A 280976-nucleotide genomic window follows, 5' to 3' on the forward strand; every position below is an offset into this window, starting at 1 on the left:
GCCTCATAGTGCAAAAGAACATTGCTTCTGTCATCTCTTACTCTCGGATAATTCTGTCATCATTCACTTGTATTCTAACATAAACGGCAAATACTACTCCGGACTCATACATAATATAAAAATTTCTGATTGCATAATTACAAAGTGTCACATACGAGTAAAAACTAAAAATAATGGTATTACATGTTTTACATTACATAAAATTTAAATCAATTACAGAAAGCTCAGCCGTGCACAGCCAATAAAAAAATTTCTATATTAGATATGCCAATAATGTATGGAAAAAGGGGGAAGACAGGCATGTCCTGTATTATGCTTTCTAGTGGTTGTGGAGGACTATAGGGCCACTGCTGTTACTGTTTTATATCATTGTTCATGGTTATTAGCCACTAACTGAGAACAGGAGTAACAGTATGCATATGAACAATCAAGTACTGCATAATTTAACAACGGCATTATATTAACAAAAGCAATACATTTAAAAAGCAAAATAATTTATTATGATAACAGTGAAAAGCAGCATCACTGTACACACATATCTGCAAAGTCTAGTCTCTAATTGCAAAATGAAAGTAATGAATTGAGTGATGAATTTTCATATTTCATGTCATGCAAATTTATTGAGCAATGAGACGTGTTATTTATCTGCAAAACTTTTATTAGAAACAAGGTTTGCTGAAAGGTCTTCAAAACAATGATAAAAACAACAGTCCACTAAGTTGTCAGTTCTCATTTCAGAGTAACAAGCTTGAGGATAATGCTTCACAGTGTAGCAAAGACAGTTTTAATGTTCAATTTCAATGTTTTGTTTATTCTGAGAAGAGCTATACAAAAATGAAAACTGTGTAGCTAGGTCTCTGAAAACAAGATTTCACCAATGTTTTTATAAGAATACCTTAATCTGACAGCGGAACAATAAAAGGCTGATTTCATACAATGGTGAAGGAATTTAGCACTGAAAGAGTGACTGTTTTGATAGCTGATGAAGATATTTCAAGAAAATAGTGACCCACCTGCCACTGTACTCTCTCCAGCAATGATAGTTTACAGTGGACCAAGTTTTTAACAATATCGAAGCTGGAAAAACACAATGTATTCTAGTCATTAGCAATTCAGTCTCAATGATATAAAATTATCTCCATGGAAGATTGGATTCCTGATTGTGGGATGTTTGTCCTTCTCGACAAGGAAAATCGACAAGCTCAACTACAGCACAAATCACTTTTCATGTTCATTGTTTGTTCGTGTTTTTTCAATGTAAGAGTATGAAAGATGACTGGCAAACTGCAATGAAATACTGAAATTTTACAACACAAGTATGGAATTCACAACGTAAGAGAAAAGATGCATATTCAACTGATAACAGCCAATGCCTGGTTTTACCATGGCATGCAGCTGAAAATAATTCCAGAATGATTTACAAAACAAAATGTAATCCACTTTAATGGAATGTAACTAACTGAACATAATATTGCAAAAATCCTTAACAAAAGATAAAGTTTTTATGATACAATTCACTATATAGAAGACATAGTTAGGAGACACAAAATAAGTACTGATTACTGTAGTTCAACTACTGAATTCTCAATTCTCCATCAGATCAGACATGTAAAAAGGCACAGATGCACAAGAGAGGGAATGTGCATATTACAGCAGGTAGAAATGGAGTAGGGGGGTCACATACATTTGTGTGTGTGTGTGTGTGTGTGTGTGTGTGTGTGCGCGTGTGCAGGTAGTCTGAAAAGAAAAGCACGACAAAACTGAGATGCAAAATGTCATGTATTTTTATACCTCCTTTCTTGTGAATCATATTGTCGTGAAGTATTATGCTATTTTACATTCATTAGACACGAAAATGAAGATAAGCTTGCCCACTAGAATTACTAGACAGGGAGCAGAGAGGAGAAACGGAATATTGATTCATAAATGACAAGAAACAAAATGCGAGTTGTAGAGAGGATGGGGGATCACAAACTAAGTCAATACATATGGCAACACTCCCAAAACAATTATTGAAATATCAATTAATATCTTCCTGCAACTTCTGTAATTTTCATGTAAATACATTAATAAATCACTCTATGGACAAGTCTTTTGTTTCAAACTTAACAGATGTTAAACACAGGGGTGGTCAAAGAGGTATCCCATTGTAGAGACTTTCATAATGTTTCAGTCATAATACACAACAAATGTGAATTATCTAACAAAAAGCAGCATATTATAGGCCTACTTCAAACAAATTATGGAAAGAAAGCATACACATTTTCAATTAAATGTAAAACATGTTTCGTGGAATTTAAAAAATAAAGAAAGGCATTTTTGAACAAAAGACTATCTATTGCCAATCAATTGTAATGGAAGTCTTCTGAATGATGCCTCTAAAGCATGTGGAAAAAATTTCATAAAAATTTATATACAGAAACCAAGTGTCAGTTCTTGCAGCTCATATAACAACAAAGCTTTCAAAATATGACTTACAGTCAAAAATTAAAACCATAAACTTTTTTTAATGATGAAAGTGTAGGCAAATATGATTTCCCTAAACAAGGGGTGGCAATCAGATATCAGTTGCAATAGGTTAAAACTTACGTGGTACATAAGATCCTCGTCGACCAGTAGCTCGTCCACCCATGAATCCACGCATCGGGCCTCTTGAAAATGGACGACCACGCATCATACCTCTGCCACGCATTGGCCCACCACGCATATTTGGCATTCCACGGCCACGATGTGGAGGACGCATCATTTCATCACGATTATCGTGCTATAATGTTCAATACAAAACATTTATCAATAATGCTTTACGACACACCCACTATTACCACTTTCTTAAATTAGTAAGAGTAATCGTAAATTAAAACAAATATTTGCAGACAATATTCAAATTGGAAGAGGAAATACTTACACACGTAGTAAACAGAAGTTATTTGGGAGGAAAGAAATATTATTACAAATTTTCAATGACAAAAAAATGGACAATAAAGGTATTAGCACATTTTTGATGCAAAATGGGAGGCACATCAAAAATTTAAGCTAATTCTGATTTACTTCTTGCATTTTGGATTTGTTCGTTTGCGCGTGCGTGTGTGTGTGTGTGTGTGTGTGTGTGTGTGTGTGTGTGTGTGTGAGAGAGAGAGAGAGAGAGAGAGAGAGAGAGAGAGACAGCTGGTTAATTATATACTCGCTTCCTGTTCCTGTCACTCAAAATTTGTTCATGCGACACAAAGCATGTTAATTGTTTCCTGAGGAAACACTGTGTCTTTCACACTGACATTTGGCTGCATTTTATTTCAACCTTGACACAGTGCAGTAACAAAACTGACTATTTTAAATAAGCTGAACACTACACATCACAGAATTACACAAAGTAAATAAAAATAGGTGTGACAGGGTTAAGGGTCGTGAAGCATACATAAAGATGACAGGGTAAAAGTGACAACAACTCATAAAATTAAAATCTCGCAACACAGTTCCTCGTCAGTAATATTAAATGGTTTTATATTTTGGGCAATTACTGGATGAATAATGCAATGTTCCTTATCTCCTACGTTATTTACAGACACTAAAAAAGAGATAAGAGGGGCTGGCCAGTACTTACCTCAGCTCAGTACAGCCGACAGATACACAAAAAACAGAACCGAAAATTTACGTTCCTAGCTTTCGGAACAAATGTTCCTTCATCAGGGAAGAGAGAGGGGAAAGAGAGGGAAGAAGGGAAAGTAGATTCAGTTACTCACAACCCAGGTTATGAAGCAACAGGGAAAGGAAAACAGGGAGGGAAGCTTCCCTCTGACAACCATGCCTCCATCCTTCCTACCCTCCCTGTTTTACTTTCCCTGTTGCTTCATAACCTGGGTTGTGGGTAACTGAATCTACTTTCCCTTCTTCCCTTTCTTTCCCCTCTCTCCTCCCTGATGAAGGAACATTTGCTCCGAAAGCTAAGGAACGTAAATTTTCGGTTCTGTTTTTTGTGTATCTATCGGCTGTACTGAGCTGAGGTAAGTACTGGCCAGCCCCTCTATCTCTTTGTTAGTATTTGTTTCACATCTTTATATGAGATTTTCCATTAATCATTTAGTTATTTACAGATAACTGAATAAAACCTTGTGAGGTCACAAGCAGTTAACAAGCAGTATACATGGACACACGTTTTATCCATAACTGCAGATATCTGTAACAGCTTTAGTTTCTCGTGGAAAACAATTACATGGTGTGCACGGAATTAATGTCACTGACCAATACATTCTCGTAAGATCATTTATAACACTAGTTCAAATTAAACAATGGGAAATCCAGGCTGGAATAATGACAATATTATGGATAGGAGAGACTGCTACTCACCAGATAAAGGAGATGCCGAGTAGCAGACAGGTACAACAAAAAGTCCTTTATACATCTGAGCTTTCGGCCACAAGACCTTCTTCTAAAGTAGAAAAGACACACACACACACACACACACACACACACACACACACACACACACACATACACAAAGCAGAATACATACACATGCACACAAATGACCACTGTGTCTGTCCACTAAGGCCAGAACCAGCAATTGACATCAGTGCCCTGAGATAGTGGTCACGGGTGTGTGTATACTGCTTGTGTGAATGTGTGTATTTTCTACTTTAGAAAAGGCCTTGAGACCAAAAACTCAAAACATTTACCAGTCCTTTTGTTGTGCCTGTTTTACAACTCAGTGTTTCCTCTTTATGGTGAGTAGCCATCTATTCTTTCTATAATCTTGTCACTAGTTCAAATTACATTCATAAAGAAAAATGAATGAACTCCATTCTGTCAATATTCTCAAGAACAGAAGTTACAGCATTCTGGAAAACCTAGTAAGAAATATAAAGTAATAGATGAGCTTCCAAGGGCATACAGGGAAAACAAAGAACTAAAATCACTACTAAAAAATTAGAAACTTCAAAACATATGAAACATGGAGTGATTCTAAGAGATAGCAAAAGTAACTTACTGCAAGCCTGGAATAGAAATGATGTTGATAAATAAATGGAAATTTAATTACTTATTTTGTTTTCCATACTTGCAAGAGTGAAATGTGTGTAAAACACTTTTACACTCCAAGCAAATGTTTCTATTACTGAACTGTGTGTGTCAGTTACAAAATAGTATCAATAGTGTCAAGTAAAATGGAAAAACCACAACAAAAACTAATGAGAACAAGATTCATATGCAGGTTTACTCATATGAAAACATTTTCAAAACACAGCAACTTCATTTTGCTTTGGAGTTCATATTAATGACACACACCATTACAATCACATAATTTTACATTTACCAATTTGGAAGCTCTTCAAGTAGCATGGTAATCAGTGAAACAATACCAGAAAATACTCACTTCAAAGTAAGAGCGACCTTTAGGAACATACTCTGGATCAATTTCCCATGGCTTCATAGGGTGAAAGCGTTCTGGTGGTGGGGGATGTTCAGCATGGAAACGCTCCGGTGGAGGTAAATGGTGCTCATGGCGACTTCCATGAGGTGGTGGAGGCAATGGACTGGGGCTTCGGCGCATCTCTCCACGTCTACCACGATCATAATCTTCAATCATTGTTCCTGCTCAAAGCAATCCACATTCATTACTTGGGCACAATAAACGGACAGCATAATAAGAAGTGGTAAGAGCAATAACATAAAAAGAGCAATTTTTTCTTGTCCGACGAAAAACTATAGCCTTTGTAAAGTAACACATACTGTCAACCTTGAAATTAAAGTTCCCTCACTATCTGCAACATCTTTTTCCAGAGCCTTTCAAATTTTCTATGTTCACAACGTTACTTCACCCCTGCTTTTGCTTTGCCATAATTATACGTTTGTGCCATTTATGCTTAAAGAAACAACATTCAAGGAGAAAAAGAAACAAAAAAAATGGTATATACCAAGGCTAGTGAAACTTTGCACTTGACATATGCGTTTCAGGTTGGCAGCACAACAGTTTGAAAAGTGAAGAATAAGAAGCGCGAGGCACCAGGCTTGCGACACAAACCAATCCCAGTGCAGTAATCACTTTCAGTCGTGATGTAAAAGCTCTCGCATTGCCGGCTTCGTTTTGTGTGTATGTAAACAACGCGCATTGTGGTTGGTTTCTACTGTGTGCTTGCATTGTTCTGTGCTTCAGAAAATTCTGATACATGAAAAATGTCATGGAAAACTGGTAACAATCCGTTGCAGCAAGGTGTGCCACTAAACAGCTAGACACTGGAGTTATTACGTAGAGCTCTTGAGTTTTGTGAGCTGGAGAAAGAATACATAAGTGTTCATGGAGAGCCCTCAGTTTCTGCTAATAAAGTAGTGGAACACGCATCAAAAATCCTCAGACTTACTGCAAGAACAGTAATAAGTAAGGGAGTGTTACTGCTAAAGTTGAGAGATGTAGACTTGAGCTATAATGATTCCGAGGCATCCGGATGAGATAATTTATTTTTAGCGAATCCTGGAAACAGCAGCCTCACCCCATCACCAACATTTTCTTTCCAGAGGAGGCATATTTAAGCTTACTACAGCAGGAAAGAGTTTCCTACGATGGCAAAGTTGCTAGTGTCTTTAAAAAAAGGTGAACTTTTCAGGGACAGGAAAATTTCACTGAAAATTGTGCCGAGAAGTATGGGTTTCCATTACAAAGCAGTAGATCGATGGAAATTTCTCTTAGAAATGGGGCATATTGTAATGGCCATCCATATTCTTGAACAAAATTGTGGACAAGGACATTCATTCCATAATATGGCTAGACGAAACGGTGGTTAATGCCAGGGAAGCTGTCAGTAAATGCTTGACGGATGACACTCCAAACAGTATCTGCCAATAGCCAACAGGAAGAGGAGCAAGATTAATTGTGGTCCACGGAGGTTCCTCCAGTGGTTTAGTTCCTGATGCACTTCTTGTTTTTCGGTCAAAAAAGACATATGATTACCATGAAAATATGGAACACACACGATTTCTTAAGCAGCTCAGAAACCTATTAAGATAGTTTTCTGCCCCTACAACAATTGCACTGGGCAATGCTCCATATCATTCAGTGATACTGAACAAAGCTCCGACAACAAACGACTGCAAAGAGGTTATGGTGCAATGGTTACAGGCACAAAATATTGCTGCAGATATGAGAATGACGAAGCTTTTGTTATATCATTTGTTAAAGAAAATAAGCCTATGACGCTTACTTATGTAGTAGGCAAAATTGCCAAGGAGAAGCATCATACTGTAATATGGCTGTCACCATACCACCACAATTTGAAACAAATGGAGTTAGTATGGAGTGATGTGGAGACATATATAAGGAACAATAATAGGCCCTTTACAATAACAGAGGTGGCTGTTGCGTGAAGCTCTTGTGACTGTGGATGCAGCCTCTTGGAGAAAAAAGGTTGAGCACATTGAAAAACTTACTCAAGCAACACAGACAATGGAAGGTATCATTAGTGATCACGTACAGCTAATGATCTGTCTTGATGATGACAATGATGAAGATGGTTTTGGTGTCAATTCCAACAACAGTGACGATTGGGGGAGCTGGATGGAATTGCGCCACTGTCACCGTAAATTGGTGAGTGAAAAGCTATGAATATTGGTTATTTATTGCATCACTGTCATAGTAAAATCTAGAGCGAGAAGTTACTACGTCTGTTACTCTTTATTTTGTAAACTATGTATCAAACTGTTTTCAAGATAATTGGTCATCAAATGCTTATTTCCTGTATTTCTTTGCTCCGTTATCAAAAGCGAGTACTTTGTTATACTTGTATCTACAGTATTACTTTGTTGTTTATTTGCTGTCACTGTGGTAGCAACTCAAAGAGGAATTGTTATTGCTCAGTAGCGGACGTTTATGGGGAGGAACAGAAATCTGTATCGTTTGTTGTGTGTATAGAGGCTGCTGTTGCAACATCACTATTGCAGTATAGTTCATCTAACTTGACATGATGCGAACTGTCAAGTGCAATGTTTTACCGGCAGAAGTATCATTAACATAAAATGACTGTAGCGAAGTTTTGGCTTTCAACCAGCGTTTACAAACATTACACGGTTAACGTTCTTGGGGTAGAAGTCGTTAAAAACACGAAGTATGCATGCTGCTAGGTCTTTGTTTCCTAACACTGTCAATAACACTATTTTTTATGTAGTATTGTTCTGGGTTGGGATGAAACTTCAGTGTTAGTCTAAATAACAAAGTTGGCACTGATAAACAGGAGGTACAGAATCCTTCTGCACTATACACGAACTAAATTTAAATTGTAACGAACGGAGCACCTTTTGTAAAAAATGTATGGACCACATGGAATTTCACTATGGAAAGTGCAATAAGCAATTTGCAGGCAGATGTTATCAAGCAGTGTACGTCGTACAGTTTTGAAAGAAATCGCTATGGGTCACATCCCAGCCACCACTTCAGAAATCGCTATAGACCCATAGCGATTTCTGAACTGGTTGATAATTCTTTCAGAATACATCTATCTTTTTGAAGCATTGGTTATACTGGGATCTGACAGCAAAGCTAAATTTTAACTTCATATCTGGCTCTATACTGTGTATACAGATTCATTATGCTGCAGCATATCTGCATACAGGTAATAAGGTAATATCATTAGAGCAACGATCTTATGTAATTAAACATCATCACCCATTGTGAACTGCTATCCCATACTTCACATATTTTTTCTTAGCAGATGATGTAGCAAATTTTATGATTTGAAGTTATACATACTTCTTGTGTACAGTTTGGTGTCATATACATGTATATGTGTGGATGGGTGTGTGTGTGTGTGTGTGTGTGTGTGTGTGTGTGTGTGTGTGTGTGTGCGCGCGAGTGAGTGTATACCCGTCCTTTTTTCCCCCTAAGGTAAGTCTTTCCGCTCCCGGGATTGCAATGACTCCTTACCCTCTCCCTTAAAACCCACATCCTTTCGTCTTTCCCTCTTTCCTGATGAGGCAACAGTTTGTTGCGAAAGCTTGAATTTTGTGTGTATGTTTGTGTGTCTTTCGACCTGCCAGCGCTTTCGTTTGGTAAGTCACATCATCTTTGTTTTTTGATAAATTTTTCCCACGTGGAATGTTTCCCTATATATATATATATATATATATATATATATATATATATATATATATATAAAGCCTACTTTTGGACTTCTAAATTTCTGATGCAGACATCAAAACTTTGGAATATATTTCAAACCTAGAAGAAAATTCACCTCAAGAAATTGGAACAAACTATAATTCTGGACTTTTTGGTGGATAAGAACTAGCAATGTGTTCATGAAACGTAAAACTTATGTAAGACAAAGTGTTTCAAATTAATGGTCCTTACGAATACAATTGCACTGATGTTTTATAATATACAGGCTTAGAAAACATTTCCTACCATCTACATTTTCCCAAAATTTACATTACTTTTTAAACTAAGCTGAAACACGTAAAAGACAGGTTCTACTGTATATATTTCCAATACATTTGTTTAAATATGACAACTCACCTCTTCGTCGCTCACTGCTACCAGGTGGAGAAGGCTGAGGCATCATCGGCCGACGTTCCATGCGTTCCATACGTTCCATACGATCTATACGTTCCATACGATCCATACGTTCATCACTACGATCTCTGCTTCCACGGCGATGGTGACGTGAGTGACTTAGCTCCCCACGGTCATGGTCCCTACTGTTATAGTAATTGTGTATTTACCAGCAGAATAATAATGACAACAACTAAGTAACATGACTTAAATACCTAGAAACATATAGTAAGTATCAAAGTGTCTTAAAGATCAACACAGTACTTCTATTTGCACAAAAGCTTACAAGGTAACAAATTATTCTTAACTCGCATTTTCTAAACGTTTCATATGATTAAGTATAAAAATGGTGTTAGATCATCTCCAAAAATTTAGTCAACCTGACATCTGTGACAGGAACTGGGCAGAGACTAACATCCCCTATTAGGCACAAAGCTCTTTTCCCCAATGACAATGTTAACAAAAGGACTAACAACCCACTAATTACAAATACAACAGAATTTGTGTTATTTTCACAAATTAAATACACTGGAAATTATGTAAAAAATATAGAAGTACCACATTCTATCGCAATACAAAAATGGCTCTGAGCACTATGGGACTTAACAGCTATGGTCATCAGTCTCCTATCGCAATACAGTGACATGGTTGTGTTCTGGAGGTAACAGCTAGCTAATATGAAAGCAATCCCCCCCAAAAAAGGGAATACAAATGCTGGCTACATCTGTCAGCTGTGCACACCATCATATCAATTGGTGAATCAAGTACTCTTATAGTGAGGGCAACAGGTGTGAACACACACACACACACACACACACACACACACACACACACACACACACACCTCCTTGTCAGTTACAGACGGACCATCAGTGGCAAGATTATTAAAGTAAGTTACTGTGTGTGATCAACAGATTTGGGTGGAAATAATATTAAAAAACAAACTACAGCTGAAGCAAAATTGAGTAAGGGAACATAATTTATGACAATCAAGAAAATAATAAATACATAACAGCTTGGACAGAATTGTCACCTTCTGCATAATGATGGCAGACTGTACATGGGAAATCAATTCTTGTACAGGTAATTATGTGATATACTGTAACAAAGTTCAAGCAAATCAGTTACAGCTAACAACATTTGAGATAAAAATATATTTTGTTGAACAAAAAAGGTTTGACAGAACAAGAAAGGTATGGAGACTTGAATCAAGCTGATGTGCGACACATTTCACGAACTGTTCATCGAGACTCTGAAGTGTTTGATAATGCTGAGAGGACAGAATGTAAATTAAATCTTAACAAAACCTGAAGAAACAGAACTTAAATTTATACTCTGCGATTTGTTGTGACTGTAGTTAAATTTGCAGTATTTGCAATATTATTCAGTATTTTTTTCTGTGCCTGATCTGGAAGGTTCTGCAAAGTTATGAAGAGCATTCTACAATGAACTATCAAGTGCATGAGTCAAATGAAGGTTCAGCACAAAAGAGCATTCTGTCTGAAACTGGGTATTTCTGTACGTAACATCTACGATAAATCACTTTTCTGGTGTTAGACCAACTCCAAAAATTTGGTCAATCTATCTGAAGGTGTTGGAGGAGGAGGGTGTGGTGGTTAAAGGGCTGAAGGACAGTAGCTGTCACAGAAAGTTGAAATTATTGAGGTAATGGCAAAAAAGGCTCTGTAGACAGAAGAGGTGGTGCCTGAGGAAAAAAACGGCTTCCGAAAGTGGGAGCTCAATTAACACTTGCTGAAATTGAGTGGAATTTGGAGACATTTCACAATGCATTTCAAATGGCAGCATCCGCATAGACTGTCAAAAAATGGAACAACATGGTTCTGGACGTTAGCATCGAGGTATCAGGAAGGAAGCTTGGCATTAATGTTGCTGGTGGGAGGGGAGGGTGGCGGGGGGTTGTCTTCAGCTAATATCGAAAATTAACACATTTTCGCCACGCTTACTCAGATTGCTGCAGTGCATTTTGTGCTGTTGCATTTTTTTAGTCTTTATTTTATTATTTTGCTATGTTTTCATGATGCATTGTGGATGTTCCACAACAACTTCGATGGTTTCAACAATGAGTGTTCTTTCATAAGTGGGGCAAGCTATCTGAAAGCGGAAAAGATTTATGTTTTAAAATACCTGGCAGAGAAAAGACCAACATTGTGCATAAACAGGAACATAGCAATCTTCATTAAGTAACATTTTTTAACACTGAATGAGTCAGTTCTACTGAAGGAAAAAACAGTTTTTCCATGTTTTTTGGTAAGAAAAAAAAACAATATGCACAATGGAATGCCTCTATCTATTGCTTTCTATTCTAAACTTAGATGTGTTTGTACACACACACACACACACACACACACACACACACACACACACACTGGGTGTTGGGTGCTGTCCTTAAGTTAGTTAGGTTTAAGTAGTTCTAAGTTCTAGGGGACTGATGACCATAGATGTTAAGTCCCATAGTGCTCAGAGACATTTGAACCATTTTGCACACACACACACACACACACACACACACACACACACACACACACACACACAAATAAATGCCGATGTTTTGAGAAGTTTGGACAAGGCTTTTCCTATTGTTTTACTTCTTGGAAGTGTACCATGTAAACTTTATCAACAGCATCCATTATGAAGTTTGCTTTGGCAATTAATAAATCTCAACACTACTAGTTCTGAAAATCTAATAGCACGTTCTGATTTTTGGGTCACAGATGTACTTCACAAGCTCACTTTCACAGTTTGGTAATGAGTTAAGTGACATTGTGTTGACATTCAGTCCACTATGAATACATCACCATCTACACAGGGTATATATGCGGACATGGGGAAAAAAACTCCTGGATTTCCCGGTTAAAACTACACTTTCTCCCGGGTGAAAACACAATTTTTCCGTCTTAAGTAAAAGTATATTTTTCCCTCGGAACTGCAAAACTTATCAAACCTTTGAATAGTAATGGCTTTATACATGGGCGTAGAATTTCCCCGCACTTTATAAAATGAAACTCAGAGGAAGAAAGACACGTTTAGGAAATATCTATGATGTGCAGCAACATGTACACTGCGTATTTTCGTATTATGAAAGTATACATTGGAATTCCACCAAACACCGCATGTTACTTTCCAAATCACTGAAATCGAGATTGCAATACGCTTCTGTAAGCCAGTCATAGCTAATGTCACAAGAACTCGTCAGCTGATGACAGCAGATATTCAGAGCATAGGACACATGATGTAGTCAGCCAACAGCAACAACACTGTTAAGTAGCACGAACACACAAGCAGGGAAAGTTAACAGTTTAAATTAATATACATAGTGTTGCTACAAGAAAAGCAAAGCCTTCACATATAATATTGGTCTCTAAGGTTAATAAGCTGCAAGAGAAGTGAAGCTTTCGCATCTAATGTTGATCTTTTTTGCGCGTGTTACACTTTAAGATATATCACACAAATGTGTCAGTAAAATTTTTAATAATTACATAAATATCTGATCTTCAGGGTTCGAAATTCTTCCAAACGGCTCGTCATCAAGGAGTTGATTTTAAATGAGAGTCAAACGCTCTGTGATTTAAGAAATTCATGGTACATCCTCACACATAGTTCAACTTATGTAAAAGGATATTTACTTTGAAAGTAACGCTTGTCAAACCACCAAACGCAATATTTTCCAGCGACCTGTTAGAAATAATTTGTTTCGGCAGTAGCCAGAGAGCGCAGATAACAAGCAACATCGCGCTGGCACAGCTACCACGACGTAGGAAACCCGTATGCTCGTACGTGTAAAATGTTGACAGATCATACATTATGTCATAAAAGAAACAAAGACATCAGAGGATACTCCAAGAGTATCGGAATTTCGTGAACCATATTAAAATGTGCACATTTAAACTGCAACTTAAAGTACACATTCGTATGTCCAGATTCCCAATGAAGTAGACCTTGACCTGATATTAAGCTTTTCAGTGTGGTTTTCGGGATGTAAATTTTCTTGAAGCACCAGTACTGTATTATATCATGTTTGTTTGTTTATTATGGTATAGTGCCATACGTGCTAGAAAATGAAAACGTGCACTTGAAATGCAGTGAACAGTTGAAATTAGCCAGTACTGTGGAATTAAACATGTCGTTACAAATACATCATTCACTGCCTCTGCGGATAAGGTTAATAAAATTCAAATTTCTTTAGCAAACAGACAAAACTAACTTCATTGTTCTGCAAGGCGATTAATGCTAGACTGTCAGAAAGGTGGAAATAAAATAAAATCTGAAACTAATAATATATTTTAGCCTTCTGTAATTATGTGAATGTATTTAAATTCACTCGATAGCTCCTGGCCACAGATATCCATTTTGTTTTCAGTTGACGTGAGAGTAAACAAAGGGGAAACAGCAACATCACTAAAAGTTCACACGGGTCACATGAAGAGTACCCACTGTAACTTAGACTGCTCTGCACATCAGCCCCGGGCCTACAATATTTGCAAACTGGGTCAACACTAAAAAACATCGAATTTTCAAAAACATGTTCATCTTGTAGAGTACACCTTTCTGAAAGGCTGAAACATAAAACGTGTGTTCAAGGAAATGTAAGACATATTTGGTCTTAAGTATGCCAAAGTGCAGTGCCACGCCTCTTCATAAAGCATTATTCTACCTCTTCATAAAGCATTATTCTACCACACATCACTGTATTTCGCTCTGTGGAATTGAAACGTGCATAATTTGTAATGGATGCCATCAAACTATATTCAGGAAAGTGGAAATTGAAACATTCTGTCGTGCCTCTCCTGCTTCCCTGTCAGCCGGTTTGACAGCATGACCAACTTAAAAAAAAATCTCACAATTAATTGTGGATCAGATTATTTGTAATTGGGATCACAAGAACACTTCAGAAAATTTGATCTCTTTACTGACTATTAGCTAATTACGTGCTGTTTTGTGTGACATAAAATTAAATATAGGATACATAAAACCAATAAAAACATGAGATAGGCAAGAAATTACATATTTCTTCTATCCTTAGTTCCTAGCATTTTTTTCTCTCTATCTTGCTACTGCTTTACATGGCGTGCTTTCCTTCTGTGAAAAAATCTATTACCTCATCAAAGTTAGTCAAACATTTTGCTACATGAAAAATTGAAGTGTCGTTATCAAGTACTGAAAAAGCTGTTAACACAAACAATACCCAAGACTGGTGTGGTCTCTCGATCTGATTATGTCTATTATGTCACTGTCTGCTAGATAAAACAAAACAGGCCTTTCTAATATGGCAGCAATTTTGTAACACACACCAAATGAACGAGACTGTTTTGGCACAAATGGTCATTTTTATGACACGACAGAATATAATTCACGTAGTACAAATATCAAATGCCTATTAGACCTACTACAAGCAAAAAGCTTAATGTTAGGAAATAGTTTCACATTTCATTCATAAGCACCAATTTATCAAGCATGAGATTGAAAAGTAGTATTATGAAATTTTTACGTAAATTTGGAATCGTCTTACTTTTCCATAATTTGTGTGATATCCCCGTTTGTTCTCCTTCCTTGTTCGAACAAACAATCTGGTCATTGCCAATTCTGTAGCTATTCCTGCCGATGTCAAAACTTGCTCGCCGATTAACTTCACTAACCCTGCCAGAATCACCGGTTTAGTTATCCTGCAATTATTTTCTGGTTAGGCGTTATTATGTATTCGTACAACACATTTTCCACGTTACTTCCAGACTAGAGCTTAAGCGGCCGCTAGCCGGAGACTGTACTACTGGTCCTTACTAGTGTAGTGATCTGGCCAAAAATTTTCTGTCAAAATTTCATTTTCTTGGATACACCGAGAAGATAATACGTAATCTTTCTCACCTGTTATTCCTGTTAGTCGTTTATTTCCATTCTGGTATTCTGAATCTATGGAATCCGCTAGTAATTACAACAATGCTGATCATTCGCAAACCAAGTCAACCACATAATCATACAGCAATTGGCATTCATTCGTTCGGCTGTACTCCATTCAGCTCGTTTAGCCCCATCCCCTTTATTTCTAGATGTGACGAGGATTCTCCTGACAGAGACATCACGTACACTATGCATGCATTCAAAAATCAACTTATGATTCATTCAGAAATCAATTTAAAATGTGTTCAAAAATGTTTAAAAACCAAGAGGGAAGTGTTTCAAAATCATACGAATAATCGATAGACAAACGTGGTCTGGATGCTATGCGCTTTGCGAAACAAGCTTTTTTCCTAAAGAATATGAATTTGGCGCCCCCTTTGCCCAGTACATCTAACTGCTTGCTACGACTGCTTGCACAGCCAGCAGCCATATTCCTGTAGCCAGAAGCGGGAGAACCTACTACTCAAACACGACTCAACTGCGAATGCGCAGCCTGCTCATAACTGCTGAAACGAATCTAATGTAAACAGTTGTGACTCCACACTCATCGGAGGCAATTTGTTGTTATGAAGCATTCCATAGTCTTCCTAAAGCCTTTGACACATTTTCCAGTTGGCAGACACTTGCTTGAGCACTGTGTTTCGTCGTCGTATATGGCACATTTCCTTTGCAATTTAAGTAATTTAAGTTTTTTTCGTTTTTTCTCTCGTTTACGTTTCATTGTTGAAGTATTATTCTGCGGTAGCAGGGTACAATAATATCCTTTGTTAGAGCATCGGTTCTTACCAGTGAAAATTACAAAAATTTAACTGAAAACTAAAACAATGAAAAATTCCCGGAATTCTAGAAAAATCCCGGGTTTTCCCGGTTTTCTCCCAGATGAAAAAAATTTCTGGGTTTTTCCCAGATCTCCCAGTTGTCCCAGGTCGTATACACCCTGAAGTAATAATTTGCATTGTCAAGTGTGCTTCACTTTATATAATATTTGACTACTTAAATCTCATGCTGGAGTCCAGCACCATTCAAGAAACTTCACTGTAATACAAACACACGGTTTGTGTACTACTATTATTTGGAATTTTACTTCACAGAAATATAAAACTACAGACTGGTATCTTAACAGATGTTAACGTTTCAGTGCACGGAATAATTTTGGTAATGTAAAGAACTCTACTTGCTTACATAATAAGTACACGGTCACACCTGGCCCTGACGAAAAGTTCACTGAGATTCAAATGTTTAAAGAAGCAGCCAGTAAAACTTAAATGGAAACTAGAAAAACTGAAAACGGAGGGACTAGAAAAGTGCTATGCTCATAAAAACAAGACAACCTAGCTAAGAATTTTCAACATGGTGGAGTAAATGAAGACTGGGATCAAATTAAATCTGGTATATACAAAGCTGCAGAAAAGATAGTTGGAAGAACTGAACCCAAAAACAAGAGGAAATGGATTACAGCAGGTATTGCTGAGCTAATAGGAAACTGGAGATTATACAAAAATGCAACTGTTGAACAAGGAAAGGCTGAATACAGATGACTAAGGAATTAGTTAATAGAAAAGTTAGGAAAGCAAAAGAAAATTTTCTTGAAGAAATGTACAGAGAAGTGGAAGAAAATATGCAAAACGGAAGAACTGATTTAGCCTACAGAACAGTAAATCAATTTTTTTAACAAACGTAAAAACAACACTCTCAGGCACAATAGAAAATAAAGAGGGGAAAATGCTATTTGGCGAAGACATGGTGAAGAGATGGAAAGGTTACATAGAGGAGTTGTATGCCGGAACACCTCTTTTGGATGAAGTAATAGGAAGAGAAGAACAAGTAGACGAAGATGACAAGGGAGATGACATTCTGCAAGAATAATTTGACACAGCTCTAAAAGAACTACGGGACAACAAAGCAACAGGTATTGATGACATCCCTGCAGAACTAATAAAGAATGCTTGTGGCAGCATGAAAATGATGCTACTTCAACTTATTAGGTCCATCTATAACACATGAGAGATACCGACAGACTTCCAGAAATGTATCATTGTTCCTATACCGAAGAAGGTAGCAGCTACAAAATGCTAACAGTACCGGACTCTAAGGCTAATGTCACATGCATCAAAAATTCTCACAAAAATACGTCTGAAGAGAAGGTGGAGGATATGCTGAGTGAAGATCAGTTTGATTTCAGAAGGGGATTGAGAAAAAGAGAGGCGATTCTGGCCCTGAGACTCGTTATCGAAAAGTAATTACAGAAAAATAAACCACGTTATCTGGCAAGAGACGTTCAGAGTGCTGAGGAAAAGTGGAATAAAGTACAAAGACATCCGTGTGATACTCAGTGCCACCGTGTGGCCCTTTGGAAAACCAAACTCAGGAGGAAAAACACACATTTTGGAAATACCTTTGATGTGCAGCAACATGTACACTGCCTATTTTTGTATTACGAAAGCATACATTGGAATTCCACCAAACACCGCGTGTTACTTTCCAAATAATTGAAATCGAGATTGCAATGTTTTTTTGTAAGCCAGTCATAGCTCATGTCACGTGATCTCACCAGCTGATGACAGCAGATATTCAGAGCACAGGACACATGATGTAGTCAGCCAATAGCAATATCACTCTTCAGTAGCGCGTATGCACAAATTGGAAAAGTTAATGGTTTAAATTAATATAAATAGTGTTGCTAAAAGAAAAGAAAAGCTTTCACATATAATACAGATCTTTTTTACGTGTGTTACGCTTTAAGCTACAACACACAAATGTGACAGTAAAATTTTTAATAATGACATAAATGTCTGACCTTGTGGGCTCGAAATTTTTCTAAATGGTCGTCCTCAAAGAATTGATTTTTAAATGAGAGGTAAACGCTCTGTGATCTAAGAAATTAACCAATAGAGACAAGTGACAAGCAAGACAGTATACATTTCTTCAATCCCTAAGTCCTAGCTTTCTTTTTCCCTAACCTTGCTACAGCTTTACACGGTGTCATTTCCTTCCTGCGAAAGGATCTATTAGTTCAAACTTCATCAAACATTTTGCCACATGAAAAAACGAAATGTCATTGTCTAATACTGAAAAAGCTGTTAATACAACAGTACCCAAGACTGGTGTGGTTTCTCAATCTGATTACGAATATTTTGTCACTGTCTGCTAGATAAAACAAAATAGGCCTGTCTAAATTGCAGCAATTGTAGCACACATCAAATAAACAGACTGTTTTATCACAAGCTGTCACTTTTTTTTAACACGACAGAATATAATTCACGAAGTATCAATATCAAATGCCTATTAGGCCTACTACAACCAAAAAGCTTTATGTTTGGAAATAGTTTCGAATTTCATTCATACACTCCAGCTTCTCAAGAATGAGATCGAAAAGTAGTATTATGAAATTTTTATATAAATTTGGAATCGTCATTCTTCCATAATTTGTGTGACGTCTCCATTTCTTCTCCTTTCTCGTTCTAACAAACAATCTTGTCATCACTAATTCTGTAGCTATTCCTGTCAGTGTCGAAACATATTCTCCGGTTAATTTCACAAACCCTGCCACAATCAACTGCTTACTTACCCCGCGTTTATTCTCTGCTTAGGCGTTATTACGTGTTCGTACAATGTGTTTTCCATGCTACTCCCAGAATAGAACTTAGGTGGTTGCTACCGGGGTCTGTACAACTGGCCGTTACTAGTGTAGTGGTCTGGCCAAAAATTTTCTATCGAAATTTCATTTTCTTGGATACACCGAGAAGATAACACGTAATCTTACTTACCTGTTATCCCTGTTAGTAGTTTATTTCCACTCCGGTAGTCTGAACCTATGGATTTCGCTGGCAATTATAACAATGCTGATCATTTGCAAGCCCAGTCAATCACATAAACAAACAGCAATTGGCATGCACCTGTTCCGCTTCATTCCGCTCAGCTCGTATAATCCCCTCGCCTTCCGTCTACAGGAAAGTAATTTCTAGATGCGATGCGGATTCCCCAGGCAGAGACATGACGTACACTATGCACGCATTCAAAAATCAACTTATGATCCATTCAGAAATAAACTTATAATATGTTAACAAATGTTCAAAAACCAACAGCGATGTGTCTCAAAATCATATGAATAATCGATAGACCAACATGCGCTGGATACTAGGCGCTCTGTGAAACAAGCTTTTTCCTCAAGAAAATGAATTCTTGCCGCCCGGGGCAGATATCCTGGTTTGCCCCCTTGCATCTGGCAGCTTGCACATGCCAGTAAAATTTTTCAGGATATCATCTGGCTGCTTCCTGCTACTGCTTATACAGCTAACAGCCACACTTCTGTAGCCAGAAAGGGGAGAAGGTACTACACATGCGTGACTCAACTGCACTTGTGCATGAGCCCGCTCGCAACTGCTCAAACGAATCTAATGTAAACAGTTGTGTTATGAAACAGTTGTGTTATGAAGCATTGCACAGTCTCCCTAAAGCCTTTGACACATTTTGCTGTTGGCAGCCGCTTGTATGAGTACTGTGTTTTATTGTTGTATAATGCGCATTTCCTTTGCAACCTAAGTTTTATTGTCTTTTTTCTCTCGTTCATGCTTTATTGCTGCAATATTATTCTGCAGTAATGGGATACAGTAATATCCTTTGTTAAGAGTATTGTTTCTTATCTGTCAAAATTACAAAAATTTAACTAAAAAAAAAAAAAAAAACAATAAATTCTCGGAATTCTAAAAAAATTCCCGTGTTTTTTCTGGTTTTCTCCCGGATGAAAAAATTCCCAGGTTTTTCAAGGATCTCTCGGTTGTCCCGGGTTGTATACACCCTGTATTTAGTAACTCAAAAACTTTAACAGATATTTGAATGAAACTTAAACGAAATAATTAGTACACTGTGACCTCCATGTGAAAAAAATTAAAAACTGAAGAATATATATGGAGTGAATATCATATGTCCTGAATTATGTGCAAGTCAATTTCTTCTCCTAATAATTTGAGAACATCTGAAACACTCCAGCTAAAAATATTTAATAATTGTTGAATAACCTGGTTCACTGTGCAAGCATGCACTATATTTTCAATCATATAAAATTTTATTTCTGTAACTTTGATGTTGGGCGAGATAATGATACCCAAGTATGCAAAAACATTGATTACGGGAAACCAACTGAAGACTGACATCTCATTTTCTTCTCAACAACATGTCAAAACATTCCAGCTCAATCTTGATGATTCTGTCGTTTTCAACTTCTTTAGTGTTCTTTCTTTTCTTTGTTATTCTGTCCTCCTTTGTCACGCTTTCAGCACCTGTTTCAGTGTCAGTAACATATTGCTTGTCCACTTATAGCAGCAGTGTTTCATTTTGTCCCCAGTTTTGATGCCTAGTCTGCTCATGGTTTTTAATCTGCTTGTTACTCCATCATTAAAACATGTTATAGCGTCCATTATATCAATCTGAAAAGCTGACAAGCCAGCAAAAACAGCTCTTGGCAAGCGTTCCCAAACACAACTACTGAAGCTTTCATTTGGATTCTGTGTTTTGCCACATAAATATTTTTCCAGGAGTTTGTAATCTGAAAGATCTTTCAAATTGGCATTCGTTCTCCCACAACAAGTTTCTGGTGTGGGATGTGCATGTGTGTATTTTTGTCCATTTGCTTCACACCTCTTATACTTGCACCATGAAGTGTTTCCTTTTGGGCAGAGGCCATGCAGAGGATGCTCATCAACGAATGTTCTGTGAAACGGAGTTGCACAAATTGTTTTTCTCATCTCACTGAGATTTTTGATGTTTTGGCAGAGAATGAATGTTGTGCACAAAGTTCCAAGCTTTTTAGCTCTAATGTTTTAGTTACATGTCCACGTGAAGATATGTGCCATTTACTGCCATGAAATAGTTAGTGATTAAAAATAAACAACTAAATACAATTTGAAGCAAAGGCATGAAATCGTTAGTGGTCTAAAAATAAAGAACTAAATACAGCTAAAGCAGTTTATTAATGCCCCAAGACAGAAATTTTAATTATTCGTAGCAATGGCTGTAATAATACAAGGTGGAAATGACCACAGACCATAAGAGAACCAGCTGCTCTGTCACTGTATATGTTCCAAGATGGACTAAAGCAGGCTGGTGATGGATTACCAATAACCATTAAATGGAGAGGAAAAAGCATGACAGTAGAGAGAGAGAGAGTGTGTGTGTGTGTGTGTGTGTGTGTGTGTGTGTAAATAAGGGAATGAAGTTATCTTTCAGTTTTGTTAAGCTGTCTATAAAATCATATTCTCACTTCAAAATTCCTACTGTTTTTTGTTTTATGCTAATCTACAATCTGTAGATCCTACAGCTTGTCTTCAATGTTTCCAAATTTTAAGAAGGTTCATTGGTTGGTTTGTTAGTTTTATGTTCCATAGGTCACTTGTACAATTAATCATAATAGTGAGGAATGAGCCATTTTACATTAATATTACACATTCATATGTAAATAAGGCTACATGCTGATCATTTACAAATTTACAAGGTTTTTTATTTAAAAAATACATATGTAAATTACAACATGGACTGCAGAGATAGCTGCTATTCACATGCATAGAGGTGGCACTGAGTTGCAGGCAGGCATTACAAAAAAGAATTCTGAAAACGAAGTCCTGCTTCAAAGCTAGAGACACACAATGAAACAACCACCTAACACAAATGTAGCCACTGTCCCAGGCCTCAGTGGTTACAGACAGTGGCCATCTGAGTGTGATTTGTTCTTGTGCATGTTTTCTACTCCTGAGAGAGGTCTTTGACTGAAAGCCGAATTATTTCTAGCTTTCTTTTTCATTGTGCCTGCCTGTGATTTAATGACTCCTCTACATGGTGAGTAGCACTCTATCCTTTCCATATTGTTGTTACTCCATCCTGAACATTCCAATGTTTGACAAGTGTGTTTTCATAATGTCTATCCACTATGTAAAGAGATATTCTTCTACAGAACAGGAGTTTTCAAGTAGAATTTTTTTCAGTTTGTTTTCAAATCTCACTTCGATGCCCATCACATCAGATAGCGGAGACGCTAAGTTGCAGATAGGCACCACAAAAAGATTGTCACAAAATAAGTGTTCGGCCAACAAGGCCTTTGTCAAAAATAGACCACACACACACACACACACACACACACACACACACACACTGGTGTTACGCTCTTGGAAGTAGGTCCTACTTATGTATTAGATATCTTATTACTAACTTACATTAAATGAAACTTTAAGATATTCAAATGTATTAACAGCCACCAATGTTTTTCTTAATCACACTTTAGCCACATAGTTTTTACTTCAAAATTCACGTACAGTCACAGTCTCTGCAGTGTTGTGTTCCGATTGTCGCACAGTTAATGGGCAGTATGAAATTGGCTGAGGCCGCTTTCTGTTTCGTAGTTAAAAACGTGCGTGGAACACAGTTAAAAAATGCCGAGCAACACGTTGTTCTTGATGTTTTTGATAAATTTACGGAGATATTCAGCTTTGAAGTTTTCCGAGTGTTGTATATAACGCAGTTCATAAACAAACTCACTTCGAACAAGTAGTGCAGACAGTAGCGCAATGGAATGTATAGCAAATGCAGTTATTAGTGCAGTGTTCCAATGTCCCCCCCCCCCCCCCTTCTTCTCGTTCAATTTGAAATACCTACATCTCATAAATATGAAACTCATCATCATTTTTTTATGAATAATGCACATCACCTTACTTCTAATTACATAGTGGGCACGAAATTCCTTTTTCCATTTCAAATACAAATTCTTAATTATCGATGTTTCATGAAAGACTGTTCATAAAAGTAGTTTAAATTAAGAAAACGTAACAATTTAATTTTTAAGACAAAACTGAAAAACCAAATCCTCTTCATTCGGACTATGTCCACCGTTTTATAAGACAGAGGTAGATAAGTATCGTAGAAACATGAGAAACAATCATTTTCACAATGTCGAGCTCATCGTACAAATGCTGCATTTTTACATTTGCTACTGTATCATTACAATATGAACCCAACAGAACTGATCTGGAGCCAAGGTGCAAGATTTGTCCCGAGAAGTAACAAGACTGTTAAGCTTCCAGACATACTGGAACTAACGCAGGCAACTTTTTCACAAGTCACTGCCGAATGCTGGCAGAATATAGAACGGCTCATCATAAAAGAAGTAGTGAAAATGTTGCACCTGGTTGGCTTCGTGGAGTCTGTTGTTGATAGGCTCGCTATCCACGAAGCAGGTGACACTACCACAATTGAAATGTATTTCTCGGATACGGATAAGGAAAGAGCTAAGAGATTACCAGACGACTTACTCTAAATAATAGCTTTAGTGGCTTCAATATTTAACTATACAGCAAAATCCTTTAATATTATCTTTCGTTACACACAGCTTATGCAGGAAAATTACCCTGTGGTTAAGTCAGGAATTTTCATCATTCTAATTTTTAGTTACAATAGTACATTAGCTAAAAACAATAACATGTTGCGGTTTTCGTCTAGTCGTCTAAGGAGCATATTGTGGGCGATTTGCAGTGTATTATTAAAAATTAAATGACATTCAAAGCTGTATTGGTCCTCTGCTCGTCTTGTTTTATGTGTGAACTGCAGCTGGGCACGTCACTGCAGGCTAGCTGCATCACCTGATTGGCCAGTGCTAAGTTAAACGTGCCGGTAAAGCTGTCGTCCCGTATTATCGCTAAGACGATGTGCGCGTAACGCACAGCTCAAAACGTACCCTTATTATCGTACTTGGCAGTACTCGCGACAGCTTGGCTGCAGTCCCACGTGAAACTGAAAACCAATGAGGTTCTAGCAAATGTGGAAGAATACATAGTGCAATGTTTACATCAGGTTTATTCTTATGATGAATGGATAATAGTGTCTGGCAACTGAAGATGGTCTGGAAAGTTGCATATTGTGTGTGTGTGTGTGTTTTTGACAAAGGTCTTGTTGGCCGAAAGCTTACTTTGTAACGGTAATTTGTTGTGGCCTATCTGCAACTCAGCACCTCCGCTATATGGTAAGTAGCGACTATCCTTTTCATAACATTCTTACACTCCATCCTGGAATTTCCATTGTTTGATGTCCGGCATACATTTAGTATCATAGGGTATGTGATCAACAATGTGACTTCATTATGCAGCCATTTTTGTGTTCAATGTAGTAATGAATGTCTTTTCACTTTCTGGTGATTCAACAGTACACACCATTGTCCCTTTGCAACTGTACTGAGTTATTTACAACAAATTTCATAAGGTATTGAATATACTGTGAAACAGTCATCAAAATGCTTAACACCTTAAACATATGTCTAAAACGTGATAATGGGTGAGCACCAAATAACATTCTTACAGCACATTTTCGGGCAATGGAAACTTTCTTCCTTAAAGATGAGTTCCCCTAAATATCATTCCATATGACACTTCTTAATGTAATAATTCCAGTCCAAAAAAGGCAGATACTGCCAGGTGTGAATACTACAGAATCAGTTTAATACATCATGAGTGAAAAATATGGACACAAATTATTTACAGAAAACTTGAAAAACTGGTAGAAGCCAACCTCAGGGAAGACCACTTAGGCGTCCAGAGAAATGCAGGAACAAGGGAGGCATATTCATCCTACGCCGTCCCCTAGAAGATATGTTGAAGGGAAGGCAAACCTATGTTTATAGCTATTTGTAGATTTCGAGAAAGCTATTGATACTGTTGACTGGGCTATTCCCTTTGAAACTCTGAAGGCAGCAGGGGTAAAACATAGGGAGTAGACAGTTATTTACAACTTTTAGGAACTGGACACCAATGAGAAGGCACATTTGGGAAGGGAATGGGACAGAGTTGTAGCCTACCCTTGTGCTAGTCTGTGACTTGAGCCTGGTGTGAAGGAAAACAAGGAGAAATTTGGAAAGATGTTTTTTTATTCTGTAAAAACTTAATTTCTTGGATGAGGCCAAAGTGTTGTTACAAGGGGAGATCCCCAAGTGTGGGACAGACTTTTTGAAATAGTTTATGTGGTATTTGATTTAATTTCTCCCCATTCTGCATTTTTGGCCATGTTATTGCATTCATTACACCTATTCCTCATTTAGCTTGAATGTCCCTCTATTTATCCCCTCTTTTGTTTACTCTTCATTTGCATCATTTTCTCCAGAGTGCAACAAGACTTTGTTTTAACTGTTTGTTTGACGATTACTATCCAAGAAAGTGCATTTTTTAATGAGAAATCCATTTTGACAACATTGCACAGTCAATATAAATATATTATTTAGTTATTTGGTTTTTAACAAATGGAGGGACATTTTCAAAAGCTAAAATATTACAATAGGTACATAACAACAATTAAATAAGGGATTTGTCACTTAATGTTGCAAATGTTAAATACGAGGACAAACAAATACAGAAGCGTTCTTTAAACAGGCAGTTCATAGCGAGCTGGCAGAGATGTGAGCTCTCTTCAGCCCTCGATCCTCTGTAGGATGCAAGCATCACAATAAGTAGCACTGCCTAGCAAGTCCACTGCATCAAGAAACGATGAGGAGGGGACTGTAAATCTTCAACCAGGTAAAAGTGCTCGTGAACAACATCAAAGTGACAGATGTTTAGTGAAGTTGTTAGTTCAGTTACAACCTGTAACTTGAGCTCCGCAACACTTCATGCTGTAAGCACAGCGTAAGTAGCATTAAGAGCTACTAAGATAAGGGTCAAAGATGAAATGAAAACTGGAATCAGAACGAGCAGCAGAAATCCAGCCCGAATTAACAGCAGCCCATGTACGAGAGATTTCACCCTTACATGTACGAGAGATTTCACCCTTAAAGAAAAATAGTGGGCAGTAAGCATAGTTAATGGAACATGTAGGACAGCTGAGTAAAAATAACGGAACCACAGAACACAAATATACCCTCACAGCTTAATACCACTAAATACAAAACACATATGGAATATAAATGAGTGGGTTAATGGGTGAGGGGCACTGTATTTGTAGCATGTGGACAAGTTAAGAAATTGGGTTTGACGGGAGGTATGCTAGGGCACTCTGTACAGTTCTGATGACCACTGTGTCAGGATGGATAAGTGGTCAGAACATCAGCCTTGCAAGCAGGAGACACGGGTTCTGTTGGTAGGTTGACTTGAGGGAGGGGACCAAACAGTGAGGTCTTCGGTCCTATCAGGTTAGGGAAGGAAATCAAAAGAACCATCCCAGCATTTGCCTGAAGCGATTTAGGGAAATCGCAGAAAATCTAAATTGGGATGGATGGAAGCTACAGTCACAAATCAAACACTAGCCCACCAATGTACGGTTAACGATCTCCTTTCTGGCAGCTTTTTACCTCCTTTAAATGCTTCACAATCTGGCATTTATTTTACTTTTGGGCCTATCTATGACTAGTTCTAGACTGTGCCATTGTTATTCATTGTGCTGTGTGGTTAGTGGTTTACTACTATATGCACAATTTTAATTAGGTGCATATTCCGTATGTATTTTGCACTGTGTGATTTTCATCATTAGTATTAACCTGTGAGGGTATTTGTGTTATGTGCTTCTATTATTTTTAGTCAGGTTTACTACACTGCCTATGGTCGCTGCCCACTATTTTTCTTTAATGGTGAACATCTCTTCTACATGTACCATTATTATTTTGAGCTGTTTTCCTACAGCCAATTCCGATTTCCAATTTTCATTGTATCTTTTACCCTTATCCTAGTTGCACTACAGCCCATGATGTGCACTACACTTCATATGCCTGTTTATGATGGTGCAGCATACAGCACCACCTGTCAGAACGCTGAATAACCCCCTTTCGCTGTGCATCGGATTCTGAAAGGTACTGGCAGGGATGTGGAGCCATGTAGACTGTATTGCCAAGGTCAGTTGCACTAGGTTTCACAGTTAAGAATCCATGGCATGAACAGCACCACCGAGGTGGGATCACGGATTATTGGTTGGGTTTACGATGGCTGCACCGTTTTCCTCATCCCTGACACTCTTTACATGCCCTCTACTGCTAGTGCTGCCACCCGCCTTCTGTGAGTGGTTATTGGATGTTGATGTCCAACATAAGCAGTGGTCACAGTAATGTAACTGGACAGTGTAGGTACATTCAATGGACTGGTAGTATGTGACTCCCATTATCTTTTCTCTCGAGTACTGTCAGCTTGTTCATAGTCTACCAGCTTAAGATAAATTGTTTTACTTTAACTTGCAGATACACCCGAAAATGGGGCCGAGTCCCTGACAACTGGTAGTGTAAAGACTTCAGTTAATGAAAAACAGTACAGCAGTAGCAGATGTTTTAGTCATAAACATTACTTGTAACAATTATTGATGTCCCACCGGCAAAAATTTATGCCATTACAGCTTGTCCACGGCAACATGATGGTTTAAATGGTGCTTCCGCCAGCGGTGAAAATTTGTACTAGCTGAATGAATGCGGGGCAAGGAACACCTCTTGCCATTTCCAACAGCCACCATGCAAATCGTCAACTTATTATAGACAAGCTGCACCTCAACAAGTCATGATAGTATTTCCACACCTAAGCTACATCGCCACTGTGGATAAAACTACTGTTTTTAAGGATCTAGTGCAGGACTGTCCACTGTGCAGCCTCCGGGTGCCATGCTGCCTGTTATATGATCTCTTGGCACCCTTCATAAGCCAATTTGTATTCCGACCACTTCTCCTATTAAATCATATTTTAGAACAAACCAGTTTCTTGTATACTCCCTGAACAAATATCAGACCTCAATTGTTGGGAACTGGAGACAGAGTCAATTTAATCCCAATACAGCTTTGCGCAGACAGTAAATTTGCTGTTTTTGAACATTGTTCTTCCTACAGACAGTTTCTTCCCCTTCAATATTTTTGGTGGTATCCAGTATAATTTGAGATCATGTGCATGTAGGTTCAGCTACGTATGTGCGTGTGCGTGTTCGATTATTCTTAATACAATATGGCTAGAAGAATTAAGAACTTAAAATTTTAACTATGACTGGGAAGAGCAGTACTATCTTGTCTAATTCAGAGAAAAATCCATGTGTTCATTGTCTAACAGTAATGCGCACTTTTCTATAAATTGCAAAAATTTTAATATTGACTTTTCAGTTAATTCTGAATTACGGAAATAAAAAATTACAGACTAGAAATGTAAATTAGTATTACAACAAAGTGTGTGTTCAAAGTTACTTCAGCAAAATAGTAAGCCGACAATGGCCTGCTAAAAAGTCTATCATATTTTAGGCAAAAGGGAAAAAGCTTTTAATTCCAGTAGTTACAGAAGCAATGATCTCTGTTCGATGGTCACAAATATAAATACGCACTGTGATGTCTTCTATAAAAGGACTTCAACTGTCTCAAGAAACTGTTGCTCAACATGTTGACCAGATTTATAAAAAAATTAAAATCTCAGTTACATCAGAACCTGCAATCATTGAATATTTTTTGCTTCAATTTGATCAAAGCAGTCACGTTTCCGATACTGGGGAGTTGTATTTTTTTACTGTCATTGTCTTTCACAATTTCATGGTTAAGGAGGAATTTGTAAACGTGCTGCCACTTCATGAATGTACAAGGGGAGAAACCTATTTGATGCATTCCTGAAATTTGCAAACACTAGAAACCTTCCATTCTCTAAGCTTGTTGGTACAACAAAAATAACTAGAAAGAATGTGTTTCTTGATCTTTGTGCTGAAGATAGTTCATTTTCAAAATATTTTTCTTATCACTGCAGTATCCACCCACAAGATTTACATGCAAAGACTTTAAAGTTTGACCATGTCATTTAAGTTTTAACTTGAGTGGCAAATTAAATCCAATGATCCTCTTTACGCCACCACAGATTATTCAGAAATTTCTTGATTATATCAGGTTCTGTGCATGGGGGAATAATTATTCATAGCGAGGCAAAGGGGTTTGATTTAGGTCCCTTTGTAGATATCATCTCAGAATTAAATGAGCTAAACCTCCAATTCAACGGAAAAGTACAGTAAATGCTTTTAGGAGGAAACTAAAATTATAGGTCGCTCATTTAAAAATAAGTTCCCTATCACACTTCCGAGTTTTTAATTCAATTACAAAAACCATAATGTCGGCAAACATGATAACCAACCTTTTGCTGAGCAACTTTAAACCATAGCTGCAGAAGTTAGTAACAGGTTTAGGCAGTTTTCAGCTTTTTAAAATCTTTATTAAGATATATATCTGAAATCATATTTTGCAACTTCAAGCAATTTCTAGACTCTGGTAGAGAGGAGTACGTATCACATTATCACTAGTGTTGCTTTAAAAATTTATGAAGTCATTGATCCCACAATCCAACTGGCAGAAACTAAAGGAGGAACAACACTAAAAGCACAGCCCAGTCAATGGGGAAGGAAAAATGGGCAAACAGACAGGCAGAAGGTACCTCAGGGCAGCAGGAAAAGTGAAGAACAGGATTCGAGGAGGGTGGCGTGGGGTGGGGTGAGGTGGGGTGGGGGGAGAGCAGGGAGCACACCAGAGATGCTATGCTTGGCACAAAAGACCAGACAAAACATAGCTGGGTGGGGGTGGGGTGGGGTGAGGGGGTAGCCAGCATGGAGGTAAGACCAAAGGCCTTGCAAACCAGTGTGATGCTAACAGACTAATTCTGGAAGGAAAGTGAAGTACTTAAATCTGGCAGGACAAACCATGTTTGCAAAGAAAACCAAGGATGGACATAACCACGTGGGGGCATCTACTAATGTCCATGACAAGTAAAGAGGAAGGGCGTATTTAGTGCGAAGAACCAAGAAGCGGGGGCAGTCCAACAAAAGAGGAGACTTGCAACTTCCAAGGGAGGGGACTTACTATGAGTAAAAAGCCATGGGTCAACCTGGCATGGCCAACAAGAAGATGGCAAAGGATGGAAGATTCACACTAGGAAAGGAGGAAGGAAAATGCCGCATTAGACTGGGGAAGGGGGGGTGGGGGAGTTGCTGAAGGATGGCAGTTACATCAGTGGGCGTTGGCGACCAATCAGGAGGAGCATAGGGATTACAAACCTAGAATGGAGACTGCAAGTCAAACCAGACTGCAACCGCTTCCAATACGTACGGAGAGGATCGACTTACTAACAACATCCATACATACCTATGTGCAAACACTATCAGAAGCCATCAAAGGGCAGAACCGATTCGAAAAAAGCACAGAACCCACATAAGGTCAATAAGGGAGTATCAGTAAAATGGGAGAACCCACATAAGGTCAATAAGGGAGTATCAGTAAAATGAGATTCCTTTAGTATGATAAGTTGCTGAGTGAAAGGAAATAAGGGACTGCAGCTCCATAAGGTGACAGTAATACCCATTACAATTCCATTGAATAAGCACAGGACGGGGATCCAAATGGAGGCAAACAGGCCAAAGCTAGTCACACTGCCAGTCACTAACCAACACCAACAAATAAGGGGCAACATGCATAAACAAGAGGTCAGACTCAGGTTGGGGAAGTCAGCATCTCTGGGGGCACTGGAAGGGCCTTGCCCCAGGACTATCGTACATTTCTTCTTCTTCTTCTTCTCTTTTGTACGTCGAGGCAGCCTGTAGAGAAAGCAGGCAGAGAAAGCAGGCTTCAGCGAGATCTGGAACTGAAAGAGGGGGGATGACTGCCTGAAACGCAAACACAGGTGGCAGGATGTACAGCTTCATGTCGTACCAATAAACCATAACCTTGATCATCTCTGGGATCAAAAGCTAGAATAAAGGCGCCAGTATCAGTGTCACTTTCCTTACGACCTTTCTGAACATGCCAAACAAAATCAAAGCCCTGCTGTTCCAGATTGGCCCGGAGTTCCTCATCACTTTGGAGGATGAGGTCCCTATGAAAAATGACAACCTGAACCATATTCAAAGACTGGTGAGAAGTAATGGAGACAGGCATGTCACCAAGATTGTTACAGGTACAAAGGGCTGAAGTTTTGATCAACAGTGAACCCAACTGCTTCAGACTCAGAGAGACCACTTCGTCAACTTATCTTCAATAATTTCTATGAAAAATAAGGACCTGGTGGCAATGAAAGTGTTCCCGCCAGTGCAGATCAGGTAGTGGGGAAATGAGTTCACTACAAGCCAGCAAGCCTGGCCTCCTACCAGGGGGTAGTAAGGGAACAGAAGGACAAATTAAAGGATCCATTCCCAACTAAAGAGAAGGCTGTAAAATAAAAAAGTTTTTTGGAGCTTAATACATTCACTTGCAAAGCTACCACCCTGTTATCGCCCACTCCAATTAGTGGCTCTCCCTGTGGGCACCACCCAGCCACAGCACGAGACATCTGGCACAATGGTCATTGCTGGAAGTTCTGATGCTCCATGACAACAAGCAACCATTTCTTGGCAGGCATGGGGAGGTAACAGCTCAGGTATCTGAAGCGTGTTCGTGTTGTCATCGGCTCAACCAAAAGGATACATAATGACCCCATCACTGTGGACTGACTACAGTGCTGACTGTGTAGTGTTAAAAAGACAATGGTACCAATTAAAAGATGGAAAAGCACGGCAACACACCACAGATGTTAAGTAAGGTGTTCTTCTCCAGCTCTCTCTCACCATGGAGACCAAATTTAGAAGAGCACGTCAAACTCCAAAGAGGGACCAAAAACATGGGGGGGTACCAAGAGGAACAAAACCATAAAGGATAACAGAAACCAGGAGGCTAGCCAGGCTGACATAAGCAAGGATAGAGAGGGGAAATGAGAACAGGAAGGTGGAGGCAAAAGAAGTGACTGCAGCCCTGGAGAGGAGAAAGGGCAGCAATAGCTCGGGGCTCCACGTTCACCATGCACAAACTCATGAAAGAGCCACGAGTCCCTGGGATGGGGGTGAGGACTAATCTTTGCAAGGTTACATTTTCGTCAATGAGCATCATCAAGAATAAATACTGATCCAGCCTGACAGACTCCCATCTAGATAACGCATTAACCAGCTTGTTCCAGCTAAGCACCAGATCTTTCTGATTGGTTGGATTTGAGAAAGGGACCAAACTACACAGTCATCAGTCTCTCTGTCCTTGGAATAACTAAAACCAATAAAACCCAACACTGTAAGAGGAAACTACCATGGCCATAAAATTATAAATTATTGACAGAGAAGGAAGGAAGAAGAGAGGAGGGAAAGAAAGTGACTAATGACAGGAGTATGAAGAAAGAAGCACAGGTAGACAAGATGGACACTCAAGATAAAACAGACCCCATAAAGAAAGGAGTGGGAAGGCAGAGGGTGGGGGTGAACCACCAAGCCCAGTCAAAGCCAGTCCAATCGGGGAGAAGGGAGGAGCAACACAGCCTGCCATCCCCTCCACCCACCGATAAGGTTGAAGGTCCCACCATTAAATAAAGCAATAAAAAACCCCATCACAAAAAAATCTTAAAACTAGATCAGCTGCTGAGGCATTGTCAGCTAATGCCAGGGGTAGTGAGTCAGGAAGTCCGTCACAGGGCAGCTAAGTCAGGACAGTCCACAGTAAACACTGACCCACAACGACAGGGAGGGGGGGGGTCCTCACGACGGAGGAGATAACCTTGAGTAAGCCAAGTATGGCCGATGCGGAGCCGGCAAAGGATAACAGAGGCTTTACGAGAGACCCATAAGGAGGACAGCCACCTTTATCGCCCTGAACTTGTTCGGCGAAGAAAGAGTGTGCCATTCTGCATTCCAAGGTCCCCAAAACCTGATGAAGTAATGCCAAGTGAAGATCTATTTCCAGAATGCCAATAGCAAAAGAAGGCTCGTTAGTATCCAATTTAGCCAGTCGATCGGCAAGTTCATTGCCAGGGATCCCAACATGGCCTGGGCTCCAAATAAAAACCACTGAACATCCAAGTTGATCAAGGAGAGAAAGGGAGTCCTGGATAGCTGTGACCAACAGGTGGTAAGGAAAACACTGGCCAATATCTTGCAAACTGTTCAAGGAGTCATTACAGATAGTGAAGGACAGTCCTGAGCAGAAGCGGACATGGTCCAGTGCGTGCAAGATGGCTACCAATTCTGCAGTAAAAACACTACAGCCATCTGCAACAAACGAAGTTCCGTGGGTGTCACATAGGTGTAAGCATAACCAGTGTGACCAGCAACCATGGAGCCATCAGTATAAATCACTTATGAACCCTGGAATGAACTGAGGAGACAGTAGAATTGGTGGCGAAGGGCCTCCGGAGGGACAGAATCCTTTGAATTGATGGAGAAATCAAGACAGAGCTGCAGCCGAGAGATGCACCACGGAGGGGTACGTGCGTGAGCAGAGAAAAGATGCGGTAAAGGGAGGTTGATCTTCGTGTCTGGATAAAGGAGACCATAATTAGGGTGCTTTGGCGTGCAGTGAATGCGGAGCGCATAAGATATCAGCTGTTATTGGTGCAAAACTCACAGCAGTGGAATCACAGCCTCTGCGAGAAGGCTAATCACAGGGCTAGTCTGGAAGGCACCAGTCGCAAGTCGTACCCCACAATGGTGGATGGGGTCTAGTATCTGCAATGTCGAAGGTGACACAGAACCATAGACAGGACTCCCGTAGTCTAAGCGAGACTGGACCAGCGCTTTGCACAATCGCAGGAGAATAGAGTAGTCTGCACCCCAGGTGGTATCGCTCACACATCTAAGAACATTGAGATGCGACCAGCACCTCCTCTTCAGCTGGCGAAGATGAGGGAGCCACGTCAACCGTGTATCAAAGACCAGAGCCAAGAAGTGATGGGTGTCCACCACCTCGAGGGATTGACCATTGAGGAACAGGTCCGGATGGGGATGGACTGTACAGCGACGGCAGAAATGCACGACACATGACTTGGACACCAAAAACTGAAAGCCATGGGAGAGAGCCCAAGATTGCGCCCGGTAAATTGCCCCCTGTAGACGGCGTTCTGCAGCACCCATAACGGAGGAAGCAATCTAGATACAAAAATCTTCAGCATACAAAGAGGGGGACACTGTCGGCCTAACAGCCGCCACCAATCCATTAATGGTGACAAGAAACAAAGGGACGCTCAGCAAGGAACCCTGTGGAACCTCATTTTCTTGCCGATGGGAAGTGCTGTAGGAGGAACCAACTTGGACCCGGAAAGAGCAACAAGAAAGGAAGTTACGGACAAAAACGGGAAGAGTGTCACGAAGGCCCCATTTGTGAGGGGTGGTGAGGATGTGGTGGAGCCAGCTGGTATCATAGGCTTTATGCAGGTCAAAGAAGACTGCAATGAGGTATTGCCGATGGGCAAAAGCCGATCGGATGGCAGACTCCAGGTGGACCAAGTTATCCACTGTAGAGCGGCCACAGCGAAAACCACCTTGAGTTGATGACAAAAGGTCGCGGGATTCAAGGATACAAAACAGCTGCCAACTCACCAGGCATTCAAAGAGCTTGCAGAGGGTGTTGGTAAGGCTAATTGGATGGCAGCTATCTAACTGAGGAGGTGGCTTCCTAGATTTCAACACCGGAATAACAATGCTTTGCTGCCACTTGGTAGGAAATACCCCCCACTCCACAGACAAAAAGTGTTGGAGCATTTGGTTATGTATCCGATCCAGTCCAGGAGCCATGTCGGGACAAAGGGTGAAGGCGCTGGCGAATTCCCACTCGCTAAATGGGGCATTATATGGCTCCAACCAGCAAGGAATGAAAGACAAAGGCAGTCACTCAGAGCACAATTTCCGGACGAGGAGCATGGGCGGATACTGAGTCGATGCAGAGGCTTGGGCAAAGAGTTGTGCGACATGCTATGTGACAAAGTCCGGATGGGTAAGGACAACACCGTGCACAGAAATCCCTGCAACGCCAGTGGGAGGACGACGGCCAAAAATTCGCCTGAGTTTCACCCAGACTTATGAAGAGGGGGTGTGCGGCCCTATGGCAGCCACATATCGTTCCCAGTAAATCCGTTTCTGAAATTTCATTAGTTAACAGGCCCGGGCACAGAATCATTTAAAGACCAGAAGGAGAGCAGTAGAAGGGTGCCGCTTGAAGCATTGCAAGAGCACAGTGGCGGTCTTTTATGGTCACAACAATTTCCAGAGTCCACCAAGGGACCATCTTCCAACAGGGAGAACCCAAGGAAGAAGATTGGCTGAAACAGCTGTGGAAAGAATGGCGGCAGTCAAAAGTCTGTGTAGACTCATCAATACTATTGTGTGGTAGTACAGGGGGGATGGTAGCAGAGGAGAAGGCACCCTAATCAGCTTTAGAAAAAAGGCCCACCTGGGAGGATGACGGAGCGAGATATACTGAAGGATGGTCAAACTATCGGGTAATGATTGCTGTCACATAAGTCATCGTGGACATCCCACTGAATGGAGGGAAGAAGGCCAGGACTGCAGACAGAGAGGTCAATGGCAGAGAAAGTGCCGTGTCCAACACTAAAGTGTGTGGGAGTGCTTGTGTTTAGGAGACAGAGGTCAAGCCCTGCCACAACAGCTTCAACTTGTCCCACCCAGGGCAGTAGCGTGTGACTACCCCAAAGAGCATTGTGGCCATTAAAGTCCCCTAGAAGCAGGAAGGGAGAAGGGAGTTGCTGAGGAAGGGTGGTTAGGGCAAGGGATGTGGTAAGCCTGTTAGATGGGAGATACAGATTACAGATTGTGATTGGAGTGGCAAGATGGACCCTGACAGCAATTGCTTTCAGATTGGTATGGAGGGGAACCCATTTACTAACAATTTCCTTGCGGACCAAGGTGCAAACACCACTAGAAGCCTGCAAGGGGCCAATTTGGTTTTGACAGAAAGCGTGGAACCACAAAGGGTGGGTGAGTAAGAATTGATAAAATGAGTCTCCTGGAGAGCAATGCAAGCAGCAGAGTAGGAGGAAAGAAGGGGTTGCAACTCCGGGAGGTGACGCAAATAGCCATTACAATTCCACTGGAGGATCCTCAAGCTGGAGTCCAAATGGGAAGCGAATGGACCAGAGCCGGTCCCGCCGCCGAGTCACCATCCATCACCAATAAGGATGGGGTAATGTCTGTATAGGTGTGGTCAGACACAGTTGGTTCATTGGCTGGAGGAGGGGAAGGTGGTACCTCAGGAGGTACTGAAGGGGCCTTGCCCCTGTTCTTGTGTTTCTGCTTCTCTTGTGAAGGAAGAGAAGGGCAGACTGCAGTAAGGTCGGGCATGAAATTACACCTGGCAATCTTGGCACCAACTGGCCGCGGATCACGCGGCCGATGTGGAGCTGCAGATCGCCTTTCAGGGGGGTGCCGGGAAGAGGAGTCGTGGGAGAGAGCTCCAGTAGCAGCAGCTGCCAAAAAAGGGGAACACTTCTCCAGCGGGGAAGGGGGAACAGCACCCGAAGGGGTGGGTATGGGTACTGATGAGGAGGGGGAGGGGGAGGGGAGGGGAGTGGGAGAGTGAGGGTGAGGTGGAAGGCGAATGGGGCGGGGCTGGGAAGAGGAGGGGGTAGGAGGGGGAATGGACGTAACTGAAACAAAAGTAGAAGTTTATAGGCACGGGATGGAGTCGGTCATACTTTCGACAAACCTCGGTGTAGCTAAGTCGACGAAGGTCTTGTACTGCTGAGTCCGTCATTCTTTCACATACACTGGGCATGCTGGCGAGCATGGAAGATGCTGCGCATTACAATTTACACACACTGGCAGGGGAGCACAGGCACTCCCCTCATGGAGGGGGCACACACAGTCACTGCAGAGGGATCATTGGTGCTGCGGAAGACATGTGTCCAAACCATAAGCATTTAAAGCAACTCGTCAGTGGTGGAATGTAAGGTTTTACGTCACACCGATACACAATCACCTTTACCTTCTCTGGGAGGGTATCCCCCCCCCCCCCCCCCTCGAAGGCCAGGATAAAGACGCCTGTATCAGTGTGATTCTTTGTAGGGCCTTGCTGTACACGGTGGATAAATCAGACTCACCACTCGAGGTTTGCACGGAGCTCCTCGTCAGTTTGTGGAGAAGAAGATTCCGGTGGAAAATGATGCCCTGTACCGATTTCAAAGATTGGTGGGGTACGACGGATACTAGGATGTCACCGAGATGGTCATAAGCACGCAGGGCTTCAGATTGGGCAGCAGAAGATGTCTTTACGGCTTCAGATTGGGCAGCAGAGGATGTCTTTATGAGCAAAGAACTGGACTGCATTTTACTCATGGATTCCGCTTCGCTATACTTATCTTCGATCATCTCCACGAAAAACAAAGGCTCGGTCGAGGCAAAACTTTCGCCTTCTGTCCTAGTACAAACCAGGTACTGAGGGAAAGGTTTCAACCCAAGCCAGCGAGCTTGTCCCTCTTCCCAGGGAGTGGCCAGGGTGGGGAAGTCCAAAGGATCAGAAGAAGGAGTGTCATGTCTTCTATCACTCTTAGAGACAGTCACAGAATGGGCAGGATGTTGAAGCTTTTGCCGCTTCAAGTGCAAGGCGTCCGCCTTAGTACCACCCATTCAAACCAGGGAGTTCTGATGCCTCAAAGTGATAAGCATCGACTCCTTGGCATACACGAGGCGTCAACAGATCAGATGCTAACAGTGTGATCCCTTGGCCAGGTTGGTACTTAACAGTCCCACCACACGGACTGCCTACCGTGCAGGTGACCTAGCAGGACGGGGGCCAGGGTGCAAGGGGAAAAGGGAGGAGAGGGGGAGAGGAGCCTGCACCCTGGGAACTAGGTTGGGAGTTCATCCCCAATGGCTCACACTGAACAGAAAACATTGGAAATGGAGGTCAAACCCCAAGGGGACCAAAAGCACCGAAAATGAGATGGAGACAGCAAACTAAACAATAGCACATATCAAAACATAGCCGGGAGGATAGCCAGGTCAATATAAAGAAGTCCACCAAGAGGGCAAAGAGGGGGCAGGGAGAAAGGAGTAAGGACATGGAAGGAGAGGAACAGGGCAGTAATGCAGTCTGGAAAAAGGAAGGAGACTGCAATAGCTCAGGGCCCCGTGTGCGCCCCACCCATATCCACAAGAGGAACTGTGGGTCCCCTTGGGGGGGCCGTTTTTTTTTTTTTTTTTTTTTTTTTTTTTTTTTTTTTTTTTTTTTCTGAACTTACAGCCAACATGTAAATTAATTACGTACATAATAAAATAAAACAATCTGAATTACGATCCTTTGAAATACTTCAACAGCATTACACATTTGTTGTAGTAGTAGTAATAGTAGTAGCAGTAGTAGTAAATAGTGATTGCAGTGGAGGCGGCACCTGTAGCAACTTACCATATTTACTCGAATCTAAGCCGCACTTTTTTTCCGGTTTTTGTAATCCAAAAAACCACCTGCGGCTTAGAATCGAGTGCAAAGTAAGCGGAAGTTCTGAAAAATGTTGGTAGGTGCCGCCACAACTAACTTCTGCTGTTGAATATATGTAGCGCTACGTAGACATGCTTTGCAGGCACAAAGATAAATACTGGCGCCAAAACCTCTGCGTCAGTAAATAAATAAAAAAAAAAAGTTGGAAGACGAGCTTTTTTTTCTCCGCCACGAGTTTCGACCACTGCATTTTCATACATTATCCAACGAAGTAAATACAAATTCCATTTTGTTCATCTTCGAATGCAGCAGCATTTCAATGTACTACGAAAATCTGACTGGCAAGACTGTTTGGGATGTTTGTCAATATGGCCAACTCTACATTCTGATTTCTGAATTTCTTTCCTACCTGTGAAAAGAGATGGTTGCTAATAGGAACTATTATGAATTGTGAATCACATGCAGTATTCTCTTTACCATAAGAATAATACAAATATAAACATTTTGCCATGTATTCTTTCATGTTTGCTGCTATCTCATTTAAATCCTGTCTGCCTAATAAACTACGAAACTAGAGTGAGACAACAGCAAAGGCGGAAGAATATAAATATCATGTCATGTTTATATTCGTATTATTCTTATGCCTAATAGTGATACAGTCAGAAATGAAGCACGGCAATTGACTAGATTTTTAAATCTAAGATGCTCTAAGTTCTGTGCAGAATTTAATGTACTAAAGAGGCGTCTGCAAAGATTTTCAAATGTAGAGAAATTTCCGCTAAACTCTCGTTCAGAACATCATCTTTCATATGCAGTCTATTATTTGGTTCTAGTTGATCATTATCAAAGAAAGCAGTATTGTAAGTAACAGCAAATAGCAGTCTCTTGCCATTGTTTCGCCAATAAGATGATTCCTTAAAAGAGAGAGAGAGAGAGAGAGAGAGAGAGAGAGAGAGAGAGAGAGAGAGAGAGAGAGAGAGCTGCGGTAGCGTGCACAAGAGCAAAGCAAGCCATGCCGCGAGCGGCGACAGGTCGTAAACACTCATTATCAGAATGCGACAAACAATGCATGATACAGCACAGTAATGCATTTTCAGCTTAGAGTGACGTAAACACCTATAACAAAGAGAACGGCACTTATCAGATCAGAGAAAAAGAAGCAATCAATTCAAACCAGACGAAGCACGCGAAAAAGGAAGGGTACCCGTATAAATACAGACGGAGAGCCTGACGCATAGCAATGGCTACCTGGTAAAGCTAACTGCTAAGCTTACGACTCGAACCAAACTACTGTAGCTGTATCGTCATTCATTTGACCTAAATTGTGTTTCATATTACAATGGACCAACTTTGTTTCGAGTTGGAGGTGTGGCCTAAAACGTTTCTCTCCCCTTGAATTTCGAGTCTCAAATTTCAGGTGCGGCTTAGATTCGGGAAAATTTTTTTCCTTGATTTCGAGTTTCATTTCTCAGGTGCGGCTTAGATTCGAGTGCGGCTTAGATTCAAGTAAATACGGTAAGACACGAGTTAAATACGTCCAAGCACATAAGAAAGTTGGACAGCAGTGATCTACAGTATACTGTAAAATTCTTTTTTGTTTATAACTTGTCAACAAAGACCCACTAAGGTTGGACGGCTGGAGGGTGTGATACTTGGGGCCATGATCACCCTCACCACACAGTTTCAGAAAGTCAATCCCACCCCTGCACCCACACCGCTCTCCCCTCTCCTTGTTAGCGTAATTTGAGGAACAGTATCTCTGTAAGTAAAAGTGTTGAGAGCATATCAATGGTAAAGAGACTGCATTGCCTTCGAGCCAAATAACTGATATCTGTAACTGCTCGTGAACTGTAGATGGTAACAATGTCACATAGGACATACACTGTATTTCAAATAAAAGAAGGCACACAACAATAAAGACTTCAACACTCCCAAACTTAATAGGAATTTTGCAGTTCATGACAATTACTTCAAGAAATTCTAATATCAAAGTGATGAATACTTAATCACCACCTACATAATAAAAGTGAAACTACTGTAACAAGCATGACAAATGCAGTCTCTACGACAAACCTGCTGGAATCTCCACGATAGTCTCGTCCACGTTCATATGTGCGCACTACCTCCCCATGACTGGGATAGCGGTCATCACGTCGGCGGAGATCTAACTCATGACGTAAGTCATCACCGCCGCGTCTGGGTAAAAACAAATTAATGTTAACAATAAGTTTCAAAAGCAGTAACATGAAAAATTATCAACTGGGACGGTGAATTTCAATGCAACTGTGCTCAAAATCTTACAACACACTGCAAATAATTTGCAAAAAATAGGTTTCTTTTTCACAATCTACAAAAATTTGTCAGCTCTCAGTAAATGGAGCCTTGCACAATTACCATTCCCTTCTCTCACAAGTTTCTGAGAAAGAAATAGCTATCCAAACTCAATATGAAGAAAGGACAACTTAACACGTAATTCAATCTTATGGGAACCTAATATCAAAAGCAAATCAGCTACTAAATTAATAAAACTGCCTCTGTTTGCCAAAAAGTTCATTTGCAACAACTTCGTTCGAAAGTTCTAAACCCTTTCACAATTATCTCCTGTTGCCAGGTGCAGCTGGGTAAGAGGAAAAAAATGTCTTCTCGTTTTAAACCCATCTTACCCTCTTGAAGCACAATATTCTAGTCCACATTCATTTAATTTCTTCACAGGCACATCCATCTTCAATTATCTGTAGCTCATTTTTCCTGCTGGAAGGATCCCCATCTCCTGTTCTTTCGTCATCAATTGAGTTTACAAGCTCAAACTGTTTGTACCTCCTTATCTCCTATCTTACAACCAGGGCACAGAACTGGTACACTATAGCTTTGTACATATCTCTCTCTCTCTCTCTCTCTCTCTCTCTCTCTCTCTCTCTCTCTCACACACACACACACACACACACACACACACACACACACTGATGAAAAATACAATTTCACAGGCTGAGCTACAATGTTGAAGTAGTTGTGTGCCTATCCGAAATTCAACACTTCCATTGAAGAGTATTAATTTTCTCTACCCATTTAACTGTACAACTTCATCAATTTATATCTTTACATTTCAATTTCTTATTTTGTGTTTCATCCTGTGTTCTGTACTTTACACAGATTTAACACGTTCGCTGCGGTATCAAATACGAGCCACTAACCTACAAGGCAGAAACTTTAAGGGAGCATTTACCGCGAGCCAAAATCTTACTGAAGCAAAATTTTGCAGTTTTTGTTCCATATCTGAAATATTGGCAGTTAACAGATACAAGCATCACTCACATTTGGATCCTGTGATAAGCTTGTGACTGTCATGACCATTATATAAAATAATCTCAATGGCTCCTCTGATTTATTCTCAATGAAAAGAAAATTCAAACAACAAGCAAATGCACACCTTTGTAAAAGCAGGAAAAAAAAACTGGCAATGAGAACACTGAAAAACTAATAAAATGAAATAACTAAAGATAATCTGACATTGTTTGTAGAAACAAAATAGCTCTCTTTGGGAATATTGACAACGTCCTTTGCTAAACAAAATGCTGTTATACAGCAGTTTAGGCAGTATCCAATATTGTTTGAATAGTCTGAACACTCATGTGGCATGTCACCACACTTGCCCTGTTTAACACACTTTCTACACCTCTTCTTCATGATTTGCTCTACCCCTTCAGTTGGTTTCTGCTTTTGCACATTGTGTGTTTTACTATGAGTTCTCTTTCTAACATATCTTCGAAATCACATTGGAGAAAGTACCTCTTTATTATTTTACTTTCCGAGTTTCGATGTACAAACTGAGAAGTAGGCTATTAATAAGAGGAAGTAAATAGACTGTCAATTAAGTGGAAGAATAGATGGTTTTTTTAAGGTAGCAGACAGTCTTCCATTCGCATAAATAATATGACAGCATCTGATCCTGCCTATCATTCCCAGAAATATTTGCATTGTATTGGCAGTGACTTCGAGATTGTTTGCTGGCGTTAATTCATAACTTTTACCACTGTGTTCTGTAATTCCATGAAAATGTAATCATCATCTGCTCTATCCTTCCATTTTCCAATCGTCACGCATTGCAAATAGTGAGCAATAGTGTTGCCTTGTTTTTCAGATAATACCACTTCAAGACTGTTCCTCCTATTTAACCTCAGTGTTCCAGTGCAACACATTTTCAGATAGAATAAGGTTTAAGCTAACCTGAAAATGTAGTAGTAACTGTCCAAGTAAATATGGTTTCTTCTCAAACTGACAAGCATCCCCACATACACAGCACTCTTATTTACAAAACCATCTGGATTGTTTAGCCTGTACATTCTGATGCTGTATTTATGCCTTTTTTATTTCATGTATATTGTCTGAAGGATGATCTCCTCTTCAAAGAATGATCGATTCATCTACAGATAGGTCTCTTTCTGGATTAAAAAACTCTACACATTCTATTGTTAAAATAATTTAGTATAGGTTGTATTTTACATAATCAATCATCTGGTTTTAGGTGTCCTGCTTGTGGATTTTTAGCAAAATGTAATGAGTGTAAGATGATCGCACATTTGTGTCTGCTCATGCTCATCACTGCTGTTCTATTTTGAAACAGAGGATCTTTCTACCAATTATCTTGGAATCTAGTGGTTTTCCATTATCCATACATAACGCAATACTTAAGACCACAAGTATTTCATCTATACTAAAAGGTTTCCAGCAACAAAGCCTAGATCTGTCCTCCATATCATCACTAGATTCTTCTTCCACGCTGTCATCACTAGGCACATTTTCTTGCTCCGTTCTGTTACCTTCGAACTCGAAATAACTGTCTTGTAATATGTTCAGTAAATTATTGGCACTGAGATTTTCGTTCTTCCTACAATTTTTAGCATTAGAAGGTCCTAGTGTCTGTTGATAAGCTAGCTGTCATTTCAAACAATCTAATTCTCAGACAACTAAGCACATGCAAGAGAGAGAGAGAGAGAGAGAGAGAGAGAGAGAGAAATGTAAAATCCACACTGGCTAGTTTGTCACGGAAATGCTTTTAAGGGTTAATAGCACTGAGTTAGTGACTCATGTTGATGCTTAAAAGTGTCAGCCGCAGCGAACGTATTAACCACCTTACCTCAATTTTTTCCACTGGTCATGTTCCCATAACATAAACTGTTACAATTCTGAAACATTTTTTACTTTATTTCTTTTGGTTCTACTGCAGATTCAGTTCTCATAATAAAACGTAAATTTTAGAATAAATCATTTACAGACTGCCATGTTTTTTCACCTATGACGAAGCCTCATTGTAAACACAATACACTGCTTAGGTACTTAATACTTTCTATCTATTGCATATAGCTTTAGGTTCCTCTCCTTTTCTTCTCATGCCAATTTCTTCCACACATTTAACTGTACATACTTCAATTCTTCTTATTTATCATACCACACTGGTTTTTCACTTCTTAAATATTCTTTAACAACATACAAATTTTACTTTGTTCTCATATCATGAATTTTCTTGTTACATAATGTACCTTATATTTGTACACAATAAGGGAGGGGCAGAGTATCTGCTCTTTACAATCTTAGGTAACCATGTTATACATTACAGCATTTTGTTGTAGCTGCAGAAATCACTACACACACTGCCTTATTCATTTACAGTGTTCCTTATTCAACTCGCCTGTGCGTCCTATCTGTTTGTACACCAAAAAATATATCTTCTTTGAGCCCAAAAGTATCCTCATGGTGATAATAGCATCCACTATCAAAACTTTTTCAAAATAAAAATTGAGCTCCTTACATTTTACATTCAATTTTTTCCTTAATACAATCCTGGTGATTTCATTAGAAATATGGGAGATCATTATCTCTTCATGCAATTTCCAACTTCTTTCTTGAATCCCGTTTTAATGATTTTTGGGCAAATTATTTGGACTCTCTTCATCTCCTTCTATGATTACCATCTCATCTGTTAATTTTCTGGTTCAGCTCCTTCCATTTCAGCCAATGAGTCACCTGTAGCTTGTTAAACGTCTGCTCCTTTTACCTGTCAACATCCATTGTTTTCTTAAAAAACAATTTCTCACTGCCCTTCCCTTCATTTCTTCTTGTTTTCTTAATTCTGAACATTATCCAAGCTTTTCTTATACACTGCTCAAAAGAATTAGGGAAAAATGGCTTCAGGATTCTCCCATACTCCACTGAGAAACAATTGAGGACTAGGTAAGTTACCAAATTTCCCAAATTAAGTACACAACAAAACAACATCACATCTCATTCACTTACATAACAAGAACTCAAATGTCTGACAAGTGTTGAGAAGGTGAAAACAATTATTCATCCTGTCATATTGGGAGCTTTTCATTGGAGTTTGTGTGACACCTTCAATAACTTCTATGCCCTCCATGAGTGTTTATCACCATCTGACACCTTCATGGCATATTCCGTTTAAGCCTATGGAGGTCACCCTGTGGTTCCATTCCCATTCTTCACTGCGAGTCCTTGAGGATTCTCCATAAGTCTACGGTGGATCAGGACAGCCACAAACACATCTGTCAAGTAGGTCCCACACATGCTTCATGGGGTTTAGGCCAGTAGTCACCGCTGGATCCTGCATTACTTCAATATCCAGGCTTTGCAAGACACTCCTGGTGATGCCTGCTAGGTGGGCCCTGATATTACTGTGCACGAGACGGAATTCAAGGCCACCACTGTGCGCAGCAGCCACCACATGGTCCAACAGGATCTGTTCAATGTACTGCCTCACTGTACAGAGATGAATGACGAGATCCCTACAGCTATGCCTCACCACACCATTACAGACCTTTGGCCAAATCTGTCAATTTCCTGGACAACATTTGGCAGGTACCTCTCACCAATGTGCCTCCATGCACTAACACAGCTGTCACCTTGTTTCAGAGGAAATCTGGACTCTTCTGTGAATAACACGTTTGGCCAGTAACAAAATTCGCTAGTTGATATGAGAATGGCAGGACTGAAGGCAAGATGCGAAATATTGTGTCAAGCAGATACTCAAACAGGAATGCTGGATCATAAGGTCCTTTCTTGTAACCTATTCCTTAGTCTGATCAGACACAGTGACACCAGTGGCCCTTCTGAGATTCTCTTGCAGACCTATGGCAGCAGCCGCACGATGACCCAGCACAGAGATGGCCAGGTATCTGTCTTCACAAAGGGTTATAATGCGTTGGTGACCTTGCCCAACTCGCCATGTATATTGACCTATCTGTGTGTACAGTGTCCACAAATTATGGATGACAGACAGTCATTGGAATCTGCAACAACACATTGGAAAGACCATCCTCCTCAGATCAAACAGACTGTCCTCTTTACTTGCACTGCTTTGCATTTAGACATCATGTTTCATGTGCCTGGTTCAATACAATGTCCACAAATTACAACTGTTGTCTGTGTACCTCACTAGAGGTACATACTTCCAGTACTCACTTTCTTCTGAGGGGTCACCTGATTCTATAATGCATTATACAACAGATGGCAAAAGACTTTAGTTGTCATACATACTGGAAGCAGTGACTCAGGCTATCCAATAAGGCCATAGGTATCAGCAGTATCAAAATAGACTTAACATACTGGACATTGATACATGTGTTCACCTAATTCTTTTGAGTCGTGTATTCGAGAATTCCATTAAAATTCTTTTTCATGGTGTGTATCACCTTGCACTATGAACAAATTCTCTCTATCTCTTAAATAGAATGATCTAGTTGCATCTTCTGCTTGTATATGCATCACATTACTTTTTCTTTTTTTAGTTGTGTTTATCTTTTTATTATGTACTTCAATCAGGATATGCTTTGTATATTTTCCCACACACACTTATCTAACATTCCCATTGCCTCTTTTGATCTCCTTTTAGTTCAGCCACTTCTCATCCACAATGTTAATTTTTGTTCTTGATGTTACAGATACGAGTTTTCCTTTTATCTTCTAATCTTCCCCACTTCTGTCTGTGCTACACGACTACTTCCTTCAGGCTAATGAAATTTGACACTGCTAGCTCTGTTGCTACTACATTACAACAAATTTCTTCCTCGGTGGTAACATCTCACGATTTCAAACTAAGCTTTCTGGACTATTATACAGTTGAATGCAGTCCTGCTCATTCCCTTGTCTTCTTATTCTACTGTTCTTCCAAAAGAATGTGTTTCATATTTCCATTTAGTTCACTGCAAAACAATCAATAAACATGTTATCTGCTGAATTTCTGTTTCTACACTTAAAAGTTACTTTTATATACCTGTTCCCCACTACCTCTCTATATTCCGTCTTTCCAAATACTTCAGAATTCCATGGTGTCTTCTCCCTTACTTAGAGTTGCAGAAGTCTTTTAACTCCTAGTTACCAGTGCTCATTTTAAAATATCAAACTTACAAAAAAGTTGCAGCACCTGCCTTTATGGGTCATATTTCTAAGACTGAAATGAAGAACAATATGTATCTATGTTCTATTCCAAATGATGACTGTTCTTTGACTGTCACATGTATCATTCATATGATATAAGAACCTTCCTTAATATTGTCAATAACTTCCATTCATCAATCTTGAAAATTTCTACAATTCAAAAGCATCCACTGTTCAATGAATTCTGTTATGTTCATCTACTTGATGATTTGACACTGACTGCCACTCCTAACTGAAAATTCCTAGAATAAAGTTCTCAATTAAAAAGCTTTGCTTTTACCTCTCATAGCGATCATCTCTCTGTCCCTTTCATACCCAGATGTAGAAGGACGATCATAGTCACGATGAGTACGACCATAATCACGATGTGATGTCAACGGTGTTGCAGACTCACGATGTTCTGGTACATAGTATGCATCACGTGATCGGCCTTCTGAGTAGCGTGGTGGTGGAGGTGGCGAAGGTGGCTCATAGCGAGAATGGGAACCTGTTAGTTATTTAAAGATCCAATAAAAGAATAGGTAACAATAAAAGATCAAAACTAAGATAGACGGAAAATACAGACTCAATACAACACTTACAAAAACTGAAAGTCATTAAACCTTAAAGGATTATCATGTAAAACAAAATATGCACTTATTACATTTATACAGAGGAAATAAAATTAGTTAGGTTCCGCCTCATATAATTTATTCATATGTGGACAGAGAACTACTTGTCGAAACATGTTCCACTGGAATTTATGGCTAGACTTCACTAGATATCATCTAGTGACACACAAATATATGAAGTGCCTTAAATGGCCTCCACTACTATCAGTATAATAACACATTCACAAAAGTTAGTATAAGCCGAACATGCTGTATAGTGTAAGGTAATTGTCTCTTCTCTTATTTGCCTGTTTCAACAAACTTTTGTGGATTGTTAGCTGTGATAGTAGTCTTTAGACAGCAAAACCAAATTTATAAGATTGAATCTCCTACAGCTTCCCCCCCCCCCCCCCCCCCCCCCCCCAAATTACATTCTCTCAGAATAAAGCAGCAATATTTATGCCAATCATAAACAAATAACACTTCAAAGCTCGAGTAGAAAACACACTTCAGAAATGTTTGCGAAATGCACCCACGAAGTAAGTTTTCCTATTTTTTTTTCTTTTTTAACAGAAAACAGTTACATGAAAAACTTTATTAGCAACATATACAGTAACGTTTCAGCTATTTTTTGACATGGTCACCAAAAGCACTGAGCCACCTGTCATATTGTGGGATCAGCTTTTGTATTCCTGAGTCACCGAAGTCTGCCTCCTGTGAATGGAACCAGCGCAACGACAGTCATCTTCAGCTCTTCGTCATCGTCCAAGTGCTGACGGAGGGCAGGAATTTCTTGAGTTGAAAGAAAAGATGGAAATCTCTAGGAGCACGATCAGGGCTGCATGCTGGATGATCAAAGAGCTCCCAGATGAACTTCTACAAAACAGCTGCTGTGCGATGAACCGTATGAAGACGAGCATTGTCATCAGTCAGCACAACACCCATTCCACACCTCTTTCTGGATGGCACGTCACAGTGTCCACATTGTTTCACCTGGGCACGAAGACAATGAACAAAATGCCCTTCCTGTCCCAGAACACAACGCACATCACCGCCTGCACCGACATAGTCTGTATTAATTTCATCTTCATCAGAGTTCCACTATGACACCAATGCATGGACTGCTACTTGGTTTTGGGGTCAAGTGAGAAATCCAAGCCTCATCGCCCGTATCGATACTGTCAAGATACTCGTCGCCATCATCATGATACTGCTGGATAATGTCAGTGCTGCTCCAAAGCATTTCGTTTTGTGCTCGAGTGTCAGGTTTTTCGGCACCCACCTAGCATACATTTTCTTGAACAACAGGTGCTTAGTGACAATTTCATGAAACAAGGATTGCAATATCTACAGAAAAATGGGCTGCTGGGCTCCATAATCGAGAAGCGAGAGTTCTCCAGGATCCGCTGCCATACCAGCTCAATCACATGATCACGATTAGTGATGGCCGTCCACTGCGCTCTCCATCATGGACACTTTGATGACCTTCAGGGAAAAAAGCCTACACTAGTAACACAACATTCGTTTACTCACGAAGTTCTGCCCACAGACCTATCGGAGCTGACAGTGAGTTTTGATGGGTGCTATTTTTTCATGCACTAAGGAATCTTATTACTGACCAAACCTCAGAGGCAGCAGGAGAACAAAGAAGAGCTGCCATTTCAGGGAACTGCTGCTGCGGTGCTGGCACCAGGCGGGACCTGTCCGGCTGGCATTTGATTGCCATGTCATAGATCTGCTGCACATGCAAAATTGTCCACCTAAATGTGTCTACTTTAAAGTAAACAACACCGGAAAACTTATTTTCCGGATGTGCTTTGTAGAATGTTTGTTCTTAACAAGAAAAAAAATATTTCTTATATAACACTTCTTACAAATCTTTCTTAGGAGATTTTTTGTAGGGAAGTCTTAAAACGTCTGTGGTATATCAGGAGTGTACGCTACCATTTGTGACAATTGTGGTACCATGAAGGAGGCATGTAAATACAAAAAATGTTCAAAATTGGGTATTTATGTAATGATCATACTTCACAACAGTATGGTGCATGCATTAAACGAAAAGTGCCAACTAGCTAGCCACGTAGATGAATTTAACATAGTGAATCATCATCCCTCAATAACTGTACTTGGCTGACAGCAAAGGGCTTTATGTGAGCAAATCACAGTGTTGCATGCTTTGACATCGTGTGAGGCTGCACTTTGTAGAAAATAATATTACTTCAATTTGCACAATAGTAGGGTACTATCAAGCATATGCGACATGACAAAGGTGAATGCCATGGGCTGCTCACAACTGCAAGTAATCTCCAGAGCAACCACTGAATCAGGAGGAATATCTAGGTTTTCAAGAGAACTTTCGGAGCTAAACTCAAAAAGATCAATCCTAGCATACAGGTTTCAAAGATTGTTCTGGATGTTTACTGGGTACCACTTCTTCATTGACTCAGCCATTCATCTGACTTATCTCCTAATACACATGCCAGATGTTCACCCAATTTCATTAGCAAATAAAAATTTACTTTCCATATGCCACATAAATAGAACAGCATCAATAAAACTACACTGTCCATAAACAACCATTCACGTAACTTATTTTTGATGAATGGATAATTTCTTTCTTTCTTTGATTGGATATTACACTGAATGATGCCTTATTTAAGTCACTGATGACATCTTCAGATCCCTAGAAAGAAATATATATAACATGGCTGTTTCTCAGCAACCGTATATAATTTTCAAACATAGGAATTATAAAGCCAACATCAGATGATGTTCCTAGCTAGGCAGTATGAAAGGCTGGAACTTGTTTCGTTTTATTTTATTTTTCACTAGAGCATAGCTGACCACTGCTCTCTCTCAATGTAATTTTACAGTTTATCAAAATTTCATTCTGATGAAGATGTCCTTAGTAGGTGTAGAGACCTAAATCAATGTACCAGTTATCGGCAACTTTTGGCTGTGTAATCCTATGTTGGGGGGAGGTGTGTGTGTGTGTGTGTGTGTGTGTGTGTGTGTGTGTGTGCGCACGCGTGTGCGCGCATTACTAAGCAGAGCAACCAATAATGTGTGATACTAACACCTGAAATAATTTTAGTGAACTGGATGAGCTGAATACTGAAAACACCTGAAAATTGTTAAATAAGAACACAAAACAAAAGATTTGATACATATACTCATATAGTCTAATGTAACACTACATTAAAAAATTCCATTCACATCTCCATGTCAATCAACAGTGGATGTCACTGAAGTACTGTGATGTGGTACAGGTTGGCTAGACATACCATGTTAGTGACTACCATAACAATATTATGCTAGTTTTTGAATGTAACAACGATCCACACATTTATACTTTGTGACCAGCAGTGCTACTATCTTCCTAATTTTTTTAAGGTATCAATTTACATGATAGGGCCATGCAGTAATGTGACCTAAACAAGGCCTTCATGTGTGATTGGGCAGTTGACATTACTGTATATAAACTCCTTCGCCAGTGTGTTACTTGACCCTGTCAGAAAGAATAAATTGTCTTTCTCGTGGCACTTCCATGATATAGGCGTCTAGGTGATAGTGATTAGCAACTTGGACATTTTCCTTGAAATTTCCAATATCCAGGTGTACACTGTGTGTGTGTGTGTGTGTGTGTGTGTGTGTGTGTGTGTGTGTGTGTGTCAAAAATGCCATGTTAAATAGACAGAAGCAATTAGGCCTACTTCATATTGTAGTGTGCATATGATTGCAGGAAATGAGATGTAACTTGACAGTTAACTTTGCAAAGTAGTACACATGTTGTACTTGGGGGAACACCAAACTGTACTCCTTCAACCACCTGTGAATGGAGTGGAGGAAGATAAAATTACTCGCACTGTTGTACCAGTGTGGATTGTTGCACGATGAGAGTACATAAAACGTACAGGTTAAGCTCTTGCTTCCACGCCAGCAGACATACGACAGGCTATGTCTAAGCATCTTATCCATACTACACAGCACGTATTTGAATTTTGATTTTTTTATCATCTAGTTAGCTGAATGTTGCGATAATTTCACGTATTCAACTCAAATATATACCACTGACAAAGGTACATATTCAGAACACAATTGACAAACCACTGGGACTTGCGAAACACACCTCTCCGTAGGGTGTCCACATTAAAATTCCTGTGGAAAATCATGCAGTTGCATAAGGAACAGCATTTTTGTATTCAAAATCAAGTTGTTACAAGCAGTAGTGCTAACTGCGACATACCATAAACTCCTTTTCTTATGCCAAATGTAATAAATTTGGCATTGCTAGTATTGCAACTGGGAATAGCATCTTCTACATCAGAACACACTGCACGTGACTACTCTGTTTTCCAAAAGCTGTTTGGGACTTTTCTGGAATATGTAAGTATTGTCCAGGATCAGAGCTTTTTGATCCTTCTACTCTTAAACACACATCCATCGCTGCCGTACAATTCTGTTGCTGGGTGTTAACATATCATTAAAAAAACCACAGAGCAAAAATTAAGACATTTATGATCATGTGATTTATTCTAAGAAAGATCACTATTTGCTTTTATGTTTACTTGAATAATAAATGTTTTTTTTTTTCTTTGAAAACTCCACCCTGAATAAAATGCATTGCTTCTCTCTCTCTCTCTCTCTCTCTCTCTCTCTCTCTCTCTCTCTACCCATACACATTTCAGTGGCAATACACTGTCATCACTGTAGGTTCTCCTTTGTTCTCCCTAGCAGTGCATTTGGTTTTTCACACTGCTGTATTTGTTTTGTAATATGGCTTATGTTCAAATACAATCTGCCATCCGCAATTTTGTTGTTGGTGGTAGTGCATTTCACATTGTCAGAACTCCATTAAGTTTATTAGACATGGATTGTTTCTACGTTCACAATACGGATACTACACTTACGTACCATAAACGCTGAAACAATGCATGTTTCGAATGCTTAATCAGTTGGAATGATAGCTGTGCAGCAGAAGATAGCAGTGTGAAAGGCAAGTGTGAATTGCAAGTTTGTTGTGCATTTATATTAGCGTATCTGGTTACTTTAAGGTATGGTCGTCCTTGTTAACATCCAAATATATAAAAGCTCATCGTTCATTAATATTTAGCTTTTAACACTCAAATGGATTTATCTTGTAGATACAACATTTCCTAATGGATGCATGCTAAATTTATGTATTAACAGTCACAATGATAACAAATTTTCACATATGAAGTTCCAAGATGGTAATCATCCATCACTGACTGAAACCAGTCACCACTTATCGAAAATCGGTATTACGCCAAGAATGGAATTCTTTAATCTTTACTCGATCACTGTCATACTCCAAAGTCATATAATACTGTAACACATATTTCTGAAGTCAGAGTGGTTAAATTATGAACGTAACTGTCATGCGACACCTTGAAACATTCCTTTGCTTTCTGCTAAGAAGTGTTCTAAATATCTTGAGCGTGTGCTTGCTGCTGAGGAAGTCATTGGGCTCTTTTTTCCTTACTCTATACCATGAATCTTAATATTTATCAAAATTACAGTCCTTAAGCATATCAAAGCAGTGTAAACCAATCAACGTTTCAAAAAGTGGATATACTTATATAATAAGATGACAGAAGTTTCTGAATATTTCCTGCCTAAATATTTCAACACTCACTTTTCTTTCCATCACAGGGTTTATCTAAACTGCACCATTTCTAAGATTATATATGACCACACAGATCAATGTGTGTGGCACTGATCAATAACTTAACACATATTACAAAATTAGTGATTAGTGCCCTTCTTAATAGCACAAATCACAAAACCATAATTGATAAGACATGATGTGAAAAGATATGGTGTTGACGTCCAGCATGTAACAGATGATAAACGCAGGTATGTCTCAGCTCCTGTATATTCCTGTACTAGCTAATCACAAATATGAGACCCCACTCAGCCATCTCTTCTGGTTGAATGTGAAATATTTCAGTCTTTGCAACTGGAACACACGATATGTAGTTCTCAGTGCATCCAAAATGTAAATCACATTTCTCATTTTTTTGTAAGATTAAATTGGATGAATTTGTTCTCTCAATAAAAAGATGCTTACAACTGAGATTAAATATCTAACGAACAACAGCATCACTGGAGTCACTTTGTTTCCATTTCTGCTATCCGTATTATTAATCATTAAATCAGCAGAAACAAATCTGATGGTTGACTCCATATACCAATTGTCACACTTTACAAGGAAAGGTCCCCAATGGTGAGATCAACTTCCTGAAACCAACTATACAGAGATGTACGTTAAGGTCCCATATATCACACCCTGCAACCATTCAGCCTAGTGGCCCCTAGTTTGCGAATAAATAATAATAACAATAATAATAATCCGAATTTTGTGTGATGCTCTACAGCTTTAACAAAGAAATATTAAACAAATTTGTTGTGTAGCATAATGATTACAATACAGTCTCCACATGCGAAGTGTTGTGGGTTCGAAACTTGTGAAGTGCTCTGAATTACTTTATTTTTTATTTTTTTTTTCAAATTCTTACTGAAATGACTGATTTTTTTCACGATATTGGTTTAAATGTAATTTTTTTTATTTTTATTCATTTGTGAAATCATCTTAATAACAGTGTTAATTTTTTCAGTTTGTTTAATTTTTTCCCATTATTCTTTTTACACTTTAAATCTTTGTGCAAGTGAACTTAATTACTTTCATTTGTCTATCATCATTTGAAAATGGCGATCTATCGGGGGTAAAACCAATTTATTTATACTGAATGTGCAACAGTATCAAAAAAGTATTTTTCATTCAAGATATACCTATTTTGGGTGGTAATGCTCATACAAACATTTAAAACATAAATTCCTATTCCATTAGGGACAAAATAATGCAGACGAAAATTTAAACAAAATAAGGGATGGTAATCAAAATTAAATTCAAGGAAAATAAGGAATAGAAATAAGACTACAATAACATGGATGAAAATGTAGGACGATAAAATGCATGAACAAAGAGCCAAAGTGAAAAAATATGATAGGAAGAAAAATGAGAGCAGATGGAAAATGCATACAATGAGGAAAATGGTGCGACAGGAATAGAAATTTTTAAAAAAGTACATTTTAAACCAATTAATAGAATATAAGTAATGACCAAAGTCATTTTGATAAAGATTTAAGAATAAAAAATTTCATAGCACCTGATGAGATTTGAGCCCATAACCCTTGCATATAAGGACCACGCCTTCACCAGTTCACTACGCATCCAGTCCATAGGCCATTCCTTGTTTATAGATGTAACGCTCACACGAAATTCTGAAATTTTTAACCATCACTAACACAGCCCACCATAGTGAATGGCTGGAGCTTTTGGTATCTGGGAACTTAACCTATATTACCATATAGATGGTTTCAAAATTTCTATCCCACTGCTGAGGACCATTCGTTGAAAGTTTCAAAAAGTTCTTGGTACACAACCGAAATATTTGATAATAGTGAATAAATGCACTGTCCAAATTTTATACATGGCCTGTCCTGAAGGGAAATTTCGATGACAGATTTTCAAAATCTTTCCCCACCTGCAATCCAATGGCATACAATCTATTACATCAATTCAATTCTCTCTCTCTCTCTCTCTCTCTCTCTCTCTCTCTCTCTCTCTCTCACACACACACACACACACACACACACACACACACACACACACACACACACTCGAGGGGTAGGGGGGGGGGGGGCAGGAGAGGGAGGGGCGATGGAAGGGAGGGGGGCTATGGAAGTATGATCTTCCTAGGAGGATTCTTACCCCATGTTGCTTGGATATATCAACAACTGTGGAGCTCCATCGTAATTCACTAGCTCTCACCATAAAGGCATCCCATCACATATTCTTTTCGTCGTTAATTCTGTCTGAAGCCGGAAATAGGATTTGCATTACCTGTTATTTAGAAACTTATTTAACGAAATATTAAGTACACTACTGGCCTTTAAAATTGCTAAACCAAGAACAATTGCAGATGATAAACAGGTATTCATTGGACAAATATATTATGCTACAACTGACAGGTGATTACATTTTCATCAATTTGGGTGCATACATCCTGAGAAATCAGTACCCAGAACAACCACCTCTGGCCGTAGTAACGGCCTTGATACACCTGGGCATTGAGTCAAACAGAGCTTGGATGGTGTGTACAGGTACAGCTGCCCATGCAGCTTCAACACAATACCACAGTTCATCAAGAGTAGTGACTGGTGTAGTGTGACGAGCCATTTGCTCGGCCACCATTGACCAGTCGTTTTGAATTGGTGAGAGATCTGGAGAATGTGCTGGCCAGGGCAGCAGTTAAACATTTTCTGTATCCAGAAAGGCCTGTACAGGACCTGCAACATGTGGTCATGAATTATCCCGCTGAAATGTAGGGTTTCGCAGGGATCAAATTAAGGGTAGAGCCATGGGTCGTAACACATCTGAAATGTAATGTCCACTGTTCAAAGTGCCATCAATGCGAACGAGACGTGACCGAGACATGTAACCAATGGCACCCCATACCATCACGCCGGGTGATACGTCAGTATGGTGATGATGAATACACGCTTCCATGTGCATTCCCCGCGATGTCGCCAAACACAGATGCGACCATCATGATGCTGTAAACAGAACCTGGATTCACACAAAAAAAAAAGAAGAAGAAGAAGAAGAAGTTTTGCCATTCGTACACCCAGGTTCGTCATTGGGTACACCACCGCAGGTGCTCCTGTCTGTGATGCAGCGTCAAGGGTAACCACAGCCATGGTCCCCAAGCTGATAGTCCATGCTGCTGCAAACGTCGTCTAACTGTTCGTGCAGATGCTGGTTGTCTTGCAGACGACCCCATCTGTTGATTCAGGGATTGAGACGTGGCTGCACGATCTGTTACAGCCATGTGGATAAGATGCCTGACATCTTGAGTGCTAGTGATACGAGGCCGTTGGCATCCAGCACGGCGTTCCGTATTACCCTCCTGAACCCACCGATTCCATATTCTGCTAACAGTCATTGGATCTCGACCAACGCGAGCAGCAATGTCGCGATACGATAAACTGCAATCGTGATAGGCTACAATCCGACCTTTATCAAAGTCGGAAACATGGTGGTATGCATTTCTCCTCCTTACACGAGGCATCACAACAATGATTCACCAGGCAACGCCGGTCAACTGCCGTTTATGTACGAGAAATCAGTTGGAAACTTTCCTCATGTCAGCACGTTGTAGGTGTTGCCACCGGTGCCAACCTTGTGTGAATGCTCTGAAAAGCTAATCATTTGCATATCACAGCATCTTCTTCCTGTCTGTTAAATTTCGCGTCTGTAGCACGTCATCTTCGTGGTGTAGCAATTTTAACGGCCAGTAGTGTATATACTCACATTCACGCCTAGAGGAATCCCACAGAGGGCGTATAGGCCTACTAGAGATAACGATCACACAAATAAATGATGGCTCTCCCTGTCACTGATCTAGGAGGGATGTTCAGTAAGTAATGCAACACATTTTTTGTTTTGTTTTTGAAAGCAGTTTGGTATTCAGGATTCCAGTACAGCACATTATTCCCCATTCTTTTGGCTGCAGATCTCGATTTTTCAATAGAATCGCCGCTCACTGACACAACTTACGCCACCTTACTAGGAGGACCGGAGGACCTGTATGCTCGCATGGCACCACTGTAGTGGTCGACTTCGGAGCCAACGTCTTGCTGCATCAATAATTTCCCCATCATGTACGTACTGCTTCCCGTGGAGTGCACATTTCACTGGGCCAGACGGATGGCAATCAGAAGGTGCGAGATCCGTGCTGTAGGTTGGATGAGGAAGAATTGTCCATTGAAGTTTTATGAGCTCCTCTGGCATGCTCATACTTGTGTGATGCCTTGCGTTGTCATGGAGAAGGAGAAATTAATTTGCATTTGCAGCTACAAACATGCTGAAGTCGTTTCTTCAGTACCCTGACGGCTGTAGCACGTCATCTTCGTGGTATAGCAATTTTGATGGCCAGTAGTGTCTAAATATGTGTAGTGTGTAGTATTTTTAGGAAGTTTTGGGTCTCTATTTCAAATGTGAGACGAAAAAGTGCGTGGTACTTAAAAATATATCTACACGTTTCCCCTTTCACAATGCACATGGATGCATGTGTACATTATGTCAAATTTTTTCACTCCTGTTGCCCCAGAAAAAGAACAAAATTCATAATACATTAAGTACCTGCAATAAAAACTCACAATTTATACAACCAAAGTTATTCTGCAAAATCTCTTATGACTGCAGCAAGTCACATATCAGTAGTGCTGAGTTATGGAAAAACAATAAAGAAAGATAGCAATAAAAAATTGTGTGCTAGACTAGGGAGCAGCAAAACTGGCAGCTTGGAGGGGTACATCAGTTCTGCCGTGACCCGTATCTTCTCTCGGTTTCTAAGTGCCAATGAGAAGCCTTGTACGGAATCCAGCTTGGTCGATGACAGTACATACTGTTTCTGCAACAGATGACTTCCAGACAGCATTTTATGACGTAATAACTACCAAACAAACACTTATACTTAACAGCATTTATGTGACATCTCTGCAGTTCATTCATGTTTTGCTGCTACCCAGCATTCGCTCATGTGATCGCTGTGTGAAAGAGTTTTACATTTGCAAAGAGAGTCTTGATTTTCATAGCGTAGTACAGTGTGTCTCAAAAAGAATGATATGATTTTAAAGCACATTGCAAAAAAACTTGCCACAAACATGAGATGAATTGCAAGATACTCCCAAAATGTTTTAGCTATGCAATTACAAATGCTCCGTGCGTTCACCAGCAGCAGCATAGCCAACACTTGACGGTAGCTCAATTCATCATAAACTTTACACAACGTTTCCGCTTTCACAGGAAGTTATGGCGGCTGTTATTCTGTTCTTCACTTCTTATATGAACACACTTTCCTTCACATATACCCTGAAGAAGAAGAAGAATCACATGGGATCATGCCCAAGGATCTTGGAGGCAAAGAATGCAGGGCAGTTGCTCAGGATCCTGTGAGCCTTATCCAGCACTGAGCTATCTTCAAATGCTTTAGAATTGTCTTTTTCCACAACTTCAAGACAATGACTTCATTTTCCAACAGGGTGAATCCCCACCCCATTGGCACAACACCACACATCAGTTTCTCAATTGCACTATGCCTCAATGCTGAATATGTGAAGAAAATTGTGTTCATCTCTTTTTACTTTGGAACACGGAAGAAGTGAAGAACAGAACAACAGTCGCCACAGCTTGTGTAAACGCAGATACAGTGCGTACAGTTTATGACTAATTTAGCTACTGCGTTCGTGTTGCTCTTGGTGGATACACAAAGCATTTGTAATAGCATAGCTACAACAAAGGATTTGTATTTTACAATGAATTTCATATCTGTAATATGTTTTTATCAATAAATAAGAAGTTCTGAAATCAGGTTATTCTTTGTGAAACACCCTGTATTATTTATGTTAGGGAGTTATGATGACTGAGTTTAAAAGATATACAGAGCCAAAGACAGACAGGCAGTCATACATGAACCAAACAAATTTCTTTGTGACATTGAAGGCAATGTAAGAATAGAGAAAATCTTGATGACGCAACATACTACAACAGCACAGTCAGGGTGTTTTACTATGAACTGTACACAGAACAGCTGCACAAACACGAGCAATTGAAACTTCTGGTCAAGAAATGAAGCATAAATCTGCGAGGAAAGATGGTAGTGGAGGAAGAACTGTCAGCGATTTTGGTGACTTCCAGAAAGACCCTCTCTACCATACTGTATTGCAGTTTTACAATTGTGGTTAGCATCCTACAAGGGAGAAGGCGCAGATGTTTCACATGACAAGACTGCTTTCACAAGTGGCCATCATTCTAGTGCAAGAATTCTGAAAATCTTTGCGGTTCAGGTACAGAATATGAAATGATGAAGGCACATTTCTGATGAAGAGATCCAATATTGTAGCGGCTAGGGCAACTTTTCTGAGAAAAATGCTTAACATCAGGAAAGAAAGTAATCACTGCCCTATTATTTAACTTGATGAAACCTGGCTCACATCAGGCAGGATTCAAAGGACAATGGCAGTTTCGTGTGTGTGTGTGTGTGTGTGTGTGTGTGTGTGTGTGTGAGCGCGCGCGCGCTTAAAAGATGGGACTGAAAACAAAGTGAGCAACCATAATCACTACTTCTTTAACCATCTGTTCACTGCACAACAGTTTCTAAACTTGGTATAAAAAAATAAATAAAAAGAATGCAGTCTGTATCACACAGTCATTTATTAAGAACGTGACCAGTTTTGGTTTCTAGTAGTAGGCCATCTTCAGATAATGCACCATCCAGATGATGGCAACGACACATCGAACAACTGTGCTGACCCCAGTAACAAAACGATGAGCAGTTCTGCGACTGGAGTCAGCACAGCTGTTCCAAGCTTTGGCATCATCAGCAGAGTGGTGCAGTATCTGAAGATGGCCAACTATGAAAGGCCGAAAGCAGTCATATTTTTAATAAATGATTGGCAATCAAAACTGGTGGGTTTTTTTTTTTTTTTTTTTTTTTTTTGCAAGTTTATTTAACTGAGAGATAACTGTTAAATCCCAACAATGTTATCTAAAATTATGATAACAGTTTGTCATTGTATAATCAATTAACTCCATTTCTTTGTATGCAGCCCACATGCATAAAAGTAGCGCTATAAGATAATTAATCTAGGTAATGCGACTTATTTTACACAATCTATATTTACTATTTTTGTAATTTTGCCATGCAATAATGGAATCTTACTGATATTTTATTAACTGTCCAATAAAAACAGTTTAACTCCTAACTAGAACACATCTTGCGAATTAAGTAGCTACACAATCATATTTATAAGCCTACCTGATATACGAGGTGGATCCACATCACGAATTGCCACAATTCGACGGTGATCATCAACTGGTGGAATGATGGCACGTTCTGTGCTCGCCTGCATAATTTCCTCGCGTGCAAAAATTGGGCGAGAACCCTCACCTAGCACCACAAATATTATCATTTCAAATAAAGTTGGATAATGCTGCAAAGACTTATAACTATCCCCCCATACTGAACTTTGTGACTGTTTAATAGGCCACATCAAAGGCATAATCTGATAAACTTATGGACAGAAACTGAAGTTATGTACAGTACATTCAAAAATGAAAAATTGAGTCCATGAAGCTAGAAGTGGCCAAGATTCAGGATACTCAATATTTTTAAAAAATGTGGTAATGTTTTTTGCATACCAAATAAAGTTTTATTTGAAATTTGGAAGCAAATAGAAGCAGTGAATGTTAAGGTATGTAATACTAAACAACAAAGCAGATACCAAGTGTAGCATGTACAGTGAAAGTAAGAATCTATGAACTGAGTGTTTCAATAGGACAAGGAGAGAAATTATCCAAAGCATAATAAATGTGACAGCAGTGTGCAGCAAGTGAGCACAAAGTATTTTTACGACATTGCACAGGTAAGTAAGAAGCAGCTCCCATAAACAAAGCTGAAATGAAGTGTGTTTACAAGAGATGATACAAAAGAAAAAGCAAGTGGGAAAAAAAGGAGATAAAGAGAACACAAGATAGCTGCTTACAAGCAGATAAGACAGCAGTACTTCATGGTAATACTTCCTAGGAAGTCTAGAGGAATTTTTGACTTGTTCAGTATGCAATCAAATAAGCATTTCCAAATCAAAGACTGCTAATCAACATGCCAAATGCCAACAGTTCATCCACCTCTCTCTCTCTCACCCCTAACACACACACACACACACACACACACACACACACACACACACACACACACACACACACACACACACACTTATAAGCAAACAATGCAATACCTGCTCTATTTAGTGTTAAAAAATCCAAGTAACTTACCAGACACAAATGTGTTACATTCAGCTCAGTAAAACCATAAAGCACTTCCAATACAAGTGTAAATGCAGCAAGATGATCCTGCATCTAACCCCATACACTATGTAGTGCAAAGAGTTGCTTGAAGTTCAAAATCAATTGAGAGTAAGTTCCGCAAGGGACTCCTGCAAATACCCTGAGGTGCACTAGCACCACATTCCAGTGCAAAAGCAAAGACAGTGCGCTTGTCTCATGCTCTACCATGCATCATGCTCTCCAATGAAGACAATTCATATGAATCACAAAAACCACAAAAGCAGCTGAAATTTAGTGGTCAATGACATGCATCATAACCAAGCTGGTCAAAATAGTGTGTACAGCTGTGCTAAAGAAGTTTTAATCAAGCATCTGTAATACTGAACTGCTTTAAATATTAACTTCACATTAACCAAATTTGAGCTTTTAATAGTAGCGATCAATGTTCTTGGTACTTAACAATCACTGCAAAACAATAATGGCAGATAATACCAATAGAAGGACCAATAACCAAGCAAGGTGTCAAAAGCAATGTCACTACCACATTTTTCTGTTTTATTTTTACCCTACTTGGGAAAAAACTTACATATAAACTGGCACCAGATTGTCCTGTGTTGCATAATCATCAAATAAATGTTAACACTTGGGACTCATATATAATTCAATGATAGTGGTTATGTGAATCACTTTCAACCTCAGAACTTTAGACAGAAATACTATGAGAACACGCGCGCGAACACACAAACACAGAGTTGTTATATTTCATATCCACAGTAGGTCCTTACAACAACAAAGAATTCATAAATGCAGAATATGTATAAGGTCACACCCACACACGAGCAAAGGTTAAGAATAGGTTATTAAAGCAATAGGGGGAAAGCTCAGCAGCAGCAGCAACAACAACATTATTTGAAGTGTATGATTTTGCCATTTATAAATAACTGACATTTTGACCATTGTTACAGGAAACTTTCAGTGCGGTGACCTGCAGCCTGCTATCAACAACTGAAACATCAGTCAGTTTTTAGTACACATCATCAATGAATGGTTACACATTTAAATGTTGTTTCAGAATCCAATTCCAGCCACAAAAGCCTATGCCCACTACAACTGAACAGTTATAAAATTTTACTGTTCATTGGTCAAATGTCGCAATAAATTGTCAGGACAGAATGCTGCAAATTGTTAGCTTGATACTGGAAGCAAAATGTCTCTCACTTTCAAGCCTAAAACTGAACCAAAATGCAGATATGGAAATGGAAGCACCAAGAGGTTGTGTTATCTCTATACCTATTAATAACGTTGCTCTCACTTGTGTGCATGCACGCATAGACAACACGAGATCGAAAGTGTTTGGTTTTCCACAAAGAGCATGTGGATTATAGAGCTTAAGAACATCCCCATCCAACCTCATCATTTCATGAAGAATGATAAGGAACTTCTGAATGTTTTGACCCCTAGATGCCAATCTCTGGCCAAACTGCAAACAAATGCATGAAGCAGCAAATCTCCAAATTTCTCTTCATACACAAAATATGAGTACCGTAATATTTGAAAATAGATGAAGAGCTAAATAAAAAAAAAAAACAGTGAACACAATGTAAACTTATCACAATGCAACATCACACTGTGGTTTCATCCTGATGATTTTAATACACTGTTAATCATGATTAATGTGTTTCTTAAACACCGAAGATTGTTTTTCTCACAACACTGTGCTGACTTTTTTTTCCAAATGAAGTGTGAAAGTTTCACCTTTTATCAAACTGTGCTCTAAAAACCGCACATATCTAGAAGACAACAAAGAACAGAGTCCTGCACATTGCCTCACTGAAAGATTTTAAATGTATATCCAAGACACAAATATTGCAGAAACTCATTTTGAAAACAACAGCAATTCTAGAGTTTATAATAATGATGTCACAATTATTACAGAAAAATTGTGAAACACCCTAGCTTTGCATCAGTAGTACTTGTCTAGCACAGCAGTAATCTTGTTCATAGACCATTTGTAAAGTTATGATCGAAATTCAGAAAAACACCATTAGGCAACTGAATATAATAACTTTCACATAACTTAGACAATTTAAGAAGTGTGTGGATGGAAAGTTCTCAGAAGGCATGAATGTTACTGTTACACATTTAATTGACATTTAGAGAGACCATCTCATGGCGATGATCAGAGATGTGAGCTACCGCACCGCCTGGTGCATTAGTACAAAACACCCTGTCTCACAGAGCATTAGTACGAAGCAAACTTTGCCATGCAACAATGGTACAGCATGCTGAATGAGCTACTGCAATTCCAAAGTGTTCTGCCATTCACCACTAGATGACAATGGCATTATTTTCACAGTGACGAGGGAATTGAATTCACAATAGTTCACCCAATTTGCACAAAATATTTAGGTATTATAATATATATATATATATAAACCTTCCTCATAAATTGGTCTATTAGTGAAATTCATATCAAAATCCATCCAGCAGGTTCCTGAAATTACCCCAAACAGCCAGATCTATGGTAAGGGGTTACCCCAAACAGCCAGATCTATGGTAAGGGGTTTTTAATTTGTATATTTAACGATAGAATATAGAAGGTAGATACGGATCTTCCACATTAGGCCACATGACAAAGTCCAACCAGTGGTTTTTAAATAATGTCTCCTGATTCTCTTATATGTCAATGTTATTCCGAATGAAATAGATCTCACTCTCAACCATCTGCCGCAATCCAAATCATCCAACTGAATCAAAATATCTGTAAAGAGCTGCTGAGAACTAAATAACAGTAAATACCCAAGTAATTATAAAGCCAGCTCACAAAGTGAAATTCCATAAATTAATGCTGAATAGACAATAATGAGCGACTCACATCACACTTCTTTTGTCTAAACACAACTTGAAAATACTACTGAGTCTTAAAATGGACCAATCAGATCAATGGAGACTATGAGAGAAGAAGTTAGATGAAAAAGTGGGGCAAAGATTGACTTTGAACTGTTTCGAATATTAAAAACGTATATAGTGCACTTAAAAAAACACAAAAAAAATATGGCTATAACATGAAGGGGTCACAACAGGGTTCAGTCAACTTGTATAAATACTAGGGTGTTAGAATTTGTGGGAATACAAAATTGTACGAAAAGGCTCAATTAGGGCACAGTAGGTGGAGGACTTCAGTCCATTGATAGTATACTGTAAAAATGGAAATGCCTACAACAGGCATTGCTCACAAAGCGTCCATGACCTATCCCAAAATATTGGTTAAGTGCAGGATATTAAACATATATAACAAAGGACAGTACAAATGGTCACATATTTGTCTTACTGACAGAAGAGCATCACTGAGATGCTGAAAACTCTATAAGGCACATGATGGCAGACACCAATTATCTTGTGAAAACATTCTCACAAATTTCCAGCAAACAGTATTATTTGAGGACTCCAGAAATACGTTAAAACTTGCTACATATCACTCCCTTAGGGACTCCGAAGACATGACTGAACTAATTTTAGCAGGCATCTTCCCACTCGTTTTTATCTGTCACTTCTTTCCCTACTGGCAAGGTTTGTTAATGTGAAAAATACAAATTGCACTATGGTTCAAAATACTTCTCCCTATAACTGGCTGGGTAAGTCTGTTCAATGGCCAGAGGAGGAAAATGGTATATCACCACTTAAGTCCAGGGCTAGTGGCACACTTCAAATTGATAACTCCACTCCTCCTCCCCCCAATGGGAAATATCCCTCTGCCAACCACACTTTATTAATTTGCAGAGTATAGATTTAGCTTGTTTTTTATCACCTCCTCCATCTACACCTATGAAAAGCCCACTATACGAAGCAGTATGGTACAAATAACAAATGTGTTAATGAAGATGAAACCTAAGTAGGCAAACTGATTGGTTGATCCAGCTGCAATCCAGAACAGCAAGAAAAGTGAGGTAACTTAAGCAGGGTGTATATGCGGACAAGGAAAAAAAATTCCCATTCCCAGATTTCTCCCGCATTTCCCGGTTAAAAATACACTTTATCCCTGTTAACTGATGGTATAACTGTATAGCTTACCAATCCTTTGAATGGTTAGGGTTTTATACACGGGCGTAAAATTTCCCGGCGCTTTATAAAACGAAACTCAGGGAAGAAAACACGTTTTGAAAGATCTTTGACGTGCAGCAACACGTACGCTGCATATTTTCGTACTACAAAAGTATAAATTCGAATTCCACCAAACACCACATGTTACTTTCAGAAGCATTGAAATCAAGACTGCAATGCACTTTTGTAAGCCAGTCATAGGTCATATCTCATAATCTCGCCAGCCAATGAAAGCGGACATTCAGAGCTTAGGACATGTGATGTGGTGAGCCAATGTCCACATCACTGTTAAGTAGCACGAACTCGCAAACACCAACGGTTATCGGTTTAAATTAATATACAGTGTTGCTACAAGAAAAGCAAAGCTTTCACATATAATACTTGTGTCTTAAGGTTAATATGCTGGAAGAGAAGCTAGGCTTACACATATAATGTTGGTCTTTTATGAGCATATTACACTAAGATATATCACGCAAATGAGGTGGTAAAAGTTTTAATAACGACATAAATGGACATAAATGTCTGATCTTCTGGGCTCGAAATTCATGTAGATGGCTTGTCCTCAGTTGATTTTTAAATCAGAGTCAAATGCTCTGTGATTTAAGAAATTCACAGTACATTCTCGCACATAGTTCAACTTGCGTAAAAGGAAATTTACTTTGAAAGTAACGCTTTTCAAACCACCATTCTCAATATTTTCCCGTGACTTCTTAGAGATAGGTTAGTTTCAGCAGTTGCCAGAGATTGCCAGATGACAGGCGCCACCGCGCTTGCGCAGCTACGGTGATGTAGCAAGCCTGTATATACATACACGTAAAACATTAAAAGAGCTTACATTACATCATAAGAGAAACAAGACATCAGAGGATACTCCAAGAGCATCGGAATTTCGTGAACCATACTAAAATGTACACATTTAAAGTCCACATTCGCATGTCCAAATTCCTAATGAAGTAGGCCTCGACTTGATATGAAGCTTTTCAATGTGGTTTTCGGGATGTAAATTTTCTTGGAGTACCAGCACTGTGTTATCTCATGTTTGGTTCTTTATTATGGCATTATGCGATAAGTGCTAGAAGATGAAAACGTGCACTTGATATGCAGCTAACAGTTGAAACTAGCCAATAGTGTGGAATTAAATACTTCATTTCAAATATATTGACTGCCTCAGCGAAAAAGATTAATAAAAGGAAATTTCTTTAGCAAACCGACAAAAAATCTTCATTGTTCTACAAGGTGATTAATGCTTGACCATCAGAAAGGTGGAAATAAAACAAAATCTGAAACTAATAACATATTTTTGCCTTCCATAATTACGTGAATGTATTTTAATTCACTTGATAGCTCTCGGCCACAGAGATCCGTTTTGTTTTCATTTGACGTGAGAGCAGTAAACGAAGAGGAAACAACAAAATCACTAAATGTAAACACGGGTCACGTGGAGACTACCTACTTCCCTACTATATCTCAGACTGCCCTGTGCATCAGCCTCGGATCTACGATATTTCCGAACCGGAGCAACACTAGATAGTAGCACCCCCGCCCATCCCACAAGCGTTTGAGATAGGAAGTTAATTTTTTTTTTTAAATCGAACTTTCAAAAATATGTTCATTTTGTAGCGCACATCTTTCTGAATAGTCTGATGCATAAAACGTGTGTTCGAGGAAATGTAAGACATGTTATTTGGTGTTAAGTGTGCCAAAGTGGAGTGCCACGCCTCTTCACACAGCATTCTTCTATCGCACGTCATTGTATTTCGCTCTCTGGGGGGGGAAGGAAAAAAAACACTTGCAGTTAATACTGGATGGGATTATTTGTAAACAAGAACTCTTCAGAAAATTTGCACTCTTTATTCCCTATTAGCTAACAACTTGCTGCTTTGTGTGACATAAAATTAAATACAGGATACATAAAACCAGCAAAGACAAAAGACAAGCAAGACAGTACACATTTCTTTTCTCTCTAATCTTGCTTCAGGTTTACATGGCGGGCTTTCCTTTCTGAGAAAGAAACTATTACCTCATCAAAGTTCGTCAAAAATTTTGCTACATGAAAAATCGAAATGTCGTTGGCTAATACTGAAAAAGCTGTTAATACAAATAGGACCCAAGACTGGTGTGGTTTCTCTATATGATTACGTCTATTTTGTCACTATCTTCTAGATAAAACAAAATAGGCCTTTTTAATACTGTAGCAATTGTAACATACACAAATAAACAAGACTGTTTTGGTACGAATAGTCATTTTTATAAGACAACAGAATATAATTCACAAAGTACCAATATCGAATGCCTATTAGGCCTACTACAAGCAAAAAGCTTTATGTTGGGAAATACTTTCACACTTCATTCATGCGCTCCAGTTTCTCAAGCATGAGATCAAAAAGTGGTAGTACAAAATTTTTATACAAATTTGGAATCGTCTTAATTCTTCCATAATTGCTGTAATGTCCCCGTTTCTTCTCCTTCCTCGTTCTAACAAACAGTCTTGTCATCACTAATTCTGTAACTATTCCTGTCAATGTCCAAGCTTATTCGTCGTTTAACTTCACTAACTCTGTCCCGTATTTATTCTCCGGTTAGGCGTTGTTACGTGTTCGTACAATGCATTTTCCGCACTACTTCCAGAATAGACCTTAAAGCGGCTGCTAGCCGGGGACCGTACAACTGGCCCTTACTAGCATAGCGATCTGGCCAAAACTTTCTGTCAAAATTTCATTTTCTTGGATACACCGAGTACATAATACATAATCTTTCGTACCTGTTATCCCTGTTGGTCGTTTATTTCCACTCTGGTAGTCTGAATCTATGGACTTAGCTAGTAATTATAATAATGCTCAACATTTGCAAACCCAATCAACCACATACTCGAATCTAAGCCGCACTCGAATCTAAGCCGCACCTGAAAAATGAGACTCGAAATCAAGGAAAAAAAAATTTCCCGAATCTAAGCCGCACCTGAAATTTGAGACTCGAAATTCAACGGGAGGGAAAAATTATAGGCCGCATCTCCAAATCGAAACAAAGTTGGTCCACTGTAATATGAAACACAATTTAGGTCAAATGAATGACGATACAGCTACAGTAGTTTGGTTCGAGTCGTAAGCTTAGCAGTTAAGCTTTACCAGGTAGCCATTGCTATGCGTCAGGCGCTCCGTCCGTATTTATACGGGTACCCTTCCTTTTCCACGTGCTTGAATTGATTGTTTATTTTTCTTTGATCTGATAAGTGCAGTTTTCTTTGTTATAGGTTCACTCTAAGCTGAAATGCATTACTGTACTGTGTCGCGCATTGTTTGTCGCATTCTGATAGTGCGTGTTTACGGCCTGTCACCGCTCGCGACATGGCTTGCTTTTGTGCACGCTAGCACGAGAGTTTAGCGAAAATTTTTCTCCGTTTGCAAATCTTTGCAGGGGCCTCTTTAGTACATTACATTCTACACAGAAATTAGAGACATCTTAGATTTAGAAACCTAGCCAACTGCCGTGCTTCATTTCTGACTGTTTCACTATTAAGCATAAGAATAATACGAATATAAACATGACATGATATGTATATTCTTCCGCGTTTGCTGTTGTCTCACTTTAGTTTCGTGGTTTATTAGGCAGACAGGATTTAAACGAGATAGCAGCAAACATGAAAAGATACATGGCAAAATGTTTATATGCGTATTATTCTTATGGTGAAGAGAATACTGCATGTGGTTCACAATTCATAAAAGTTCCTATTAGCAACCATCTCTTCTCAAAGGTAGGAAAGAATTCAGAACGTAGAGTTGGCCATATTGACAAACATCCCAAACAGTCTTGCCAGTCGGATTTTCGTAGTACATTGAAATGCTGCTACATTCCAAGATGAACAATACGGAATTTGTATTTACTTCGTTGGATAATGTATGAAAATGCAGTGGTCGAAACTCGGGGCAGAGAAAACAGCTCGTCTTCTACCTTTTTTTTTTTTTAACCGACGCAGAGGTTTTGGTGCCAGTATTTATCTTTGTGCCTACAAAGCATGCCTGTGTAGCGCTACATATATTCGACGGCAGAAGGTAGTTGTGGTGGCACTCACCAACTTTTTTTTCAGAATTTACGCTTGCTTTGCACTCGATTCTAAGCCGCAGGTGGTTTTTTTTTTATTACAAAAACTGGAAAAAAAGGTGCAGCTTAGATTCGAGTAAATACGGTAATCAGACAACAGTTGGCTTTCATCCGTTCGGCTTTACTCGTATAGCCCCTTTTACCTGCAGGAAAGTTTATTTCTAAATGCGAAGAGGAATCCCCTGACAGACATCACGTACACTATGCACGCATTTACAAATCATTCAGATATCAACTTAGAATGTGTTCAAAAACCGATAGGGACACATTTCAAAGTAATATGAATAATCGATAGACCAACGTGCGCTGGATGCTAGGCGCTTTGTGAAACAAGGTTTTTTCCCCTCAAGAATATGAATTTGCCCTCCCCCCCTTCCTAGATCTGGGCCTGCTGCGCATGCTTGAATCTGTCAGCTTGGGCGCTCCAGTAAAATTTTTCCCGGTAGCATCTAGCTGCTTGCTGTGACTGCTTACACAGCCAACAGCCACAGAAGCGGGAGAAGGTACTACTCAAACCTGACTGAACTGGAAAATTATTCCCGCAACTACTCTCCCAACCTGGTACAAAAGCAAATAGCTAGAGCCACTTCCTCATCCCCTCAAACCCAGAACCTCCCACAGAAGAACCCCAAATGTGCCCCACTTGTGACAGGATACTTTCCGGAACTGGATCAGACTCTGAATGTGGCTCTCCAGCAGGGATACGACTTCCTCAAATCCTGCCCTGCAATAAGATCCATCCATCATGAAATCCTCCCCACTCCGCCAAGAGTGTCTTTCCGCCGTCCACCTAACCTTCGTAACCTCTTGGTTCATCCATATGAAATCCCCAAACCACCTTCCCCACCCTCTGGCTCCTACCCTTGTAACTGCCCCCGGTGTAAAACCTGTCCCGTGCAACCTTCCACCACCACCTACTCCAGTCCTGTAACTCGGAAGGTGTACACGATCAAAGGCAAAGCCCATGTGAAAGCAACCACATGATTTATCAACTGACTTGCCTACACTGTGAAGCCTTCTATGTGGGAATGACCAGCAACAAACTGTCCATTCGCATGAACAGACAGTGTTTGTTGATAATGAGGATCATCCTGTGGCTAAACATGCCTTGGTGCACGGCCAGGACATCTTGGCACAGTGTTTACACCATCTGGGATATCTGGATACTTCCCACTGACCCAACCTATCAGAACTCCGGAGATGGGAACTTGCCCTTCAATATATTCTCTCTTCTCGTTACCCACCAGGCCTCAACCTCCGCTAATTTCAAGTTGCCGCCCCTCGTACCTAACCTGTCATTCAACAACATCTTTGCCTCTGTAGTTCCATCTCGACTGACATCTCTGCCCAACCTCTTTGCATTTACATGTGTCTGTCTGCGTCTGTATATGTGCGGATGGATGTGTGTTTGTGTGCACGAGTGTATACCTGTCCTTTTTTCCCCCTAAGGTAAGTCTTTCCGCTCCCAGGATTGGAATGACTCCTTACCCTCTCCCTTAAAACCCACATCCTTTCGTCTTTCCCTCTTTCCTGATGAAGCAACCATGGGTTGCGAAAGCTTGAATATTTGTGTGTGTGTGTGTGTGTGTGTGTGTGTGTGTGTGTGTGTGTGTGTGTGTGTGTGTTTTATTGTGGCTATCAACATACCAGTGCTTTCTTGTTTGGTAAGTTACAGCATCTTTGATTTTTATATACAGTGTCGTAAGGTTGATTAGTGTTCCTAGATTTTAGAAAATCTTTAGATTCTTCAATTCAGCATTACATCAATGTCTACTGAACAAAAGAAATCTGTGCGGGTTTTTAACTAGTCTGTTTGGACTGAAAATTTCGCCATAGGCAGACAGCAATACATTATCCTGGATGGTGAAGTTGTCTATAGACACAGAAATGAGAATTGGTGTCTCAGGAAGTACAATAGAACCATTACCATTAATGTAGTATACTAATGGCAGTCAAATGTATTAGCTTTTGTTCCTCCTTTTCACAGATGGCGAACTTTCATATTAAGAAGTTTAATCTGATAAAAAAATACAGTAACATCATTTCTCCCTTGAAACAATATCTGCCTTGTGCAAACACCTCATATTTAGTTCTTAAGTTGGAGAAATTTAAAACTGTGCAAGTTCTGTAAGAAACAAAAAAGAATCTTTAACAAAATGAAGCATGAATCAGTCAGTCATATCAAAAAACGCCTTTGGAGTAACAATGTGTGTCAGTCATATCAAAAACCGCCTTTGGAATAACAATGTGCATGGTTAAATGAAACTATAAAATAAGCTCAACTGTAAGTAAAGCAAATGCAAAACTTAACTTTACTGTAGGATATTCAGAAATGGCAACTGGTCTTTGAAAACGATTGCTTACAAAATGTATGTGTGGTTGATCCTGGTATATAGCTCAAGTGGGTGAGATCCATATCAGGTCAGAGTAACAGGGTACATCAAGAGTATATAAAGGAGTATGCTGCGAATTACCACAGCCCTACTTGACTGCCAGAAGAGAAACATAAACGCAGAAAAATCTTAACTAGTATACACTCAAGGACTTTCCACATTCCATCCATGAATGGAATGAAAGAAACTTTAAGTGCAGAAGAATATGAACCACTCTCTGCTGTACAGTTCATAATGATTCACCGACCATAGATGTAGATGTCATGCAACCAATAACTTCATTATTCTGAACGTACTCTGCACTGAACAACCCTCTTCGATATCAGTATTTTTTTTCCAAGGCTGATTAACAGTTTATGAATGCATGGTCTCTCAACCACATGACTGAATAAAATCTTCTTGGGTATACAGTTGGGTCAAACAGTTATATATCCACAAGCTGAAGAGTACTTGGCTTAAAGCTCATATGTCTGTAAGTACTTCATGCAGCTGCAAGCCCAAGGGGATTTTAATATGATTATTACCATTTTCTGAATTTTGTACCAGAAGTTTGTTAGAAGATCAATTATAAAAGAATCTGAAAAATTAAATACCAACAGAGTAACTGTAAATGAAAGCAGTACACATTCAGTGAACAGTATGTTACAATGAAATACATTCACTCGCAAATAGAGATTCCAGTTCCGAGTTCCAGTCCAGCGCAAAGTTTTAACCTACCAGAAAGTTTCTTTTGGTTTGTTAATGCGTAGTAGCTCCATGCAGGAAGTCTCTCATTAAAAAAAAAAAAGTTGAGAAAAAATTCGTTTAAAAATGCAACAACAGAATGTGTATTTAAATTGTTTGTATAACCACACAATAATTTCATAGCACACAGTGCATTTCTTCACAATCATGGTGAGAGCACACAGTTTATCTTGGAGGAGGACTTTAGAAAATAAAAGCCCACTGAATAATCCTAAATAAAACTTAACTGTAGATTATTATTGTATTACAAGTTCATTTACATCAATACTTTCAATCAGCATGCTCTCCAAATTGGACATCTGCTAGTTAACATTATGGCTCAGAAATGAAATTTTGCACCCTCAATTTCCTCTATGTGGTTTGTTCCTTTCTGCTGTTGTCTGATTTAAATTAGTTGGCATCTGACAGCGAGCGAGCTGGACTGCTTCCATCAGCAATATATCAATGGGAGCCTGGCATTGTCAACCACCACTGTGTTGTCACCACCTATTCCTAAGCCAGTTTGCCTACTAATTCTCTGCAGGAAAATTTTCCTGATATGACAATTTCATAGCCAAAGAAAAATGTGCAACTGCAAGCCTAATTAAAATTAAGAACAGATTTTTGACATGCTTACAGACATTACGGAGATTTACAGGTATATCACACGTCCATTTCAATATTTTAAGGTGATCTTCGTAGGAGATAAGAGACTACTTAATACTTGTTACAAGCTAAAAATTGAAAAAAATTAATGATTATGATGATGATGATGATGATGATGATGATGATGATGATAAGAATATATACAGCAAAGCAAAGTGATACAAACTTTGCAAAGATCTGTTGCCGAGCTGGGTATTTTGGTAATCAATTAAAAACAAAATATATTTCAGTGTGTTCAATAGTTTCTGAAATACCATATCATATGTTTTAAATTCTTTTCCTGCAGGAAATTTCGCCAGTTTCAAAAAAACTGACAACTAAGACCCCCAATTAAAATTATTTTTTGACATGTTTTGGGCTGTAATAAAGATTAAACCATGAATTAATTCTAGATTTTTTGTGGATTTTTGTTGGAGATAGTCTCTTAAAGCAACAGTGGAGTGGGGGCTGCCTACATACAATAACTGAAGTGACTACAGAGCAACTCTGGACCTTCAACTTCAGATACCAACTAATTTAAATCTCACTGTAGCTGGTAATGAAAAATTAACAATCCTAATTGTAATAGCATTTCAGTGTATTGTTTGAGAAGTCCATATAGTCTGTACACAACAAGACTTTAGATAAACATGTAGACATTTTCATAACTTGAACTTATTATATCACACAGAGACCTTTTTCAAATGGGTTGATCGAGATGAATGCTACAGAACAGAGGTAAAATATATTCACATGCCGAAACAGCAAAAAAGACTACCTTCAACCCAAATGACAAAGCTGAGAAAATATAATTGAAACACACAAAAAATGAAAGTAAACCAAGGTTGCACAAGTTGAATCACCACCTCCACAATAAACTCAAAATGAAACCAAGTCTAATGAGGAACATCACATTTTGCACTGGTATTTACTTGAAGTAATCAATCTTCTAACAGATTCAATCCAGCTATACAATGCCTACCCCACCTTCATCACTGCCCATGAAAAACTGAATCTCTTCTGTCAGCATATTGGTTAAGAATGACACATATTGAAAACTTCCTTGGTTGCTTGATTTGGGGTAGGGACCAAACAGCGAGGTGATTGGTCCCATGATCTAAGATGGTAAAAATCAAGGGAGGAACAACAGGAACAGTCCAATCCGGTCCAGTCAAGGGGAAGGGATAATGTGGAAACAAAGAGGAAATCGAGACATCAGGGCAGTAGGAAAATGGTGGGCAGGAGGGGGGAGCAGAGTGACCCAGAAACGCTATTCACAGTGGGGCACCAACAATGGCACCAACCCGTCCTGACACGCATGCACAAACCCACACGCACTCACGCACACCATACAGTAAAATTATCACAATGTCATGGGAGCAAAATCAGGGGAAGTAGACACAAGAAACGGGAAAACAAAACAGGACACCAGATCAGACAAAATGTACGGAAAAGGTGGGCAGAATCTGGCCAGTGTGGAGACAAAGTCAAGGCCTCCACAAGCAATGCCTAAGCTAACTGAGGGACTAATTGCAGAGGAAGATTCAAGGACTGCGAGTACAAACCATTTTCACAAAGAAAACAAAGAACAGACATAAGCACACAAGGGTTTCTGCTAAGACCCCGAGACAAGGAAGGTAGGAGAGGATATTTAGTGTGAAGGGCCAAAAAGACAGGGGCAGTTCAGGAATACTTGGATAATCGTGAGTGAAGCCCCGCAACTACAAGGTGGCGGGAGGCGGTTCTCATTGCTGAACAAAAAACCATGGGTCAACCTACTATGCCAACACGAAGATGGCAGAGGATGGTAGATTCCTTCCGGTAGAGGCAGAGGGAAGAACGCCCTATGGTGAGAGTCTCCTTGATGGCGCAACGTTCACTAGACAGGAATGCAGCCTCCCTTGAGTAAGTCCATGATTGAACAAAAAGAAATTTGATGGAAAACCACAAATCTGACCCGAGGTATCATGGAGAACAAGGGATACGTGGCCACACCTCTCCTCTCCCAGCCAGAGGATCAACAAGTTCATTACCCAGCATATCTACATGGTCACGAACAAGCAGCATGCCAAAGATCAGCGAGAAGGTCATGGATGATAGAGACCAAGAGAGGGCGGGAAAAACAACAAGTGACAGCCTGAAGGCAACTCATTGAGTCTGTACATAACAAAACTCGGGTGAGTGATAACCATTTAATTAAGCAGAGGGTTAGATAGATTGCCATCAATTCAGCAGTAAATACCCCACTCATGGCAGGCAAGAAATGGTGTTCCACGCCAACAAAAAGACATGAAGACATATCTCACATGATCGGTGGATTTAGTCATCAGTGTAAAAAACAGTGGCATCCTGAAATTCCCATAAGAACATTCAGAACAAACAATGGACCACCCACTGGAGCAGTGGAGGCTTTCAGACTCCGGAAGGGATCCATACAAATCCAATACCAAGGAACTAACAGGGCAACCACAGCAAAGGGTGAGGGAAAGGAAGTTTATAAAAACAGCCAACCTTCAAGTGACAGATATGGGGTAACCAAGTAAGCTTGTTGTCAAAAACGATGACCCAAGAAACAGTACTGGGGGACTACAGTTAGGACCTTCGATGCAAGGGAAAAAGATTTGAAAACCATGTGAGAGTGTCCACGTGGAAGCGTGCCTGATGACACCCTGGAGCCGTTCCGCAGAGGCCACGCGAAGAAGCTAGTCCAAATATGGAAATTATTCACATACAGAGCAGGGTTGATCAACAGTACGGCAGAGGCCAGCAGTTCATTAACAGCGATGAGAAAATGGACACGTAATACGGAGTGTTGTGCAACGCCATTCTCCTGGGTCCACAGAGAGCTGAGAACAGTGCCAACCCAGCCTCTTAATAACTGGTAGGACAGGAACTGGCCAATAAAAATCAGGAGGGGGCCCCAAAAACCCCACTCATCCAGCTTAAGGAGGGTGTGATGGCGTCAACCTCTGTCATAAGCCATACAATGATCGGAGAAGACTGCAACAAGATGATGGCACTTAGAAAAGACCTGCCAAGTTGCGATTTCCAATCGAAGCAATACTTGATTGCAGATTGTCCCTCCCAATAGCTGTAATGGCAAGAAGATAAAAGGTCCTGGGATTCAAGACCCAATTGAGCCAACAAGCCACCATACATTCTAGTAACTTATTTGGGATATTGGCCAGGCTGACTGGCTGGTAACTATCAAAGGGCAAAGGATTCTTGCCAGGCTTAAGTACAGGAACCGTAATACTGTCTCTCCATGGATAGAGGAAAATGCCTTGGAGTCAAATATGGTTAAACATCTGGTGGAGATACTATTGTTGTGGGGGATTGAAGTTTTGAAGGATCTGGTTACAGATAGAATAAGGGCCAGAAGCTGAATCACAGGAAGAAGAGAGAGCAGAAGCAGCTCCCATTCAGTAAAAGTTCGTTGTAGGCTCCTGTCTGACAAGGGGTAAAACACAAGTGAGAAGCTTCAGCTCACTGCTTCCTGAGGAGGAAGGCAGAAGGATAGGAAGTTGACGCCGAAGCCATCAAAAAATGGGTCACGAGATGTTACATGAGAACTAATGGATCTGTACAAAGGCCACTTATAACGGCAATGCCCAGAATGGAAAACTGCCACTGACAACCTTCGAGGGTGCAGAGAGTAGCCCACGTCAGTGAAAAAGGGGCAGAAGAACCTAGAGAGGAGACTAAGCGTTCCCGACGCAACTGTTGGCTCTGTTTGATTAAGTAATGGGCTTTGGCACGAAGACGTTAAAAGGTAATGAGAATGGTGGAGGACAGGTGCCAATTAAGACGCTACAATGCGCAACAATAATCACAGATAGCAATGGCAATGGTCATTCTCCACCAAAGAACTGACTCACAGCAAACAGGACCTGTCAAAAGGAAATGGCAATGCCGATCATCTCATCGGGCAGATCACTGACCACTTCATCAATGCAACCTGAAAAAGAAAAAGCAGATCGAAAAATGATCTGGGAAGTATACAGACGCCAATCAGCATGCTGTATAGCACAGTGGAGTAATCTGGTATTGGAAGCCGGGAAGGGAACGAGAGAATCAACAGGAAGCAGTCACTCTCACAGACGTCACCCTGCAGCAAACAGTGTAAGAAAGGAAGTAGGGAAGGCAAAGAGAGCAAAAGATCAGTGGAAGGCAAAGAGAGCGAAAGATCAGTGGCATAGAAAGTGCCCATGTGCGGCACTAAAGTGTGTAGGGAAACCATCATTAATAAGGCACAGCTCGTGGTCCAAAAGAAATTGGTCAATGCGCTGCCCCAACTACATGAAAAAGCACTGCCCCACAAAGGGTGCTTGGCATTCAAATCCCTAAGGACAAGGAAGGGAGGGGGAGCTGCTGAAGGAAGGCACTCTGAGCAGCAGATGTAGGTGGCCTGTCAGGAGGGAGAAAGAGATTGCGAACATGAGCACAGAGTCAAGTGGACCCGGACGGCAACTGCCTTCAATGGGGCATGAAGTGGGATACATGTACTAACAATATCCATGTGGAACAACTTGCAGATACCACCAGAAGCCCTCAAAGGGCCAACCCAGTTCTGACAAAGCAGGTAACCCATGGAGGAGGAGATTCCTGGAGAATGATACAAGCTGAGAAATAAAAGGCAATGTGGGATAGCAAGTCCAGGATGTGATGGTAGTATCCATTACAGTTCCACTGAACAAATGCCGAGTGAGTACCCAAATGGGAGGCAAATGGCTTCGAGGCAATCACGCTGTCAGGCTATCATCAGTCACCAACGAGGATGGGGTGACATACATAAATAAGAGGTCAGACTCAGGTTGTAAGGGGGGAGATGGCACCTCCGTGGGCACCAGGAGGGCTTTGTCCTCAGACTTATGTTTCTTCTTCTTCTTCTTCTTCTTCTTCTTCTTCTTTCACAGGTTGAGGATGACAGGGCACAGAGGGAGATCAGGCTTCTGCAAGATCTGGGACCAAGAGTGAGTGATCTCGGGGTGCACAGATTGTGCCCCCCATGGCCAAGATGTGGCAGCAGGCCACCGGCCTGAGAGATGCCAAGGAGAAGTGTCCCAGAAGGGAGTCCCATCACCAGCAGGCACCAAAGAAGGGAGACATCTCTTCAGCCGGCGAGTGGAAGTGGCACCCAGAGTGGAGGCCGTGGCAATCGCAGGGGAGGGGGAGGAGAGGGGGACAGGACTGGGGGTAAGGAAGAAGGCGGGGAGGGGAGGGGAGGGGAGGGGAGAGGGGGTATAGGACTGGGTAAGGAAGACGGAATAGGGGGTACAGGAGGAGGGGGAAGGGGAGAGGGGTAAGGTAGATGCAGGAGGGGGAAAAGGACATTACAGAGGCAGAATTAGAACTCATCGACACAGGATGAAGTCGGTCAGATTTTTGTCGAGCCTCAGTGTAAGAAATGATCCTGGGACTTACACTCTTGTATCCTCTTCTATTTCTTATAAGATGCACAATTAGTGAGAATGGAGAGTGACAGTCATGACTATTAACAAACACAGGCAGCAGAATACAGAGGCTCCCCTCACCGAGTTAGTGTCTACAGTCACCATATAGAGGGTCTGCCGTGCATCGGGAAGATGTGCCCAAAACGCAAGCACCGAAAGCACCTCATTGGTGGCAGGACATACAGCTCCACGTCACACCAGTAACACACAATCTTGACCTTCTCTGGGCGGGGATCTCTCTCAAAAGCCGGAATAAAGATGCTGATATTGATGCAATTGCCTTACGACCTTTCTGCACATACTGAACAAAATGAACAACCTGTTATTTCAGATTGGTCCAGAGTTCCTTATCAGTTTGAAGGATTTGGTCCCTACAAAAAAATGACTTCCTGGACCATTTTAAAAGTCTGGTGAGAAGTAACTGAGACCGAGACATTGCCAAGACAATCACAATCGTGAAGAGCTGCAGATTCGGCAGCAGAAGAAGCTTTGATCAACAGGGTACCCGATCGCATCTTACTCAGAGACTGCATATCACCCAACTTTTGTCGACATTTTCCACTAAAAGTAACAGCTTTGCAGCGGTGAATGTGCACCAATCCTTGTACAGACTGGGTAGGAGGGAAAATTTTTCACCCCAAACCGACAAGCCTGGCCCAACTCCCAGGATGTAGCCAGGCAAGGGAAGGCCACAAGGTCTTAAGAGGCAGCAATCAATGATCCTTTACCACTCGAAGAGGCGGCCACAGAAGACCAGTCAGATATTTGGTGTGATAAATTTCATACGCAAAGCACTTGCACTGATACCTCCCACTCCGACCAGGGGCTCTCCCCACAGGTGCCAACGAGCCACAGCACGGGCCATTGCTGGGAGTTCCGACACTCCCGAATGACAAGCAACCACTCCTAGGCATACATGGGGAGGCAACAGCTCAGGTAACAGAAGTGTAATCCCTGTGTTTTCAGGGGGCTCAGCCAGATGGGTACATAACAGCCCCACCATAAGGACTGGTTACACTTGCTGGTGTGGGGGGGAGGGGGGGGGGGCTACGACGGGGAAGGAAAAGGGAAAGGACAGGGGGAGGGGAATTCACACTTTAGATGCTAGGAAGTGAGTTGTTCCCCAAATGGCTCACTCTACAGACAGAAAATTTAGAAGTGGAGGTCAAACCTCAAAAGGGTCTAAAAATGCCAGAAATGAAGAATGAAAGAGAAAACACAAGGGGGACAAAATCGCATGAAATACAGGAAACCAGGCTGATAGCCAGATCGATATAACTAAGAATACCAAGCGAGGGGAAAGAGGCAGCAAGGAAGGAAGGGGATGGTGACGTAGGGGCAAAGGGAAGGAAGTGCAGCCTGGGTAGGAAGAATGGACTGCAATAGCTCAGAGACCCAGGGGCACCACAATGACCTCAAAGAACCATGAAATGCCTGGGAGAGGGGGATTAGAACGAAGTGCTTGGGAGGTATATCTCCAAGACCAAAATAACATGGATGCAGTCTCTTTGCTACACCCCCAAGTAAAAAACATCTATAATTTACCCATTGTGCGATTTGTGCTTTTACCAGTGGGGGGGATGTCTTAGGGGGTTAGTATAATTATATATGTTACTAGCTTGGACCGTGGCGTTACCCACGGATAAACAGTTATTTATAAATAGATGTTAATTCCGAAACTCATTATTCACGCGTATGCACTATCAGAAAAGCCACTTTGTGAGATGTTTTAGTAAACCTTCAAATTTAGATCTCTCCTGAGTTGATCAGGAACCATCATGTCTCAGTTTTTCAAAGAGATGGACAAGAGAACTGTGACTTTCAAGAAAAGCTCGAAAAGCATTAAATGAGGAAGCAACCCAATGTACGTGAAAAATATGGCCTAGTTTTAATAGCTGCGAGGATAATTCCTGTGAAACACTTTGTAGTAGTCTGATTTTTGGGACTTTGAGAAAACACAGAATATAGGGAATCTAAAAAACCTTTATATGGTATACGTCTACTACATCATTCATAACATCGTGGACAGCTAATTTCATTTTGTGGTTCATACAATGAACGACAGTTAAATCCTTATGTAAATGACTACGCAGTAGAGCGGCTAGGCCTTTGTAAGGTGCAAGCATTGTTGAGCCACAATCTGTTGCGACACCTACAAGGTGGTTTTTTAGTTCATCATTTGTAATGCCATACTTTTCAAGAGCTGCTAACAGTGTGCTGAAAATGCATTCTCCTGTCCCACTTTCTCATTCAACAACGTCAAAAAAATAATCGCAAGCAACTCCCTCAAAGGACAAACGTATATATATTATGAAACAAGTTTTATTGGAAACCGTTGTACTTTCGTCCATCATGATACAAGCTCGCAAGTAAACGGATGACGCACCTTAGACGAAACCAACAATGACAACCTGTTAATGATGATTTAGTTCTATACGTTTTGATATTCTTAACTACTACATGCATGGAGAGCTGCATCAAATCAGTCTCTGGACTGAAGACAACAACAATAACTACTACATAAAACTTTTTCAAAATTAATAAGCAAACATATTAATAGTATTAATAGTAAGACTGTATTAAAAACTTTCAGTGTTCGGCTCCACAAATTTAAATTATATGTAAAGTTTTACTCCAGTGTGTGGGGAAACAAACATCCCAGGTTGGGATGCATAAACTAAAACCAGAGGAGGGGATGGTCTGATGCAGAGAGGGGGAAATCCCCCCCCCCCCAATCCCCCCTGCAAATCGCACACTGAATTTACCTACAAGAGATTCAGGACACTGGGATTGAAGTTCTTTGTACCTTCTGTTCAGGTTGGTACCTTATTCCGGCAAATAAATAACACCCATCCTGCCTTTTCCAAACAGGCTTCAACTGACATTCTAATAGCACGAGCAAAGTGATAAAGACAATCCTTACCCACAATTTCTTACAAGTACAATCCTTACCCACAATTTCTTACAAGTAAGCAGTGACTACTTAAAAAAAAAAAATCATTGGCAATGATCTGATGGCCCATTTTGTAACTCAGAATGGGAGAGAGTGCCTCAGTGCTCTTATGGAGCATGCTTCCATTGCTCATGGAGGATGTGTTGCTTGACAATAAAGATATTATTACATTTAACATTTATTTGTGAACAAACTGGATGTCAAATCAATTTGAAATTTCACACGGAAAGACAACTATTGTTTTAACATTCTGTCATACAGAGACAGCCCAAGCTCGGAATTGGGAAGGATGGGGAGAAAACTGGCCACGACCTTTTCAAAGGAACCAACCTAGCTTTTGCCTCAAATAATCCACGAAAATCATGGAAACCTAAATCGTAACAGCCAGACGGGGATTTGAACGGGGGATTTGAACCATCATCCTCCTGAATGGGAATGCAGAGTTCTAACTACTACCCATCACTCAGTAAACTCTAATTGTGTAAAAACATTGCAAGTGAAGTATCATAAAGAACAAATGAAAAGTGTGAAAGTAAAATAAGTCTGAAAATTGTGTTATTCCTATAACCATTCTAGTGAATGTTCACAATGGTGCAAATAGTACAGTGAGAGAAATTGTTACAATTACAATTTGTAAAACTAATGGAGCCATTATAAAACAACTTCAGCACTGTAGCCATGAAACCTCACTTCAATCCTCATAAAAGTTCTTTCCTGCAGCTTGTTACAGGCTCACTTTCATCGTCAGCAACAATTCCAGTCAAAAAGTGGTGAAACCAAACCAATCTCAGTACTATGAAAAGGCAAGGGCAAAAAGGTTTGCTTCCTGCAGTAAATCAAACCCGTGACCAAATTTTCCACTCTCCTGTCAGTTACATGAATTGATGTTGGGAAAACAGGATTTCCATAATGAACTGCTGCCGTCAACAAACAAGGCACACCACCAGTTTGCCAGCGTAATTCTGATATAATCTAGTTTTGGCCTTTTTGTGTTGAAACCTGAAACTGAATTTTCTCTTTTTTGTAGAGATGATGTTGCATGTCAAAGACCCCAACATTAACAAAAGCCATAACTAAGTTTCTGAAGCACAATGTAGGCTTCACTTACACAGTTTCGCAAGACAACAACATTGATGATATTTACAGAAGTCCATGGCTGTAACACAGTAAGGGACTGTGTACAACAGAACTACTGTCACAAAAATGTCAAGGGAGACTAAAGCTCTAGTTCTCCATGTGGTTCTAAAAGTCAAAAGTAACATTTTAAGAAAATAAATTGCCACAATATCAACACACATCCAGCATAATGGATGTCATGTTAGCGTAAGGAGGGCTATGCGTGAAGCGTTCAGTGAATTCGAAAGTAAAATTCTATGTACCGACTTGACAGAAAATCCTAGGATGTTCTGGTCTTATGTTAAATCAGTAAGTGGCTCGAAACAGCATATCCAGACACTCCGGGATGATGATGGCATTGAAACAGAGGATGACACGTGTAAAGCTGAAATACTAAACACCTTTTTCCAAAGCTGTTTCACAGAAGAAGACCGCACTGCAGTTCCTTCTCTAAATCCTCGCACAAACGAAAAAATGGCTGACATCGAAATACGTGTCCAAGGAATAGAAAAGCAACTGGAATCACTCAACAGAGGAAAGTCCACTGGACCTGACGGGATACCAATTCGATTCTACACAGAGTACGCGAAAGAACTTGCCCCCCTTCTAACAGCCGTGTACCGCAAGTCTCTAGAGGAACGGAAGGTTCCAAATGATTGGAAAAGAGCACAGGTAGTCCCAGTCTTCAAGAAGGGTCGTCGAGAAGATGCGCAAAGCTATAGACCTATATCTCTGACGTCGATCTGTTGTAGAATTTTGGAACATGTTTTTTGCTCGAGTATCATGTCGTTTTTGGAAACCCAGAATCTACTCTGTAGGAATCAACATGGATTCCGGAAACAGCGATCGTGTGAGACCCAACTCGCTTTATTTGTTCATGAGACCCAGAAAATATTAGATACAGGCTCCCAGGTAGATGCTATTTTTCTTGACTTCCGGAAGGCGTTGGATACAGTCCCACACTGTCGCCTGATAAACAAAGTAAGAGCCTACGGAATATCAGACCAGCTGTGTGGCTGGATTGAAGAGTTTTTAGCAAACAGAACACAGCAGGTTGTTATCAATGGAGATACGTCTACAGACGTTAAAGTAACCTCTGGCGCGCCACAGGGGAGTGTTATGGGACCATTGCTTTCCATAATATATATAAATGACCTAGTAGATAGTGTCGGAAGTCCCATGCGGCTTTTCGCGGATGATGCTGTAGTGTACAGAGAAGTTGCAGAACTTAGAAAATTGTAGCGAAATGCAGGAAGATCTGCAGCGGATAGGCACTTGGTGCAGGGAGTGGCAACTGACCCTTAACATAGACAAATGTAATGTATTGCATATACATAGAAAGAAGGATCCTTTATTGTATGATTATATGATTGCGGAACAAACACTGGTAGCAGTTACTTCTGTAAAATATCTGGGAGTATGCGTGCGAAACGATTTGAAGTGGAATGATCATATAAAATTAATTGTTGGTAAGGCGGGTACCAGGTTGAGATTCATTGGGAGAGTCGTTAGAAAATGTAGTACGTCAACAAAGGAGGTGGCTTACAAAACACTCGTTCGACCTATACTTGAGTATTGCTCATCAGTGTGGGATCCGTACCAGATCGGGTTGACGGAGGGGAGAGAGAAGATCCAAAGAAGAGCGGCGCATTTCGTCACAGGGTTATTTGGTAACCGTGATAGCGTTACAGAGATGTTTGACAAACTCGAGTGGCAGACTCTGCAAGAGAGGCGCTCTGCATCGCGGTGTAGCTTGCTCGTCAGGTTTCGAGAGGGTGCGTTTCTGGATGAGGTATCGAATATATTGCTTCCCCCTACTTATACCTCCCGAGGAGATCACGGATGTAAAATTAGAGAGATTAGAGCACGCACGGAGGCTTTCAGACAGTCGTTCTTCCTGCAAACCATACGCGACTGGAACAGGAAAGGGAGGTAATGACAGTGGCATGTAAAGTGCCCTCCGCCACACACCGTTGGGTGGCTTGCGGAGTGTAAATGTAGATGTAGATGTAGATAATGAACTGGCACCATGCTAGTAAAAGTGTATAAAATGGCAATTTTCTATGTCATATATCCTTCAGAGGAAATAAAAAAAGACAGGACAACTGCTATGCACACAAATAAGTTTCAGTTATTCTCCAACCTGGGCCTAAAGAGAAGAAGACATCCGCATTTTCACACAAACTTACAACAGCAGTCAGATCCAAAGGGATATAATGAAATGAAACTAAGCTATAACAAATCGCAAGGTCACTACAGCAAAATAGCTTTCATTTCAGTGAGTCAAATAACGAAGGAGATATTAGTAACAAGTTACACGATCAACAGAGACTATTCATTATTCATACTACTTGCTGACAATGAGAGGCAGTATTGGTAACAGAAAGCAGGACTAAGACTGTACAAAGAGTTTTGAGTCACTTCAGATTTGGGTACAGAACTAAGGTACAAGGAAGATGAGAGCATTAATCTTAGTACCACATTTGAACATACATATTTTACAATTATATAGCTGCATATTACATCACAATTTTACAACAGGAATACAGAGTTAAATATAGTCATTCACAAAATTACACAACGTGAACCAATCCTTGATAAAATTGTATCCCCTGTTTAGAAGAAACCTATATGTTACCCACAATCAGGTCATGACATAAAAGTGAAATTTCAACATTTCAAAATTTCATGTATCAATAATGAGAAAAGTTATATGCTGAAGCTCTGATTTCCCATATATTGAAATTCTAAAAGCACTAATTATCTAAATGTTGTACTTACCAAAACTCAAACTATGAAATGTTATCCCATTCAGAATCCTCCAAACCCGGGTTGAAGTATATTCCTTCTGCGGTAGCATTCCATTAGGTACAGCACGTCAAGGGACACACTCAAAACAGCCATACATTTTCGTTTGATGGTGGGAATGATTCTGCAAGGTTCTCCCATACTACCACAAAATAAGCTAACCTAACCATGAAAATTTTAAAACTGCCATTCGCAACGGATTTCGTATCAATGTAATTCTGGTCTCAAAATGTGCCAATTATTGTATGCCTACGTTATTTCTATATTTGCACATTCTGCATCATGCAGTTACGTATATTTAAGCAACAGCAAAATATATACTGCCCTGGATTCTGATGAATGTATGTTGTTATGCTGTCCATATTCAGATGGTCACAAATGTAAAACAGGGTGTTTAAATAATGGTGCCACGTACACTTTCAACTGTTGCCTTTTTCCCTTTAACAAGTAGTAACCCAAGATTTAAACTCAATTCCAGCAAAAAGCAGAAGCATAAATATTCAGAGTAACTTCATTCAAATCTAGCAACCACCCAGATAAACAAACTGCACAAAAATTTTCGCATCTCTTTCTGCATCACTGTCCTGAAAGACTGTTCAGATTATTATAAATTACAACTCACAGTGCATTTGTCGGTCCAGATATTAGTAAGATTTTACTACTCATGTAACAGTATACACAGACGGCCCTCCTCTTTTTTTCTCCCTTCTTTATCTGGTATGCAGTACACCACACACCCTTTCTGGAAAACCTTAACTACAGAGAATTCCCTATTTTTCAAATACAAAGATCAAACATTCCTTATGCAGTGAAGACAACTCCACTTCTGAATTATTCACGTTGTCCTGGTTCCCCTTCCCCACACAATAAAACTCATTATTGCTGAGAGGGCTAAAGGCCTAAAGTTACTCAACCTACAAAGTCTGAAGGAAACAAAAATAATTAAAATACACCAAATATTTCTAAGAGTAACCAATTGGGAAGTCCTTTATCTTGCCTTGTCAAACTATTTCTTTCTTAACAACTGTAGCTGATGGTTTTGCTTCAGTTTTTGCTCTCAGTGGAACCAATCAAGCATAACGTGCCCCCACCTCCACCTTACACACACAAATACAGACACACACCCAATATGAAAATATATTGTTAGAATGGGTGTTCACCAACGATGGCAATAAATTTCCTCAAATGTATTACATTCCCTAATACATACAGCAATCTCCATGCTGCAAACAGTTGATAAAAATCACCAATTGTTTATGCACCTATACGGCATCACTGATAATACTCTGTACTGTAATGTCTTAGTTTCCTTTGTGAAAAACACACATTCTTTTCCTAAAAGAAGAAAAACACATTATTATGAAAGTTTGTTTTCAATCAATTTCAGTTGTGACTGATCACCATGTTTGCCTTTCCAAAAACCAAAGAAGGAATTTTCAAATAAATTCAAAATACATCTTTTTTACAGCAATCTTCCAAGTAGAGTGACTTTGCAAATCCGTCAACTCAGTCAATAAAAGCAAACAGGAATTATCAAAGGAAATGAATGGTTTCATTTGGTAATACAATGCAAACGAGAAATAGTGTTCAAATTATTTCAAGCCAGAAAAAAAAAATATATTTCACAGGACCCCAACAAACTCATAATAATTATTGCCATAGTACATCAAATTGTGACACGACTGTACAAGGCAAACATCTGCTGTGAAGTGGCAAATTGTTATTATTTTTCGCAGACTAGGCATACTGCCTTGCGAAACACAGTGACTGACTGACGACTTCATTTCGATTCATCAACATGTCGTATTTTGCACTGTTCTCACTATTCCCAACTTTCACTAATTCATGTAGCGTAATATTTTTGTTTCCTAATTGTTTGTGTTAATATTTCCAATTGGTGAATTTTATCCTTTTAGATTATGATCATTTTTATATTTCAGATTCTTCTTCTCTCTGATTTGTAACTCACTAACGTTTCTTATCATTCATTTTGTGAAAATTTCCTTTTTCACTACTGAGTGTATTACAGTTTAATTTCATATGCAGTACTTGTCTTCAATGCTAGCGGCATCAACTTTTCTCCATACCATTTCATGTTAAACATCTTTTGTTACAATTTTCTACATGTTTGGTGTTTATCAATCAGCTGCCCTCATATCACTATTTGTTTCCTTTGGTCTTTCAAACGTATGTCATAAAAGTACTTCATTATAAATACTGACAATTCCTTCCTCATTGGTTGTTACATCCAAGCAGGACATCTGCCTTCATGTACACTCCATCACCAAGATTAATGCAACCCTCTCCAAGCCACCCAACTCTCCTCTTTTGAAGAAATAAAGATGGCAGTTTATTGTGAGAGCTGAGTAATATGATTTTGCTACATTTCTAAATATCCTTCAGTTTCAGCCCCTTATATGTTATAGATCTTAACTTCAGAAGTTACACTGCTACTTCCCCTTGAAATTACTAAAATGGCAAGTTATTTAATTAAATTTTGATCTTACCCAACACATTCCACCAATAACTGTGCACTGAATACTCCACTGTTTACAAGGTTTATACGAACTGCTGTAAGTAACTTTGCCCATATCGCGCTTGCATACATAAATAAATGTAAATACTGAATAGGAACTTTGTGTGAAAATACTCTGTAACAACAAAAACAAATATTTTGTTGTCTAAACAAATTTAACTGTAGTACCACTTTTACAGAACTTGCTCTACAGGTTCTCAACAAATGGAAGTCAGTATTCAGAAAGACAATAAGAGGAGGACGAATCCACAACCTGGGACATTTATACTGAGGTTGCTACACAGAATTTTTACCTATAAAATTTTTCTAACACCTCAACACCATTCATCATCATTCATACATGCTGCTCTCCACTTCATGAATGTAAAATTACTATGTTTTGTGTATAGAAACTAGTAAAACATGCACACTGTGAAGAGCTGAACATGCTTATTGCAAAAAAATTCTTTTCACATTTATCTCCTTATGAACAAGGAAACATCAACATATACCAATAAAACAATAACTTGATCTGGCGCTGAAAGTGTGCTTATGACTTAATATGAAAGAAGGGACTCTTAATAACTGAATAATATGCAACACAGTACAATACAAGGTCCATATCAATCAGTACACACAAAACAAAGCCACCACAATTTCAAATATGCATCTTGTAAAAAAAAAAAAAAAAAAAAAAAAAAATGCAAATGATGATCCATAGCAATAATGTTTTTCTCAAAATTCAGACTGTTCTAAAGGCACATGTCTGAATGATTCGCTAAATGCAAGCAATTAAAGAAATTAGGTAAGTTATTATTTATAACACCAAGGAAAACACTGCAACGTGTGAGCAGTGTTTTATTTTGTGTGTATAGTAATCTCGCAATCATCTGAAGAGAAACCAAATATCACATTTGTGCTCCAGACAAATGCTATCAAACATATTATTCTGCAATTTCTTCTGTCTTCACCAGCTTCATTTTCTTCCATTTAATATCTTAGTATCAAATATCTTGATGGTCGAATTTTCATTTCTTTCGAAGTATTTACTTTCTATCTTCATTTATTATACAGAATTTGCCCTTGGGTGATGAATGCCTGCCTGGTGTTCAACATACAACAATCTTATAAATTAAGTTTAAAAAGTTTCTTGGTCATATTTAGGATTAGAAACATTTCTGCAGAATTTCAGATCCATAATTACATTAATTTTCAGTCTCGTTTACAACAAAATGGCATCCAAACAGCACTGAGCAGATCCACATCTCAACAGTCATCATTCTGTACACAAGATTCTATCAACTTTATGTCTGCCAACAGCTCAACATACATTTTGCTTTTTTAATGCCCATCTACGCACAATTAATCTCGATGTTGTTGTTTATTTTCTCACTACTGATTTCCAGAGGGAACTTACTGTGCTTCACAGATTCACATTTTTCAATGCTTTTGGCTGAACATTCACTTCTATGAGGTTTCCAACCAACGAGCTCTAATTGTACAAGACGATCATTTTAAAATTAACAAAATACTTTCAATCCCAACACTACCTTTCTCACGGGATATTTATGACTTTTTAAGTATTATTTTATTATAACTCTATAACACATACTTGTATGTACAGGTTTACAAGTACTTTCAATGCTTGCTTCATACTTTTCCAGATTACCATTCTATAATCCCATCAAAACTCAGATTTCACTGGTTCGTGCTATCTAAATAATCCATATTGTGCAGCTTTGCAGCTTAGTGCATAAGTGCCACACAACAAATCCAAAAGAAGAGGTTTAATTCTCAATCAGTCCAAGGATTTCTTCTGTAACTTATTGCTCATTCAATACTGGCAATCATTTGTTAATGTAAGATTTCCAAAGGTAAGCATACCAGATCCAAAAGTATCTGCCTAATAATGCAGTGCAGTGTTCAAATCAACATTTAGATTGAGAACAGCTTGGTTTCACTATTACTTTTTCATGTTTTACTGTACCTAATAGTTAACTCCCAGTTCTAAAACACACTGAGAGACGAGGAAATCAATCATTCTTCTTGACGTGAGGTATGTCTGAACTTTCAGAACTGCAACAACAAGACAAACTTCTCATCTATTTCACATCACGCACATGTCAGTATAAATTAAACAATAATCACTCTCTGGCACTTCAACCTTCACATTATTGAAGTTTTCTTCACCAGGTTGCAGAACAACTCAATTTTTCACCATACTTTACATGAAGTGACAGCCAAACTCTAAGCTCTGTAACCACACAATGATAATGTTGGTTCCTCATTTCCACAATTTTTATTCTGTACAGCAATCCAAACTGTTCCAGTCTTCTGTAGTCTTCATAAAAATCAGACTTGGCAAAATTGTTAAAACAACTTTGTTAACTGTTGCTTGTAAGTTTTGAAAAATTTCACAAATTTTGTTCCATTACTAAAATACAAAGTCTGAAGCAAGATAACATTCTTAAAACAAAATCCTTGTGAAACTTCAACTACACCCTTTTTATCCCCAAATTCACTGATTCTCTTTGGCATAAAATTCACAATTAGAATCTTTGCCTACATGCTCTGGTATCAAGTAATCATGATACCCACTCATTACGCTTTCATAAAACTATTTTTTTTGAAAGTGTCTTGCTCCTAGTATGCATTTCACCTATCAGTCTTTTCCATATAAATATTCTTAATTCTTGACGCTTTAAAACAGTACAGTTGCACTCACAGCAAAATGTACAAATGTAGATGACTGAATCACGACGACTTCCAACAGCAACCTTAATTTTTTCCTACAGTTAGAATTTTAAAAAACTTTATTCAATTCCATGTACGATATCCAACAGCACAGAGTTCCAAAGGTACTTGAAACTCTTCATACAAACTGCAACTATCTTATGCCTCAAATCAGCTTCCATCCACTCACCAGGTCATGCAGACATTACGGATACCTCCACTCACAACTTTTACATCTGAACATGCTTTACTCAAAATCATCTTTTTGCTTCAGTTCAGGTGACCCAGTGATTCAAACAAGAAATTTACCACTTTTCCCACCAATTTCCTTGACATCTCAAACAAGCCCACACACCAAAACTTCACATTGTCTTTATCAGTATTATCAACTGCAGCATCAAATAAGTCTATATGTGTTATACTTGAGCAGCATAAACAATAATGAAACATTTGAAGATGATAAAGTTGTTGATCATAAGATCTGCTCTAAAGCACATAGACCAACAAAAACTTCTGAGTAATGCGAACCACGTCCCTTGTTTGCCCTTAGCCTTAATTTTAAGCTGTGGGCAACTACATTAATGCTACTAGACATGTTAAGTTCCAAGTGCACGTGGACTGTATGCCTTCCTGACTCATTAGTTCTAAAATCGAAGACTGAAAGAGTTTACATCAACAGTATATTACTGTACATAAGAATCAAGGCTTTAAATCTTATCCAACATATTGTTCTTCTATTCAGAGCCTCCTATTGGGCTTATCACTTTAACTGAATATTTTTACAATACTTCTGCCCCTCTGTCCTTCATACTAAACTAAATTATATCGTCATTGTTTAGAAAGCATAAATTTATCTTAACACCAATGTTCAAAGTAAAGGCATGCAAACCATTGCACTAACAAATTCTTTTTATGCCCGTAATATGTACGAACTTTCATTCCTTGTGCTGAACATTATTCCTTCAGAAGCCCACTCCATCGCCTGCTGATTTCTTCGGGATGGCGATGGTTCTCCTCTGTGGTAGTGCTGTTCCTGCGGCGGGGGCATCAGGTCTCTATCGTTTCTGTACGAGTCGGTTATGTCTGCAGCAATGAGGAAAAATCTAAAATCATCCAAAAGCTATTGTGTTCTTGTCCCAAATATCTTGGGTTTTCTGCTGAAGTACATGTTCCAGAACTCCTTCAGCATGGCTATTCCAAAAGAATCCTAGAAAAGGCAAGACTGCAATCTGCTGATAGTATCACGAATTAAAAACTTGTTGGAACTTAACCTTTCCTATTACTGTCCTAAAGGAGACTCCAAAATATATATAAAGCAACAAAAATTTAAAAAGTTTTGAGTTGACTCCATTAACAACTCCTCATAGACCTAACATACTTCTTTTAGGCCTGCGTTATATTTGCACACATCTTTTATTCGAAGGAACTCATTATCGTCATTAAAATTTTCCACTTTCTACAACGATGTTCTTTCATAATTTCCAGTCAATCATGGAATATGGAGTTCATGTTGTACTTCCTGGAATGAAATCGCAACAGCCATTTCTTAGAAACAAAAAACCTCCGGCTTCCCATACTTCAAAGACTGGCTGGATGAAATCCATGATCAATGGCGAACAGTCTTAACTGTCTGTGCCTGGAGATCAATATTTTAAATTAGTGTTCACAGCCTTCTGTTCCATATACGATCTCTCTTACAGGACACTTCTGCAAGTCCTATTTCAATTCAATTGCAACAAAGAGGATGTGGCAAATTTCTCACATTTATATTGTTTTCACACTATCCACAAATGTTGGTTTATTTCTAACATGACAATGACCATACCCTTATGTACACACTTAAAACAGTGTTAAATTACATAATATAAAGCTTGTAACAGTTCATTCCTTCACTGCGTAGAATAAGCTGTTTTCATTGTATATTTTCACAAACTAGTAACCACAAAATGCATTTGCTGTAGATCATGAAGTACGAAGGTATTGCAAGCACAGTACTATCATCACAACCCATGTTGTAAAGATATCCTGGTTCTTCAACATCTTTTAACTGAGTGTGATCCATAACATTTAAAATAATGAACTGATGATGATGGTGTCGCCTTTTCAACCTCTTCTTTTCTGGGAATTGTTGTTGTTGTTGTTGTTGTTGTTGTTGTTGTTCCATAAAAACACGGTAGAACTGCCGGATATCAGTAACGTCCTGCCATGATATTTCGGCGCAGAGTCTTCTGGCCATCTTCAGGTGAGTGCCACTGTAGTAGTACTGTTGTTGTTGTTGTTGTTGTTGTTGTTGTTGTTAGCGGTGGCAGGGTAGCACTGTCGTCATTGTCGTTAGTAGTCGTCTGTATCAATTAGGATAACACTGCACAAAATCACAAATAAAAATATCAGTAATCTGTTTCGCAATAATCCACTGTATTTCTACGTTGATTTCTCCTGCTTTTTCAGTCTCTTGCATCTAAACATCACTCAAAAAATTGTGTATTTCACCTCTTGAATAACTATGTGAATATCTTTGCTTTCTCAAAGTTTTAGTTATTCTCTTATTGTTGACTATATCGATCAGTCATTAACATATGATTACTTTCAATACAAAACAACTGTAACACTGATCTTTTGTTGAAATCTGGATTAATTTTCAAGCTATTATTTATTTGTTGAGCTATTCAATTTACACCAGCCTGATACAAATTTAGGACCATCCACTCTGCATATTTCGTTTTTCTTTGCATTCTGGCATGAACTTGAGCACATTTCTTGCAAATCAATTACATAATTTGTCTGATATTTCCATTTCAAGTATCACAAAGTGAAGTTAAAAATATTATGCTTCAACTATTACCTTGTAAAAAAGAACGATAATTTTACTCACCAACACTTCACAGCACTTTAAAACACAATACCTGTATGTTCTTAATATTGTAGCAATTAAGTATACACTCCAAAGAATCTTGCCCTCCAACAGACTCCAGCATCTTCATAGAAAGTAATCTTCGTCTGATTAAAATATTTTTCATGGCATGGCTGAGGAAACTACAGGGAAACTCTTGTTTCCAGTAGTTGTAGAATAACGTGTAACTACTGGAAATGTTTACAAGAACTGTACCATTTTTATTCATTTTTTTCCTCTCTTTTAAGTTGATCCTTCCAAATCACACTCGGTGTGTAACTTTCCACACTTTAAAAATCAATCAATCAAACTAACTAAAGCATACTTTATAAAGGTTTAGTTTGAAGTAAGACAATCACACGCAAAGTCAGGCTATTTCCATATGTTTAACACAACTGCACTACACTTCACAAACACCACAATGCTCTCCACAATTTCACAATTCAAAATTTCACCTCTGCTGCACTCTATTAACTCCATTAAATCTTGCAGACTGCACCTGCTACTTCTGCATCATAGACAACTCTACTATTACCAACAATAAACCTACTATTCAAAGCAACTTTGAATCATAAAACATGGAAGCTAAAGTATCCTCAGACAAAGAAGAAGACTGAAATGAGTTCAGTGACATGTATTTTCAGAAAGACCTAGTAAAAGTCCTCACTTCATAAATCGAAAAGACGAGATGTAAGGACCTTGTTGATTTTTGCAGAGCTGAGACGCGCGCAGGGCATTGCTAAGAACATTACTACTACACCTACCAATTTATCATGTCGGCCATTCACCAGTCGTGTGCTTACTGGATGCCTGAATGGCTGACTGCAACCTCCATCCACTCAATCTCAACCTATGTAGAAAATATTTCTTTTTGAATGTAGTACTGAAAAAGTAAAGGAGCCTTTCTCAGAAAAACACTAAACATGCTGTAAGACTCCTGTAAAACATGTGAAATCAGCACATACAGAATTAACAAAATGTGGGAACAATGTCACTTACCTACTCCAAAACTGCTTTTAAAATGAAAAATAAGGAGTTCTACATTATCATGCACATTTCTGCTACTAAGAAACACATAAATCATCCACACACTCAAAAATTTCCTAATATGTTTGCTAACTTGTAATGTTCCTATGTCTCAAGTATTGATATAATAATTGGATAAGTGTACTGCGGCTTTCAGTTGAAGATGAAACTACTCTTTCATTACTATTTCTTTAAATTTATTTACTGATATCCACTGTAACTCTTAGTTAAATTTAGACTTTTAAAAAGCAGTGCTAATTTCTGATTGTCACTTTTCAATTTTCCTTCAATATTCCATTTATGCAACATCATTCTTTACCAAATATCATTGCAAAGTGTTATCCGAACTATACTCTGATATTTAGCAATTTTAGGCATTCATTGTATTCTGAAAAGCAATCATCCCCTTGTATTTGCCTCTGCCTATTACTAACTACTGTAAAGTAATATTCATAATATTTTTTGCACAAACCATTTTAGTGAAATAAAATTTCATTCAAAATTTGTGACTTTCTCTCGACATAAAACCAATTTTTTTTTCATTCATGAACTCTGATAAATATAATTCAACAATGCTTCAACAGTTTTGCTTCTTTAACTTTATTTTCTCTTGTTTTGTTGTGACATTCAAGACAATAGTTACCTTTTTGTCATTCATTTTGTTCATTTCATTGAATAAAATACTCCCAGTTGGCTACATATAAAACAGATTTTGGAAATCTTTTGCCTAATACAACTAACACAACTGCTTTTTCCAGTATTTCAGCATGAAATAAATAACTGATCAAAAAGCTACTCATTATGTATCGGTGGTGCTTCACAGATTAGTTTCCAAACATTTTACAAAATAAGTATATAATATCAACCACTTTCTTTATGTCTGAAATGTCTCACAGTTTTGTAGGTCCACTCCTAACAAGTCATTCATGTTTCAGCCTCAATGTCGTCTCTTACAACGTTCATCATTTCAATATCACAATACTTCCCATATACAATTTCAGCAAAAGTATATGCAATGTAATATATCTTTCTCCCTAACCCACCCTTCTCTTCAATAAAATGCAACCTCCAGCAATGTCTATTCAGAATAATTTTCTCCCATCCCCAGTCCCTGCTAATTTCCCTATTAACAAAACTTTCCAATAAAAGAAAGCATTATCTTTCGCACAAAGATTTTTATTCCCTTCCTCGAGGGAGGGGGGGATAAAAAAAAAATAAATAAAACAACAAGAAAATATTTTCCAATTTACCTCAGAGTTGCTGATTCATTTTTTACTACAGCAATATATTTCTCAATAACCTTATTCGCTTTTCAGCAATATAACTCATTTATATATTCCATATATTTATCTTTTAACCTATCTGTGATACTTCCCCCCCCACTTCCTGTAACCATTGTTAATTTTAGTCTGCTCTTGAAAAATTTTATGACTTAATTTCAATCTCACTGCTCTGTTCATTCCTTGAATATAATAAACTGAGTATTTTGACATGCACTCCATCATCTGCTTCTTATTTTCTTTCATTTCTCTTTCATAAATCATCCTGAATAATTTTCACATTTACTTAACTGTCAGTAACCACAACTGTCAGTAATTTAGGTAAAAGCACTTTCTACTACACCAGTAAATAACAGGAAATGGCAAGCAAACCAATTTTGCACTGAAAAATGTATACAGCTCTGTCAAAAGCTAAGACAGAAAAGTAGAATTAAGATAATGCTGTAAACAGAAAAAAAAAATATTAGTTTGACAAAATGAGAACAAGAAGACACTGATCACCAGAACACTGTGAGGAAAGTGTACAGGTAACTAATATCATGTTCTTCCTACAAGCAGCAACAAGAAGCTGCATAAAAATCACAACTTCCACATCATACTCATGTATGTGATTTGTTACAGTTTCATGTAATTTCGCATTTTAATTAAAATTTCTATAAGGAAACAATAGTACTGAGAAGCAGGGTACCACTTCCAAGCATGCAATGAACACTAGAATAACTTAACTGTAACATAAGAATGCAAGATCTCATATATTACTAGTTGCTTAAATGCCAGAAACTGCAACATTAACTCAAACTCTATATCTGTAGAGCCACAATACCACCACTTAATCACCTACCTTAGCAATTCAAAACAAATTCATTTAGGCTGATACAACCGTCATGTTGTGATACACATGAACATACACATACATAAACATTTTTATGAAGTTACTAGTGAACCCAACAATGATTTGCAATTGCTAAATATGTATGTGAATTGGATACACATCCTAATCTCCCCTCGACCCCCCCCCCTCTCTCTCTCAATCCCTCTCCTCCTCTCCCTCTCTTTGTCATCTCCTCCTTCCCCTTCTTTATAACCATTTCTTCCCCCATTCTCTGTCCATCTCCTCCCCCCCCCCCCCCACTCTGACCTTATTTATTGTTATTACAAACTGAACCTTGATTAGGAATACAAGTCAAAAGGAATGGGTAAATCGGTTGGAATTATTAGTACATGGCGTGAGAGAGAGAGCTTTCCAACTGCTGGATCTTTGAGGATGTAGCTTTAATGACAGTGTTTCACATATTTTTAATCTACGAACAGGTACAATTATAAACTCAGCCATAAACACGACTTTCCTGTTTCTGTTTTCTGTTAAAAATTACTGCGAAAAGGAAAACAAAACCACACATTTCCACATCACAGCTTGGCATGTTCTTCCTCACAGCCAGTTTAACTGAAAATGTTTATTGTATAACATGTCTATAGCTCCAGTGGTTTAGGCTGTGTGTTGTCTGTCTGTCTGTCTGTCTGTCAATCAGTCAGTCAGTCAGGACAGATTCATCCAAGCGAATCTTTCCTTGGATTTAAGAGAATTTGAAACAAAACAACTTCAGTAAGATTATGAATTTGCTGAAATGAATAGACCAGAATTAGTTGCTCTGAGAATTATTTGTTGGTGTTTTTAATGCATTCATTGCAATGCTTGGTGATGAATGATTTTTTTGTCTTTCCGTCCAAAGAGAAAACTAATAGCACCAATGGTTTACCAAATCTCAAGCATGCCACGTACAACTGCCTATGGGAAAAACATGGCAATTCAAGGTTTACCCCACATACTTCAAGCAACTGGCCTGGCAATTTATAATAAAGACGAAGTGGAAACTGAACATGCTAAAACTATAACTGCAAGTCAGTTGGAGGTATTCTTGGAAACAGAACATCCTCGCCTTTGACTTTCCTTTGATTAGCATTACTTCAATTATATTTTCATCAGCTTCTTGACATCAATCTTGTTCCACTGTATAGTTTTGGTTGGTTCAATCCACTTACCATGGCTATTATCGAGCTGACCTTGAGCTGCAAAATGTGCAGTGGCATTCTTGGTAAATCAAGTGAATTCAGGAATTCAATTGGATAACTGACAACTTCATCTGGATTGGTAATGGAATCAACTGTATTACATAAATGCAACTGACCAGCAATTTTCGCTCTGTATTTTATGTTCAGATCATCTACATTCTCATTCTTCACTGACAAACTGGCTCGTTCATTCAACCAAACATGGTTTTTGTAATTTGCAACAATGTTCAGAAAAATTTTCATGATCAATTCTTCTTCTGATGTTGTGAACTGACAAAAATTAGGTGAAAATGAAATAAGGCCAACAGAAGTGTCAAATGGAATTTTTCCATTGCCAATGCCTCATAATTGCCTGGAAAACACTTCTGCCAATTCGTCATTTTGTAACATTTTCACGTATCTCTACAAAGCCGATGTCTTCAAGCAATCATTTATTTCATCTTTGAATAACCGGCAGCATTTGGCAAAAACAACTGAACAGCAAAACAACCGTACCTCCGAGGAGGTCCAGGTTACTGCGCAAATGTCTCAACATTCGATGGATTGCCAACATACGCTCATCTCAAATGATTATTTAGCAATTCTGTAGTACTTTCACCATTGCTGATTTTTGACATTTTGCATGTTGGTTCACCTATTATTTGTACATTCAATGGCAGTTTGAATACAGAATGAGCTGTTCGTAGTCCTAATAATGTGGCAACAATACCAGATGATGCTATAGCCAGGGCTATTTGACTGTGCAAGAATTGATGTTAAAATCAATTAAATCAGGAACATTTTGCAAGTTCTGCTAGGTGTATCAAGGAAGAAGATTTCTCCTTATTCGTTGCTAACTGCTATCATCGATGTGTCACACACGGTTTTTTGCTGTCATCTCGATTGTATAACTGTTCTTGTTCAATTTCTTGACTGAATGCACCGTGCATGGGACAATTCGATTCTGGCATACTAATTCATGCAACATCTTGCCAGACATCATCAGGCACAAATCCTCTATAGAAATCAATGTCTTGTTGTGGATCGCTATGTAAGATTTAAGTTCAGAATTTGCTATGGTCATATGCGCTCGATTCAGAAGGTCTTCAGCCATATTGTCTTTGTATCTGTTCCACAGCTGAAGCGGGTTCGATGAAGAACACACAGAAATGACGATGGCAAAAAGTGATAGAATTTGATGTGCATTACACAAAATTACAGCATCAGTGAGTGTTTGATCCCAATGAATGTCATCCTCAATCAAATGTAAACACTGACAGGCTTCTCAATATGTTGCACACAACTCACCATTGACAGTTTGTATAAATTCAATGAACTCAGAATGTGAACATTAACCAATAACAAATGTATGTAAAAACTTTGCTCAAATGAACTGTGTTAATGTATGTCATGGATCATGTGTTCTATGTGAAATATCTCGGCAACTCTTAGTAAACCAGGTTTTGGCATGGTAGTCTTTCAGTTCTCTGCACTGTGTTCGCTACCATGAAAGAAACACATTGTCCATTCTCCAGGTGCACAGATCATTAGACCACAGTGTGATGACATTCGTGTATCAAGAATGAAAAGGGAGTGGGTGGGGAGGGGGGGGGGGGGGGGTCAGCCAAATTGGACGAGCCATTCTCAAGTGATGATTTTTCATACATCCAGCAAGTGGTTTTTATTTATATAGATTTAATCAGCAATAGACAAATCTGAACATGAGATGCCTCTGAATAATCAGAAATAGAGTAAATTAACAAATTTGTATGAAGTTTTTCTTGATATTAAGCATTCACGTCAAGTTTCCTAGCAAAAAAGAAAATGTTAAACAAATTAGCAATAGCACTGTTCTGAAGAAAGTACTCTCTGGAAGATCCTCATTGATTATTCCAAATAATACATCTGAGCATACATTGCTAAATAGCAACCTGTGCAAGCAGAAATTGATCACACTGATCCTAAAAATGAATTATAAAAAATAGCACCCATGTTTCTTGATATCTTTATAAGAAAATGATGCTGATGAAATTTAACTAGTTTCAATGTTTTAAATGCCAGTGACAGAAATTTTCTAAAGGGCAATTATGTCTTCCTCTTCTCTAAATTCAGAAATACTTATGTCCATCAGACTTCCAAGCTGTCCTTTGTGGTTACTCTTGTTGTGATTGTGAAAAGATTAGCAAATAGATACAAACAAGGAAAGTAAGATACCATACCATGATATACATCTCTAATCATCTCACAATAAAATCATTTAACTAGCCTCCTCACGGAAACTGCAACAGTATCTTTAAAAATATGAAGGGGCAATTTCAACTTATCTCCTGATTCATTCCCAATATCAAAGGACCACATTTATTTATTTATCTATCCATAAAAGGATCATCTAACAATTACATAGGCTTTGTCAAATTCATACAATGCCAATCAATGAGCCAAAACATAGCACACAGCACATATAAAACGCTTTAAGATGATAGGACAGGTAGCCTACAGGGATAGGACCATCCTGGCACTTGCCTTAACAGTTCAGGGAAACCACTTTAAAACCCAAATCAGCATGGCCAGACAGAGCAGCTCCATCCTCCTGAATATGAGATCAAAGTCCTAACAGCTGCACAGCCTAATTCGGAAATTCTCTAATGAAAAATGTTTCCTCATTTATACACAAATTGCTTCGTGTAACCTGCAATTTAAAGCACTGTTTCTTCTTCACTGCCCACAGACAATCATTAGTGACTTTGCACATTTTACTACTGCGAAAAATGCTCCAATTAGAGTACATGCTCTAGTATCCTACTCATATCTTTTCAGTTTCAGGCATTTTGCTGTTACAATTGAACTAAGTATCAGATAAAGAAATAGAGAAGAAAGCAGTACAAATGAATGAACAAGTTTGTTGTCTACTAAAATTTGATGTAAAGAACAGGAAAAGAAATAATCAACTTCAAAGGAACAAAGAATTTAATGTCTCCTTTCCATTCATAACAGAACTAAGTAGAAGTAAGTGATCAGTATCATGTCAAGAAATATATTGGGTTTTCTTTCTTTCTTTATTTTTTTTTAAAAAAAGAACAAACAAAAAAAAGAAAGATTTTGTGATTAAAGACATTTTTGACAGAACTAAGTAGAAGAAAGTGATCAGTATCTTCTTTTTAAGTAAAACAAAACATGAAATGAAAATACTAAGAAAGTATAACAAGAACAAAGTAGACTAATATGCAAGACAACTTAATGCACTGTAAAAAATAAAATGCTTAATTAACAGACTCTTACAAAAAGATATTAATGTACTGATCAAGTGTATCTTGCAAGTTGTCTTTCAACAGTAAACAAATTCCATCATATCTTTTAAATACTTATATCAATAAAGTATTGCACAAGAACAAAGTGTCTTACCATACCAGACGAATCTACATTCTAATCTGAAATATTGTATGATGATTATTCCCAACAAGATTAAAGTAAATTGTTCCTTACTTGCAGAGTGTGCTATTAAGGAACTATTCATTATGTCACTGTCAAATCATGACACCAAAATTACTTTTAACTTAACAAAATTAGTTGCACTGAAAAAGCCAATTGAAAGCCCTGTGAAGTAACTACCAAATTACTGGGATACAGAATCATATCACCAGTACTTAATGTCAAGTAGAAGTGGTTAACTTTACTCAGATCAAAAAACAAACATAAATATTATTTTAATAGTAACATGATTCCATTACGCCTTTGCATAAGCGGCCAGCACACTTAGACTTTCAAACATACCCGGCCGCCGAACCAACACCACATCTTCTGGATTGATAACAACACGCTCTGCTGGTGCCCTGTTTACTGGCAGTTCTCGGCTTATATTGATTACAACTTTCTTCAATTCATTGATATCATAACCAGCAGAGCCATCAGGACCACGGAAAACGGGTCTTTCAAAAGTCTCTTCATACTTGCCCGAACTGGAACCCCTAAATCTAGACACACACACACACACACAAAGACCTCAATTAATTCACATAAGACAAAATGCAATGGAAATGAGTACAACAAGCACAAGTCATCATTACAGAAATTACCACTGAATTTATTAGCAAAATTGCAAACAATAATACACCACTACAGTCTTCTACAATTTTCAGTCAAGAAACCATCTCACACTACAGATTTATTTTGCTCAACTACCTGCATGTATCAGAAGCATCATGATATAAACAGATGCCTATAACCAAGTATTTACCAACAGAGATCAAAGGTTTCAATGTGGAGATTCGTAAGTGAATTTAGAAGGAAAAATATTGGAAAAGCGTGAGTAACACTAGCATCCATCTTGAGAATCTAGACTCTCCATGACCTTTGCCTGTTTTCAGTGTAGATACTGGTAAGATATCAGTCCCGAGAATTCAAAGACTGTATAGAAATCTCCACAGTAGTTCCTCAGGTTAGCCCGAACATACACAAAGAAGAAAGCAGGGGAACTTTAGTTCGTATACAGTGCACACTGCTTTTACACTTTCCAAATGCTTCTAAAAAATGGTGTAAAATGCAGGAAAATGTAAAATTTGGGATCTAACATTTTACGCAGTAAAAGTTACGTACAGGACAGCCCCGCCCCTCCCCCTTGTTTTTTTGCATTACATATATGATATACGTACATAATTGGCATCACAATACATCAGAGACTTGTTTATTATCTAATAACGGTTTATTATCTAATAAAAACCTATGATGAAATTGAAACTGATAACTGTCTGGGAAACAGACATGTTTGACTTAATTTCACGCATCATAATCAATGTTTTTGGAAAGCTTGCAGCTCTCATTCATCTTTAAGTAATGAAACACTGCACCAGTTATGTATTTTTTGTTGCCTAGTGCAACGCATTTCAAGAATTTCTCCTCATCATCAATCGCAAATATTTACATAAGTATTTTGTGTGGTGTTTTCATGTGTGTTATTCTACATCTCTTGTAGTGTAGACACCTTTTTGAGGTTATCAGGTACTGTGCCTCCTCAGTTATGCAGAAACAAATAAACAAACAAACACACACACACACACACACACACACACACACACACACACCACACACACAAACATTTCCAATGTTTGTCTATGAAACTTCACAAAAAACACAACACTTAAATAAACATTGCGCTAGACACGATAATAAATTCTCAAAGCAGGTCTTGCGAAGCATAAAAACATACATAATTAATGCTGTGTTTAAACCAAATACATTCAAGACTGAACAACACAAAGTTAGCAAATGTGTCTACTAATACTACAAGTGGCCAAACGACAAAACATGCTAAATATGGTTGGACAAATGTGTCACAATAATCACGCAGCTGCTCATGCACAGTAGACAGTTTGGAAATGGTTGTGATTGGTCATGGCACCTTTATTCAAACAAACCTCATTACTCCCATCAGCCACCATGCTGAATAGAGTTTGGAAGCAGCAGGACATGCAGTATGAATTGTTACCCATTAATTGGTTCAGATGTGCTGTTTAGGGCACTCTGGTGTCAAGAAGCTTAACCACATGAAGTTTGTAAATGCTACTTGATGGCAAATGTCATGCCAGTGACATTTTGTGTCAATTATTTCAGTTTTTTCTCCACGAACATTTTTCCATAAAGTGTCAATCATGGGAAAATTATAAATATGTCAATGCAAAAACCGGGTGTAAATTAACATTGTGAACATAGGCAATTTGATGGAATCAATAAAAAAATTGTCAGAAACAACGGGAAAACACTAATTCTGGGAATGTAAAAGTGGGGGTTATACTGTGCGTAGGTACAGAAGATTTAATAAAATATTTTTATTTACTTACTAAAACCTGACTACAACTTATATTTTATGTTTGCTCGCAGTAGTGTTCATCTATCAGGCTTCTGACAGATCATGATTGCAATGTATGTTCTAATGGCAAAAATATATTTTTTAAATGATTAATGGAAAATCTCATATAAAGATGTGAACAAATACTAACAAAGAGATAGAGGGGCTGGCCAGTACTTACCTCAGCTCAGTACAGCCGATAGATACACAAAAAACAGAACCGAAAATTTACGTTCCTAGCTTTCAGAACAAATGTTCCTTCATCAGGGAGGAGAGAGGGAAAAGAAAGGGAAGAAGGGAAAGTGGATTCAGTTACTCACAACCCAGGTTATGAAGCAACAGGGAAAGGATGCCTCCATCCTTGCTACCCTCCCTGTTTTCCTTTCCTTGTTGCTTCATAACCTGGGTTGTGAGTAACTGAATCCACTTTCCCTTCTTCCCTTTCTTTCCCCTCTCTCCTCCCTGATGAAGGAACATTTGTTCCAAAAGCTAGGAACGTAAATTTTCGGTTCTGTTTTTTGTGTATCTATCGGCTGTACTGAGCTGAGGTAAGTACTGGCCAGCCCCTCTATCTCTTTGTTAAAATATATTTTTTATGTGATATAATTACAGTTTAACTATTTTCAGATGTTTTTACTTAACTTTTATTGTCAAACCATGCTTCTTGCCCAATTTCATGATTATACATCAACAGGAAGTACCCTACAGGTTTTGATGAGTGGGTTTCCTAGTTCCAAAATGTGTGACCATTATGTCATATCTTTTGATTGAATGGACTTATACGGTTAAATGTTTTACACTGCCAAGGGTTCATAGATTTTAATATGCAACATAAATTTGAACTTGATACGCAAAAATGTTCCACAGAAAATGGGGTCTTAACATATGGAAAGACAAACAAATGGATAAAAAAAACAATAAAAATACTCTTTTCATATGATATAATCACGAATTAACAATCTTCAGATTTTTCCTTTACTTGTAATGTGAAACAGTGCATCTTTACAAATGTTATGATTCTAGGTGATTGGGAAGTAACCTACAGGTTTTGATGAGCAAGTTTTCAAGTATAAAAATATGTGATATAAATGGCCATATTTCTTGACTGATGGACTTAGATGCCTAAAATATTTATACTGTCAATGGACCAAAGGCCTTAACATGTGACATAAATTTGTACCTGGTATGTCTGTTCCTGAGAAATAGGGTTCTTAACAGACAGACAGACAGACAGGCAGGCACACAACAAAGTGATCTTATAAGGGTTCTGCTTTTACAGACAGAGGCATGGAACCCTGAAAATAACAGAAGTTCTTCATTTGTACAATGTAACTTCACCGATCTTTTTTTTTAGCAGTACATGGATTTTCTACCAAAACTCATTTCAATATTTTTTTCAAGTTTTTATGCAATTATTTCAAGTGGTTTCCTTTCACATTTGTGAATGAATGGTATTAACTGCACTTTGTGTGTGTTTTCATTGCTCATTACAGGAAAGTCTCCTTCACTTTACAGAATCAGCTCTGTTGCCAACATACTTTAGCTCAGTTGTAAAATTATGTGAACACGACTTTGTTGTTTTGCTTCTTGAAATTTCTACAAAACATAACTATCCTTTTCAAAAATAAGTTCTTTCACAGTTCTTCAAAAAACCAGACTGTGCAATGAGCACTGAAATTAACACATTTAATCTCAGTAGTCACATCAGCCTTTTTAGGTGAACTGTATGGGATAAAACAAATTGTATGAATATGTGACAAGTTAAACTGTTTGCCACACTGAGATTCAAACAATAATCCATGCCATTCATGGACAGTAATCCAGCAATTATGCTATTTGACAATATACTTTGCAAGCTAACTCAAAGCTTCATCTCTCATCGGTTCATCTTCTTCCATTCCCTTTGTTTCCCTTCCAAACTCTGCACAGGCTCTGTTACTGTGTGTTGAGACTTGTCACATATAATCAACTTGGCGTATACCTGTTATAAACTAGAAGAACTCCATTATCATGTTGTAACAAGTGGAACAGGGAGTAATAATCACAATTCAAACTCTGGAGAATATACTGTGTCACTGATTGATTTGTTGCCTACATGCACAATGGAATTTTTCTTTCCTCTAAAAGATCACACTATTTCACAGCATAATAATGCTTAATAATATAACAGACTCAAAATGCTTAGGAAAATAACGGTAGTATATGAAACACATGCAATTCTAATGTAAGAAGAAAAATCAAGTTATGACTTCATGACATTTATCTTATCACTAATTTTTATTGCATGACTGTTTCAACCCTCCCTCCCCCAAGTTCAACTCAGCTGAGGCTCCCCAACCTCTTTCAAGGCAACAATTACAATCAGTCACAAATTTCTGATGTATGCAACGGAAGTCCAGTCCACGGTTAGGAATTAAGTCTTTTGCTCACAACCACAATTACCACCACTGTGATGAGGACTGGGTCCACAGCCTTTTCAAAATTATTATATTTAATCATTCTGCTTACAGCCTTTGAAAATATTTATTGGCCTACATTTTATTTAAACCAGCTGTTATTTTCAAGCATGATGAAATAAAACGTTGTCTCAAATGAAATACACTGGAATTAAAAATAAAGTAACCAAATATTAAAATTGAAATAAAATACAATGCTAAACTCTTGCAAAACTGGTCCTCAGTAGCTCAGTTTTTGAGTAATCCGGCCCGTATCTGATCTCTACTCTACTAACAAGGGAACCTCCCCATCGCACCCCCCTCAGATTTAGTTATAAGTTGGCACAGTGGATAGGCCTTGAAAAACTAAACACAGATCAATCGAGAAAATAGGAAGAAGTTGTGTGGAACTATGAAAAAATAAGCAAAATATACAAACTGAGTAGTCCATGTGCAAGTTAGGCAACATCAAGGAGAGTGTGAGCTCAGGAGCCCCGTGGTCAGCGAGAGCAACTGCGGAATGAGAGGTCCATGGTTCAAGTCTTCCCTCGGCTGAAAAGTTTACTTTCTCTATTTTTGCAAAGTTATGATCTGTCCGTTCGTTCATTGACGTCTCTGTTCACTGTAATAAGTTTAGTGTCTGTGTTTTGCGACTGCACCGCAAAACTGTGCGATTAGTAGACGGAAGGACGTGCCTCTCCAATGGGAACCGAAAACATTTGATCGCAAGGTCATAGGTCAACCGATTCCTCCACAGGAAAACACGTCTGATATATTCTATACAACACTGGTGACGGCATGCGCGTCACATGACAGGAATATGTTGACAACCCACCTAACTTGTACACTTGGCGAATGGGTAAAAAGATTCTTCTACCTTGCCCGATTTAGATTTTCTTGTGGATGTGACAATCACTCCCAAAAAAGTGATGAAAACATAAGCGTTTGTCACATAAACTGAAAGTTAAAACTTTTCACCCGAGGCAAGGCTTGAACCAAGGACCTCTCGTTCCGCAGCTGCTCGCACTAACCACAGGACCACGGCACTCTTGAGCTTGCGTGTTCCTTATTGTTGCTTATCTAGCACATGGACTACTCAGTGTATATTTTGCTAATTTTTTCATAGTTCCACACAACTTCTTCCTGTTTTCTCGATTGATCTGTGTTCAGCTTTTCAAGGCCTATCCACTGTGCCAACTTATAACTAAATCTGAGGGGGGTGCGATGGGGAGGTTCCCTTGTAAGGACAAATGATGTGCACAATAATGAATAATGGATAATCAATTAATAATGGATTACGGAGTACAACAATGTAGCTAGTTAATTAGGAGCAGGAGAAATTGACAATGAATGTGTTGCTAAGTAGCTGAATGATCAAATTATAACAGATGAAGAAATAATTAGAGCGGAGAAAAGTAATGATGAAAGTGATTACGGAGGGGACATTGGAGGAGAGAGCATGAAGATTTCTCGTGACGCTGGTGGTGAAGCTGCAGACATCTTCCTGAAGTATATTATGCAATAATCAGATACATGCAGTACAGATGTAATGATTTTAAAGTGGTTGCATACCAACATCACGTGATTATCATCATTGCAACAACTAAAAATTTGGGACACGTTTCATAGTGAGTGATACTGCTGTAATTATATACACGCAAGAACTAAGTTTTCAATGAAAAGAATGTACCTGGCAATTTAAGTGTAGTCCCTGTGTGTGTAAATTTCCCACACACTCAATAATCCAGCATTTCCCTCAATCACACATCATACACTATGTGACCAAAAGTATCTGGACACCCCCAAAAACATACATCTTTCATATTAGGTGCATTGTGCTGCCACCTACTGCCAGATACTCCGCATCAGTGACCTCGGTAGTCATTAGACATCATGAGAGAGCAGAATGGGATGCTCCACGGAACTCACGGATTTCAAACGTGGTCAGGTGAATGGGTGTCACTAGTGTCATACATCTGTACGCAAGATTTCCACACTCCTAAACATCCCTAGGTCCACTGTTTCTGATGTGATAGTGAAATGGAAACGTGAAGGGACACGTACAGCACAAAAGCATACAGGCCAACCTCATCTGTTGACTGACAGAGACCGCCAACAGTTGAAGACGGTCGTAATGTGTAATAGGCAGACATCTATCCAGACCATCACACAGGAATTCCAAACTGCTTCAGAATCCACTGCAAGTACTATGACAGTTACGCGGGAGGTGAGAAAACTTGGATTTCATGGTCGAGTGGCTGCTCAGAAGCCACACATCACAACAGTAAATGCCAAACGAAGCCTCACTTGGTGTAAGGAGTGTAAACATTGGAGAATTGAACAGTGGAAAGACGTTGTGTGGAGTAATGAATCACAGCACACAATGTGGCGATCCGATGGCAGGGTGTGGGTATGGGTATGGCGAATGCCCGCTGAATGTCATCTGCCAGTGTGTGTAGTGCCCACAGTAAAATTCGGAGGTGGTGGTGTTATGGTGTGGTCATGTTTTTCATGGCAACTTCGTGCCAGGCCTCACAGACCGACATTGATACCTCTCCTCAGTGCAGCACTCCATGAAGAATGGGCTACAACTCTGCCAGAAACCTTCCAGCACCTGAGTGACGGTATGCCTGAAAGAGTGGAAGCTATCATCAAGGCTAAAGGTGGGCCAACACCATACTGAATTCCAGTATTACCGATGGAGGGTGCCACAAACTTTAAAGTCATTTTGAGCCAGGTGTCCGGATACTTTTGATCACATAGTATAATGTGCACATGGGATGTTTAAGAACTCTTTCCAACGTTACGTTGTGGCATGCTGGAACATAGTTTCCAGAAGTCTGAACGAAATATGTATGTTCTACATCTACATCTACATTTTACATTCGTGATATCCTCGGGAAGTGTAAGAAGGGGGAAGCAATATATTCGATACCTCATCCAGAAACGCACCCTCTCGAAACCTGGCGAGCAAGCTACACCGCGATGCAGAGCGCCTCTCTTGCAGAGTCTGCCACTTGAGTTTATTAAACATCTCCGTAACACTATCACGGTTACCAAATAACCCTGTGACGAAACGCGCCGCTCTTCTTTGGATCTTCTCTATCTCCTCCATCACACCGATCTGGTACGGATCCCACACTGATGAGCAATACTCAAGTATAGGTCGAACGAGTGTTTTGTAAGCCACCTCCTTTGTTGATGGACTACATTTTCTAAGCACTCTCCCAATGAATCTCAACCTGGTACCCGCCTTACCAACAATTAATTTTATATGATCATTCCACTTCAAATCGTTCCGCACGCATACCCCCAGATATTTTACAGAAGTAACTGCTACCAGTGTTTGTTCCGCTATCATATAATCATACAATAAGGGATCCTTCTTTCTATGTATTCGCAATACATTACATTTGTCTATGTTAAGGGTCAGTTGCCACTCCCTGCACGAAGTGCCTATCCGCTGCAGATCTTCCTGCATTTCGCTACAATTTTCTAATGCTGCAACTTCTCTGTATACTACAGCATCATCCGCGAAAAGCCGCATGGAACTTCCGACACTATCTACTAGGTCATTTATATATATTGTGAAAAGCAATGGCCCCATAACACTCCCCTGTGGCACACCAGAGGTTACTTTTTAACGTCTGTAGACGTCTCTCCATTGATAACAACATGCTGTGTTCTGTTTGCTAAAAACTCTTCAATCCAGCCACACAGCTGGTCTGACCTGGTACAGAAGCAAATAACCAGAGCCACTTCCTCGTCCCCTCAAACCCAGAATCCCCCACAGAAGAACCACAAAAGTGCCCCACTTGTGACAGGATACTTTCCGGGACTGGACCAGACTCTGAATGTGGCTCTCCAGCAGGGATACGATTTCCTCAAATCCTGCCCTGAAATCTTCATGAAATCCTCCCCACTCCGCCAAGAGTGTCTTTCCGCCGTCCACCTAACCTTCGTAACCTGTTAGTTCATCCCTATGAAATCCCCAAACCACCTTCCCTACCCTCTGTCTCCTATCCTTGTAACCGCCCCCGATGCAAAACCTGTCCCATGCACCCTCCCACCACCACCTACTCCAGTCCTGTAACCCGGAAGGTGTACACGATCAGAGGCAGAGCCACGTGTGAAAGCACCCACGTGATTTACCAACTGACCTGCCTACACTGTGATGCATTCTATGTGGGAATGACCAGCAACAAACTGTCCATTCGCATGAATGGACACAGGCAGACAGTGTTTGTTGGTAATGAGGATCACCCTGTGGCTAAACATGCCTTGGTGCACAGCCAGCACATCTTGGCTCAGTGTTACACCGTCCGGGTTATCTGGATACTTCCCACCAACACCAACCTATCCGAACTCCGGAGATGGGAACTTGCCCTTCAGTATATCCTCTCTTCTCGTCATCCGCCAGGCCTCAATCTCCGCTAATTTCAAGTTGCCGCCACTCATACCTCACCTGTCTTTCAACAACTTCTTTGCCTCTACACTTCTGCCTTGACTGACATCTCTGCCCAAACTCTTTGTCTTTAAATATGTCTGCTTGTGTCTGTATGTGTGGATGGATATGTGCGTGTGTGCGAGTGTATACCTGTCCTTTTTTCCCCCTAAGGTAAGTCTTTCCGCTCCCGGGATTGGAATGACTCCTTACCCTCTCCCTTAAAACCCACTTCCTTTCGTCTTCCCCTCTCCTTCCCTCTTTCCTGATGAGGCAACAGTTTGTTGCGAAAGCTTGAATTCTGTGTGTATGTTTGTGTTTGTTTGTGTGTCTATCGACCTGCCAGCGCTTTTGTTCGGTAAGTCACCTCATCTTTGGTTTTATATATAATTTTTCCCACGTGGAATGTTTCCTTCCATTATATAAATACATGAATTGTTTGATATCTCTGATACTATGTCATACGGTCTTACCTAATGTAATTTAAGTGCAGTAGCGGATTCATACTTTGGTATTCCAGAACTGTGTAGTTATTCTGTCAGACACAGAAACACTTTAGGACGAAGGGATTTAGTTTTGACCTCTTTTTTCCTTTCTGAGACAATCTCATCAGTTGTACTGTGCTTATGTAATTTTGCAGAAAACTGCCTTTGTTCACTTAATTCTGAATGCACATCTGGCAAACCATATGATACTGTCTCTACATACTAGTATCTTCGTACTCCCAAGTTCAATGTTGCATTCCAAAAACTACTCACTATATGAGCAATTCATTCCTGTGAATATTATGAATCAAATTTACATAAAGTGGGAACCTGTTTTTGTAGCCACCATGTGATAAGCTCACACGGTGAGGGGAATCGTGAGTATACTTAGCCTAAAATACATATTCACATTCAGACTGTTGGAAATTATGTTCTACATATTCACATTCAGATTGTTGGAAACTATGCCCTTTAACATCTCAAGGAAGCACTCCTTTTTCAATTTTAACAATCTGTTAATTTATTTTTAATGCCAGTGCATTTCATATGGTTGTAATGTTTTATCCCAATATGCTTGAAAATGACAAAATTTCTGAATTGTAATTGCAATAAATATTTTCCACAGCCATGCTGGGAAGGTCTATACTAAATAATCCAATACCAAAGCCAGTCAGCTCTTTGCCACCACTATGAACTGACATCGAGTGGCAGGCTCTGCTTATCATGGGGATAGCTTTCTCCATATCACCTGACAATTCTAAAATGCTATTCACATATCACACGAGTTTCAATGGCTATGATTACTCTTTAAACAAGATCAACCAGTGTTAACCACAGATGAGAGACCTCGTAAGTTTATTAAAGCAGTATAGAGGCTAATGTTGTAGAATGACCACTTAATAAGTTTCATTTCCCAAGCATTACATTTTGTTCACATTTATCTAAGAAACAGAAAGGAACACAAGACGATGTCCATGATACCTAACAGTAGGTCGCAACTGGGAACCTAGTGCCATTGATACAAATAAGTTCTTCTGTGGTGGAATCTGAGCAATCCCAAGAGTCAAGCCAAGATATACAGGCAACAGCTGGCTACAACAGTTAATATAAATGCAGCCCTTCTGGGACTTTCAAGCTATATACGAGGGCCGTTCAGAAAGTAACCTCCGGTTGATTTAAAAAAATACACCAAGTTAAATAAAAATATTTTAATATATACATCTTACAACTACATCTTTGCACTATTTTTCTACATAGTCTCCATAGCGATTGAGGCACTTATCGTATCTCTTCACAAGCTTTGAAATTCCTTCTGCATAAAAATCACCCGCTTGTGCCTGGAGCCAGCCTGTGACCGCATCTTTGAGCTCTTCGTCGTCATCAAACCGCTGTGACCCGAGCCATTTCTTCAAATGCATGAAGAGGTGATAATCACTTGGCGCCAGGTCTGGGCTGTAAGGTGGATGGTTGATAACGTCCCACTTGAAGGACTCAAGAAGGGCCGTTGTTCTGCGAGCAGAGTGAGGACGGGCGTTATCGTGCAAAAAAACGATACCGGAAGTCAGCATACCACGGCGTTTGTTCTGTATAGCCCGTCGTAACTTTTTTATTGTTTCACAGTACACGTCTTGATTAATGGTCGTACCACGTTCCATGAATTCTACCAAAAACACCCCTTTAGCATCCCAAAACACCGTTGCCATCAGTTTTCTGGCAGAAAAATCTTGCGAGGCTTTTCTTGGTTTGGTAGGCGAATTTGAATGTGCCCACATCTTTGATTGTCCTTTTGTCTCAGGGTTCACGTACTTAATCCAGGTTTCGTCACCAGTCACGATTCTGTTTAACAATGGTTCTCCTTCGTCCTCATAACGTGACAAAGTCTAATGCAGAGGCCATTCTTTGAGTTTTGTGGTGGTCGGTAAGAATTTTGGGCACCCATCGTGCACAGAACTTACGGTAACCCAATCTTGCTGTCACTATCTCGTACAAGAGTGTCTTAGAAATCTGTGGGAAACCAGTAGACAACTCTGACATTGAGAAACGTCGATTTTCACGAACTTTTGCATCAACTGTCTGAACGAGTTCGTCAGTCACCAATGATGGTCTACCACTCCTCTCTTCATCATGAACGTTTTCTCGTCCACTTTTAAATAAACGTACCCATTCATGGACAACTCCTTCATTCATAACTCTTGGTCCGTACACGGCACAAAGCTCACGATGAATAGCTGCTGCAGAATATCCTTTGGCTGTAAAAAACCTTATGACAGCACGCACTTCACATTTGGCGGGGTTTTCTATTGCAGCACACATTTCAAACTGCCACAAAAACTAAACTAGCGCAGGTACGACGTTCACATGACCACGGCTTGATGCCGACTGACCTGTTGAGTGCATGAACGCACAGATGGCGTCGCTACTCCCCCCACAACCCGCACTGTGACCAATCGGAGGTTACTTTCTGAACCGCCCTCGTAAATGCTCAATTATATAAAATATTGCATCTTATGGAGGAGTAGCAACAAATGCCAAAGAAACATATGACATGGCAAGCAACAACTTTGCTGATTAAAAAAGTCGTTCTTTACTTAAAATTTGTATTATATTACACATACCTTTCACCAACATTTCTAGTCACATGTTCCACATCTACACCAGCTGCAACACCGTACGGGTCTGAAGGACCAGCATACTGTGGTGGAGATACTTCTTCAGCATATGCAGGAGACACCATGCGTGTAGCACTTGTGTGGGAACCACTAGCTGCTGTAGGACTCTTTGACCTGCAATAGAAAACAATGCAACACATTTTTGTGGTCCGCTTGGTTTGGTACACAAAAGACATCAACCATACATTAATCTGAGCAATTGTACAGTAGTTGTTGATGATGTGACGTAAATATAGGCTAGAAACTAATACAGCACAAACATGACCAGTGGCAATTAATACAGCAAATACTCTACACAACTGTTCTGGCTTACTGCAGCTGAGCACTTTTCACTTGTCACATTCCCCTTTACCCTTTATTTGGTAAAAGACTCAATTTCTTCATAAATGAATGGCTAACCACTGACTAAAGTAAAAATCTTTTGCTACAAATAGAAAGCAGGCCTGATTTCACGTATGTATGTATCACGACTGATTCTCTACAAGGCGTTGCTCCATCTACAAAGGATGAGTTTCAAGTAACGTTTTGGAATTCAAGGCTTGAACAACTCATCTTCCAAAGATTCAAAACCGAACTAGCAAAGTTTTATCCTGACTCAGAATACAAAAATATGAATCTCTTGTTTTTGTAATGTGCACATAAATAATGGCTCACTGTTGGTAATAGCTGTATATTGTTCACATCCACAGCTGCAGCCATAGACCAAGAATCAAACTGTCATTTATGGTGGAGATTGCTAATCAACATTATTCTTGTCCCCCTGCCCCACCTCTCCATTCAAACCACAAATGTTGTGTGGGAAGAATAATAACTTGAACAATTCCATATGTGGCATATTTTCTCAAATTCTTATAACTGCAATCTTTATTAGGTGAAAGTGTAGCGAAAAGTGAACAAATTATAATGATGCACTGTAAAAAAATGTTACTAAAGTATTAAAAATAGCCTTTCACACAGTAAAAAAATGTTTACTTGCAGTGAGTCACACGGGAGTTTGTGTGTAATCTCTCTCAAACTATCATGTTTATCAAATAGGTACCTCACAAATTGTTAAGAGCAATTCACAGTGGACATTATACAACATCAGGTCAAAACATTTCACAATGTTTTTGAAATGTTGCACCCACATCAACCACTGATAGGACAGCTCATCACATAGTATATTCTCTGGAAAAAAATTGTTTGCTTAACGAGAGAGTGGCATCATATATCAGATTTACCAAGATTAGATGAAGCAACTTACGGAAGGCAAACACGGACATTCACTACTGTGTTTACATATGAAGCTGAACTGATTTTGTTAGCTTCATCAAATTTCAGTTTTGGGGGGGCGTCAGTTATATTATGTCGAAGGTGTGTAAATCAGATGTTCAGATTTCATCTGCACAATGAAGTGATGTTAACAACACTTTTAACATACAAATATATTTTATTTCCTTATGCTTGTATTGAACTAATAGGGCTCTTCCGTAATACACAGTCAATAAACTGATTTTATTTTGTCAGTTAAAAAAATAAAGCTTTACAGCAGAAAATAAACAAGGAACTGTGAAAAAGGAAAACAAAGAGAAAACAATAATAGCAAAGTTAAGTCAGTAGACCTGACACTGCACTATGGAGGGTCTTCTTCCTGTAAAAAATATCAGTGCGTCAATGGGCAGTGGCAAATATGAAGCCAAGTGAGGATTACTAAGTCCCTTTGTGGAGTCTGAAAGGCCAAGCACCATGGGCGAATAAAAGGTTTGACCAACTGCAGCTTGTTACCCACTTAGAGCTACTGCCGTTCTCTCTCTCAGCCAACACCCACTTTGTCACACATGACACAACAGACTGCAGGGGGATGTAAAGTTAAGGTGTGGCATTTTTCTGGCAGGCTGCTTTCATTGGTCTCTCAGCTACTTCATTCTCTTCAATTCCCGTGTGTCCAGGGACCCAGTGGAAGGTCAACTGTTTCTACTGCCTATGCAGAAGGTGGATAGTGTCATGGACCATCAGAACTATCCTACCTGCTGGGAAAATTTGCTGAACAGCCTGCAGAGCACTAAGAGCGTCAGTGCAGCCAAGAAACTTCTCTCTACCAACAAGTGTCCTGTGCTCAAGTGCATTTTTGACCGCCCACAGCATAGTACACTGAGAAGTGGCTTGGAATAGGGAGTTTAGTGAGAAAATGTGGGAGCACCTAACAGTGTCCCCTTGCTTCGATCCATTGGTTAAAACCAACATGTGATCCAGAACTCTGATAAGCTGTCACTAAAATCTCATTTTAAAACTAAATGCTTGTTGTACTCTGCCATGTCCAAGTTCAGAATAAGCCTGCCATTCTTCCAGGGAGAATATTTGCTCCATCTCTGTTTAACAACTGGATATCTGCAACACCAATTTGCTCAAGATGTTCTTTCGCATGGACAGAAAAAGGCTTTGTAGCACAGTATCCGGTAAACTGGGACTGTACGCGTTGTTCAGCTCCTACATTGACAACAAGATGGAGTCTCAGCTTTCCTGCCTGTGTAAAGGAGCATCTGGTGTCAGCAAATATGCTGGCTTGACCAAATCCAATGACACAATTAGCTGTTTGCGATTGCACATTACTTGTACCATATGATCTTTACTTTTTAGTGTTTCGAAAGGTTCACAGTATGGCAGTTTTTACAGTGGGTACACGCTGCGTCTTTCCTTAACATCACTTGCAAGCAGGATGCAAATCAGGTTTAGTTTAAATACATACTGCAATGGTTGTGACAATTAGTTACCTTTGAGATTGGGCGTGGTGAGTTGATGTTATTCAAGAATCTCTTTAACGCAACAAAGACACTATTAATAGCACCTCACTGAGTTTGAATGAGGTCATGCAATTGGGCTACAAGGAACTGGATGCTCCTTCTATAATATTGCAGAAATACTTGGCAGGAATGTTTAAAGCAAAGACGGCAAGATCTATTTACGACATTTCAGTCACCAAATTTCTCTTCCGAATGCAAAAATATGTTGTTGAGCCCAACCTACATAGGTAGGAATGATCATCAAAATAAAATAAGAGAAATCAGAGCTCGAACAGAAAGGTTTAGGTGTTCGTTTTTCCTGCGCGCTGTTCGGGAGTGGAATGGTAGGGAGATAGTATGATTGTGGTTCGATGAACCCTCTGCCAAGCACTTAAATGTGAATTGCAGAGTAACCATGTAGATGTAGAATTATACATGACTGCTGGCAGTGGTGGTCACGAGAATGTATGGTCGTGAGAAAATCAGTGTGCAGCCAGCCACATGGCACTACCGAGAAGGGAGAGACCATCATATTCGGCATATGGCTGTGGTGCACTGTATTGCATCTGCAACAGCAATTTGAGCAGTAGTTGGCAACATAGTGACGCTACAAACTGTTACAAATAGTACAAAGATACAAGATGACAGACAAAATTTCCAGTCAATGTGATTAATGGCAGTTAAGCCCTAATTGTATAAAAATGTAAGCTAATGTGGATGCATAGGAAAAATCTGTAATGTTTTGATACCTTATAACTAGCATCCTGCTTGACACAGTCAAGTCATTTAAATATCCAGCTGTAAAGCTGCAAAGTGGTGTGGGGTGGAAAGAGCATGTGAGACCTGCAGTAAAGAAGGTGAATGTTCAACCTCAGTTTAATGGCAGAATTTTTGAAAGTGTGGTTCACCTGTAAAGAAGACTGCCTGTAGGAAGCTGGTGCGACCTACTCTTGAGTATTGCTTGAATGTTTAGGACCCATACCAGGTTGGATTGAAGGAAGACATCAGAGCAGTTCAGAGGTAAGCTGCTACGTTTGTAACCGGTAGGTTTGAACAAAACGTAAGAGATGCTTCGGGAACTCAAATGGGAATCCCTGGAGGGAAGGCAACATTCTTTTCAAGAAACACTATTGAGAAAATTTAGAGAATCAGCATCTGAAGCTGACTGCTGAACGATTTTACTGCCGCCACAATACATTGTGCTTAAGGACCACGAAGATAAGACAAAAGATATTAGGGCTCATACAGACACATATAGACAAGTTTTTCCCTCCCACTATTTGCGAATGGAACAGGAAAGAAAATGACAAGTAGTGGTGCAGGATACTCTCCACCCCGCACTGTATGGTGGCTTACAGAGTATCGATGTAGATGAAGATGTAGGTTCGGCAACTGTACAGCACAATGCATGCACATTTGCATGCTTGATTTCAACATTCTGGTGGTTACATCGGTTATTAATATAACAGCATTTCACATATGCAATGGCTTATCACACACTTACAGTAACCTGTTATCTTGCAATGTTAATCACTTAAATATGTTATCTAGCCCCCCCATGAACCATGGACCTTGCCGTTGGTGGGGAGGCTTGCGTGCCTCAGTGATACAGATAGCCGTACCATAGGTACAACCACAATGGAGGGGTATCAGTTGAGAGGCCAGACAAACGTGTGGTTCCTGAAGAGGGGCAGCAGCCTTTTCAGTAGTTGCAAGGGCAACAGTCTGGATGATTGACTGATCTGGCCTTGTAACAATAACCAAATCGGCCATGCTGTGCTGGTACTACGAACGGCTGAAAGCAAGGGGAAACTACGGCCGTAATTTTTCCCGAGGGCATGCAGCTTTACTGTATGATTAAATGATGATGGCGTCCTCTTGGGTAAAATATTCCGGAGGTAAAATAGTCCCCCATTCGGATCTCCGGGCGGGGACTACTCAAGAGGATGTCGTTATCAGGAGAAAGAAAACTGGCATTCTACGGATCGGAGCATGGAATGTCAGATCCCTTTATCGGGCAGGTAGGTTAGAAAATTTAAAAAGGGAAATGGATAGGTTAAAGTTAGATATAGTGGGAATTAGTGAAGTTCGGTGGCAGGAGGAAGAAGACTTCTGGTCAGGTGACTACAGGGTTATAAACACAAAGTCAAATAGGGGTAATGCAGGAGTAGGTTTAATAATGAATAGGAAAATGGGAATGCGGGTAAGCTACTACAAACAGCATAGTGAATGCATTATTGTGGCCAAGATAGATACGAAGCCCACGCCTACTACAGTAGTGCAAGTTTATATGCCAACTAGCTCTGCAGATGACGAAAAAATTGAAGAAATGTATGATGATATAAAAGAAATTATTCAGATAGTGAAGGGAGACGAAAATTTAATAGTCATGGGTGACTGGAATTTGAGTGTAGAAAAAGGGTGAGAAGGAAACGTAGTAGGTGAATATGGATTGGGGCTAAGAAATGAAAGAGGAAGCCACCTGGTAGAATTTTGCACAGAGCACAACTTAATCATAGCTAACACTTGGTTTAAGAATCATGAAAGAAGGTTGTATACATGGAAGAACCCTGGAGATACTAAAAGGTATCACATAGATTATATAATGGTAAGACAGAGATTTAGGAACCAGGTTTTAAATTGTAAGACATTTCCAGGGGCAGATGCGGACTCTGACCACAATCTATTGGTAGATTAAAACTGAAGAAACTGCAAAAAGGTGGGAATTTAAGAAGATGGGAGCTGGATAAACTGAAAGAACCAGAGGTTGTACAGAGTTTCAGGGAGAGCATAAGGGAACAATTGACAGGAATGGGGGAAAGAAATATAGTAGAAGAAGAATGAGTAGCTCTGAGGGATGAAGTAGTGAAGGCAGCAGAGGATCAAGTAGGTAAAAAGACGAGGGCTAGTAGAAATCCTTGGGTAACAGAAGAAATATTGAATTTAATTGATGAAAGGAGAAAATATAAAAATGCAGTAAATGAAGCAGGCAAAAAGGAATACAAACGTCTCAAAAATGAGATCGACAGGAAATGCACTAGGGGTAAGATAGATACTGCCTACAGGAAAATTAAAGAGACCTTTGGAGATAAGAGGACCACTTGTATGAACATCAAGAGCTCAGATGGAAACCCAGTTCTAAGCAAAGAAGGGAAAGCAGAAAGGTGGAAGGAGTATATAGAGGGTCTATACAAGGGCGATGTACTTGAGGACAATATTATGTAAAAGGAAGAGGATGTAGATGAAGATTAAATGGGAGATACGATACTGCGTGAAGAGTTTGACAGAGCACTGAAAGATCTGAGCCGAAACAAGGCCCCCGGAGTAGACAACATTCCATTGGAACTACTGACGGCCTTGGGGAGAGCCAGTCCTGACAAAACTCTACCATCTGGTGAGCAAGATGTATGAAACAGGCGAAATACCCTCAGACTTCAAGAAGAATATAATAATTACAATTCCAAAGAAAGCAGGTGTTGACATATGTGAAAATTACCGAACAATCAGTTTAATAAGCCACAACTGCAAAATACTAACACGAATTCTTTACAGACGAATGGAAATACTGGTAGAAGCCGACCTCGGGGAAGATCAGTTCCGTAGAAATGTTGGAACACGTGAGGCAATACTGACCCTACGACTTACCTTAGAAAATAGATTAAGGAAAGACAAACCTACATTTGTAGCATTTGTAGACTCAGAGAAAGCTTTTGACAATGTTGACTGGAATACTCTCTTTCAAATTCTAAAGGTGGCAGGGGTAAAATACAGGGAGCGAAAGGCTATTTACAATTTGTACAGAAACCAGTTGGCAGTTATAAGAGTCGAGGGACATGAAAGGGAAGCAGTGGTCGGGAAGGAAGTAAGACAGGGTTGTAGCCTCTCCCCGATGTTATTCAATCTGTATATTGAGCAAGCAGTAAACGAAACAAAAGAAAAATTCTGAGTAGGTATTGAAATCCACGGAGAAGAAATAAAAACTTTGAGGTTCGGCAATGACATTGTAATTCTGTCAGAGACAGCAAAGAACTTGGAAGAGCAGTTGAACGTAATGGATGTGTCTTGAAGGGAGGATATAATATGAACATCAACAAAAGCAAAACGAGGATAATGGAATGTAGTCGAATTAAGTCGGGTGATGCTGAGGGAATTAGATTAGGAAATGAGACACTTAAAGTAGTAAAGGAGTTTTGCTATTTAGGGAGCAAAATAACTGATGATGGTCGAAGTAGAGAGGATATAAAATGTAGACTGGCAATGGCAAGGAAAGCGTTTCTGAAGAAGAGAAATTTGTTAACATCAGGTATAGATTTAAGTGTCAGGAAGTCATTTCTGAAAGTATTTGTATGGAGTGTAGCCACGTATGGAAGTGAAACATGGACGGTAAATAGTATGGACAAGAAGAGAATAGAAGCTTTCGAAATGTGGTGCTACAGAAGAATGCTGAAGATTAGATGGGTAGATCACATAACTAATGAGGAAGTATTGAATAGGATTGGGGAGAAGAGAAGTTTGTGGCACAACTTGACCAGAAGAAGGGATCGGTTGGTAGGACATGTTCTGAGGCATCAAGGGATCACCAATTTAGTATTGGAGGGCAGCATGGAGGGTAAAAATCGTAGGGGGAGACCAAGAGAGGAATACACTAAGCAGATTCAGAAGGATGTAGGTTGCAGTAGGTACTGGGAGATGATGAAGATTGCACAGGATAGAGTAGCATGGAGAGCTGCATCAAACCAGTCTCAGGACTGAAGACCACAACAACAACAACATGTTATCTAGATAAATGTATTCCCGAAATTTCATTCCTATATTAATTATTTTTTAGTGCTGCAATTTTTTTTTATCAGTGTGTGTGTGTGTGTGTGTGTGTGTGTGTGTGTGTGTCAACCTCTCTGATAGTGGAAATGGCCCACAAGATCTCTGTGTACCCGAGAGAAACGGCCTGTTGCTTCTGGAAGTCCTCCCACTAGTTCGTATTCATGTCTGCCAACTTTGCACTGTTGACATACTCCACTAATTCTCAACCTTGGCAACAGTCTAATTTTAATGCTGGGCCCCACAAATTTCTGTCATTAGCTTAATGGTGGCTTTTGCAGTGCCGCAGCAAATTTTGTGGTATTAATAGTAATGTAGGTTCCTGTAAACACCAATTCTAAGATAGTAAAACACAGTCTGGTTTCTCCGGTAGGTATTTCAGAATTTGCACTTGCATTCATAGCATGGAAATTACACTGGTTTCGGCAGGTGAATTGTCTGTCATATTTGCAGTCTGTCTCGCCACTTGTGGGAAGAACTTAATGTCATTATATGTAGCATTTTGAGCACGGAGGTCACTAAACTGCTTTTTCACTTCGTTTCGCATTCATAAAAGCTGTCTTTCCATCTGTAGTTATTTGAAGTCTTGATGCAAATTCACTGTTTGACCTTATACACTGACTGGCGTTTCTCAGTCCTTCATACTCCCAGGGTAACCAATGTATAGGAGTCTTCCATAATACAAGCAGTAATAATTTAATAACATGTACGTAATCAAATAAACCAATTTTATTTGTACGATTTCGAAAATACACCTTGACAATGGAAAGTAAACTAAAAACTGTCAAAAATGAAAACAAAGAGAAAACCTAACATTCGCCAAGTTAGGTCAGTAGACCAAAGTACAACATACACACTCTTAAGGAAAAGAATGATGAGAGTGTTCGGGGAGGGGGGAATTAAAAATCTTATTCATGTCAATTAACATATTACACCCACCCAGATGACCATGTATGTTGTGGAGGAAAGTTTAAAGTGATCACTTATGAAATATTTTGGAGAACTGGAGAGGCTAAAACATTTCTTATTGAGTACAGATACATCCCTAATCCTGCAGACGGAATAAGCATGTACTATGTCACCAGCCACTGAGTGTGTACGACAACCTTTGCCACCACGAGTACAGCAACTTTAAAATCATCAAGCTAAGTAGAATATTAAATTCATTTTTTCTAAGTCCATAAATATAGCAGCATGTGTGTGTACCTTTATATTTAATAAGTGCAAATAGTGCTTCTCATCCATTAAATGCAGAAAATTAATAATTTCATGGTCTGAACAATATTTCTTTCTTTCTTTTTTCTTTCACTTCTCAACAAGAATGATTTCATCCGTATTAAGCAACATTTTCAAATGCAAGTGCCTACCTGACACTCTAATCACAACTTTAATCGAGTGTAATGTTTACGTGGAATGAAAACCAATTGTGGAAGTTGAAATACAGCAACCAGAAATGAGTTTTCAGAATCGGTATTGAACTGGAGACATTGTCAATCAGAAGTGGAATTGAGAAACTGATTTATAGAAAACCATATTTGAGAACGCACCTAAACACAGTGATTGATAAACAACCCTGCTGTTCTGACAATAGACTGTACTTACCGGGTTTACCAAGTAATGTTAATGGTTTCTGTAATTTTGTCACTCATCAGCCTGTAACTGATATTGTATTACTTTTTGTAACACTTTGTAAAGACTGAATGAGCAGTTCATAGTTCTCCTAAGAATGTTCTCCTGTGCCAATATTACAAAACAACAAGACCTGATGACATTGACTATGGGTATGTGCACCACTCTTGTGTGACTGTTACAGGTTTTTTTTTTATTTCTGAGCTGAAATATTTATATTATTCCCTTTTGCTGTGCATGTCTGCGAGTCAATGCCTCCTCTGTGTGTTAAGTAGCAATGTATCCTTTCCATATAGTTGTTATTCCATCCTGGAAATTCCACGGTTTGGATGCAAAATATAATTTACATTTTGCAATGTAAATGCCTATAGCATGCATAAACAAGAAGACAAAAAGAAGTCCTCAAAATCACTTTTATGAAAATTGCAACATCAAAATAGCCAGCCCTATTAACATAGAAAAACTCACTCCTTGTTCTCCATATTTTCTCAAGGAAATAAATGTTAATATTATGAGGTATTAGTGTTTCTATAACATTATTTTTATTCTTTTGTTTGCATGCAGTAAGCAGAATTAATTATGAACTCCATGCAGTAAGCAGAATTAATTATGAACTCTGTCAAAACACCCACCATGAATTTTGCCATTACTAAAAGCAACTATTAACACTGCTAGTTCCTTAATGCTCTCAGTACATCTGAACTGTTTCTAAGACGGATGGTTCCTCATAAACTGCCTTTTGTCACTCAATACTGGGCAGTGCAAGATGCTGTGATGATTACACTACTTGAAACTGTTCAAGTCCCATTTCAGCTCACAGTTAATTTGCCACGAAGGTTCTAGACTGCAGTGCTGGCACAAAGTAGTCAGCTGGGATAAAGGGGAGAGGGAGAGAGAGAGGGGGGGGGGGGGAGGAGAGAGAGAGAGAGAGAGAGAGAGAGAGAGAGAGAGAGAGAGAGAGAGAGAGAGAGAGAGAGATGGTTTACAGATGGACACACACTTGATGTTAACATCACCGACAATGAGAAGAAGAATGGTGAGATAGTTCTGACTGAGAAGGCAACGGAGTTTGCAAGGAAATGCTGACAAACACAAGGATCAGCAAGTCAATGGTGTGGTGATATCACAATATACAGAAATACAATTTTTGCAGAAACTTCAGCTTTTGTTGCATAGAAGTGCACTTCCAGACTAGCTAATAAACTCTGAAAACACTGTTCCGTTTACTGGATTTAGTTTCAAAAGGTGCCAGAATAGACAGCTCGTCTTATGCGAATGAAAGGATATTCTGTACATGCTAAGACAGCACAATAAATTAGATTTTCAGAAAGAAATGAAGCATCAGAATTATAGTTGTCATTGGGTTCATACACACTGCACTGTGAATAAATACTGACATTTTGATAGTATGCTAGAAGTATTGCCAAACAGAAGTGTTTGGCCAATGTTTCATTGCCATCCATGCAGGCATCAAGTGGTACAAATTTTGTTCTGTGTTCATTTCTGCAAAACTTAAGACTATAAATGGTCAAAAGATGATTTTTAAAAAGTGTAGAGATAAAGAAAGCCAAACTTCTGGCATTAATTAAGTAGGACTAGCCGCCTCCTGCTTATTCAAATGACAAGATTTTGAAAGAAAATGGTTCACCTTCCACTGCCATAATACCATTTATGGTGACCCAGTCTGGTTCAGGGCTTTCAATGTGACACATCTTCATTGAGTTATAGGTCACCTTCATCAACTTTATATTTAAGTAGTTTCTCATTTGGCCTTACAAGGATCAGTGGATCTGCTACCAGACCTTCCCACCAGAAAAAAATCAACAGAAATCAATGAGAATCTGACTCCAACCTACATCTCATTAGTAAAAGGATGATAACCACTGTACCATGAGGACATTCTGCTTGGAGAGTATATAGACATTCTTAAAAAGGTGCTAACCAAATTTGAAACAAGGTTTGACGTTATATTGCACCAGGGAGCACAGAGGAATTTTTTTTACCATGTGGACATTGATTGTGTAAATCACACAAAGATAATGGAAATCTCACAAGCTGTGACATGGTCACGAATTTAACAGTGACCCAAAAATAGAAGAAATTTCCTTTACTTCATGTCTAACGTCACAATTTTTTTTTTGTCATCCGACTACCCGATTTGGTCTATAATGACTATCTCCACATCTGCAGCAATATATGGGAAAAAACTCAAATACGACTAGCAGATTGTCTACGGCTTAAAATAATAAAACAGACCATGATTAAAAGTATTACTGACCTACAAGTCCATTTGTGCGCTTTAAGTATGATGAGGCATACCTATTTTATAAAAACATCAGTGCTAGCATTGTCAAACATATAAATAATAGTATACAGAAGTGCCAGCAGCACTACTGTTCAAAACAAACTGCTGTACAGTAGCCACAAAATGTTTGTGTTTCAAGTTCGCTAGAAGTCGTTACTGTAGGTGTACAAATATTCTTCAGTGATAATTGTACCATGTAAAATGAAGGGGGATACGATCAGTAAAGTCTGCAATGGACTTATACATTAATTTTTATATTATTCTGTGTACTCAGAAAGCTGTTTATTATTTACATCATTACCTAGAATATCACCATATGAGCATATGTCAATTACTGTTTGTTAACTCTTTCCATTTTAACAATCTAACTTTTGTCCTGTTTCATTTCACTGCTTTTTATTACTGTAATGCCTCTTATGCATTACCAGCCCATTACAGACTTAACTGATTGTATCCCCTTTATTTTACATTGTATAATTATCGTTGAAGAATACATGTATAATTACAGTAGCAACATCTGATGAAACTTGCAACATAAACATTTTGTGGTTACTGTACAGTAGTTTGTTTTGAATAGCAGAGCTGCTGACAAGATGACTTGTGTGTACTATTATTTATATACGTTTGACAATACTGGCGCTGATTTTGTGTTTAGCATTTGACGATGCCACTACGGCTCCAGTATATTAGAGCATGGTTTTATTAAAACAGATATGCCTCATCATATTTAAAGTGCACATATGCACATGTGTCAGTAATACTTTTCATCATGGTCTATTTTATTGTTTTAAGCTGTAGACTACCTGCTAGTTGTATTTGTCCCCCCCCCCCCCACACACACACACACACAAATTTTGCTGCAGATCGGAAGATGGTCATTATAGACCAAAACCAGTAGTCTGATGACATAAAAATTTGTGACCATTGACCTGAAGTAAACGAAATTTATAATGGAAATAACTGAACTGCAGTGTGGGAACAAATTAAAAGACAAGTATCAGATGAGAAGGACTACGTGATATCAATCATAGTAACATTTCCTGAAACTTCAAAGACATACAGGACACATTTTTTCAAATCTATGTACAACTACGAGCAGTTCATTTTCTTGTGCAAATGTGTAGAACATAAGAAAGATGAAACATATCTGATAATCATCCTAAATGTGTTCCAAGGCTGAATTGTTCACAATAAAATCATTCTAAACACAGAGTCTTAACAAAGCAAAAGCAAAGAAATTGAGGAGACGATAACAGCAAACTATTCTCCAAAGATTTTCCATGTCCTACTTTTTGATTCCTTAGTATTGCATAGCAGTTAGTTCATTGCTGGATAAAATGATCATACAAAAGTGAGTGAAATGAAAACCTTAAATTTGTAATAACAAATCGAAATTTCACACCATTATCCTGTAAGTTGGTAAGTGTGCTACAAACAGCGTGCAGAATGGCCTGTAGGTGGCAGCATAGTGCAGATGCACACATACCGTTGCAGTTTCAGTATAAAGATGGACGCCCCACTTCTGACTTGCACCAGGGAAGAACAGCATTCTGTTATTCGGTTTTTGTGTAGTGAAGGTGTGAAACCTATTGAAATTCATCGATGAATGAAGGTGCAGTACAGTGATGCTTGTTTGTCACAGCAGGAGTCTACGAATGGAGTAGGAAGTTCGCAAATGGTGTGACTTCAGTGGAAGATGCTCCTCGTCCAGGTCAGGCACAACTAGTTGTGACTCCACGGAACATTGCATCGGTTAAAGCCATAGTGAAGGAAAACCGCCGAGTGACACTGAATGACATTGCAGCATGTTTACAGATTAGTCATTGGTCAGCACACCACACTGTGCATGATATACTCAAGTTCCACAAAGTGTCTGCAAGATGGGTGCCACGGCAGCTGACTCCTGAAATGAGAGAACGATGTGTTGATGCTTGTGAAGAACTTCTTCGGCACTTTGAATGAGAAGGTGATGGCTTCCTTGCAAGAATGGTTACTGGGGACGAAACCTGGGTTCACTTCCACCAACCAGAAATGAAGAGAGCAAGCAAGGAATGGTGCCATTCTTCATCACCAAAACCAAAGAAGTTTCAAACAGAACCATCAGCATGGAAGGTTATGCTGACTCTCTTTTGGGACGAAAAAGGCTTTATTTTGGAGCATTACATGCCTAGAGGGACCATTGTCACCAGTGCATCATACACAGGTCTCCTAAAAAACCATCTGCGGCCTGCAATCAAATCAAAGCGACATGGATTGCTGTCAGCAGGTGTCCTTTTGCAACATCACAATGGAAGGCCCCACAACTGCCCGTACAACAGTTGCAACAATCACAGATCTGCATTTTGAGTGTCTTCCTCATCCACCATACTCACCAGACCTTGCCCCAAGTGATTTCCATATGTTTGGACCACTCAAAGACGCAATTGGAGGAAATAAGTTCCAGTCTGATGAAGAGGTACGCCACACAGTGCACGAGTGGTTGCGCGGACTACCAAAATAATTTTTTTCAAAAGGAATTTATGCACTTATTAAGTGCTGGAGGACTTGCATTGAGTGTGGGGGATATTATGTTGACAAGTGGTACAGCTTTCTACCACTTCTGCACAATAAACAACGTTTAAAAAAATATTTAAGGTTTTCATTTGACTCACGCTCGTAGATTAGTTAATTCATTTTGGTAGTTGTTACATTTATTTTTCCTAGTTTTCTTTACTCGCAGTTGTTTGTTTTTCACTTTAACTGATTTGTAATAAAGTTCACTGTAATTATCTTCTTCATTAAATGTTGAATGTGTGTGATCAGTTCTTCTGACCTTTTGCTTTAGGTTTCCAGATCTTTAATTGGTCACCAGAACATTTACTAGTAATTACACTGAAGTTGTCTCGAATTTACTACCAGCAACATAATGAGTTTCAGCCCACTGTGCAACAAATGATGCAGCTGACAACACGTCACTGTATGAAGCGTCTTCTAGCAATGAGCACTCCTGCTTCCCAGACCAAGAGCAATATTCCTCTGCTCTACAGAGCTCTCTCCTGCAAAGGGCAGCCCTGAGATAATCCATCAAAATCATAACCAGAAAGAACCTCATCAACCTAAATACTACATATTACCTCAGCATGGACTTCATTAAACAACGGTGAAGGCCATATCCAGAACACAACGTTCAACATTACATACAAGGTCTGAGAGAGTTGGTACATTTCAATAAAAGACAGCACAACACAAAGACTGCAAACCCATGGTGAAGAGAAAAACACTAACAGGGATAAAATGAGCGTGCTCCGAACTCTGAAAATCATCCCAAAACATCTCACTAATGAGAAATCAGTCTCTAGCTGAAATATTGTGTATGACTGCCAGGATGATCCAACTGTCCACCAAAGAACTTTCCACACAAGTTTATCTGAAGAATGGAAAAAGACAGGAAACTGGAAAACTGCAATATATACCATTGCACACGTTTTGGTTTATAATAAACTCGTTCTTCCTGTCTAAACATAGTTAATGAAACTTCGTGGCATATTAGAAAACTGATAAGATCTTGGAACCAGAACATTGTCTATAGTGGCTAACTTTCTTACCAACTGCACTACCCAGGCATGAGCAACCGATCCTGACAGCTTCAATTCTGGCAGTACTTCTCCCTTATTCTCCAAACTCCACAGCGGCCTTCTTCATTATGTCACTTAGTTACCTTTCTGGTGCTTCCAGAATGAAGCTTTCATACATACATGCGATATTGGTAGACCAAAAATGAACTTTAACAATGGTATGCTTCTATGAAGTTGCTCACATCGCTAAGAAGCTGAACAATATCTTAAAATTATTCCACGCCATACATTAAAATTAATTTTTTTTACCTAGTACGTTTCCTTGAGGGCATACGACCAGAACGCTCTCTGTCTACATCTCGAGGTACACGCTCCCTCTTGGATGAAGGAGACATTTTTCTCTTTGATGGTGGCACTGGAGAGAATGAACGCACTTTGGATCCACGCATTGGCGGAGAGCGACTCCGATGTCTCATGGGAAACTCTGGGACTTCGCTACTGAAATTCAAGCAATTGGTGACAGTGAAATGAATTACATTACGTTCACTCTTCACTGGTTGGTTAATCAAAATTATGACCTCTTACTATGGTGTGATGTATGTCAACTGGTTTACAAATATAATACACTTTTTCAGTGAAAAATATGGCTACATGTTGAGCAAGTTCAAGACATGTTTTCAAACTAAGATCAACTGTGTTTTTAATTAGATTATCTTGTATTTACCTTATTTAATGCTTAGTAAAATTATCATCAAATACACAAAAATTTAATTATAATCAAGAACATTCGGTGACACACCTCCTCCTTCCACTCCCACTGAAACTAGGCACAAATAGTTAACAGAAATCTAACAATGCTAGAATGAAATTTTCATTCTGCAGAGAAGTGTGTGCTGATACAAAACTTCCTCGCAGATTAAAACTGTTCGCTGGATCGAGACTCGAACTCAAAACTTTGCCTTATGCAGGCAAGTGCTCTACCAACTGAGCTACCCAAGCACAAGTCGCAACATGTCCTCATAGCTAACTTCTGCCAGTACCTCACCTGCCAAACTTGCAGGTCTCCAGCAAAACTTCCAAGACTAGTAATCCTGGAAGAAAGGATATTGCAGAGACATGGCTCAGCCACAGCCTGGGGGACGTTTCCAGAATGAAATTATTGCTCTGCAGTGGTGTGTGCACTGACTTGAAACTGTGAGGACAGGTCATAAGTTGTGCTTGAGTAGCTCAGTTGGTAGAGCACTCGCTGCGAAAGGCAATGTCCCGAGCTCGAGGCCCGGTCCGGAACGAAGTTTCAATCTGCCAAGAAGTTTCATCTAACAATGCTATTAATCAACAGTGTTGTTGCCGTCGTCGTTTTCCTCAGTCCCTAGACTGGTTTTACACAGCTTAACATTATGACAAACATTTTCTGTTACTTTATAAAGCATTGTGCCGAAACATTGCTAAATGAGGGATCTCTGTCTTTGATGGGCAAGTCTGGCAACACTTCACGCCAAAGCCATCTAAAGCTGATTCAAACAAATTTGTCTCAGATTTTATCCAACTTCCCATTTCCAAATGTCAACACATATAGTTAATATATATTGGTTGTTAATTCAATATCTTGAGTTCACTACAGTCAGAATAAAGCACAATCAACCACTACAGTTTTCCCCCTAGCTGCTACTATGTTATTTGTTGTCAGTCACACCACACTGCTAACCTTTTATGCACTCTGTTTTCTTAGCCAGTTGTTTTATACTTTTCTTGCAGTAACAAAATTTCACCTGAATTTCTTGATATCACCCTTTTTCAGTCTATTCATATAACCCATCGTTTCATTTCTGCTGTATTCTTCCCTCACCCCTTTTGTTTTTCAGTTTCTTCTATTTCAATTATGTGCATGCTACAGAACATCCATCTCATTTCAAATACAGTTTCCTAAGTCTGAGGTACCTGACTTTACCCCATTATTCTGAGAAGTGCAAAACAGCTACTGTACATTTGATTTTGTGTACCTACATTTGTTCCTCACAGGAAATGTAATGAGAAATAACAAATTAAATTTGAGAAAAGTTTTGCTGTCTCCTATATTCCAATTAACAACACAGTGAACATCACCCAAATATACTTTGTTTCTTTTCAAAATGTCATTTGTATTCAAATACCTAGAAAGTAATTCCTCATTATGTACATCAATGAAGGGTGCTCTGAAGTATACCGCTCCCAACCCCTCCCTCAAATAATTCACACAGAGGTGCCTTTTTCATAGTACCTCCTACTTCATGATGCTGAACACTGCCGAAAGCTGCATCTCAATTTTTGACTATCTAAATTTTGCCAAAATCTATCCAATCAACTGAAAGTTTCTCACATCTTTCAAAATATCAAACAGGTGAAAATTATTATAAAATATATAACTTGCAATAAATAAACCAACAGCTGTATTTTCATGCCTAATTTTTTTCCAGGGGCAACAAGTTTCAGCATTCCATTATGTCATGATCATGCCCTCTATAATGTCTAAGCTTATACTGACAGACAAAAAAATCAAGCAAAAGTGAAACAGTATCTGCACCGGCATATGTAACACAGCTATACGCTCAAACAATCTGAGCGCAACTGCACTTAGTACAACACAGAGACCGATTATACAGCAGGAAGAGAAAATAGTGTCAGCCCACACTTTGTCCAAAGAAGAAAACAAGAAAAATTGCTAGATATTTGTTTATTTTGTTAGTCTTCAGAGTGGTTTAATGAGATCCACCACAAATTGCTCTCCCATGCCATTCTCTTCATCCCAAAGTAGCACTCACACCCAATATACTCCTCAATTATTTATTTGATGTATTCTAATCTCCGTCTTCGACTACGGCAACGGCCTTGCCGAGGATGACACAGCGGTCGGATGGTCCCGGTAGGCCACTAGTGGCCTGAAGACGGAGTGTCTACAGTTTTTACTCTCTACACCTCCCTGAACTATCACAGGAGTTATTCCTTGTCATCCTAAAGAACGTTCTATCATCCTGCCCTCCTCCTTGTCAATGTTTCTCACGTTCTGATCCTCAACGACTCAGCAAAGAACCTCATTTCTTATCTTGTCAGTTCACCTAATTTTCTACATTCTTCTACAGTACCACTTTTCTAACACTTCCACTCTCTTCTTTTCCAGTTTTTCCATAATCCATGATATACTTCCTTACAATTTTGTGCTCATATATATTCTCATAAATTTCTTCCTCAAATTAAGGTCAGTATCTTATACTAGCAGACATCATCACCAGGAATGCTCTCCCTGCTTATGCTGGTCTGTTTTTCACATCCTCTTACTTCATCTGTCATATATTATTTTGCTTGCAAGGTAGCAGAATTATTCTATCTTGTCTATATCATGGTCCTCAATTTTGATGCTACATTTTTCTCTGACCTCATTTATGTTACTCCTCATTACTTTTGCCTTTCTTTGATTTACTCATAATCCATAGTATGTGCTCATTAGGCTTTTTCATTGCATTTGAAAGGTCCTACAATTCTTCTTCACTATGAAAATAACAATCTCATCAGCAAAATCTGATCATTTATGACATTTCACCTTGTATTTTAGTCCCGCTTCTGAAACTTTAATTTCTTTTGTTGCTTCTTCGATGTATAGACTGCAAAGCTGGGGCAAAAGAAATCATCACTTTCTTAAACCTTTCAAAATTATGCATTTCATTCTTGGTCTTCCATTGTTATTGTTGCCTCTTGGTTCTTGTACATATTTGTATTACCAGTCATTTCTTACAACTTATGACAGTTAGTTTGTTTTTTTTGTTTTTTTTGGTGAATTTCTGATATCTTTGTCCTCTAAACTGTCACTCTCTTTTTAGGTCAACCAATCCTATGAATGTGTCTTGATTTTTCCAAGTCTTGCTCCTATTATTAAGCACAGTGTCAGAACTGTCTCCTCAAAACCTTTATCTTTTCTAAACCAAACTGATTGTCACCTACCAGATCCTCAATTTATCTTTCACGTTCTACTATACATTATTCTGAGTGGTATCTATCTGAAATTCTATACAAGATTCTTTAATCCACAACTTATAGACAATCTTTTGGCTTGTACAGATACTTCACGCACATGGATATTCAGTCCTATAGAGAGTATTTGCGTAACTTGGTTGGTTGGTTGGGTTAAAAGAGGGAGGAAGGGACCAAACTATGAGGTCATCCGCCCATTGTTCCTAATAAAACAATGCCACAAGTGTGAGAATAAAGCAGACGAGACATGTAACACAAAACGGAAAGAAAGGAAAAACCACAAGAACAAACAAAAAGCAACGAACACTAAAAGGAACAAAAGAAGACAAGAAAACAACAGAGTGATGCAAGAAACAGTTAGAAGAGAGTAAAACAAGGAAGCAGATTACAGTGGCTGGCCGACCACAAAAATAAAAAGGAAAAGCCAGCCACCCTGCAACGCATTAAAACCTCCACCCTAAAAGCACTAGGGTGGGGGACATAGAGTGACAAAGGACATGCGCTAAAACTCAGATTGAATGATAAAACTCACCCCTATGGATGAAATGTAAAACCAAATCGGCCGATGAGGCATTGTCTGCTAAAATTAATGATAACGAGTCCGGCAAACAAAGATGAAGTCGCAGGGCAGCCAAAGAAGGACAGAGCAGTAGATAATGGGCCACTGTCAACCAGGTGCCGCACCGACACTGAGGTGGGTCTTCACGGCGCAGGAAGTAGCCGTGGGTCACCCAGGCATGGCCAATGCGGAGCCGGCAGAGAAACACAGAGTCCCTGTGAGACGCCGTCATCGAGGACTTTCACACATTCGTGGTCCCCTTACTGGCTCACAGTTTGTTGTGCATACTGAGATTTTGTCATTCCGTATCCCAAAGCTGAAAAATCTTGTGGCATAATAACGAACGCAGGTCAGTTGTGGGGATGCCCAACTCCAGAAGTAGTTTCCGTGTAGCCTGTTTGGCCAGCCTGTGAGCAAGTTCATTTCCTGGGATTCTGACATGACCAGGGGACCAGGCGAACACCACTGAACAACTGGACCGTTCCAGGACATAGATGGACTCCTGGAGGGACGCTACCAAAGGATGACAAGGGTAGCACTGGTTGACAGTTTTCAGGCTGCTCAAGGAGTCAGTACACCAAAGAAAAGACTTCCCAAGGCACGAACGGAGAAACTGATGTGCATGAGAAATGGCCACCAGCTCTGCAGTGAATACACTGCTGCCATCGGGTAAGGAATGCTGTTCAATATGGCCGCTGTGTACGTATGCAAAGCCAACGCGGCCATCAGCCATCAAGCCAACTGTGTAAACCACTTCAGAGCCCCGGAACACATCAAGAATCAAGAGGAAGTGATAGCGGAGAGCTACAGGGTTAATGGAGTCGTTAGGGCCACGTGAAAAGTCCAGACGAAGCTGCGACCGAAGTATACAACATAGAGGAGTACGTGAAAGGAGTGCAAGTAGAGGTGGTAAAGAGAAGGACTCCAAGTCCAGAGTGAAAGGACCGCACGCCAACCACAATCATTAGCCTTGACCAGGGCTGCTGATGCGGGAGATGAACTGCCGTGGACGGGAAAAGGAGACAGTAATTTGGATGCTCCGGAGAACTAAGAATGTGTGCTGCGTAACAGGCGAGCAGCTGTGACCGTCTGTTCTGCAATGGAAGGACCCCAGCCTCCACCAACAAGCTGGTCACCAGACTTGTCCTAATAACTCCTGTCGCTAGTCGAACCCCACAGTGGTGCACAGGGTCTAGTAAATGCGACACTGAGGGCGCTGCCAAACCATAACCACACTCCCATAGTCAATTCGGGATTGAGCCGCAGCAGCATAGAGTGATCTGCACCACAATTGGTGTTGCTCAGGCAATGGAGGGCATTGAGGTGCTGCCAGCACTTGCGCTTAAACTGACGAAGATGAGGAAACTAAGTCAATCAAGTGTCGAAAACCAGTCCTAAGAATCAATATGTCTTCACTACAGTGAGTGGAATATCAGTAAGGTAAAGTTCTGGGTCCAGATGAACGATACAATGCCGACAGAAGTGCATGACACATGACTTTGCGGCTGAAAACTGGAAACCGTGGGCTAGAGCGCACAACTGCGCCTTGTGGATGGCTCCCTGTAGGCGACACACAGCAACAGCAGTACTGGAGCAGCAGTACGAAGTGCGGAAGTCATCTGCTTACAGAGAAGGTGAGACCGGGGGGCCGACAGTTGCTGCTAGACCGTTAATGGCCACTAGAAAGATACTCAATACAGAGCCCTGCAGGACTCCATTCTCCTGGGTATGGATGGAACTATGGGAGGCATCAAGTTGGACACAGAAAGTACGGAGCGACAGGAAGTTTTGGATGGGTCAATTCATTTAAAATCACCCAATATGAATAAAATTTATGGCTCAACATTTTTTATTTTCTTGATTTTTTTATCATGAGTTCCCTATAGGCAGGCATTCACAAAACACTGTTTTAAAAATTTTTATAAGTCATAGTTTTTTTCTGGCAGCAATTTTTACAATTGCGGTTGGGCAAATTTTAGTGGAAATCGATGTTTGCAGAAAGTTTAATTGCCAAATTATTTTGAAAGATATCAGAATAATTCAAAAACCAGTGTGCTCAGCATGAAATGAACTTCAAGCATATTTTTTTTTAATTTTTCTATCATGCAAGAGAGTCACTCAAACTCTTTCTGTAAAGACACTGGAAAAATTTATCAATCTTCACTTTTTAAGGACTTCAATTTTTATGAAGGAAGAGAGACTCACTAATAATATGTTATCTCTGTGTTGTATACTTACATAACTATCTGCAGTAAAAGTTGCAGTCCTGAGAATGCATTCCTGTTTCTTCTAGAGCTTTTCAAAAATGGCCAAAACCCTTCTAACGTCAATTTTCGCAGGTCAGTATCTAAAAAGGGACTGAATGAAAACAAGTGAACATTTTACAGAATGTTCTTTATTCTCATGGGAATATCTCACAAAAAAATTATGACTGAGACTCAACTACATTGAGAGTAACAGAGCAGCAAATTTCAGTAAAAACGCTACCCCTCACATGCTCGTGCAGTGCCTAGTTAGCAAACAAGGGCTTGAAATTATTACTGTTGACATTGGTCAAATAATGTTTAAATCATTACATACAATAAATGATCAAATATTTCTACTTTTAAATAACAGTGGGCAGAGATAACAATTGGTGAGAGTTCTAGTTCATAAAATTAATGGTACATTTTTTGTACTACACTTGCGTACAGTATACACATAAAAATGTTTCTCCCCACTGGAACTCACAACAGTGTCTGGTAGAACACACAACATAACTGATAAACTATGCAATGCAATATCATGTTTGTTTAACTCCCTAATGAAAATTGCAGCTGGCAAGTAGTTACAACTGAAGTTTTAAATCTGTATACATGGAGAAACATTATTATGTGTATACTGTATGCAAGTGTAGTACAACAAATGTACCATTAATTTTAAGAATTAGAACTCTTACCAATTGTTATCTCAGCCCATTGTTATTTAAATTAGAAATACTTGATCATTTATTGTATGTAATGATTTAAACATCATTTGACCAATGTCAACAGTAATAATTTCAAGCCCTTGTTTGCTAACTAGGCACTGCACGAGCATGTAGAGGGGTAGCGTTTTTACTGAAATTTGCTGCTCTATTACTCTCAATGTAGTTGAGTCTCAGTCATAATTTTTTTTGTGAGATATTCCCATGAGAATAATGAACATTCTGTAAAATGTTCACTTGTTTTCATTCAGTCCCTTTTTAGATACTGGCCTGCGAAAATTGACGTTAGAAGGGTTTTGGCCATTTTTGAAAAGCACTAGAAAAAACAGGAGTGCATTCTCAGGACTGCAACTTTTACTGCAGGTAGTTATGTAAGTACACAACACAGAGATAACATATTATTAGTGAGTCTCTCTTCCTTCATGAAAATTGAAGGCCTTAAAAAGTGAAGATTGATAAATTTATCCAGAGCCTTTATACAAAGAGTTTGAGTGACTCTCTTGCATGATAGAAAAATTAAAAAAAATTATGCCTGAAGTTCATTTCACGCTGAGCACACTGGTTTTTGAATTATTCTGATATCTTTCAAAATAACTTGGCAATTAAACTATCCGCAAATGTCGATTTCCACTAAAATTTGCCCAACCGCCATTATAAAAACAGCTGCCAGAAAAAAACTATGAAATAAAAATTTTTAAAACAGTGTTTTGTAAATGTCTGTCTATAGGAAAGCCGTGATTAAAAAAAAATCAAGAAAATCAAAAATGTTGAGCAACATCGCCCGGGTGATTTGAAATGGATCGACCCGGATAAAAATCAGGAGTGGGCTCCGGACACCCCACTCATACACTACTGGCCATTAAAATTGCTACACCAAGAAGACGACGTGCTACAGACACGAAATTTAGCCGACAGGAAGAAGATGCTGTGATATGCAAATGATTAGGTTTTCAGAGCATTCACACAAGGTTGGCGCCGGTGGTGACACCTACAAAGTGCTGACATGAGGAAAGTTTCCAAACGATTTCTCATACACAAACAGCAGTTGACCGGTGTTGCCTGGTGAAACGTTGCTGTGATGCCTCGTGTAAGGAGGAGAAATGCATACAGTCACGTTTCCGACTTTGATAAAGATCGGATTGTAGCCTATCACGATTGTGGTTTATCATATCGCGACATTGCTGCTTGCGGTGGTCGAGATCCAATGGCTGTTAGCAGAATATGGAATCGGTGGGTTCAGACGGGTAATACAGAACGCCATTTTGGATCCCAACGGCCTCGTATCACTAGCAGTCGGGATGACAGGCATCTTATCTGATGGCTCTAACGGATCATGCAGCCACGCCTCGATCCCTGAGTCAACAGATGGGGACATTTGCAAGACAACAACCATCTGCACGAACAGTTAGACGACATTTGCAGCAGCATGGACAATCAGCTCGGAGACCATGGCTGCGGTTACCCTTGACGTTGCATCACAGACAGGAGCACCTGCGATGGTGTACTCAACGACGAACCTGGGTGCACGAATGGCAAAACGTCATTTTTTCGGATGAATCCAGGGTCTGTTTACAGCATCACGATGGTCGCATCCATGTTTGGCGACACTGTGGTGAACGCACATTGGAAGCGTGTATTCGTCATCGCCATACTGGCGTATCACCCGGCGTGACGGTGTGGGGTGCCACTGGTTACTCGTCACGGAGACCACCAATGGACTGCCTTATGCCTTGGGCACAATAAAGAGCAAGGGGCAGTGACAGGAAGATGGGGAAGTCGTCACTACCACACAGGTCGTTATGTGCTCTCCAGTGGATAGATGGGGAAAGTCCTGGGCTGCAAATTGATAAATCAATGGCCGAGTAGCTACCATGAGCCACAATGAAATGTATGGTGGCCCCAGTATTTAAGAGGCATAGGTCAAACTGAGACAGTAAAGTTTCGACATCTCTGCTTCAGCCAGTAAGCACAGTGCAACCCCACAAGGGGTTATGGGCATTAAATCTCCCAAAAGTAGGTAAGGTTTAGGGAGCTGATCAATCATTGCAGCTAATACATTCAGGGGTACTGCACCATCTGGAGGAAGATACACATTGCAGACAGTTATTTCCTGCATCATCGTTATTCTGACAGCCACAGCTTGAAGAGGGGTTTGAAGGGGGACAGGTTCACTACAGACTGAGTTTAGGACATAAACGCTAACTCCACCTGACACACTATTATAGTCGCTATGGTTCCTGTAATATCCCTTATAGCTGCGGAGGGCAGGTGTCCGCATTGCCGGGAACCAGGTTTCCTGAAGGGCAATGCAGATAGCACGTGTAAAGCTTAACAGTTGCCGTAGCTCAGCCAGGCGGTGGAAAAAAGCGCCGCAATTCCACTGGAGGATGACATCATGAGACTGGGAAGGCATGGAACATTCAATGAGGCAGTTTACGCCTCAGAGTCACCTGCTGCCACCGTCTTATTGCCCGAGCAGACTATATCCAATGTGTCTGAGGGTCTGGAGAGATCTAGGTCCTCAGCGGATACCAGAATCTCCACCCCATCCTCAGACGCAGAGCTTGTAAGTAGCAGTGGTGTGGGTGCCACCGCAATTTCCTTGGTCTTATGGGTCTTCTTTTTGGATTTGTCTCACTGCTCCTTTGGTTTCCCTGGTTGGGAGGACTTCACTGGCTCGGTCTCCGGGACTGAGGATGAGCGTGGAGCCCTACTACCAGCTGCTTTTGAGCTCTTCAGCCACTGGCGAGTGTCTTCTTTCCCACTAGCAGAAACCTAGGAAAGAAGTGACCCAAAGGGACTCCTTCCTTGCGAGAGAAGCCGAAGAAGATTTACACTTCTCTGGCTTAGAAGTGGGGATGGGCGTCCCAGATGGTTGAGGGGGTGTTGCTCCTGAAGTAGGTGGTGCGGGAGCAACAGGAAGAGAAATGCCCCCCCCCCCCCCCAATCAAGGGGGCAGGTGTAGTCTTCCAGCTCTGAGAGATGATTGGGGTTGGTGGAGCTGGCCAGATCTGTTGTAGCGGCAGCGTGAGACGATGTCATATGTACAGGAGGCAGGCATTAAAATTTTCTCATAGGTCAGTTGGTCCAGGGTCTTGTAGTCCACGATTTTCCTTTCTTTCTGGAGAATACTGCAGTCTGGCTAGCAAAGCGAATGGTGCTCTCCACAGCTGAGACATTGGGAGGTGGGGCACATGGAGTATTGGGATGTGATGAGCGTCCGCATTCTCGACATGTGATGCTGGAAGTACAGCAGGAAGACATATGGTTGAACTTACAGCACAGCATCAGGAGAGGGATATAGGGCTTTACATCACAGTGGCAGACCATCACCTTCACCTTCTCAGGCAATGTATCACCCTCAAAGACCAAGATGAAGGCACCGGTGGCATCCTGATTATCCTTCGGACCCTGGTAGACATGCCGGACAAAATGTACACCTCGCCACTCTAAACTGGTGCACCGCACATCGTCAAACTGCATAAAGATCCCTGTGAAATATGATACCCTGGGTGTGATGTTTACAGAAACATCGCCCAGCTTGTCACAAGTGAGTAAAGTCAGTGACTGGATAGAGGATGCTGTTTTGATCAAGACTGACCCAGATCTCATTTTGGACAATCCCTCCACCTCCCCAAAATTGTCCTCTAAATGTTCAACAAAAAACTGAGGCTTCATTGTCTTGAAAGATTTCCCATCAGCTCTCGAACATACAAGGTACCAGGGCGAATAAGATCTGCTACCATCCTTAACCTGACGTTCCTCCCATGGTGTGGCCATGGAGGTGAACGATTTGGGGTCGTACTTCTATGTCTTGAATTGAGCTCAGAACGCTTAGAGACTGTTGGTGGTTCACCACCAGGAAGAGATGATGGACTAAGCTTCATTGCGTGTCATCCATCCTGATGCCACCCTCTCCGACAAGGGGGCCTCCCCACGGGTGTCACCCAGCTGCAGCAAAGGCCACCTGGCAGAATGCCCATTGCCGGGAGTCCCGATGCCCCAGGGCGATGGGCATCTACCCCGTGTAATATGTGGGGAGTTGACGGCGCAGGCATCAGCAGAGCGATCCCCGTGTGGTCAGGGCGGCTACAACCAACAGGGTACATGGCAGCCCCACCACAACGGACTGGCTACCATCCTAGATATCAGGTGCATGTAAGTCCATGGTCATCATCGACGCAGATAGCAACACTGCATAATGCATCATGGAAAATGCACCCAAGAAGGTGTTCTCGCCCAAGAGATGGAGGATGAGCGAGACTGAAATGCGACGACAAGAAAGTGGGCTAAAGATCTCAATGCAAGATGGACATGATGCACCATGTAAGGTGCCCTTCCCCAATCGGCTTGCTCTTCGGGAAAATTTTGAAAAATGGAGGTCAAACCCTACAGGGGACCATCACATAAAGGCCTAAACGTGAGAGACTCCTTTCAGTCGCCTCTTACGACAGGCAGGAACACCTCGGGCCTATTCTAACCCCCGGACCCACGGGGGATTTGCGTAACTCAAAGCTATAATCTCTGAGAGCCATGTGGCCAGCACAAATAGCTCCCCACATACAATGCTCCAGGTTAAAGGATAACTGTTTCAGTCATGCAAAATTGAATTTTTTGGTTTCTATATAGGACACAACTTGAATCTTCTGTGAAAGAGGAAAAACACACTGATACCTGAGGCACACAGATGGACAGTTTCTTACGCCATAGTCAAACACTGTGGAAGTACTCTTAATTGCAATACTGAATCAAATGGAACTAATGAACTGCAACAGGCAGTGGTTCTCTCATTTGAATTTAATTCATTATTCAATTAATGAGCTGTGACAACTTAATTGACAAACACACAAACAAAGCAACACACACAGTAATTTTCCTCCAATAACTAACAAAGAAATCAAAAGCTGTGAACATCTCTCACAAAATATTAAGAAACAGACAAATATTTCCATAAACATGAATTTGAACGCACTAGGTATCTTCATAAATGCCAGTAGCATGGCAGAACAGGCAAAGACAGCATTCATCCTGAAAAGAAATTTACTAATATAAAAAAGGCATTAATTTCATAAATACATTTTCAACAATGTATGTCTGGTGTACCACATTGTATGAAAATGAAAAATGCACTGTGAGAAAACCAGACAAACAATAAAAAGTATTGAGGAGTGTTATTACTGAATCTTCTGAAAATAAAGTGGACTGATGAATAAGAAATTGGAGGAGGGAGGGGGGGGGGGGCGGAGATGGTTCTCTGTAGAATTGACAAGGAAAGGAACATGTGAAAAAGAAAGGTCACATGTGCTATGAAATTAACAAATAACTTCTGTGGTCTAACAGGGAGCCATAAAGAGTAAAAATTGTAGTGGAAGACTGAGACTGAAATATGCATCTCAAATAACTGTGGATGCTTAAGTGCAACTACGAAATGCAGATGAAGGCAAGCCAAAATAAAAATGGAGAAGAAACGTGATACTGTTAAAAGGTCATCTTAAAACTTTTGAAATACCCTGCTAGTGAAAAATTAAATATCTTCCTCAACTCTACAGTCATTAAGAGGAACACAGAATTAACACTACACACTCAAAAAGCAATTACCAAGGTCTTAAAAATAAATAATCTACATTGTACATACTGATTTCATTATACATTTATTATTTCGTATTTTGGAGTTGTTTGAGTGAGAATTGGCAAATAAGGTTCAAACAGTTCAAATGGCTCAAATGGCTCTAAGCACTATGGGACTTAACATCTGAGGTCATCGGTCCCATAGACTTAGAATAACCTAAGGACAGCACACATATCCATGCCCGAGGCAGGATTCGTACCTACGACCGTAGCAGCTGCGTAGCTCCTGACTGAAGCGCCTAGGACCGCTCGGCCACACCAAACTGACTGCAAATAAGGTTCATACAGATTTGAACCACAACGACTCCCGGTAAAGGTATTGCATATAACCATTCATATTTTTGTTTGAGTTGATGTACAATCCTTTGTTTGGTTAAAAAAGAAGAGTAGCTCAAAAGTATGTTTATTACTGAAGGAAGAAATATAGCAGTTGAATGTCCCATGAAAAAAACGATCAGGGACTGAGAATAAGTTATGATAGGACAAAAAAAGGGGGAGGAGAAAGAAAACTGCAATATCCTTTTCGAAGGAAATCGTGTTAATCTATAGTAGACGATCCATGGCAATCCTAAATCAGAATGGTCCAGCAGATACTTGCAATTGATTCCTCCAACAGTCAGGTTTGATGTGATAACAACCATGCCACCTCAAAATAATATTTAAGGAGGTAAAGAGAAGTTCACTTTTCGCTTTGTGTTTAGGGTAGCTAAGAAAGATCAGATATTCTGTACTCAAGTGAACAATGGTTCTTCATGCTCTTTCTTTCTTTCTTTCTTTCCATTCAACGTATCTGTGTAGAAATCATTAAGTCTGGAAATTACTTTATCATAAAAATTTTTTCAAATGGTAATCTAGATTTAAAGCCAGATGAGAAGTGTGAAGTTATTCAAGGTATGTGGAAAGAAAATATGCCTGAAGGTGGTGATGCTGTTGCAACATAAACACTTCATTGGAGAAAAAAATATGAAAGGAACTTTCAAAAACTACTTATTCTACTTGTTCTAGGTCACAAGCAAGGAGGGAGATAAAACAGGAACTTACACCTATCAGCTTCCTCTCCATTATACAGACGATGCTGCAATTGTCATCAAATATGTAGAGAAAAAAACATGTATTTTCATTACGCAAAAGAACAAACTGGATTTAGAAATGGATATAGACCACTGGACTATTTGTATTTTGTTAAAAAATCTCAAGAGTTGGGCAATGAGTATCAATTACCAATTTGCCTGAAATAAATACACAGGGTGATTCAAAAAGAATACCACAACTTTAGGAATTTAAAACTCTGCAACGACAAAAGGCAGAGCTAAGCACTATCTGTCGGCGAATTAAGGGAGCTATAAAGTTTCATTTAGTTGTACATTTGTTCACTTGAGGCGCTGTTGACTAGGCGTCAGCGTCACTTGATGCTAAGATGGCGACCGCTCAACAGAAAACTTTTTGTGTTATTGAGTACAGCAGAAGTGAATCGACGACAGTTGTTCAGCGTGCATTTCGAACGAAGTATGGTGTTAAACCTCCTAATAGGTGGTGTATTAAACGTTGGTATAAACAGTTTACAGAGAATGGGTGTTTGTACAAAGGGAAAAGTTCTGGACGGCCGAGAACGAATGATGAAAATGTAGCACGCATCCAGCAAGCATTTGTTCGCAGCCCAGGAAAATCGACTCGCAGAGCTAGCAGAGAGCTGCAAATTCCACAATCAACTGTATGGAGAGTCCTACGAAAAAGGTTAGTTATGAAACCTTATCCCGAGGCGATGGATCGGCCGCCAGGCAGCCCGTGACAGAGCACTTCATCACTGGCCTCCAAGAAGCCCCAATCTTACCCCCTGCGATTTTTTCTTATGGGGGTATGTTAAGGATATGGTGTTTCGGCAACCTCTCCCAGCCACCATTGATGATTTGAAACGAGAAATAACAGCAGCTATCCAAACTGTTACGCCTGATATGCTACAGAGAGTGTGGAATGAGTTGGAGTATCGGGTTGATATTGCTCGAGTGTCTGGAGGGGGCCATATTGAACATCTCTGAACTTGTTTTTGAGTGAAAAAAAAAAAAAACTTTTTAAATACTCTTTGTAATGATGTATAACAGAAGGTTATATTATGTTTCTTTGATTAAATACACATTTTTAAAGTTGTGGTATTCTTTTTGAATCACCCTGTATTTTGAGAACACTTTTGACCCAGTTTCAATGAAATTTGTATGAATGGCACTTTACAAACAATGCTCTGATACAACCCACACTTGTTGATAGAGAAGTATATGTTGGTTCATCAACGGTACATGATCCAAAACCATCTCCCCAAATTCTACTGTGCAAACAATTTCTTTTTGAGAATTGTGTGTGTGGTTTCAATGACTCAGTTTCTACAAGTTGCTATCCAAGGTATTAAATTTCTCCAAATTAAGGTGACAGTTGCTGCTCAAAAACTTTGAAATTGTACTTTTTGTATTGACCAAAATACCAGAAAAAACCTAAAGCACTGAAAAGTTAAAACACACACACACTATATTTGCAAAACATTTCATGTACCAGAATTACCACCCTACTGGCTAAAAATGTCGACACACAGTAACAATAATATTTTAGATAGCTAATGTCCACCTACCATAATCCAAAAATGATCCACTACACTAACTTCAAGCGCAAGATATGCCATCCTCCTTATTTGAACAAATTATTTTTTGACTGCACAATTAAAATTAAAAGATTTTTACCTAATTTTGGTTTCCAATAAACCTGCAATTTCAGTCCACAGATTCTAAATTACAAACCCTTTTTCTAACCAACCTTAACAGTTTCCCACAGTCCATGTTTCGTGCTGTTTCGGCCAATTGACCAAAGAGAACAAATTGATTGGAATTTTGCAGACTGTCATCCGAAATATGTACATTCTGGCGATAAGAATAGCTACATTTTGACTGCACACACAGTGGCATACTGATCTGAAAAGACTGGCTGTCTTCGGCCAATGTCGGTCGTTGGCAGAATCCACAGATATCGGTGCCACTGCGACCCCAGTCTTAGGCCAATGAAAGATGTTTATGGAAACCCAAAATGATGTTCAGGTGCTTTGTAAGTATGGAATTGGCTTATCAAAGGCTAAAGGAAGAAAACCTTGAGTAAAAATTAGCTGGTCCTCCGGGTTGGGGGTTGTGCAGTGGGCCAGCTCCTCACTCACATAAAAACATAAAAATGCTAAAAAACCTAATAATATGCCTCGGAAAAATTGGAACTTTGGACGACGAACTGGCGATGAGAAATGGAAAATTATGTTTGGACGCTGGAATGTGCAAGGTATTTCCACTAAAATAAATTTACTACCTGCAGAACTTGACATGTTCAACATGGATGTTGTCATACTCTCTGAAACAAAGAAGAAAGGCCAAGGAGAAGAGGAGCTGGATAATTATGTACATATCTGGAGTGGGGTATCAAAAGCAGTAAGAGCCAAAGCAGGAGTCTCCATTATGATAAAGAAATCATGGAAAGACAGAATCACAAATTGGACATTCATCAATCAACGTATTATAACTGTTGAAATGACATTATTTGCTAGGGAAGTTGTGATTATTGGCGTATATGCACCCACAAACGACACAAAAGATAAGGAGAAAGATACATTTTGGGACACCCTCAGGGAGACTATTGAAAAAATCCCAAGAAGAAAGGAACTGATTATCATGGGAGATCTGAATGGAAGGGTAGGAATTAGAGAATCTTGTAGAATAGTAGGAAAACATGAAGAGGACGAATATAATGACAATGGGGAACGATTGATTGCAATTTGTGAACAATTTGATCTAAAAATTACCAACACATTTTTCAAACATAAGGACATTCAAAAATATACTTGGCAACAGAACACCAAAGAACTTCGTTCTATAATAGATTATATTATCACTAGGCAAACAAGTAGTTTCAAAGCAGTAGACGTCAGATCTTATAGAGGAGCCCAGTGTGGATCAGACCACTATCTAGTTAAAATGAAGTCTTTCTGGCCATGGAAGAATGCAAGGAGTGATACAAGTAACATAAATAAAACAAACCAGACTGAGAAAGATGAAAATTTACCTTTTAATATTGACAGCCTACAAGACGAAAGTATCAGAACACTTTTTGCGGCCAGGATGGAAAGGAAACTGGTTGAATCATTTGAAGGAAGTACAGAGGAAATATATGACTATATAAAAGCTAATGTGAAAATCATAGCAACGGAGGTGTTGGGTAAAAAAGACAGCAACCACAACCGTGCAGCAGAGTGGTGGTCAGAGGAACTAGAGGTCCTCGTTAGAGAAAAACGAAATGCGTTCCTTCAGTGGTTGAATGATAAATCAGAAGAAACAAGATCAATATACAAGGAAAAGAAGAATGAAGTGATGAAAAAAATAAGGATGGCAAAAAATGAAGCATGGGAAAGAACATGTGCCAAGGTGAATAGCAAATTAGGATTTGGGAGAGCAAAAGAAGCATGGTCAGTATTGAAAGGGCTTCGACAGCATATAAAAAGCAAAACTAATCTCCAACTGATAACACAAAAGGAATGGGAAGAGTATTTCCAAAAATTATTAAATGAGGACAGAGAAGACTATCTAGAAGAAGGAACAGGGGAAGATAAAGGACATGAAGATGATGAGATCCAGATTCTAGAAAGTGAAGTACTTCAGGCGTTGAGAACAGGAAAGAATGGTAAATCACCGGGACCAGGCAATATCAATCTGGAGTGTCTGAAATATGGTGGTGACAAAATTGTGAAACTGATAACACAGCTCTTCAACAAAATGATACATGGAGATTCTATACCCAACGAGATGAAGCTAGGTTACATTAATACAATATTTAAGAAAGGGGATCGCAAAATTTGTTCAAACTATCGAGGAATTTGTGTTACAAACACATTAATGAGAATTTTTGCGAAAGTAATTAAAAACAAACTGGAAAAAAATTTTAGAACCCAAGAAGAACAATGTGGATTCACGGCTGGGAGATCATGTGTAGACCATATTTTCACATTACGACAGATTTTGGAGAAACATGCCAAGTGAAAGTTGGTAATAAACTTTCACAGAAATTTAGAACAAGCAAAGGCCTTTTACAAGGCTGTCCCATGTCACCATCATTATTTAAAATCTATATAGATATTAGCCTTAGAACATGGTCTCGTATATGTAATAGTATGGGATTAGAAATAAGAGATGGAGTTTACCTACATCATTTATTATTTGCTGATGATCAAGTAGTCGTAGCACAAGATGGGGAGGATGCTAACTATATGTGCAATCAACTAGCAGTAGCATACAAAACTTGGTGTTTGAAGATTAATTACCAAAAAACAGAATACTTGACTAATGATTCAGATGAGCTATACATTGAAGGAAAGAAAATCAAAAAGATAAACACTTTCTGTTATTTAGGATCCATTTTAGAAATCGAGGGAAAATCAGAGTCAGAAATCAATAAAAGAATTAGTAGCGGATGGAGGGTCATTGGGATGCTTAACTCAGTCTTATGGAGCAGGAATGTAATGATCAGAACTAAAAAACTAATATACAAATCCATATTAGAGAGTGTGGTTCTGTATGGAACGGAGACCTGGACAATTAACATGAAGCACATTAAAAAATTACAAGCTCTAGAGATGGACTTTTGGAGAAGATTGGCAAGAATCTCCAGGAAAGAAAAGATAAGGAACACCGAAATAATAAGGAGAATGGAAATAAAAGAAAGAATATATGACGTAATGGATAGGAAGAAATTACAGTGGTACGGGCATGTACGACGAATGGAGAAAACCAGAATACCAAAATTGATACTGGAGTGGGACCCGGAGGGGAGAAGAAGAGGACGACCTATGACAATCTGGCTCCAAAATGTACAGCACATAATGAGGAGAATGGGCGCAGAGGAAGAGGACACACAAGATCGAAACACCTGGAGAAATATTTTGAGATTATAATTTAAGAACGTTTATTGTTTGTATTGTAATTTCTAAGTAAATTATTATGTTGGAGATAAGCCTCTGTAATGAGGAAAAGCTCAAAAAAAAAAAAAGAAGAAGAAGAAGAAAGAAGAAGAAGAAGAAGAAGAAGAGAGTATGGAATCCCACTGTGTGCACCAACAGCTCAGGACATCGAAAAGGCATGTCGGAAAATGCTCATCTCCAACTATTGTGGAGGCCCATTTATGCTTTAGCATCACAGCCTGACAGTGCTTGGAAGTCACAAAGAAAAAGATGTAAGCATGAATGTCAATGCCCAAATAAATGAGGACAACTTCAGAACCGTGTTTCGCTCTCTAATATCAAAGCATTATACATAACATGTTACGATCTATTGTTGGCAACAAAACATTAGCAATCTGTATCACCAGGGTTTGTAAAAGTAACTGTATATAGAAGAGTTGTGGCAAAATGGTTTATTTAAAATAGTAACTTGAACAGATTGGACATCCCTTCTAGCATCTATCTCACTGCAGATGATGAAGTCTCACAGCATGGTCTAGTGGCACTGCATAGCATATCCATTCAAGCAGTTAACTTCAAAAAGGCAACCAGTTAACTTCAAAAAGGCAACCACAGGTATTTCGTAAGATAAAGTTGGCACACACATGCAATCGGGTGTGGAGTGCAAACCTACAAATTCCAGTTACACTCCATTTTGGCGCCCTAGATCAGGACATGAGCCAAAGGTGCACATAAATGGGAACATTATTATTATTATTATTATTATTATTATTCTTTCTTTTCTCAGGCGTTATGTCTGGTCAAAAATGAAAGTGACGCGGACCTTGATCAAGTGTGACTTCCTTTTAACGGTACGGTATATGTTATATTGCATTTAGGAACTTTTGGGTAATTGAACATGTATCAATAATCACGGATTTCTGTAGTTGTATATATAAGTTTGGATGTAGCTGTATTGCATTGATGTACTCGTGGATATTGTGTGGTATGACACCTGTAGTTGATAGTATAATTGGTATAATGTCAACTTTATCCTGATACCACATGTCCTTGGCTTCCTCAGCCAGTTGGATGTATTTTTCAATTTTTTTCTCCCGTTTTCTTTTGTATATTTGCTGTATTGGGTATGGATATTTCAATTAGTTGTGTTAATTTCTTCTTTTTATTGGTGAGTATGATGTCAGGTTTGTTATGTGGTGTTGTTTTATCTGTTATAATGGTTCTGTTCCAGTATAATTTGAATTCAGCATTCTCCAGTACATTTTGTGGTGCACACTTGTATGTGGGAACGTGTTGATTTATAAGTTTATGTTGTAAGGCAAGCTGTTGATGTATTATTTTTGCTACATTGTCATGTCTTCTGGGGTATTCTGTATTTGCTAGTATTGTACACCCGCTTGTGATGTGATCTACTGTTCCTATCTGTTGTGGTATTGGGATCTTTAATAATATGCTTACTGTAATATCTGGTGTTTATTGTTTGATCCTGTATTGCAATCATGAGTCCTTCCGTCTCACTGTATATCTTCCTTTTCTTAGCCATGTGTTGGATGCGTCTTGATCGATGTGTGGCTGTGTTAGATGATACGGGTGCTTGCCATGTAGTGTTTTCTTTTTCCAATTTACTTTCTTCGTATCTGTTGATGTTATGTGATCTAAAGGGTTGTAGAAGTGGTTATGAAATTGTAGTGGTGTAGCCGATGTATTTATATGAGTGACTGCTTTGTGTATATTGCTAGTTTCTGCTCGTTCTAGAAAGAATTTTCTTAAAATGTTTACCTGTCCATAATGTAGGTTTTTTATGTCGACAAATCCCCTTCCTCCTTCCTTTCTGCTTAATGTGAATCTTTCAGTTGCTGAATGTATGTGATGTATTCTATATTTGTGGCATTGTGATCATGTAAGTGTATTGAGTGGTTCCAGGTCTGTGTTACTCCATTTCACTATTCCAAATGAGTAGGTCAATATTGGTATAGCAAAAGTATTTATAGCTTTTGTCTTGTTTCTTGCTGTCAATTCTGTTTTCAGTATTTTTGTTAGTCTTTTGTCTACATTTTTCTTTTAGTTCTTCTTCAATATTTGTATTATCCATTCCTATTTTTTGTCTGTATCCTAGATATTTATAGGCATCTGTTTTCTCCATCGCTTCTATGCAGTCGCAATGGTTATCCAATATGTAATCTTCCTGTTTAGTGTGTTTTCCCTTGACTATGCTATTTTTCTTACATTTGTCTGTTCCAAAAGCCATATTTATATCATTGCTGAATACTTCTGTTATCTTTAGTAATTGATTGAGTTGTTGATTTGTTGCTGCTAGTAGTTTTAGATCATCCATGTATAGCAAATGTGTGACTTTGTGTGGGTATGTTCCAGTAATATTGTATCCATAATTTGTATTATTTAGCATGTTGGATAGTGGATTCAGAGCAAGGCAGAACCAGAAAGGACTTAATGAGTCTCCTTGGTATATTCCAAGCTTAATCTGTATTGGCTGTGATGTGATATTATTTGAATTTGTTTGGATATTAAGTGTGGTTTTCCAATTTTTCATTACTATGTTTAGGAACTGTATCAATTTAGGATCTACTTTGTATATTTCCAATATTTGTAGTAACCATGAGTGGGGTACACTATCAAAAGCTTTTTGGTAATCAATGTATGCGTAGTGTAGCGACCTTTGTTTAGTTTTAGCTTGATATATCACCTCTGCATTTATTATCAGTTGCTCTTTACATCCTCGTGCTCCTTTGCAACAGCCTTTTTGTTCTTCATTTATAATTTTGGTCTGTGTTGTATGTGTCATTAATTTCTGTGTAATGACTGAAGTTAATATTTTGTATATTGTTGGTAGGCATGTTATGGGGTGATATTTAGCTGGGTTTGCTGTGTGTGCTTGATCTTTAGGTTTCAGATAAGTTATTCCATGTGTAAGTGTATCAGGGAATGTGTATGGGTCTGCAATGTAACTTAAATAATTTAGTTAGATGTGAATGTGTTGAGGTGAACTTCTTTAGCCAGAAATTTGCTATTTTATCTTTTCCAGAGGCTTTCCAATTGTGAGTAGAATTAATTGCTTGGGTGACTTCATGTTGCAAAATTATCACTTCAGGCATTTGTGGTATCATCTTGTATGTATCTCTTTCTGATTGTATCCACCGTGCATGCCTGTTATGTTGTACCGGGTTTGACCATATGTTGCTCCAGAAGTGTTCCATGTCTGTTATGTTTGGTGGATTGTCTATTTTAATGTGTATTTTATCTATTGTCTGGTAAAATTTCTGCAGTGACCTTGCCAGTCCTATGCAGCAATTAAAAGGAAAGCAGCATGACAAGATTTTGAATCTTTCCTTTGACATGTCATCAGCGACGCTGTTCTCCTTGAAATTGTGTTTTATTTTGGCCAATGCCAATTCTATTGGATTTAAATCACAGTTGCCCAGAGCAACACAAAATCGATAACAGAGATGATATAATCACACACATGTAGCAGTGTAGTCTAAATTTAATTAAATATTTAACAATAAACAACTGTACTGTTTGTCCATGACAAGTTGACGATTGATGTGGTGGCTGTTGGGAATGGCTGTGCAAGCCGCCATTATGGACTACTTTGTGGCCTCTGCTCTCACTGATTTTATTCATGATGTACTTTCACATTTGGTTTATTAGACAGCCCCTGTTGAACTTCCTCCTGTGGTATGGTGCACTATCCATACATTTAGAGAATTGCGTGAAATATTAGGAGCTACCATTACCTGCAAACCCCCCCTCGCGTCAACGTTACTAGTTTCGTCAACTTCAAGAAGGTCACAAGTTGGTGGAAATAGTTTCTTTCATGAAACTTCCTGACAAAACTGTGTGACTGGGTTTCCAGGTCCGAATCCGTATCCGGCACACATTTTTAATGTCTGGAAGTCTCAAATCAATGCACATTCTGCTGCAGGTTGAAAATTTGTTTGAATTTCTTGCATCTTCCTGCAAGTAATTGCTGCTTTTGCCATTTCATGGAAGTTTTTCCTCAGATTTACAGACTTGGTGGGTGTTCCGTAGTAGTGTGAAAATATCGGTGTCAAAGAGGAGAACAACAAAAAGACTGATGGGCCAAAACAAATGTACCACTGTAACCTGTAAACACACACAACTGGCACCACCATTCAAGGAAATGTGTTTACCAATAAATTTGTTTCACCGTAAGAGAAAGCTGAATGGCAGTAGAGATATCTTTAAATTTTAACTAATTTTTAATGTTACCATAAAAATAAATGCCTTCAGTTTGTGATAGACATAGTAAATATTGGTTGCAAAACTCAAAGAGTAACTAAAGCATAGTCTGTTGGTAAAATATTAAATCTGTTATCGAATACTTGATTATACAACAGATCTACATCTACATTTATACTCCGCAAACAACCCAACGGTGTGTGGCGGAGGGCACTTTACGTGCCACTGTCATTACCTCCCTTTTCTGTTCCAGTCACGTATGGTTCGCGGGAAGAACGACTGCCGGAAAGCCTCCGTGCGTGCTCGAATCTCTCTAATTTTACATTCATGATCTCCTTGGGAGGTATAAGAAGGGAGGAGCAATATATTCAATACCTCATCCAGAAACGCACCCTCTCGAAACCTGGACAGCAAGCTACACCACGATGCAGAGCGCCTCTCTTGCAGAGTCTGCCACTTGAGTTTGCTAAACATCTCCGTAACGCTACCATGCTTACCAAATAACCCTGTGAAGAAACGTGCCACTCTTCTTTGGATCTTCTCTATCTCCTCCATCAACCCGACCTGTTACGGACCCCACACTAATGAGCAATATTCAAGTATAGGTCGAACGAGTGTTTTGTAAGCCACCTCCTTTGTTGATGGACTACATTTTCTAAGGACTCTCCCAATGAATCTCAACCTTGTACCTGCCTTACCAAGAATTAATTTTATATGTTCATTCCACTTCAAATCGTGCCGCACACATATACCCAGATATTTTACAGAAGTAACTGCTAACAGTGTTTGTTCTGCTATCATATAATCATACAATAAAGGATCCTTCTTTCTATGTATTTGCATACATTACATTTGTCTATGTTAGGAGTCAGTTGTTACTCCCTGCACCACGTGCCTATGCACGGCAGATCTTCCTCCATTTCGCTGCAAGTTTCTAATGCCGCAACTTCTCTGTATACTACAGCATCATCCGCGAAAAGCCGCATGGAACTTCCTACACTACCTACTAGGTCATTTGTATATATTGTGAAAAGCAATGGTCCCATAACACTCCCCTGTGGCACGCCAGAGGTTACTTTATCGTCTGTAGACGTCTCTCCATTGAGAACAACATGCTGTGTTGTGTTTGCTAAAAGCTCTTCAATCCAGCCACACAGCTGGTCTGATATTCCGTAGGCTCTTACTTTGTTTATCAGGTGACAGTGCGTAACTGTATCGAATGCCTTCCGGAAGACAAGGAAAATGGCATCCACCTGGGAGCCTGTACCTAATATTTTCTGGGTCTCATGAACAAATAAAGCGAGTTGGGTCTCACACGATCGCTGTTTCCGGAATCCCTGTTGATTCCTACAGAGTAGATTCTGGGTTTCCAGAAACGACATGATACGCGAGCAAAAAACATGTTCTAAAATTCTACAGATTGATGTCTATAGTTTTGCGCATCTGCTCGACGACCCTTCTTGAAGACTGGAACTACCTGTGCTCTTTTCCAATCATTTGGAACCTTCCGTTCCTCTAGAGACTTGCGGTACAAGGCTATTAGAAGGGGGGGCAAGTTCTTTCACGTACGCTGTGTAGAATCGAATTGGTATCCCGTCAGGTCCAGTGGACTGTCCTCTGTTGAGTGATTCCAGTTGCTTTTCTATTCCTTGGACACTTATTTCGATGTCAGCCATTTTTTCGTATGTGCAAGGATTTAGAGAAGGAACTGCAGTGCGGTCTTCCTCTGTGAAACAGCTTTGGAAAAAGGTGTTTAGTATTTCAGCTTGACGCATGTCATCCTCTGTTTCAATGCCATCATCATCCTGGAGTGTCTGGATATGCTGTTTCGATCCACTTACTGATTTAACATAAGACCAGAATCTCCTAGGATTTTCTGTCAAGTTGGTACATGGAATTGTACTTTCGAACTCACTGAACGCTTCACGGATAGCCCTCCTACTCTAACTTTGACATCGTTTAGCTTCTGTTTGTCTGAGATGTTTTGGCTGCGTTTAAACTTGCAGTGAAGCTCTCTTTGCTTTCGCAGTAGTTTCCTAACTTTGTTGTTGAACCACGGTGGGTTTTTCCCATCCCTCACAGTTTTACTCGGCATGTACCTGTCTAAAACGCATTTTACGATTGCCTTGAACTTTTTCCATAAACACTCAACATTGTCGGTGTCAGAACAGAAATTTTTGTTTTCATCTGTTAGGTAGTCTGAAATTTGCCTTCTATTACTCTTGCTAAACAGATAAACCTTCCTCCCTTTTTTTATATTCCTATTCACTTCCATATTCAGGGATGCTGCAACAGCCTTATGATCACTGATTCCCTGTTCTGCACTTACAGAGTCGAAAAGTTCGGGTCTGTTTGTTATCCTGTTTGTTATCAGTAGGTCCAAGATGTTATCTCCACGAGTCGGTTCCCTGTTTAATTTCTCGAGGTAATTTCCGGATAGTGCACTCAGTATAATGTCACTCGATGCTCTGAGAGATGTTGAAAATTTGCAGACAATGTCCTCAAAGTATTTGATCTAAGTGAAGTCCTCTGATTTTAGTTAAATGAATAGTGTTTCTTGGTAACATCAATACGTACTTACTAACATTTATTTTTATTTTTTTAATTTTGTGTTTCACTGTGATTTTTATTGATCAATCTTTCTCACCTGTTATTCCTGTTAGTCGTTTATTTCCATTCTGGTAGTCTGAATCTATGGATTTCGCTGGTAATTATAACAACACTGATCATTCGCAAACCCAATCAACCACATAGACAGTGATTGGCATTCATCCGTTTGGCTTTACTCCTCTCAGCTCGTATAGCCCTGTCCTCTTTAGTCTGTGGAAAGTTTATTTCTGGACGCGACGACATTACTCATGACATCACATACACTATATACGCATTCAAAGTCAACTTATGATCAAAATCAACTTATGATTCATTCAGAAATCAGCTTGTGGTCTCATGGTAGCGTTCTCGCTACCCAAGCACGGGATCCCGGGTTCGATTCCTGGTGGGGTCAGAAATTTTCCACCTGCCTCCAGGCAACTAGGTGTTGTGTCATCTTCATCACCATCATTCATCCGCATTATGGTTGGAGGAAGGCAATGGCAAACCACATCCACTAGGACCTTGCCCTAGTACGGCGGTGCGAGTCTCCGGCATCGTTCCCTACACTCTGTCAAAGAGTATGGGCCTTCATCATCAACTTAAAATATGTAGTCAAAAATCAACAGGGATGTGTTTCAAAAGCATATGAATAATCGATAGACCAACTTGCGCTGGATGCTAGGCGCTTTGTGAAACAAGTTTTTTTCCCCTGAAGAATATGATTTTGGCGCCCCCTTTTCCCGGTATCATGTAACTGCTTGCTGCGACTGCTTGCACATCCAACAGCCACATTCCTGTGGCCAGAAGTGGGAGATTATAGAAGACAATCGCATTAGCAATGCAGTGTGATGTTGGACAGTGTTCAACTCCCTCTTTGGAAATCCACCATACTCAGAAATTTTGAACTGGAGAATGCAAGTGTGTCCCAAGTAGACATAGCTGTGGGGTTACAGATGTGAAGTGTACACGACATCCTGGTGTTGAAATTTTTCCTTTCGCATAACAATAAACTGCCAGGCAAACCTTCATTATGCTGCTAGACCAAATAATAGCACAATACTAAATATGCTTTCAGACTCCTGTAACACAAATGAAGTATCAAACTAAGGCAGACAGTAAGGATTTTACTGCTGTTCAACCTACTCCACTCTCACACTGATCGACTTAACTATCTATAAAAAGACATGTTGTAGGGCAATGAATTTCGAAACAGGAAAACAGATTGTAACAGAACAGGGGTGTATACATGGACAAGGGAAAAAAAAAAAATCTCCCGTGTTTTTCACGGATTTCCCAGTTAAAAATACAATTTCTCCCAGATGAAAATACACTTTTTCCATGTTAAGTAACAGTTTCCTTGGAACTATAAAACTTATCAACCCTTTCAATAGTTGTGGTTTTATACACCACCATAGAATTCCCCAGCACTTTAGAAAACAAAATTCAGGGGAAAAAGACATGTTTTGAAAAGATGTCCGATGTGCAGCAACATTTACACAGCATATTTTCGTATTACGAAAGCATAAATTCAAATTCCACCAAACACCACATGTTACTTTCCGAAGGATTGAAATCGAGATCACGATGTGCTTTTGTAAGCCTAGCTCACGTCAAGCGATCTCGGCAGCCGATGACAGCGAATATTCAGGGTGTAGGACATGTGATGTAGTCAGCCAATAGCATCACTGTTAATTAGCACAAACACACACATAGGAAAAGGTAATGGTTTAAATTTATATACATAGTGTCGCTACAAGAAAAGAAAATCTTTCACATATAATATTGGTCTCTAAGATTAATAATCTGCAAGAGAAGCTAAGCTGTCACTCATGAAGTTGATCTTTTTCGCGTTTGTTACACTTTAAGATACATCACACAAATGTGCCAGTAAAATTTTTAAGAACGACATAAATGTCTGATCTTGTGGGCTCAAAAATATTCTAAATGGTCGTCCCCAAAGATTTGATTTTTGAATGAGAGTCAAACGCTCTGTGATTTAACAAATTCATCGGACATTCGCACATAGAGTTCATCTTGCGTAAAGGAAATTTACTTTGAAAGTAACGCTTTTTAAACAACCATTCGGAATATTTTCCCGTGACCTGTTAGAAATGGATTCGTTTCAGCGGTTGCCACAGAGAGCGCCAGATAACATGCGTCGCCGCGCTTGCGCAGCTACGATGACGCAGGAAGCCCGTACATTCATTCATACGAGCAAAACATTAAAATATATTATGTCATAAAAGAAACTAGAGGATACTCCAAGAGCATTGGAATTTTGTGAACGATACTAAAATGCATAATTCGCCTTAAAGTGCACATTCATATGTCCAGATTTAGATTTAAATTTTCTTGGAGTACCAGTACTGTATTATTCATGTTTAGTTCTCTATTATTGCATAATGCCACAGGTGCAAGAAGATGAAAACATGAACTTTAAATGGAGCGAACAGTTGAAACTAACCAATAGTGTGGAATTAAACACTTTGTTTCAAATAAATCGACTGCCTCAGCAGAAAAGATTAATAAAAGTCAAATTTCTTTAACAAACCAACAAAAATAACTTCATTGTTCTACAAGGTGATTACGCTCGACTGTCAGAAAGGTGGAAACAAAATAAAATCTGGAACTAATTACATATTTTAGCCTTCCATAATTATGTGAATGTATTTTAATTCACTTGATAGCTCCCAGCCACAGATATCCATTTTCTTTTCATTTGACATGAGTGCAAGCATTTGAGGTAGGACGCCAAAAATTTAAAAAAATCAACTTTTCAAAAATATATGTTCAAGGGAACACAAGACATGTTATTTGGTCTATAGTGTGCCAACGTGCAGTGCCTCAACTCTTCACACAGCACTCTTCCATCACACACGTCTGTTTTGTGCTCAGTGGAATTCAAACGTGTGCCATCAAATTATATTCAGGCCAGTGGAAATTAACATGTCTTGTGGTGCCTCTCATGCTCCCAGTTGGCCAGTTTGACATCCTGTCCCTCTTTAAAAAAATTTCACAATTAATACTGGATGGGATTATTTGTAACCGGCAGAACATGAAATCTTCAGAAAATTTGCAGTCTTTACTGCCTATTAGCTAATAACTAGCTGTTTTGTGTGACATAAAATTAAATATGGGATACATAAAACAAGTAAAGACAAGAGACAAGCAAGACAGAACACATTTTTCAATCCGTAATTCCTAGCTTTTTTTCTCTCTCTCTTACCTTGCCACAGCTTTATGTGGTGTAATTTCCTTTCAGGGAAAGGCTCTATTACCTCATCAAAGTTCGTCAACGTTTTGCTACATGAAAAAAAGAAATGTCATCTAATACAACAAAAGTTGTTAATACAAATTGTACCCAAGACTGTTGTGGTTTCTCAATATGATTACATGTATTTTGTCACCGTCTGCTAGACAAAACAAAATAGGCCTGCCTAATATTGCAGCAATTGTTACACACACCAAATAAACACTGTTTTAGCACAAATGATCATTTTTATAGCACAATGGAATATAATTCACAAAGTACCAATACAAACGCCTATTAGGCCTACTACAAGCAGAAGGTTTTATGTTAGGAAATAGTTTCACATTTCATTCATACACTCTTGAAAAGTAGTAGTACAAAATGTTTATATAAGTTTGGAATCGTCATATTATTCCATAATTTGTGAGAGTCCCCAATTCTTCTCCTTCCTTGTTCTAACAAAATCTTGTCATCATCAATAATTGTGTAACTATTCCTGCCAGTGTCAAAACTTATTCTCTGGTTGACTTCACTAACCCTGCCACAATCACCGGTTTAGTTATCCTGCATTTATTCCCTGGTTAGGCGTTATTACGTGTTCGTACAATGCGTTTTCTGCGCAACTCCCAGAATTGAACTTAGTGGCTGTTAGCCAGGGACTGTATAACAGGCCCTTAGTAGTGTAGTGGCCTGGCCAAAAATTTTCTGTCAAAATTTCATTTTCTTGGCTACACGGAGAACACAATACATAAATCTTTGTTGCCTGTTATTCCTGTTAGTCGTTAGCTGATCATTTGCAAACCCAGTCCCACATAAACAGTGATTGGCATTCACCCGCTCAGCTTTATTCCGGTAAGCTCGTATAGACCCGTCCCCTAGTGTCTGCAGGAAAGTTTGTTTCTAGATGCGACGGGGATTCTCGACAGAGACATCACGTACACTACGCACGCATTCAAAAATCAACTTATGACTCATTCAGAAACCAACTTAGAATCTGTTCAAAAATGTTCAAAATCATATGAGTAATTGATAGGTGCTTTGTGAAACAATGTCTTTTCCTCAATAATATGAATTTACCCTTCCCTTCCCCCCCCCCCCCCTGAAAATGCCAACCGGGGCAGATACCTCGGTTTGCCCCTGCCTAGTTCCAGGACTGTTGCGCATACGTAAACCTGGCAGCTTATGCGCACCAGTAAAACCTGGCATCTGGCTTCTTGCTGCTATTGCTTATATAGCTAACTAGTAGCCAGAAGCAGGAGAAGGTAAAACTCATAAGAAACTCAACTGCACATGTGTATAAGCTCACTCGCAACCGCTCAAACGATTTGACATCACGCTCATTGGAGGCAATTTGGTGTTATGAAACATTGCAGTCTTCCCATGGTTCAATGTTACGCAATGGGAAACAGAATCAATTTTTTTTCCAAAATAATGCTAATATATTTTTCTTCTACATTTGAATCTAAAGGTCGGTCTTTTTATTTGGCCATCTTACAAAATATTTTGTTCAAGTATTTGTAAAAATAATTCTTCAGAACATAATGTCAGTTTTATCTTTTTTTTTAATAATAATAAATAACACTTATGAAACTGCCTGGCAGATTAAAACTGTGCACCAGACTGAGACTCAAACTAGGGACCTTTGCCTTTCGCGGGCAAGTGCTCTACCAACTGAGCTACCCAAGCACAACTCACGACCCGTCCTTACAGCTTTACTTCTGCCAGTACCTCGTCTCCTACCTTCCAAACTTTACAGAAGCTCTCCTGCGAACCTTGCAGAACTAGCACTCCTGAAAGAAAACTAGCACTCCTGAAAGAAAGGATATTGTGGAGACATAGCTTAGCCACAGCCTGCCATATCTCAAAAGGTATTTGACATACAGACCTGAAATTTATACCATTTTAATAAGTTTATATAGCCTTTAAAATATTTGCAGTTTGACTGTTGAAAATTCTAAAGGGAACATATGAAAATACATTTTATTTTACTGCTATGTGTATGCCAACAGTACCTCAACTGCACTTGGTTTGCAAGAAGCATATGATGAAAGTTTGTTCTTCCCTGCAGCCACAGTGGGTTTTGTTTTATCCCCTTTTTGCCAGGTTAACTCATAATCTGCCCACTCCTGACCTCTCAGCCTATTCAAGAATTTTCAGATTGGCCAATTCTCATCATGACCAGAGGGTTCAGAATCTGAACATCTTTTCCAACTGGAAGGGTGGTATATCTCACCCCTCCATAGTAGCAGCCTGACTACTTCATCAATAGGTGTTAGTTTCTCCGATGTTCTGAGGAAACTTTTATTTTGCCTTAGTCATGATGGGTAGGGTTGTTGGCCATGCATGGAGTGCATTTTTTCCTGCTCCAGTTTTGTTCATTCCGTTTGCTGCTATTTCTCTTCAAACAGGAGGAGGTGCAATTCCTGCAAGGTGATAGAACCACTCGACTTGAGTTGACTTCAAGCAGCCTGTTATAATTCTGCATGTGTCGTTTAGGACAATATCCACCCGTCTGGCATGTGTTGACTTTTGCCAAACAGGACAGACAATCTCTGCAGCAGAGTAGCATAATGCCATTACAGAAGTTCGGATGGTTTCAGCTTGACTGCCCCACTGTGATCTGGCCACTTTTCTCAGTAGGTTGTTCCTGGCAGATACTTTTGATCTAAAATTCATGCTTTTTTTTATTGTTAGAGGTCTGTGAAGTGTATCTTGGAGTGTCACTGTGTCCCAATTTAACCCCTGACTGTTCTATCTTTAACTTGCTGGTTGTTTCCCTATTTCTCAGATGGAAAGCACACACTTCTGTCTTTGATGGGTTTGATTTAATCTGGTTTATTCTGTAGCATTTTGACAAATCTTCAAGAGCAATCCTTGGGGCGATTTCTATTGAATCGAAGTTTGTGCTTTGGATTGCCAGAGCGAGATGAAAAGCATACAAGAAACTCCTGCAGTTGGGAGACTAGAGGTTGGTCGTTAGTATATATACTGAACAGAACTGGAGCCAACAAATTTCCCTGGGCAAGGCCATTTTCTGCAGTCTCCATCGGCTACGCTGCCCTGGAAGGTCACCGAAGAATCTTCAGTTCTGCAGAAGGTTGGTGATGAGCCTGGTCGGTTGGCTGGTTTGGGGAGGGGAGCAAACAGCATGGTCATCGGTCCCATCATATTAGAGAATGGTGTGGGGGGGGAGGAAAAGGAAAAAAAAAAAAACGGCCATGATCCGTCAAATCCCGGCATTTGCCTGAAGCGATTAACATGATGAGACTGAAATCCTTGGTTAGGTTGTAGATCTTGTCTAATAGTAACTGGTGGCTGACGGATACGTTGATGTCAAGTCCACGAATACCACTCCTATCACCTTACAGGCTTCAAATTTATCTTCTATGAACTGTGTAAGACTGAGTAATTGTTCTGTACACATTTTACTAGGACAGAATCCACCTTGCTGAGGTAAAAGCAAGGGATCAATAACATGTGAGAGATGGTTATCATTCTCTCTAGAAGTTTGTAAAGAAGATACAGTAGTATGATTGGTCTACAATTCTTTGGACTGTTTCCTTCTTTGGCAGGTTTCAGTACAGCAATTACTCGGCTCTTGTGTCATATCTTTGGAATCTGACATTGATCAATACGTTTAGGCTGGTATTACATGACCATAGTTGATATGTCAAGTATTTATGTCAAAGAAATTTTATGGTGTAATAGAGGAATTTGTCAAATCTCACCTGTCATCAAATAAATCTAGGGCCTCACAGTAGATTTGCTCATAAAAGTAGCTTGTCTTCTGTTCGTTGCAATGTGAAATGCTACCACTAGGAGCGCTAGCATCACTGCAGCGTTCCGTCACTAGTAGTGTGTGTGTGTGTGTGTGTGTGTGTGTGTGTGTGCGTGCGTGCGTACATGGCTGCGAAGTTTAATTCTGTTTGCTAACAACTACCAAATTAACAGAAATGTTTGAAGCTGAGGAGGCACTTTACAAGGTAAGGCACCCTGAGTACAAAAAAATTGCAGAGCTCGTTAGCCGTGAGATATCGCCCAGGTGCGTATCTGACAACATAAAAAAAAAAACTAATTCCCTCCACTAAAGCTACTCTCACGAGAAAGCAAACATATGTATCGACATATGTATTTCACTGTGCGTATATGTGCGGATGGATGTGTGCGCGCGCTAGTGTATACTTGTCCCTTTTTCCCCCTAAGGTAAGTCTTTCCGCTCCCGGGATTGGAATGACTCCTTACCCTCTCCCTTAAAACCCACATCCTTTCGTCTTTCCCTCTCCTTCCCTCTTTCCTGATGAAGCAAGCGTGGGTTGCGAAAGCTTGGTGTGTGTGTGTGTGTGTGTGTGTGTGTGTGTGTGTGTGTGTGTGTGTGTGTGTGTGTGCGCGCGCTCGCTTTTATTGTGTCTATCAACCAGCACTTTCCCGTTTGGTAAGCCACAGCATCTTTTTTTTAAATATATTTTTCCCATGTGGAATGTTTCTTTCCATGATCTCTCCAGTCTTCTTAATCTATTTTTGTACTTAGGAAGCCTCACATTGTAAAGCGCCTCATCAGCTTCATCTATTAATTTTGTAGTTGTGGGACAAAAAAAGTAATTGTTACTTTGATCTACAATAAAAATGGTTCTTAATGCACATACAGTGTATTGAACATTTATTTGCTTTCAGATATTGGTCCTTTAGTGCTTTATAAATTGCTTCACATGTTTCAGGTATTATTTTAGTTAATGTGAACTGTGGTATTTGAGTGCTTAAGTGAGTATTGTGTTTTGTGATATGGCGAGACACTCCACTGAGCAAATACTGAAATATTTGCTCAAATGTGTGTGAAATCTTATGGGACTAAACTGCTAAGGTCATCAGTCTCTAAGCTTACACACTACTTAACCTAAACTATCCTAAGGACAAAGAGACACACCCATACCCAAGGGAGGACTCAAACCTCCGTTGGAACCAGCTGCACAGTCCATGACTGCAGCGCCTTCGACCGGCTAATCCCGCACGGCTGAAATATTTGCTCATCCATTCTTAAGTAATTTATGTACAATGAGGTACATGCAACTGCTGTTAACAAGTTGTTGTTGTCAGCCATCTTGAACTTTGACGAAAAATACGATGACATTATAACACCCCTTTTAGCACCACATCAAATATCTTTGTCGAACAAATTTGACTAATATTTGATCAGACGTTTGATCAAATCCTTGTCAAAGAAATATGATAGTGTAATATCAGCCTTCTCTAAGAGTTGGTGGATCCATTCCTTAGGTGCTAATCCAAAGTGCTTAATTTCCTCAGTCCGTACATCGTCAAAGCCAGCCTACTTACCAGCTTTACTCTGTTTAATAGCCTTCTGTACTCAATTGTGAATGGGAGTGAAACGTTGTTCTCCTCTTGCTCAGTTCTTCATAGTTTTGGTTTTTTGGATTTACGGCTGGGCTTCCTAATTAGCAGTAACTGATGTGCCATTTGGTTGGCAGTGATATTTTGGTGTGAAGTGGTCATAACTGGAGCATTGCACAGGTGTTGCGTAAGTCTCAAGTTTTATGACTGTCTTTTTTCAGATCCAGGTTTTCTATTGTTTTGATCATTTTCCCCTTTTTGACACACTTACAGAAGAAATGAGTTTGTTTCCTGTTCTACAGTTGTTTCACTGAAAGGGTTTTCTCCAAATAAGTTGCTATATTCTGAAAATAAGGCTGCCTGGTCTGATGTGAGCCCAGGGGTGTAAGATGTTCCAACAGCCATGAATGGTAGATATTTTGTAACATCTCTTTATGTCCGTGGTGAAAGTGTCATACCATTCTGGTGTTAGTCCTACAGAAGACACTTTGGCATGCAATAAATTTGCAAATCTCAACCAGTCAGCCTTTCTAAAGTTAAACCTACTCCGAAATGGGATTTTCTGCTGCAAATCTCAACCAGTCAGCTTTTCTAAAGTTAAACCTCCTCCGATTTTCTGAGGTCTAACAGCAGCAAATATCTGGCAGATTGGTCTATGTTGTGAATTTGGAATTAGAGAACAGACAGATTTTATATACTGTTGGCTAACGCTGTTGGTGTCTAATATGAGATGGGAATTGCACCCTCGCCTCCACTTTCCACTGTTGAATTTTGCAGGTAGTTTTACATTGTGGATAAGGGTAAGGTGATTCATTTCTGCCCACTCTAGTATTACTGCCCCATTTTCATCTTCATTACCACAGCTCCAGATGTTACTAAGGCTGTTGAAATTGCCAATAACAATCTGCACATGTTTATTTTGGTAATTTATTGGTTTATTAACTGTGAGTTTTTCACCAGGTGGTTTGTAGAGAGACAAAATTGTGATTTACCTCTTCTATAGTAAGAATTTCGATATTTCCCTCTGTAAGTGCTTTGTATAGAATCTTGATATCCTGATAAACGAAGATAGTGCTTCCATATTAATCATTTGGTCTTTCGATGGCAAGGCACATTCCGTTTGTCTTCAGTCTACACATGTCACAGCTCCTGTGTGTTTCCTGCATGCACAGTACATGACATTGGTGCTGCCTGCTAAGTTCTTGTAACAGTTCTTCTTTGGTTGATGTTATTCATTCTATGTTGACTGAAGGCCGTGTAGCCCAAAAAAGGGCTTGTATATGGATATTTCTGACATGAAAGGATCAGCCGTCATTTCCTGATGACCAGTGTAAGCCAAAGGTAAAACAAAAATTGTTTCTTGTTTTACGTACTCTGATGTTCATAAAATTCAAGTGAATCCAAATGTTGAATACTTTGAACTGATTAAAGGACTTTTAGTTTATTCCTATGGCAGAAATGGTAGTTCGGTATGAACCAGCAACAAATGAAAAACAAGTAAAGCTTTTATTCACACATCCCTGTGCACCAGCTCGCTCTTTCATAACCAATAAGACCATATAAACTGACAGCAGCAAAACCTCAATACTTTGTAAATTAAACCCCACAATTGCCACTGGAAGAACAGAGATACTAGCAGACAGAGGGGTCTGAACAGCCTCATATTATATTGGAAAACAACATGTTGTTACACCAGTAATCTGGTGTTGCTGCTTGGGAGAATTAGGTTATGTAATTTGAAAGGAAACTGCAATACAAAATCTTTGACTCTCATAAAACTGATTGTTGATCACCATAACATCTTTCTTATTGGGGATGAGCAAAAAGTTTCTCTTCGCAAGGCACTCAAATAACGTTGTTAAATAACAGTTACACCCTTTTTATTAATATTATTAACATTACTGCATTGGTAAAAATCAAGGTATAATTAAGAACATTATTCGTAGTCTTCTTTGAGAATGTGTAGTTATTGTGTATGTTAAAATATATTCACAGTTAACATTGGAAAGTCAAGTGCAAACTTAAGTGTATAATTCTACTAATATAATAAACTCATTGTCACTAAATAAAAGTTAACGACTTAACAGCCTTACTTGGTTTCTGACATATTACAACTTAGTAACAAGCCTGAATCCCTATGGACTAATTCCGACTTGGAAAGCACCAGGAAATCTGGTACATGCATTAACCCATAACTTCCCAGCGTGTCCATATGGACACAATTGTTGACTAGTTTTGTTTTTACTTCATTGTTGGCTTACAATTATGTTTAGCATTGGCGGTCACATATTGTTTTCAGGGAGGGTTTGAATTTTATGTACATTGTGCTAACACTTACACTGTGATTGTGACAGCCTGTATTTCAGGGAGTGCTTTGACGTCCACAATGGAGCATGTTGATGTAATGTAAGTAAAGTTTCATAAAGAACTTCTTCATTCTGGCATGTGAAACTGTTTGCAGTATATCTAAATATGTTTATAGAGATTTTCATTTGAGAAAAGTTGTTATCCATCGATTCACTTTCTGTTTATGAAGTGATTATTTCAGCCGTGTCCATATGGACATGCTGGGCAGTTGCAGGGTCAAAAATGATTTCGTTTCTTTTTCTCTTTTCATATCATAACAGAGGTCTGGCAGAATCTTTAGAGCCTGGTTTGACTGTGCAGGATGTTTTAGACATCCTGTTTGAGGATTCAAACGCTCCTCAGGCTGATGGAATTTACATCACGCCCCCTGATCCAGCAGTCCTCACGGATAAGGATTCGGGTGATGAGGATGAAGGAGGAATAGCAGATAATCTCAATCCTAGACAACTCCAGGCTGAAGCTGAAATAAGATTAACAGACACACACACACAGAAACAGATTTCAGAAATATAGATTACAGGAACAGAAATATGCAAAAAACCTGGGTTCATGGTGCACTAATTTCAAATTTGAAGTCTTTTCTTGATCCATGCTTTGAAATGTATGTTGATAAGTCTGCAGTGGAAATTTTCGAATTATTCTTTGATGACGATCTGATACAATTCCTAGTTGATGAGTCAAACAACTACGCACTTTTCAAGAACTTTCCAAATCCTAATATAACTTGTGAAGAAATGAGGTGTTTTCTGGGGATCCTCATTCTAAGTAGTTATAACCCTCTCCCTAATAAGAGGTTATACTGGGATTCAAATTTAGACATACGAAATGATTTTGTATGCAATGCCATGAAGAGAAATTGTTTTGAACAAATTCTTAGATTTCTGCACTTTAACGACCATAACAAATTTGATGAAAAGGACAAGATGTGGAAAATTCGACCCTTTATTGAAATACTAAGAGACAAATGTAATAAGCTGTTTGTTCCTCAGCAACATGTCTTATGATGAATCAATGATAAAATATTTTGGGAGACACTCTTGAAAGCAATTTATCAGGGGGAAACTGATACGATTTGGATATAAAGCATGGTGTTTATGCACTACTTCTGGATACGGGGTAAATTTTTCCTTTTATCAAGGAAAATCACCCAATCCAAATACAGTATATGAAGGACAGTTTGGTAAGGCTACTGCCCCACTCATTCAGATGATAGATGATTTGACACTGGATGTAAAGTTACTGCCATTCCACTTTTTCTTTGACAACCTATTTACAGGCTTTTCTGTTCTGTCATACCTATGGAGCAACAGACACTATCAGAGAAAACAGAGTTCCGAAATCGTGCCCAATTTCCTCGGAGAAAGCGCTAGTTAAAAAGGAAAGGGGGTATTTTGAATCCTCACTTTGCAAGGATGATTGTGTTATAGTCACAAAATGGGTGGACAATTCAGTGGTTACTGTAGCTTCTACCTGTGAAAGAGTTGAACTTGTATCATTTGTAAAAAGATATTCCGCAAAGGAGAAGAAGACAGTTCAAGTACAACGTCCTCAAATTATCACAGCCTATAATAAACACATGGGAGGAGTGGGTAGGATGGATGAAAACATTGCCATGTGCAGAATAAACATTCGAAACAAGAAATGGTACTGGGCTTTACTTTCTTGGCTGATTGACGTATCTGTACATAATGCATGGCAGCTGAAGAAAGGAACGGGAGCTAGGACTACTCAACCTGAATTCAGAAGAGAAATTGTACAAGCGTACCTAAAAAGATATATGAATCCCGTAAAAGAAGCAGGCTGGCCGTCTATCAGTCCTATGTGTGGATACAAATCGCATGTTCCAAGTGATATCAGATATGATGGTATAAAGCACTACATCAAGAAAACTGAGAGAAAGAGAAGATGTGTAGGTTTGCACTGCAAACAGAAATCATCAGCTGTTCACTCAAAATGTGGGAAATGTGATGTAGGACTGTGTCTATAATACTTTGAAGTCAGTAAAACAAATGATTGTGAATTATTTTGTGTATGCTGTTATAAATTGGTTTGTAAGAATTATTTTGTTCAAATTTTGCCTTACTTGTATTAAAAATCTGATTAATAAAACATATCACAGAAAATATTTCAAATATGCACCTGAGTGCCCAGCGTGTCCATATGGACACATTATGTTACAGACAAACTAAGACAGAGAAAAGTCAAATAATAGCTTATAAGCACTACTTAGATGCACAAGAAGTCAAAAAATTGAAAATAAATTTAAATACCCAATTTTGAAAAATTCGGGCAGTTAAGGATTAACAAATTACGTACAACATAACATTTATTTATTATTTTCTCAAAACAAAAAGAAATTCCAATTTTTCAAAATTAAAAAACAATTTAATCTGGAAAAATGCAGCACTGATACAAACTGAGTTACAGTGACTAGGGTTTCAAACTGTAACAAAAATTTTGGAAATTTTAAAAACCAATAACTCTAAAATTAAACACCAAAATTTTTTTTCCATGCAAACTATTAGCACAGATGTACAAAAAATTATCAAAATCTGAGATATAAAAAACCCAAACCACTGGCTTATTTCAAATGTTGGACTGACACCTGTATTTACTTCTCGTGCAGAAGTAATTCATCATTTCCAATTCTATTTGTTAAACAAGCTAGACGTTTCAGTTTATGGACAAATTTTAACTGGTAATAACTATTTTCAGTCCACATATAGTTATAAATAATGTTTCCTTCACCACACATCCAATTTTGATATGGAAATGATTGCACAACCATATTCTGTACACTAAGTAAAGTGACAATGGATTGAGAACTGTGAAATAGTTATCATCAATTAGCGAAACATTCAGCAGAGAATTGAGACAAAACTGAACAATAGTTTTACCTGTGCCCAAGCTCAGGAGATGGTCTGAATTCCCTGCGTTCCCGGGAACGAGATGTGGGTGGAGATACCCCATGACGGGAGCTTCCCGGCTGTGGCTCAACACGCCGTCGTTTTTCGGATGGAGATGAGCGACCTGTACCTCGACTTCGAAAAGAGCTAGGTGAGCGGCGTGAAGCACGTGATGTGCTTGCACTGGGCTGCCGTGATGGTGAACGAGAGGGCATGAGTGCACCAATTAGTTCTCAAATGCACAGAACACCACAATCCAACAATACTGTCTGCAGCACTTTATTCAATCACTTCTGCCACTCTGAGATGCTCTAATAATTAGCCAACCTTCAACCTGGAAATAAAAGAAATGTATGCATTTGAAGAGGAAAAACTTTTTACTGAATGAAACATAAAATGTTTCATCAAAATTATATGAAGCTATTTTAATGCAACATGGCCAATCTGTAAAAATTAAGAGGCATCCTGCAAGTTTTGCTGAGGCATAATAAATAAAACCCGAAATAGTTAAGTCTGTTTACATCTGATAAAATGTTGATAATAAACAACAGCATTTGAAACTAAAAATTTAGCATCACAGGTAACACTCAACTTTTCTAATTCTAGTACTGCCTATGACCAGTAACACATGGAGAAGGAAAAATGAATGTTCAAAAGCAGCAAATGTCCTCTGCATACACAAAACTTCGTATTTTGTAGCAGAGTTTAACCCAGCATAATGTGAACCCAGCCCAAATAATAATGTATCCTGTCACATCGTGGGAAACTGCATGTTCCTTTATCTTGGTAACACCAATTGCTATTATAACTGTAGGTGGTTGTTTCGAGTGAGAGAGGTGACAATATTTAAGCCATCCAAGTGGATATTACAGTATACAACGTCCAAACACCCCCACTCCCGGGAGAGAGGGGGGCCGGGCGGGGGGGGGGGGGGGGGGGGGGGGGGCAGGGGAAGAGACAGTACAGAATTAAAAGATTACCCAGAATGAATAATAAATGGGTAGCAAGATAAGTTAAATGAATCTTATAAAACCACAAAGATCCAGTGCACACTCTACTCAATGAAAATCAGTGTGTGTGTAACATTATTTGCTACATCAGACTATTTACCAAATCAGGAATACAGTCAAAATACAAAAAATGCACAAAGTGTAAATATGGGCACAATAGAAATCAGCTGAAGTTGAAAACAGTGGTAGTGCCAGCCAAGACACTTCTCCTAAACAGCACAAAGAATGGCAACACACATCCACTTTATGCAGTTGTGGGGAAGAGAGAATGTATTTTGAATGCCAAAATTAAAATCATTCAATGTTCCTCACAAACTAATTGCAGTTTCCTTAGATTTTCAAACCACAGCTTTGATATTTTTCGGGTACTATTTGTTTATAATAAACACCATGTTGGCAGACTTGCTGATAGCATCACCTGAGGTTAGGTTAAAAAGTGACAACTAAAAAGTGATAACCTGTTTCAAGTTGGTGAAATCAACATGTGTTACTACGACAAGCAGTTGTGTTATGTTTCCTAAACAATCCAAGTGTTATTCGTAAGACAGTGATTGGACACAAGTCAAGTAAGTTATCACATTAGTATGACTACATATCACATCGACAAATCTTTTGTTACAGCAATTATCTTATTTACCTAAATTATTAAGACCCCCCCCCCCCCCCAAACATCATGATTTGATAATTATTTCCACTACTGCTACAAAACAAACACTGTCTTCCTGATGTTACCTCACTGACTACCTGCAACTCGCTGCTGACACACCCTCTTGCATCCCCAAATGACCTCATAGCAAGCACTGTCAACATTCGTATTGCTTAACTAAATGCATTGCTTCTTAGCTGTAATATTACACAAGCTCATGATCTGATTAGGACATGACAGACTAGTTCCAATTCATTGCTAAGAGACAAGCCATGTGCCTGTTTTTCTTTCACCTGCTACTTAAAACCAGTAGCCTAGCACTGTTGTCATAACCCAAGGCAAGGGCTGCCAACACTGTTTCACCAAACACACAAACAGCAGTATTGCCTTCACTCGTAATTTTCACCCAAAAATCATACTTTTGCCATTCCCACAAATTACTGACCACCGAATTCTACGGGTATGTTCTTTGTTCTACTGCAATTAGGCATAGGCTGAACGCTATCAGCTGATGTACTATCATTGTTAGTAGTTTCAGAACGTGTAAATCTAGTGTGCAACTGCATGCATTACAATTTATCTGCTTTTCACTACGTTTCATGTAGAATAATATATTCATATAAAAATAAATGAATAACGAATGTCACGAACTATTTCTGCTACAGTTCTACAAGTACTTAGTTATCGAAGCAACACTGCTTAATACCTTCCCTTTTATTTTTTATTTTCACATTATTGACCTTATGAGAATCATTAATGAAGTGTTGCGTTGTTCCGTTTTTTATCCTCTCTTGGCAGTAAATATTTCATACGATGAGCTCTGAAAACAAATTGCAAATGCCGGCTACTCGTCACTCTTTGCAACATACACACTTCCACATTCAGAATAATGCCCTAATTCATTTACTTTTTCGACAAATATATGTCATGTAATATCGATTTTATTCTCACAATAATGTAAATTGATCATCTTCCTGCTGAGACATTTGTACTATTTCAATCATTTCCAGGTGCAAACAAACCAACAAATATTTATTTATTTAAAAAAACTAGCTTAAACGTTTAGTAATATATATTCCTCTTAAAAATATTTTCGTAAGACTTCACAGATGAGGCACACAATCCATATATCATCCAATAAAGCGGAAAACGACAATTTCGTTATAAGTATACACTACTACATCGTTTTCACACTGTTATACCACATTTAATAAATCCCAAAAAACTGCACTATCGAAAAATTACTTACTTCCGTGACAATTTCCACTTAACAAATCGTTAAATCAGAACCAAACGCACTTCGTATCACCAATAGCCAAGCGGAAGGAAATGGAAGTCACCCGGCTTGGCGTTACTTCCACGTTAATCAAATGATGTTATTAGGGAAATATACATACTTTGAAATTTCAATACAAGGCTAGATTTGTCTCAAAATAATATTTTATTTAAAAATCACTATAGTTATTCGAGATAGAAAGTCTCTTACATATAATGTCATAAAAAAAGACTTCAACGACTTCCTCTATTTCAACAGCGCGATCTCTTGCAAAATTATAAACAATGGGATACCCAGTCATATGAGCGTCATTTCTCATAGTTCTGATTAGTTATAGATTTCACTTCTCGTAGCAGTATTTGCATTTCATTATTCAGTCAAAGCTGTTAATTTTTTTAATGGTCCAGTAAATGTAATTATTAATTTTCACTGTCAAACTACGAACATATGTACCTTGTTGTAGTTTGACTATTGATTGTTACTTTATGTGTATAAATAACTCGAGTTTGGATTGGTTGGAGATGCTGAAGAGTTGTCAATAAACTGGAATAGAGGCGACCAATTCAGAGTATTCTAAACCACGCCCAGTTGTCGATACTGTTACGCCCACATGAAAGTGAAATTCGATAACAGGCAATAAATAAAACCGAATTTCAAAAGTAGTACAGTTTATTCCATGGTGTCTAAATAATGTTTTTGCCGAACATCTGTCGGTATTATATAACAGCCCTTGATATAAAAATTAACAAGAAAAATTTAGATATTTATGTTTGATGCCCTGAAGCATTTCATTATTTTCCACACCAATAAAATGAATACAACCAGTGTACACTCCTCACATATAATCAAAAAGAAATATGTACTGATACACACCTTGGATGATCAATGCACCTTGTTTCCAGAACAGCACTATAATCCAACAGTATGCTGAGTACCTCTATAGCTGACAACTACAGTTGTTACAGATTAGATTAGATTAGATTTACTTTCATTCCAATTGATCCGTAGTGAGGAGGTCCTCCAGGATGTGGAACATGTCAGAAAAACAACAATACATGACAAATATTTAAACTAAAACAAATAAGCTAATGTACCATTCCACAGGTCCCAAGTGGAATGATCGTCATTTTTTAATGAACACTAAGAGTCATTTTACAAATACTATTGCACTGAATTTAAAATAAAAAAGTTTTATATTTATTTATAAGGTAAGAAACATGTAATACAACTACTGTAATACTTATTTACAATGAACACATTACTGCACTGAAATGGTGCAGAAGTTAGATTATACTTACACACACACACACACACACACACACACACACACACACACACACACACACACACACAAATTTTCAGTGAACACATTACTGCACTGAAATTGTGCAGAAGTTATGTTGTACTTATATACAAATCAGTTGGTTTTCCTCAGAAATTCATCAATGGAGTAGAAGGAGTTGGCCACCAATAAATCCTTTAGGCTTCTCTTAAACTGAATTTCATTGGTTGTTAAGCTTTTTATGGCTGCTGGCAAGTTATTGAAAATGTGTGTTCCTGAATAATGCACACCTTTTTGTACAAGACTAAGTGACTTTAAATCCTTGTGAAGATTATTCTTATTTCTAGTATTGATTCCATGAATTGAGCTGTTGGTTTGAAAAAGTGATATATTTTTAATGACAAATTTCATTAAGGAATAAATATATTGGGAAGCTGTAGTTAGTATCCCTAGTTCCCTAAACAGGCTTCTGCAGGATGTTCTTGAGTTCACACCACATATAACTCTTACTGCACGTTTTTGTGCCCGGAAAACTTTAGCTTGGCTTGATGAATTACCCCAGAAAATAATCCCATATGACATTATGGAATGAAAGTAAGCATAGTATGCCAGCTTTTTCATTTTTATATCCCCTATGTCTGACAAAATTCGCATTGCAAACAGAGATTTGTTAAGACGCTTCAGCAGTTCTGTGGTGTGCTCCTCCCAGTTGAATTTATTATCAAGCTGTAATCCCATTTATTATCAAGATTCAGAGTAGACAAGTGGCAAAACACATTACATCACAGATGGATGCTTTGCTAATAAATTTCACATCTTTGAGAGGAAAATAAATTATCATTATAAAGCAATATTAAATTAATTCCTTGCTCCATAGACAAAATTCATGGTAAATGTTACTGAAACGTGTCAACAGACAAAACATACCACACTTGCACTGTACAAATACAAATAAAAGAGAATATTTGTATGGATAAAAGCTTTCCGTTTATAGTTTTTGTTCTTGGAAACTGATTATCTCCGCTCATGAATTCCTCTGCTGTACAGAAGAAGTTGTTGTGGTCTTCAGTCCTGAGACTGGTTTGATGCAGCTCTCCATGCTACTCTATCCTGTGCAAGCTTCTTCATCTCCCAGTACTTACTGCAACCTACATCCTTCTGAATCTGCTCAGTGTATTCATCTCTTGGTCTCCCTCTACGATTTTTACCCTCCGCACTGCACACCAATACTAAATTGGTGATCCCTTGATGCCTCAGAACATGTCCTACTAACCAATCCCTTCTTCTAGTCAAGTCGTGCCACAAACTCCTCTTCTCATCAATTCTACTTAATACCTCCTCATTATTTATGTGATCTACCCATCTAATCTTCAGCATTCTTCTGTAGCATCACATTTCGAAAGCTTCTATTCTCTGTTTGTCAAAACTATTTATCGTCCATGTTTCACTTCCATACATGGCTACATTCCATACAAATACTTTCAGGAATGACTTCCTTCTAATACTCGATGTTAACAAATTTCTCTTCTTCAGAAACGCTTTCCTTGCCATTGCCAGTCTACATTTTATATCCTCTCTACTTTGACCATCATCAGTCGTTTTGCTTCCCAAATAGCAAAACTCCTTTACTACTTTAAGTGTCTCATTTCCTAATCTAATTCCCTCAGCATCACCCGACTTAATTCGACCGCATTTCATTATCCTCGTTTTGCTTTTGTTGACGCTCATCTTACATCCTCCTTTCAAGACACTGTCCATTCCGTTCAACTGCTCTTACAAGTCCTTTGCTGTCTCTGAGAGAATTACAATCTCATTGGTGAACCTCAAAGTTTTTATTTCTTCTCCATGGATTTTAACACATATTCCAAATTTTTCTCTTGTTTCCTTTACTGCTTGTTCAATATACAGATTGAATAACATCAGGGAGATGCTACAACCCTGTCTCACTTCCTTCCCAACCACTACTTCCCCTTCATGCCCCTCGCCTCTTATAACTGCCATCTGGTTTCTGTACAAATTGTAAATAGCCTTTCACTCCCTGTATTTTACCTCTGCCACCTTCAGAATTTGAAAGAGAGTATTCCAGTCAACATTGTCAAAAGCTTTCTCTAAGTCTACAAATGCTAGAAACGTAGGTTTGCCTTTCCTTAATCTATCTTCTAAGATAAGTTGAAGGGTCAGTATTGCCTCATGTGTTCCAATATTTCTACAGAATCGAAACTGATCTTCCCCGAGGTCGGCTTCTACTAGTTTTTCCATTCATCTGTAAAGAATTCGTGTTATTTTTTTGCAGCCGTGACTTATTAAACTGGTAGTTTGGTAATTTTCACATCTGTCAACACCTGCTTTCTTTGGGATTGGAATTATTATATTCTTCTTGAAGTCTGAGGGTATTTCGCCTGTCTCATACATCTTGCTCACCAGATGGTAAAGTTTCATCAGGACTGGATCTCCCAAGGCTATCAATAGTTCTAATGGAATGTTGTCTACTCCCAGGGCCTTGTTTTGACTCAGGTCTTTCAGTGCTCTGTCAAACTCTTCATGCAGTATCATATCTCCCATTTCATCTTCATCTACATCCTCTTCCACTTCCATAATATTGTCCTCAAGTACATTGCTCTTGTATAGACCCTCTATATACTCCTTCCACCTTTCTGCTTTCCTTTCTTTGCTTAGAACTGAGTTTCCATCTGAGGTCTTGATATTCATACAAGTGGTTCTCTGTTCTCCAAAGGTCTCTTTAATTTTCCTGTAGGCATTATCTATCTTACCCCTAGTAATGTATGCCTCTACATCCTTACATTTGTCCTCTAGCCATCCTAGCTTAGCCATTTTGCCCTTCCTGTCGATCTCATTTTTGAGACGTTTCTATTCCTCTTTGCCTGCTTCATTTACTGCATTTTTATACTTTCTCCTTTCATCAATTAAATTCAATATTTCTTCTGTTACCCAAGGATTTCTACTAGTCCTCATCTTTTTACCTACTTGATCCTCTGCTGCCTTCACTATTTCATTCCTCAAAGCTACCCATTCTTCTTCTACTGTATTTCTTTCCCCCATTCCTGTCAATTGTTCCCTTATGCTCTCCTTGAAGCTCTGTACAATCTCTGGATTATTCAGTTTATCCAGGTCCCATCTCCTTAAGTTCCCACCTTTTTGCAGTTTCTTCAGTTTTAATCTACAGTTCATAACTGATAGATTGTGGTCAGACTCCACATCTGCCTCTGGAAATATCTTGCAATTTTAAACCTAAATCTCTGTCTTACCATTATATAATCTATCTTATATCTTCTAGTATCTCCATGCCTCTTTCACGTATACAACCTTCTTTCATGATTCCTGAACCAAGTGTTAGCTATGATTAAGTTATGCTCTGTGCAAAATTCTTACAGGAGGCTTCCTCTTTCGTTTCTCCCCCCCCAATCCATATTCACCTTGTATGTTTCCTTCTCTCCCTTTTCCTACTATCAAATTGCAGTCATCCTTCACTATTAAATTTTGTCTCCCTTCACTATCTGAATTATTTTTTTTAATCTCATCATTAATTTCATCAATTTCTTCGTCATCTGCAGAGCTAGTTGCCATATAAACTTGTATTATTGTAGTAGGCCTGGGCTTCATGTCTATTTTGACCACAATAATGTGTTCACTGTGCTGTTTGTAGTAGCTTATCCTCACTCTTACTTTTTAATTCATTATTAAACCTACTCCTGCATTACCCCTATTTGATTTTGTATTTATAGCCCTGTATTCACCTGACCAAAAGTCTTGCTCCTCCTGCCACCGAAATTCAGTAATTCCCACTATATCTAACTTTAACCTATCTATTTCTCTTTTTAAATTTTCTAACCTACCTGTCCAATTAATGGATCTGACATTCCGCAGTCCAATCCGTATAACGCCAGTTTTCTTTCTGGTGATAGCAACGTCCTCTTGAGTAGGCCCCGCCCGGAGATCCAAATGGGGGACTGTTTTAACTCCGGAATATTTTACCCAAGAGGATGCCGTATTCATTTAACCATACAGTAAAGCTGCATGCCCTCGGGAAAATTTGTGGCTGTAGTTTCCCCTTGCTTTCAGCTGTTTGCAGTACCAGCACAGCAAGGCCGTGTTGGTTAGTGTTATAAGGCCAGATCAGAGATCAGTCAATCATCCAGACTGTTGCCTCTGCAACTACTGAAAAGGCTGCCACCTCTCTTCAGGAACCACACATTTGTCTGGCCTCTCAACGGATACCCTTCCATTGTGGTTGCACCTACGGTAAGGTGCTATGTGTATTGTTGAGGCATGCAAGCCTCCCCACCAATGGCAAGGTCCATCGTTCATGGGTGAGGGGGGGGGGGGGGAGAAGTTGTTAAGTATAAATATTTTTATACTACATATGAAAATACTTTTGCTTTCTGACAGGCATTTTATTTCTAGTCTTAGATTGTCAATGAGTTTCTTAGCAGTCATTAGTTTCGTGTTCCACGGATCATTTTGTACCATAAATCTTAATGATGTGGAATAAGTCATTTTACATTCACATACCAAATCAATAATTATGGAGTAAATATAGCTAAATGCCGAAATTATTTATTTATTATTTTTTTAGTTAGTAATTCCTACCCACAGCCTTTTATATATTACAATAACAGAACTTCATCTACAGAATAGAATGAGGTGACAAGGAGAAACTTGTTCAGTTTGTTTCCAAATTTTACTTTGCTGTCTGTCAGACATTTTATATTACTGGATATATGATGAAAAATTTTCTTGTAGCATTGTGTATCCCTCTTTGTGCTAAAGGACAACCTTAATGTGGAATAATGGCTGTCATTTTTCCTTCTGATATTGTAATTATTTACAGCATTGTACCTTTAGAACTGTAGTGGATTACCTAGAACAAATTTTGTGAGGGAATAAATATACTATGAAGCAGTAGTCAGAATGCCCAATCCTTAAACAGATACCTACAAGATGATCACAGTTGAGCACCATATTTTGTGGAATGAAGGCTTTCTTTCTTAAATTTGAGTTACTCCAGAACATTAATCCATATGACATTACTGAATGAAAATATGCAAAACATGCCAACATAGAGATTTGTCTCTGCCCAGAATTTCTAAGAATTCTAAGTGCAAATGTCGATGATCTAAGTTGTTTTAGAAATCGAAAAATGTGCTTTTTCCAGTTTAAATTCTCTTCAACATGGACATTTAAGAATTTTGGAGTGTCAACCCTATTTACTATTTCTTTACTATGTATTACACTTACCAATGGTGTAGTAACCCTAGATATGCATAACTGAATATGTTGTGTAAAACTGAGAGTAAGACCATTCACAGAAAACAACTCAATGATACTTTTAAGAATACTGGTCACCATTTCCTCCATTTCTGTATGTGTGCTTGGATGGATTACAATTATAGTGTCATCTGCAAAAAGAACTATTTCTGCTCGTACATACTACACGGAAGAGCATTTACATATATGAGGAACAATAGTGGACCTAAGACTGAGCCTTGGGGAACCCCATACATGGTGTCTCCCCAGTCAGCACATTTCACACCTTGCTGTCACAAAGCTGGTTCATTAAAGGGTGAAGCAGTTTGTAAGGTGTCACACATGTTTTCATTCACAAACACCATGTAGAAACTTGGTATTGTATCTTCACTGGGCCTTTAGATTGGACATAATACAGAAAGAACCTCACTATAGTGGGTAAGTCAGAGTGGAAATATGATGGTAGATGATGCAGTGCTGTAATGGTTACATTTAAGAGGTACTGTACATTGCTCCACGGGTATTAATCTGAGAGAAAATACATACTAAAAGGCTTATGAAATACATAATTAACAGATTTTCTTTAAAAAATTCATTTATAGGTACATTGCTTCAAACAATGTGCATTAATCTGAGAGAAGATGTGTACTAAAGAAGTCAAAAAATTAATAGGCTAACTAAGATATATTTTCAAAGGAAAGAACACACTCATAGATAGCTAAGGGATCTGAAGACAGTATCGTTATCACATTATTCAGGTTGAACCTAGGCTTTAACACCTCCATCTACATCTAAACTCTGTAAACCATCATGAGGTGCATGGTAGAGAGTATCTCCAACTGTACCCGTTAATAGGGCTTCTTCCTGTTCCTTTCACATATGTTTGAATGCCTCTGTGCTTGCAGTAATTATCCTAATCTTATCCTCACAATCCGTATGTGAGTGATACATAAGGGGGGGGGGGGTGGGGGGTATATCCCTAGACTTTCTCAGGATAGTTTATGTCTATCTTCAAAGGTCTACCAATCCAGTTCCTTCAATAACTCTGTGACACTCTCCCATGGGTTAAACAAGCCTGTGACCATTCACGCTGCCCTTCTCCCTATACATTCAATATTCCCTGTTAGTTCTATCTGGCACAGAACCCACACACTTGAGCAATATTCTAGAAACAGTCACATGAGTGATTTGTAAGCAATCTCCTTTGTAGACTGATTGCACTTCCCCAGTATTCTACCAATAAATTCATGACTGAACCTATGTGAACATTCCATTTCATATCCCTACAAAGTGTTACAACCAGATGTTTGTATGAGTTGACCAATTCCAACAGTGACTCGTTGATATTATAATCATAGAATACTGCATTTTTTCATTTTTTGAAGTGCACAATTTTACATTCCTGAACATGTAGGGCAAGTTGTCAATCTCTGCACCATGTTGAAATCTTATCAAGATCTGACTGAATATTTATGCAGCTTCTTTCAGACAGCACTTCATCATAGATAACTGCAACATCTGCAAAAAGCCCGATTTTACTATTAATATTGTCCACAAGGTCATTAATATACAACATGAACAGCAAGGGTACCAACACACTTTCCTGGGGCACACTTGAAGTTATGTCTACATACGTCAATGACTCTCCTTCCAAGATAACATGGTATGTCCCCCCTACCAAAATGTCCTCAATCCTGTCACTAATTTTGCTTGATACTCCATATGAGTGTACTTTTGACAGTAAGCATAGGTATGGTACTGAGTCAAATGCTTTATGGAAATAAATAAATATCGCATCTACCTGATTGCCTTGATCCAAAGTTTTCAGTATATCATGTGAGAAAAGTGCAAGTTCGGTTTCACATGATCAATGTTTTCAAAATACATGCTGGTTGGCACTGACAAGGTCATTCTGTTCAATATACCGGTGCCTCATTATGTTTGGGCTCAGAACATATTTTAAGATTTTACAACAAATTGATGTCAAGGATATTGGATGGTAGTTTTGTGAATCACTTATACTATCCATCTTACAGACAAGTGTGACCTGTGACTTTTTCCAGGAACTGGGCACGGTTTTTTGTTTGAGGGATCTGTGATAGATTATAGTTACAAGAGGGGCTAACTCATCCATAAATTCAGTATAGAATCTGACAGGGATTCCATGAAGGTCTATAGCTTTGGTCAGTTTTAACAATTTCAGCTGTTTCTCATTAATACTTATTTCATTCTATTCTCATTAATACTTATTTCATTCACCTTTTCAGTAGTAAGACGTTAAATCGGGGCAATCCTCCTAGGTTTTCCTTTGTAAAGGATCATTTAAAAATGAAGTTAAGCATTTCAGCTTTTGCTTTGCTGCCCTCAATTGCAGTTCCTGTCTCATTTGCTAGCAACTGGACATTAAATTTAGTGCCACTAATAGTCTTCATATATGACCAGAATTTCTTTGGGTTCTGTGAAAGCTCACTTGACAGTATTCAGCTACAGTAGTAATTGAAGGCATCATGCATTGCTCTCTTGACAGCCAAATGCATTTCATTCTGCATCTCTCTATCTATAGCCCTACACTTTGTTTTACACCTATTATGCAGTAACCTCTGTTTCTTTAGTAATATCTTTACAGTGACTGCACATCATGGAGGTTTCCTCCTGTGATGAGCTGTTCTAGTGGGTACTTATCTATCCAGTGAGTGGCCACTATTCTTTTAAACTTGAGCCAGAGTGCTCCTGCCCTGTGCTGAAAGTTTCAAGTTCCTCATTGAGATATGACACTACTGATTTTTCATCTAGTTTACTGAAAATATATATCTTTCTGCTTGTTTTAATTGTCCTTTGTACTTTGGTAATCATTGTTCCACAACTGTGTCATCGTCACTGATGCCTCAAAGAGGTCAGGTCCATTTATTGCCATTAGATCCAATATATTTCCAACGTAAGTGGGGTTCATATGTATCTGATTTAGGCAGTTTTCAATGTTCCACACTGTTACTGCTATTTAGGCAATTTAATTATATTCTCAAAATCCACAGAGGAGCATGAATGACACCTGCATGGAATATATGACAAGCTGTCACAATACAGAATGGAAATTAGGACAAATGACAACTGCGACAGTCTTGCATCACTTTCATCAGCCAACTAGTCAATGCAACAGACATATGGCTCACACAGGACAAAATTGAGCACATTACTAACTGGTCCCCTCCCACAACTTACCAAGCACTACATAAATTTCTCAGCATTGTGAGTTTCTACTGATGACACCTACCCCATGCACCTGAAATTCTACTCCCCATCACAGAAGCTCTAAGGGGGAAAAATGTATCGGAGAAGAGGAAGCTAACATGGACAGCCAAGGTGCAAACTGCATTTGACAACATTAAAGCTCATCTAGCCCACACCATCACACTCACATTACCTTCACTGTGTGCTCATCTCATCATTACCTAAGACGTGAGCGATCAAATTATAGGTACTGTATTACAGAGGAAGTGCCAGGATTGACACTGTCTTTTCCCAAGGAAACTGACAGAGTCTCAAAGGAAGTGGTCTGACCATGAACTACTGGCCATGTATGAAGTGATGTGCTACTTCCACAACAATATTGGATGGAGACCACTTACTATCTATACAGATCATTGATCATTAGCTGACACAGTAAAGAATCTGTTTGCCAAAGCCACATCACGCAGGTTTAGGCACTTGGACCACATCTCACAGTTCACAACAGACATTCACCATATGCATGGAATAGACAATATGGTTGCGAACTACCTGTCCTGCATAGCGGCCATGACAACTCAACTGGATTTCGATAACCTTGCGAATGCACATGCAGCAGGTATGGACCTGGAACAATTCCTGTCAGGTGGCGACATGGATTACAACTATGACAATGCCCAGTGCCTGGAACCGACAAACTAGTTTGGTGCAACATGGCAGGAAGGAAATGACCTTTCATTGCTGCCAACAATCACTGAATAATATTCAACTTACTCATAACTTAGCTCATCCCAGAGAGCACCCCATGACGAAACTAGTTTCGGAGCATTATGTGTGGCCAAGTATGAAGAGGAATTGTGCCACTTGGACATGAGCGTGCATTCCTTGCCAGAGGGCTAAGACAGGATGACACAACCAGCCACTGTTAGGGAGCTTCTCTGTCCTGAAGGGCCGTTTTTGCCACACACATATAGATTTAGTGGGGTCACTACCTGAATGTAATGGATTTCATTATATCCTATTGGTCATCGACTGAACGACTCAGTGGGTGGAGGCTGCTTTGCTCAGGGACATATCAGCATAGACTGTGGCGAGATCATTCATCGACCTATGGATAGTGAGATTTGGCTGCCCTGAGTTGCTAACAACTGATCAGGACAGACAATTTGAATCAACCCTGTTTACAGAACTGCGGCTGCCACTGATTCCATACCACAGCCTATAATCCACAGTCAAACGGCCTAGTGGAATGGTGGCACCACACACTGAAAATAGCACTGATGTGCCACAATAATGAATGGTCAGATGTCCTATTCTGCTGCTGGGTATCAGAACAGCCCACAAAGAGGACCTTGATGCCTCACTAGTGGAGATCCTCTACAGTGAAGTGATTAGACTCTCGGCTGCATTTGTCACACAGACAATGTACAAAGGCAACAAGGCCCTCCAAGACCTCGTGTGATGGGTCACAGAATGGATACCAGCATCAGAGTCCCACTGCCGTCGCACCACACAACACCCACTGTATTTGTGCACAAAAACCTACAGACTTGACTTGCAAGCGCATAATGCTACGCACAGATGACATCAAGCCAGTGCTGCACCCAGCTTACAGTGGACTGTATAAAGTACTAAGATGGGGACCCAACACATTTGAAATCATGCTAGCCAGCAAACCCACTACTGTGTCTGTCAATAGACTGAAGCCAGCAAGGACTTTTGTCGAGATGCTGGGGAACAATACTGCCCTTTGACCTCTTGCCATGACACAACTCCCTTTTCTGTCACAGTCGATGTCAAACACTACCTTCCAGAAGATATCACATTGTCCCTACATGACATGACGAATGTGGTATCTGCCACGTATGAAAACCGACAGGTCAGCAAAGCACGCTGCACTGTTATCTATGCTATCCAGGGACAGCTTCTTATATGTGTCAACCCCACACCACAACACAGAAAACAGGACACAGGATCAGCCTACACCCCCACCACAGGATCATGTACAACTGCCAGTAGACGATGTAACGATGGCACTTCCAGTACCACATACTCAGATGCTATCAACATTGTGAACAGGCAGACCGCTGCACCGACCAAGACATCTAGATGCGTACAAGATAGACAGCATCTCTAGAGATGACCTGAACCAAACAACAATACATCTTGAGCACTCTGTGTCTTGAGGAGGAGGGAGCCCTGTGGGGACACAAGCTCTACTGACTTCCACCCCAAGAGTATCGGTGCAAAAAACAGCATCTCTGGACCTCGAGCAAAGTGTTTGAGATGCCAGGTGTTTAAGTTGTATATGTCCGTGTAATGTGTATCAATAAATATTGTGTAGGTAAATTGGTAATGTTGACAGTCAATACACATAATGAACATCGTGTTTGTTGCCCAATCCTACAGATCTCAAAGTACCAACAGTTACTTGTATGCTTCTGAGCACTGTTTAAAAAATTTGTTCTTAATAGTACTTCTGTCTTAAATATTTTTGTAGGAAGTAGTTGTTGTTAAAAAAAAATTCTTGGAAATTGTGGATATGAACACTTGTGGTTTGTTCACTCAGCTGCCAGTTATTGTCACTATAGTGTAATTATTATTATTCATACAACACAAAATTTGGAATCATTTGTCCTCACCTCAAGAAGGAAAGTGAGATCATCATACAGCCAATGTTTATGTCTTTTGATACAGACCGCTAGCTTAGACTGAACAAGGTTGGGGCAAGAAATTATCTGTTGTCTTGTTTCAAGAAACAGACCAACATCTGTCACTGAGAACTTCAGCAAGGGCAGCCACATAGTGAATTGGTCCTATTTCACTCTGGCTGACACAGCCAGCCACACTAATAGCCACAGCATTCAAAACCAAATACCGGGTGATCAAAAACTCAGTATAAATTTGAAAACTGAATATATCATGGAATAATGTAGATAGAGAGGTAAAAATTAACACACATGCTTGGAATGACATGGGGTTTTATTAGAACCAAAAAAATACAAAAGTTCAAAAAATGTCCGACAGATGGCACTTCATCTGATCACAATAGCAATAATTAGCATAACAAAGTAAGACAAAGCAAAGATGATGTACTTTACAGGAAATGCTCAATATGTCCACCATCATTCCTCAACAATAGCTGTAGTCGAGGAATAATGTTGTGAACAACACTGTAAAGCATGTCCAGAGTTATGGTGAGGCATTGGCGTCAGATGTTGTCTTTCAGCATCCCTAGAGATGTCGGTCGATCACGATACACTTGCGACTTCAGGTAACCCCAAGGCCAATAATCGCATGGACTGAGGTCTGGGGCCTGGGAGGCCAAGCATGACAAAAGTGGTGGTTGAGCACATGATCATCACCAAAAGACGCGCGCAAGAGATCTTTCACGCATCTAGCAATTGGGGTGGAGCGCCATCCTGCATAAACATCCTACGTTCCAGCAGGTGTTTATCAGCCAGGCTGGGGATCATGTGATTTTGTAACATATCAGCGTACCTCTCACTTATCACGGTAGCAGTTACAAAACCAGAATCACGCATTTCCTTGAAGAAAAAAGGCCCGATAACGGTACATGTGGTAAATCCAACCCATACCGTGACTTTCTCGTCATGCAATGGAGTTTCCACAACAGTTCTAGGATTTTCGGTAGCCCAAATTCTGCAGTTGTGGGCGTTGACAGACCCTCGGAGCGTGAAATGAGCTTTGTCAGTCCACAACACGTTACTCAACCAATCGTCATTTTCCACCATCTCTTGAAACGCCCACACCGCAATTGCCCTCCACTTCACTAAATCACCAGGTAACTGTTCATGATGGGGATGGATTTTGTACAGATAGCATCGAAGGCTACGCCTAAGTGCCAACTCAACAGTAGTGTATGGAATGCCGGTGCGACGTGCGACTGCACGAGCGCTGTCTTCCCCGTACATAGACGAAGCCGCTACAGTCACCATTTCTTCATGAACTGTCTCAGCAGCATTATGCCTTGTGCTCAGTCAGCCACTATGGGGACTATCGTCTAAAGAACCCATGGCTTCAAACTTCGAAATCTTTCTCGCCACAGCTGCATTTGTCAACGGACCGTTACCTGTTCGAACCCCTTCCTATGGCGATAGGATCACAACGCTGAACTAGCACATTCCCCATTTTGATAATACAGCTTCACTAAAAGTGCCTTATCAGGTAACGTCAACATGCTGTGACTGTTGGTACATCTGATTCTCTCTCTCATTACAGCTCCTTTTATACACGATTGTCATGCGCAGTCACTGACGTTTTGCTGTCCAGCGCCATCTGTCGGACATTTTGTGAACTTTGTTTGTTTTTTTTTTTTTTTTTTTTTTTTTGTTCTAATAAAACCCCATGTCATTCCAAGCTTGTGTGTCAATTTTTACCCCTCTATCTACATTATTCCATGGTTTATTAAGTTTTCAAATTTATACTGACTTTTTGATCACCCGGTATATTGTGGAGACAAAGTACACTGGATATTTCTTCAAAGGTTTTCATAGTTTAAAAATTGAATCAAAAATGTAGATGTGTTGTTGTTGTTGTGGTCTTCAGTCCTGAGACTGGTTTGATGCAGCTCTCCATGCTACTCTATCCTGAGCAAGATTCTTCATCCCCCAGTACCTACTGCAACCTACATCCTTCTGAATCTGCTAAGTGTGTTCATCTCTTGGTCTCCCTCTACAATTTTTACCCTCCACACTGCCCTCAAATACTAAATTGTTGAACCTTTGATGCCTCAGAACATGTCCTACCAACCGATCCCTTCTTCTAGTCAAGTTGTGCCACGAAGTTCTCTACTCACCAATTCTATCCAATACCTCCTCATTAGTTATGTTATCTACCCATCTCATCTTCAGCATTCTTCTGTAGCATCACATTTCAAAAGCTTCTATTCTCTTCTTGTCTAAACTATTTATCATCCATGTTTCAGTTCCATATATGGCTACACACCATACAAATACTTTCAGAAACGACTTCCTGACATTTAAATCTATACTCGATGTTAACAAATTTCTCTTCTTCAGAAACACTTTCCTTGCCATTGCCAGTCTACATTTTATATCCTCTCTACTTCGACCATCATCAGTTATTTTGCTCCCCAAATAGCAAAACTCCTTTACTACTTTAAATGTCTCATTTCCTAATCTAATTCCCTCAGCATCACCTGATTTAATTTGACTACATTCCATTATCCTCGTTTTGCTTTTGTTGATGTTCATCTTGTATCCTCCTTTCAAGACACTGTCCATTCCGTTCAACTGCTCTTCCAGATCTTTTGCTGTCTCTGAATTAAAATGTCATCAGCAAACCTCAAAGTTTTTATTTCTTCTCCATGGATTTTAATTCCTAATCCGAATTTTTCTTTTGTTTCCTTTACTGCTTGCTCAATATACAGATTGAATAACATCAGGGATAGGCTACAACCCTGCCTTACTCCATTCCCAACCACTGCTTCCCTTTCATGTCCCTTGACTCTTATAACTGCCATCTGGCTTCTGTACAAATTGTAAATAGCCTTTCGCTCCCTGTATTTTACTCCTGCCACCTTCAGAATTTGAAAGAGAGTATTGCAATCAACATTGTCAAAAATCTACAAATGCTAGAAACTTAGGTTTACCTTTCCTTAATCTATCTTCTAAGATAAGTCATAGGATCAGTATTGCCTCATGTGTTCCAACATTTTTACAGAATCCAAACTGATCTTCCCCGAGGTCGGCTTCTACCAGTTTTTCCATTCATCTGTAAAGAATTTGTGTTAGTATTTTGCGGCCATGACTTATTAAACTGATAGTTTGGTAATTTTCTTTGGGATTGGAATTATTATATTCTTCTTGAAGTCTGAGGGTATTTTGCCTGTCTCATACATCTTGCTCACCAGATGGTAGAGTTTTGTCAGGGCTGGTTCTCCCAACACTATCAGTAGTTCTAATAGAATGTTGTCTACTCCTGGGGTCTTGTTTCGACTTTTGTGTTTCAGGGCTCTGTCAAACTCTTCACGCAGTATCATATCTCCCATTTCATCTTCACCTAATCCTCTTTCATTTCCACAATATTGTCCTCAAGTACATTGCCCTTGTATAGACCCTCTATATACTCCTTGCACCTTTCTGCTTTCCTTTCTTTGTTTAGAACTGGGTTTCCATCTGAACTCTTGATATTCATACAAGTGGTTCTCTGTTCTCCAAATGTCTCTTTAATTTTCCTGTAGGCAGTATCTATCTTACCCCTAGTGATATATGCCTCTACATCCTTACATTTGTCCTCTAGCCATCCTAGCTTAGCCATTTTGCACTTCCTGTCGATCTCATTTTTGTGACGTTTCTATTCCTTCATTTACTGCATTTTTATATTTTCTCCTTTAATCAATTAAATTCGATATTTCTTCTGTTACCCAAGGATTTCTACTAGCCCTCATCTTTTTACCTACTTGATCCTCTGCTGCCTTCACTATTTCATCCCTCAAAGCTACCCATTCTTCTTCTACTGTATTTCTTTCCCCTATTTCTGTCAATTGTTACCTTATGCTCTTCTTGAAACTCTGTACAACCTCTGGTTTATTCAGTTTATCCAGGTCCTATCTCCTTAAGTTCCCACCTTTTTGCAGTTTCTTCCGTCTTAATCTACAGTTCTAACTGACAGATTGTGGTCAGAGTCCACATCTGCCCCTGGAAATGTCTTACAATTTAAAACCTGGTTCCTAAATCTCTGTCTTACCATTATATAATCTATCTGAGATCTTCTAGTATCTCCAGGCCTCTTCCATGTAGATAACTTTCTTTCATGATTCTTGAACCAAGTGTTAGCTATTATTAAGTTATACTCTGTGCAAAGTTCTACCAGGCGGCTTCCTCTTTCATTCCTTACCCCTATTCCCTATTCACCAACTACATTTCCTTCTCTTCCTTTTCCTACTATTGAATTCCAGTCACCCATGACTATTAAGTTTTTGTCTCCCTTCACTATCTGAATAATTTCTTATATCTCATCGCACATTTCTTCAATCTCATCGTCATCTGCGGAGCTAGTAGGGATATGAACTACTACTGTGGTAAGTCTGGGCTTCGTGTCTATCTTGGCCACAATAATGCATTCACTATGCTGTTTGCAGTAGCTTACTCGCCCTCCTATATTTTTATTCATTATTAAACCTACTCCTGCTTTACCCCTATTTGATTTTGTATTTATAACCCTGTATTCACCTGACCAGAAGTGTTGTTCCTCCTGTCACCAAACTTCAGTAATTCCCACTATATCTAACTTTAACCTGTCCATTTCACTTTATAAATTTTCTAACCTACCTGCCCAATTAAGGGTTCTGACATTCCACGCTCCGATCCGTAGAACGCCAGTTTTCTTTCTCCTGATAACGATATCCTCCTGAGTAGTCCCCGCCCAGGGTTCTGAATGGGGGACTATTTTACCTCCAGAATATTTTACCCAAGAGGATGCCATCATCATTCAACCATACAGTAAAGCTGCATGCCCTCGTTAAAATTACGGCTGTAGTTTCACCTTGTTTTCAGTAGTTTGCAGTACCAGCACAGCAAGGCCATTTTGTTTAGTGTTACAAGGCCTGATCAGTCAATCATGTATGTAGATAGGATAATTACGTATGGAGTGTGAAAAGGAACAACGCCTGGTGGTGGTATCGTTTTAGTAGAAATTGTTTGTGTAAGAATGGAAGCAATGAAAAAGGAACTCCCAAAATTATTTATAGACTGTCAGTAAAGGAAGACAATTGTTCAAACTTGGACATCCTGTAATTGTTTCATATCTGCAATGGCTATAAACCCCTCAGCCTCTTCCCTATAATGCATTAAGCATTCTCTAAAAATAAGAGAATGAATTATCTCCAACTGCATAGAAAATATTCTGAAATTTAATTTAGGAAATAAACTAGATGTTTTTGGTCAAATGTTTGAGCAGAGCACAAACAAGATTCTCTATAAATTACACAATCGGTTTTTGTCTGAATTTTCATAGGATAAATGGGACTATTAAATTGACCCATAAGAGTTTTTTTTCTGTAAAAAAAAATAGAAAAATACTTAATTGCTTTAAAGTAATCACAGCAATTAAGAAAAACTAAATTAGTGATTTAAAGGGAGACTGAAATGTATCAAACAGTTGCTGTTAACAATGCAAATGAAGTGCCAAAAAGTTTTTCTGAAAGCCTAGCTACTTTACACATAAAAAATTACACAGGTGTGATATTTAACTGCCAAAATGGTTTCCTTCAGAGTACTAAATTCAGAACATTTCAAGAATATATGACACTAGGAAAACAAATGAGATTCCAATAAGATCATGCTTTTTGTATAAAAGTTGAAAATAGAAACAAAAAATACAAAAAGTTTTGTGAAATGATTTGTTTCAACGTAAGAAATAAAACAGATTAAGGAAATATTTGACATGCCTTAAAATGATGCCCAAAGTCATGTAAAGGAGACAAAGTGTATCAAATGTTTCTCTAATCCGTTTTATTTCTTACTTTTAGACAAACCATATCACGAAATAATTGATCCTTTTTTTTTTCAATTATTTTTTTTAAGAAATGGGTCTGGAAGACACATTTGCATATTAGTTCTTTTGTAAATATGCAAATGCAGATTTGTTTTACTGAAATGTTCCATAAGCTTGAGGCTATCCTCACTATGGGTTACAGAATGCATATTTGTTTTTCTGAAATGTTTCATAAACTTGAGTGTTGTGACTAGCCGATCTTTCAAAGTGCTGCCACACAGTTATGCGCATACTCTACATGCGGTGCTGTCTGCCAGCCATGCAGCAGCAGTGCCACTTAAGCGGCCAGCCAGCCAGTGGCCGCTAGACTCAGACTCAGTGATGATTTGACTGTTAAAGTGACACACATCTTACTCTGTTTACTTGATCTGTGACTTTCATGTATTGTGTTGTCCTTGAAATATATTTGTTCAACTTGAAGTTATAACATCTGGTGATGAGGTAGTGAATTTTTCTTTTTCATCGTTGGCCCACGTGTTTCCATGGCTACTTTAGAGCAACTATTGCAAGGTCTCATAGAACAGCAAACGCTTCTCACAAATGCAATTCATGATTTTGTTGCAGCATCAAATGCAGGGCGTCTCTCGTCGTTGTCTCTGCCTCCTTTTCCTCCTTACGACGAGATGGCAGAAGACTGGTCTGATTACAAAAAACGTCTTCGACAGCACTTCTTGGCACTTCATGTCGCGGACAACCAAACATGTATGTGTCTGTTCCTTTCATGGATTTCACCTCAGATTTATCGGCTGTTGTCACAATTGGCTCCTTTGAAAGATCCTGCGTCTTTGTCCTTTGCTGAAATGTGCTCACTTCTGCACATATGCATGTGGTAGCCACTCGTGTTGCCTTTATCATTGTCAAAAACAACCGAATCAATCCTATCGTGCTTGGGCTGCTGAACTTCACGGCCTCAGTAGAAAGTTTCAATTTGTTACTGAAGTTCACAAAGAATCCTACACCGATTCCATGGTATGGGATGCTATTATCCAGTCAGCGCCCGACAAAGAAGTTAGGCAACGTGCCCTTCAGTTGGCAAATCCGACTCTAAATGACATCCTATCCATCGCTCAGTCTTTTGAAATTTCTCACGCCACTGGAGCGCAAATAGAGCCACGGGGCGACATCGGAAATACAACCTCTGTGCACTGTTGATGAAGCGTGTGGCATGTCCCCACTGGCTGACGTGGCCGCAGTGCGCTCCCAAGCGCAGCCTTGGCCTAACCGTAAACAAACTTCTAAGAAACTGCAGCAAAACCCACGGCAACTTCCTTCATGTCTGCAGTGTTTCACAAAACATTCACAACAGGCTTCTCCACAACGTTGGGCCGTGTGTCACAAATGCAAGAAAAAGGGTCATGTGTCATCCGTTTGTAAATCCAACCCCATACATGATGTTCATGAACATGGCGCTGATTCTGATTCTGTGTTGTCTGTCCATTGTACTTCTTCCCTTTCAGGGAAGTTATTCCTCACTGTCCAAATACTTGGTCGAGATGTTCGCATGCAGGTGGATACTGGTTCTGCTGCCACTATCACCAATTCTCAGACATATCTTCAGTTGGGTTCTCCAATCCTGTCACCTGTCACTAGGCAATTACACACTTACAATAAACAGAAGATTTCTCTCTTAGGACAATTTGATGCTGAGGTATCTTACAAATCTGTCGTTTGCACTGTTCCCATATTTGTGGTCAACCATAGTAACGCGGAGAATCTTTTTGGTTTTGATGCCTTTCGCGTTTTTGGGTTCTCCATAGATGACTCTGCCAATATCGTCTCTGATGCTATACCTTATGCTAAAATGGATTCCTTGTTGATGACATTTTCGTCCCTTTTTTCTCCTGGGTTAGGCCGGGCAAACGACTTTGAAGCTCATATCATGCTCAAACCCACTGGTCGGCCTAAGTTTTTCGGGCTCGGCCCATTCCTGTGGCCCTTCGTGATCAGGTCAAACAGGAGCTGGATCGTCTCACTGCTTCAGGGGTCTTGCTTCCTGTCACTTCCAGTGAGTGATCCTCTCCTGTCATTGTCATTGCTAAGCCAAATGGTGATATTCATCTCTGTGGCAATTTCAAAGCCACTGTAAATGCTCAATGTCTTATCGACACTTACCCTATGCCTCGACCTGAAGAATTGTTCACTAAACTTGCTGGAGGCCAGTATTTTTCTAAACTTGACCTGTCAGGAGCTTATCATCAACTTCCTCTCGACACTGCTTCCCAGTAGTTTCTGGTCCTTAACACGCCTTTCGGCCTCTATCAATATCAACGATTGCCATTCAGGGTTGCCAGCGCCCCTGCTTTCTTTCACTGATTCTTGGAACAATTATTACTCACTGTCCCTGGGTGTATAAATTACCAGGACGACATTGTTGTCACTGGCTCCACCACTAAAGAACATCTTCAGAATCTCTGCACACTTTTTCATGTCTTACAGACTGTCGGTCTTAAGTGTAATCTTCAGAAATCAAAATTTTTTCAGGTGTCTATCATGTACTTGGGGTTTCAACTCTCTCAGGATGGTATTCGTCTGCTTCAGCAAACTGTCGCTGTGATCGATGCCCTAACTCGCCCTACATCTGTTAAGGAACTGCAGGCCTTCTTCGCCTGTTGCATAAAAACTTGCCTTTTCACTGGTCCACGTCATGCGATGCGGCTTTCCAGAATTTGAAGACTATGCTGAAACAGGCCCTGTCACTGGCTACTTATCGTCCTGGCCAACATCTTGTTCTTGCCACGGACGCCTCTCAATATGGGGTCGGTGCAGTCATTGCGCACCGTTTTTCTGACAGTTCTGTACAACCTATTGCTTATGCCTCCAAAATGCTCACAGATGCCCAACAAAAGTATTCTCAAATTGAAACAGAAGCTTTGGCCATTATTTATGCTCTTCATAAGTTTGGTGTTTTTCCCTAAGGATCCAAATTTCATCTTGTGATGGATCACAAACCACTTGTTTCCTTGTTTCATCCATCAACATCACTTCCTGAAAAGGCTGCACACCGCCTCCAGCATTGGGCTCTTTACTTGTCTTGTTTCAATTATGAGATTCATTTCCAGCCGATGGCTCAACATGCAAATGCTGATGCACTGTCTCGCCTTTCCATGGGTCCTGATCTGGCATTCGATAGGGACGAACTTTTGTGTTTCCACCTGGATTTTGCTGAGCAGTGGGTTGTGGATGGGTTCCCTACCACCGGGGAATGGCTGGCGGCTACTACGGGTTCTGACCCTACCCTCTCCCGGGTTTTACACTGTATTCAGAAGGGTTGGCCAGATCGTCCATCTGCTAAGACTTCTGATCCATTGCAGAACTACTACGCTTTGCATTACCGCCTCATAGCTAGGGATGGTGTTATCCTCCTTTCCACCGAAAATGCTTCACCGTGTGTTGTGGTACCTGCGTCTTTGCGTGCTTTGGTCTTGCACCTCCTTCACCAAGGGCACTGGGGTGTCTCTTGCACAAAATCTCTGACGCACCGTCATGTGTACTGGCCCGGCATCGACTCTGAAATCACACACATGGTCGCTGCCTGTGGCCCTTGTGCGTCACAGGCCGCCACCTCGAAGTCATCTTTGTCACTGTGGCCTTCGCCTGAGAAGCCCTGGGAGCATATTCATGCTGACTTCGCAAGACCTTTTTTAGGTACTTATTGGCTTCTCGTTATTGAAGCCTACTCTAACTTTCATTTCATTGTCCGTTGCATGTCGCCTACCACCGCGGCAACAACCAATGCTCTAGCTCACATTTTCTCTTTGGAAGGCCTTCCCTCTACTCTTGTTACTGATAATGGTCCGCAATTTGCCTCTTCCGATTTTGCGGATTTTTGTGCCTGTCATGGCGTCATGCATGTCACAGCCCCTTCATTCCATCCACAGTCAAACGGTGAGGCTGAACGACTGGTCAGCACATTTAAGGCTCAGATAAGGAAACTCCTGACTTCTTCTGCTGCTAATGATGTGCTTCTCCAATTTCTGGCTTCTTACCTTTTCATCCCCATGGGTGACCACAGCCCGGCTGAGCTCTTACATGGCCGACAGCCCTGCACGCTACTTCATCTTCTGTAGCCTTCCACCTCATGGCTGCAGGTGCCTTCACTTGGCCGGTTCACCACCAGCGACCTTGTATGGGTACGGGGATATGGCAGGCAGCCAAAATGGAATCCTGGCCGCATCTTATGACACCATGGCCAATGCCTGTATGAAATCCAGATGGACACGGATGTTGCAGTTCGTCATTCGGACCAGCTTCGGCCTTGTGTGCTGGCAACGCCTGTTCCGGATGCCACTACACCACCTTCGGCTCTACCTGATGCTCGGGATCCTGGAATCTCTCATTACTCACAACGCAGTCCTCTCACCATCATATCAGTGCCAGCATAAGAACTGACACCAACAGGAGACGTGCCCATGCAGGAACCAGATGACCATCATCTGTCGGAGCAACGCTACTCGCCTCCTTCTCCTACAGACGCGGACACATCGCCCATGTCTCCTGTTATAACAACCGGACTTGCCACACTGGGCAGATTGGTGCACAGGGCCCCAGCAGATTTGACCACCACGTCTCCTGTCATTTCGACCCGTTACCACCGGGGACACTTCCGTCCATACGGGAAGCCTCCTCCTCGAGACTTTATGGCCAGTCAAACAACATCTATGGACATTAGCAATCTACAGGCCACCTCCATCAAGACCTGTGCAAAAACTTCAAAGGGGGGAAAAGTGTTGTGACTCGCCGATCTTTCAAAGTGTCGCCGTGCAGTTACGTGTGTCCTCTACATGCAGCGCTGTCTGCCAGCCATGCAGCAGCAGCGCCACCTAAGCAGCCAGCCAGCCAGCCAGCATCCGCTAGACTTGGACTCAGTGATGATTTGACTGTTGAAGTGTCACGCGTATTACTCTGTTTACTTGATCTGTGACTTTCATGTATTGCATCGTCCTTGAAATATATTTGTTCAACTTGAAGTTATAACATTGAGGACATCCTCACTATGGGTTACAGAGTGACAAAGTATCTAAACTGATTTAATCTAATTAGTGGATCACATTCAACTGATGAATGAAATTACAAACTGGGACAATGAGTATAAATTAATAGTTTGTCTGGAATACAGAGATTTTTGTTAGAAACCTTTTATCTCAATTTCAATAAAATCCAAAACATCATTTCTTGAGCAACAGTACATTGATTCAACCTATGTTATTACACTGAATGGTACACATGTGTATGCTACAGCTTCCATTAGACTTAATCTGGTCAGTAGGAACTCCAGAAATTAGTCAGGCTAACAAAGTTTTATATTACCAGCACCTATAAAGGAAGTTTTCATATTCTTAAACTGGGACAGTTGAGAAGACGTACAGATTAAGAGGCCATATTAGAGCTACATTGCTTTTGTTGATATTGTTCTTATGTCTCTATAGCTGATAAACTTAAACAATTTGTGGAAGATGTGATTCTTCAGTTTCTCCTGGCATATTTGTTCACTGAACAGTCCATGGGTGTACTGCTGTTTCATGGTGTCCAATGGGCACAATATTTTGGTGATCAGACATTTTGCCATCATAAGGTGCACTGACAAACTGAGCTCCTGAGGGCATGTGGCTGGCTTACATCCCATCCCACAGAAAGCAAGCCTTTCCATCCGTGGTCTGCACCCACAGCTGTGCATCGGCAGTCGCAAAGACACTAGCATCAGTGTCTGTGTTAGTGTTGATGTAGATACTCTTCTGCCATGGTTGTCAGATCATTTTGTTTGCTGAGGGTCTCCTTAATTAATCTGAATGCAGTTTCCCAAGATTTGCTAATATTATAGCCACAATCTTGGTTGATGAGACCAATTCTGGTGCGAATTTCTATGGCCTCTCTAACGACGCTGTCGCAATGTTTGGAAGTCGGTCCATTCAAACTCCATTGCATAATCCTCAGACAAACAGTGCTCTTCAGCTGCTGACTTGTTGGGATATGTGTTCTCAGCAATGATCTTTGACTGCGCACACAGTCTATCCAATATATGTCTTTCCACAGTGACACGGAATCTTGTATAAGTCGACATTCCACAAACTGAGATCATCTCTGACACTTCACAATAATGGTTGTGTTTTGTTGGGTGGGCAAAAGACAATTTTTACTCAGTGCTCCTTCAATATTCATCAGATTTTTCCAAATAGTGTGCCAGTGAATGGTATAAAGGTAGTGGCTGCCTCTTCCTCCAGAGTTCTGTCTCCACAGCTTATACGGTTGTGGTGGGGTGGAGAGAGTGCCTAATGTGCCATTCCGGGTACCTATTATTTTGGACTACAGTTCTGAGGTCTTCCAGCTCCTGGGGCAGAATCTCTGCATCTGACATGGTGTGCACCCTGTGTACTAGTGTTTTTAGTACCCCATTCCTCTGGGGAGGTTGGTGGCAGCTGTATGCGTACAAATACAGATCAGTGTGCATTTTCTTTCAATACACACAATGGCCTGGGGTGCCATCAGCTCTTCTCTTGACCAAGACATCCAGGAATGGTAATCTTCCTTCTGCTCTGTCAGTGCAACTGATGATGGCAACATGTCTGACTGTCAGAATATTGTGCCTGTCAGACAATATGAACTGGCAGTACACCTCAGGATTGTTAAATCAATTTGTGGAAGAATTTAATAGAGCAAATAGGAAAGCAGGCCTCAAATTTAGTTATAATAAGACTAAATTAATGTAGGCTTATAATCCTACCTGCTGTTGCAGCATCGATTTTTAATTTTTTTTATTTATCTCTTGTTCCGGTGATCCATGTTGTGACACTATCACAGGATACGGAACGTGTCAATTTTACAAGCTTTTGGCCAGAATTTATGGTAATACATAAAACAAAACAAAAACAGTAAACAGTAACTTAGGTCCCACTGCAAAAAAATACATTTTAGAGATAGACAGAGATTACAAAACAAAAATAGTAAACAGTAACTTAGGTCCCACTACAAAAAATACATTTTAGAGATAGATAAAGATTACAAAATAATAAGTGTTACAGAGAAATAAATATTGCAAAATATATGTTTACAATAAAAATATTCGGTATCACAAATACAAATTTGGGCATACATTTGCAATTTACAATACAAGAAATGTTAAACACTGTAGTTCAGGAACCTCAGGCAGGCAGTTGCAACCATCCAAGGGGTATGCAAGGCAGTGCCTCATGTAATTTTACAGCTTTGTTCTAAAATAATGCTGCAATGCATCAGTCTGCCACAGCAGTAGGCTGGATTGCTACATGCTGTGCACCAATGCTCCACTACTGCAGCCAGCTACAAGACAGGAAGTGAGCTACTGTCACAGCACAACCTACCGGAGTATTTATAAATGCCCTCTGCTTTGCCACTAGTAGCACATCAAAGTTACATTGGTACTGTGACAGTCTTTGTGCCAACTGTTAGTCAGATGTGTGCAAAGCAGCTATGGCCTTACTGAGCATCTTTGTCAACTGGGTGAAGCTGGTGGTCTCTGAGCTGTCAGGTAGCCATGGTGGTTACAGATTTCAAACTAGTTCTACTGAGGTGAGGCCATCCGTTGGGTGGTGTAGCCTGACACTCCAGCCAGTCTCTAAGGTTCCTGGGTTCGACACAGGACGTCTGTACACCCATGCCAGCTGCCTCAGGCTGCATACAGCATTCACACTCAGCAGGTTCATCATGCCTGCTGCAGAGCTGACTGCTGTCTTCATCTATATCTACACTCTGAAAACCACTGTGAGCTAATGGCAGAAGGTACATCCTATTTTACCAGTTTTAGGGTTTCTTTCCGTTCCATTCACATATGGAGCATGGTGAGAATGATTGTCTGAATGGATCTCTGCATGCTGTAATTATTCTTATCTTCTCCTCATGAACCTCATGCGAGTGATATGTAAGAGGTTGTTGTATATTCCAAGAGTCATCATTTAAAGTCAGTTCTTGAAACTTTGTTAGTAGACTTTCTAAAGATAGTTTACATCCACCTTCAAGAGTCTGCCAGTTTAGTTTCTTTAGTATCTCTGTGACACTTTCCCATGGATCAAACAAACCTTTGTGCCTTCGTGCTGCTCTTTTCTGTATATGTTCAATGCCCCCGGTTAGTCCTATTTGGTATAGGTCCCACACACTTGAGCAATATTCTAAAACTGGTGACATGAGTGATTTGTAAACAATCTCCTTTGTAGACTGATTGCACTTCCCCAGTATCCTACCTGTAAACTGAATTCGATCAACTGCTTTACCCACAACTGAGCCTATGTGGTCATTCCATTTCATATTCCCCCCACCCGCACCAATACACCAGGGACCTTGTCATTGATGGAGAGGTTTGCATGTCTCAGTGATACAAATAGACATACTGTAGGTGCAACCACATTGGAGGGGTATCTGTTGAGAGGGGCAGGAACCTTTACAGTAGTTACAGATCCCTTAATCAGGCAGGTAGGTTACAGAACTTAAAAAGGGAAATGGATAGGTTAAAGTTAGATATAGTGGCAATTAGTGAAGTTCGGTGGCAGGAGGAACAGGACTTCTTGTCGGGTGAGTACAGGGTTATAAAAACAAAATCAAAAGGGAGTAATACACGAGTAGGTTCAATAATGAGTAAAAAATAGGACTGTAGATAAGATACTATTATGAACAGCTTAGTGAATGCATTATTGTAGCCAAGATAGATGCGAAACCCACACCCACCCAGTCGTACAAGTTTATAAGCCAACTAGCTCTGCAGATGAGGAGGAGATTGAAAAAAGATAATGAGATAAAAGAAATTATTCGGATGGTTAAGGGAGCACAAAATTTAATAGTTATGGGGGACTGAAATTTGATAGTAGACCAAGGAAGAGAACGAATGTAGTAGGTGAATATGGACTGGGGGAAAGAATGAAAGACGAAGCCACCTGGTATAATTTTGCACAGAGAATAATTTAATCATCGGTAACCCTTAGTTTAAGAATCATGAGAGAAGGTTGCATATGTGGAAGAGACCTGAGAACACCAGAAGGTTTCATATTGTTTATGTAATGGTCAGACAGAGGAATTGGGAAACAGATTTTAAACTGTAAGGCATTTCCAGGGGCAGATGTGAACTCTGACCATAATTTATTTATTATGAACTGCAGATGAAAACTGAAGAAACTTCAAAAAGGTAGCAATTAATAAGGTGGGATCTAGATAAACTGAAAGAACCAGAGGTTGTAGAGGGTATCAGAGGGAGCATTAGGGAATGACTGACAAGAACAGGGGAAAGGAATACAGTAGAGGAAGAATGGGGAACTTTGAGACATGAAATAGTGAGGGTAGCATAGGATCAAGTAGGTAAAAAGACGAGGGCTATTAGAAACCCCTTGGGTAACACAAGAGATATTGAATTTAATCAATGAAAGGAGAAAACATAAAAATGCAATAAATGAAGTGGGCGAATGGGAATACAAACATCTAAAAAATGAAATTGACTGGAAGAGCAAAATGACTAAGCAGGACTGTCTAGAGGACAAATGTAAACATGTAGAAACATATATCACTATGTGTAAGGCAGACAATACTACCTACAGGAAAATTAAGGGGACCACACCATGGTTCAAGTTGAAAAAAATCAATTTTCAGTTTTCATCATATTTCAATAGATTAAGGTTTTATTTAAGTATTTTGAAAAGGATTTTGCTGAAAAAATTTTTTTTCGAGCATTTAAAGAGCATTTTACTACCACGTGTGTTTATGTGCCTCGCCCACTTTTCTGTCACCCACTTTTCTGCTTATATAATATATTAGATCTTTGCATCCCCTACATTGCACGTTAGGGAATATTTTTTTTTTTTTTTTTTTTTTTTTTTTTTCTTTCTTTTTTTTTTTTCCCCATGACGAAACGTAAAGGCATTTTCAAGAAACGACAATTTAGAGGAAACAAGTTTAGAAAGGTTTCTGTACAAGAGGTTATGTTGACTGGCAACAATGTTTCTAATTGTAATTCTTTAACAAGTGCATCATCAAAGAAGCTGTCACCATTTCAAGAGAGTTACAATGATATATTGATAATTTTTACTTATGGACTGTCTGACAGCACAAAATTGTGTTTTATTCAGTTGCTGTCAGACGGTCCATAAGTAAAAATTATCAATATACCATAATATTACACGGAACTGAGGAAGACAGGACTAAAAAAGTTGAAGATGAGTTACAACGAATTTACTGCAAGTGACAAGGGGTGGAGTAACATTATTATAAATTTGAGAATATTATCAGACATAATTTCTAAATTTGTACAATGTAGAGAGTGTGGTGAGTCACAGAGTGTGAAAATTTGTGAGAGTGCCAGTGGGAGAAAAGGCGTAGCAGTTGCTTTGGTTTTAATTTGCACTATATGCTCAGCTGTGATTTCATTTATGAGTTCTTCAAAACCAGATCCAAGTGGCCCTTATGAAATCAATACTAGATTAGTTTATGCCTTACGATCCAGTGGCAAGGGCATGGCTGCAGGGAGAACATTTTGTTCCAAGATGAACATACATCAATTTGATAAACTGACTGCAATATTAGAGAAAACTGTATGTGAGGTCAATGAGGAAATCATGAAACTGGCTGCTAGGAAAGCAGTGGAAGAAAATGATGGATGTTTGGATATTGCAGTTGCACTTGATGGAAGTTGGCAGAAAAGAGGAGTTACTTCTCTGAATGGAGTAGTGACTGCCACGAGTGTAGACACTGGTAAAGTGTTAGATGTGGAGATAATGTCTAAATATTGCAAATGTTGTACAGTCAATGAACATAAAGAACATGACTGTGTGGCTAATTTTAGAGGAACAAGTGGTGGTATGGAAGTTCATGGAATACAACAAATATTTTATCGCTCTGTAGAAAGAAGAGGCATACGGTACACCAAATATTTGGACGATGGTGACAATAAGGCATACAACAATGTGGTGAACTCTAAGCCATATGGAGATGCCATTATTAACAAAATAGATTGTGTAGGCCATGTTCAAAAACGTTTGGGAACAAGGCTGAGAAAACTAACTGTTGATATGAGAGGGGAAAAAAATTAGAAGATAGAAAATTTTTGACCAGACAGGGTCGGTTAACTAAAACTGAAATAGAAAACTTGCAGGTATACTATGGGCAGGCAATTAGGAGAAATAAGGAAAATCTGGAGGCTATGAAGAGAGATGTTTAGGCCATATTCTTCCATAAGTCATCTACTGATGATGAGCCATGTCATGGATTGTGTCCATCAGGAGAAAATTCGTGGTGCAAATGCAATAGGGCTCAGGAAACTGTAGAATCTTATTCTCACCAGCGTTCTCTTCCTGCTGCTGTTATTACAGCAATTAAACCTATTTTCAGAGACTTGTCTCATCCTGACCTTCTAAGGAAATGTCTGCATGGGCAGACACAGAACCCACACATGTTTCAACAGCATATTTTGGGACTCTCTTCCTAAAACTATTTGTAGGCATGCATACAATGAAACTAGGAGTTCATGATGCTGTTATTACATTCAATTGTGGTAGTATTGGAAAGTGTTGGGTACCGAAAAAGTTGGGAATTAATCATGGTGAAAATATGATCACTGGGCTGCAACATTGCGATAAAATGAGGATAGCCGATGCAGACAGGTCTGCATCTAATATGGCCAAGAAAACAAGACAAATATCCAGGAAGGTGAAAAAGAAGCTGGAAAACCTGCTAGAGGCCAAAGAAGGGCCATCATATGCAGCAGGACAGTTTTAATTGGGTCGACCAAAGCGTCCAATCCCACCCATCGGCTTTGACCCGTGACATAAGGCTGCTGTGGTGTGTGACGTCACAATGGCGCGGAATTTAGTTTGTGAGAGTGGCGTGTTTGTAGGTGTCGTTTTGATGCGATCGGTGGTGCTCTCTGGTGGTGTGTTAGGTGAGGTTTAGTTTGCGAGTGTGGCGGCGTGTGTGAATTTTGGTAAATTGCTTTTTTTATGTCTTTTGTAGGTATGGATATGACTGACAGGGTCAACAGTTTTCAGTTGTCGGCTGTGATGGTGGACAGTGCGTTATCTCTAGTAAAATTTCTTCAACTATTCGGATTTTTGGATGAAGTCGTGAAATGTTCAGTATGTCGTGAAGAAATGAGGCTTACTTAAAGCTCCAGCATCTCGAACCAGGGATGGCTGTATGTGCAGATGTCGTAAGGATAACAGGTCAAGGGAAGTGTTCGATCCCAATGTGTGGCTGTGAATGTTGATATTGATATTGGGAGATGTTTTTAAGCTATACAGGTCAAGGGAAGTGGTAGGTCCTAATTTATGGGATCAGGAGCTGCTGTTGAGTTATATAGGTCAAGGGAAGTGTCCGATTCCAGATGATATTGTGTTTAGTGGTGGGGAGTTTTGTGATGTCGGTCCTTTTCATCGTTTTGCGTGGTTTTGTATGGGGGTGGGTTTCTAAATTTGTTTATATTTAGTTTGTCCCCACCCAAAAAACCCCTATTTCCTGTGCTTGTCCCGTTAGTGTCATTAGGCTTTTTGTGGAACGTGTGTCTGTTTATTTTGCAATGTATTTTCATCCTCATAATGTGTACGTAACGACTTTATATGCGCCATATTGGAATCGTGGTTTATGGTCGTTTCCTCCATATTTGTGACGTCACAGCCGCACATTTTGACCGAACACTTCCCTTGCCCTATATAGCTCAACAGCGGTTCCCAATCCCATAAATTGTGATCGAACAGTTCCCTTGACCTATATAGTTCAAAAACATCTCCCAATACCAACATTCGCAGCCACAAATTGGGATCGAACACTTCCCTTGACCTATATAACTCAACAGCAGCTCCTGATCCCATAAATTAGGATCAAACACTTCCCTTGACATATATAGCTCAAAAACATCTCCCGATACCAGTACCAACATTCATAGCCACACATTGGGATCAAACACTTCCCCTGACCTATATAGCTCAACAGCAGCTCGCGGTCCCATAAATAAGGATCAAACATTTGGGTCATTCCACGTCAAATCAACAAATGAAACCACCGTTTTCAACCTTACCCTCTTGGATTTAAATGAAATGAAGTATGCCTATAGTACTCATAAATAGTACCACACATTAATTTTTTCACATTTTTCTGACGAAAAGTTACCGAGTAATGGACGTTCAAAAATTGAAAAGATGACAAATTATTGACTCACGGAACAATGTTGTTTTCTTTATAACTCATGTTCTGATTAATCTAGAACAATAAAATTTACTTCATTGGAAAACTCTTTTAAAGAGCTTTTATATGATACCAAACATCATTAGTTTAATATATAGATACACATTGTTTATGAAAACAACATTGTTGAATTTATCGAATTTTGAAAAACTGTATTTTTAAAATTCTCAAAAAAATATATGTGAAAGATACACTTTACATCTACATATTCTGAAAGTTTCAACTTGGGATGAGCGTGGGATCACTATCAAAAGCAATTTTATGTTTACCACGATTCTCCAAAAATCACAGTCAGATAGGTGAATTTCTATTATTTTGCTACACATGAAAATATTACAGTGTTAGATTTTGTTACATGGTCCACAAATTGTAATTTTGGAACGAATAACTGCTTATTAAACTTTAGTGCTAACTATTTATTAATAGCTGTAAAACCACAGGGGGGAAAAAGGAATCTATCTCTCATTTTAAAGATTATATATAAAATGATTCTTTGGTGTTACTATTTGCAATCTATTCAGTATTTTATCTCTGGTTAATATTGTCAGCAATTTTCACCTACTGTTGAAAGTGACCTACACATTCTTTTGTTGTGAGGCAGCTGTAGTGAAATTATGTGATTAACTCTGAAAGTATTTTGAATCTAGCTTGAAGGTACTTTAGTACAAATTTCACAAGAGTCTGTAAGTTTGTATGCCTACAACCAGTTAATGTTTGCATACTATTAACATAATGAAATATTTTTTTACAGGAAGTGAAAGAATAGAGAAGTAATATTGGCTGGGGCATTCAACTTCAAAAACATTTTTTTAAATTAGTTTGTTCACTTGAGAAATATAAAATGCCTAAAATTTCAGCTTTGTGCTGTAATCCATTTAATGAAAAGGGCCACAATAACCACAAGAAAAACTTACAGCCTGTTTCACAATGGATGATAGCAAGAAAACCTTTCTTAACTTTAAATCAAAAAGTGTGTGACAACTGCCGTAAAAAAATTGGACGAGTGGAAAAATGTGATACGTCTAGCACAGAAAAGGATGATGATCTACTGTATTCTGTGGTGAAACAAGAAAGTGAAAAAGTTTTATGTGATAGTGACGTACAAGACATTGCAGCAAGTGAGGCCTTAGAAAGGTGGAATGCTTCTTTGCAGTACGTTGGTGAATCGCCAATTAAGAAGAAACGACTGTGTGAAACAAAATATCCTAAGGAAAAACTAATTAAATTAACTTCAACAATTCAAACAAAGGTATTATTGCTTCCCTCCGAAAAACAAGAAGAGGTACATGATCATGCAGAATCTGAGATGATCAGACAGGTGAAAGATAAATTTTGTACATGTACATCTCGACGTAAACAGATGGAAATTCTTACCATTTTACCTAAAAGCTGGAGTGTTAAGAAGCTTCAAGATGAATTTAACGTAACAAATTACATGGCTCGAAGAGTAAAAGACTTGGTGAAGGCCAATGGAATTTTGTCTTCACCGAACCCAAAACCTGGCAAGACTCTTGATCAAACAACTGCTGATTTTGTTAGAATCTTTTATTGTTCTGATGAGATAAGCAGGGCAATGCTGGGTAAAAAAGATTTTGTGCTTGTAAGAGCTAATGGAGAAAAACTGCAAGTACAAAAACGGCTAGTTTTAAGTAATTTGAAAGAAATTTACGCAAACTTTAAAGTCAACCACCCAAAGCTCCACATTGGATTTTTGAAGTTTGCAGACCTACATCCCAAAAATTGTGTTTTAGCTGGAAGTAGTGGTACACATAGTGTCTGTGTGTGTACTACCCATCAAAACTTCGAACTGATGCTGGCTGGATGTAACATTCCTCAGCTGACAAAGGATGAAGATAATTCAATAAAAACTTACAAAGACTGCATTGCAAGAGTTGTATGTAATCCATCGTTACCTGCTTGCCATTTTGGTGAATATAAATTCTGCCCTGGCCCAGAAACATTTAAGACATATTTACAAGATTTGTTGAATACTAACGATATTGATAATATAATATAACTTATCAGCAATGGGTTTCCGTTGATCACACATCTCTAGAAACAATCAGAAAATCATCTGACAACTTTATCAAAAAACAAAGATGATGTGACTTACCAAACGAAAGCACTGGCAGGTCGAAAGACACACAAACAAACACAAACATACACACAAAATTCAAGCTTTCGCAACAAACTGTTGCCTCATCAGGAAAGAGGGAAGGAGGGGGAAAGACGAAAGGATGTGGGTTTTAAGGGAGAGGGTAAGGAGTCATTCCAATCCCGGGAGCAGAAAGACTTACCTTAGGGGGAAAAAAGGACGGGTATACACTCGCACACACACACATATCCAAGGTGGAATGCTTCTTTGCAGTCCGTTGCTGAATCACCAATTAAGAAGAAACGACTGTGTGAAGCAAAATATCCTAAGGAAAAACTAATTAAATTAACTTCAACAATTCAAACAAAGGTATTATTGCTTCCTTCCGAAAAAGAAGAAGAGGTACATGATCATGCAGAATCTGAGATGATCAGTCAGGTGAAAGATAAATTTCGTACATGCACATCTCGACGTAAACAGATGGATATGTGTGTGTGTGCGAGTGTATACCCGTCCTTTTTTCCCCCTAAGGTAAGTCTTTCTGCTCCCGGGATTGGAATGACTCCTTACCCTCTCCCTTAAAACCCACATCCTTTCGTCTTTCCCTCTCCTTCCCTCTTTCCTGATGAGGCAACAGTTTGTTGCGAAAGCTTGAATTTTGTGTGTATGTTTGTGTGTCTTTTGACCTGCCAGCGCTTTCATTTGGTAAGTCACATCATCTTTGTTTTTTGATAAATTTTTCCCATGTAGAATGTTTCCCTCTATTATATATATATGTACGAGGGCGGTTCAGAAAGTAACCTCCGATTGGTCACAGTGCGGGTTGTGGGGGGAGTAGCGACGCCATCTGTGCGTTCACGCACTCAACAGGTCAGTCGGCATCAAGCCGTGGTCGAGTGAACGTCGTACCTGCGCTAGTTTAGTTTTTGTGGCAGTTTGAAATGTGTGCTGCAATAGAAAACCCCGCCAAATGTGAAGCGCGTGCTGTCATAAGGTTCTTTACAGCCAAAGGATATTCTGCAGCAGCTATTCATCGTGAGCTTTGTGCCGTGTACGGACCAAGAGTTATGAGTGAAGGAGTTGTCCGTGAATGGGTACGTTTATTTAAAAGTGGACGAGAAAACGTTCATGATGAAGAGAGGAGTGGTAGACCATCATTGGTGACTGACGAACTCGTTCAGATAGTTGATGCAAAAGTTCGTGAAAATCGACGTTTCTCAATGTCGGAGTTGTCTGCTGGTTTTCCACAGATTTCTAAGACTCTCTTGTACGAGATAGTGACAGCAAGATTGGGTTACCGTAAGTTCTGTGCACGATGGGTGCCCAAAATTCTTACCGACCACCACAAAACTCAAAGAATGGCCTCTGCATTAGACTTTCTGTCACGTTATGAGGACGAAGGAGAACCATTGTTAAACAGAATCGTGACCGGTGACAAAACCTGGATTAAGTACGTGAACCGTGAGACAAAAGAACAATCAAAGATGTGGGCACATTCAAATTCGCTTACCAAACCAAGAAAAGCCTCGCAAGATTTTTCTGCCAGAAAACTGATGGCAACGGTGTTTTGGGATGCCAAAGGGGTGTTGTTGGTTGAATTCATGGAACGTGGTACGACCATTAATCAAGACGTGTACTGTGAAACAATAAAAAAGTTACGACGGGCTATACAGAACAAACGCCGTGGTATGCTGACTTCCGGTATCGTTTTTTTGCACGATAACGCCCGTCCTCACTCTGCTCGCAGAACAACGGCCCTTCTTGTGTCCTTCAAGTGGGACGTTATCAACCATCCACCTTACAGCCCAGACCTGGCGCCAAGTGATTATCACCTCTTCATGCATTTGAAGAAATGGCTCGGGTCACAGCGGTTTGATGACGACGAAGAGCTCAAAGATGCGCTCACAGGCTGGCTCCAGGCACAAGCGGGTGATTTTTATGCAGAAGGAATTTCAAAGCTTGTGAAGAGATACGATAAGTGCCTCAATCGCTATGGAGACTATGTAGAAAAATAGTGCAAAGATGTAGTTGTAAGATGTATATATTAAAATATTTTTATTTAACTTGGTGTATTTTTTTAAATCAACCGGAGGTTACTTTCTGAACGGCCCTCGTATATATATATATATATATATATATATATATATATATATATATATCACTTGCACAACATTCATTTGTTGCTAGTCAACAATCAACCTTCCAAGAGAGACTGAGAAATGAACTTAAAGAAGGCGAGGTCTTAGCGATCTGTGACTTTTCTGAGAATTACTCCTTTGTCATCCAGGACGAAGTTCAAGGCTATCACTGGACAAACATGCAAGCAACGATTCATCCTATTGTTGCTTATTACAAGGCTGGGAACAAACTCGAGCACACAAGTCTTGTAATCACATCAGAATGCCTAACACATGACACTGTTGCTGTGCATTTGTTCCAATCGCACTTGATGGACTTCCTGACTGTTAAATTCAGTAGAAAACCAAGAAAAATATATTATTCCTCTGATGGAGCAGCAGGTCATTATAAAAATAGGAAGAACTTTACCAACCTGTGCCATCATGAAGAAGATTTCCAAACAGAAGCTGAATGGCATTTTTCAGCCACCTCACATGGGAAGGGAGCTAGTGATGGTGTTGATGGAACAGTTAAACGACTTTCAGCTCGAGCAAGTCTGCAAAGACCATACAGTGATCAAATAATGACACCAAAACAACTTTATATGTTTGTCAAGGATAACATAGAAGGAATGAACTTCAAGTATGCTACTAAAGAAGATCACAAAAATGAAGAAATGAAACTTGTGGAGAGATCTCAGAAATGCTGCAAAATTGAAGGGACACAAAAACTTCACACTTTTATTCCTTTTAGCAAGGATAAGATAATAAAAAAAGTGTATTCAAACTCTGATGATAGTAAAACTGAACTGGTGACAGTTTCTGACAGTGATACAATACTGTTCAAAGACATAAAAGGATATGTTGCTTGTCATTATAATGGACACTGTTGGTTAACCTGTGTACTTGAAAAAACTCAGGAGCAGGATGAAATCACAGTTAGTTTCTTACATCCACATAGACCATCACCATCTTTTACATTTCCGAGTCATCCAGACATTCTTTCCATAAGCAGTAGGGAAGTAGTGCCAATCGTGAACCCTGAAACTGCTACAGGGCGAACATATAAGTCATCCAGTGCAGAAATGTTGATGTGCAACTGACTGATTAGTTCAAAGTATGAAGAAGTGCACTAATAGTATGCCTATTTGTAAATAATAGTAATTACTAACTGAATTTAGGTCTGATCTCAGGTATTCATTTTTCTGTGATTATTTATTTATTTACTTTAAGTTTTCATTTTGTATTTATTAATTACAGAAGCATAAAACGTGTTCTTTTGTCAATTATAAGTTATTTTTAATTTCCACATTTTACAACAATATACAGCTGGTGAGAAGTAGGCCTAATATCTAAAATAATTTACTTTTTAGGAATTTTTAAAGCACCACCCTTAACGTAAAATTGCTTTTGATAGTGACCCCATGCTCATCCCAAGTTTAAACTTTCTGAATATGTAGATGTAAAGTGTATCTTTCACATATATTTTTTTGAGAATTTTAAAAATACAGTTTTTCAAAATTCGATAAATTCAACAGTGTTGTTTTTATAAACAATGTGTATCTATATATTAAACTAATGATGTTTGGTATCATATAAATGCTCTTTAAAAGAGCTTTCCAATGAAGTAAATTTTATTGTTCTAGCTTAATTAGAACACAAGTTGTAAAGAAAACAACATTGTTCTGCGAGTCAAAAATTTGTCATCTTTTCAATTTTTGAACGTCCATTACTCGGTAACTTTTCGTCAGAAAAATGTGAAAAAATTAATTTGTGTCATGATTTATGAGTAGTATATGCATACTTAATTTCAAAAAAATCTGAGAGGGTCAGGTTGTAGCACTTGTTGATTTGACATAGAATTGCCCATTTCCCTTAACCTATATAGCTCAAATACATCTCCCAGTAACAATATTCACAGCCACACATTGCAATAAAACACTTCCCTCAACCCCAACATGCAACACATACACTAAAAACAAAAAAAAATAATAACTTACCACAAAAAAGTTCCGGCACCACACACACACACACACACACACACACACACACACACACACACACAAACCAACGAAAAATACTCAACCAAAAGAAAGATCTGACCTACCCATATCTCACCCCCCCCCCCCAACCAACCCACCTCCCCCCTCACCCCAAAATAAAAAACCCACAAACAAAAACCAAATGCAACATAAAAAAATCTCAATCACACACTAAAACTCAACAAAATAGATCCTCCACAACTAAAACACAAACCAGCACCCTCCCCCCACACCTCACAAACACTTTAATGCGAAATAAACCACCCACCCCACCCTGAGCCGCAGGCACCCACCCACCCGAACCACCCTCACTAACCACTTTCGGCCTATACATTTTACTAACAGCCCTTAAAAAAACCCAAAAAACACAGTAGGGACACTCTTCTGCCAAAAGTACTCAAATAATGAGACTGAAGGTTGGAAGAGCACCTCTTCCCCCTCCCAGGAACTGACTTAACAGCCCCCCCCCCACATCCCCTCTATCCCTCTATTGTATTTGTGCAAGCCACTGTCTCATAATTTTTGAACTCTAAGCTATGGTTAATGACTAAATGATTAAAACCTCTCTCACCCAACCCCCTATGTGAAGAAAATGCATCTGAAACTACTGTGGACCCCGGTTCTATGTACTCCTCAATTAACCTCACTAATTCCGCCTTAGACCTCCCTTTCACACCCCTAAAAACACATTCAGAACACTTCCCCCCCCCCCCCCCCCCCCCACCCACGGAACAACAGCCCCCCACACCCAGACACCAACCACAGACTTACCCCTCCCATACTTCCTTTTCCCAAACTGCAATTGATCCACCTCCACAACAACCTCATGCCCCCCAACTTAACCCTGTACTTAATAAACTCAGAACACACTTCACGGCAAAAAGAAAACCAATCAAGCAAACTCGTTTCACTCACACCAGTCTCATGCGCGCAAAAACTATGTGGGGATCTATAACAAAAATAATAAGTCACCAGTACAATCTCGCGCATGCCCAACCTAGACTTCTTGAATCGAGAACCACGGCATATGGAATGCAAAATGTCATCCTTTCGACAGCGCCACATATAACCATCCCTGGTCCAACACACCGGAACTTTAGCCAACTTCATTTCTTTGCCACAAATAGTGCACTTCTCGATCTCGGCAATTAAACCAAACAGCTGCAAAAACTTTATCAGTTCCAAAGCAGTGTTTCCCATCATTTCCCGCAGATGCGCTCTATTAATTTTATCCTTCATATCCGTTCCTGAACAAAAACAACAACCGATTAATTTACTAAAATTACCGCATGACCTACAGTGAACAACACTAAATTAATCTTCACACTAAACCACTAAATCGTCAACTCACCACCGAGCGAGGTGGTGCAGTGATTAGCACACTGGACTCGCATTCGGGAGGACGATGGTTCAATCCCATCTCCGGCCATCCTGATTTAGGTTTTCTGTGATTTCCCTAAATCGCTTCAGGCAAATGCCGGGACGGTTCCTTTGAAAGGGCACAGCCGATTTCCTGCCCCATCCTTCCCTCACCCGAGCTTGCGCTCCATCTCTAACGGCCTCGTTGTCAATGGGACGTTAAACACTAATCTCCTCCTCCTCCTTGTCAACTAACTGAAGCGAATTCCACTACAAACACAACCAACACTTGAACAATTCTGTATAATGAGCAAGGCCAAACTGAGCCCATTACACCACACAAACAAAAGCCCTGAACATACCACAACATGATGACATCTACAAACACGCCACACTCACAAACCAAACTCCGCGCCGTCATGACATCACACACCACAACACCCTTACGTCACGGGTCAAAACCGACGCGTGGGATCGTATGCTTCTGTCGACCCCATTCATTAATATTCCTCCATTAGGAAGCTCACAAAAACATATTTTCTGCAGAAAAAACTTAATATTTTTTGTTAATAAATTTAAAAAAGTATTTCTTAAAAACTATAAAATGGATAAAGTAGATTTTAGTACTGTTGACTCTGTTAGCATCACATAATATACAGTAAAAATATTAAGGTCCTGCATCAAATAGTTATTTTTTTTCAGAATTTGGTCAAATACGTGCCTAAATTAACATGGGTTAGATAGGCAGGGTGTGGGCCCTTTAAAAAGACCTTTGGAAAAAAGACAATTGTCTGTATGAATATCAAGAGCTCAGATGCGAAACCAGTCCTAAGAAGAGAAGGGAAAGCAGAAAAGTGAAAGGAGTATAAAAAGGGTCAGTACAGGGGAGATGTACTTGAGGGCAATGTTATGGAAATGAAAGAGAACATAGAGGAACTCCTCATTAGTTGTGTGATCTACCCATCTAATCTGCAGCATTCTTCTGTAGCACTGTATTTCAAAAGCTTCTATTCTCTGTTTGTCAAAACTATTTATCATCCATGTTTCACTTCCATACATGGCTACATTCCATACAAATACTTTCAGAAAGGATTTCCTGACACTTAAAACTATTCTTGATGTTAACAAATTTCTCTTCTCCAGAAACGATTTTCTTGCCTTTGCCAGTCTGCATTTTATATCCTCTCTTCTTCAACCTCAAAGTTTTAATTTCTCCTCCCTCCTGGATCTTAATTCCTACTCCAAATGTTTTTGTTGCTTGCTCAATATACAAATTGAATAACGTCAGCGATAGGCTGGAATCCTGTCACACTCATTCCCAATCACTGCTTCCCTTTCGTGCCCCTTGACTCTTATAACTGCCATTTGGTATCTGTACAAATTGTAAATAGCCTTTTGCTCCCTGTATTTTACCCCTGCCATCTTCAGGATTTGAAAGAGAATATTCCCGTCAACATTGTCAAAACTTTCTGTAAGTCTACAGATGCTACAAATGTAGGTTTGCCTTTCCTTAACCTATCTTGTAAGAAAAGTCATAGTGTCAGTATTGCCTTTCATGTTCCAACATTTCTACAGAATCCAAACTGATCTTCCCTGAGATCAGCTTCAACCAGTTTTTCGATTCATCTGTAAAGAATTCGTGTTAGTATTTGTATTTTGCAACCATGAATTATTAAACTGATAGTTCTGTAATTTTCACACCAGTCAACACCTGCTTTCTTTGGAATTGCAATTATTATATTCTTCTTGAAGTGTGAGGGTATTTTGCCTGTCTCATACATCTTGCTCACCAAATGGAATGCTGGCTCACCCAAGGCTATCAGTAGTTCTAATGGAATGTTGTCTACTCCTGGGGCCTTGTTTCGACTTAGGTCTTCCAGTGCTCTGTCAAATTCTTCACATAGTATCATATCTCCCATTTCATCTTCATCTACATCCCCTTCCATTTCCATAAAGTTGCCCTCAAGTACAACTTCCCTGTATAGTCCTCTATATATTCGTTCCACCTTTCTGTTTTCTCTTCTTTGCTTAGGACTGGTTTCCCATCTGAGCTCTTGATAGGCATACAGGTGGTTCTCTTTTCTCTGAAGGTCTCTTTAATTTTCCTGTAGGTAGTATCTGTCTTACCCCTCATTTGTCCTCTAGCCAGTCCTGCTTAGTTACTTTGCTCTTCCAATCAATTTCATTTTTTAGAAGTTTGTATTTCCTTTCTCCCACTTCATTTATTGCATTTTTATGTTTTCTTCTATCATGGATTAAATTCAATATCTCTTGAGTTACCCAAGGGTTTCTACTAGCCCTCGTCTTTTTACCTACTTGGTCCTCTGCTGCCATCACTAATTCATTTCCCAAAGCTACCTATTCTTTACCTACTGTATTCCCCCCCCCCCGTTCTTGTCAATCATTCCCTAATACTCCCTCTGAAACCCTCTACAAGTTCTGATTCTTTCAGTTTATCCAGGTCCCATCTACTTAAATTCCTACCTTTTTTGCAGTTTCTTCAGTTTTAATCTACAGTTCATAACGAATAAATTGTGGTCAGAGTTCACATCTGCCCCAGTTTTAAATCTGGTTCCTAAATCTCAGTCTAACCATTACATAAACAATCTGAAACCTTCTGGTGTCCCCAGTTCTCTCCCATGTATACTACCTTCTTTCATGATTCTTTAACCAAGTGTTAGCTATGATGGAGTTGTGCTCTGTGCAAAATTCTACCAGGTGGCTTCCTCTTTCATTCCTTACCCCTGGTTCGTATTCACCCACTACTTTTGCTTCTCTTCCTTTTCCTACTATCAAATTCCAGTCCCCCATGACTATTAAATTTTCATCTCTCTTAACTATCTGCATAATTTCAATTATCACATCATATATTTCTTCAATCTTTTCATCAACTGCGGAACTAGTTGGCATATAAACTTGTGCTACTGTGCCAAGCAAGGGCTTTGCTTCTATATTGGCTACAATAATGCATTCACTATAGTGTTTTTAGTAGCTTATCCATGTTCCTATTTTTTTTATTCATTATTAAACCTATTCCTGTGTTACCCATATTTGATTTTATATTTATAACCCTCTGTTCACCTAACTAGAAGTCTTGTTCCTCCTGCCACCAGACTTCACTAGTTCCCACTATATCTAACTTTAACCTATCCATTTCCCTGTTTGATTTTCTAACCTACCTGCCCAATTAAGGGGATCTGATATTCCACATTCCGATTTGTAGGATGCCAGTTTTGTTCTCCTGATAACGTCCTCCTGAGTGGTCCCTGCCTGAATATCCAAATGGGGAACTATTTTATCTCTGGAATATTTTATCCAAGAGGACATCATCAACATATAACCATAGAGTAAAGCTGCATGCTCTCAGGAAAAATTACAGCTGTAGTTTACCCTTGCTTTCAGTCATTCGCGATACCTCCAGAGCAAGGCCGTTTTGGTTGATGTAACTAGGCCAGATCAGTCAGTCATCCAGTCTATTGCCCCTGCAATTACTGAAAAGGCTGCTACATTTGTCTGGTCTCTCAACAGACACCCCTCCATTGTGGTTGCACCTACAATATGGCTATCTGTATCACCGAGGCACGCAAGCCTCCCCACCAATGGCAAGGCTCATGGTTCATGGGTGGGGGGGAGAAGAATATAATAATCCCAATTCCAAATAAAGCAGGTGTTGACAGGTGTGAAAATTACTGAACTATCAGTTTAATAAATCACAGCTGCAAAATGCTAACATGAACCCTTTGCAGTAGAATGGAAAAACTGGTACAGTATCAAGTATACTGTTGATGCTTGTATAGGTGAACATTATTTCAGCTGTTTAACCAAATGTTCAAATGTTTGTAAGTTCTTAAGGGACCAAACTGCAGAGGTCATCGGTCCCTAGACATACACACTACTTAAACTAACCTACTAACCTATGCTACGAACAACACACACACACACACACACACACACACACACACACACACACACACACACACGCGCGCCTGAAGGAGGACTCGAACCTCCGGTGGGAGAGGCCACGCAGTCAGTGACATGGCGCCTCTAACCGTACAGCATTTAACTAAATGAATTTCATTTGATTTAGTATATGATGTGTTATATTTCTGGCTAAAATGTATAAGAAGATATTAAATTATTACAGTCAATACAGCTAAAATTCTTCTTCTTTTAGAAATATTTGAAATTACGAAATATCTGGCATATTTAAAATTCATATTATTAATTGCACAATCTAATGCTAATTATTAAATTTATTTCTGGAGTCATTTACAAAATGATGATACAACTTGGTGAAGATTTTTCTTTTGCCAAGAAAGTTTGTATACTCTTTTGCTTTGTAAACTCTTTGGGATATTGTTAGTACTGCACAGTGTAAGTAGTAGTGGGCATGCCTCTGATGGAGTCAGACGTGTTTTTTAATTTTGGCACTAACTATGTAATTATTGTTTTTTATGGAAGTGGAAACTGTAAAGACAGTGTGACATAGAAGAATGTGTAAAATAAAAAAGTCATAGAAACAGAAATTACTTCATCAATTATCAGATCAACTGGAACCCAGTAAGTTAAAAAAATTACGGGCTCAAGAATCTACCCCTAGACGTGACTGCAGCCAACAACGAGAAAATGAAGATAAGTAAAATAGTTTTTTTTTTTTTTTTTGTATATTTTACACCTCTCAAAGCTTATGAGAGTAATGAAGAGGCAGAAAATTTGATGGTGATGTGTAGGAGCGCGTGGGATTCATGCAGCATCAGTTGACTGATTAACTACCTCTGTCAGCACAGATTAGCCTTGCTGTACAGTTGGTGCAGTGGATAGAATTGTAGGTTAGCATGCAGGAGGTCGAGCATTCAATCCTGATTTGGTGTGCATTTTTTTTTTATTTGCTTATTTTATTCTGACAGTTCATACTGTAATATGCACTGTTTCTTAGGTCACATGTATCCTAAATTTACAACATTTTGTAGTGCTGAACATAACAGATACATGGTTAGACAAATAAGAAATAGACAGTTGAAGCAAATGACCTGTCATAGGACAGAATAACTACAAAAACAATATCAATTTCTAGATGCTACAGGTGATAGCACCGTACAATAACAGAACATCTTCTTGTCGTTTATACTATATGTAATATGAGTGCTCAGACATCGCACTTTAGCAAACAGTGACAATAAAAATGTCTGTATTGATGACCGCATGACCTTCACAACAGAATAAGTTGTCCTCAGGACAACACATGCTCAAAGCAACCTCCCTGCAGGTCCAAGCATTGCGCAACCCGCCGAATCATACAGCTCTGAACCCTTCACAGCAAAGCTGCGTCCACAGTAACAAGACCAGAATGAACATGCACTACCAATTCTTCCACATTTGTCGGCAGAGTAAAGTGCATGTGCTCCTTCAGGTGTCCCCGTCCCCACAGGAAGAAATCCAGGGGATTTAGGTCAGGTGAACATGTGACCATACAACTGGACCTCCATGTCTGAGCCATTTCCCTGGAAATGTTCTGTCCAAATACTGTTGCACATTACTTCCAGAGTGTGGAGGTGCACCATCATGTTGGAACTATATCCTCTGCCGAACATGCGCTGGACATCCTCAGAAGCGCTCCTCCACTGAGTCTTGCTGACTGACTGGTCAGATGGCTGAGAGTGACACGTATAGTGTAGGAAATGAGGTGTGGTCAAAGTAACACGTGATGAGCAGAGACAATCCTTGTCAAAGATAAAACTTAACTATCGAATGTCATCTTGTCAAAGATAAATTGTCTAGTGATTCTGCAGAGCTTCTGTCCATATGTCGGTAAGTTTCATTGCCTCCTCTTTCCTATTAAAATAATCCTGATGCTTATAAATTTCAGTGCCTTCTCTACATAGTTGTGGATAATAATTTGACGTTGTCGATAAAACTTCTGTTTCAGATAACTTCATTCTATGATACAGCTGATTTCTCTATTTTTCCAAGTCAGCAAAGACTTTTGTGCTCTTTTAGCCATGTATTTATGCTCCTCTTGGTAGTTCCAATATAAACTTTACCACACATACACAGAATTTTGTATACACCACATGTCTACAGAGGAGGGCGTTTATCCTTCACTGATCGGCGTACTTGACTTATTTTCTTTGTTGGTCTAAAGACCAGTCTGATGACCTGTTTCTGTAAAATCTTACTGATCTGATCCGTTACTTTTTTAATAAAAAGGAGAGAAAGTTTTTTTTCTGTTGTGGTTCATCCTTGTCCTTTAGTCTTCTGTTCCTTGGTCACAAAATTCTCTTTATCTCTTTTCCTGAGTAGCCATTTTTCTTGAAGGCTTGCTTCAAATGTTTTATTTCAGCATCCAGGTGTTCCAATGTGCATATCTGTTTGGTTCTATCGACAATTAAAAGTCTTGTAAAAACCATTGTATAAAAAGGGTAATATATATGACGTGGGAAACTATAGACCAGTAGCTTTGTTATCTGTATTTTCAAAAATAATAGAGACTGTCATGAAAAATATAATTACAGATTACCTCGAAAAATTCAATCTCTTGTCTGTAAACCAACATGGTTTTCACAAAGGCATGAGTACAGAAACAGCAATTACCCAGTTCATGAAAAACATTGTAATAGGACTTGACAGAAATAACAGTACAGTGGGAATAAAGTTGAACTTACCAAAGGTATTTGATACTGTTGATCATGATATCTTGCTAGACAAACTAGAAGCTATAGGTATACGAGGAGTTGAATTAAAATGGCTTCAGTCATATCTGCACAATAGAAAACAGGTAGTAGAAATTACCTCAGCAAACAATAAATACCAAAGCATTGTGTACAGATCGGATATGCAGACTGTACCAATTGGAGTACCTCAGGGTAGCATTCTAGGACCTCTCTTATATATAAATATTTTGTAACAGACATAAATAGGGTATTGCCAACATCTGCAACCAGAGTTTTGGATACAGGCTAACCTTAAATATTTCAAAAACTAATTATATACATTACAAGAAAATAAAGTCTCATCATGATGTGAACCTCAAAATTCAAAATAAACAAATTCAAAGGGTAGCTGCCACAGAATTCTTAGGTGTGCAAACTGATGAAAATTTAGACTGGAAATCCCACATTCTCTACCTCACTAACAAGTTAGGCTCTGCTTGCTTTGCATTATGCATAATTAGTACTGTATGTTGTAGAGAATGTAGTAGAACTGTCCATTTTGCTTACATCAATTCTGCTATCACCTATGACCTAATCCTCTGGGGTCATAATAAGGCAAACAAGAAAACCATCTTCACCTTACAAAAACGAGCTGTTAGAAGAATTTCAAACAGTACAAGGCTAACACCTTCCAAACAGTTATTTCAGCACATGGTTGCTGGATGAATAAACTACTACTACTACTACTACTACTACTACTACTACTTGATATTGTAGTCATAAGATACATTTTTCATTTTGTGAAGTGCAAAATTTTACATTTCTGAACATTTAGAGCAAGTTGCCAACCTCTGCATCACATTGAAATCTTATCAAGATCTGAGTGAATATTTATGCAGGTTCCCTCAGATAGTACTTCTGTAGAGATAACTGCATCATCTACAAAAAGCCAGATTTTCTTTTGGATCGCTTCTACTACCTTTCTTGTAGACAGGTGGTACCTGTGCTTACTTCCAACTATGGGGCAAAGATTTTTGTTTGAGACCTCTATGATAGATTATAGTTAGAAGAGGGGCTAACTCAGCTGCAGATTCAATTTAGAATCTGATAGGAATTCCATCATGCCATGTAGAGTTACTCAATTTTAATCATTTAAGCTGTTTCTCAATACCATTGTCACTAATACTTATTTCACTTATCATTTCAGTGATACGAGGATTAAATTGGGTTTTCCTTTTTAAAGGACCATTTGAAAACAGAGTTAAGAATTTCAGCTTTTGTTTTGCTATCCTCAGTTTCAGTTCCTGTCTCATTCACTAGGGACTGGACACTAACTTTGTTGCCACTCACAGCCTTTACATATGGCCAGAAGTTCTTTTGTCTCTTCCTCATCAAGCACCATTATCAACTAGATGAAGCTGCTCATCTATGAGCCCTCAGTTAATCCTGGTGGTTCCAGGTTTCAGCAGTCTGAGAAGAGGCCACCCATTGGGTGCTATCACCTGACATTCCAGCCAGTCTTGAAGGGTCCAGGGTTTGTCATAAGGCATCTGCGCACTATTACCAGCTGCCTGAGGCCATATCCAGCATACACATTCAGCAGTTTCAACAGGCCTGCTGCAGAGCTGACTCCCACACACGTCAGTAAGGCCGCATGCTTCCATCTGCTTTTATGCTGTCACTCCACTGCCTCAATGTACTCACTTACTGTCAGCTAGACACAGCTGGCTCCTGGTGGCAGTTGCCAACCTCCTGCAAGGAGGCAACGGTTAGTAAGGAATGTTTTTGTTGAGTAAGCATTCTTGACCTGCACTCACCATGGTATTCAAATATCCCTTCCAATAGGTCCTGCACATGCCATTTTGGGGCACAAGTAGCCATCCTGAAACTCTAGTGCCAGCAAAGCAATCAATTTGAATTTGACTCCATTATGAGAGGTGTCTGGCTATATTTTTACGTATGAGTTGAATAATTGTTTCGTTTCCCTGAAGGCTCTGCTTCAAGACAGCATTTATTGAAACAATGAGTGAGTGGTATAAATGAATGAATGAACACACCAAAATTTAGAATAGTAATACAGGGTGCTTGTAAAAGATTGTTGCAGTTTCAATTGTACACTCCTGGAAATTGAAATAAGAACACCGTGAATTCATTGTCCCAGGAAGGGGAAACTTTATTGACACATTCCTGGGGTCAGATACATCACATGATCACACTGACAGAACCACAGGCACATAGACACAGGCAACAGAGCATGCACAATGTCGGCACTAGTACAGTGTATATCCACCTATCGCAGCAATGCAGGCTGCTATTCTCCCATGGAGACGATCGTAGAGATGCTGGATGTAGTCCTGTGGAACGGCTTGCCATGCCATTTCCACCTGGCGCCTCAGTTGGACCAGCGTTCGTGCTGGACGTGCAGACCGCGTGAGACGACACTTCATCCAGTCCCAAACATGCTCAACGGGGGACAGATCCGGAGATCTTGCTGGCCAGGGTAGTTGACTTACACCTTCTAGAGCACGTTGGGTGGCACGGAATACATGCGGACGTGCATTGTCCTGTTGGAACAGCAAGTTCCCTTGCCGGTCTAGGAATGGTAGAACGATGGGTTCGATGACGGTTTGGATGTACCGTGCACTATTCAGTGTCCCCTCGATGATCACCAGTGGTGTACGGCCAGTGTAGGAGATCGCTCCCCACACCATGATGCTGGGTGTTGGCCCTGTGTGCCTCGGTCGTATGCAGTCCTGATTGTGGCGCTCACCTGCACGGCGCCAAACACGCATACGACCATCATTGGCACCAAGGCAGAAGCGACTCTCATCGCTGAAGACGACACATCTCCATTCGTCCCTCCATTCATGCCTGTCGCGACACCACTGGAGGCAGGCTGCACGATGTTGGGGCGTGAGCGGAAGACGGCCTAACGGTGTGCGGGACCGTAGCCCAGCTTCATGGAGACGGTTGCGAATGGTCCTCGCCGATACCCCAGGAGCAACAGTGTCCCTAATTTGCTGGGAAGTGGCGGTGCGATCCCCTACGGCACTGCGTAGGATCCTACGGTCTTGGCGTGCATCCGTGCGTCGCTGCGGTCCAGTCCCAGGTCGACGGGCACGTGCACCTTCCGCCAACCACTGGCGACAACATCGATGTACTGTGGAGACCTCACGCCCCACGTGTTGAGCAATTCGGCGGTACATCCACCCGGCCTCCCGCATGCCCACTATACGCCCTCGCTCAAAGTCCGTCAACTGCACATACGGTTCACGTCCACGCTGTCGCGGCATGCTACCAGTGTTAAAGACTGCGATGGAGCTCCGTATGCCACGGCAAACTGGCTGACACTGACGGCGGCGGTGCACAAATGCTGCGCAGCTAGCGCCATTCGACGGCCAACACCGCGGTTCCTGGTGTGTCCGCTGTGCCGTGCGTGTGATCATTGCTTGTACAGCCCTCTCGCAGTGTCCGGAGCAAGTATGGTGGGACCGACACACCGGTGTCAATGTGTTCTTTTTTCCATTTCCAGGAGTGTATATTATTACAATTTAATTTAAACTATTTACAATAATCATACATCAAATTGAAGATAAAGTAACCAAGTTTTTCTTACAAATGTTGAATATATGCACCTTTATTTATATGTCACACATCCAACCTAAACTCCAGTGGTTGATAAGTCCAGAGTAATGTAAGTGATAGACTCTTCAATTCTGTGTGTCAGCTCTGGCAAATAATTAGGCACTGGCAGAATGTAGACAGGATCTTCTATAAAACTCCAAAGGAAAAAATTGCCTGGTGTGAGGTCAGGTGAACATGGAGGCCAGTGGAAAAGAGTTTTATCATACTGATCATTAAGATCAATCTGATGGTTGGGGACTTCAACGTTCAGCCACTCTCATACAGAAAGATGCCAATGGGGAGGAGCTCCACCTTGTTACAAAATAATGTTTTCATATTCACTTTCTAATATGGGTAAGAGACACTCTTGCAAAATAACAATATGTCCCACACCTGTTATGAGAGCTTCAGGGAAAAAGAAAAGAAAAGAAAAAGAAAAAAAGGATGTTCATACCACTTGATGTCAGGGCACAGCACAGAAAACATATAATTTTGTGGAATCTCCTTCATATTGTCCCAAGTTCATGAGGATGTTCTGATCCCAGATAAGAACATTATGGGTAGTTACCTTCCCACTTAGATGGAAAGTTATATCATCGCTGAACACCACACAATCAAGAACATCATATTCTCACTGCAGCATTTCGCTTGCAGAGTTGTAACACGCACACCACAGTCATCTGGCTTTAAAGCACATGCAAACCGTAAATGGCATGCCCACATGTGTAAATGTTTTCTTAAAACCATGGTCATCTTTGGCAACTGAAGTTAAAGATGTGCTTTCTGAACAGACCAGACTTCTTAGGACTGTGAAATTAAGATGCTCTGACATGATCAACATCCTGTTCATGCACTTTTGATCATCTTGTGCTTTTCCCTTTACACATACACCCTGTCCTTTTGAACTGATTGTACTGTCGGCAGATACTTTTGCCACATGGTGGATCACAATTAAACTTTAAATGAAATGCACTTTGAATTGAAATCATAGATCCACTCTTAGCAAAACTCAGAACACAAACTGTTTTATACTCAGGAGTCATCTTTTGTGTATGTGGCACTGATAGCAAGAAAACAGCAAATCAGTACTCACACATGGGCTTATCTAAGACTGTTTGAGTTTCTCTTTAATTATGACTTTGAACCAACATTCAATCATGTTCACAGTTGATATTATTAAAATTTATAACTGAGACATCTTTTATGTGGACACCCTGTACATTCATAAAAATAGTTGAGGAGATTCTGTTCTCGAGGAAACAGAATAATGACTGGAAAGACAGCAAAATAAATAAACACAAGAATAAATATTGTGGGCCCACATGTTGCCAAGGTTGTTTTGACTACGCTGTATAAGTTTCACTGGGAAGCTGTTACACATCCTCCATACAGTCCCGATCTCTCCCCATGTAATTTCCATAGTTTTGGAGCTCTGAAGAAAGACTTTCATGGCTGATGGTTTACTTCAGATGAGGAGGTGTGCATCTGGGCACAATCATGTTTCCAAAGGCAACCACAAACATTTTTCCATGAAAGCATTGATTGTCTTGTCTCAAAGTGGGATAATTGTATTAACAGTTATGGCATTTACTTTTGAAATAATAAATAGTTTGCTTACTTTTTTCCCAGTTATCTCATTTTCATTTCACTGTCCCTTATAATAATAAAGTATTGCCAGGTTGTACTTATAACATTGAGGGTTGCTCAGCTAGCTAAGGGGATATGCATGTTGGGAATCACTAGGAGAGACAAGAAAACATCTGCGCTAAATGAAAATAAAATGGAGGTGAGTGGGACTTGTAAATAAAGCAATGGATTATAAATGGACAAGAAAGACCTTTGTTGGATTCAAGACATAACAAACTGGGGCTATGAGCCAATGGAATGCTGGTAGACAACAAAAGAGTACAAGCAGGAGCAAGACATGTTCATGTACCTGAAGGCCACAGTCTATGGAAAAATATAGAGAAGATCAACATGCAGCAGAGGATGCAAGTGGTTGACAATGATGATGACTACCATTTATTTGTTACCAGGCATAAAAACTTTAAAAAATTAAACTTGTAAGAAAAACAAATAGATTCCATTTAGAAGCTGGTTATGCATGGAATATCAAAAATGATGGTACACACACAATCCTCTTCCTTCATGGTCTGTGTTCTTAAAAAACAATAGAAACGTAGATTGATAGGAACCTTGCAAAAAAGATAATGAACGAATTTCCATCCTGTGGTGGAGTGTGCTTTGGTTTGAAACTTCTGACAGATTAAAACTGTGTTTTGGGCTGGGACTTTTGCCTTTAGCAGGCAGGCACTCTTTTGACTGAGCTGCCTGAGCACAACCTGCTAGCTGCCCTTGCAGCTCTACATCCACTAATAGCAATTCTCCTAACATTCAATGATCAGGTAAGTTCTTCCACACACCTTGCGAGACTAGTGCTCCTGAGAGAAAGGATTATGCAGAGAAATGGCTTAGCTACAGCCTTGGGAATAATTTCTGAAGAGAATTTACATTCTGCAGTAGAGTGTGTGATGATTGAAACTTCATGGCACATTAAAATCCTACTATCCCAGTATAGTCCAATATAAGCTGTAGGATTGATATGTACATCATTCAGTGAACCAACATTGGTTGAGTCAATATATTGTTGCTCAAGTATCTGTATCCCAGACAATGTTAATTAAAACTCAGTGCTTCTTGTGAGAAGAAGAGGCATGCACCTATGGTGTGCCATTCACAGTGCACCACAGAATTCATGGTCTCTGAAACTTCTTGGCAGATTAAAACTGTGTGCCATACTGGTATTGAAACCTTGGACCCACGTCTTCTGCAGCCAAGTGCTGTACTGACTGAGCTATCTAAGCATGATCCACAACTTTCTTTCACAACTCTACATCCACCCTTACCCCTTCTTCTAATGCCCACAATTTTCACAGATATTCCCCTGCATACCTTGCCGGAATCATGGAAGGAAATAGAATGTGGAGAAGTGGCTTAGCCACAGCCTAGAGGATTCTTTGCAGAATGAAGTCTGCCAGGAAGTTTCAAATCTGTACACACCCCACTGAAGAGTGAAAAGTAATTCTGGAAGCAAGCCACTAACCTGTGGTCATGACATTTCTCTATGATATTCTTTCTTCCAGGATTAGTGAAAGATCTGCAGGAGAACATCTGTGAATTTTGGAAGGTAGAAGGAGAAGTACTGACAGAAGTAGAGGTGTGAGGGAAGGTCATGAGTAATGCTTGGATAGCTCACTCCATAGGGCACTTGTCCTTGAAAGACATAGATCCCACATTCGAGTCACAATTCAGCACACAGTTTTAATCTCCCAGGAAATTTCAAAGATAATTTTAACCCCCATGGGGTGATGTAATTGTCATACCACCCCAGGGGAAGGATGCATATCTCTGCTTCTTCTTACAGAGAAACGATACAATAAAAGTCATTTATGCAGTGAGAAAATAATAACATAAAATATTTAATAGAAATATGCAGATATTGTTCATTAGTTTTATTTTCATTGTGCAAGTTGTGAGCCATATTAAGGGAGGGCACACATCTTTAGTATAAGACAGCGGTCACAGCAACGTAGTGAGAGGAAACACCTGCTTGGACACAGTAGTAAGTATTCCACAGATTGATATCTTGTCCTGGAGATGGGCAAACTTCCCAAGAACTTTTATATCAACAATAGGAAAATGGTGAAATGGAAGTAGATGAACTCTGGAGTTTGATATTGATCTTGTACATGAAAGGATTAACTGATTTTATTAGGATGAGTTGTTAGTTTCTTTAAAGTGGAGGAAAATATATCACACGTTAAGTTATAGATGCTGTGGACATTTTGGTCATAAAATGGGGTGTAGAAGAAATCATATATTTAGATTTTAAAGTCATTATTTCAGCTTTGATGATGAAGTCCACAAGATCAGCATGAGAAGTACCGGTCAAACTACTGTTATGTGGATGTAGTAACAATTCCATGTTTGATGCAACAGTTACACAGCAAAGTGTATGCTGCTTCTTCCCTCAAAAGCAAGTGCCACCTGGGGGCATGAGTATAACGCATAACATCTCTGGTAAGGCATTACTGATATGGCATAACATCACCTGCAGAAGAAGAAGCAACAATGGAGGAAAACACAGCAGCCATATAGACAATGTAGGGAACCACAAGCACACAGAAGGTAGTGTGCCATTCTCATTTGAAGGATTTTTTGACTGCAGAGACAAAGAGTAAGAAGCCTTCAAAATACATGTCACCTCAATGAACAAGCATAACTTGTCTATCTTTCGCCTTGAGAATTTTAATGCAAACCATTCAACTGAAAGCAACAACAAAATAGAGGTTCAGCTTCTGATGAATTCAATAACCTCATATTAGTAGTTAACTTTCCCACAAGCATCACATCTAAGAGTCAGACTTTGATAGACAACGTATTTATAGATGTAAATATATGTCTTAACTTCACTGGCACCCATGTCTTGAATGAGTTGTATGGCCATGATGAACAACTCTTCACTCTGAATGACAGAAAACCACTCAAAAAATCAGTCCCTACTTGGAAATCAATAATATTAATGACTAGAGACTCACTGGAAATCTTTAAAGCTAAACTGCAGCAGATGGAGAGGAGCCCATCATACAGGGTGGATGAGATTAACACTAAATTCAATATTTTCATAAATGAATTCTCATTCCCCTTTGAAGAGGTTTTTCCAAAAAAGTCTGCTATACACAATACTTTCACATCTCTGAAGAAACCATGCATCACAAAGGGAATTAAACACCTGTGCAAAACAAAGAGGGAACTTTATATTGCAGTTAGAATGTCTAAGGGCACAACAAAAATGGTTCATTATAAAATGTACTATAAGACCCAAAGGAAGTTGATACAAAAAACACAAGTATTATATTATGAATTGATATCTCTAATAATAAGATGAAGATTATTTAGCATTTGTTAGAAGGGAGGTGCAGAAGAACAAAATAACTTTATAAAACTTCAAAATCAAACATGAACGACATCTTGTATGTGTGGTGACTATCAACCACAAAAACAGCACCTCTGAGTTTTGACTTGCAAACTCTTAGCCTTATGTTCTTTTCAACTTTTCCTTCCTTTAAAAAGGAAAACCCAGGAGAACTGCCTCAATTTAATCCTTGTACCACTGAAAAGATGATTCAAATAATTATTAGTGTCAGTGATGTTGAGAAACAGCTGAAATCATGAAAATTGGACAAATCTTCTGGCCCAATGGAATCCCTGTCAGGTTCTGTACTGAATTTGCAGCTGAGTTAGCCCCTCTTCTAACTGTAAGATCCCTCATACAAAAAACGGTGCCCATTTCTTGGAAAAAAGCACAGGTCACACCTTTCTACAAGTAGGGTAGTAGAAGTGATCCACAAAACTACCATCCAATATCCATGATATTGTAGAATCTTAGAACATATTCTTAGCTTAAATAAAATGAGGTATCTTGAACAGAATGACCTCCTCAAACCAACTTGCACTTATGACATATTGAAAGCTTTGGATCAAGGCAACCAGGCATATGCAGTATTTCTTGATTTCTGAAAAGCATTTGACTCAGTACCGCACCTACACGTACTGCCAATAGTATGCTCATATAGAGAATCAACTGAAATTTGTGACTGGACTGAGGACTTTTTGGTAGGGGAGACAGAGCATGTTTTCTTGGATGGACAGTCATTGCTAGATGTAGAAATAAGGATCAGGTAGTGATAGTGGGTGGAGCAGGGAACAGTCTTGATAGGGACAGGGAATATGATGTAGGTGGTGACCTAGTAAAGACAGCTACTCAAACTGGTGGCACTAATGTGCATTTCGTGCAACTGTTTCAGCGTCATGATCGACTTCATCTTAATGCGGGCATTAGGCACGTTAACGTGGGGCTGGGGAGGGCGCTGATGACAGAGGGCATGGGTCACATCTCAGTGGTGCTAGTTGGGTCTATCAGTAGATTGGGATTCACTATGAAATGGCCTGCACCTCAATAGGTATGGGAAGGGGGGCTGGCAAAACTTATATGTGACAGTGTAGTGGATAGTGGCGGTGGTGGTGGTGGTGGTGGAATCACTCACGGAAAAATTCCTGTATTCGCTGGTGTCTGACGTGCTTAAAGGAAGTCCCTCTAACTAAGGGCTCACCTTCAGAGAATGTAATGTTTCCAAGTAGGGAAGGAATTAGCATACTTCATCAAAATATAAGAGGTATCAGAGATAAAGTTAGTGAACTGCTTATAGATGTTGACTCTGAAATTATTGGTATATCAGAGCACCACTTAAAAAATTTGACAATTCAGAGGCTTCCTTTACCAGGGTACAGATAAGCTGGCTGTTTTTCAAGGAATTCTTTGAAGGGTGGGGGAGTGGCTGTGTATGTAAAAAACAGTATTCCATTTGAATCCATAGATGTATCACTGCACTGCACTGAACAGATATTTGAATGTTGTGCAGGGGCAGTTGAATTTAGTGAAACTAAACTTCTAATTGTTGTTTACAGGTTCCCTAACTCTGACTTCAGAGCATTTCTGCTCAAGCTAGAGAGGGTTCTTGATTCACTTTGTAGGAAGTACCAGAAATTATTTATATGTGGTGACTTCAATATGAATTTTGTATATGATGGTGCAAGAAAAAGGAAGTTTGTAGATCTCATAAATTCATATGATCTGATGCAGACTGTGTTTTTTCTAACAAGGGTGCAGGGGAACAGTAGCACAGCCATAGACAATATTTGTATTCATTCTTCATTACTAGATGGGCATTCTGTTAGTAAAAGGGTGAATGCCTTTCAGACCATGATGCACAAATTTTAACACTAAAAGGCTTTAGAACTCAAAAAAATGTCACATTTAATTAAAAACTGTGTAGGAAAGTTAATCCAACAGGAATAGAGAGTTTTTAAACCTTGTCAAGGGACAAGAGTGGCAGGATGTTTATAGTGCCAATAACGTAGATGGTAAATATAATGCTTTCCTTAACACATTTCTCATGCTCTTTGAGAGTTGCTTTCCATTAGAACATTCTAAATGGGGTACTAGCAATAATAGGCAGCCCAGGTGGCTGACTAGTGGGATAAGGATATCATGTAGAACAAAGTGGGAATTATATCAAAATGTTAGAAGTAGTCACAATCAAGCTAGAGTAATCCATTACAAACAGTATTGTAAGAAACTTAAAAATATTATTAGGAAGGCAAAGAGTATGTGGTATGCAAGTAGAATAGCTAATTCACAGGATAAAATTAAAATCATATGGTCAGTTGTGAAGGAAGTGTCTGATCAGCAGCACAAGTTAGACAATATAAAGTCAGTTTGCAGTAAAAATATTTCTGTTACTGATAAATCAGATATATGTACAGTATCATTTTCTGAGCTTTGCTGGTGAACTAAATATAAATTTAGTTTCTACAAGCATAACTTTCTTGGCAATAGCCTTTCTGAGATTGATGTCTGAAATACCCCTCTGAGATACAGACAAGAAGGAAATTGAGTCAATAATTAAATCGTTGAAGGCTAAGAACTCTCATGGTAATGATGGAATGCCTAGCAGAATATTAAAGTACTGTGCTGCACATATTAGCAATGTATTTAGTCATATTTGTGATTTTTCCTTCAGCAGTGATCAGTTTCCAGAACGATTAAAGTACTTAGTAGTAAACCCGCTTTATAAAAAGGGAGAAAAGGATAAAGTAGATAATTTTAGACCTATTTCTGTGCCATCAGTGTTTGCTGAAGTTATTGGAAAGGCTGTGTATGTAAGGATAACTGATCATTTTATATCACACAATTTGCTGTCAAATGTACGGTTCGGCTTTAGAAGTCGTTTAACAACTGAAGATCCTATATTCTCTTTTCTTTGTGAAGTACTGGATGGGTTAAACAAAAGGTTTTGAATGCTATGCATATTTTTTCATTTAACTAAGGCATTCGATTGTATTGATCACAAAATATAGCTCCAGAAGGTGGACCATTACAGAATACGGGGAGTAGCTTACAATTGGTTCACCTCTTACTTTAGCGACAGATAGCTAAAGCTCATTATTCACAATGCTGATTGTCATGGCCATTCATAGCTTGTAGAAAATAAACTAACGATAAATCACAGTAAGACTCAGTTTTACGTTTTCTAACACACAATTCAGTAAAACCTGATGTTTTAATTTCACAGAATGGGCATTGATTAGTGAAACTGAACAGTTCAAATTTCTAGGTGTTCAGATAGATAGTAAGCAGTCGTGGGAAGCCCATGTTGAGGATATTATTCAAAGACTTAATGCTGCGATTTTTACTATTTGAACGGAATCTGAAGTGAGTGATCGTTTGACACGAAAATTAGTCTACTTTGCTTATGTCATATGGTATTCTATTTTGGGGTAACTCTTCCTATTCTAAAAGGATATTTTTGGCTCAGAAATGGGCGATTCAGGCAAGAAGCAGTGTAAGTTCACAAACCTATTGTTGACCCTTGTTCACGAGTCTGGGTATTTTGACATTGGCCTCTCAATATATATATTCCTTACAGTCATTTCTTGTTAATAACATTAGCTTATTCCCAAGAATAAGCAGCTTTCACTCAGTTGATACTTGGCTGAAATCAAACCTGCATTTGTATCGGACTTCCTTAACTCTTGTGCAAAAAGGTGTGCAGTATACTGCTGCATCCATTTTCAATAAGCTACCACTTAAATTCAAAAATCTTAGCAGTAATCCACAGGCTTTCAAATCAGAACTGAAAAGTTTCCTCATGGGTCAGTCCTTCTATTCTTTTGAGGAGTTCCTTGAAAAATTAAGCTGATTCTTGTTGTATTGTTGACCGTATTTACTTAAACATATGGACTGACTTTTTTCAGGTTCATAAACATTTATTTTTACCTGTTATTATTTTTATGTTGTAATTTCATGTACTGTCATGTTCCATGACCTTGGAGATTTGTTCCTTACTTTGGTCCTATGGAACATGATGTGTAAATAAATAAATAAATAACTTCAGGTGTGCCCCAGGAAAATGTGTTGGGACCCTTGCTGTTCATGTTCTATATTACTAACCTTACAGACAGTATTAACAGTAAAATCAGGCTTTTTGCAGGTGATGCAGTTACTTATGATGAAGTATTGCCTGAAAGAAGCTGCATAAATATTCAGTCAGATCTTGATAAGGTTTCAATGTGGTGCAGAGATTGGCAATTTGCCCTAAATCTTAGAAGTGTAAAATTTTCCACTTCACAAAATGTAGGTATTATCCTATGACTATAATATCATATCACCACTGGACTTTTGGACTTTTTGAGTACTGCTTCCTCCCAGATGGCCTAAAAAATGTGACCAAGGCTTGGCAACAGTTTATTGATCTTTATTGTTCAGTCTCCGATTTGCATATGCCTGTCCAACATTGTGACATTTCCCCCCACCGTCGAGGAACACGAACAGCATCTGGCTCAAGTCCAGGCAACACTCCATAACAATAGAACAACAGTGTCACAGTCAACCATGGAAGTCACAACTAACATGACTGTGTAACTTTCCTAGGCTATACTGTAATGTAATTCAATAGATACGAAATCTGCTCACCAAGTACCAGCAGAACACACACATAAAAGAAGGTTAAAATTATGCGATCTTTCAGAGCCTCTGGCTCCTTCTTCCAGCAGAAGTGTTGAAAGGGAAGGAAGAGGGGTGAAGAAAAAGGACTGGTGAGGTCTAGCAAAAGGGATAGATTTTGGAAAAGTTGCCCAGAACCGGAGGTCAGGGGAGACTAACTGAATGGGATGAGAAGGAAAGACTGGTTGTTGGAGAGTGCCCACACTGAGAATTGATAACCTGAGAGCTTAAAGGTGGAAAACAGGGTAATATGCAAGACAGAGTTAACTGCTAAAACATCATGCATGTGTTAATAAGAGTGAAAAACTAAGTGCATTACATGTAACAGAGCTGGGAGGCCGACGGTGATAAATAGACAAGTAAAAAATGTAAGATGTAGAAAACTAAAACGGAGTGAAGAAAGGAGTAATTACTGTGAAGAAATGCTGAGACAAAAGAAATTAATGTAAATTAAGGTTAGGTGGGTGGTGAGAATCAAGGAAATATTGTAGTGCTAGCTCCTACATATGGATTTCTGAGAAACTGGTGTCTGGGGGAAGAATCCAGACAGCATGTGTGAAACAGGCACTGAAGTCATGACCGTCACATTGTAGAGCATGCCCTGCAACAGGATATTGTGTGTTGCCAGATCCACACCCTCTGAATAGGCCCATTCATCCTAACTGCTAATTGGGTGATATTCCTGCCAATGCCAAAGGCCAAACAGTGTTTACATACCAGCTGGTATATGACATGTGTTGTTTCACAGATGGCTCTCCCTTTGATAGTATATGTTTTGTCAGTTGCATGGCTGGTGTAGATGGTGATAGGAGGGTGCAGAGGGCAAGCCTTGCAGCAGGGATGGTCACAGGGGTAGGAGCTACTGGATACGAGGATGGGTGCAGAAGGAGCTTAGGGTCTGACAAGGATATTGCGGGGATTGTGAGGGCAATGAAAAGCTGTTCTAGGTGTGGTGGGCAAAATCTCAGAGAAAATGGTTTTCATTTCAGGGCATGATTTTAGGGAGTCATGGCCTTGTCAAAATATCTGATTAATACATTCCAGACCAGAGTAAAATTGAGTGACAAGTTATGTGCTCTGAAGTTGTTTTTTGGAGGGATCACCGTTACCAAGATTGGATGTGATGGCCCAGGTACCAGGATTGGATGTGATGGCCCAGGAAATCTGCTTTTGAACTAGTCTGGTGGGGTAATTACATCCAGGGAAGCCTGAGAAGAGACTGGTGGTGTATTGCTTTAAAGAGTCTGCATCTGAACAAATATGTTTGCCTCAAACGCCAAGGCTGTATGGGAGGGAACATATGACAGGGAAAGGATGACAACTGTCAGAATGTAAGTACTGTCATTTGTTAGTAGGTTTAATGTGGACATAAGTGTGTAGGTGGTCTTAGATGATGACAAGATCAACATCAAGGAAAATGGCACTGGATTTGAAATAGGACCATGTGAAATTTTATTGGGAGAAAGTATTCAGAGATTCCAAGAATTTCAACATGTCAGGTTCACCATGATGTCATCAGTGTATCTAAACCAAACCAGGTGCTGAAGACTTATGGATCCTAGGAAAGGCCCCTCCAAGCAGCCTATGAAAAGACTGGCGTAGGAAGGAGCCATCCTGGTTCCCATGGATCAAATTGGGATCATTGTTGGAACTGTTCAAAGAAGGACCTGACATTGAACCCTGCCTTGAACAGTTCCAACCGTGATCCCAATTTGATCCACCACCACTACCTCAAAATCATCCCCTACAAGCCTTCCAAGAATTCCTCACATCCAGCATTGCTTTACAACCCTTCCTCAGGTCCCTATAACATGACCCTAACTTGTCCTCTGCAGAGCTCCATGCTCTGTGATCCCTAAAAGCTGATTCCATCATTATCCTCCCAGCAGACAAAGGACCTACCACTATGGTACTAAACTGAAAGGAGTATGTTAGTGAAGGTGTACACCAGCTGTCTGACACTTCTACATACAGCATCTGCATTCAAGATCACATCCCTGTGATTGAAACTGACCTGCAGTCCCTTCTTAAAACCTCAGGCCCCTCTCAAAGAGTAACACTTCAATCCATAGAACTTCTTACCCCAACCAAACCATGCTCCCCCTCCTTTTACCTTCTTCTAAGATCCACAAACCCAATTATCCTAGCCGTCCTATACTCGCTGGCTTCAAAGCACCCACCAAACGTATATCTGCCTTAGTTGATCAGCACCTGAAATCCATAGTACAAAGACTTCCCTCCTTTATCAAAGGCACCAACCATTTCCTAGATCATCTGAAGTCCATGCCCATCCCACTCCCACCACACACCTTGCTTGTCACTACTGATGCCACCAACATCCCCTGCGTACATCATTTGTCTGCTGCTGAACATTTCCTCAGCCAGCGCCCACCTGATTCCACACCTATGACATCCTCCCTGCTCACCTTAATCAGCTTTACACAACTACTTCTCCTTTGAGGACCAGACATACAAACAGATCAGGGGTATGGCCATGGGAACTAGGATAGCTCCTTCCTATGCCAACCTTTTCAGGGGTTGTTTGGAGGAGCCTTTCATGGGATCCATAAGTCTTCAGCCCCTGGTTTGGTTTAGACACATTGATGACATCTTCATGGAATCTCTGAATACCTTCTCACAATTAAATTTCAATTGAACCTAATCTGAATCCAGTGCCATTTTCCTTGACATTGATCTTGTCCTCACCTAAGGTCACCTACACACTTCTGTCACATTAAACCTGCTAACAACTGATAATACTTACATAATTACCCCACCAGCCCAGTTCAAAAGCATATTTCCTGGGCCATCACATCAAACATAATTACCCCACCAGCCCAGTTCAAAAGCATATTTCCTGGGCCATCACATCAAATCCTGGTACTGTTGATCCCTCCACAAAACAACTTCAGAGCACACTCAGTATTATCATGGCCTGGAATGTATTAACCAACTACTTCAACAAGGCCATGACTTCCTACAATCATGCCCTGAAATGAGATACATTCTGTCTGATATTTTGCCCACCACTCCTAGAACAGCTTTTCATTGCCCTCACAATCCCCACAATATCCTTGTCAGACCCTAAGCTCCTTCTGCAGCCATCCTCCTATCCTGCAGCTCCTACCCGTGCGACCGTCCGTGATGCAAGACTTGCCCTATGCACTATCCTATAAATGATCTACACCAGCCATGCAACTGACAAAACATATACTATCAAAGTGAAAGCCACCTGTGAAACAACACATCATATACCAGCTGTTATGTAAACACTGTTTGGCCTTTTGCATCAGCATGACTCAGCATGACTATCACCCAATTAGCAGTTAGGATGAATGGGCCTTTTCAGAGGGTGTGGATCTGGCAACACACAATACTCTGTTGCAGAGCGTGCTCTACAATGTGACAGTCATGACTTCAGTGTCTGTTTCACATGTGCTATCTGGATTCTTCACCCAGACACCAGTTTCTCAAAAATCCATAGGTGGGAGCTAGTGCTAAAACATTTCCTTGTTTCTCACCACCCACCTAACCTTAATTTACATTAATTTCTTTTGTCTCAGCATTTCTTCACAGTAATTACTCCTTGCTCCACTCTGTTTTAGTTTTCTACATATTCATTTTCTGACCTGTCTATTTTGCACCGTCGGCCTCCCACCTCTGTTACATGCAATGCGCTTAGTGTTTCACTCTTATTAACTCATGCACAACGTTTTTGCGGTAATCTCTGTCTTGCATATTACCCTATTTTCCACCTTTAAGCTCTCAGATTTTCAAATCTCATCCAGTGCTGTCCCTAGCAATCAGTCTTTCCTTATCAGCCTGTCCAATTAGTCTTCCTTGACCTCCGGTTCTGGGTGACTTTTCGAAAATCTATCCTTTTTGCTAGACCTCTCCAGTTCTCTTCCTTTACCCCTCTTCCTCCCCCTTCAACACTTCTGCTGGAAGAAGGAGCCAGAGGCTCCAAAAGCTTGCATAATTATAACCTTCTTTTATGTGCTTGTTCTGCTGCTGATTGGTGAGTGGAATTTTTATCTATCCAGTTACACTATATTTTCAAAAACTGACGGTATACTGTGATAACTGAAGGCATCCGATGAGCATTTGATGCCTTGGAGATTATTCATAACCCTCCAGCACTCACGGACTACCACCAAGAGCAAAGATTCCTAGGAAATATTCACTTCCACCATTGTCACCTCCCTTATGCTGCCTCCATCCAGGCACTCCTTACCAATGATCTAACCAGAAAAAAAAACACCACCTGCACAAGGAAAGTTTCATGGGCAGATGACATTGTCCAAGCATTCATGGTTCTTAAGTCTGCCCTTTCCCACACCATCACACTGGCACACCCTGTACCTGAGACTGATGTGAGTTATACACTAAAAGGTGCAGTTTTCCATTAGTACATCGGTGATACCACCAAGCCTCTCAGATTTTTCTCCTGCCCAAGGCAAGTGGTCAACATTCGACCATGAACTTCTCACTGTCTGTGAGGCAATCTCGCACTTCCACGATGATGTCCAAGGTTGTGAGTTTACTGTCTTTACTGACCACTGGACACTTGCAGATGCTGTCCATAGTCTTGGCAAAGATGTACCTCCCCAGTACCTGTGGCACAAAGACCTAATGAGTAGGGCCCAGATTATAATTACCCAAAAAACAGTGAAATATGCAAGCATTTATGACCTAAAACTTACATAAATATGACCTTAAAATAAAACATGACTTAATAGAAGTTTATTTAAAGCATTCTTGTTTGGTTATTTAATTTTTTATTCACCATAAAGTAATACAAAATTCACTTCTCAAAATGTAAGTATAGTTCTTTCTTTCTGTAGGGTTTGTGGCTAATTTGCACCTATTTTTTGAATGTCTGAATGTTTTATTTTCTAAACACAAAGTACGGTACAGTGAAAAGATCATCATCGAAACAGTAAAACAATGTTTTTATTTCTACATAGTATTTAAAGCGTTTCACATTATTTAATACCGTATGTCAATCTTCAGTATCTGCAAAGTTGCACTGGATCACAAGGTGCAGTTTCAGGTTTTCCATTGTCAAAGATCTACGGTTGTTGCTGAGGATAGTTTTGTACCTGGAAAAGCTCCTCTCCACTTCACAAGACGTCACTGGAGTGTATTTGAAGGCAGCCAGGTCATTGGAGTTCAGCTTTGTTTCAGTATCTTCAAATGTTGTGGAATTCCCTGAAAGACTGTCACTAATTTTGCACAATATAGAATATCCAGGATTCTGTTGGAGAACACTTTGCAATTTGGTTTTCACTTTGTCAGCCACATGACCACGAGCTCGACCCAACTCACTCTGCACATGCTGCACAATACTCAGGGCTTCACATAGCTGAGTGCCAACAGCTTCCAGTCGTTTGATGGCTTTTGATATCACTGAAAAATTGGCGTTGATGTATGCCAAGTTTCGAGACAATGTATCTGTAAAAACTTCTTTCACAACTTTGATTCCACTGATTCATTGCTATCAAGCTCACAGAAGATTGTCTTTATTGGAGTGTAGTTGGTGCAGTAATACTCAGCAGCATTAAGCCAAGAACCCCATCGTGTAAGAACAGGTTTAGGTGGGAGGGGCCTTGAAGGTGCTTGTTCCTTGAATTTCTGCACTCGTAGCGGAGCCTTCACATAGATTTTCTTGCCACAGGAAATTAATTGGTCCACATCAGAGTAATTTGATTGCACCTCTTCGGCAATTCTGTGCAACGCATGTGCAAGGCAAGTGGCGTGCACCATACTGGGATAGAGAATCTGAAGCCCTTTGGCTGCTTTAGCCATATATGAAGCACCATCTGTTACAAGCAGCAAAACGTTGTTTCTTTTCACACCATCCAACCACAGAAGCTTCAGAGCATTGTCAAACAAAATAGTAATCGTCGAATTGTTTACTCTATTGAGAGCTTCACACATTAGTAGGAACATATCTCCAGGGCCATCAACTTTAAGAACACCAACAACAAAATTTGCAATAAATCGCCCACTAATGTCTGTAGTTTCACCTATCAACAACCAGATCTTTTGCTCAGCAATAGTAATTCGTATTTTGTTGAGCACATCATTGTAGCATACAGATAAATAATTATTTCTCAACATAGATTCATCTGCAAATGGATGTGTTGTGTGCTTCTCCAAGAACCGTCTGAAGTGTGGATTCTTCAGCTTTTTCAACGGGATTTTGCAGGACACCATCATCTCACACAAATCCTTGCAGAATGATTTCACGGTTGACAATTGACCTTTCTGTTCAAATAACAGCATTTGCCTGCTGTTATTTTCTGCACTTCATTTCACACAGCTGCTGCGTTTAGTGGTATTACAGTGTTGTTGCACATTTAAGCACTTTTCTGCACAAACTTTAACTTAACACAGTTTACAAAATAATATTTTCCCATCAGTATTAAAGAACTTCTCTTCAAATTCTCGAACATATCCTCACAACTTCACCCTGTCCGAGCACTTTGCTTTAGGCATGTTGAACAAGGCAACGGCTGTATTCAAACTGGTTACTGGGAACACCTGTGTGACTACGATGATTATTACGGCAGAAGCCGCCTGTGTTGGCTCTGAGAATGTATTGTCAACTCCGCACAACAATGTTTTATGTTCGTGAAATGACTGTTGTGGTACAATGATTTTCTGCTACAGTCCTGAGAAATAAAGCTGTGTACTAATTTATCTGTTTATATTTCATAATAGCACGTTAAATATTGTCTCGTGAGCAACATATTCATTTTCTTATTCGTGTGTCCCGTAAGATACGAGAAAAACGGTGTATGCATTTTTGGTAAAAGTTGACGGAAATATCACCTATTATATTAAAAGTAAGCTGCAATATGACCTATTACTAAAATTTGTTGAAATATGACTTCATATGCACAATCAAATACATTTTTTGGCACTAAAATGCCTAGATTTGTGTATAAATTGTTCTTAAAATTCACCCTATAGTTCAGAAAAAAATATGACTTATCATTAAAATCCAGGCCCTACTAATGAGCCAGTATTCCACAGATGTATGCTATATATACTGCTCTGACTGACTGTCCTGGGTGAACAGTATTATGTCCCCTGTTGACACAGACGAGTTGGCCCATCTGCAAACTGATGACACCAACCTTGCAGACATACTAAAGGACACAAATGTGCACTGACTCTCAAGTCTAGCCTACCATCAGACTCATCCAGCTCTATTGGGTGTGGCACCTCAATGGATACTCTTCGATCAGGTGTGTCGTGCCCTCTCTGACACGTCATGTACACAGCCCTGCACAATCTCTCTCACCCAGGCATCAAGGTCACTACAAAACTGGTTACTAAATGACTTGTCTGGCTGGAAAGTAAGAACCATTGTCACATCTGAATGCATGCCTGTATCCTTTGCTAGAAGAGTAAAGTCGAACAACATGCACAGCCCCCTCTAGGGCAATTTAACATACCCAAAGAATGCCTGTGTCACATACATATTGATGTTTTTGGCCCATTCCCTCCCTCCGAGGTCTTTCAATATATACTCTCAATCTTCCACAAAGTCATGATATGGGTTGAAGCTGTCCCTCTCTCTGATATTACAGCTGATTCAGTCACACCTTTGTCAAGCCCTGGATTTCTGGCTTCTGTTGCCCCTCATCCACAACCACTGATGAGAGTCACCAATTCAAATCCACCCTATTTGCCCAACTATGGGAGCTGTGCAATGTTGACAACTTCCACTCCACTCCCTACCACCCACAGAGCAATGGCCTCATGGAGTGCTGGCACTGCAACCTTAAGGCAGCATTCATGTGCCAAGACTGTTTCTGTTTGGAGGCACTACCATGGATCCTCCTGGAAATACATGCCGCACGCAATGAGGACCTGCAAGCATTGCTTGCTGACATTCTCTATGGTGAACTGCTCATCCTTCCTGCTGTGCTCATCAATCACTCTCATCTCCCAAACAAAGATGAGCTCTCCACTCTGGTTGATTGAGTACATGAACATATTTCGCACTTTGGTACTCTTCCAGCGAAACTAGGTTCAGTACCGCAAGTCTTCATTCACAAAGCACTTTTTGTCTGTGATTATGTTAACTCTCCAGCCCCCAAAGACCCTCACTAGGACCTCGACCATGGACAGCACACATCAGGCATACTACTAAACAGCAAACACTCTCAGTGAATAGGGTAAATCCAGCTTAGTTGTTAGTCAATGACCTACATCCACCTGTTTCTGCAGATTCGTAGACCATGGACAATGACATATCTCCTTCTTAATAAAATTATAAACAGCTGACCAGTTGCAATGGATATAGAAATTCTTTACCTAGGTTTCGACAAATATAAATTTGTCTTCTTCAGAAATTAACCTAAGGGCAATGAACATCATAGCTTACATTAGAAAAGTATGAAACTTATAAGCCAAGAATAAATTTTAAGGCAAATTAGAGAACTCTTGCATTACAGAAGTATGATAACGACGACTGGTACTTACAATTTTACATTAGTAAGGACTAATGTATCATCGCCGTTTATACAATTGTCAGCATAGATCCATGTGTCAAAAATAAAATATAGCCCTAGAATTAGGGTTTGTCATGTTAATATAAAATAGCTCATGGATCTTGCAGAGCTCACAATCAACTGAGTGTAATCGGCGAGCGTAGTTACTCTGAAAACAGGGCAGGTGGCGCTCGTGCCGAGAAACATGTGCCAATTGGCGTACAAAAGCAATGTGTAAATTATCAGTATTAATAACGTCCTTAGGTAGAGTAACAATAAAAAAGGAAGGAAATTAACACTCCCGTTGTAACAGTATGGGAGTATTGGTACAAATATTACATGTAATGTATTAGTGAAGCCCACAAACAGTATACGTGTCAGAACTTTAAAATTGACAATAATGGCTCTTGTCAAGAAAGAATTACAAACACTGGTACATGATCCTGTTAATACACATTCACAGGAAAAACAAAATTTTAGAGCCAGGCAAAATCACATAAGGGCCGATGTAGTATCAAACATACATCGTGACAAAACCACCATTACATAAGGGGTAGTGAGCTTAAAGCACTGAAGGTGCATCATAGCTTCCTGAGGAAATAAAGCACTAAGGTTACCAACATTAATGTTATACCGTAAACAGTACAGGTTTAAAGCCTTCGAAAAATTGTCTACAAGCAAGGTTCAACTGGTCGTTCACTATATTACCATTCTCGAGCTCAAGATGTTTGAAAATTTGTAACTCTTCCCCTCAGATCTAATCTACGCCCTTTGTCTTCTCTGTGTAGGATAACAGTGTCTTCTAAATGTTTTGGCGTATGGCTGGCTATCAGGAGGTATTCAGCAAAAGTAGAATTGTGTATATTCGCTCCTTTTTTACCTAATAGGTGTTCTTTATATCTTGTTTATTACGTGAAACCATTGCTGTTGTGCAGCTATGTTTAAAATATATCTCCTTCTGATGACATCAACAATGACTCTCTGTGAGATACAATGCGTGAAGTGTGCTATGATTTTGCCCCATCACATGGCACCCTTCTATCTATTCCTTCACCTCCACCCAATACAGTGTTTTCCGTCAACATCACAGATATTAACCCTGTTGACCTCTTGACTGAGATTCGAAACAGCACTTTCTTCATTTTTGTGATGACAACACAACGTGATGCCTCAACTACTCACATGCAGCTATCGAACGCCTTCAAGCTCCTTCCAGACACCAAAAAAGACCATCACATACAGCTGCCAAACTCCTTCAAGCTCCTTCCAGACACCAAAAAGGACCATATAGTGGTCACAGTGTCGAGCAAGGGCATCCTATCTTCTGCTGTCCCTCTCTGTCCGCAGCTCATGGACCTCATTCCAGTTGACCAACCTCCACGCTCCCACACAGGATGTCACCTTCGACCACCTAGATGGCTTCAAGATTTTGCTGTGGATAGCATCTCCCTTTCGATTGTCATCTATAAAGTACAAGGAGAAAGCACAATTTACACAACAAATGTAGAAATCTGACAACAGGTCAGAAGGGTGTGCAGTACACTGCTACAAACTTTATAATGCTCTCCCTCCACATATTAAATGTAAGTTTGATAACAAGTCTTTGTTTAGGGAGCCTCAGAGATAATTTCTTCTGGAAAGGTCATTTTACAGTTTGGATGAGTTTCTTAGACACCATGAAAACAAAAAAAAAAAACTTCTGGAACAGTAACGTATATCTATGATTTAATGTAATGTAAGACTGAACAATTATGTATTTATTTTATTTTTTTTATTTTTAACTTTGCCTAATTTAAATGTAATGCAGACATGACCAAGTATTACTACTGTCTTTTTGTAGAAATTAGTTTAAAGACATGTGGTTGTTTGTGAAGAAAACATGTTTATGTATGTCTTGAAATTGCATGCATTTTTCTCGTACAGCCCCCCCCCTCCCCCCCCCCCCCAAAAAAAAGTGAGTAAATAAATAAATAAAGAAAGAAATACATAAAAATCGTTTTGGCATTAGCATTGGTACTTGAGAAATTTAAAGAAACAAGACAACCTGACAGGTGGAAATTGATATAAATACACTTACACATTGTTGTAAGAATAACCTAACATGTATCAACATTCGGGCCCGAGAAGCTGTAGGTGGCAGTCATGTGTGCAAGAGGTGTGCTTGCTTGTGAGTATGAATAGTGTGTGTTTCTCTTTTGCTGATGAAGGTTGTGGCCAAAAGCTCTACATAAGTGTCATTAAATTGTGCCTGCCTGCAGCTTAATGTGTATTCTTTATGGTACGTAGCAATCTATCTTTTCCTGCATTGTCAATTTTAAGACATGAAACTTCTAATGTGTCAAAATAAGGATCATTTTCCATAGGTCAGTGAGACAGAGTGTCTGCTTTTGCATGCTGTGCTGTAGAGCAATAAAAATTTCATCCTGATAACTGGAAAGAAGTAGTGAACAAGTTGCAGTTTCTATGCTGTACAATCAGGTATATCTTTTGCCGAATGAAAAAATACAGTCAGCAGGTTATGCTCATTCACAAGAAAAAGATTTCTACTATATGAATATTGATGAACTTTTGTGATATCATAAATTATGGCTAAAGCTTCCTTTTCCAGCTAACTGTAGTTGACTTGAGCTTTGTTCAACATATTAGTCGCAAATGCCACGGCCTGTGCCACATTGTCAATCTTGAGAGATAAATCTGCCCCAGTTCCATGTGTTGATGCATCAGCTGCAAGCACTACTGCCTTTTACAGATCAAAAGGCAAAAGATATTGACAACTAAGCAAGGCAAATTTTAATTTCTGTGAAGGTTGTTCACATTCTCTAATCCACTTCAGAGGAACATTTTTATTCTGAACGCGATGCAAAGGAGCCACAATTTACATTGCATTCAGGATGAATTTGATGTAGTATGTCAGTTTGTGAAGAAGAAATTGGAGTTCTCATACATTCGTAGGAGATGGTAATCTCTGTAAGGCCCCTAAATGCTTAATGGAGGGATGAGCACCATGGACATCAGTGACATGTCTGAAATATTTGATTTCAGTAATTACATTTGAGTCCTGTGGTACTTAAAACTTGAAAAAGAGAATTTAAATGTAGGAGATGCTGTTTCTGTGTTTGGCAGCAGACAATGATGTCATGTAAATAATTTGAACAGGGCAGAACTTTCAGTGTCTCTTGTTTGGGAGAGTGTTGAAGTTACGCAACAGCAGAGGTTCTTCCAAAGGTAAGATGCTGGTATTGATACAAGCTGACAAGCGTGTTAACCACCACAAAGTTTTTTGTTCCTCATTCAGGGGAAGCTTAAAATAAGCAGTAGCTAAATAAATTTTTGAAAAGAATCATCCATCTGCTAGGCGATGCATGAGCTCATCAGTGCATGGGCATGGGAGGAATCAATCACTGTTTGAGCATAAACTGTAGCTTTAAAGTCAGCACAAAGCCTGATTTTTCTCATTCATTTTTCTTGGGGAGATGCCCATTGACTTGCAGAAATGTAATTCAAAAACTCCGATTTGTTCTAATCTGTTGAATTTAAAGGCAACTTTATCATGAACGGTGTGGGGTACCAGATGAGCATGGTAAAACTTAGGTTTTGCATTTTCTTTGAGCTTAATGTGTTCATGAAAATTCTTCTTATGTCCCAGTATGTTGTCAAACAAATGTCCATATTTTTCACACAACTAATGAATACTGGCTTGGGAAAGTTGCATATCAATACCATGCACATTTGAAATGTACAAGGGTTGGAACTTTAATAGTGGCAACTATTTATTTACAGCTCGTACACAATAGATACATGTTTCAATGTTTTGTTTAGCTGTACATCTATAGGAGGACAGCTGGTTAGAATGAGGCAAGTTTTGCACTGTTTGATTTGCTGTGCCTTTATCCACAGTTCCTTTGTTGATTGCCAGGAGGAGTGGGTACAAATTCAGAATTAGAGATAATATTTCTTTCCATTTCCTCAAGTTGAGATTTTTGTTGAAATGAGTTTACTTTGTGTTTCTTTTCCAAGCACACTTCCTGTGTGTTTCCTGATTTATGGCATTCTGTGTGGTGGAAAAAGCAGTTTTGCAGCCATGTGTTACATAATATTTCACAAAAGACTTCGGGACATTTGAACTAACTGAGGAGGTGGCTGAGCACATTGCGTGGTGTTTATGCTGTTGCCTGTGGCAGCAATTGTTGTGCACCATGAGAAACTGAGGCTGCCATTAGCTATCTGCAGTCAGCATTGCATCAACAGGCATATTAAAGTCAAATTCAGTGTAGTTTTGAACTTCCCGAGCTTCAATTACTTGAAGCACATAATTGAAACCAGGGTTGTAATGCTTTAGAATCTCAGTTTGTATTCTGTTATTACCAAAGTTTTGGACAGTGGCATCACAAAGCATTTCCTCTTGAAATGAGGCTCCACAAGAGCATTTAAGTCTGAAGTTGCTGGCCATTCCCTCAAATTCAGAATTGTTACCAATGTATGTCTGATGTGATGGTTGCTGAGGTGACCAATAAATGACAATCAGACCTCTACAAAGATGTATACGTTAATAAGTTTATTTACAATGTGTACACTTGATAACTGATGCCACTGATGTGGTCATATGTAACTTCGGTGTGTTGTAAGACTTTTGTGCTACTGTGTTATATACAATGAGAGTATTGTTCTTGATAGTAACAAACAGTCTTGAATTTTGATACTGTCTGATAGTACACTGATATACAATGACATGTAGTAATTGTTTAGAAACATCATGCTACATTGATGTATTTTCCTCACTGCAGTCTTCATTATTAATGTTGATAATTCTCTAATTTCACTGAATTTGTGGGCAAAGTGCTGAGAGCACTGCTTAAAAAGACATTCTGGCCAATCTGAATGGCAAGCAATGAGTTCACATGAAATCATGTAATTATGGAGTGTATTCATGGTGCCATCCATTGGAAAACAGCGAGCAATGGTGGAGTGACTCACACAGTGGCCCGGCAGTGGGAAGTTGAAATATGCCATCCCTGAAGTAGCTGTGCATGGCATGTGCCACGCTGGGTGCAGTTGACAAAAACGCTGCCAATACCACAGTTGTTTGCTGAACATAGGTACTGGCCGGCATGTCTGTGTCATCATTAATGCAGTGGTATCTATTGTATTCTGACTGCTGTAAAACAAACTAATGCCCATTGATGATACAAGACTATTAGAGTCAATGTACCCAGCAAACCGCAGTGAGTGCTATAAACAGTAACGTAGTGCACATGAAAGAGAAGTTCTTTTGGAATCAATTTCTCTAACAACTTGTAATGTAGCAGGCCAGGGAACAACATAATGAAGTTACCGATGCCAAGACTGATGCATATTCTGATTCATAGGTTGTGTGTAAAACACACATTTTGTAAATGACTGTTAACACTACCATACTGGATTTCACTTGAATGTAAGTTTACAAGTATAGAGGAGAACCAATCTGATCCTGGACCTTGGCTCAGCACCTGGGCTGGCAAGAAGAGTTGATCTCGTAAATGCATGGGAGCCACCTCTTCACTGCTGAGAAGGAGAGGATCTCTTGGAGATGTAAGCATCCGGAAACAACAACCCCCCCCCCCCCCCCCAGCTCTCCATGTCCAAGGTTTGCATGACCACCTCTTGGGCTTCAACAGCTGTCACCTCTACTTCAACAGCTGTCACCTCTACCATTACCATTCCTGTGGCCACCTCTGCCAGCCAGTTGCGTTTTCTGGCCTGCCCACACCAGCTGCAGCCTCCGCAGGAGGAATGCTGTGTTCGGAAGATTCATTGATGGTGATGGAATATCAATAGACTGTTGCATGCCATAAGTAGGGCACTGCAAGTGGTACCACACATCTTGCTAGTAACCAATCACCTATATCTATGCTGTCTGTAATGAACCTTCCCAGACAAGGAATACAAGTGTGATAATCCAGCATGAGCAGACTAACTACAGTGTATTTTTCCCAAATAGCATTAACTGTAAAGTTCAACATTAATTCACGTAAGTCTATTTTTGTTAAAACATAACACAGATGTTATACTTTATAATTATTACTGGAAGGACTAACAACAAATACTAAAAGACTTACTTATATTTTCTGCCTTGCTTCCAGGTAGTTTGCAAGCTCATTTACAGCTCATTCTCCATAGGGGTGAGTTTGTTATTGTAATGACTGAAACACTTTTCTCAGTTTTATTTCTTGACATTTATTTTCTTCCAAACCAATTTTCAAAGCATAACATATTGCAAAACTGAGCATAAGTTGTTGACATAAGATAATACTTGAACAAAAGAATGACATCTGAATCTCTACATGTTTACATATTGAGATTGGTTACATTTTGAACCTGCAGCTGATGTACTATGCTCATATTTAGAATCATGTTTGGTGTCAGTAGCTTTTTATTTATTTATTTATTTATTTATTCATCCGTGGAACAATAAATAATGTATGGATGTCGTCAGTTTACAACACATGAGCACACATTTACATTTACAATGAAACAGGTTTCTCATATTTTGTGTAGTTTTTAACTAGTCATACACACATTTATAATTACATAATATTTTGGTGATAATGTCATATGTTGCTAATACTCTACATCTATGTTAAATATTCTTTTACAGTATAACAACTTTTACTTACTAAAAAGGTTTTAAGCTTTTGTCTGAAAGTGAGGGGCTCATTTATTTCTTTAATTTCTTGTGGTAATTTGTTATACAGTTTTATCCCATTATAAAATATACTTTTTTGCGTCGTTGCCTTGTTCTTTCTATCTAGATGGAGGTGGTGACAAGCTCTTGTTTCATGGTCATGTATTAGGCTGTTTGTGTTGTACATGTTGAGATTTTTCTTAATGAACATTATGTTCTGAAAGATATACTCACAAGAAACAGTTAGAATGCCTAGATTTCTAAATAATTCTAGACAGTGGGCCCTGTTGTTGCTGTTTGTTATTATCCTTATGGCTCTTTTTTGTACTTTGAACACAGTTTGTATGTTACTGGCACTTGTTCCCCAAAACATGATCCCGTAGCTGAGAACTGAGTGTAGATATCCGTAATATGTTATTTTAAGACAGGTATTATTGCATACCGGTGCAAGGATTCTAAGAGCATAGCATGCTGTGGATAATTTCTTTGCCAAAATGTTGACATGGTTTGTCCATTTCAGTTGGCTGTCTACATTCATCCCTAAGAATTTGGTACTTGTTACACATTCTAATTCATTATTATTAACTTTTATTCTAGTGGCATTGTGTTTTTTGTTCAATTGGAAGTTAATATAGTTAGTTTTCTTTACATTTAGGGTTACTTTATTTTTTAATGACCGGTTGTGGACATCATTGAGAGCCTCGTTTGCTCTTTCTGACAGTTGTGTTGGATTTTCACCTGTTATTACTATGTTGCTGTCATCAGCAAAAAGTATTTTTTCTCCATGTCTGATACTTTGTGGGAAGTCTTTAATGTATATAAGAAACAATATTGGACCTAATACACTTCCCTGTGGGACGCCTATATTCACATTTTCTGGCTTAGACAGGTGTTTTATAAGGGAATTGTTTGAACCACTTCTTTGTCACACCTCTTATTCCTATTTGCCCTAATTTATGAAGTAAGATTTTGTGGTCAACTGTATCAAAGGCCTTGGGCAAGTCTAAAAAGATACCACTTACATTTTCACCTTTGTCCAGTGCTTCCAAAATTACTTTAGTGAACTGTGCTATAGCAGATTGTGTGCCTTTTCCGGGCCTAAAACCAAATTGGTCATTGGAAAGAAGATTATATTTATTCAGGTAATTTAGCAGTCTCTTTTTGACTAGTATTTCTATTATTTTAGAAATGATAGACAGTATAGAGATCGGCCTGTAGTTCTCTACATTTTCCACATCTCCGTTTTTAAGGATAGGTATAACTTTTGCTTGTTTTAGGTACTCCGGAAAGTATCCAGATTCGAAAGATTCATTAATTATGTCTGTTAATGAGCCCTTTATGGAGTCTATACAATCTTTAATTACGCAGACTGGGATTTCATCAAGTCCTACTGAAGTTTTATTTTTTAGTTGGTGTACTACTAGTGCCACTTCCCTTTCTGTAGTTGGCAAGAGCACCATTGAGTTTGTTGGCTGGTTCTGAGTAGGTAAATCATACGTATCTGGAAATTTCTGCTGTAATTTTTTTGCAATACTACTGAAATATGAGTTCACAAAATCAGCTAATTTTTTAGATTTACCTACTGGTACATCTTTGTTTTTAATATGTGAATTGAGGTCCTTTTTAGCAGAGTTAGATGTTTCCTGTTTGACGATGTTCCAGGCTGCTTTGCTCTTGTTTTCAGCTTCAAGTAATATTTCGTTGTTTGAAAGTTTTTTTGCGGCTAGCAACACCTTTCTGTATATTTTCGTGTACTTTTTGTAGAATTGCAGAACTTCTGGGTTAGATTGATTATTTTTTATGGAGTTGAGATATCTAAGAGTTTCTGAGGATTTTTTGATACCTGTAGTCACCCATTGATTTCTCTTTGTAGTTTTAATTTGATAAAGAGTTTTGGGAAACATCTCTTCAAATCTGAGTTTAAAAATTGACATGAACTTGATAAATTTCTGATTTGCATTGGTTTCTGCATAGACTTCTTGCAAAATACATTTTTTTAGTTACTTTGATTTTCTAAGTAGAAGATGGAAAAAGTGTATATTTATGAAAACTACTCATTTTGTATTATAAAAATATATTATTTGCTATGTAAACTAGTTTCAAATTTACAACATAAGGTTCTAGAATTCAAAACTTTCTTTCTTTAACAACTTTTTAAACAAAATGTTTTTAAACAAAACTTATTATTCCTTCATAAGTTGAGAACAGAGTGACACTATTGAGGAATGTCAAAATTAATGTGAATAACTTTTGTCAATGCAAAAATTTTGTGTAATCCCTATTTTGTTTACACTTTAATTTTATGATTTCTCTTTGCATAACATGTTTTCAATGAAACCAACTATTTTGTTACATTCAGGATATTGATGACTATATACTGAATAATAAGTTTCAGCCCAAAACAGTTTAAATAAAATTTTTACAATTTTACAAATTTGTATATCACTCGTTGTATATTTAACAGTGTGGGCAATAAAAAGCTAGAGTGTTGAATAAATATGTAGTTCTTTGTTTTTGTTTCTAAGTCACTCCTTTGATCAAGAATAAACAATGAGATTATGAACCTTTAATCATATATGTTATAAATATATGTTACACACAACAATAATTCAAAAGAAATAGTTCTATTAGTTACAACATACTACATAAAATAATTACTTCTGTGTGATCACCTGTATTTTGTCATACTTATAAGGGGCAGTCAAATGAAAATAAGACATGAAACTCCCTGGCAGATTAAAACTGTGTGCCGGACTGAGACTTGAACTCGGTACTTTCGCCTTTCGTGGGCAAGTGCTCTACTGACTGAGCTACCCAAGCACAACTCTCGACCTGACCTCACAGCTTTACTTCCACCAGTACCCCATCTCCTACCTTCCATTCTGGAAAACAAGACAGATGGAAATAGTAAGTAAATTTGTTTATTATTGCAAAAGTAATCACAATAACTTTAATAAATTTATTCCACTGTGAGACAAGATGGTCAGTGCCTTCATGGAAAAACTTTGCAGTTGCCTGTGGAACTATCATTGTATCCAGGTCGCATGTCTTCATCTGAAGCAAATCAACAGCCACAGATGTCTTTCTTCTCAGCTCCAAAAATATGGAAATTTTATGGGGAGAGATTGGGACTGTCGAGAGGATGTGTAAGGGGTTCTCAGTGAAACTTCTGCACGTTACTCAAAACTCAGACCCACATGCTGACAAGGTTGTTCTGACTACATTACAGAAGTTTCTCTGAGAACCCCTTACACATCCTCTATACAGTCCCAATCTGTCCCCATGTGACTTCCATATTTTGGAACCCTGAAGAAAGACATTCGAGGCTGCCAGTTTGCTTCAGACGAAGAGGTACATGACTGGGTACAATCATGGTTCCATAAGCAACCGCAAACATTCTTCCATGAAGATATTGACTATCTTGTTTAACAGTGGGATAAATGTATTAATATTTATGGTGTTTTTTTCTTTTTGTTGTACCTGTCTGCAACTCAGTATCTCTACGGTATGGTGAGTAGCAGTCTGTCTTTTTGTAATATTGTCATTATTCCATCCTGGATTTTCCATTGTTTAAACAGTTTACTTAGTTTTTTTTCCATCTGTCTCATTTTCTATTGGTTGCCTCTTATACAGGGTCTCCCGAAAACATTGAAAACTTTAGGGACAAGCTCTTTATACGGAAATAAGTAAAAAAGTCTAGTAAAGAAGGACTGTAAAATATCTTGAGAGGGATGGGCACTTGTTCATCTTTGATACTATGAAACAGATCTCTTCTACTACGAGATCTTTGCTTTCTGTATTTGAGAGAAGGAAGTATTGGCCAAATTAAGAAAAAAATGTCTAGTAAACGCAGCATCTAAGGCATACTTTAAGAGCTATGAACACTTATTCATCTGTGCTAGTGTGAAACACATCTCTTCTGCCAAACAAGTGCTCATAACTCTTAACATATGCATTTTAGATCCTTTGTTTACTAGACATTTTTTTCTGTTTTGATTCATACTACCTCCTCCCATTTTTTTTTTCTTTTCTTCTTTTTTTTAGGAGGGGAGGGGAGGGGAGGGGAGGGGAGGGGAGGGGAGGGGAGGGGAGGGAGGGAGACAACACCCTGTATATAAGTTTGTATCACAGTATATAGCAAAAATGGAAAGGAAATACAGTATTAGCCTGACTATAGCAGATGTTGAAAGTGACTACCACTCACCTCTTGGCACTTTTGGGCCCTGATCGGCAAGTTGCTGAAGGCAGGTCGAAGCTGGACTGCTGGAATTGCCACAGTCTCATGCAAAATGTTCTGCTGCAGTTCTTGAAGACTATGAAGGTGGTTGTGATACACCTTACACTTGAAGGCTCCCCATGCAAAATAAATGCACACTGACAGATCAGGTGAGCTGGATGGCCAGCTAGGGCCATGAACAGACTGACCTCTGCTAACAACTCTGTTAGGCATGAAGATTCTGTAAATGTGCTCCAAGATTTGGCAGTTGTATGAACAGTTGCTCAATTCTGTTGGAAGTAACTGTAGGTCTTTTCCTCCTGCATTAACATTGCCACAAATGGTTTAAAAATTTTGGCAATGGAATGCACCAAAGCTAGCCAGCATCTGATGAAATAGGATGGGACCAACAGTGAGGCGCACAAACACTGCACACCAAACCCCTACATTCTGGCCATTTAATGATGTTTCATGGAAGTTATGTGGATTCTCTGCTGCTCAGAACTCTTAATTCTGTGAGTTGTCACAACTGCTCAGGTGAAACCATCTTTCATCAGACATAAAGAGCAGATCCATGTCCAAGCCATTTATTGTTATCTCAGTGAACAGCCACTCATAAAGCTGGAGCAGAGGTGCATGTGGAGGTCCAGGTGGAGTAATCATCTGCATGATCAGTGAGATATGATGGTCTTTTGCTATAGGGACTGTGTTGATTTGGTAGGACTCTGAAGCATTTTCTGGCAAACTTCAGTGACATTTTCTGGTGTGTGGGGATGTTTTGGAATGTTTTTTGATGTGTTCAAAACAGATCCTGTCTGATACCACTTTCAGACTAAGCTTTGCATGGCACACTTTGCTGGCACATTGACACCAGTAAACGTCTCAGCAAATAACTGCCCGCACCATTTCTACAACTTAGTTGTCACATAACCTTCTGCAACAATCACTGGCTGCTCCAATGTACTTCAGATTACCTCTTCTGACATGTCCCACATCCAGGAGGATCCCCTCTTTTGTGGGTCTATGGAATGAATAATTAATCTAATATAATCTAATATTTGGACTTGTTTTGCCAGACATTGATGGGCATGCTTATTACTGTCCATTCTTGACCATGTAGTGTAATTTTGGTCATTCCTCTAGTGGGACTAATTCAGTACTTGATTATTGTGCATTTACTGGGGTCAATGAATTTGGTCTGTCAGTATAATACTTCAGCTTTATGCTCACTTCTTTCTCTAATATAATGTCTGAAACAGGGTTGCCAAATGTGTGTTCAATACGCCTGGAAGGATTGGGATAACTTTTGACTTTTTACCTCTGTTTCAATAAGCTCTTATGCTGCCTTACATCTGTGTGGTGCATTAAAAATGTGTTGACAATTTGCATTGAATTTTGCTGCCATGATTTCTGGTATAATGCTTTTTTATTGTTATGTATATTTCCCTGTAAACTTTACTGTGATGTGACCTATGATAGCACAAGGGCACCAGGATTTTTATATTATTTAGCTGTGGAGTGTATCATTTGTGTAGGCTTAGAGGTTTAGGAGGGGGTTTCTGCTTGCAATGATTGTTGTAATATGCAGGATAGATTTCATCAAAGGTTCCCACTGGCACCTTTAAGAATTTAGCTGTTGATTCATTAGCTTTCATATTCTACAGGATGTGTTTACTCCAGTGAGTTATATGTAGCACATTAGAACAACCCTGGTAGCTAGCCAGTGTTAAGTCAATGACTGAATATTATAGAATCATGGTAATCCCTACAGTCCCTTATGAAGCAGAATATTGGATCCTGACAGAAAAATGAAGAAGTCAGGCAGCAGAAATGAAGCTTCTGCACTTGACTTTGGGAAAAATAGGAGCTAATTGCAGCCAAAATGAAGATATAAGACTCAGGAGAGTTGACTGGGAGACACTGAGGGATAGGTTCAATTGTCTATTGAGAAAGAGTTATCTTCCTCCACTGACAATGGACCTCTTGCTCACAATGTGTGAGAAACGTGTCTTAAGTTTATTTGTTGTGTGTTTGTGACTGTAATGAATGTGTGTATATGATGTGGTGTCATTTCTGTTTTGTATAATGATGATAGAATTAATTGATTAATTCATGACACATCATGTCCTGCATCCCCTATGATGAAGGAAACATCTCAGGGATGCAGAACGAGTCAAGTTGTACATTAACAGGAAGTAGCAGCATCCACTGAAGGCTATTTCTTTAAAATATGCTAACAACAAATTCTGGCCAGTGCTAATCTACCATCATGGATTACTTTGCATATGTTTATTACTATAAAAACAGCTACAACACTTTATACAAAGCCACTACTCCTCTTGTTATACTACCCAGCTACTGTTTTTAATTAATACTTCTAACAAAGTATGTCTAACTTCTGACAGGTAATACTATCAGCTGCCTCTATACTGGCAAAGTCAACATCTGTTTAATACAAAAATTAGTTATGTGGGAATTACATCTCCAACTCATAAATATTGTAATAGTTTCTGAAGGATGGCTAATTTTGCATTGTTTTTGAATTTCTAGGGATTTTTCTGTTCCATACCTGATGTTAACTTGTTATAGACTTTTGCACCACAGTATACAAGCTCTTTTTGGAATCCTAAATAGGAATGCATAAGCTATATGGAAATTATTTTTAGTTTTAGTATTGCAGTTGTGAATTGCATACTTCATCCTAAATTCACTCTTGTTAGTAAACACAAATACCATTATGAAGAATATGTACTGGTAGTTAAGTGTAAGAATGCTGAGATTCCTAAAACTGCTTCTGCAATGCGTTTGGTTACCTTCCTGTGTGCTTCTGTAGGATATATACCTTTTTTAGCCTTAATTTGACTGTTTCAGAAGATTATGCCACAGAACAGTACCGAGTGAAAGTATGCAAAGGACAATAACAATTCTGTTTGTAGGTTGCCACGATGAGATCTCTCACCTACACCAAGACTTCCTATGTAAGAAATGGAAAATTGAATCCCAGTCAGTCAGTAAGTAGAAGCTTGTAGGGAATGAAGACACCTACCACTGTGTGACACTGCCTTTCAGCCAAGAAATACTTTTTATAGTATATTTTATGTTGCAAATGTTATACACTGAGGTGACAAAAGTCATGGAATACCTCTTAATATCATGTCGAGCTTCCCTTTGTGCAGTATAGTGCAGCAACTCAACATGGCATGGACTCATCAAGTCATTGGAAGCCCCTACAGAACTGGTGACCCACACTGCCTCTGTAGTGGTCCATAATTGTCGAAGTGTTGCCAATGCAGGATTTTGTGTTCAAACTGCCTTGTGAATTATGTACCATAAATATTCATTGAGTGTCATGTCAGGGAATCTGGGTGACCAAATCATTCACTTGAATGGTCCAGAATGCTCTTCAAACCAATCGTGAACTACTGTGATCCATGACATGGTGCATTGTTGTCCATAAAAATTCCATTGTTGTTTGAGAGAATGAGGTGCATAAATGGCTGCAAATGGTTTCCTGAGTATAACCATTTCCAGTCAGTGGTCAGTTCAGTTGGATGAGAGGACCCAGTACTTTCCATGTAAACACAGCCCACAGTGTTATGGAGCCATCATTAGCTTGCACAGTGCCTTGTTGAGAACTTGGGTCCATAGTTTCATGGGGTCATCCCTGTCATCAGCTCTTACCAAATGAAATCAGTACTTATTTGGGCAGGCTATGGCTTTCCAGTCACCCAGAGTCCAACCGATATGGTTGTGAGCCCAGGAGAGGCTGCTGTAGGTGATGTATGTCATGCTGTTAGCAAAGGCTCTCACGTAAGTCATCTACTGCCACAGCCCGTTAAAGCCATACTTTGCTGCACTGTCCTAATGGATGTATTTGTCGTATGTTCCACATGGATTTCCGTGGTTATTTCATACAGTATTCCTCGTCTGTTAGCACTGACAACTCTATGCAAATGACGCTGTTCTCAGTCATTAACTGACGGCCATCAGCCACTGCTTTTGTCTGTGGTGAGAGATAATGCCTGAAATTTGTTATTGTCAGCACACAATTGACACTGTGGATCTTGTAATATTGATTTCCTTAATGATTTCTGTAATGGAATGTCCCACGCATCTAGCTCCAACTACCATTCTGCATTCAAAGTCTGTTAATTCCCATTGTGCAACCATAATTGTATCGGAAGCCTTTTCACGTGAATCACCTGAGTACAAATGACAGCTCTGCCAGTACATTGCCTTTTTACACCTTGTGTATGTGACACTACCACCATCTGTATATGTGCATATTGCAACACCACGACTTTTGTCACCTCAGTGTGTGTCCATGTATGTCCAGATTGTAACTTAATCTTTTGAAATGTACAAGGGTTGAACTTAAATAGTGGCAACTATTTATTTACAGCTTGTACACAATAGATACATGTGTCAAAGTTTTAATGACCCTCAAAGTAGTCACCAGCATTGAGTATAACCCATTGCCAGCAATGTGGAAGTCGTAGGATACTCTTAGCAGTGCCAGTTGCGTTGACAGTTCGAGTGGTGCGGTCTATTGCCCAACGAATTTGTAGCAATTCTGAAGTGAATGCCATGAAGTATTTCCTTCAGTTTAGAAATTGAGTTGAACTCATGAGGGCTTAAGCCAGGGGAGTGCAGTAGGTGGTATAGCATTTAGCAGCCCCATCAGTCAAACAAATCAGTAACAATCACTGTATGGGCTTGAGCATTGTCCTGCAAGATGATGGTCAGGTCATGCAGAAAGTGTCATCACTTCTGTCTCTAAGCTGCTCATAGGTTGTGTTCCAAAAATGAACAGCATAGAGACAGAAGTGATGACACTTTCTGCAGGACCTGACCATCATTTAGCAGGACAATGCTCAAGCACATACACTGCAAGCTGTTACTTATCTGTTTGACTATTGGGGCTGCTAAGTGCTATACCACATACTGCTCTCCCCTGACTTAAGCCCTCGTGAGTTCAACTTAATTCCTAAACTGAAGGAAACACTTCACAGCATTCACTTCAGTCAGTACTGCTACAAATTTGTCGGGCAATAGACTGCGCCGCTTGAACTGTCAACACAACTGGCACTGCTAAGAGTATCTTACAACTTCTACATCGCTGGCAACACGTTATACACAAAGCTGGTGACTACTTTGAAGGTCAATAAATCTTTGAAACATGTATCTATTATGTACGAGCTATAAATAAATTGTTGCCACTATTAAAGTTCCAACCCTCATAAAATGGGTGTCTGATTTTGATGATTGAAGCTGAAACCAGTTTTATGTTTTCATGCTGTTAGCCTGGTGGGTTTATTGTTTACACAGTAAAAACTCAAAGACCTTAGCATATTTACTTTGAATTCTAATGACTATATGGATATCATCAAATATTGCCACTGCGAAGTTTTTATTATCACAGAGCAGTTTTATCAGTCTCTCAAGAGATCCTATAAATTCTATAATCACATCTTCATTGGTACAAGAGGGATGACATAGAGACACAGAAGTTATTTTTACCTTTAGAAACAGTAACGCTGCAACGTCAAAGTTTGCATCTATAATTTCATAATGTATTTTTAGCTTTTCTTACCAAAGACAGGTGTACCACCATGTTTTAAATTTGTTCTGCAGTAACTGTTGCCAGTTCATAACCATTTGGTACACTTCATGATTATTCAACAATGGATACCAGCGTTCATTATCCAGAAGCACTCTACAGTTAAGGTTTTGTAGTCTACAAATTCATAAAAAAAATTAGTCAAAAATTTTCAAAATAACGTTCTATGCATCAACACACTTCTGGAGGTGGGGTTTCCAGGCCTGGAAGGCGTCCTCTGTGATGTCCTTTAGAGCCATTGTAACATGAGTCTGGATATTTTTGATCATGTCCCTGTGTTTCCCTTTTGGGTCTCCTTTTAAACAAGGAAACAGAAAATAGCCTGGGGAAGCCAGGTCAGGACTGTAGGGAAGATAGGGAAGCAATGGAGAATGGGTCATGGCCGGAATTCTTGTTGACCACGAAGGTCCTGTGGCTTGGCACTTTGTCATGATGCAGTTTCAACTCTCTTGATATCACTTTGACAGTTCGCAACTCTCCTTTCCAGTCTTTTGAATATTTCCCAGCAGAATGCTGCATTCACAGTGGTCTCAGTAGTTACAAATTCATGGTGGACAGTGCCTCTGATTTCAAAGAAGATAATGAACATGGTTTTAATCCTGTACTTGCTTACGAAATCCTTCTTAGGATGGAGCAATGCTTGGTGTACCACTCTGAACTATGCCTTTATGTATCCAGATCATACTCAAAAATCCGTGATGTATCACTTGTAATAACTGAATTTAAGGCATTCAGATAATTTTCCACGTTTCCAAGAGTTCTTGGCATTGCAGCATTCATATGTCCTTTTGTTCACTGGTCAACTCTAGTGAGACCAGTTAAGCACACACTCCAGAGACCAGTTAAGTGCACACCATTTTCGTGTTCGAATCTTTGGTTACAATGTGATAAATGGTTGTTTTCATTATACTTAGATTTTTCATTATCAACTGAAGGCTCAACTGTCAGCCAAAATTCAAATAATCATGCACACTTGTCACATTTCCATCGATTCAGTAGGTTGATGGACGTGCACTGCAGGGTTCATCAGTGTCCACTTCTTGGCCCTGCTTAAATGACTTCTGCCAGCTGAGTACTTGTGATCTTGGCGAAAAAATCACTTCCAACGCCAGCTGAATTAATGGAAACATTCTGATGGAGGACTGCTCAATGTAATGTTGTGCCACAGGACAATCCATCACACTGAATTACATAACCTCAAATGGGGTTTACAAATGCTCATCCTGATTGACTGGCAGCTCAGAGGTGAAAGCGACTGTGCAAATTCTGAAGCTAACACCCTGTCCACCTGTCCCAACAGGTTAATATGCACTCTGGTGGGCCATTGTTGCAGGAAAAAAATTGTCACATTAACTGTGAAACCCCCCACCTATTAAAAAGCAATGCAAAAGAATACCACATTAGCTACACCAGCCACAATTTTACCGACTATTGGGACTCACGGACAAAGATTGTATAGTTCCAAAGCTAAAATGTAAGACATTATGACTTTTCAGTATGTAGACAGCTGATAATGTTCTGTGTAAAATCATGCAAAACTTTTGTTTTAATCATTAAGTAAGAAGAGCAGCTGAATAGTAGAAGGGAAGGGGGCAGTGGTTTTTTCCTTGCAAATAAGTTTTTTACCTCTTAATATGCATGAAAATATATAAAGAAAAATTCAGTCGAGAGAACTAATAAATTATGCAGCAGAATTGCTGGGCAGTGTGGTACCCTTTTGGAATTTGTAGTTTCTTCCTCAAGGAGAAGAAAGGAAAAGGCTGAGGAATGTTAAAAAGTTGGGGCCGGTGAATGAAACACCAGGATGAGAGGGACCAATCTGTTGTAGGGATTGGACAATGAAGCGGGGGGGGGGGGGGGGGGGGGGGGCACGTCAGATAGAGCAGAAGTGCAACTGCATAGTCTTGCATGCACACTAGCAGCAGCAGTTTCTGTTTCTTTAGTTTAGTCTTTGCTCTAATGTACCTTTGGGAAGAAGTGAATGCTATGTATGTACAGCATGTCCAAGAAGAAATGGTCAATATTCAGGGGTAGGTAGGAACAATCATTTGAAGCAGAAACTTCATAAGGACATATGCCCTGTTCTTAATAGTGTCTTAGATAGAATACATTTAATGTATATTTTTATTTATTTTCTGTATTATTCAAGACATCACCATGTTTACACATGTACAACAGTTAGTAAACATTACAACATGCATTTTACAAAGCAGTAATCAAAAAACATGTATTTTCAACACATTCACCTTTAAGCTTTATCATAAATGTCACATTACAGCTGTTGTACAGTTCACAATAAATGTTTAAATAGCCCACTGCCAGCTTCGGTGCATTTGTGCACTCTTGGAAAAACATGTTTTGTTGCTTGTCTGAGTGCCTCTCCACATTCTGCAATGAGGGCAGCAGAGTCCATGATTCAACCACGAAGTTAATCACATGTATTCATCTTTTGTTTGTACACCTCAGACTTCATCCAAGCCCACAAACTAAAGTCTAATGGTGTAAAGTCTGGCGATCTTGGTGGTAAATTAACTGTACTATAATGCCCGTCTAGCAATTAGAGTTAGTGTGGTTGAGACATCTGCTCACACATCTGGTAAAATGCAGAGGAGGTAAATCATGTTGAAAGTACACTGCAGTCCGCATAGCTCAAAGAAGATCCTCAAAGTGTTCAGCAAACAAATTTTCCAAAAAATGCAAGTAATTCTGTTCCATCATTCAATCCTTGAAAATGACTGGACCTGTCAACATGTAGATTCCATGTGCCCTTCCTTAGAAACCATTTGGAATAGAGCAAATTCCATATGAAGCATTTTACTTCAAATGAGTGTTCCTGTCATATCCCTGAATACTGACCATTCCTTCTGAGACACCATGTATTTAATTGTGCTGACTAGTGTTCATTAACGTATTACAAATGTCTGCATATTTTTAATACTTTTGCATTGTGAGAGCTGACTTTCTAATGGAGCTTCACACCATCTGGTTAACTCAGTCTTAAGTGTTTTCATATTTCTCAAGTAGTTTGTTGTGTGAGCTTACTTTTACCATAGTGGGAACCAGTAGTAGGGTAGCAGCAGTACTTAGATTGATTCTAGCTAACGATCTTCATCTGCATTGCCTTCTACCAATCATTCTATTCTTCTGTAAATAATTCATGTTAGTATTTCACAGTAATAACATAGTAAACAGTTTGTTTGGTGACACTGAAACTTGAGAGTACCTCTCTAGTTTGATATTGCGGTTAGTACATTCTTCTTTAAGTCTGAGGGTTCATCGCCTGTCTCTTGCAGCCTGTAAACCAGGTGTAATAGTTTTGTAATGGTCAGTTCTCCCAAAGAGCTTCATAAATCTGAAGGAATTTCATGTATTCCCTTCCATGTCCTTTTACTCTTGTGACCACAGGCTCATTTCTGCAAAAGTTGTAAATAAACTTTTGCTTCCTGTATTTTATTCCTTCTACCTTCACACAAAAAGAGTGTATTCCAGTCAACGTTTTCAGAAGCTTTATCTAAATTTGCAAGTGCTGTAAACATTAGTTTGCCTCTATTCTGTCTGTCTTCTATGGTAAATCACAGCGACTCTATCACCTTGTATGTTGCTAAATTTCTTTGCAACCGAACTGATCTTTCCCCACTTGTCTCTGTTAGTATTTTGTAAACCTGGCTTATTAATCTGATGGCTCTGTGATATTCATGCTTGTCAGCAGCTACCTTGAATCTGTTACAGTTTTCTTGAAGCCTGAAGTTATGTAATCTGACTCATATCTTGCATACTAACAAAGAAATAAAATACACAATTAGATCACTAAAATTTCCAGATATACATAATACAGTAAGCTATCTATTAGCTAATTAAAAAGTCTTTAGATAACATGTTTGAAGTTAGAGCTGCAGCACTGAATGATTAATTATCTCAGACAGTTTTGCAGCTAGCACAAGTAAGAAAGATACTACATGTGTAATTCAAAATTGCAGACCATATTTTCCATTTTAAGGTATTTTCCAAGGTGAATCAGAACACTACCTACAGTAGATTAAAGATATTTTGAGTAAATACAATTGTTGTTGTTGTTGTTGTTGTGGTCTTCAGTCCAGAGACTGGTTTGATGCAGCTCTCCTACTGAATCTATTTAGTGTATTCATCGCTTGGTCTCCCTCTACGACTTTAACCCTCCACGCTGCCCTCCAATACTAAATTGGTGATCCCTTGATGCCTCAGAATATGCCCTACCAACTGATCCCTTCTTCTAGTCAAGTTGTGCCACGAAGTTCTCTTCTCACCAATTCTATCCAATACCTCCTCATTAGTTATGTTATCTACCCATCTAATCTTCAGCATTCTTCTGTAGCACCACATTTCGAAAGCTTCTATTCTCTTCTTGTCTAAACTATTTATCGTCCACATTTCAATTCCATACATGGCTACACTTCATACAAATACTTTCAGAAATGACTTCCTGACACTTAACTCTATTTTCGACGTTAACAAATTTCTCTTCTTCAGAAATGCTTTCCTTGCCATTGCCAGTCTACATTTTATATCCTCTCTACTTCGACCATGATCAGTTATTTTGCTCCCCAAATAGCAAAACTCCTTTACTACTTTAAGTGTCTCATTTCCTAATCTAATTCCCGCAGCGTCACCCAATTTAATTTGACTACATTCCATTATCCTTGTTTTGCTTTTGTTGATGTTCATATTATATCCTCCTTTCAAGACACTGTCCATTCCGTTCAACAGCTCTTCCAGGTCCTTTGCTGTCTCTGACAGAATTACAATGTCATTGGTGAACCTCAAAGTTTTTATTTCTTCTCCATGGATTTTAATACCTACCCCGAAATTTTCCTTTGTTTCCTTTACTGCTTGCTCAATATACAGATTGAATAACATCGGGGAGAGGCTACAACCCTGTCTCACTCCCTTCCCAACCACTGCTCCCCTTTCATACCCCTCGACTCTTATAACTGACATCTGCTTTCTGTACAAATTGTAAATAGCCTTTCGCTCCCTGTATTTAACATTGACATCTTCAGGATTTGGTAGAGAGTATTCCAGTCAACATTGTCAAAAGCTTTCTTTAGTCTACAAATGCTAGAAATGTAGGTTTGCCTTTTTTTAATCTATTTTCTAAGATAAGTTGTAGGGTCAGTACTGCCTCACGTGTTCCAACATTTCTACGGAATCCAAACTGATCTTTCCCGAGGTCGGCTTCTAGCAGCTTTCCATTTGTCTGTAAAGGATTCATGTTAGTATTTTGCAGCTGTGGCTTATTAAACTGATTGTTCGGTAATTTTCACATCTGTCAACACCTGCTTTCTTTGCGATTGGAATTATTATATTCTTCTTGAAGTCCGAGGGCATTTCGCCTGTCTCACACATCTTGCTCACTAGATGGTAGAGTTTTGTTAGGCCTGGCTCTTCCAAGGCTGTCAGTAGTTCTAATGGAATATTGTCTACTCCCGGGACCTTGTTTCAACTTAGGTCTTTCAGTGCTCTGTCAAACTCTTCACGCAGTATCATATCTCCTGTTTCATCTTCATCTACATTATCTTCCATTTCTATAATATTCTCTTCAAGAACATCACTCTTGTACAGACCCTCTATATACTTCTTCCACCTTTCTGCTTTCCCTTCTTTGCTTAGAACTGGGTTTCCATATGAGCTCTTGATATTCATGCAAGTGGTTCTTCTTTCTCCAAAGGTCCCTTTAATTTTCCTGTAGGCAGTATCTATCTTACCCCTAGTGATATGCACCTCTACATCCTCACATTTATCCTCTATCCATCCCTGCTGAGCCATTTTGCACTTTCTGTCAATCTCATTTTTGAGATGTTTGAATTCCTTTTTGCCTGCTTCATTTACTGCATTTTTGTATTTTATCCTTTCATCAATTAAATTCAATATATCTACTGTTACCCAAGGATTTCTATTAGCCCTCGTCTTTTTAACTACTTGATCATCTGCTACCGTCACTATTTCATCCCTCAAAGCTACCCATTCTTCTTCTACTGTATTTCTTTCCTCCATTCTTGTCAATCGTTCCCTAATGCTCTCCCTGAAGCTCTCTACAGCCTCTGGTTCTTTCAGTTTATCTAGGTCCCATCTCCACAAATACCCACCTTTTTGCAGTTTCTTTGGTTTTAATCTACAGTTTGTAACCAATAGATTGTGGTCAGAGCCCACATCTGTTGCTGGAAATGTCTTACAATTTAAAACCTGGTTCCTGAATCTGTCTTACCATTATACAATCTATCTGATACCTTCTAGTATCTCCAGGCTTATTCCATGTATACAACCTTCTTTCACGATTCTTGAACCAAGTGTTAGCTATGATTAAGTTACGCTCTGTGCAAAATTCTACCAGGCAGCTTCTTCTTTCAATTTTTACCCTCTATTCCATATTCACCTACTGTGTTTCTTTCTCTTCCTTTTTCTACTATCGAATTCCAGTCACCCATGACTGTTAATTTTTCCTCTCCCTTCACTATCTGAATAACTTTTTTTATCTCATCACACATTTCATCAATCTCTTCATCTGCGGAGCTAGATGGCATATAAACTTGTACTACTGTGGTAGGTGTGGGCTTCGTATCTATCTTGGCCACAATAATGCTTTCACTATGCTGTTTGTAGTAGCTTACCCACATTCCTATTCTCCTATTCATTATTAAATCTACTCCTGCATTACCCCTATTTGATTTTGTATTTATAACCCTGTATTCACCTGACCAAAAGTCTGTTCCTCCTGCCACCAAACTTCACTAATTCCCACTAAATCTAACTTTAACCTATCCATTTCCCTTTTTAAATTTTCTAACCTACCTGCCCGATTAAAGGATCTGACATTCCATGCTCCGATCTGTAGAACGCCAGTTTTCTTTCTCCTGATAACAACATCCTCCTGAGTAGTCCCCACCCGGATATCTGAATGGGGGACTATTTTACCTCCGGAATATTTTAGCCAAGAGGACGCCATCATCATGTAACCATACAGTAAAGCTGCATGCCCTCGGGAAAAATTACGGATGTAGTTTCCCCTTGCTTTCAGCCATTCGCAGTACCAGCACAGCAAGCCCGTTTTGGTTAGTGTTACAAGGCCAGATCAGTCAATCATCCAGACTGTTGCCCCTGCAACTACTGAAAAGGCTGCTGCCCCTCTTCAGCAACCACACGTTTGTCTAGCCTCTCAACAGATACCCCTCTGTTGTGGTTGCACCTACGGTATGGCTATCTGTATCACTGAGGTACACAAGACTCCCCACCAATGGTAAGGTCCATGTTTCAAGGGGGAGGGGGGGGATACAATTAATATTTGAAAATCAGAAGGGTATTGTGACAGACAAGTTAACATCTATACTTGCAGCACAGTTAACTGATGAAACAATAACTTTCTTGGAGAACAGAGAGCATAATTTAGGATATGAAGATGCTGACTTTGGAATAGGGAAAAAATGTTCTTAATAAAGTGATAATATTAAAACCAAAGTGCATTGTGCTCATTTCTTATTAATACTGGGTCAGTCAAACTTACTGAGTGAGATATATGAAGGCCATAACCTCAAGCAACCCACCAACTGCAACGTAAACAACGATTGGAATAACAGAGACCACTTGGGAAGAATGAGCTCAAAATCCAACTTGGGCGTAAGTCTTTCAAAAAATTGCAATTCTCAAGCTGAGACCACAAATATTATCACTCAAAAATGGTTTCAAACAATAAAACACAGTTAGAACCGTGTAGTAAAAAATGTTTGAGTAGCAGTACTTCAAGCAATAGTCTTCCAAAAAATTACATTTCCCAAGCTGAGACCACAAATATTATCTACTTGAAACATTAAAAAACATTCAGAACTGTATAGTGAAAAATGTTTGGGTACCGGCATGACAAGCAACAGAGAACAAAATTTTATTGTTAACGATGTCAACCAGCTGATACTGTGGAAAAAAGAATGAAAGGTCCTCATCTTCACTGACAGTCATGGTCATTATATTGCACAAAAAGTGTCAGGACTATTAGCAAACTTCATTGTCATGGGCTTCATGAACCAAGGAGCTCGTATTTCTGAAGTGACAAACTCAGCTGTGAAGTCATGTAAAAATCTTTGGACCAAAAGACTGCGTCATAATTTTTGGAGCTGCAAATTATGTTGGAAGGGATCAAGCCGTAAAAATAAAAGTATCTCTTGAATGTGTATTGTAGCAGACAGTCCACATGAATGTGTTAGTTACAAACCAGCTGCACAGGGATGACCTATCTTCTTGGTCATGTGTGAATATATTAGTAATTAAAACAAACACTGACATTAATGATGTCTGTAGAAAATTTAAGCATGCAAATGTAATAGATGTAAGCACCATCAACAGATATATGGACATCAGCCATGGTCTCCATCTGAATTATACTGGCAAACAATTTCTAGCCGAGAAAATATGTAATTTTGTAAACAATAGAACTAGGAAACTCGCCAGTATCAAGGATAGCTGGCTTGTCAAGGGTAATATAAGCTCACCCAATGAGGCAGAACATATTGTAGGGGTCCAAATTGTCTCACTAAGAAGCACGAGATTCAAGGGAATTACCAGTAACAAAAAAAAAGTCCAACACACATGGATAAATGGCTGGGAAAAAAACACACAACAGGGGACAGATAGACTTTTTTTAGAGTAGCAGACTCTGTCACAGGAAAATGTGACACCATATGAACTTTTGCATGTGCTTTAAAAGTCATTCACCAGAATGCACAGTTTCTAACAAAGAAACATGATGAAATAAATGTCCTTAGCAGTGAGTGGAAGGAGGTATCAGTTTTATGTTTTATGATTATTCACAGTATTTAAACATTCCTGATTTCACTCTGACAAACTACTTTAGCAGATCAGTATCAAAGCTCGGAGGAAGCTGCATTTATGTAAACAAAAACATAGAATGTAAGACATTACACCATGTTAGCCAGTTAGGTAGTGAAAAATACTTTGAAGCCTCAGCATTGAAATACCATCAGAAAAAATTGTAAATATGTGTTTACAGATCCCCTGATAGTAATTTAAGCATCTTCTTTAAAAAACTTGACCTTGCTCTACTAAAACTTAAAAATACTTGCAAAACTGTAGTTCTCCGTCATAATATTAATATTGATCTATTAACTCAAAGTTGTCAAAGAGAAAAATTCCTTGATATTATTAAAGAGTATAACTTATGTACTGCAATAAACTCACCTACACACATAACAAGAATTAGTGCTACACTTATTGACCAGATATTTGTAAACACAGGTGTACACATCTCAGAAAACTTAACTATTAGCTATAGTGATAACAGTCCACAGTTACTGACTGTATGTGGAAGTGATGTCTTGCTTATAGATGGAAGTGTTATCTACAAAAGGAAATACAGCAAGCAAAATATTGAACACTAGATGCAGTTAGGAGGTTAGATGGAAGGCAGGGGAGAAGTGGAGGTTGTAGGGTTGCAGAAAAGGAGAGAAGTAAAAAGACTGGGTGTGTTGGTGGAATAGGGGGCTGTGTAGTGCTCAAATGAGAACAGGGAGGGGGCTGGATAGGTGAGAACAATGATTAACAAAGGTTGAGGCCAGGAAGCTTACAGGAACGTAGGATATATTGCAGGGAGAGCTCCCACCTGCACAATTCAGAAAAGCTGGTGTTAGGGGGAAGGATCCATATGGCACAGTGTGTGAAGTGCTCATTGAAATAAAGAATGTCATGTTGGGCAGCATGCTCAGCAACAGGGTGGTTCAGTTTTTTCTTGGCCAAAGTTTGTCAGTGGTCACCCATGCGGACAGACAGCTTGTTGGTTGTCATGCCCATATTGAATGCAGCACAGTGGTTGCAGCTTATCTTGTAGATCCCGACTAGTTTCACAGGTAGCCCTGCCTTTGATGAGATAGGTGATGTTTGGGACCAGACTAGAGTAGGTTGTCGTGGGAAGCTGTATGAGACAAGTTTTGTATCTAGATCTATTACAGGGGTATGAGCCTCCAGTGGTCATCACATCTGCAGTGATGTGTGGTCTCTCTCAAAATATGCTGAGGGTCTCACTTTGGCCTTCACAGACCATAATTATCCTCCCAACCATATACAAAAACAAATCTCTTGTGCCTTATCTTTCCAGTCTCTCACCACCTCCCAAAGTCTAACTGTCCAGCCACAGAGGAGCATTCCCCCCGTAACTCAGTACCACCCAGGACTGGAGAACTGAATTACATTCTCCGCCAGAGTTTTGACTATCTCTCGTTGTGCGCTGAAATGAGAAATCTCCTGCCCACTATCTTTCCCACCCCTCTTGCAGTGGTATTCTGCCGTCCACCAAACCTACACAATATATTCATCCATCACTACACAATCCCTGCTCCCAATCCCTTACCTCATGGCTCATATCACTGTAATAGACCTAGATGCAAAATCCTCCCACCACCACCTACTCCAGTCCGGTCACAAACATCGCCTACCTCATCAAAGGCAGGGCTACCTGCGAAACCAGTCATGAGGTCTACAAGCTAAGCTGCAAGCACTGTGCTGGGTGTGACAACCAACAAGCTGTCTGTCCATATGAATGGCCACTGATAAACTTTGGCCAAGAAACAACTGGACCACCCTGTGCTGAGCATGACATTCTTCATTTCAATGACTGCTTCACAGACTGTGCCATATGGATCCTTCCCACCAACACCAGCTTTTCTGAATTGTGCAGGTGGGAACTCTCTCTCCAATATATCCTATGTTCCTATAACCCTCCAGGCCTCAACCTTTGTTAGTCACTGTCCTCACCCATCTAGCCCCTTTCCTGTTCCCATTTGAGCACTACACAGCTTTCCACCAACGCACCCAGTCTTTTTACTTCTCTCCTTTTCCGTTACACCTCCCCCCCCCCCCCCCACCTCTCCCTGTCCTCTGTCTAACCTACCTCCCAACTGCACCTAACTGCCCTACCCTCCCTCCACCTCATTCCTCCTGCACACTCCCCAGCAGCACTTCACCATCCCCCCCCCCTCCCCTCCCTGCTCCAGCCTCCTCCTTACCTCCACCCATTTGCCTCTCCCATCATGCACTGCTGCTGCTTCATCTGCCAGAGATTGCAGTCGTGTGTGTGTGTGTGTGTGTGTGTGTGTGTGTGTGTGTGTGTGTGTGTGATGGTGAGTAGCAACTACCCTTTTCATAATAGTGTATCATTATATACAGGGTAGTTATAAACAGTCTGATAAGCATGTAAGGGTACTGCATGGTAGACTGTGCTGAGAAATAATTGTTAAGACAAAAATTCAATACGTTGGACAATTTCTGAGTCAATTAGCATTAAAATTAGCTGGTCAGGCCACTGCATGTGCAGATTCAAGTGGCCCACCAGATGCAATTAGTGTCAGTTATTCTCAAAGCATAGCTGATAGCACATGAGATTGCTTAGCCATTGGTTTGGGTTCAGTCCTAACTATTGTTCCATGTTGAATTTTTGTATCGCTCTCGTGTTTGTTTTCAGGAAACCAAATTAAGTACAAATTTAGCAATACTATCCCTGGCCGGCCATTTGAATTTGTGCTTGCAAGGGCCTAATTGGCTAACTTTAGTGCTAATTAATTTGGAAACAGCACAACATATCAAATTTTTTTCTTAACAATTAATCCTCAGCACAACCTACTCTGCAAGGCGATTACAAGTTTTTAGGCTGTTTCTGACCACTCTGTGTACACACACACACACACACACACACACACACACACACACACACACACACGTGTGTGTGTGTGTGTGTGTGTGTGTGTGTGTGTGTGTGTGTGTGTGTGTGTGTCAATGGTTCTTTTATCTAATTTTTGTTTATTGATTTAAAACATTTAAACTTTTAAGAAAGCAACTAAACGACATAATTCTGGCATACTGCATTAGCGGCAACAATTATTGGTCAAAAATCTTAAGCAATCTTCAGAAATTTTAATTTCAGTCAATTTTATCTCAGTCATTGTGAAATATTATAGCATTAAAATATTCAAGAACTAAAAGATAAAATTAATGAACTTCTTATCCACAGTGATGAATTAGAGTCATTAAATCCAGATAACACACTCTGCCTCTCTGAACATCATGTGGCCACTGGTATAGATGTGTTAAGTGTTACAGGATTTTTATCATCATCTCACTTTTGTTGAGCAGAAGTGGAGGAAGGGGGAGTTGCCAGATTTATCAGGAATTGTCAAAAATTTAAGAACATAAACATTCATAAATTTCGCCTAAACCAACATGTGGAAGCATGTACAACAGAAGTAGAATTTTATAATAAACCCTTCATAGTAGTAAGTGTGTATCGAGCATCTGCAGGTGGTTTTAATCAACTTGAAGATCCACTGGCCTATTTAACAGAACAAAAAGAGAAAAAGTGGTTCCTTCTGATTTTAATGCACATTTTCTTAAAACCCTTCAGTAAGAATTTATTGCAGTCCCCATTAGGGTAGCAAACTGCCACTGATGATATCATTATAGATAGGTCTAATGAACAAAATTATATTACAAAGCCAACAGCCAATGGCCTCTCAGGCAATGACATGCAGTTTCTTTTGTCAAATATTAACACTGAACATAATATACGAGGGCGGTTCAGAAAGTAACCTCCGATTGGTCACAGTGCGGGTTGTAGCGACGCCATCTGTGCGTTCACGCACTCAACAGGTCAGTCGGCATCAAGCCGCGGTCGAGTGAATGTCGTACCTGCGCCAGTTTAGTTTTTGTGGCAGTTTGAAATGTGTGCTGCAATAGAAAACCCCACCAAATGTGAAGTGCGTGCTGTCATAAGGTTTTTTACAGCCAAAGGATATTCTGCAGCAGCTATTCATCGTGAGCTTTGTGCCGTGTACGGACCAAGAGTTATGAGTGAAGGAGTTGTCCGTGAATGGGTACGTTTATTTAAAAGTGGACGAGAAAACGTTCATGATGAAGAGAGGAGCGGTAGACCATCATTGGTGACTGACGAACTCGTTCAGACAGTTGATGCAAAAGTTCGTGAAAATCGACGTTTCTCAATGTCGGAGTTGTCTACTGGTTTTCCACAGATTTCTAAGACTCTCTTGTACGAGATAGTGACAGCAAGATTGGGTTACCGTAAGTTATGTGCACGATGGGTGCCCAAAATTCTTACCGACCACCACAAAACTCAAAGAATGGCCTCTGCATTAGACTTTCTGTCACGTTATGAGGACGAAGGAGAACCATTGTTAAACAGAATTGTGACCGGTGACGAAACCTGGATTAAGTACGTGAACCGTGAGACAAAAGTACAATCAAAGATGTGGGCACATTCAAATTCGCCTACCAAACCAAGAAAAGCCTCGCAAGATTTTTCTGCCAGAAAACTGATGGCAACGGTGTTTTGGGATGCCAAAGGGGTGTTGTTGGTTGAATTCATGGAACGTGGTACGACCATTAATCAAGACGTGTACTGTGAAACAATAAAAAAGTTACGACGGGCTATACAGAACAAACGCCGTGGTATGCTGACTTCCGGTATCGTTTTTTTGCACGATAACGCCCGTCCTCACTCTGCTCGCAGAACAACGGCCCTTCTTGAGTCCTTCAAGTGGGACGTTATCAACCATCCACCTTACAGCCCAGACCTGGCGCCAAGTGATTATCACCTCTTCATGCATTTGAAGAAATGGCTCGGGTCACAGCGGTTTGATGATGACGAAGAGCTCAAAGATGCGGTCACAGGCTGGCTCCAGGCACAAGCGGGTGATTTTTATGCAGAAGGAATTTCAAAGCTTGTGAAGAGATACAATAAGTGCCTCAATCGCTATGGAGACTATGTAGAAAAATAGTGCAAAGATGTAGTTGTAAGATGTATATATTAAAATATTTTTATTTAACTTGGTGTATTTTTTTAAATCAACCGGAGGTTACTTTCTGAACGGCCCTCGTAAAATATACTAAATCTGTTTTAAAGAGGATAGTCAGTAAGCCAAAAATTAGGACCATACTCAAAGATATGAACTGGAGTGATCATGGCACTAATGAAAAATACACCAATTTTAATAATAAAGTCCTAATATTATTTGAATGCTGTTTTCACTCAACCCTGATTAGACCAAAGTTGACAAAGAAGCCATGGATTACTCAAGAATAAAAGTAACTTGTGAAACTGTACCTGTCAGCCAGAAATAGCTCTGATATTGATGCTACAACTCATTACAAGACATAATGCAAAATGTTAAAGACAGTAATACAGAAATAAAGCAGATGCATTTTGAGAAAAAGATAATCTCATCAGGCAACAAAGCAAAGACAATGTGGAAGGATGAGACTGGTAGAACCAGACAAGAAGAGGAACAGACAGCAGTAAGAACAAATGATACGTCGGTAACAGATGTGCACACTGTTGTAAAAATTTTTAATAAGCATTTCATAGCTGTTACTGAAAAGATGGGATTGTCAGGTTCAGTATATGCTGCCATGGAATAACTCAGACCAGTCATTATAAATAACTTCAGTAATATGAAAATGACCTTCACTACTCCAGTAGAAGTTATGTCCACCATGAAAGCTTTAAAGTCAAAAAATTCTAGTGGTTATGATAAAATATCAACAAAGTCAATTAAAGAGTGTGTTTCTGAGTTTAGTAAACTATATAGTTATTGTGTAACCAATCATTCATCAGTGAAACATTTCCTGTGTGGTTGAAATATGCTGGTAAATCTTTGTTTCATAAAGAACACAAAGAAATACCATCAAATTTCTGTCCCAGCATTCTTGAAAATTTTAGAAAAGGTAATATACAATTATTTTCTTAACCATCTAACAAAAAATAATACAAAATAATTTAGTAGTAAAGGAGGACCACTCACTGAATAGCAGAAGTATTGAGTCGTCAACAGGTACACACAAAAGAGAAAGAAAATTGCTAGTTTTCAGTATAAGTCCTTGTCAGGAGGAGGGAGGTAGCAGGTTCACTGGATCAGAATGCAGGAGAGGGGGATGGCAGGTGCCTGGACTAGGCATGTGATACAAGGGTATTGAACTCTATCATGTGCTCAGCCCACCACACAGTGAGACAACATCCAGTTGAGCACATCATCCTCGATTTCGATGGCTGCTTCACAAACTGGTTCATCTGGATCTTTCCCTCTAGTACTAGAGCTTTTCTGAACTATGGTGGTGTATAGTAGTTACCCTTGTAACACATCCTTTGCTCCCATAAACCTTTTGGAGCCAGACTTCATTGACCCATTACCACACCCTCTACCAAATAGTTTCCCTTTCCTCCACATCACCCTCATTGCGCATGGCACCTTGTTGGTCCCAGTACCCGTATGTCACATGGCAAGCCCATGTACCTGCTACCCCTTCCACTGCATTCTGAGCCAGGAAACCTGCTACCTTCCTCCAAGCCACTAGCTTGCAAACCCTGTATTGTATGTCCAGTCAGCACAATGTGAAGGGGCGTGTGCGTGTACACACACGCACACAGGGAGAGAGAGGGAAGGAGGGAGGGAGGGAGGGAGGGAGGGAGGGAGGGAGGGAGGGAGGGAGGGGGAGGGGAGAGGGAGAGATTATGGTTTCCTGTGACCGAAGCCACTACTATTCAATCAAGTAGCTCCTCAATTGGCATCACGAGGCTGAGTGCATCCCAAAAAATGGCAACAGCACATGGCGGCCCAGATGGCCACCCAACCAAGTGCTGGCCACACCCGACAGCGCTTACCTTAGATGATCTGACAGGAACCTGTGTCTCCACTGTGGCAAGGCCGTTGCCTCTAAATCGCTATATGCTTTTACATAAATCAGAACATAGTGGTGTAACAGGAAAGGTGACGAAATGGTTCAGAGCCCGTATTTATTGACAGGAAACAAAGGGAGTTGACAGCAAATAGATGTTTACTAAGCTGTCAGACATCATCCACCTGGGAACTAATTACATTTGGAGAGCCACCAGGTTCCATCATATGGCCTTTACTTTTCCTTTGTATATCAAAGAACTTTCATCTGTGACAGTACCAGATACTAAGATTGTTTTGCTAGTAGATGATAGAAACGTTCCAGTAATCAGCAAATCAAGTATAGTTTTACAAAGATCAGTTAATGAAAATGTCATGGACCTTAATAAATAATTCCTAGCCACTTCTTCATCACTAAAATTTGAAAATACGTACGACATGCAGTTTAGAACTTGTAAGATGTTCCCCACCATCATTTATGGCCTAAAGTATGACATGCAAATAGAAGAAACTGACAGTGTTAGGTTCTTGAGATTACAGCTTGACAGTAAATTTGATTGGAAGGAGCATACCACAGAACTGCTCTTATTTTCAATGCAGATGTTGTCAGATGTAGGTGACATGCAACTAAAAAAGTTAGCATACCATGCTTACTTTCATCCCAGAGTGTCCTATGGGATTATTTTGTGGGGTAACTCATCAAAAAGTTAGCATACCATGCTTACTTTCATCCCAGAGTGTCCTATGGGATTATTTTGTGGGGTAACTCATCAAAAAGTTTTCCGAGTCCAAAAATGTGTAACAAGAATAATTTGTGGTATGAACTCCTGCAGAGACCTGTTTAGAGTACTAGGGATACTAACTACCACTCCCCAACATATTTATTCATTAATGAAATTTGTTGCTAAAAATATAGCTCTTTTTACCACATTTTTATTAGGCCACTATTTTCTTGTCTGTCTGTCTGGTACAAATTTTGCAAAACAAACTTCCTGATGGGCTAGAGATCTGAAATTTTAAACATAGCTCAGAACTTGTTTACAACGCAATAACAACCCACTTTCTAGTTGGTCTAATCAGAAGGGACCGGGGGTGAAAAAAGCTCGTAACACCTAACACCTAGACTGCTCTGCGCATCAGCATTTTGTGTGGGTAGTATCGGAAAGCATTACGGGGGGAGGGGGTATCATGTGAACAGGCACAGCTGAGTGGAGAGAGAGGAAAGAGTAGGAAATAGATAGTGAAACGGGAGGGGGAGAGAATGAGATGGGGAGAAATTGGGTGGAGGCAGAGGTTGGAGGAGTAAAGCGACAGAGAGTGGATAGAGGAGCAGATGGACAGAGTGAGGGAGTAAGAAGAAATGGGTGAAGATAAGGGAGAGGAGATGTGTGCAACATACATGAAATACACATACAAGGGTGAAGGTGTTGTTATAAAACAAATACTGAAATAAAAACCTTATTAAAAATCATAACAAATTAGTTTTCCTTGCTTACTTATTTTCCTTTAAAGAATAACACGTAAACAGATAAGTAAGTAGATGTAAAACTACTTTGTTTCAGATATTATCAGCTGAAAAGAGATTGAAATACACCTGAGATTCAATGTCTCTCTCTTATAATTTCATCAATACACTTAAAATCAATGAAAAATTTTACACACACAAGGCTAAAAAGCAGAAAATAATTATTTGAATAAATATAAATTTTTAATAGATCACATTTTTATACTGGACTAAAAAATATAAAATAATTTCTCTTAGCTCCATACAGATTATGAACCTTATACAGGTAGTCTTGAAAATTTGTGATTGTGAATTTTTAACAGCTATAAAAATACTTGTAAGATTTAAAATGAAAGACATAGGGCATACATAATTGATTCAGAAATAGTTCACCTCATTACTATTATCTACTGCATGTGTTCCACATTTTTCATTTTAAATCTTAAAACCATTATCATAGCTATTAAAAATTCACAATCACAAATTCTCAGGACCATCAGTATGGGGTTACAAAACTTTCTGAGGTAAGGAGAAATTATTTTACATTTTTTAGTATAATCTTCATGAAGATTTAAAGTCACTTACTTTAATCCAGAAATATGTCCAGTGTTCAAGAATACACATTTCCAATAACACACCAGCAGCCATAAAAAGTTAACTACTAATTAAGTTCAGTTTCAGAAGAGCCTAAAGGACATATTGGTGACTGACTTCTACTCCACTGATGAATTTCTTAGTAAAACTAGTTGAAGTGTGTATGTTACTAATAATATCAAATAATATGAGTATTAACGTCCAATTTGACTCCTGTACAAATCCAGTGCAGTAATGCAGCCACTGTAATTTGTTGTAAAATTATTTTTCTATTTGATGATGCATGCTACATTAGCCTAAGAATTATCATACACACCTTAGTGTATTGCAAATTTACATGTTTTGTGACAAGTTTGCTATTACATTCTGAGTGAAAATATATTTAAGATTTTTTGACTTATTACATATCCATGAGAATCATTTCACCTGGGATCTGTGAAAGATAAATTAGCATATTTGTTTCCCTTTGTAAATATTTATTGTGCACTCTTGTCTTCTGACATGCTCTACATCCTGGAGGATCTCCTCACTATGGATCTATGGAACAAAAGTGTACGTAATCTAATCTAAGATGGTTTGTAGGTGATACACCCATTACACACAACGCTTATGACAGATCGCAGGTTCAGCACAATATTGCCATTAATGAAAAAGTTCAATATTTCAATGAAATTCATTTGAATTTAAGTACCTCAAAGACTGCAATAATGATATTCAAAACCAACAAATAAACAGAATAAGATACAAAATTATGCACAAGAAAGGACCCTGTTATAAAAGAAAACTGGGTACAACTGTGGGTATAACAATCCAAAACAATCTGGGGTGGAGTATGTATGATTCAATGGCTTGCAAAGATGTCTAAAAAGATATGCTCTGGGTTTTGTGGAATGTTGGGAGGGAGACACCATCAACAGTACCTCCATTTTGATAGCAGCCATCCCTTCCACATTAAAAATTCTCTCCTACGCAGTCTGGCCACCCACGGACAATGCTTCTGCACTGATGTGTGATCTCTCGTCCAGCATGCTGAAGGCCTTCGTAAGGCCTTCACAGCCAGAACAATAAAAAGACCACACTTGCCATATCCACATAAGTTCTTATCCACTAGAAACATTCACAAACCAGATGGAAAGGTGCAGCCCCTCTTTACTCATTATCACACTGTACTGCAACTTAACCACATTCTTTGCCAGGGCTTTGACTACCTTTAATCATACCCAGCAACATCCTTTTCATCTCGTCCAATCTACAAAACACCCTAGTCCATCCCAAAAGCCACACCTACTCCTAATTCCTTGAAACACGTGTCATGTCTCTGAGGAAGACTTGTGTGCAAGAACTGTCCTACACAAACACCCAGCATAACCTGTCCTGTCAGAGACAGAGGAAGAGAACCTTCGAAAGCAGTAATGTCGTGCCATGTCAACCCAAATGATTGGCCAAGAGCAATATTGATCATCCAGTGGCAGAACACACTTGACTTCAATGGCTGTTTCACAGTCCATATCAGCTGGAGCCTCCTATCATTCTCCACCTGGCTTCTCTGAATTACGTAGACAGAAACTGTGCTTACAATACATCATTTAATCCAGAGATCCTCATAGCCTCAACCTTCACTGGCACCTGTCCCAAACCCAACTGTCACCATATATTGAACTTCACCCCATTAACCTACACACCCACTTCCTACTCCACAATCACTTTTTTCCACTGTTCAGTTCCTCACTATTCCAACTACTATTTTTCACTGTGTGCTACACACATGCCCCTACCTGCATTCAGCTAACTGGAACCATATTGGTATCAATTTCATCATCATCTCCATTATTTTACAAGCAGAATTTTTAAAAGCTAGTAGAGTTTGAAGCACCTGATGAAGTTGGAAGCTCTGGGCAATTTTTTAAAGTTAAAGCAGTAAGGATATTATCTTCACTGCTGAAATATTCTTGATGAATTGATGGCTGTTCACAAGGTTGTAAATTAACCCAAAGACTGCTCCAACACAACTAGAAAAACAAATTTTGCATCATGAATATCTTATCAATTACAAAACTAGTACTGCAGATGAGTAATTAGTACCAAACCAATACAACTCAATCACTGGCATATATTCATTAGTTTCTGAAGCCAACATGAGCTGGAAAGATAACTTTTGTTCTTAAGATTAAAGATAAGAGGAATTTGAAGAAAGATGAAGTAAAGAAGAGTCAGATTTAAAGTTCTGTTAAAGATAAGGTTATCAGACATTTAAAGGAACATTAGAATTTAACATTATCATTACAGACAAAAGGCAGAAAATGAGTAGTACTGCTGTAATATCAGAAGTAGTTCTATGCAACAACTTGCTAAAACAATGAAAACAGTGTCAATTCTTGAGAGTGTTATTCCTTAGAAAGTACCAGAGGAAATTCTTGAGGGTATTTTTGTCCTGTTGTTGCAAACTACAAAAATTTCAAGGGGTTTTTTTTCCTCCACCAGACACATTTCACTTTATTGAGGTAAAGCATCATCAGTGGTGGTGATTTCTGCTTGATTTCTCGCCTACATCACGAAATGCCATCTACTAGCACATTGTTAACGTTTTTCTTCTTTAGACACTGACAGATGTAGTCTAATTTTTAGTTGCTCTTCAGAACTGTGCATTTTTTTATGTTTTACACAGCAAATTTTTCACACACCACTCTTTACTGTTTGTTGTTATGCTTCTGCTATACTTAGAAGGAGTGGAGTCAACATCCAAGAAATGGATAAGGACCAGGTGAAGTGTATGAGAGAGAAGGTGTTAAGATTGTGTAGCAAAGTGAATACAGTATGTTAGCCCTAAGTACATGTCATGAAGATATTATCAATGAACCTGAACGAGACTAGAGGTCGTGATTTTTGGGAGGCTGGGAAGGTTTCTTCTATTGCCCATAAACAGGCTGGCATAGGAGGGAGCCATGCGGGTGTCCATGGCTGAGCCACAGATTTGTTTGTATGCCTTCCCTTCAAAGGAAACTAGGAATAAGTTGATGGTTTTGGAAGATGTTGAGGAGGTAGTGCTCGACAGAGGCAACGCCGTGGCATAAGGGATGTTGGTGTATAGGGAGGTGACATCAACAGTGGTGAGAACGGATCCAAGAGGTTAAGAAGTGGGATGATGGAGAACTCATTAAGGAAATGGCTGGTCTTTTTGATGTGGGAGGATCTATGGATGTCAGTAGGGATTTGAGGTTATACTGGACATCTGGAATAGGATCACTCTGGCAGAGCTTGTAGGTGGAGAAGTCAGACAATTGGTGGAAGCCTTCTGTCAGGCAGTAACTACACCTCATCATGACATTAGGGGAACATTTGTCGGCAGGGAGGATGATTAGGTCTGAATCTGTTTTCACGTTGCATATGACTGGTTTTTCTCCTGCTGCAAGGCTAGTGTTCTTAGCAAGGGACCTACAGAAGGATGGAGAGGCCAAGTTGGAGGCAAGGCATTCCTGGAAGGTGAGCAGGGGGTGGTTAGTTGGGAGGGGGCAAGGTCATGGTTGGATGGTGATATGAACTGGAAGAGGGAGGGATCAATGTTGGGATTATGTCAGCTTTGGTTGGAGGAATTGGTGGTAAACAATTTTTTCCGCTATAGGAATCAGCAGAAGAAGAGTAGGTACTTGACAAGTCCAAAATGGTTAAACTTTGGTGTAGGGCTGAAAGTAAGGCCTTTGGATAGGACAAACTTCTGTGGGACTGAGGTTTTTCGTGGAAATGTTAACATAAGCGTTTTGGATTTGCTTTGATTCTGGGTCCGGGTGATTGTGAGTAGGATAGGTGATGATGGACAGTAGTGCCTCGAGGCAGGAGTAAGACTTCAACAGGCTGGACAATTGGGGAGGATGGAGGTGGTGTCTGGAATACTCCTTCATGTACTGGAGTACAAGGGCTCCAATTCTGGAGATGTTCTCTGTGTAGTAAGGATTGCACAGTAACAGAATCTTGTGGAGGGAGTAGAGGTGGTTCTGGGATGCCTGTGCCATGGAGATTGGTTTCTGCAGTTCTAGGTTTGTGAGTGATAGAGATTTGCAGGATTTTTACTGTTAAGCTGTTGGGACGGGAGCAGGACTCCATGGTTTAGACAGCCTCCCACATCAAAGCTACTAACCACTTTCTTCACCGACTCTCCATCATCCCCAACTCCCTAACTCCTGGATCTTGTCACTGTCGATGCCACATCCCTGTACACCAACATCCCTCATCCCCATGGCCTTGCCACTATCGAACACTACCTTTCCTAAGATTCTTCGGACTTGAAACCCACCACCTCATTCCTTATACACTTTAACAAATGTATCCTCACTCACAAATACTTCTCCTTTGAAGGGAAGATATACAAACAAATCTGCAGCTCAGCCACTGGAACCAGCATGGTGCCCCCTATGCCAATCTGTTTATGGGCCATCTCAAGGAAACCTTCCTAACGTCCCAAAAAACACAATCCCTAGACTGGTTCAGGTTCATTGAAAATATCTTCATGATCTGGTCTCAGGGCTAAGACACCATATCCACATTCCTTCACAACCTCAAGACTTTCTCTGTCATTCGCTTCACTTTATCCTCACCCACTCAATGACCCACCTTCCTGGACATTGACCTGCACCTCTGTGATGGCTCCATCCACACTTCTGTCCACATTAAACCCACTAATAACCAACAGCACCTGCTTTTCAACAGCTGCTATCTCTTCCACACCAAATAATCCCCCCATACAGTCTTGCAAATCACAGACTATGCATCTGCAATGATGAGAAATCCCTTGCCCAATATTCTGAAGGCCTGACAAAGGCATTCACAGAGAGGCAATACCTCCCCCCCCCCCCCCAACATAGTCCACAAACAGAATTCCTGTGCCATATCCTCATGCATCCCACCAGTCCCAGGTATCAGCTACAAAAGAGTCCCTTCTCATTACCCAGTATCACCCTGGAATGGCTCTGAGCACTATGGGACTTAACATCTATGGTCATCAGTCCCCTAGAACTACTTAAACCTAACTAACCTAAGGACATCACACACATTCATGCCCGAGGCAGGATTCGAACCTGCGACCGTAGTAGTCGCGCGGCTCCGGACTGAGCGCCTAGAACCGCTAGACCACCACGGCCTGCTATCACCCTGGACTGGAACAACTGAACCACATCCTTTGCTGGGGCTTTGATTACCTCTCACCATGCCCTGAAATTAGAGGCACAAAATTTGAGACAATACCAGTTGGATGAAGTCTTTGAACTTTTTCTTTGCTTCTTAATAAGGCAGATGGTTAAGCATATTATACTCTCGAATTTTCTTCCCACTCTTTTAACACTGAGCATTGTGTAGAGCAAGGAGGGTACAGTTCCGGACAGTTGACACATTAAAGGGATTAGTTACAAGGGCTTCCCTCATGGGACACCCGTGCATATCCCCTACAGATGACCTCATCAGAACAGTGGGAGAACATGCACCCAAACCTTAGACACTTAAAACACCTCATCAGAGGAGGAAAATAAGGCCTGACACCACACCTATAAACCATTACATTAAAATTTTTAGATAAAATATTACCTTTGAACTCCAGGATAAAAGTTCTATATCCACTATATTATGCTTGGCTCCCCTCTGGATGCAGCAAACAAAATGGACTCCACGCAAAATGGACTCCACACTGCATCAGGTTAGTAGCAGCTCATCAGTTTGTAGCATTAGGTCCCGATGGAAGAAAACATCTTGAATTCTACTGAGCTTTTTATGACGAGACTGGTATCTCTCCAATCTTGACACAGGCCTGAAGTGCCCATGATTGATTGGTGTACGATGTTTTGATCAGGAAATATCCATTTCTCATCATCTCTATTGCAGCAATCTCTCCAAACTGCTCTGCAATATTTTCAGCACCATTTCTCCTTACCTGGCTCTCACACCGAGGCATGGTCAAAAACAGAAATGCCATACGATTGTGAACACCTGCATTAAAGTCCCTGTTCCTGACTGTTGAGACGGCCATGTTGGCACGGCACAGTTAAGTTTCATCTACATCTACTAGATACACGGCAAGCCACCATACAGTGCACAGTGGAGGGTGTTCTGTATCACTACTAGTCATCTCTTTTTCCTGTTCTACTCACAAATAGAGCAAGGGAAAATTGACTGACTGTATGCCTCCATATGAGCCCTAATATCTCGAATCTTCTCCTTACACGCACTGTATGTTGGCAGCAATAGAAACTTTGGGCAGTCAGCTTCAAATGCCGGTTCTCTAAATTTTCTTGAAAAGAACCTTGCTTTCCCTCCAGGGATTCCCATTTCAGTTTCGGAAGCATTTCCATAAGACTTACGTGTTGTTCGAATCTACCAGGAACAAATCTAGCACCCCGTCTCTGAATTGCTTTGATGTCTTCCTTCAAGCTGACCGGGTATGGATCCCAAACACTTGAGCAGTACTCAAGAATAGGTCACACCAATGTCCTACATGCGGTCTCTTGTACAGGTCAACCACTCTTCCTCAAATTTTCCCAATAAACTAAAGTCGACCATTCGCCTTACCTACCACAAATCTCACAATCTCATTCCATTTCATATCACTTTTCAATGTTACCCACAGATATTTACAAACAACGTGACTTTGTCAAGCAGGACACTAGTAATACTGTATCCGAACATTATGTGTGTGTTCTCCCTACTCATCCGCATTAATTTACATTTTTCCACTTCAGTGTTAGCTGTCATTCATCACACCAACTAGAAATTTTGTCCATGTCGTCTTCTATCTTCCTACAATAACTCAATTTTGACACCTTACAGTACACCGCAGCATCAGCAGCAAACGACCAGAGTGCTGTCCACCCTGTCTGACAAATCACTTACGCACATAGAGAACAGTGGTGGTCCTATCACTTCCTTGGGGCACTACTGATGATACCATATCTGATGAACATTCGCCATTTCATCGGGACCTGATGATTTATTTGCTCTCAAATCTTTCAGTTGTTTCTCTATGCCAGGGATGCTTATTATTATGTTTGCACAATTCTCTTGAGTGAATGCTTTCTTGAATGTGAAATTTAAAACTTCGGCTTTTGTTATGT

The 280976-nt window shown here is 39.5% G+C and overlaps 1 protein-coding gene across 5 annotated transcripts; it reads right to left on the bottom strand.

Moving 5' to 3' along the window:
* Positions 1 to 9507: 9507 nt before the first annotated feature.
* Positions 9508 to 172115, bottom strand: LOC124777495 (serine/arginine-rich SC35-like splicing factor SCL33). 5 transcript variants are annotated; one of them, XM_047252935.1, is made up of 9 exons: positions 172034 to 172115; positions 169120 to 169462; positions 129631 to 129816; positions 114203 to 114370; positions 102153 to 102352; positions 60571 to 60702; positions 47356 to 47562; positions 40701 to 40823; positions 9546 to 9675 (listed from the first exon to the last, which is right to left on the bottom strand). In XM_047252935.1, the coding sequence occupies exons 2-8, from the start codon at positions 169341 to 169343 to the stop codon at positions 40792 to 40794; spliced, it is 1149 nt and encodes a 382-aa protein (XP_047108891.1). In that variant the 5' UTR covers positions 169344 to 169462; positions 172034 to 172115; the 3' UTR covers positions 9546 to 9675; positions 40701 to 40791. The 5 variants fall into 5 exon arrangements, with proteins under 5 accessions (XP_047108894.1, XP_047108891.1, XP_047108890.1 ...); XM_047252934.1 differs by having other exon boundaries at positions 129631 to 129819; XM_047252936.1 differs by lacking the exon at positions 129631 to 129816.
* Positions 172116 to 280976: the final 108861 nt, after the last annotated feature.

Source organism: Schistocerca piceifrons, chromosome 2 (assembly GCF_021461385.2).
Source record: "Schistocerca piceifrons isolate TAMUIC-IGC-003096 chromosome 2, iqSchPice1.1, whole genome shotgun sequence".
Lineage (NCBI taxonomy): Eukaryota > Metazoa > Arthropoda > Insecta > Orthoptera > Acrididae > Schistocerca > Schistocerca piceifrons.

Excerpts from the sequence above, each read along its gene's own strand:
- LOC124777495 (XM_047252934.1), bottom strand. The coding sequence starts at position 169,343 with ATGCCCTCTCGTTCACCATCACGGCAGCCCAGTGCAAGCACATCACGT. Across the intron at positions 129,820-169,119 it reads TCTCCTGAGCTTGGGCACAG|TAGCGAAGTCCCAGAGTTTC; the intron begins GTAAAACTATTG and ends CTTGAATTTCAG. Across the intron at positions 114,371-129,630 it reads CCCTCAAGGAAACGTACTAG|GTCAAAGAGTCCTACAGCAG; the intron begins GTAAAAAAAATT and ends TTTCTATTGCAG.